The 267,288-nt window shown below is 50.5% G+C and overlaps 2 protein-coding genes across 3 annotated transcripts; one reads left to right on the forward strand and one right to left on the reverse strand.

Moving 5' to 3' along the window:
* The first annotated feature begins 34,124 nt into the window (after positions 1–34,124).
* On the forward strand, positions 34,125–107,608 carry slc49a3 (solute carrier family 49 member 3). Of its 2 annotated transcripts, none has more exons than XM_078413071.1 (10): positions 34,125–34,279; positions 53,805–53,963; positions 58,456–58,675; positions 61,009–61,085; positions 61,179–61,316; positions 75,760–75,876; positions 82,558–82,710; positions 86,533–86,690; positions 90,144–90,253; positions 106,420–107,608. In XM_078413071.1, the coding sequence occupies exons 1-10, from the start codon at positions 34,184–34,186 to the stop codon at positions 106,557–106,559; spliced, it is 1,368 nt and encodes a 455-aa protein (XP_078269197.1). In that variant the 5' UTR covers positions 34,125–34,183; the 3' UTR covers positions 106,560–107,608. The 2 variants fall into 2 exon arrangements, with proteins under 2 accessions (XP_078269197.1, XP_078269204.1); XM_078413078.1 differs by lacking the exon at positions 106,420–107,608 and adding an exon at positions 92,876–92,924.
* Positions 107,609–120,259: 12,651 nt separating this feature from the next.
* dgkq (diacylglycerol kinase theta) lies at positions 120,260–243,198 on the reverse strand. Its single transcript, XM_078407905.1, has 24 exons — positions 242,935–243,198; positions 226,912–226,991; positions 222,097–222,199; positions 216,379–216,464; positions 215,497–215,622; positions 210,963–211,116; positions 208,774–208,860; positions 190,918–191,018; positions 189,491–189,711; positions 186,060–186,150; positions 177,958–178,012; positions 172,708–172,769; positions 167,953–168,103; positions 159,701–159,739; positions 157,238–157,353; positions 151,520–151,671; positions 150,081–150,229; positions 148,395–148,576; positions 144,282–144,382; positions 140,755–140,901; positions 139,701–139,812; positions 136,705–136,857; positions 125,151–125,240; positions 120,260–121,093 (listed from the first exon to the last, which is right to left on the reverse strand). The coding sequence occupies exons 1-24, from the start codon at positions 243,116–243,118 to the stop codon at positions 121,016–121,018; spliced, it is 2,820 nt and encodes a 939-aa protein (XP_078264031.1). The 5' UTR covers positions 243,119–243,198; the 3' UTR covers positions 120,260–121,015.
* Positions 243,199–267,288: the final 24,090 nt, after the last annotated feature.

The following is a 267,288-nucleotide window of genomic DNA, read 5'->3' on the forward strand; positions in this document are numbered from 1 at the left end:
TCTGCCAGCGTGGCCCAGAGGGCAGAGGTGAACTGGGATCCCCTGTCTGTGGCAATGAAGGACGGAACACCGAAACGGGCCACCCAATGGAGGGCCAGGGCCCTAGCACAAGAGGCAGCGGAGGTATCGGACAATGGGAAAGCCTCTGGCCACCGGGTGAACCGATCCACCACCGTGAGCAGATGGGTGTAGCCCCGGGAGGAAGGTAAAGGTCCAACTAAATCCACATGAATATGGAAAAAACGGACCGCTGGGACCTTGTACCGGCGTTGAACTTTAGCGGTCTGGCAGGGAACGCAGGAACGGGCCCAAGGGGCTACCTGCTTTCGCAGACCATGCCACACAAACCGAGCGGCCACTAAGGCAGAGGTGGAGCGGATGGACGGGTGCGCCAGCCCGTGAATGGCATCAAACACCCGGCGCTGGAGGGAGGCCGGCACCACCGGCCTGGGATGGGGAAGGGAAACATCACACCAGACTTTTGTACCCGCAGGCCACCTGAGCCAAATTCAACCCCGAAGTGGCGGACTGGTATGCCGAGGCGGTGTCTGCCAGGAGCTGTGCCTCCGCAAGCTCTTGGGGATCCACCTCGCAGTCTACCGCTGAAATGGGGGAAACGGCTGGCCGCGACAGGGCGTCAGCAACGGCATTAAGCTTACCCGCGACATGACGGACATCATATCATATCATATCATATCATATCATATCATATATATACAGCCGGAAACAGGCCTTTTCGGCCCACCAAGTCCGTGCTGCCCAGCGATCCCCGTACATTAACTCTATCTTACACCCCACTAGGGACAATTTTTACATTTACCCAGCCAATTAACCTACATACCAATTTACATCGGTAGTAAACTCAGAGATGGCAGTCAGGTGCCGCTGCTGGCAGGCCGACCATGGGTCGGACAATTTGGAAAAAGCAAAAGTCAACGGTTTATGGTCCGTAAAGGCCACAAACGGGCGGCCTTCTAGGAAATACCTAAAGTGACGAGGGAATTGAATGCAACATCTCTAAGTTTGCGGATGACACGAAGCTGGGTGTCAGTGTTAGCTGCGAGGAGGATGCTACAGAGTGACTTGGATAGATTAGGCGAGTGGGCAAATGCATGGCAGATGCAATATAATGTGGATAAATGTGAGGTTATCCACTTTGGCGGCAAGAACAGGAAAGCAGAGTATTACCTGAATGGTGACCGATTGGGAGAAGGGGAGATGCAACGTGACCTGGGTGTCATGGTGCACCAGTCATTGAAAGCAAGCATGCAGGTGCAGCAGGCAGTGAAGAAAGCGAATGGTATGTTGGCATTCATAGCAAGAGGATTTGAGTTTAGGAGCAGGGAGGTTCTGCTGCAGTTGTACAGGGCCTTGGTGAGACCGCACCTGGAGTATTGTGTGCAGTTTTGGTCTCCTAACCTGACGAAAGACGTTCTTGCCTTAGAGGGAGTACAGAGAAGGTTCACCAGATTGATCCCTGGGATGGCGGGACTTACATATGAGGAAAGACTGGATAGACTGGGCTGGAATTTAGAAGACTGAGGGGGGATCTTATAGAAACATATAAAATTCTTAAGGGGTTGGAGAGGCTAGATGTGGGAAGATTGTTCCCGATGTTGGGGGAGTCCAGAACCAGTGGTCACAGCTTAAGGATAAGGGGGAAGTCTTTTGGGACCGAGATGAGAAAACATTTCTTCACACAGAGAGTGGTGAGTCTGTGGAATTCTCTGCCACAGAAGGTAGTTGAGGCCAGTTCATTGGCTATATTTAAGAGGGAGTTAGATGTGGCCCTTTTTGCTAAAGGGATCAGGGGGTATGGAGAGAAGGCAGGTACAGGCTACTGAGCTGAATGATCAGCCATGATCATATTGAATGGCGGTGCAGGCTCGAAGGGCCGAATGGCCTACTCCTGCACCTATTTTCTATGTTTCTATGTTTCTATGTGACGGACAGCTAAGTAGAGAACCAGAAGCTCTCGGTCAAAGGCGCTATATTTCAGCTCAGCCGAACTCAGTTGCCGGCTGAAAAACGCCAAGGGCTGCCAAAGGCCACCTACCTGCTGCTCCAAAACCCCTCCCACTGCCACGTCCGACGCATCGACCGTCAGGGCCGTGGGGGCGGAGGCGCTCGGGTGGACAAGCATGGTGGCGTCTGCCAAAGCCGCCTTAGCTGCTGCAAAGGCCGACTCAGCGGCCGGGGACCATACTAACTCTACAGGTTTGCCCGCGAGGCACATGACCCGTGCTGCTGCCGGGACGAACCTATGGTAGAAGTTCACCATGCCCACGAACTCTTGCAGACCCTTCACTGTGGTAGGCCGCGGGAATGCACGGATAGCCTCCACCTTCTCGGGCAAAGGGGTGGCGCCGGCAGGGGTGATTCGGTGCCCTAAGAAATCAAGAGAATGGAGGCCAAATTGACACTTGGAGGGTTGGATGATGAGCCCGTGGTCTTGGAGCCGCCGGAATACGGTCCGCAAGTGGGCCAGGTGTTCCTGCTCCGAGGGGCTGGCGACCAGGATATCATCTAAATAAATGAAAACAAAAGGCAAATCTCGACCAACACGGTCCATGAGTCGCTGAAAAGCCTGTGCCGCGTTCTTTAAACCGAAAGGCATACGCAACCATTCGAACAACCCGAACGGAGTGATCGTGGCAGTCTTTGGTATGTCCTCCGGACGCACAGGGATCTGGTGGTAGCCCCGCACCAAATCGATCTTGGAGAACACCACGGCACCTTCCAGCCCAGACGAGAAGACCTGGAGGTGCGGTATGGGGTAGCGGTCGGCCGTGGTGACGGCATTGAGGCGCCGGTAATCGCCGCATGGTCTCCACCCCCAGATGCTTTGGAGACCATATGCAACGGCGAGGCCCACGGGCTGTCGGACTGACGGACAATGCCCATTTCCTCCATCTTCCTGAATTCTGCCCGCGCCACCACCAGCTTGTCGGGCGGTAACCTTCGGGCCCGAGTGAAAACGGGGGGACCCTCGGTGCGGATGTGGTGGACTACGCCGTGCCGGGCAGAAGGGGCATCGAACCGTTGGACAAGCAGCTCCGGAAACTCCGCCAGGACTGCAGCATACGGGTCGGGGGCCGCGACGACGGCCTGGACAGTCGGGCTGGGCGGGGTGGCGGCCGGCGGAGCGGCGGGCTCATCGCTGCTGGCGGAGGGTCGAAGGCCGTTACCGCGGACATCGGGGACTAGTGAAAAGGCCCAGAGAAAATCTGCGCCTAGGATCGCCTGGCTGACGTCTGCGATAATGAATGGCCATTCGTACGTGCGGATGCCGAAAACCAGGGACATTGTCCGCATACCATACGTGCGGATGGGGCTGCCGTTAACCACGATGAGGGTAGGACCTGTCTTACCCAATCGGGTTTCGAGGTCGGTCGGCGGCACGATGCTGACTATGGCTCCTGTGTCCACCAAAAATTCTGTGTCCATGAATCGATCTCGGACGTAGAGGCGTCGGTTCTGGCCAATCGCAACCGCCTCTATGTACGATCGGCCGAGGCATTTCCCGAGAAGGTGCAAGGTGAGCGGCAGTTGCGGGATTCTCCACCCCATCGTAGATGGTAATAACACCAGGCGCGCTTGTGCGGATCCTTTTGGCGGGCTTTTGGAGAAATGGCGGGAGACGCGGCGCCATTTTGCTGCCACTGTGGCGCGGCCGCTGATGCCGAGACCTTGTTGATCGAACTGCTTCTTTTTGATTTGGATGCCATGAGCGCATCAGCTTTCTCTGCATATGCCACGGGGTCCTTAAAAGAACAATCCATGAGCTTGACATCCTCGGGAAGCTGCTCTCTGAAAGCCTGCTCGAACATGAGGCAATCCGTGTGTTCACCTGCTAACGCCAACATTTCGCCAAGAGAACGGACGGCAGCCGATCTCCAAGATCCGGTAGGTGCATAAGCCTCTTAGCTCGGTCATGCCTACTGAATCCGAAGGTTCGTAACAAGAGTACCTGCAGTGCCTCGTACTTGTCATCTGCAGGAGGGTCGATGATGAACCGCATCACCCGCGCGGACGTCTCCGGCGGTAGAGCGCTGACGAGGTAGTAGTACTTTGTCGCGTCCGTTGAGATGTTTCTTAAGTGAAACTGGGCTTCGGCATGGACAAACCAAGATTGTGGTTGATGTGCCCAAAACGACGGAAGGTGAACGCTGACCGCGCTTAGCTGCGGTGTGCCGGGCGTAGGAGGTAAAGGGTCTTGTTCACTCATGATAGATGATCGGCTGGATCACGTCGGGGTCACCAATATGGCGAGTCTGTGGGCTCGTTCTTTGTTGAAGAAGTTTATTGCGACAGCAATATTCGATCACAAAGTTTAATGAATGAGATTACAGACAACCATTAATTCTAACTACTCACTTCGAAGAAGTCTCCTAACTGACTGGTTTTTGGGCGCCAAAACCATACGTGACGACACTGTCCAATCAGCGGTCTCACTCCCTGAACCAATCCCTATGGTCGCGCCCACACGTGTCCTTGCTGGCCAATCTGAGGGTTCGACTCCCAGGACCAATCTCTATGTGCGCTACAATATCATCCACCAACATTTCCATCACCTACAACGGGACCCCACCACTGGCCATATCTTCCCATCCCCTCCCCTCTCTGCGTTCCGCAGAGACCGTTCCCTCCGTAACTCCCTGGTCCACTCGTCCCTTCCTACCTAAACCACCCCAACCCCGGGCACTTTCCCCTGCAACCGCACGAGATGCAACACCTGTCCCTTTACCTCCCCCCTTAACTCCATCCAAGGACCCAAACAGTCTTTCCAGGTGAGACAAAGGTTCACCTGCACCTCCTCCAACCTCATCTATTGCATCCGCTGCTCTAAATGTCAACTTATTTACATCGGCAAAACCAAGAGCAGGCTCGGCTGAACACCTGCGCTCGGTCCGCATTAACCAAACTGATCTCCCGGTGGCCGAGCACTTCAACTCCCCCTCCCATTCCCAGTCTGACCTTTCTGTCATGGGCCTCCTCCAGTGCCATAGTGAGGCCCACCAGAAATTGGAGGAACATCACCTCATATTTCGCCTGGGCAGTTTGCAGCCCAGTGGTATGAACATCGACTTCTCCAACTTTAGATAGGTCCTCTGTCCCTCCCTTCCCCTCCTCCTTCCCAGATCTCCCTCTATCTTCCTGTCTCTACCTATATCCTTCCTTTGTCCCGCCCCCCTGACATCAGTCTGAAGAAGGGTCTCGACCCGAAACGTCACCCATTCCTTCTCTCCCAAGATGCTGCCTGACCTGCTGAGTTACTCCAGCATTTTGTGAATAAATCGATTTGTACCAGCATCTGCAGTTATTTTCTTATAGTTCTTGAAGTTGATGTGTTGGATGCAGGAGAAATGGGCAGGAGTAAAGATATGAGCGACTTTGACAAGGGCCAAATTGTTATGACCAGACAACTGAGTCAGAGCATCTCTGAAACGGCAAGGCTTGTGGGGTGCTCCCGGTCAGCAGTGGTGAGTACCTACCGACAATGGTCTGAGGAGGGACAAACCACAAACCGGCAACAGACAGGGTGTTGGGCGCCCAAGGCTCATTGATGCGCGAGGGCAACGAAGGCTATCCCGTCTGGTCTGAACCGGCAGAAGGTCTACTGTGGCACAAGTCACAGAAAATGTTAATGGTGGTCACGGGAGGAATGTGTCACAATACACAGTGCATCGCACCCTGCTGTGTATGGGGTTGCAAACGGAGGATCATATTAGGCAGGTGGTCATAATGCTTTGACTCATCTGGTCATAATATTTTGGCTGATCGGTGTATAATCAGTTCAAACTCAAGTACAATCGGTAGAGGGGAAAATATAGTTCTGAGCATTGTAGTGCATCAGTTTGGAAGGCAAAGTCCAATGTCCGCACGGGTAGAGGTGAATCGGACAGTACCTCAGCTTGTGGAAGGACCGTTCAAAAGCTTGATAACAGAGGGTAAGAAGCTGTTCCAGAGTCTGTTTGGAAGACGGTGCCCCAGTGCAGCCATAGTATACTCGTGGTTTGAGGTGGGAACATAGAACAGTACAACAGTGGAATGGGCTCTTCGGCCCACAATGCGCCGAGCATGATGCCTAGCTGAATTGCAAGTGATCCATTCGCCTCCAGTCCTTGCAAATCCACGTGCCTAAGGGGGAATGAATGGTTGGTGGTGAGTGTATTGAATCACTGGAGCTGCTCTCCTCAAAGTAAGAGTATCAAGAAGCGAGCCCTTGCATACAGCCTCTGACTTGCTTTTGTAACGAGAAGTACCTAGTGGAGATCCCCAGGACTAGTTCTTGGCCATCAAATATGTATCTTTTTTTTTCAGGAATTGAAAAACAGGTTATTATCTAAAGGGAGGGGGACTGCAAATGAGTGCGGAACGGTCCTTCCAGAAGCTAGGGTAGATCTGTTGGAAGGAACTGCAGATGCTGGTTTATACCAAAGATAGACACAAAGTGCTGGAGTACCTCAGCGGGTCAGGCAGCATCTCTGGAGGACATGGACACAGAGTGCTGGAGTAACTCAGTGGCTCATGTAGCATCTCTGGAGAACATGGACACAGAGTGCTGGAGTAACTCAGTGGCTCATGTAGCATCTCTGGAGAACATGGACACAGAGTGCTGGAGTAACTCAGCGGCTCAGGCAGCATCTCTGGAGAAAAGGAATAGGTGACATTTTGGGTTTTCAGACCCAGATGGCACTAAATGTCCAGTGCAAGAACAACAAAGGGTTGACAAATGCGTGGAGATGCTTAGGTTGACAATACGGCACGGGAGGAGGCCCTTTGGCCCACCCTTTGGCCCACCCTTTGGCCCACCCTTTGGCCCACCCTTTGGCCCACCCTTTGGCCCACCCTTTGGCCCACCCTTTGGCCCACCCTTTGGCCCACCCTTTGGCCCACCCTTTGGCCCACTTTGTCCATGCCGACCGGGATGCCCCATCTAAGTTACTCTCATTTACCCAAGTTTTTGTCCATGACCTTATAACCTTTGCTATCTATGTTCCTGTCCGAATGTCTTTTAAATGTGTTATAGTACCTGCCTCAACTACCTCCTATGGCATTTATTCACAAAATGCTGGAGTAACTCATCAGGTCAGGCAGCATCTCAGGAGAGAAGGAATGGGTGACATTTCGGGTCGAGACCCTTCTTCAGATTGATGTCAGGGGGGCGGGACAGGAAGATAGAGGGAGATATATCATATCATATCATATATATACAGCCGGAAACAGGCCTTTTCGGCCCACCAAGTCCGTGCCGCCCAGCGATCCCCGTACATTAACACTATCCTACACCCACTAGGGACAATTTTTACATTTACCCAGCCAATTAACCTACATACCTGTACGTCTTTGGAGTGTGGGAGGAAACCGAAGATCTCGGAGAAAACCCACGCAGGTCACGGGGAGAACGTACAAACTCCTTACAGTGCAGCACCCGGGAGGGGAAGAGAGGGACAGAGGAACTATCTAAAGTTGGAGAAGTCAATGTTCCTACCACTGGGCTGCAAGCTGCCCAGGCGAAATATGAGGTGCTGTTCCTCCAATTTCCGGTGTGACTCACTATGGCACTAGAGGAGGCCCCATGACAGAAAGGTCATACTGGGAATGGGAGGGGGAGTTGAAGTGCTCAGCCACCGGGAGATCAGATTGGTTAATGCGGACTGAGCGCAGGTGTTGAGCGAAGCAATTGCCGAGCCTGCGTTTGGTTTCGCCGATGTAAATAAGTTGACACCTGGAAAGACTGTTTGGGTCCTTGGATGGAGTAGGTAAAGGGACAGGTGTTGCATCTCGTGCGGTTGCAGGGGAAAGTGCCTGGGGATGGGGTGGTTTGGGTAGGAAAGGACGAGTGGACCAGGGAGTTACGGAGGGAACAGTCTCTGCGGAACGCAGAAAGGGAAGGAGATGGGAAGATGTGGCCAGTAGTGGGGTCCCGTTGTAGGTGACGGAAATGTTGGCGGATGATTTGTTGGATACGCTGGCTGGTGGGGTGGGGAGAACGAGGGGGATTCTGTCCTTGTTACGAATGGGGGGAGCGAGACCGGAGCTGCGGGATATAGAAGAGACCCTAGTGAGAGCCTCATCTATAATGGAAGAGGGGAAGGCATGTTTCCTGAAGAACGAGGACATCTCTGATGCCCTAGTGTGAAACACCTCATCCCGGGCGCAGATGCGGCGTAGACGAAGGAATTGGGAGTAGGGGATAGACTTTTTACAGGGGACCGGGTGGGAAGAAGTGTAGTCCAGATAGCTGTGCGAGTCAGTGGGTTTATAGTAGATGTCAGTCACTAGTCTGTCTCCTGTGATGGAGATGGTGAGGTCCAGAAATGGGAGGGAGATGTCGTAGATAGTCCAGGTATATTTAAGGGCAGGATGGAAATTGGAAGTGAAGTGTGTGAAGTCAGTGAGTTCTGCATGGGTACAAGAGGTAGCACCGATGCAGTCGTCGATGTAGCGGAGATGGGGCCGGTGACATCCTGCCCCCCTGTGATCAGTCTGAAGAAGGGTCTCGACCCAAAACATCACCCATTCCTTCTCTCTTGAGATGCTGCTTGATCTGCTGAGTTACTCCAGCATTTTGTGAATAAATACCTTCAATTTGTACCAGCATCTGCAGTTATTTTCTTACACCTCCATATACCCTCCACCCTCTCTGTGGAAAAAAATGACCCTCAGGTTCCTACTAACCCCTCACATTAAACCTTTGCCTTTTTAGTTCTTTTTTTGCCTTTTCTGTGCATTCAGTCCATCTATTCCTCTCATGGTTTTTTACACCTCAATGGTCCAACAATGAAGTCCTAGCCTGCCCAATCTCTATCTATTGCGCAGCCTCTCAAGTCCTGGCAATATCCTTGTAAATCTTCTCAGCTCCCTTTCCAGCTTAATAACATCATTCCCCTAGCAAAATGATCGAAACTGAACCCAAGTTTAGTTGATTGCAATGTGCACCAAGGTACAATGAAAAGCTTTTGTTGTATGCTATTCAGTCAGCAGAAAGACTGTACAGGATTACAATCCAGGCATCCACAGTGTAAAGATACATGATGAAGGGAATAATATTTAGTACAAGGTAATGTCTGATTAAAGATAGTCCGAGGGTCTCCAATGAGGTAGATGGGAGGTCAGGACCGCTCTCTAGTTGGTGAGAGGACTGTTCAGTTGCCTGATAACATCTGGGAAGAAACTGTCCCTGAATCTGGAGGTGTGCGTTTCCACACTTCTGTACCTCTTGCCTGATGGTCATATCATCATATCATATCATATCATATATATACAGCCGGAAACAGGCCCTTCGGCCCTCCAAGTCCGTGCCGCCCAGCGATCCCCGTATATTAACACTATCCTATACCCACTAAGGACAATTTTTACATTTACCCAGCCAATTAACCTACATACCTGTACGTCTTTGCCTGACCTGCTGAGTTACTCCAGCATTTTGTGAATAAATACCTTCGATTTGTACCGGCATCTGCAGTTATTTTCTTATACACTGTGAATGGCTCGATTGTAATCATGTCTTTCCTCTGACTGGTTAGCATGCAACAAAAGCACCATCTCTGTAAACATGACAATAAACTAAACTCAAAGGCCTTGCCAAGGCAGCATGAAGGGTCAATGAAGCAAATGGAAGGGAGATAGACACAACGGGTTAGGGAAAAGAAATGGGTGAAGTTTAAGTCAAGACCTTTCTTCAGATGGGAAGGTTTGTTTGTGTGATGGTCTGGGCTGCATCCACAATTTTGTGCAATTCCTTGCGGTCTTGGATTGAGCTGTTCCCAAACCATGTAGCCAATGTAACTCCACTTTTTAAGAAAGGAGGGAGAGAGAAAACTGGGAATTATAGACCAGTTAGCCTTTCATCGGGAGTAGAACATAGAAGAATAGGTGCAGGAGTAGGCCATTCGGCCCTTCGAGCCATTCAATATGATCATGGCTGATCATCCACAATCTACCCCATTCCTGCTTTCCCCCCAAATCCCTTGATTCCGTTAGCCCTAAGAGCTAAATCTAACTCTCTCGAAAATATCCAATGAATTGGCCTCCACTGCCTTCTGTGGCAGAGAATTCCACAGATTGAAAACTCTCTGGGTGAAGACGTTTTTCCTCATCCCAGTCCTAAATGGCCTACCCCTTATTCTCAAACTGTGGCCCCTGGTTCTGGACTTCCCCAACATTGGGAAAAAATTTCCTGCATCTTGCCTATCCAATCCTTTAAGAATTTTATATGTTTCAAAAGATTCCCTCTCATCCTTCTAAATTCCAGTGAATACAAGCCCAGTTGACCCAATCTTTCATCATATGTCAGTCCCACCATCCAGGAATTAACCTGGTGAACCTACGCTGCACTGCCTCAATAGCAATAATGTCCTTCCCCAAATTAGGAGACCTCCTGACCGCCCCCGCCGACACGACCTCTCACCTCCTGACCGCCCCCGCCGACACGACCTCTCACCTCCTGACCGCCCCCGCCGACACGACCTCTCACCTCCTGACCGCCCCCTCCGAGCACGACCTCTCACCTCCTGACCAACCCCGCCGAGCACGACCTCTCATCTCCAGACCGCGCCCACCGAGCACGACCTCTCACCTCCTAACCAACCTCGCCGAGCACGACCTCTCACCTCCTGACCAACCCCGCCGAGCACGACCTCTCCCCTCCTGACCAAACCCGCCGAGCACGACCTCTCACCTCCTGACCAACCCCGTTGAGCACGACCTCTCACCTCCAGACCGCGCCCACCGAGCACGACCTCTCACCTCCTGACCAACCCCGCCGAGCACGACCTCTCACTTCCTGACCAACCTCACCGGCGCGACCTTTCACTTCCTGACCAACCCCGCCGGCGCGACCTCTCACCTCAAAGGTGGTCGAGCGCTGACCTCTCACCTCCACACACCCGCCCAGCACGACCTCTCACCTCCACACACCCGCCCAGCACGACCTCTCACCTCCTGACCGCCCCCACCTACACGACCTCTAACCTCGTGACCTCCCCGCTGACACGACCTCTCACCTCCTGACCGCCCCCGCCGACACGACCTCTCACCTCCTGACCAACCAAGAGGGAAGCGTACCACGCTGCAAGTGATGTTAAAACAACGGTGTATTTAAGACTCCCCTCCCAAACACACTGCTGGCTAATATACATTCTACTGAAAACAAGATGCATAAACAAAGCCAGACTGACTTGCCTCAGAGTGAGGGAATGCCGTGCGCTCTGTTTCACAAAGACATGGCTCACCCCTGACATACCTGACTGTGACATTTAGCCTGAAGGCTTCTCCCTTCACTGGATCCTACACCCTACAGTAGGGGTGCCAACTATCTCACTCCCAAATACGGGACAAGGTGACGTCACCACCCTGCGCCCCACGTGACCTCACCCAGCCAGTGGTCACATGCTCCCGCTTCACCATTGGCAGCCGCCCGGGCCGGGGGGCGGGTTGCTACGCAACCTCCGTAGCCGGCGCCCGGGCCCCCGAGCCTACACTGTCCGGAGCTAAAATGTCAGAAACCTAGAGTGTCAGGATCTAAACTGTCAGGACCTACAGCGCCGGGGCCTACAGTGTCCACGCCTACTGTGTACGGGCCTACAGCGCCCCCTGGGCCTATACGCTTCTCTCTTTACCTCACCAGGTGGCAGCAGTCTGGCTCCGTGACATTCCCTGGGCCGGAGTCAGCGCTCGACCACCTTGGAGGTGAGAGGTCGCACCGGCGGGGCGGTCAGGAGGTGAGAGGTCGTGCTCGGCGGGGTTGGTCAGGAGGTGAGAGGTCGTGCTCGGCGGGGTTGGTCACGAGGTGAGAGGTCGTGTTGGGGGGGGCGGTCAGGAGGTGAGAAGTCGTGCCAGCGGGGAGGTCACGAGGTTAGAGGTCGTGTAGGCGGGGACGGTCAGGAGGTGAGAGGTCGTGCTGGGCGGGTGTGTGGAGGTGAGAGGTCGTGCTGGGCGGGTGTGTGGGGGTGAGAGGTCGTGCTGGGCGGGGCAGTCTGGAGGTGAGAGGTCGTGCTGGGCGGGGGCAGTCTGGAGGTGAGAGGTCGTGCTGGGCGGGGGTGTGGAGGTGAGAGGTCGTGCTGGGCCGGGGTGTGGGAGGTGAGAGGTCGTGTCGGCGGGGGGTGGGAGGTGAGAGGTCGTGTCGACGGGGCCAGTCAGGAGGTGTGAGGTCGTGTCGGCGGGATTGTGGGAGGTGAGAGGTCGTGTCGGTGGGGGTGTGGGAGGTGAGAGGTCGTGTCGACGGGGCCAGTCGGGAGGAGAGAGGTCGTGTCGGCGGGATTGTGTGAGGTGAGAGGTCGTGTCGGCGGGGGTGTGGGAGGTGAGAGGTCGTGCTCGGCTGGGGCGGTCTGGAGCTGAGAGGTCGTGCTAGGTGGGGGTGTGGGAGGTAAGAGGTCGTGCTAGGCGGGAGCGGTCAGGAGGTGAGAGGTTGTGCTCGGTGGGGTCGGTCAGGAGGTGAGAGGTCGTGCTTGGCGGGGGCGGTCAGGAGGTGAGAGGTGGCGTTGGTCCATAGCTCTGGGAAGAGGTGAGTCTCCCTTCAGTGGGAGAGTCGGGCTACGGTGGGTTGGGGTCCCTGCAGGCCTGCTCCTGATGGCTGAGCTCATCGTCGGCATCATTGCTGGTCGGGTCTCAGGCCTGGCATCATTGCTGGTGATCCAGGAGGTGGTCAGGCCTCAGGCCTGGCATCATAACTGGTCGGGTCTCAGGCCTGGCATCATTGCTGGCGATCCAGGAGGTAGTCGGGCCTCTGGCCTGGCATCATAACTGGTCGGGTCTCAGGCCTGGCATCATTGTAGGTTGGTCCAGGAGGGGGTCGGGCCTCAGGCCTGGCATCATAACTGGTCGGGTCTCAGGCCTGGCATCATTGCTGGTCGGTGCTGGCCGGTATGGGATGTCTGATCTTCGGCCTGGTCAGTGCCCGCTGCCGAGATCTGCCATTGGGAGGTCGTCGGTGTCCGTGGGTCGTGGAGATCGGGTGCTGGAGCTCTCCGCTGCCTGTTCCCCGTCAGACCTGAGGGTCTACTCGTGGGGTGGTCAGCTCCAATGGGCATGTTGTCTGGATGCTGCAGGGCACGATAGGTCGGGTCAGTTGCGGTTAGGGTTTCCAACTGTCCCGTATTAGCCGGGACATCCCGTTTTTTGGGCTAAATTGGTTTGTCCCATACGGGACCGTCCTTGTCCCGTATTAGGCCAAGGGGGCGCTGTAGGGAGGGATGCCAACTATGTCACTCCCAAATAAGGGACAAGGTGACGTCAAGTGACCTCACCCAGCCGGCGGCCACGTGCTCCCACTCCACCTATGGCGGCCGCTCGGGCCGGGAGGTGGGTTGCTACACAACCTCTGTTAGGCGGCGCCCGGGCCTACACTGTCCGTTGTAGGAAAAAAAAACTGCAGATGCTGGTTAAAAATCGAAGGTAGATACAATGCTGGAGTAACTCAGCGGATCGTGCAGCATCTTGGGAGAGAAGGAATGGGTGACGTTTCGGGTCGAGCCCTTGTTCAGACTGATCCATGCAGCATTTTGGGAAAGAAGGAATGGGTGACATTTCGGGTCGAGACCCTTCTTCAGACTGATCCATGCAGCTTCTTGGGAGTGAAGGAATGGGTGACGTTTCGGGTCGAGACCCTTCTTCAGACTTGACACTTCAGGGTCCTGACCTGAAACGTCACCCATTCCTTCTCTCTCAAGATGCTGTATGACCCACTGAGTTACTCCAGCATTGTGTGTCTACCTGTACTATCCGGGACTGCTGCGGCCCCCAGGCTACAGTGTCCGGGCCTACAGTGTCCGGGCCTACAGCGTCGGGGCCTACAGCGTCGGGGCCTACAGTGTCCCCTGGGCCTAATATGGGACAAGGGTGGTCCCGTACGGGACAAACCAATATACGGGATGTGGCAGGGCAGATGTTGAGATGTCTTCTCTAGTGGGAGGGCCTTAGATGAGGGGACAGAATTACAAGGTGAAGTCCACAGCAGACACCACCTAGACAACAAGGAGCATTGTATAAGAAAATAACTGCAGATGCTGGTACAAATCGATTTATTCACAAAATGCTGGAGTAACTCAGCAGGTCAGGCAGCATCTCAGGAGAGAAGGAATGGGTGACGTTTCGGGTCGAGGCCCTTCTTCAGACTGATGTCGGGGGTGGGACAAAGGAAGGATATAGGTGGAGACAGGAAGATAGAGGGAGATCTGGGAAGGAGGAGGGGAAGGGAGGGACAGAGGAGCTATCTGAAGTTGGAGAAGTCGACGTTCATACCACCGGGCTGCAAACTGCCCAGGCGAAATATGAGGTGCTGCTCCTCCAATTTCCGGCGGGCCTCACTATGGCACTGGAGGAGGCCCATGACAGAGAGGTCAGACTGGGAATGGGAGGGGGAGTTAAAGTGCTGGGCCACCGGGAGATCAGTTGCGTTAATGCGGACCGAGCGCAGGTGTTCAGCGAAGCGATCGCCGAGCCTGCGCTTGGTTTCGCCGATATAAATAAGTTGACATCTAGAGCAGCGGATGCAATTAGGGCGGCACGGTAGCGCAGCGGTAGAGTTGCTGCTTTACAGCGAATGCAGCGTCGGAGACTCAGGTTCGATCCTGACTATGGGTGCTGCACTGTAAGGAGTTTGTACGTTCTCCCCGTGACCTGCGTGGGTTTTCTCCGAGATCTTCGGTTTCCTCCCACACTCCAAAGACGTACAGGTATGTAGGTTAATTGGCTGGGTAAATGTAAAAATTGTCCCTAGTGGGTGTAGGATAGTGTTAATGTACGGGGATCACTGGGCGGCACGGACTTGGTGGGCCGAAAAGGCCTGTTTCCGGCTGTATATATATGATATGATATGATATGATATGAGGTTGGAGGAGGTGCAGGTGAACCTCTGTCTCACCTGGTCTAGAGCAGCGGATGCAATAGATGAGGTTGGAGGAGGTGCAGGTGAACCTCTGTCTCACCTGGAACTAGAGCAGCGGATGCAATAGATGAGGTTGGAGGAGGTGCAGGTGAACCTCTGTCTCACCTGGTACTAGAGCAGCGGATGCAATAGATGAGGTTGGAGGAGGTGCATGTGAACTAACTAGAGCAGCGGATGCAATAGATGAGGTTGGAGGAGGTGCAGGTGAATGCAAGGAGCATTGTGTTCAGTCAGGTCTCCCTGCAATAGGAAAGATATTATTAAGTGGGAAAGGAAGAAGGCTCCTACGTTAAACTCCTATTTATTGACCACAGCTCTGCCTTCAACTCTATAATCCTATCCAAACTCTGGGATGTAGGAATCAGCCTTTTCCCCGCCTGCCACTGGAGCCTTGACTTTCTGACCCACAGACCACAATCATAGAAACAGAGAAATTAGGTGCAGGAGGAGGCCTTTCGAGCCAGCACCGCCATTCATTGTGATCATGGCTGATCATCCACAATCAGTAACCTGTGCCTGCCTTCTCCCCATATCCCTTGATTCCGCTAGCCCCTAGAGTTCTATCTAACTCTCTTTTAAATTCATCCAGTGAATTGGCCTCCACTGCCTTCTGTGGCAGAGAATTCCACAAATTCACGACTCTCTGGGTGAAAAAGTCTTTCCTCACCTCAGTTTTGAATGGTCTCCCCTTTGTTCTTAGACTGTGGTCCCTGGTTCTGGACTCCCCCAACATTGGGAACATTTTTTCTGCATCTAGCTTGTCCAGTCCTTTTATAATTTTATATGTCTCCATAAGATCCCCTCTCATCCTTCTAAATTCCAGCGAATGCAAGCCCAGTCTTTCCAACCTTTCCTCATATTCCAGGGATTAACCTCATAAGGATAGGTGACAATCTCAGTAATAGGTGACAATAGCAGTGATAGGTGACAATATCAGTGAGGATAGGTGACAATAGCAGTGATAAGTGACAATATCAGTGATAGTTGACAATATCGGTGAGGATAGGTGACAATAGCAGTCATAGGTGACAGTATCAGTGATAGGTGACAATAGCAGTGAGGATAGGTGACAATATCAGTGGGGACAGGTGACAATATCAGTGGGGACAGGTGACAATATCAGTGAGAATAGGTGACAATATCAGTGATAGGTGATAATATCAGTGGGGACAGGTGACAATATCAGTGAGAATAGGTGACAATATCAGTGAGGATAGGTGACAATATCAGTGATAGGTGACAATATCAGGGGGAACAGGTGACAATAGCAGTGAGGATAGGTGACAATATCAGTGAGGAAAGGTGACAATATCAGTGATGGGTGACAATAGCAGTGAGGATAGGTGACAATAGGTGGTGATGGGTGATAATAACAGTGAGGACAGGTGACAATATCAGTGGGGACAGGTGACAATATCAGTGGGGATAGGTGACAATATCAGTGAGGAAAGGTGACAATATCAGTGATGCGTGACAATAGCAGTGAGGATAGGTGACAATATCAGTGAGAATAGGTGACAATATCTCCTCCACAATCATTTTCCACACCAATGCCCCACAAAAGCAAGCATTTTCATCCCCCACACTCCTCCCTATGCTCTCGACTGTACGGCCAAACTTGATGCTATATACTAAAACTCGTTTGTTTGTTTGTTCCTGAACAACAGCCAAAACGGTGCACGACAGCGCAACACTTTTAGGCCCACCTTACTCACCGTCGTCCCTTTAGTGCTAATGGAAGAAGTTTCATTGAAATCGGTGTTATATTTTTTAAGTTATTCACATTTTAAAGTTTGTCTCCTAAGGATGGAAGGGGGAGGGAGGGGGGTGGAATTGGGGGAGGAAGGGGGAGGTGGGAGGGGAGGGGAGGGGGTGAGAAAGAGGGGAGGGGGCAGTGGGGGGGGGGGGGGGGGGAGAAGGGAGGGGGAATGGGGGAGGAGAGGGTGCTGCACCAATGCAGGAGAGGTTTGGGCCCAATGGGTCCACTTGGTCTAGTAAGTTTATAAAATCTTACCAACCACTGAGGTCAGGCTAACCGGCCGATAGTATCCCCTCTTTCGCTTGGCTCCACTTTCCGTGGTAAACAACTACACAGGTTCACCACTCAATGTGTGACACAATTTCTCATCTCATTTGTAGATGTGCCCTGTTGTGTCTTAAGATTAAAGGTATAGAATCAGAGAAACATAGAAAATAGGTGCAGGAGTAGGCCATTCGGCCCTTCGAGCCTGCACCGCCATTCAATATGATCATGGCTGATCATCCAACTCAGTATCCCGTACCTGCCTTCTCTCCATACCCCCTGATCCCTTTAACCACAAGGGCCACATCTAACTCACTCTTAAATATAGCCAATGAACTGGCCTCAACTATCTTCTGTGGCAGAGAATTCCACAGATTCACCACTCTCTGTGTGAAAAAAAACTTTCTCATCTCGGTCCTAAAAGACTTCCCCCTTATCCTTAAACAGTGACCCCTTGTTCTGGACATCCCCAACATCGGGAACAATCTTCCTGCATCTAGCCTGTCCTGCCCCTTAAGAATTTTGTAAATTTCTATAAGATCCCCCTCAATCTTCTAAATTCCAGCGAGTACAAGCTGAGTCTTTCTTTATATGAAAGTACTGCCATCCCAGGAATCAATCTGGTGAACCTTCTCTGTACTCCCTCTATGGAAAGAATGTCTTTCCTCAGTTTAGGAGACCAAAACTGTGCAGCAGAACCTCCCTGCTCCTATACTCAAATCCCCTCGCTATGAATGCCAACATATCATTCGCTTTCTTCACTGCCTGCTGCACCTGCATGCCTACTTTCAATGACTGGTGTACCACGACACCCAGGTCTCGTTGCATCTCCCCTTCTCCTAATCGGCCACCATTCAGATAATAGTCTGCTTTCCTGTTCTTGCCACCAAAGTGGATAACCTCACATTTATCCACTGCATCTGCCATGCCTTTGCCTACTCACCTAACCTATCCAAGTCACGTTGCAGCCTCCTAGCATCCTCCTCACAGCAAACACTGCCCCCCAGCTTCGTGTCATCCGCAAACTTGGCGATGTTGCATTCAATTCCCTCGTCTAAATCATTAATATATATTGTAAATAGCTGGGGTCCCAGCACTGAGCCTTGCGGTACCCCACTAGTCACTGCCTGCCATTCTGAAAAGGACCCGTTTATTCCTACTCTTTGCTTCCTGTCTGCCAGCCAGTTCTCTACCACATCAACCCACAATACCGTGTGCTTTAAGTTTGCATACTAATCTCTTATGTGGGACCTTGTCGAAAGCCTTCTGGAAGTCCAGATATAACACATCCACTGGTTCTCCCTTATCCACTCTACTAGTTACATCCTCGAAAAATTCTATAAGATTCGTCAGACATGATTTACCTTTCATAAATCCATGCTGACTTTGTCCAATGATTTCACCATTTTCCAAATGTGCTGCTATCCCATCTTTAATAACTGACTCTAGCATTTTCCCCACTACCGATGTTAAACTAACCGGTCTGTAATTCCCTGTTTTCTCTCTCCCTCCCTTTTTGAAAAGTGGGGTTACATTAGCTACCCTCCAATCCTCAGGAACTACTCCAGAACCTAAAGAGTTTTGAAAAATTATCACTAATGCATCCACTATTTCTGGGGCTACCTCCTTAAGCACTCTGGGATGCAGCCTATCTGGCCCTGGGGATTTATCGGCCTTTAATCCATTCAATTTACCCAACACCACTTCCCGACTAACCTGGATTTCACTCAGTTCCTTCATCTCATTTGACCCCCAGTCCCCTGCTATTTCCGGCAGATTATTTATGTCTTCCTTAGTGAAGACAGAACCAAAGTAGTTATTCAATTGGTCTGCCATGTCCTTGTTCCCCATGATCAATTCACCTGTTTCTGACTGCAAGGGACCTTCATTTGTTTTAACTAATCTTTTTCTCTTCACATATCTATAAAAGCTTTTGCAGTCAGTTTTTATGTTCCCTGCCAGTTTTCTTTCATAATCTATTTTCCCTTTCCTAATTAAGCCCTTTGTCCTCCTCTGCTGGACTCTGAATTTCTCCCAGTCCTCTGGTAGGCTGCTTTTTCTTGCTAATTTGTACGCTTCATCTTTTGTTTTGATACTATCCCTAATCTCCCTTGTTAGCCACGGATGCACTACCTTCCCTGACTTATTCTTTTGCCAAACTGGGATGAACAATTGTTGTAGTTCATCCATGCCGTCTTTAAATGCCTTCCATTGCAAGTCAAGTCAAGTCAAGTCAAATTTATTTGTCACATACACATACTCGATGTGCAGTGAAATGAAAGTGGCAATGCCTGCGGGTTGTGCACAAAAAGAATTACAGTTACAGCATATAAATAAAGTTAATAAGTTACTAAACATAGCACAAAAAGTGTCGACAAAAATTTAGTCTCTGGGGTTATAAAAGTTGACAGGCCTGATGGCCTGTGGGAAGAAGCTCCGTCTCATCCTCTCCGTTTTCACAGCGTGACAGCGGAGGCGTTTACCTGATCGTAGCATCTGGAACAGTCCGTTACTGGGGTGGCAGGGGTCCCTCATGATCTTGCTTGCTCTGGATCTGCACCTCCTGATGTATAGGTCCTGCAGGGGGACGAGTGTAGTTCCCATGGTGCGTTCTGCCGAACGCACTACTCTCTGCAGGGCCATCCTGTCCTGGGCAGAGCTGTTTCCAAACCAGACTGTAATGTTGCCGGACAGGATGCTCTCTACAGCCCCAGAGTAGAAGCAATGAAGGATCCTCAGCGACACTCTGAATTTCCTCAGTTGTCTAAGGTGGTAAAGGCGCTGCTTAGCCTTACCCACCAGTGCGGCAATGTGCGTTGCCCACGTCAGATCCTCTGCGATGCGGACTCCCAAGTATTTGAAACTGCTCACCCTATCCACAATAGACCCATTTATCTCCAGTGGCGTGTACGTCCTTGGATGTTTAGCCCTTCTGAAGTCCACAATCAGCTCCTTTGTTTTAGTGACATTCAAGAGGAGGCTATTGTCCTGACACCAGAGTGCCAGATCAGCCACCTCCTCCCGGTAGGCCTTCTCATCGTTGTTGGAGATCCAGCCCATCACCACAGTGTCATCAGCAAACTTGATGATGGAGTTTGAGCTGAACCTGGCCCCACAGTCATGTGTGTACAGGGAGTACAGTAGGGGGCTAAGGACGCAGCCCTGGGGGGATCCTATGTTCAGGGTGAGGGAGCTAGATGTGTGTTCCCCCATCCTGACCACTTGGGGCCTGGCAGTGAGAAAGTCCAGGACCCAGGCACACAGAGGGGTGCTAAGCCCCAGTTCCAGCAGCTTCTCAACCAGTCTGCTGGGGACTATTGTGTTGAATGCTGAACTAAAGTCAATGAACAGCATCCTCACATAGCCCCCCTGGCTGTCCAGATGAGAGAGAGCGGTGTGTAGAACCTGGGAGACCGCATCATCCGTGGACCTGTTTGGACGGTATGCGAACTGTAGTGAGTCCATGTTGCGAGGAAGGAGGGCGCAGATGTGCTTCTTGACTAGCCTCTCAAAGCATTTCATGACAACCGAGGTGAGGGCCACCGGTCGGTAGTCATTTAAACACGCTGGAGAGGCATTCTTTGGCACCGGTACAATGATGGATCTTTTGAAGCATGCAGGGACCACGGACTTTGCCAAGGAGAGGTTGAATATTGTGGTGAGCACTGGAGCAAGCTGAGTAGCACAAGACTTTAGTACTCGCCCAGATATACCATCTGGGCCTCCAGCTTTCCTCGTGTTCACACGCGTCAGAGCCCACCTCACCTCACCTCATGCTCGGACACCGAGAATGTGTGCACATCCCCGGCGGTGGATCCCCCTCCAGCCTCGCTAGCCAGCGCCCCTTCGGTGCATATCCACCGTCAACCCTTTAAGAATCAATTGCCAGTCTATCTTGGCCAATTCACGTCTCATGCCCTCAAAGTTACCTTTCTTTAAGTTCAGAACCGTTGTTTCTGAATTAACTAGGTCACTCTCCATCCTAATGAAGAACTCAACCATATTATGGTCACTCTTGCCCAAGGGGCCACGCACATCAAGACTGCTAACTAACCCTCATTACTCAATACCCAGTCTAGAATAGTCTGCTCTCTCCTTGGTTCCTCTACATGTTGGCTTAGAAAACTATCCCGTTATGGCGAGTCCGAAAACTTGTTGGTTGTAGAAGAAGTTTATTGCAGCCGCAATATTCGAATACAAAGTTAAACAACAAGGTAAAGGACAACCATCAAAAACTTACTGTCTTCTTCGAAGACTTCGCCGAACTGAACATTTCGGGCGCCAAAAGCGCACATGACCACGCTGGCCAATCAGCGATGTCGCTCTCTGGACCAATCCCCACAGTCGCGTTCACACGTGACCTCGCTGGCCAATCTGAGGGTTCGACGACCCGGACCATTCTCTATGGTCGCTACATGACCCCCCCCAGAACCCGAGGTACGGAACCTAGCAGGGAGCCGGATTTCGCGACCATAACGAGTACGGAGAGGAGCAGCCTGAACCACAGGAGCCGGGGGTTCCGGACTTGGAGGAACTGCCGGAACGGGGGGTCCTGGAGGAACTGCCGGAACGGGGGGTCCTGGACTGAGCGGAACTAACGGAGGTCGGCCTCTCCTAGGGGTTTGGCCGACCAGGACTGGTTGATCCGGATCCAAGTGTGCAGGTTTGAGCCGGGACACCGAGACGAGCTCACTCTTGCCGCACATGTCTAAGGTGAAGGTAGCCGTTCCCTTACGCAAAACCCGGAACGGCCCTTGATAGACCCTCTGCAACGGGGCACGATGGGAATCTTTTCGCAGAAACACAAACTCAACAGTCCTTCAGGGAAGGCGGTTCATGTACCATGGGACACCCATGACGTGAAGTCGGAACTGGAGCCAGGGAACCCACCCGTGCCCGGAGAGATGCTAATACTGGTGGGACTGTAGGCAGCTGGTCTAAGGGGTCCGGAAACAAATCTCCGGGTACTCGAAGTGTCGAGCCATATACTAGCTCCGCGGACGACGCACCGAGATCTAGCTTAGGAGCAGTCCGGATGCCTAGAAGAACCCAGGGGAGTTGGTCTACACAGTCCGGGCCTTCAAGCCTTGCACTGAGGGACGCCTTAAGTTGACGGTGGAACCTTTCTACAAGTCCATTTGCCTGGGGGTGATATGCAGTAGTGGGTTGTAACTTGGAACCGTACAGTTCTGCGAGCGCGGCCCAGAGGGACGAAGTGAACTGCGGCCCCCTGTCAGTGGTAATAACTGCCGGGACCCCGAAACGAGCTACCCAATGGAGGGCGAAATTCCTGGCACAAGACGCTGACGAAATATCAGACAATGGGAAAGCCTCTGGCCACCGGGTGAACCGATCCACCACCGTGAGGAGGTGGGTGTAGCCCCGGGAGGAAGGCAAAGGCCCGACTAAATCCACGTGGATGTGGAAAAAACGAACTGCTGGGACCTCGAACTCCTGTACGGGGGGCTGGACATGGCGCTGGACTTTAGCGGTCTGACAGGGAACGCAGGAACGCGCCCAACCCGCTACCTGTTTCCGTAGGCCATGCCAGACAAACCGAGCTGCTACCAAAGCAGAGGTGGAGCGGATGGACGGGTGCGCCAGCCCATGAATGGCATCAAAAACCCGGCGCTGAAGGGAGGGCGGTACTACCGGCCTGGGACGGGGAAGGGAAACATCACACCAGACTTTCGTGCCTTCCGACCCGCAGGCTACCTGAGCCAACTTCAATCCCGAAGTGGTGGACTGGTATGCCGAGGCGGTATCCGCTAGAAGCTGTACCTCCGCAAGCTCCTGGGGATCCACCTCGCAGTCCACCGCCGAAATAGGGGAAAAAGCAGGTCTAGACAGGGCGTCAGCAACGGCATTAAGCTTACCCGCGACATGACGGACATCGGTGGTAAATTCGGAGATAGCAGTCAGGTGCCGCTGCTGGCGGGCCGACCATGGGTCAGACAATTTGAAAAATGCAAATGTTAATGGTTTGTGGTCCATAAAGGCCACAAATGGGCGGCCCTCAAGGAAATACCTGAAATGACGAACAGCTAAATAGAGGGCCAGAAGCTCTCGGTCAAATGCGCTATACTTCAGCTCAGCCGAATTTAGTTGCCGGCTGAAAAACGCCAAGGGCTGCCAACGGCCACCGACCTGCTGCTCCAAGACCACGCCCACCGCCACGTCAGAGGCGTCAACCGTTAGGGCCGTGGGGGCGGAGGGGCTCGGGTGGACCAACATGGTGGCGTCTGCTAATGCTGCCTTAGCTGCTGTAAAAGCCGACTCTGCGGCCGGGGACCATATCAACTCTACCGGTTTTCCCGCAAGGCACTGGAAGAGCGGGCGCATGACCCGCGCAGCTGCCGGAACGAACCTATGGTAGAAGTTAACCATGCCTACGAACTCCTGTAGCCCTTTTACTGTGGTGGGCCTGGGAAATGCCCGGATAGCCTCCACCTTCTCGGGCAAAGGGGAGGCGCCGGCAGGGGTAATTCTGTGCCCTAGAAAATCAAGAGAAGGGAGGCCGAATTGACACTTGGAGGGTTGGATAATGAGCCCGTGGTCTTGGAGCCGCTGGAACACAGTCCGCAAGTGGACCTGGTGTTCCTGCACTGAGGGGCTGGCGACCAGGATGTCGTCTAAATAAATAAACAAAAAGGGTAAACCCCGACCCACACGGTCCATCAGTCGTTGGAAAGCCTGTGCCGCGTTCTTTAAACCGAAAGGCATACGCAACCATTCAAACAACCCGAACGGAGTAATCGTGGCGGTTTTCTGTATGTCCTCCGGACGCACCGGAATCTGGTGGTATCCTCGCACCAAATCGATTTTGGAGAACACCACCGCTCCTTCCAGCCCAGACGAAAAGTCCTGTAGGTGCGGTATGGGGTAGCGATCAGCCGTGGTGACAGCATTGAGACGCCGATAATCGCCACACGGTCTCCACCCCCCAGATGCCTTGGAGACCATATGCAACGGCGAGGCCCACGGGCTGTCGGACTGACGGACAATGCCCATTTCCTCCATCTTCCTAAATTCCGCCCGTGCCACCACCAGTTTGTCTGGCGGTAGTCTCCTGGCCCGAGCGAAAACGGGAGGGCCCTCGGTGCGGATGTGATGGACCACGCCGTGCTTGGCCGAAGGCGTGTCAAAACGTTGGATGAGCAGCTCTGGAAACTCCGCCAGGATCTCAGCATACGAGTCAGGGGCCGCGACGACGGCCTGGACAGTAGGGCTGGGCGGGGAGGCGATTGTCGGAGCGACGGGCTCCTCGCCGGCGGAGGGTCGGAGGTCGTTACCGCGGACATCAGGGACCAGTGAAAAAGCCCAGAGAAAATCTGCGCCCAGGATCGCTTGTCTGACGTCTGCTATGATGAATGGCCATTCGTACGTGCGGAGGCCTAACACAAGGGACATCTTCCGTATACCGAAAGTGCGAATGGGGCTGCCATTAACCGCGATGAGGGTGGGACCTGTCTTACCCGTTCTGGTTTCGAGGTCGGTCGGCGGCACTATACTGACGATGGCTCCCGTGTCCACCAAAAATTCTGTGTCCGTGAATCGATCGTGGACGTAGAGGCGTCGGTTCTGGCCAACCGTAACTGCCCCTATGTGCGATCGGCCGAGGCATTTCCCGCGAAGGTACAAGGTGAGCGGCAGTTGCGGGATCTCTACCCCATCGTAGGTGATAATAGCACCAGCCGCGCTTGTGCGGATCTTTTTGGCGGGCTTTCGGAGAACTGGCGGGAGACGCGGCGCCATCTTGATGTCGCTGTGGCGTGGTCACTGATGTCGAGACCTTGTTGATCGAACCGCTTGCCTTGTTTTTAGCCGCTATGAGCGTGTCCGCTTTCGCTGCATATGCTTCGGGGTCCTTAAAAGAACAATCCGTGAGCAGCAGTCGGACATCCTCAGGAAGCTTCTCTCGGAATGCCTGTTCGAACATAAGGCAATCCGTATGCTCACCGGCTAGCATCATCATTTCGCCCATGAGAACGGACGGCCGTCGATCTCCGAGGTCCGGTAGGTGCAGAAGTCTTGCAGCGCAATCATGCCTATTAAACCCGAAGGTTTGCAGTAACACTTTCTTCATTGCCTCGTACTTGCTTTCCGCAGGCGGATTAACGATGAACCGCATCACGCGTGTGGTCGTCTCCGGTGATAGAGCGCTGACGAGGTAGTAATACTTCGTCGAGTCGTTCGATATATTCTTTATATGAAATTGAGCTTCGGTGTGGACAAACCAAGATTGCGGTGAATGTGTCCAAAACAACGGAAGGTGAACGCTTACCGCGCTTAACTCCGGTGTGCCAGGCGCGGCAATCAACAACGAGGCGTCGTGTTCCTGCATAGTCGGTGATCGTCCAGATCACGTCGGGGTCACCAATATGGCGAGTCCGAAAACTTGTTGGTTGTAGAAGAAGTTTATTGCAGCCGCAATATTCGAATACAAAGTTAAACAACAAGGTAAAGGACAACCATCAAAAACTTACTGTCTTCTTCGAAGACTTCGCCGAACTGAACATTTCGGGCGCCAAAAGCGCACATGACCACGCTGGCCAATCAGCGATGTCGCTCTCTGGACCAATCCCCACGGTCGCGTTCACACGTGACCTCGCTGGCCAATCTGAGGGTTCGACGACCCGGACCATTCTCTATGGTCGCTACACCGTATACATTCCAAGAAATCCTCTTCCTCAACACCTCTGCCAATTTGATTCACCCAATCTATATGTAGATGGAAGTCACCCATTATAACTGTTTTACCTTTGTTGCACGCATTTCAAATTTCCTGTTTGATGCCATCCCCAACTCTACTACTACTGTTAGGTGGCCTGTACACAACTCCCACTAGCGTTTTCTGCCCCTTAGTGTTTCGCAACTCTACCCATATCGATTCACCATCCTCCAAGCTAATGTCCTTCCTTTCTATTGCCTTAATCTCCTCTCTAACCAGCAACGCTACCCCACCTCCTTTTCCTTTCTGTCTATCCTTCCTGAATATTGAATATCCCTGGATGTTCAGCTCCCAGCCCTGGTCACCCTGGAGCCATGTCTCCGTAATCCCAACTATATCATATTCATTAATATCTGCACATTCAACTCATCCACCTTATTACAAATGCTCCTTACATTGAGACACAAAGCCTTCAGGCTTGTTTTTACAACACTCTTACCCCTTATACAATTATGTTGAAAAGTGGCCCTTTTTGATTTTTGCCCTGGATTTGTCTGCCAGCCGCTTTTACTTTTCACCTTGCTACCTGTTGCTTCTACCCTCATTTTACACCCCTCTGTCTCTCTGCTCATGCTCCCATCCCCCAGCCACATTCGTTTAAATCCTCCCCGACAGCACTAGCAAACACTCCCCCAAGGATATTGGTTCCATTCCAGCTCAGGTGCAGACCGTCCTGTTTGTACTGGTCCCACCTCCCCCAGAACTGGTTCCAATGTCCTAGAAATTCAAATCCCTCCCCCTTGCACCATTTTTCAAGCCACGTATTCATCTGAAATATCCTCCTATTCCTACTCTGACTAGCACGTGGCACTGGTAGTAATCCAGAGATTATTACCTTTGAGGTCCTACTTTTAAGTTTATCTCCAAGCTCCCTAAATTCACCGTAGCACCTTCCAGACTAGATGAGAAGTCCTGGATGTGCGGTATGGGGTAGCGGTCTGCAGTGGTGACGGCGTTAAGACGCCAGTAATCTCCACATGGTCTCCACCCCCCAGATGCTTTGGAGACCATATGCAACGGAAAGGCCCACGGGCTGTCGGAACGACGGACAATGCCCATTTGTTCCATCTTCTGGAATTCTTCACGCGCAACCATTAGTTTGTCCGGTGGCAATCTCCGGGCCCGAGCGAAAACGGGGGGCCCCTCGGTGGAAATATAATGGACAACGCCGTGCTTTGCAGATGGAGCGTCAAAACGCTGAATGCGCAGCTCCGGAAACTCAGCCAGGACCTCAGCCGGAGGCCACGACTACGGCCTGGACAGTCGGGCTGGGCGGGGTGGCCGGCGGTGGAGCAGCGGGCTCATTGCTGCAAGCAGAGGATCGAAGGCCTTTACCTCGGACATCGGCCACTAGCGAAAAGGCCCATAGAAAATCTGCGCCCAGGATCGCCTGACCGACTTCCGCGATGATAAACGACCATTCGTAAGTGCAGGTACCGAAAGACAGAGACATTGCACGCGTACCATACGTGCGGATGGTGCTACCGTTGACCGCGATGAGGGTAGGCCCTCTCTTACCCGATCGAGCTTCGAGATCGGTCGGCGGTGCGATGCTTACTATGGCTCCCATATCGACTAAGAACTCTGTGTCTGTGAATCAATCCACGACGTAGAGGCGTCGGTTCTGGCCAATCGCAACTGCCTCTATGTACGATCGGCCGAGGCATTTCCCGAGAAAGTGCAAGGTGAGCGGCAATTGCGGGCTTCTCCACCCCATCGCAGATGATAATAACACCAGCCGCGCTTGTGCGGATCCTTTTGGCGGGGTTTTGGAGAAATGGTGGGAGTCACGGCGCCATCTTGGTGTCGCGGCAGGCTGCCCGATGGTGCCGAGACTCTGTTGATGGAACTGTACTTTCGCGGTTTCGACGCCATGAGCGCATCGGCTTTCTCCGCGTATGCCACGGGATCCTCGAAAGAACAATCCGTGAGCATAAGCCTAACGTTTTCTGGAAGTTGCTCCCGGAATGCCTGCTCAAACATGAGGCAATCCTTGTGCCCGCCTGCCAGCGCCAACATTTCGGCCATGAGGACGGACGGCAGCCGATCTCCGAGATCTGGTAGATGCATAAGCCTCTCGGCTCGCTCATGCCTACTAAATCCGAAGGTTCGAAGCATGATTACCTTCAGCGCTTCGTACTTGCCGTCTGCGGGAGGGGAGGTGATGAACTGCATCACCCGCGCGGACGTCTCAGGCGTTAGAGCACTGACCAGGTAATAATATTTCATCTCGTCCACCGAGATGCCTCTCAGATGGAACTGCGCTTCAGCATGCGCAAACCAAAGGTGTGGTTGGTGCGCCCGAAACGGAGGAAGATGAACGCTGACAGCGTTTAGCTGCGGTACGCCGGGCGTTAGAACCGGAGCAGGGGCGTCCTGTCCCTTCATGGTAGGTGATCGGCTAGATCACGTCGGGGTCACCAATATGGCGAGTCTGAAGGCTTGTACTTTGTTAAAGAAGTTTATTGCGGTAGCAATATTCAGTTACAAAGATAACAACCGAGATCGCAGACGACCATTCAACTCAAACTATTCACATCGAAGTCCTCTTCCCCCTGACTGGTTTTGGGTGCCAAAACCACCACGTGACCTTGCTGGCCAATCCGAGGGTTCAACTCTCAGGACCAATTCCTATGGTCGCTACAGTGTCCATGTTCTTCAGGGATGCTGCGTGACCCGCTGAGTTACTCCAGCACTCTGTGTCCATGTTCTCCAGAGATACTGCCTGAGCCGCTGAGTTACTCCAGCACTCTGTGTCCATGTTCTCCAGAGATGCTGCCTGTGCGCTGGATAACGATGAGATGGAATACAGGAATGAGATCGAGAACTTTGTGTCCTGGTGTAGAGACAACAACCTTTTTCTCAACGTCAGCAAGGCAAAGGAGATAGTGGTCGACTTCAGGACGTGAAGAGGTACATACCCCAGTTTGCTCGGCGCTGAAGTAGAGATGGTTGAAAACTTCAAATTCTTAGCAGTCAATGTCACCAGCAACTTCTGGTCCACCCACACGGAACAACGACCAAGAAAGCACACTGACTTCCTTAGAAGGCTTAGGAAGATTGGCATGTCCCCTACAACTCTCACCAACTTCTACAGATGCACCATGGAAAGTGTTTTATCAGGATGCATTACAGCTTGGTTTGGGAACAGCCGGAACAACCGGAACAGCCGAGCCCCAGGCTGCTGCAGGGCCTCCAGGGGCCCACTCCCCAGTCGAGGAAGTGCACTCCCACCCTCCCGCAGCCGGTTTGCTTACCAGCCCTTCAGGTGGGATCCCGTGGCCCTCAATCCATGGTGGAAGAGCTGGGCCTTCCAGACGGGTTCCTGTCCACGGCGCAGGTCCACCATCCACGGCAGGCGACGACCACCACGGCAGATGCTGGTCAATGCACAAGGTGCTGGAGTAAGGCAGCGGCTCAGGCAACTTCTCTGGAGAACATTGACACAGAGTGCTGGAGTAACTCAGCAGCTCAGGCAGCATCTCAGGAGAACATGGATAGGTAACATTTTGGGTTGAGACCCTTCTTAAGTCCCAAAATGTCCATATTCTCCAGAGATGCTGCCTAAGTTACTCCACCACCTTGTGAATTAACCAGCATCTGGTGTTCTTTGTTTCTACAGGTATTTTATGCTGCTGCAGTGGACACAAGATATTTTCCAGAAATAACTGTAAAATAGGAAAATTGTGATCCGTGGAGCAATTGTACTGAACAAGTTCAAGATTCAAGATTCAAGATTCAAGATATCTTTATTTGTCATCCAAAAAACAAGTTTTTTGGACGAAATTTCGTCACCCACAGTCCAACAATAAGAGCAATAAAATAAGCAAATTACACAACCCCAACCAACACAAAACCCCCCAAAAAGAAACATCCATCACAGTGAGTCTCCTCCAGTCCCCTCCTCACTGTGATGGAAGGCCAGAATGTCTTTTCTCTTCCCCTGCCGTCTTCTCCTGCGGTCAGGCTGTTGTCGTTGCCATGTTCCAGGCTGCGCCGGACGGTGAAATGTCCGCAACGGGCCGACCCAAGCCCCGCTGCAAGTCGGGGCGGTCGGGGCTCCCGACATTGAAGCCCCCGCCGAGCAGAGAAAATTCCGTGGCCTATTTCAGGCCGCGCCGGACGGTGAAATGTCCGCGGCGGGCCGACCCAAGACCCGCGATCCGGGGCGGGCGAACACGCTGCTGCTGCCGGAGCTCCCGATGTCGGCATCCACGCGGCCCGAGCCTAAGGCGAGTCGCAGCCGCTCCCGCAGCCTCCGAGAACGGCCGGCTCCGCTGATGGTGAGTCCGGTCCGCGGGCTCTGCGAACCAGAGCCCTGGAGGCCGCCAGCTCCAGGAGTTTGGCCGATGGTAGGCCGCAGCAGGAACGGAGACCCGACCTAGAAAACAAAGGTCGGGTCTCCGTTCGGAAGGGACAAATATACAATTTTACAGTTCCCCCCCTCCCCCCACACACACACATAGTACACAACCACAAAAACACGACATCACATTTACAATTAAGACAAAATCCCCCAACAAAAACACAAAGACAAACGGACTGCAGGTAAGCCGCAGCTGCTAGGGCAGCGCCGCCATCTTTGGACTTTATGCTGATCGATGTAATTCTAGGATCGTAAAAGAAATGTTCAGAGAGATACTTGATGTGTCTGTTTTAATACTCCCGTAATCCGTAAATTTCAGGGATTTAAAAGTGACAAATATAACTGACTTATTCCACAAGGCAAAGTGGTAAAACAAGCAACTACAAACACAACCACTAATTGTTGAGAATGTGTCAGAAATTACTCATGTTATCAGGACAGTTAGAAAAGTTCAGATAATTAAGTGACATTGAGTTGGTTTTGTGAAAGGTAAAACATCTCCTGTCTAATTCATTGTTCAAGAAGAAACGTGCTGTGGATAAAGAGAAACAGGTAAATATCAGTTTCAGAAATGCAGAGGCATTTGATTAGGTGTTACAGAGATTTCATACTAATATATATGTATACTAAAACACTCATTTGTTTGTTTGTTTATTCCTGAACTACAGCCAAAACAGAACACGATAGCGTGACAATTTTAGGCCCACCTTACTCACCGTCTTTGGTGCTAATGGAAGAAGTTTCATTGAAATCAGTGTTATATATTTAAAGTTATTCACATTTTAAAGTTTAAATCTAATTCCTAGGGAGGGAGGGGGAGGGAGGGGGAGGAGGGAGGATAAGGGGGATGGAGTGGGCGGGGAGGGGAAGGGGTGGAAGGGGAAGGGGAGAGGGGAAGGGGAGGGGGAAGGAAGGGGAGGGGAGGGAAGGGGGATGCGAGGAGGGGGGAGGAGGAGGGGGGGAGAGGGGGGGAGAGGGAGGGAGGAGGAGGGGGGGGGGGGGAGGAGAGGGGAGGAGGAGGAGAGGGTGCTGCATCAATGCAGGAGAGGTTTGGGCCCACTTGGTCTAGTTTCCTTATGATATCAAGAGTCAAGAGTGTTTTATTGTCATGTGTCCCAGATAGAACAATGAAATTCTTACTTGCTGCAGCGCAACAGAATATGTAACAAAGTATGGTAGGCCATTTGCTTCATGGCCTGTTCTGGATCTCAGGAGCAAACACATGTTCCAACATTTCTCCACTAGACCACAAGATGTAGAAGCAGAATCAGGTGATTCAGCCCATCGAGTCTGCTCCACCATTTGATCATGGTTGATTTATTTTTCTTCTCAATCCCATTTTCTTGCCTGCTCCCTGTAACATTTGACATCCTACAGATCAAGCACCGAGCAATCTCCACTTGAAAAGTGCCCACTATCTGTGGAAATGAATTCCTCATAATATTCCAGTGTGGCCTGACCATAGAGTTGCCAACTATCTCACTCCCAATTATGGGACAAGGTGACGTCAAGGCACCCAGCCAGTGGCCACGAGCTCCCGCTCCAACAATGGCAACCACCCCGGCCGGGAGGCGGGTTGCCACGCAACCTCCGTCAGGCGGCGCCCCGGCCTCCAGTGTCCGGGCCTACAATGTCCGGGCCTACACTGTCCGTGCCTACATTGTCCGAGCCCACACTGCCAGGGCCTACACTAAGACCGCAAGGAATTGCAGCGAATTGTGGACACAGCCCAGACCATCACACAAACCAACCTCCCTTCTCGACACCATTTATACCTCACGCTGCCTCGGCAAGGCCAGCAGCACAATCAAGGACTAGTCTCACCCTGGTCACTCCCTCTTCTCCCCTCTCCCATCAGGCAAGAGGTACAGAAGTGTGAAAACGTACACCTGCAGATTCAGGGACAGTTTCTTCCCAGCTGTTATCAGGCAACTGAATCATCCTACGACAACCAGAGAGCAGTGCTGAACTATTATATACCTCATCGGTGACCCTCAGACTATCCTTGATCAGACTTTACTGGCTTTACCTTGCACTAAACATTATTCCCTTTTCATGTATCTATACACTGTAAATGATTTGATTGTAATCAGGCATTGTCTTTCTGTTGACTGGACAGCACGCAACAAAAGCTTTTCACTGTACCTCGGTACACGTGCTACTAAACTGAAACTGAGTCTCAGGAGCAGCTTCCTCCCCTCTGTTATCGGGCTTTTGAATGTGATAAGCTAGGGTACTGCCTGATTCACCTCTACCCCACTGAGGACATTGGACTTTGTCTCTGGAACTGATGTGCCACGATGCTGAGAATGGCACATTGGCACAGCAGTAGAGTTGCTGCCTTAAAGCACCAGGGACCAAGATTCGATCCTGACTCTGGGTGCTATCTGTATATGGTTTGTACGTTCTCCCTGTGACCGTGCGGGTTTTATCCAGGTGCTCTGGTTTCCTCCCACACTCCAAAGATGTACAGGTTTGTAGGTTAATTGTCTTTGGTAAAAGTTGCAAATTGTGCAGGATATGTACAGGGTACAGTATGTACAGCATGTACTTATGTATATGTACATATGCACAGTAAGTACAGGGTGATCGCTGCGGGGACTTGGTAGGCGAAGGGCCTATTTACGTGCTATATCTCTAAAGTCTAAATTATATTCTGCACCCTGTATCTTCCCTGTTGCTCTACCTATTGTACTTGAGTTTGACTTGAATGTATTTATGGGTGGTATTTTCTTATCAGTTTGGATAGAATGCAAAGCAAACCTGTTCACATAGGACAATAATAAACCTAAACCTAAACTGCGTCCGGGTCCGAGTACACTGGACCGGGCACCCGACACTGCAGATGCTGCCCTGCTGCAGGTCCGCACTGCTGGAGGGTGCCAGCACCGTCGGCAGCGTCAGTGGAGGCAAACAGAAAGCTGGAGTAGCTCAGCAGGACAGGCAGCATCTGTGGATGGGTGGCGTTTTGGGTCGAGATCCTTCTTCAGACTGACCCTTGCTCTGTCCAGATTCTCTATCACCCACTCAACCGCTGCCCGACCCGCTGATCCCCTGCGGCTGGGGGGGGGGGGGGGGGGGGGCTGCGGCCGAGGAGGGGCCTGCGGCCGGGGGGGGGGGGGGCACCTGCGGCCGGAGGGGGGGGCACCTGCGGCCGGGGGGGGGGGGGGCACCTGCGGCCGGGGCGGGGGCACCTGCGGCCGGGGGGGGGGGGGCACCTGCGGCCGGGGGGGGGGGGGCACCTGCGGCCGGGGGGGGGGCACCTGCGGGCGGGGGGGGGGGGGGGGGGGCACCTGCGGCCGGGGGGGGGGGGGCACCTGCGGCCGGAGGGGGGGGCACCTGCGGCCGGGGGGGGGCACCTGCGGCCGGGGGGGGGGGGGGGGGGCACCTGCGGCCGGGGGGGGGGGGGCACCTGCGGCCGGGGGGGGGGGGCACCTGCGGCCGGGGGGGGGGCACCTGCGGCCGGGGGGGGGGGCTTCGGCCGGGGGGGGGGGCCTTCGGCCGGGGGGGGGGCACCTGCGGCCGGGGGGGGGGCCTTCGGCCGGGGGGGGGGGCCTTCGGCCGGGGGGGGGGGCCTTCGGCCGGGGGGGGTGGCGCCTGCGGCCGAGGGGGGGGGCCTGCGGCCGAGGCGGGCCTGCGGCCAGGGAGGGGCCCTACGTCTGGGGGGGGGGCCTGCGGCTGGGGGGGGGCTGCGGCTGGGGGGGGGGGGGGGCCTGGGCGCATTGGTGGGCGGCGACGCCAAGGGAGGGGCGTGGCGTCATGGGGCGGGGCTTGTGCGCGTTGGCGGGCGATGACGCCATGGGGGGCGGGACGGGACCTGGGCGGACGGTGACGCCTATGACGGGGCGGGGCCCGGGCGGGCGGCGACGCCGTGGGGGGCGGGGCAAGGCCTGGACGATCGGTGATGCCATGGGGGCGGGGCAAGGCCTGGGCGGGCGGTGACGCCATGGGGGCAGGGCAAGGCCTGGGCGGGCGGTGACGCCAGGGACGGGACGGGACGGGGCCCGGGCGAGCGGTGACGCCTTGGGGGGCGGGGCGAGGCCTGGACGGCCGGTGACGCCATGGGTGCGTGGCAAGGCCTGGGCGGGCGGTGACGCCATGGGGGGTGGCCTGGTCGGGCGGTGATGTCACGGGGTAACGGGTCGGTTACCACCTGACGGATCGGCGGTGATGGAGGCGGCGGCGGCCGGGCCCGTGTACCGCACCTACCGGCGCCGATGGCTGGTGCTCATCGCCACCTGCGCCCTCAGCTGCTCCAATGCCATGGTAAGTGGGGTGGGGTGCGGCGGCCGCTGCTCTCCCCGGGGATGGGCGCGCTGTCCGCCTGAGCGGCACCGCCCGGGACCAGACCGGCCCCAGTGAGCGGCACCGCCCGGGACCAGACCGGCCCCAGTGAGCGGCACAGACCGGCCCCAGTGAGCGGCACCGCCCGGGACCAGACCGGCCCCAGTGAGCGGCACAGACCGGCCCCAGTGAGCGGCCCCAGTGAGCGGCACTGCCCGGGACCAGACCGGCCCCAGTGAGCGGCACCGCCCGGGACCAGACCGGCCCCAGTGAGCGGCACAGACCGGCCCCAGTGAGCGGCCCCAGTGAGCGGCACTGCCCGGGACCAGACCGGCCCCAGTGAGCGGCACCGCCCGGGACCAGACCGGCCCCAGTGAGCGGCACAGACCGGCCCCAGTGAGCGGCCCCAGTGAGCGGCACCGCCCGGGACCAGACCGGCCCCAGTGACCTGCACCGCCCGGGCCCAGTGAGCGGCACCGCCCGGGTCCAGTGACCGGCACCGCCCGGGCCCAGTGAGCGGCACAGACCGGCCCCAGTGACCGGCACCGCCCGGCCCCAGTGAGCGGCACCGCCCGGCCCCAGTGACCTGCACCGCCCGGGTCCAGTGAGCGGCACCGCCCGGGTCCAGTGAGCGGCACAGACCGGCCCCAGTGACCGGCACCGCCCGGCCCCAGTGACCGGAACCGCCCGGCCCCAGTGACCGGAACCGCCCGGCCCCAGTGAGCGGCACCGCCCGGGTCCAGTGAGCGGCACCGCCCGGCCGCGCTGGCTGCCAGGGATGGGGCGGGCGGGGGCCGGGGGCCGGGGGCGAGCGGTGCTCCCGGCTGTAAGAGGCTGACAGGTGACCAACCACAGGATGGGCGCTCCGTGACTGGCAGCCACCCTTCATCAGGCGATCCTTCACGGGTAGCCACCCTTCATCAGGCGCTCCTTCACGGGTAGCCACCCTTCATCGGGCGATTCTTCACGGGTAGCTGCCCTTCATCATAGAAACATAGAAAATAGGTGCAGGAGTAGGCCATTCGGCCCTTCGAGCCTGCACCGCCATTCAATATGATCATGGCTGATCATCCAGCTCAGTAACCTGTACCTGCCTTCTCTCCATACCCCCTGATCCCTTTAGCCACAAGGGCCACATCTAACTCCCTCTTAAATATAGCCAATGAACTGGCCTCAACTACCTTCTGTGGCAGAGAATTCCACAGATTCGCCACTCTTTGTGTGAAAAAAACCTTTCTCATCTCGGTCCTAACTTTCTCATCTCGGTCCTTTATCATTAAACTGTGACCCCTTGTTCTGGACTTCCCCAACGTCGGGAACAATCTTCCTGCATCTAGCCTGTCCAACCCCTTAAGAACCCCTCATATGAAAGTCCTGCCATCCCAGGAATCAATCTGGTGAACCTTCTCTGTACTCCCTCTATGGCAAGAATGTCTTTCCTCAGATTAGGAGACCAAAACTGTGCAGCAGAACCTCCCTGCTCCTATACTCAAATCCCCTTGCTATGAATGCCAACATACCATTCGCTTTCTTCACTGCCTGCTGCACCTGCATGCCTACTTTCAATGACTGGTTGCATCTCCCCTTCTCCTAATCGGCCACCATTCAGATAATAGTCTGCTTTCCTGTTCTTGCCACCAAAGTGGATAACCTCACAATTATCTACATTATACTGCATCTGCTATGCCTTTGCCCACTCACCTAACCTATCCAAGTCACGTTGCAGCCGCCTAGCATCCTCCTCACAGCCAACACTGCCCCCCAGCTTCGTGTCATCCGCAAACTTGGAGATGTTGCATTCAATTCCCTCGTCCAAATCATTAATATATATTGTAAATAGCTGGGGTCCCAGCACTGAGCCTTGCGGTACCACACTAGTCACTGCCTGCCATTCTGAAAAGGACCCGTTTATTCCTACTCTTTGCTTCCTGTCTGCCAGCCAGTTCTCTACCACATCAACCCCCAATACCGTGTGCTTTAAGTTTGCATACTAATCTCTTATGTGGGACCTTGTCGACAGCCTTCTGGAAGTCCAGATATAACACATCCACTGGTTCTCCCTTATCCACTCTACTAGTTACATCCTCAAAAAATTCTATAAGATTCGTCAGACATGATTTACCTTTCATAAATCCATGCTGACTTTGTCCAATGATTTCACCATTTTCCAAATGTGCTGCTATCCCATCTTTAATAACTGACTCTAGCATTTTCCCAACTACTGATGTTGGGCTAACTGGTCTGTAATTCCCCGTTTTCTCTCTTCCCGACTAACCTGGATTTCACTCAGTTCCTTCATCTCATTTGACCCCCCAGTCCCCTGCTATTTCCGGCAGATTATTTATGTCTTCCTTATTGAAGACAGAACCAAAGTAGTTATTCAATTGGTCTGCCATGTCCTTGTTCCCCATGATCAATTCACCTGTTTCTGACTGCAAGGGACCTTCATTTGTTTTAACTAATCTTTTTCTCTTCACATATCTATAAAAGCTTTTGCAGTCAGTTTTTATGTTCCCTGCCAGTTTTCTTTCATAATCTATTTTCCCTTTCCTAATTAAGCCCTTTGTCCTCCTCTGCTGGACTCTGAATTTCTCCCAGTCCTCTGGTAGGCTGCTTTTTCTTGCTAATTTGTACGCTTCATCTTTTGTTTTGATACTATCCCTAATCTCCCTTGTTAGCCACGGATGCACTACCTTCCCTGATTTATTCTTTTGCCAAACTGGGATGAACAATTGTTGTAGTTCATCCATGCCGTCTTTAAATGCCTTCCATTGCATATCCACCGTCAACCCTTTAAGAATCAATTGCCAGTCTATCTTGGCCAATTCACGTCTCATGCCCTCAATGTAACCTTCTTTAAGTTCAGAACCGTTGTTTCTGAATTAACTAAGTCACTCTCCATCCTAATGAAGAACTCAACCATATTATGGTCACTCTTGCCCAAGGGGCCACGCACATCAAGACTGCTAACTAACCCTTCCTCATTACTTAATACCCAGTCTAGAATAGCCTGCTCTCTCGTTGGTTCCTCTACAAGTTGGTTTAGAAAACTATCCCATATACATTCCAAGAAATCCTCTTCCTCAGCACCTCTGCCAATTTGACACACCCAATCTATATGTAGATTGAAGTCACCCATTATAACTGTTTTACCTTTGTTGCGCGCATTTCTAATTTCCTGTTTGATGCCATCCCCAACTCTACTACTACTGTTAGGTGGCCTGGACACAACTCCCACTAGCGTTTCTGCCCCTTAGTGTTTCACAGCTCTACCCATATCGATTCCACATCCTTCAAGCTAATGTCCTTCCTTTCTATTGCGTTAATCTCCTCTCTAACCAGCAACGCTACCCCACCTCCTTTTCCTTTCTGTCTATCCCTCCTGAATATTGAACAGGTAGCCACCCTTCATCAGGCGATCCTTCACGGGTAGCCACCCTTCATCATCCTTCACGGGTAGCCACCCTTCATCAGGTGATCCTTCACGGGTAGCCACCCTTCATCATCCTTCACGTGTAGCCACCCTTCATCAGGTGATCTTTCACGTGTAGCCACCCTTCATCAGGCGCTCCTTCACGGGTAGTCACCCTTCATCAGGCGATCCTTCACGTGTAGCCACCCTTCATCATTCTTCACTGGTATCCGCCCTGGCCCTGCATCCTGGTCAGGTTCCAGCAGACGTTAAAACAGAATGTAATGCCATCGTCCAAGGACCAGGAGAGAACTAGAAACTGTGGCATTGGCTGTTCAGGTTAACATAGAACCGGGCCAATGGTTCTTGGAAGACATTGACACGGGATTGTAGACGCTTTGAACTTGAACAAAGCACAAAGTATGGAGCAAATCAGCGGGCCAGGCAACAGCTGTAGAGGGAATGGACAGACGACCGTTCAGTCTGAAGAATGGTCCCAACCTGAAAGTTCATCTGTCCATTGCCTCCACAGATATTATCTGACTTGCAGAATTCCTACAGCACTTTGATTCTGGGAAGATGGTGGGTGATCTACCTCTGTGCCCTTTCCTGCATTGTTCCCATATCATTTAATATCCATTGATCTCTGTTTTGAGAGGCACAGATGCAACGAGTAGATCTGCTGCCTCACACCTCTAGAGAACTGGACCTATGAGGTACTTGCAATTCTATAGATGAACCGAGTGCAAATGCAAGCTGTGATCTGACCCAGCAACTCCGCAAGAGAATGGATGCAAAAGACTGCTGACACAAGAATCTTGAGCAAAAGGCAGAGAACTCAGTAAGCCAGGCAGCATTTGTGGAGGGAAATGGACAGATTACTTTTTGAGTCGGGACCATTCTTCAGCCCAATAAAAGGTCTTGTCTTGAAACATCACATGTCCAATCCATGTCCAAACATGACATCACATGTCCAAGCATCCACAGATGCTTCCTGGCACGCTGGGTTCCTTCAGTAGCTATATCTCTCGGTACAGAATGGTCCTAGGCAAGGCTGCATCATTGCCCCAACTTGCTTCCTGTGGAATGAACTGGCCTTTGGGACAAATATTCAACCCGAGTCATTTTACAAACCAAATTTACTACACCCTTAGTCATCAGCCTGCAGTGCCCAGACAGTGCCTGCATATAAATAAAGCTCCCTGACTCCTGCTGCACAATTACACCCCGAGTCCCTGGCAAATGGAGAGCCAGCCCCCTGTTATCTTGGCAGCCACCTCTTCACAGGGGCAGATATTGATAACATTTACTATTCCATTCGGATAAATAATGTGTTCTAGATGAAATCTCCCAACTTGCTTTGAAGCTCACAGTTTATTAGGAAGCTGTTTTCCAACAGACAATCACAAAAGATTTTATAAATACATAAGGAATAAAAGGGTAACTAGAGAGAGAGTGGGACCTCTCAGGAATCAGAAACCTCTGCGGAGCCACAGGAGATGGGCAAGGTCCTCAATGAGTATTTCTCCTCTGTATTTAACGAGAAGAAAGACAGTAGTGCCTCTTTTCAAGAAGGGCTGCAAGGAAAATGCTGGGAACTATAGGCCGGTAAGCTGAACATCTGTCGTTGGTAAGTTACTGGAGAGTATTCTGAGGGATAAGTTATACAGACATTTGTATAGACAAGGGCTGATTAGTGATAATATGGGTTTGTACGTGGGAGGTTGTGTCTCACAAATCTGATTAACCTATTTGTCATGTCTTCAAAAAAATCAATGAGGGCAGAGCTGTAGATGTTGTGTACTTGGATTTCAGTAAGGCATTCGACAAGGTTCCGCATGGTAGGCTGCTCTGGAAGGTTAGATCGCATGGGATCCAAGGAGAGATAGCTGAATGGAGAGCAAATTGGCCCCATGGAGGGAAGCAGAGGGTGATGGTGGAAGGTTGCTACTCGGACTGGAGCCCTCTGACTAGTGATGTGCCTCAGCGTTCGGTGCTGGGCCCGTTGCTGTTTGTCATCTACATCAATGATTTGGATGAGAACATACAGGACAAGATTAGCAAGTTTGCTGATGATACAAAAGTGAGTGGTTTAGCAGATAGTGAAGATGGTTGCGAACGATTGCAGCAGGATCTGGATCGATTGGCCAGGTGGGCGGAGGAATGGTTGATGGAATTTAATGCAGAGACGTGCGAGGTGTTGCATTTTGGGATGTCGAACAAGGGCAGGACCTTTACGGTAAATGGTAGGCCTCTGGGTAGTGTTGTAGAGCAGAGGGATCTAGGAGTACAGGTGCACGGTTCCTTGAAGGTCGAGTTGCAGGTAGATAAGGTGGTCAAAAAGGCTTTTGCCACTTTGGCCTTCATCAGTCAGAGTATTGATTATACAAGTTGGGAGGTCATGTTGCAGTTGTATAAGATGTTGGTGAGACCGCATTTAGAATATTGTGTTCAGTTCTGGGCACCATGTTATAGGAAAGCTTGAAAGGGTTCAGAAAAGATTTACAAGGATGTTGCCAGGACTAGAGGGTGTGAGCTGTAGGGAGAGGTTGAGTGGGTGAGTCTCTATTCCATGGAGCGCAGGAGGATGAGGGGGAGATCTTATAGAGGTGAACAAAATCATGAGAGGAATAGATCGGGTAGATGCACAGAGTCTCTTGCGCAGCGTAGGGGAATCGAGGACCAGAGGACACAGGTTCAAGGTGAAGGGGAAAAGATTTAACAGGAATCCAAGGAGATTCCTTTTCACACAGAGGGTGGTGGGTGTATGGAACAAGCTGCCAGAGGAGGCAGCAACTATCCCGACGTTTAAGAAACAGTTACATGGATAGGACAGGTTTGGAAGGTTATGGACCAAGCGCAGGCAAGTGGGACGAGTGGACATTGTTGGCCAGTGTGGGCAAGTTGGGCCGAAGGGCCTTTCACATTGTATCACTATAACAGCAAGCACCTCTAAACCTTACACATCCTTATCTCTGTGTCTCCCTCTCCCCTGACTCTCATCACCCATTTCTTCTATCCAGAGATGCTGCCTGTTACTCCAGCTTTTTGTATCGATCTTCGAGCCAATAACTTTCCCCGTCTCAGGCCAAGGCTCCCGAAAGAGGTATTCTGAATTCTATTGTGGCAAGAGATTGCCAAAAGGGCAGCAAAAATTATTCAAAGACTCTCTTGAAGTCATAGTGAATAAAGATTGCCAACAAGTTGTGGGAATCCTGGCTCAAAATGGAGAAATAACGTTAGTGATGTTGGAGAAATAGAGTTCCTGGGAAGACAGAGCCCAGAGTGAAAGTTTTGAATGTGCACCTTTTGCCTGCCTGTCCTCTACTAAGCCCTGCCCTGCCTCTGGCAGAGTCCACATTGACAATGAGAACTAGGTCGTCTTGGTCCTGAGTAACACGCGATATGTGTACCTGTGGCAGTGTGCCCTATTTTTCAAGAGTCAGATTCTGGGCAGCTTTGTTGGAAACACTAACTGCTTTGTGCATTGTCACGTAATCCTTTGGTGTCATTCTCGATTTGTGAAGGACACTTGCTGATTCTAGTTTTTGACAAACTCGATCATTTTTGGTTACACTTTTTAATCTTAAGCATGTTTCCCTTTGTTTTATTTCAAAACAAAGAAAAAGAATGAAGGTGTTTTCTAAATTTGCGGCAAGCGAGTGGAGAATTAAACACATTTGACTGCCTTGAGGCAAGAGTCACATGAATACATTTATCAGTCTAAAAATCCGTCAATGTTGGTCGTGTTCCAAGCTATGGAAATCAGATGGTAAGGACAAGTCAAGTCAAGTCAAGTCAAATTTATTTGTCACATACACATACTCGATGTGCAGTGAAATGAAAGTGGCAATGCCTGCGGGTTGTGCACAAAAATAATTACAAAGATGCAGGGATGTGAAATGCAAGCAGCAATGGTGCTTTATGGAAATGTAATGTAATATTTTGAGCCTATGCTCCTGCAAGATTAGACGTGCTGACCTTATTGTTCAGCTTGAGCTGTTTATGGCTGATTTAAGGGACCGTGTTGAATGGCCCAATTCCAGAGCTTCTACTTGCAATAGGAAGTTCTAAGCTGACAGTGCACTTCAACCACAGGGCGCACATGATCTATCCAAGTTAAATGTTGTCTTGTGATGTTGATGTGATGTTTGCATATCACTTGACTAGAAAATTATTCCAAGTATCATTCCCTATTGACTGTGATGTTGTCAGCAGGATCATTGTAACCTTTTGCAAACTGCTGATTGATGATGAGCAGAAGTTCCCATACCCACGTATCTGTCCCTCATCTTTCATAAAGCAGCAGAGCACATGTAGGCCATTCAGCCCTTCTTTCCCACACTGCCATTTTACCCCAGCTCGTTTTTCACAGTTGGAGGAATCCTCATTTCTGCATTTACCCTGGAAAGCTCTGAGTTATTTTTATTTGATTGAAGTCTTTCCGTGTTATTATCTCGGCAGCACAGGACTAGCTTGCTTAATCTCTCCTTGGGAGGACAACCCCTCTCTTCTTCCCTCCCGCCCCGGAATCACTGGTGAACTTCCTTACAGCTCAATGGAGTTTAGAAGGATGAGAGGGGTCTTATAGAGACGTATAAAATTATAAAAGGACTGGACAAGCTAGATGCAGGAAAAATATTCCTAATGTTGGGGGATTCCAGAACCAGGGGCCACAGTCTAAGAATAAAGGGGAGGCCATTTAAAACTGAGGTGAGAAGAAACTTTTTCACCCAGAGAGTTGTGAATTTGTGGAATTCTCGGCCACAGAAGGCAGTGGAGACCAATTCACTGGATGAATTTAAAAGAGAGTTAGATAGAGCTCTAGGGGCTAGTGGAATCAAGGAATATGGGGAGAAGGCAGGCACGGGTTACTGATTGTGGATGATCAGAATGAGTGGCGGTGCTGGCTCGAAGGGTCAAATGGCCTTCTCCTGCACCTATTTTCGATGAATATGTCTCTCTAGGTGGGCAGGTAAGTAGCAAGTGGTTTAGACTAGAGCGACATGGTTAGGTTAGATGAGTAGGCGAAAGTTGGCAAATGGAGTATAATGTGTGAAATATAGAAAGCTAGTACTCAAGTGCAGCATTTAATAGGTCAAGCTAATGGAAGGTTGAATTTACTTCACGATTCATGAAACAGCACAGGAACAGGCCCTTCGGCCCACAATGTCTGTGTCGAACATAATGTCAAGACACAAGATGGGGTACTGATTATGGATCTGCCATGATCACAGTGAATGGTGGTGCTGTCTCGAAGGGCCGAATGGCCTCCTCCTGCACCAATTGTCTATTGTAACTCTTATTTGCCTCGCATAATCCATATCCCTGCATTCCCTGCATATCAATGTGTCCATCCAAAAACCTCCTCAATTGCACTATCACGTCTGTCTCCACTAGTGTCCAGCGTTCCAGGCACTCACTGCTGTGTGTCTGTCGTGCCTGTCTTGTCTGTTGTGTCTGTGTGAAAAAATCTCCTCTCACTTTATATCAAGAGTCTGACTTGTGCTGCTGCAAGTAAGAATGTCATCATCCCATTTATGACATTAAAACACTCTTGACTCTCTTGACTATTATTTGATATTTGCATCTTTGGAAAAAAGGCTCTGACTGTCTACCCTATCTACGCCTTTCATAATTTATATACAGCTCTCCCCTCAACCTCTAGCATTTCAGAGAAAATAATGCAAGCCTGTCTAAACTCTTCCTGTACTCATGCCCCTAACCCAGGCCCAGACACCATTCTGCTAAACAACGACACACAAATTGCTGGAATAACCTAGTGGGTCAGGAGAACGTGGATAGGTGATGTTTTGGGTAGGGACCCTTCTTCAGACTGATTGTGTATGTGTGTGGGGGCAAGGCAAAGACTGGTGAGTTGTAGTTAGACAATAGACAATAGGTGCAGGAGTAGGCCATTCAGCCCTTCGAGCCAGCACCGCCATTCAATGCGATCATGGCTGATCACTCTCAATCAGTACCCCGTTCCTGCCTTCTCCCCATACCCCCTCACTCCGCTATCCTTAAGAGCTCTATCCAGCTCTCTCTTGAAAGCATCCAACGAACTGGCCTCCACTGCCTTCTGAGGCAGAGAATTCCACACCTTCACCACTCTCTGACTGAAAAAGTTCTTTCTCATCTCCGTTCTAAATGGCCTACCCCTTATTCTTAAACTGTGGCCCCTTGTTCTGGACTCCCCCAACATTGGGAACATGTTTCCTGCCTCTAATGTGTCCAATCCCCTAATTATCTTATATGTTTCAATAAGATCCCCCCTCATCCTTGTAAATTCCAGTGTATACAAGCCCAATCGCTCCAGCCTTTCAACATACGACAGTCCCGCCATTCCGGGAATTAACCTAGTGAACCTACGCTGCACGCCCTCCATAGCAAGAATATCCTTCCTCAAATTTGGAGACCAAAACTGCACACAGTACTCCAGGTGCGGTCTCACCAGGGCCCGGTACAACTGTAGAAGGACCTCTTTGCTCCTATACTCAACTCCTTGTTACGAAGGCCAACATTCCATTGGCTTTCTTCACTGCCTGCTGTACCTGCATGCTTCCTTTCATTGACTGATGCACTAGGACACCCAGATCTCGTTGAACTCCCCCTCCTCTTAACTTGACACCATTCAGATAATAATCTGCCTTTCTATTCTTACTTCCAAAGTGAATAACCTCACACTTATCTACATTAAACTGCATCTGCCATGTATCCGCCCACTCACACAACCTGTCCAAGTCACCCTGCAGCCTTATTGCATCTTCCTCACAATTCACACTACCCCCAGCTTAGTATCATCTCCAAATTTGCTAATGGTACTTTTAATCCCTTCGTCTAAGTCATTAATGTATATCGTAAATAGCTGGGGTCCCAGCACCGAACCTTGCGGTACCCCACTGGTCACTGCCTGCCATTCCGAAAGGGCCCCATTTATCCCCACTCTTTGCTTTCTGTCTGTCAACCAATTTTCTATCCATGTCAGTACCCTACCCCCAATACCATGTGCCCTAATTTTGCCCACTAATCTCCTATGTGGGACCTTGTCGAAGGCTTTCTGAAAGTCGAGGTACACCACATCCCTGTCAATTTTCCTAGTTACATCCTCAAAAAATTCCAGTAGATTTGTCAAGCATGATTTCCCCTTCGTAAATCCATGCTGACTCGGAATGATCCCGTTACTGCTATCCAAATGCTCAGCAATTTCGTCTTTTATAATTGACTCCAGCATCTTCCCCACCACTGATGTCAGACTAACTGGTCTATAATTACCCGTTTTCTCTCTCCCTCCTTTCTTAAAAAGTGGGATAACATTTGCTATCCTCCAATCCACAGGAACTGATCCTGAATCTATAGAACATTGAAAAATGATCTCCAATGCATCCACTATTTCTAGAGCCACCTCCTTAAGTACCCTGGGATGCAGACCATCAGGCCCTGGGGATTTATCAGCCTTCAGTCCCATCAGTCTACCCAAAACCATTTCCTGCCTAATGTGGATTTCCTTCAGTTCCTCCATCACCCTAGGTTCTCCTAGGGGATGTTGATTTCCTCGCAGGAGATGCCAGAACCAGAAGGCATGGCCTCAGAACAAGGAGTTGCTCCTTTAAAACTTCGATAAGGGAAACATTCTTACAAGAGCTAAAAGTCTTTGGAACTTGCCACGGAGAGCTGTGGGGGAAGAATCGCTAGCTATGGGGTGTTGCACTTTGGGAGGTTTAATGTAAGGGGAAAATATACAATTAATGGCAAGACCCTCAACGGCTGTGGTGTACAGAAGGATCTTGGCGTCCAAGTCCATAACTCCCTGAAAGTGGCAACACAAGTAGATAGAGTGGTAAAGAAAGTGTGTGGTATGCTTGCCTTCATTGGTCGGGTGATTGAGTATAGGAGTCAGGAAGTCATGATGCAGCTTTGTAGGATTTTGGTTAGACTGCATTAGGAGTATTATCTCAGTGACTACCCGATCTATTCCTTTCATGATTTTGTGCACCTCTATAAGATCCCCCCTCATCCTCCTGCGCTCCAAGGAATAGAGATCCAGTCTACTCAACCTCTCCCTACAGCTGACACCCTCTAGTCCTGGCAACATTCTCGTAAATCTTTTCTGAACCCTTTCAAGCTTGACAATATCTTTCTCATAACATGGTGCCCAGAGTTGAACACAATATTTTAAATGTGATCTCACCAGCGTCTTGTACAACTTCAACATGACCTCTCAACCTCTGTATTCGTGCTGTACTTCTGTTTCCTCATTGACGTGGCATCTTATCAAAGACCTCCTGAACTGCACCACGCCCATCGCGTCTGCTTTATCTATTCCGCCATTGATGACAACTAAAAGCTCCATTCGACCTGTCAAACATTTTTTCCCGTTTATAATTCCCGTCGACTGTCCAATCCCGTCATTAATTTTCAACTGCCCTGTCACCATTTTGATAATTACACCCATCTAATGCCAGGTTAGCTCACTGGTTTTCTCTTTCCCTTCTTCCTTTAAGTAATGGTCTTATGTTTTCAGCCTTGCAGTCTGTGAGAGCACCAAAGATGATTAGCAATGTGAGAATGTTTCTCGGATGAATTGGAGCTTTGTTGCAGTAGGCACAGGAGTGGGTTGAAAGCCGAGCCTTGGAAGAGTCACTGGGGAGAAACCTGTCTGGTGGCACTTGAACTCGGATCGCAGAAAACAAGTAATGCAGCAGATGCAGGAATCCAAATCAGAAGCTGAAACTGGAAGAACTTAACCAGTCAAGCAGCCTGTGAGGAAACCCCAGGTCCTATCAGGGAGCTCCACTCTGCATTGAACAAGCTCATTGTTGATCTTTGTGAACGTGTGTTACACGGTATGTTCCAATGTTTGTCAAAGAAACAGAATCAGACAAAAAATGGGTTAGGGTTAAGGTGAGGAAAATTGCAGTTGCATTGCATTAGGAAGGGTGGATTTTAACAAGGATTATAAAGAAGGGAAAGGCAACCGTTCACGATGGATAAACATCAGCCAAATCTTATGCTCAGGAGAACTGCTAATGTAGAAACTAAATAAATGGAATTGAATTGAATACGTTTATTGGCCAAGTATGTACACGTACAAGGAATGTGCCTTGGTGCTCCGCTCGCAAGTAACAACACCAACATACAGTAAACAATTAAGAATAAAGCATAAAACATTAAAACGTTAAGAATATAACATTACGGTTTAAACATGTGAGTGAAATAAACCAGAGCACAAGGAGGCTACTACTCGTGGGAAAAAGCTGTTTTTATGTCAGGCTGTGGCTGCTTTGACAGTCCGGAGTTGCCATCCAGAGGGAAGTGCTTCAAAGAGTTTACGGCCAGGGTGAGAGGGGTCAGAGATGATCTTGCCCGCTCGCTTGTAAAAGACATTCATTGCCAGTTGTCTTTTTTTTTGATTGGCTGAAGTTGACTTTTTCTCTAACCATTGCTAGTGATTTTGAGCTGTTTATGTGGACCATGGGGTGGGCAGGTGAGGTGCATGGCCATTCAGAGTTGCTGCTCATTCTGGGGCCCTTTGAGCATTGGAGTATTCTGGATACAAGCAAGTTGAGATTACTAGTGGACACGGAGTGCTGGAGTAACTCAGCGGGACAGGCAGCATCTCTGGAGAACATGGACACAGTGCTGGAGTAACTCAGCGGGTTAGGCAGCATCTCTGGAGAAGATGGACACAAAGTGCTGGAGTAACGGTAGCGCAGCGGTAGAGTTGCTGCTTTACAGCGAATGCAGCGCCGGAGACTCAGGTTCGATCCTGACTACGGGTGCTGCACTGTAAGGAGTTTGTACGTTCTCCCCGTGACCTGCGTGGGTTTTCTCCGAGATCTTCGGTTTCCTCCCACACTCCAAAGACGTACAGGTATGTAGGTTAATTGGCTGGGTAAATGTGAAAAATTGTCCCTGTGGGTGTAGGATAGTGTTAATGTACGGGGATCGCTGGGCGGCATGGACTTGGAGGGCCGAAAAGGCCTGTTTCCGGCTGTATATATATGATGATATGATGATAACTCAGCGGGTCAGGCAGCATCTCTGGAGAGAAGGAACGATGTTTTGGGTCGAGACCTTTCAGACTTCTGCAGTTCAGTTTACAGGTTTGGTCTCCTGAAAATAAGGATGTTAATGCAGGACGAAAGCAGTTTGGGAGGTCAATTCTGTAGAATGATATAATTTGGTATTTAGTGGGAATGTAATATGGGTCAAAGTGAAAAGAGGTCTTTTAACATGGAAACCAAAAATATATCAGGTGAAGACAAACTGCTGGAGAACTTGGATATGTGACGTCTCGGGTCGGGACACTCTTCATTCATATTCTCCAAAGATGCTGCTTGACCCGCTGAGTTACTCCAGCACTCTGTGTCCATGTTCTCCAGAGATGCTGCCTGAGCCGCTGAGTTACTCCAGCACTCTGTGTCCATGTTCTCCAGAGATGCTGCCTGAGCCGCTGAGTTACTCCAGCACTCTGTGTCCATGTTCTCCAGAGATGCTGCCTAACCCGCTGAGTTACTACTGTGCTTTTTTTTTTTTCCACAAAATTTGTGGCCACAAGATCTGAGAAGAGTTGGCTGTAGTTGATTGGAAGAATGCATTGGTGAACATAAAGGTGGATAGATCGCCATGACCAGAGCATGTGTTCCCTGGGAAATGGGAAGTGAATGCTGAGGCATTTGGAAAGGCAAAGAATAATTAGGGATGCTCTGTGTGGCTTTATGCATGGAAAATTGTGAAGAGACAGCAAGAGAACTACAGCACAGAAACAGGTCCTTTGGCCCACCTTCATAGGTGATACAGTGTGGAAATATGCCTTCAACCCAACTCGCCCACAACGGCCAACATGTCCCAGCTACACTAGTCATAGAGTGATACAGTGTGGAAACAGGCCCTTCAACCCAACTTGCCCACACCGGCCAACAATGTCCCAGCTACACTAGTCCCACTTGCCTGTGCTTGGTCCATATCCCTCCAAACCTGTCTTATCCATGTAACTGTCTAACTGTTACTTAAACGATGGGATTTTCCCAGCCTCAACTACCTCCTCTGGCAGCTTGTTCCATACATCCACCACCCTTTGTGTGAAAAAGTGACTCCTTGGATTCCTATTAAATCTTTTCACCTTGAACCTATGTCCTCTGGTCCTCGATTCCCCTACTCTGGGCAAAAGACTGTGCATCTACCCGATCTATTCCCCTCATGATTTTATATACTGCTATATATACTGTTATATATTCCCCTCATCCTCCTGTGCTCCATGGAATAGAGACCTAACCTACTCAACCTCTCCCTATAGCTCACACCCTCTAGTCCTGGCAATATCCTTGTAAATCATTTCTGAACCCTTTTGAGCTTGACAATATCTTTCCTATAACTGAACACAATATTCTAAATGCAGTCTCACCAACATCTTATACAACTGCAACATGACCTCCCAATTTCCTTCTCTCCTGAGATGCTGCCTGACCTGCTGAGTTATTCCAGCATTTTGTGAATAAATCCCAACTTCTATACTCAATACTCTGACTGATGAAGGGCAAAGTGCCAAAAGCCTTTTTGACCACCTTATCTACCTGCAACTCGACCTTCAAGGAACCATGCACCTGTACTCCTAGATCCCTCTGCTCTACAACACTACCCAGAGGCCGACCATTTACTGTGTAGGTCCTACCCTTGTTCGACATCCCAAAATGCAACACCTCACACTATTCTGTATTAAATGCCATCAACCATTCCTCCGCCCTCCTGGCCAATTGATCCAGATCCTGCTGCAATCGTTCACAACCATCTTCACTATCTGCAAAACTACTAACTTATGTATCATCAGCAAACTTGCTAATCTTGCCATGTATGTTCTCATCCAAATCATTGATGTAGATGAGAAACAGTAACGGGCCCAGCACTGAACCCTGAGGCACACCACTGGTCACAGGCCTCCAGTCCAAGAAGCAACCTTCCACCATTACCCTCTGCTTCCTTCCATGGAGCCAATTTGCTATCCATTCAGCTATCTCTCCTTGGATCCCATGCTATCTAACCTTCCAGAGCAGCCTACCATGCAGAACCTTGTTGAATGCCTTACTGAAGTCTATGTACACAACATCTACAGCTCCGCCTTCATCAACCTCTTTGGTCACGTCTTCAAAAAATTCAATCAGATTTGTGAGACACGATCTCCCACGTACAAACCCATGCTGACTATCCCTAGTCAGCCCTTGCCCATGCCGACCAAGTTCATAATTTACAGGAGTCAACTCCACCACTCATGGCTGATCTATCTGTCCCTTTCAATCCCAATCTCTTGCCTTCTCCCCATAACCACTGACACCCTTAATTAGGACTCCCCTTATCCTTCGAAACTACAGTGAGTACAGGCCCAGTGCCATCAAACGTTCATCATATGCGAATCCAATCATTCCTGGGATCATTCTCATTCTCATAAACTCTCTCAGGACCCTCCCCCAACTTTCCGAATTTGGCGGAAAGTTTCCGCTTTCTTATTTTATTTGCACCATTCCGATTTCGCCTCACATTCTTCCGCAAAACAGTCGGTAATTGCAATTTGTCAATTCGGCCGCTAGAGGTCGCTAGGGCTTCCACGAGAAATCCCCCCCGCCCTGGAAGTCTCCCCGAAAATGTGGCACCTAGGCTGGGCAAGGCAGCCAATCTCGTCCTCATCGGGACTTCCATGGCCGATCGGTGGGTTGAGTTTGCAACCTGCGGCCGGGGCTCTGGAACTCCAGCCCAGCTGGAGCCAGCACATCTATCCCCACAGCCGACTTCCTTGGCCTGCTGGATAAACCAGCAAAGCTCTGGAACCAAGAGTGCCAGAAAATCAGTGGTAGAACTGTAATGAGTAAATATTAAATTTAAGTGCAAGATTATATAACTATATTAATTAATTAAAACTGGGTTAAGATATAAAACACAGCAGGAAAACCAATTACCACCTTTTTGGGCTGATTATCAATTAATGTGCGAATTTACTTCAACAAGTACTTTCGTATGCTTAGTCGAGTCGCATATATCAACTCTTTCTTCATAACTTAGTCATACATTTTATGACCATTGGTCTTTTATTCAATACCAAGAGAATTGGTATGTGTAAGGAAAAAGCAAAATACAAAAAACAAAGCAAAATAATTTTTTCTTTGTGTTGCAAAAAATTAACTCTGTTCAATAACCTTTCTATAAATAGCAGAATATACTCATAATAGGCCTGACATTGTACATGTAGTCCAAGAACTACAGACTGTTGGAAATAATAGTCATTTTTCACACATGAATGTAGCGCAACACGTATGCACATTTGGCGTGCATACCTCGTTTTGCTGAAAAGTGGCATTAAGTGCCAAATTATGAATTTTGATGTAAAATTCTGAATTTTGGACATCAGTATTATGAATTTGTAAAATTAAATGTTGGGAGGTTTGCTCTCCAACATCAACATAGGTGGCGCAGCGGTAGAGTTGCTGCCTTACAGCGAATGCAGTGCTGGAGACCCAGGTTCAATCCCGACTATGGGTGCTGTCTGTACGGAGTATGTACGTTCTCCCCATGACCGTGTGGGGTTTTCTCCGAGATCTTCGGTTTCCTCCCACACTCCAAAGACTTACAGGTATGTAGGTTAATTGGCTTGGTGTATGTGTAAATTGTCCTTCGTGTGTGTAGGGTAGTGTTAATGTGCGAGGATTGTGAGGTTATCCACTTTGGTGGCAAAAACAAGGAGGCTGATTATTTTCTCAATGGAGTTAGGTTAGGTAAGGGGGAGGTGCAGCGAGACCTGGGTGTCCTTGTACACCAGTCACTGAAAGTTGGCATGCAGGTACAGCAGGCAGTGAAGAAAGCTAATGGAATGTTGGCCTTCATAACAAGAGGATTTCAGTATAGGAGTAAAGAGGTTCTGCAGTTGTTTGAGCCCCGGTTAGACCACATCTGGAGTATTGTGTGCAGTTTCTTTGCCTTCTGCCATCCAGCCAACCTGATACCCATGCTAGTATCTTCCTTAGTATCTTCCCTCTGATACCATGGCTCTCATCTTGTTTAGCAAACTGCTCCTGGCATACTGGGCTGTCCCATTTGCCAGTATCTGGCCCATAACCATCAACATCCTCCTATCCACATTTCTGTCCAAATATATATTTCTAAAGTCATAATAATTGCACCTGCCTCTGTAGCTTTCTTGGCATTCTGGATAATAACTACTCTCTGTGAAAATATTGCCCCTGAGGTCTGCCTTAAATCTTTCCCCTCTTACCTCCGCCTGTGCCCTCTCGGCTTACTGAGGGCAGGGCAATAGACATTGTCGATGTGGCCTTTGATTAGGTCCTGCATGGGAAGGTTAGAATAGATGGGGTCCAGGAAGAGCTACCCTGTGGTCACGGTGCTGCAGCGGTAGAGTTGCTGCCTTACAGCGCTAGCAGTGCCAGAGACCCGGGTTCCATCCCGACCACGGAGATGTACGGAGTTGCACGTTCTCCCCGTGACCTGCGTGTGTTTTCTCAGGATCTTCGGTTTCCTCCCACACTCCAAAGATGTACAGGTATATAGGTTAATTGGCTTGGTAAATGTAAAAATTGTTCCGAGTGTGTGTGGGATAGTGTTAATAAACGGGGATCGCTGGTCGGCGCGGACCCGGTGGGCCAAAGGGCCTGTTTCCGCGCTGTATCTCTACACTAAACTAAACATCTCCTTTAAACATTGTCCCTCTCTTCTTAATGCTACATTCTCTAGTATTAGCTTTTTTCATTGTCTATCCCTAAGCTTATCATAATTCTATATACTTCAGGTCTCCCTGCAACCTCCAACGCTCCAATCCCAAAGCAGTCCAAGTCTGTCCACCCTCTCCCTGCAGCTGAAACCCTCTAATCCAGGCATCATGCTGGCAAACCTCCTCTGCACCCTCTCCAAAGCTTTCATAATCTTCCTGTAATGGGACGACCAGAACTGCACGCGATACTTCAAATCCTCCAGTGCCATAGTGAGGCCCACCGGAAATTGGAGGAACAGCACCTCATATTTCACCTGGGCAGTTTGCAGCCCAGTGGTATGAACATCGACTTCTCCAACTTTAGATAGTTCCTCTGTCCCTCCCTTCCCCTCCACCTTCCCAGATCTTCCTGTCTCCACCTATATCCTTCCTTTGTCCCGCCCCCCTGACATCAGCCTGAAGAAGGGACTCGACCCGAAACGTCACCCATTCCTTCTCTCCCGAGATGCTGCCTGACCTGCTGAGTTACTCCAGCATTTTGTGAATAAACTTTTCTGAGGGCTATGAATCCTTATAACTCTCTTTCTCAAAGGGCAGTGGAAGCAGAGTAATTACATACTTTTTAAGATGGAATTATTGAGATACTTGATAAGCAAGTGGGGTTGAAGGTTTCTGCCAATCGATGACGGTATGGAGTTGATGTTGTCATCGAATCAGCTGAGACCTTATTAAATTGCAGAGATAGCTAGTGACAAGTTCATGATACTTATGTTTGTACGTATTACAGCAGGAACCTGTGTGTATACATTTTACAGAGTAGAATATCCCAAGGTATTGATAGACACAAAATGCTACAGTAACACAGCGGGTCAGGCAGCATCTCTGGAGAGAAAGAATGGCTGACGTTTTGGGTCCCGACCTGAAACATCACCCATCCTTTCTCTCCAGAGATGCTGCCTGACATGCACCAGCACTTTGTGTCTATATTTGGTATAAACTAGCATCAACCAGTTTAATATCTGAGAACTAGAGACAGGGTTTTTTTATGTGAGTGTAATTAGGATCTCAGTGGGCTGCTGGTGGAGGTGGATGTGAATCTATAGAGTCCTGGAGAGAGGGTGGAGACTGCCACTAGTTGGATTGCTCTGGCTTTGAACTATTATAAACTGCAGGCTGAATGTTCTAACTGTTCTGTAATAACTCATTCTGTGCCTCGTGATGTTTTCAGATGCTAATATTAATGAAAATTGCCAACCTTGTTCAAATTGTACGTCAATCATGTCTCTCCTTTTATGTTATTATGTTACAATGGTTGTAAGTTCTGAAATCACTGCCCGCTCTTTGTTGGGGAAGGAGTGTGTCACCATTTTCATTCCTTCCAGTGCTGGCTGACATTTGCACCAGTAGCCGATCAGACCGCCCGCTATTTCCACATTTCCATGGATCAAGTCAATTGGTTGTCGATGGTCTACCTTGTTGTATCTATTCCATTTGGCTTTGGGACGACATGGATACTGGACACGCTGGGACTTAAAACTTCAGTAAGTTTCGTTGCAAATCATTTAACGGTTGCCTTAGGCAATTTGAACATGCGTGCAACAACCTGGGCAGTCAATATTCACCCTCTACCCTCCACCGTTATTACACCATTAACTTCGATAAAACAGACTCGCACAAAGGTGGCATTCAATCAGAAATTCAAAATGGTATCTCGGGGGACACAAGAAACTGCAAGCACCAGAATCTTGAGCAAAAAAAACAAAGTGCTGGAGGAACTCAGCAGGTCAGGCAGTCTATGTGGAGGGAATTTAAAATGATATATTTGTCCTTGTCAATATTGCTAAAGGATTTAGTGAGACCAGTAATTAATTTTTGTGGATAATGAGAGGGTCGGATTGATATTCACCATGTGATTGTTTTGGGTTAGTTGATGTTGGCTCGGGGAGATGCAACGTTATGTGGGCACTTGTCATGAGGTCATCCTCTTCAGAGCTGCACTGAAACGCCAGCCTGGATTACATATTTGGCCCTTTAGATGGGAACCAGAACACAACTATATTGGTGCTTGCTAATTGACAAGGTCAGGTATGGTGTGCTGCTCCAGAAGGCATGTGGGATCTCAGGTGCGATGGCTCATTGGATCCAAAACTGGCTGGATGACCCGAGGCACAGAGCAGAGGTTGAGGATGTTTCTTATTGGAAATCTGTGAATACTTTAGCACCACAGGATCAGTGCTTGCACCTCTGCTTTTTGTGATATTTGTCAACAACCTGAACGTGAATAAAGTCATAGAAAGCCATAGTGATATAGTGTGGAAACAGGCCCTTCAGCCCAACTTGCCCACACCGGCCAACATGTCCCATCTACACCAGAGTCATAGAGTGATACAGTGTGGAAACAGGCCCTTCAGCCCAACTTGCCCACACCGGCCAACATATCCCATCTACACTAGTCCCACCTGCCTGCGTTTGGCCCATATCTCTCTAAACCTGTCCTATCCATGTACCTGTCTAAATGCTTCTTAAACGTTGCGATAGTCCCAGCCTCAACTACCTCCTCTGGCAGCTAGTTCCATACTTCCACCATCCTCTATGTGAAAAAGTTACCCCTCAGATTCCTATGAAATCTTTCCCCCTTCACCTTAAATCTATGTCCTCTGGTACTAGATTCCCCAACTCTGGGCAAGAGACTCTGTGCGTTTACCTGATCTATTCCTCCCATGATTTTATACACCTCTATGAGATCACCCCTCATCCTCCTGCGCTCCAGGAATATTGTCCCAGCCTGCTCAACCTCTCCCTGTAGCTCACACCCTCTAGTCCTGGCAACATAAATCTCTGCACCCTTTCCAACTTATCACTATCCTTCCTATAACTTAGTGCCCAGTACTGAACACGATCCTCTAAATGCGGCCTCACCAACATCTTGTATAATTGCAACATGGCCTCTCTACTTCTATACTCAATACTCTTGACTGATGAAGGCCAATGTGCCAAAAGTCTTTTTGACCACCCCATCTACCTGTGACACCACCTTCAAGGAACTATGTACCCACACTCTTTGATCCATCTGCTCTACAACTCTTCCCAGAGCCCCACCATTCAGTGTTGGTCCGGCCCGTGTTAGACTTTCCAAAATGCAACACCACACATTTCTCTGTATTAAATTCCATCAACCATTCCTCAGCCCACCTGGCCAACTGATCTAGATCCTGCTGCAAATTTTGACAACCATCTTCGCTATCTACAATACCATCCACTTTAGTATCATCTGCAAACTTCCTTACTCTGCCATATACATTCTGATCCAAATCATTGATATGGATGACAAACAACAATGGGCCCAACACTAAACCCTGAGGCACACCACTAGTCACATGCCTCCAGTCCAAGAAGCAACCTTCTGAAGAAGGATCTCGACCCTAAACGTCACCCATTACTTCTCTCCAGAGATGCTGCCTGTCCCGCTGAGTTACTCCAGCTTTTTGTGTCTATCTTCGGTTTAAACCAGCATCTGCAGTTCCTTCCTACAAATTCCACCTTCTTACTTCCATGAAGCCAATTTTCTTTCCATTCAGCTATCTCTCCTTGGATCCCTTGTGATCTAACCTTCCAGTGCAGCATACTATGTGGAACCTTGTCAAATGCTTTGCTGAAATCCATATCCACAACACAGACAGCTCTGCCCTCATCAACTTTTGTGGTCACATCTTCAAAAAACTCAATCAGACTCATGAGACACAACCTCCACAAACAAAATCATGCTGAATATCCCTAATCAGCCCTTGTCCATCTATGTGCATGTCTATCCTATCCGTCAGAATACTCTCCAGTAACTTTCCACTACAGATGTTAAGCTCACTGGCTTATAGTTCCCAGCCTTTTCCCTGCAGCCCTTCTTTATTCAGAGGCACAATTTTACGAGTCCAGTCTTCCGACGACTCGTAAATCTCAGCAAGGGCTCCGCAATTTCCCCTCTAGTTTCCCACAATGTCCTCGGATATATCTGATCAGACCTGGATTCAGCACCTCTTCGACTGTAACACTGTGCTCTCAAGACACTTCCATTGACTGCTTAGTCCTCCTATCTTTCTCCACAGTAAAAACCGAGGAGAAAGACTCTTTGAGGACCTTGCCTATCTCCTGTGACTCCACACACAATTGAACACTTTGATTCCTGATAGGTCCCACTCGATCTCTGGTCATCTTTTTTCACTTTATGTGCACAAAATCTCGGGATTATCCTTAATGGTATAGGAGCATAGAAACACAAAAAGATAGAAAATAGGTGCAGGAGGAGGCCATTTGGCCCTTTGAGCCAGCACCGCCATTCATTGTGATCATGGCTGATCATCCACAATCAGTAACCTGTGCCTGCCTTCTCCCCATATACCTTGATTCCACTAGCCCCTAGAGCTCTATCTAACTCTCTTTTAAATTCATCCAGTGAATTGGCCTCCACTGCCCTCTGTGGCAGAGAATTCTACAAATTCACAACTCTCTGGGTGAAAAAGTGACTTCTCACCTCAGTTTTAAATGGCCTCCCCATTATTCTTAGACTGTGGCCCCTGGTTCTGGACTCCCCCAACATTGGCAACATTTTTCCTGCATCTAGCTCATATCTGCCAGAGCTATCTCCTTAGTTCCTGAAACTGTTCCAAGGATAAACTTGATCCTAACCGCCTATACCTGTCCTATGCCTTCTTCTTACTAAAGCCTAAATTTTGCTAGTCAGCCAAGCTTCCTTGCGTTTGCTTGCCTTGCCCTTCACTCTAACAGGAACGTGCATATCCTGAGCTCTTGCCAGCACAATTTTAACAATGTCCCACTACTCTAATCAACTTGAGCGAGTCCCTCTCTCATACCGTCAAAATTGGCCTTACCCCAGTTTAGCATTTTAACTCGTGGGCCCGCCCCGTCTCTATCCATAACTATCTTAAACCTAATCGAACAGCGGTCACTGGTCCCAGAAGGCTCCTCCACGAACACTTCATCCACTTGCCCCATCCAATTTCCCAAGACTAGATCAAACATGTAGTGCAGGCTGAAGATGGACACAAAAAGCTGGAGTAACTCAGCAGGGCAGGCAGCATCTCTGGAGAGATGGGTGACGTTTTGGGGCAAGACCCTTCAACCCGAAACGTCACCCATTCCTTCTCTCCAGAGATGCTGCCTGTCCCGCTGTGTTACTCCAGCATTTTGTGTCTACTCACCATTAGTGGTGTTGCGCACAGTGAGAGAGGATGTCACCATTGTGGTGTTTTGGCCGGTGAGGGAGGCTGTCACCATGAGAGACGTTGTGCTCAGTGAGGGGAGGCTGTCATTATTACAGGTGTTATGAGGGTGGCAGTCTAAGGTTACAGCAGGTTATAGATCAATTGGAAGGTTAAGTGGAACATTGGCCGATAGAATTCAAATAAAGACACAAAAAGCTGGAGTAGCTCAGCAGGACAAGACAGCATCTCTGGAGAGAAGGAATGGGTGGCGTTTCGGGTCAACACCCTTTTTCAGACTTCAGAATTCTTCAGAATTCCATCCTGACAAATGTGAGGTTTGAGAGGAAGGAGTTTTAAAGAGGATTTGAGAGGTAGATTTTGTTTGGTTTGAGAGGAAGGAGTTTTAAAGAGGATTTGAGAGGTAGATTTTGTTTACACACTGAGTGGCTGATACCTGAAAAGCTCTATCAGTTATAATTAAAATAGTTAAGAGGCAAAGCACAGATATGGTGCGGATGTAGGAGAGCGGAATAGTATAGCTGGGCTAAAGTTCCGGCATGGACATGATAGGCCGAAAGGCCAGCCTCTCTGGTGACGGACTCTCTACAATTCACAGCCCTGCCCACAGAACGACCAACGTGAGTGAGCTGATTTAAAAATACTAATGCCAATACATATATTAAATTTAGCAGTGAAAGATTTGTAATCATCAGTTCAAATGGTAAACAAATCTTCCAATATATATGGACATAGAAACAGTAAATGACCCCGTATTAATAGTTTAATAATCCCTTCTATCTAATCTTCTGCACTGTAGTTGATCCTGAGCTCATGGCTGAACTTGGCTGGCTGTATAGTGCAATTGTTGAGTGTTGCATTCTTCGTACCCAAAGACAGCTGGAAATTTCCACTCCTGATGGTGGGTCAGACTTTCGGTGCATTCGCACAGCCTCTGGTTCTTTTTTCTCCAACAAAGGTGGCAGCTCTTTGGTTTCCAGAACATCAAAGAGCTACAGCAAACATGATTTCATCAATGGGTGAGTGGTTTGGTTTAGAATAAATGCCAATACATCTTTTTTTTAAAATGGCGGTGCTTCCACTGTGGACTATATTTAATGATTAGCCCAGCGGCTGGGGAAACGCAAGCTTTCTATTTCCTCGGGCAATAAGAGACATGTCTGGTCCTTGGTCTTAAGATGACGAAAAGCAAGGAGGTTGTTAGAGCTTCCAAAACTGCGATATTCTATTCGAGTGTTGTGGCACCATGGGGAGATCCTTAGATGGACAGGAAAATGTACAAAGTTGCCATGCCAGCCAACTTCTCCAATTTCTTGTGTAGCAAGGAACTGCAGATGCTGGTTTCAACCAAAGATAAATACAAAGAGCTGGAGTAAGATCAGGCAGCATTGCTGGAGAAAGGAAATAGGTGATGTTTCTTCAGACCCTTCTTCAGACTAAGTCAGGGGAGAGGGAGACAGAAATAGGGAAGTGTCAGGTGTGAAGGGATGGAGGTCAAGGAAAATGTAGAATAGATCACTGTTAGCTTGGAGAATGTGACAACGAAGCATACAAAGATAAAATTTAATCAGGGGGACAGTCAGACGGGTTGGAGAACTAAGAAGGGGATGGAGGGAGAGGGCAAGCAAGGGTTACTTGAAGTTAATGTTCATACCGCTGGGGTGTAAGCTGCCCAAGCGAAATATAAGGAGCTGTTCCTCCAATTTGTGCTGGGCCTCACTCTGACAATGGAGGAGGCCCAGGACAGAAAGGTCAGTGTGGGAATGGGAGGGGGAGTTAAAGTGTTTAGCAACCGGGAGATGAGATAGGTTTAGGCGGACTGAGCGCAGGTGTTCAGCGAAACGAACGCCAAGCCTGCCCTTTGATATATAGGAGTCCACACCTGGAACAGTAGTTGAGGTTGGAGGAAGTGCAAGTGAACCACTACCCCACCTGAAAGGTCTGTCGCGGTCCTTGGATGGAATCGCGGGAGGAGGTGTAGGGACAGGTGTTGCATCTCCAGATGGTGATATGGAAAGATATAGAACAAATTAATGAAAGATATGCAAAAAAGTAATGATCAAGGAAATGATCCATTGTGGGCTGGGTGATAATGAGTTATACAGCCAATGGAACTCACCAAGATGACAGTGAAACTAGTACAACTACTAGGGTGGGGGAGGGATGGAGAGAGGGATGCAAGGATTACTTGAAGTTGGAGAAATAATTTCATACCACTGGTTTGTAAGCCGCCCAAGTGAAATATGAGGGTTTTTTTTTTCAATTTGCGTGTGGCCTCACTCTGACAATGGAGGAGGCCCGGGACAGAAAAGTCAGTATAGGAATGGGAAGGAGAGTTAAAGTGTTTGGCAACCAGGAGATCATGTAGGCCAAGGCGGCCTGAGTGAAACCCTTGTCCAGTCTGCGCTTGGTCTCGCCGATGTACGAGTCTACACCTGGAAAGACAGATACAGTAGATAAGGTTGGGGGAGATGCAAGTGAACCTCTGTCTCACCTGAAACACACCTGTACACAGTTGAGGGAGGAGGTATAGGGACAGGTGGTACATCTCCTAAGGGTGCAGGGGAAGGTTCCCACCCAAACCAACTGCTCCCCCGAACCACCCCACCTCAGGCCCTTCCCACCCAAACCACCCCCTCCTCAGGTACCTTTGTTGTATTAGTTTCTTTGTCTTCTTGGTGAGTTCTATTGTCTGTATAACTCATTATCACCCAGTCCACAGCCAACAATGGACTGTTTCCTTGATCTTAGTTACTTTTTGCATATCTTTCATTTATTTGTTCTATATCTCTCGATATCACCGTCTATATCTCTTGTTTCCCTTTCCCCAGACTCTGTCTGGAGAAAGGTCTCGACCCGAAACGTCACCTATTCTTTTTCTGCAGAGATGCTGTCTGATCTGCTGAGTTACTCCAGCTTTTTGTGTCTATCTTCTCCAATTTCTTCTTTGCTTTCAGCCACCATGTAGAATTTGATTCATACTGTTGCTTTCTGCTCTCTCTGGGCTCAAGTTGTACAAAGTCTCTTGTTTACCTAGTGTAATATGTGAGAAAGAGAACTTATGATTCCAGTGTGAATATTAAACGTTTCTCTGAAATGGAAATTTGCATGTTTATGTATGTTCTTGCAGAAGAAACACTGTATTTAAATTAGAGTAACTTGTAAGTGGCTTTCTTTCTCTTTCACAGGAATAGTCATTTATGTGGTTAGATTAATGCTCAACTAAAATGCGGAATAGAATACTTCAAACATAAACTGCCACGAATGAAAAATAAGCTCACTTGAGGTAGTAACTGTCTGCCTATGTTCAAATGTGACAATTAGACTTTGTTTTTTTCCCCTGGCAATCTAGCCAATCCATTGGGTATTCTGTTTGCCAACATCCTTTCTCCACTACTGATGAAGGATCCATCTTCAATGCCGGTACTGGTAAGCAGAAATTGAACATGTTTTATACTGAGTGCACATTGCTGTGTTCCAGAGGATCATTGAGGGAAATTACCCAATGTGTTCCACTTGCAGCTGGGTGTCTACATCGTTCCTGCAGTGATTGCCTGCCTTCTTACAACACTCGGGATCCGTCAGACAGTGCCCCCAACACCACCTTCTGCAGGTGCTGCCAACTCTACCTCTGAGCCTTTTTTTACAGGAATCTGGATGGTAAGGGCTCATTTGCTTTTGTTTTACATGATTGTTTCTCACAGTGCTGTTATGAACTAACAATGATTGTACTGCAGATATATTTTAAATGAGTTTGGCACTTTGCAGGTACATGTAGTATTGTACAGGAAGGAACTGCAGATGCATGTTTAAACTGAAGATCGACACAAAAAGCTAGAGTAACTCAGTAACTGGTCAGGCAGCATCTCGGGAGAGAAGGAATGGGTGATGTTTCAGATCGAGACCCTTCTTCAGACTGGTTAGGGATAAGGGAAACGAGAGAAATAGACGGTGATGTGGAGAGATAAAGAACAACGAATAAAAGATATGCAAAAAGGAAACAGGCCATTGTTAGCTGTTTGTAGGGTGAAAATGAGAAGCTAGTGTGACTTGGGTGGGGGAGGGATGTAGAGAGAGGGAATGCCGGGGCTACCTGAAGTGAGAGAAATCAATATTCATATCACTGGGCTGTAAGCTGCCCAAGCAAAATATGAGATGCTGTTCCTCCAATTTGCATTCAGACTCACTCTGACAATGGAGGAGACCGAGGACAGAAAGGTCAGTGTGGGAATGGGAAGGGGAGTTAAAGTGTTTAGCAACCTGGAGATCAGGTTGGTTCAGGCGGGCTGAGCGAAGGTGCGCCGTGAAACAATCGCCCAGTCTACGTTTGGTCTCGCCGAGGTATAAAAGTCCCTATTCCTCTTCCCTCGACTCTGTCCAGGGACCCTGACAGTCCTTTCAGGTCAGGCAGAGGTTCACTTGCACCTCCTCCAACCTCATCTACTGTATCCATTGTTCTAGATGTGGACTCTTGTACACCGGCGAGATGCTGCCTGTTCTGCTGAGTTACTCCAGCTTTGTGTCTATCATGCAGTATTGTAAACTGATATAAGTGGACTTGCAGGTTACAGATCTTCAGGAGATTATCCAAGTGAGGCTTTTTTCAAGTGTGGTTTCCGCATTTTTGCTTTGAAGCTGTGAATTCCAGATCACTGCAACTCTCGAGTGAAGACGTTTTTTTCCTAACTCCTCAAGAAACCTTTTATGTATCCTTGTCATGTAATTATTGACCTTTGTGATAGGGGAGAACCTCCCATAACCAGTCTTGGCCCTTATTATGTTCTACATCTCAATTAAATTTCCCCAAGGAAAACACGCCAGCCTTGTCAGTTTTCTGTGTCATCATATCTCTCCAGATCTGTAGCTTCCTGGTAGACCATCTCTGCAGCCCCTATTGTGCTGTTGCGTAACCAGAACAATGCAGGCCAGGCCAGTCTTTGTGCTGTTTGGCTTGGCCTACCTGCACTTGTATTCTACACCTATAAATACAAGTTTCCTGCCTTTTCAATTGTGATCTGAGAAAAGTTAGTGACCTGAAATGTTAACTGGCAGTTGCTGCCTGGCCTGCTAGGTATCTAGAATTTTGTTGTAGTGCCATAGTGAACAGCACGGAAATGGGCCTTTCGGCCCACCATATTCACGATGACCTTTTTGCCACCCATTTGATTGCAGTAAGACAGCATTCTTCCACTCCTTGCCTCTTAAACATAGTGATCGTATCTGTTTCCACCACCTCCTCTGACAGCATTCCAGATATCAACAACAATTCTCTTTTCAAAGAGAAAAAAATCCCTCTCAAGTTCTCACACACTGAACCTGTACCATCTTGATTTTGAAACCCCTACCTGGGGAAAAATATTCTATCACATGTCTAATAATATCCCTTTGGTTCCTGTCATTTCCACCGTCAGAAAAATGTTCTGACTGTCTACCCTTTCTATGCCTCTCATAATCTTTTATTCTTTTATCATGTCTCTCTGCAACCTCCGACGGTCCAGAGAAAACAAGCACAGCTAATCCAATCTCACCAGAACTAAAACCCTGCAATCCTGGTAACATCCTGGTGAATTGCTCTCCAGTGCAATCACATCCTCCTTACAGTGTGACAACCAGAACTGCACACCCAACTCCATGTGAAGCCAGCCCAGTAGGGTTGCCAACTAGCTCACTCCAAATAAGGGACAAGGTGACGTCACCGACCCAGGCCACCTCACCCAGCCAGCGACCATGTGCTCCCGCTCCACCAATGGTGCCCGCCTGGGACGTGAGGTTACGCAACTTCCGCCTGTGTACCTACGGTGCCGTCCAGGCTGACCGTCCGTCCGGGCCGACGGTGTCGTCCGTGCTGACCGTCCCGTAAGGGCTGACCGTGCCGTAAGGGCTGACCGTGCCGTAAGGGCTGACCCGTGCCGTACGGTCTGACCGTGCTGACCCTGGCGTCCGTGCTGATCCTGGCGTCCGTGCTGACCGTCCGTCCGGGCCGACGGTGCCGTCCGTGCTGACCGTGCCGTACGGGCTGACGGTGCTGACCGTGCCATACGGGCTGACCGTGCCGTACGGGCTGACCGTGCCGTACGGGCTGACGGTGCCGTCCGTGCTGACCGTGCCGTCCGTGCTGACCGTGCCGTACGGGATGACGGTGCCGTCCGTGCTGACCGTGCCGTACGGGCTGACCGTGCTGACCGTGCCGTACGGGCTGATCGGGCTGACCGTGCCGTACGGGCTGTACGGGCCGTCCGTGCTGACCGTGCCGTACGGGCAGACCGTGCCGTACGAGCAGACCGGGCCATCCGGGCTGACCGTGCCGTCCGGGCTGACCGTGCCGTCCGGGCTGACCGTGCAGTCCGTGCCGACCGTGCCGTCCAGGCCGACCGTGCCGTCCGGGCCGACCGTGCCGTCCGGGCCGACCGTGCCGTCCGGGCTGACCGTGCTGACCGTGCCGTATGGGCTGACCGTGCCGTCCAGGCTGACCGTGCCGTCCGTGCTGACCGTGCCGTCCAGGCTGACCGTGCTGACCATGCCGTCCAGGCTGACCGTGCTGACCGTGCCGTCCAGGCTGGCCGTGCCGTCCAGGCTGGCCGTGCCGTCCAGGCTGACCGTGCCGTCCATGTTGACCGTGCTGGCCGTCCATCCAGGCTGACCGTGCTGACCGTCCGTCCGGGCCGACCGTGCCATCCGTGCTGACCGTGCCGTCCATACTGACCGTGCTGTCTGGGCTGGCCGTGCTGACGGTGCCGTCCGTGCTGACCGTGCCGTACGGGATGACGGTGCCGTCCATGCTGACCGTGCCGTACGGGCTGACCGTGCTGACCGCGCCGTACGGGCTAACCGTGCTGACCGTGCCGTACGGGCTGACCGTGCTGACCGTGCCGTACGGGCTGACCGTGCCGTACGGGCTGACCGTGCCGTACGGGCTGACCGTGCCGTATGGGCTGACCGTGCCGTACGGGCTGACCGTGCCGTACGGGCTGACCGTGCCGTACGGGCTGACCGTGCCGTACGGGCCGACCGTGCCGTACGGGCCGTCCGTGCCGTACGGGCCGTCCTTGCCGACCGTGCCGTACGAGCAGACCGTGCCGACCGGGCCGTCCGGGCCGACCGTGCCGTCCGGGCCGACCGTGCCGTCCGTGCCGACCGTGCCGTCCAGGCTGACCGTGCTGACCATGCCGTCCAGGCTGACCGTGCTGACCGTGCCGTCCAGGCAGGCCGTGCCGTCCAGGCTGACTGTGCCGTCCATGTTGACCGTGCTGACAGTCCATCCAGGCTGACCGTGCTGACCGTCCGTCCGGGCCGACCGTGCCATCCGTGCTGACCGTGCCGTCCATACTGACCGTGCTGTCTGGGCTGGCCGTGCTGACGGTGCTGACCGTGCCTTACGGGATGACGGTGCCGTACGGGCTGACCGTGCCGTACGGGCTAACCGTGCTGACCGTGCCGTACGGGCTGACCGTGCTGACCGTGCCGTACGGGCTGACCGTGCTGACCGTGCCGTACGGGCTGACCGTGCCGTACGGGCTGACCGTGCCGTACGGGCCGACCGTGCCGTACGGGCCGACCGTGCCGTACGGGCCGACCGTGCTGTCCGTGCTGACCGTGCCGTCCGTGCTGACCGTGCCGTACGGGCCGTCCGTGCTGACCGGGCCGTCCGTGCCGACCGTGCCGTACGGGCCGTCCGTGCCGTCCGGGCTGACCGGGCCGACCGTGCCGTCCGAGCTGACCGTGCCGTCCGGGCTGACCGTGCCGTCCGTGCTGACCGTGCCGTTCGTGCTGACCGTGCCGTATGGGCTGACCGTGCCTTCCAGGCTGACCGTGCCGTCCGTGCTGACCGTGCCGTCCAGGCTGACCGTGCCGTCCAGGCTGACCGTGCCGTCCAGGCTGACCGTGCTGACCGTCCATCCAGGCTGACCGTGCTGACCATCCGTCCGGGCCGACCGTGCCATCCGTGCTGACCGTGCCGTCCGTACTGACCGTGCTGTCTGGGCTGGCCGTGCTGACCGTGCCGTCCGTGCTGACCGCACTGTCCGTGCTGACCGCGCCGTCCGTGCTGACCGCGCCGTCCGTGCTGACCGTGCCGTCCGTGCTGACCGTGCCGTCCGTGCTGACCGCGCCGTCCGTGCTGACCGTGACGTCCGTGCTGACCGTGATGTCCGTGCCGTATGGGCTGACCGTGCCTTCCAGGCTGACCGTGCCGTCCGTGCTGACCGTGCCGTCCAGGCTGACCGTGCCGTCCAGGCTGACCGTGCCGTCCAGGCTGACCGTGCTGACCGTCCATCCAGGCTGACCGTGCTGACCATCCGTCCGGGCCGACCGTGCCATCCGTGCTGACCGTGCCGTCCGTACTGACCGTGCTGTCTGGGCTGGCCGTGCTGACCGTGCCGTCCGTGCTGACCGCACTGTCCGTGCTGACCGCGCCGTCCGTGCTGACCGTGCCGTCCGTGCTGACCGTGCCGTCCGTGCTGACCGCGCCGTCCGTGCTGACCGCGCCGTCCGTGCTGACCGTGACGTCCGTGCTGACCGTGACGTCCGTGCTGACCGTGCCGACCGTGTCGTCCGTGCTGTCTGTGCCGACCGTGCTGTCTGGGCCGACTGGGCTGACCGTGCCGTCCGGGCTGACCGTGCCGTCCGTGCTGACCGTGCCGTCCGAGCTGACCGTGCCGTCCGTGCTGACCGTGCCGTCCGTGCTGACCGTGCCGTCCGTGCTGACCGTGCCGTCCGTGCTGACCGTGCCGTCCTTGCTGACCGTGCCGTCCAGGCTGACCGTGCCGTCCAGGCTGACCGTGCCGTCCATGTTGACCGTGTTGACCGTCCGTCCAGGCTGACCGTCCGTCCGGGCCAACAGTGCCGTCCGTGCTGACTGTGCCGTCCGTGCTGACCGTGCTGACCGTGCCGTCCGTACTGACCGTGCCGTCCGTGCCACCGTGCCGTCCGTGCTGACCGTGCCGTCCGTGCTGACCGTGACGTCCGTGCTGACCGTGACGTCCGTGCTGACCGTGACGTCCGTGCTGACCGTGACGTCCGTGCTGACCGTGCTGACCGTGCCGTCCGTGCTGACCGTGCCGTCCATGTTGACCGTGTTGACCGTCCGTCCAGGCTGACCGTCCGTCCGGGCCGACAGTGCCGTCCGTGCTGACCGTGCCGTCCGTGCTGACCGTGACGTCCGTGCTGACCGTGCCGTCCGTGCTGACTGCCGTCCGTGCCGACCGTGCCGTACGGGCTGACTGTGCCGTACGGGCTGACCGTGCCGTACGGGCTGACCGTGCCGTACGGGCCGTCCGTGCCGACCGTGCCGTACGAGCAGACCGTGCCGACCGTGCCGTCCGTGCCGACCGTGCAGTCCGTGCCGTATGGGCTGACCGTGCCGTCCAGGCTGACCGTGCTGACCGTGCCGTCCAGGCTGGCCGTGCCGTCCAGGCTGACTGTGCCGTCCATGTTGACCGTGCTGGCAGTCCATCCAGGCTGACCGTGCTGACCGTCCGTCCGGGCCGACCGTGCCATCCGTGCTGACCGTGCCGTCCATACTGACCGTGCTGTCTGGGCTGGCCGTGCTGACCGTGCCTTACGGGATGACGGTGCCGTCCGTGCTGACCGTGCCGTACGGGCTGACCGTGCTGACCGTGCCGTACGGGCTAACCGTGCTGACCGTGCCGTAAGGGCTGACCGTGCTGACCGTGCCGTCCAGGCTGGCCGTGCCGTCCAGGCTGACTGTGCCATCCATGTTGACCGTGCTGGCAGTCCATCCAGGCTGACCGTGCTGACCGTCCGTCCGGGCCGACCGTGCCATCCGTGCTGACCGTGCCGTCCATACTGACCATGCTGTCTGGGCTGGCCGTGCTGACGGTGCTGACCGTGCCTTACGGGATGACGGTGCCGTCCGTGCTGACCGTGCCGTACGGGCTGACCGTGCTGACCGTGCCGTACGGGCTAACCGTGCTGACCGTGCCGTAAGGGCTGACCGTGCTGACCGTGCCGTACGGGCTGACCGTGCTGACCGTGCCGTACGGGCTGACCGTGCCGTACGGGCTGACCGTGCCGTACGGGCTGACCGTGCCGTACGGGCTGACCGTGCCGTACGGGCTGACCGTGCCGTACGGGCCGTCCGTGCCGACCGTGCCGTACGGGCCGTCCTTGCCGACCGTGCCGTACGAGCAGACCGTGCCGTCCTGGCCGACCGTGCCGTCCGGGCCGACCGTGCAGTCCGGGCCGTCCGGGCCGACCGTGCCGACCGTGCAGTCCGTGCCGTATGGGCTGACCGTGCCGTCCAGTCCATCCAGGCTGACCGTGCTGACCGTCCGTCCGGGCCGACCGTGCCATCCGTGCTGACCGTGCCGTCCATACTGACCGTGCTGTCTGGGCTGGCCGTGCTGACGGTGCTGACTGTGCCTTACGGGATGACGGTGCCGTCCGTGCTGACCGTGCCGTACGGGCTGACCGTGCTGACCGTGCCGTACGGGCTAACCGTGCTGACCGTGCCGTACGGGCTGACCGTGCTGACCGTGCCGTACGGGCTGACCGTGCTGACCGTGCCGTACGGGCTGACCGTGCCGTACGGGCTGACCGTGCCGTCCGTGCCGACCGTGCAGTCCGTGCCGTATGGGCTGACCGTGCCGTCCAGTCCATCCAGGCTGACCGTGCTGACCGTCCGTCCGGGCCGACCGTGCCATCCGTGCTGACCGTGCCGTCCATACTGACCGTGCTGTCTGGGCTGGCCGTGCTGACGGTGCTGACTGTGCCTTACGGGATGACGGTGCCGTCCGTGCTGACCGTGCCGTACGGGCTGACCGTGCTGACCGTGCCGTACGGGCTATCCGTGCTGACCGTGCCGTTCGTGCTGACCGTGCCGACCGTGCCGTATGGGCTGACCGTGCCTTCCAGGCTGACCGTGCCGTCCGTGCTGACCGTGCCGTCCAGGCTGACCGTGCCGTCCAGGCTGACCGTGCCGTCCAGGCTGACCGTGCCGTCCATGTTGACCGTGCTGACCGTCCATCCAGGCTGACCGTGCTGACCGTCCGTCCGGGCCGACCGTGCCATCCGTGCTGACCGTGCCGTCCGTACTGACCGTGCTGTCTGGGCTGGCCGTGCTGTCTGGGCCGACTGGGCTGACCGTGCCGTCCGGGCTGACCGTGCCGTCCGGGCTGACCGTGCCGTCCGTGCTGACCGTGCCGTCCGTGCTGACCGTGCCGTCCGTGCTGACCGTGCCGTCCGTGCTGACCGTGCCGTCCGTGCTGACCGTGCCGTCCAGGCTGACCGTGCCGTCCATGTTGACCGTGTTGACCGTCCGTCCAGGCTGACCGTCCGTCCGGGCCGACAGTGCCGTCCGTGCTGACCGTGCCGTCCGTGCTGACCGTGCCGTCCGTGCTGACCGTGCCGTCCGTGCTGACCGTGCCGTCCGTACTGACCGTGCCGTCAGGGCTGGCCGTGCCGTCCGTGCTGACCGTGCCGTCCGTGCTGACCGTGCCGTCCGTGCTGACCGTGACGTCCGTGCTGACCGTGACGTCCGTGCTGACCGTGACGTCCGTGCTGACCGTGACGTCCGTGCTGACCGTGACGTCCGTGCTGACCGTGACGTCCGTGCTGACTGCCGTCCGTGCCGACCCTGTCGTCCGTACCGACCGTGCCGTCAGGGCTGTCCGTGCTGACCGTGCCGTCCGTGCTGACCGTGCCGTCCGTGCTGACCGTGCCGTCAGGGCTGGCCGTGCCGTCCGTGCTGACCGTGCCGTCCGTGCTGACCGTGCCGTCCGTGCTGACCGTGCCGTCCGTGCTGACCGTGACGTCCGTGCTGACCGTGACGTCCGTGCTGACCGTGACGTCCGTGCTGACCGTGACGTCCGTGCTGACCGTGCCGTCCGTGCTGACTGCCGTCCGTGCCGACCCTGTCGTCCGTACCGACCGTGCCGTCAGGGCTGTCCGTGCTGACCGTGCCGTCCGTGCTGACCGTGCCGTCCGTGCTGACCCTGCCGTCCCTGCCGACCCTGCCGTCCGTGCTGTCTGGGCTGACCGGGCTGACCGTGACGTCCGTGCTGACCGTGACGTCCGTGCTGACCGTGACGTCCGTGCTGACCGTGACGTCCGTGCTGACCGTGACGTCCGTGCTGACCGTGACGTCCGTGCTGACTGCCGTCCGTGCCGACCCTGTCGTCCGTACCGACCGTGCCGTCAGGGCTGTCCGTGCCGTCCGTGCTGACCGTGCCGTCCGTGCTGACCGTGCCGTCCGTGCTGACCGTGCCGTCAGGGCTGGCTGTGCCGTCCGTGCTGACCGTGCCGTCCGTGCTGACCGTGCCGTCCGTGCTGACCGTGCCGTCCGTGCTGACCGTGCCGTCCGTGCTGACCGTGACGTCCGTGCTGACCGTGACGTCCGTGCTGACCGTGACGTCCGTGCTGACCGTGACGTCCGTGCTGACCGTGCCGTCCGTGCTGACTGCCGTCCGTGCCGACCCTGTCGTCCGTACCGACCGTGCCGTCAGGGCTGTCCGTGCTGACCGTGCCGTCCGTGCTGACCGTGCCGTCCGTGCTGACCCTGCCGTCCCTGCCGACCCTGCCGACCCTGCCGACCCTGCCGTCCGTGCTGTCTGGGCTGACCGGGCTGACTGTGCCTTCCATGCTGACCGTGCTGGAGAATACTGGGATTTTCCCAGATATATTCTGATGGTCATCATTTTGTTTGCAGGAGAAGATGAGCTCAGTCTGTTCAGTTTTGCTCATTAGTAAATTCCTTGTTCCTAGACTCATTCTGATGAATCTTTTCTGGATTGCCTTGAAGGCCAGTGAATCCTTCTTGAAGGAGACGAGAACAGTTACGATGTCATCTTGGCAACACTTGTACTGTTGTAATAAGAGTTCCTTACTTTTATCCTTCATCTGCCTCGTTTCTTTAAGTACTCACTGTTTGTGCATATTATCTTTGGTTTTCTCTTACAAGGAGTCCTGAATATCAAAGTGTTATGGTCTTGCTCCATTTAAATGTCTACTTTCCCGTTATTGGTACCAGAATAGGTAACCTTGCATTTGCCTTCATTGCGCTCCATGTGTCATGTTCTCTCTGTACACTTTGTCCTTCTCACCATCATTTCCATGTTTTCTCAGCTCATTATTTCTGTTAGCTTCGGGTGTTCAAATGCACTTTGGAGGTGAGCTAAATGGCAGCTGCATTCTGTGATTATCTGCTGCTTTTCACAGTATTAGTTTTCAATAGTTAAGGTCATAAGTGATAGGAGCAGAATTAGGCCATTCGGTCCATTAAGTCTACTCCGCCATTCAATCATGGCTAATCTATCTCTCCCGCTTAACCCCATTCTCCTGCCTTCTCCACATAACCCCTGACGCCCGTACTAATGAATTAATCAGTTAAATGGGAAACACTGAATTCTGAGCTGATCAAGGCACAAACAACATAGTTCTGAGGGATTACTAATATTACTACTGGGTAATTCTTGGAAACTGGGCCTGATCCAGATGATTCAGATGTTATCCTTACAATGTGGACCATTTCTAACATGGAAAATAGGTGCAGGAGGAACCCATTTGGCCCTTCGAGCCAGCACCACCATTCATTGTGTTCATGACTGATCATCCACAATCAGTAACCCGTGTCCCTTAATTCCACTAGCCCCAAGAGCTCTTTTAAATTCATCCAGTGCTTTTTGCAGCAGAGAATCCCACAAATTCGTAACTCTGGGTGAAAAAGTTTTAACTATTGTGTATTGTCTAAATGGCCTCCCCTTTATTCTTAGACTGTGGCCCCTGATTCTGGACTCCCCCAGCATTGGGAACATTTTTCCTGCATCTAGCTTGTCCAGTCCTTTTATGATTTTATACGTCTCTATAAGATCCCCTCTCAACCTCCCAAACTCCAGTGAATACAAGCCCAGTCTTTCCAATCTTTCCTCATATGACAGTCCCGCCATCCTGGGGATTAACCTGGTGAACCTACGTTGCACTGCCTCTATAGCAAGGACGCCCTTCCTCAATTTGGGACATTAAACTTCTCTGACGTTCAATGGCAGCATCATTCTATGCCTCATCTTGCTGGTCTACTGGCCCTGAAATTCCATTGCTATCTGAAAACATTACAGACAGGATCTTAGACAATAGGTGCAGGAGTAGGCCATTCGGCCCTTCGTGCCAGCACTGCCATTCAATGTGATCATGACTGATCATTCACAATCAGTACCCCGCTCCTGCCCTCTCCCCATACCCCCTGACTCCGCTATCATTAAGAGCTCTATCTAACTCTCTTGAAAGCATCCAGTGAATTGGCCTCCACTGCCTTCTGAGGAGGAGAATTCCACAGATTTACAACTGAGTGAAAATGTTTTTCCTCATCTCCGTTCTAAATGGCCTACCTCTTATTCTTAAATTGTGGCTCCTGGTTCTGGACTCCCCCAACATTGGGAACATGTTTCCTGCCTCTAGCAAGTCCAATCCCTTGATAATCTTATTTGTTTCAATAAGATCTCCTCTCATCCTTCTAAATTCCAGTGTATACAAGCCTGGTCGCTCCAGTCTTTCAACATATGACAGTTCCGCCATTCCAGGAATTAACCTACGCTGCACGCCCTCAATAGCAAGAATATCCTTCCTCAAATTTGGAGACCAAAACTGCACACAGTACTCCAGGTGCGGTCTCACTAGGGCCCTGTAGAACTGCAGAAGGACCTCTTTGCTCCTATACTCAACTCCTCTTGTCATAAAGGCCAACATGCCATTAGCTTTCTTCACTATTAACTATTTTTTTCCTCTTCACGTACCTAAAGAAGCTTTTACTATCCTCCTTTATATTCTTGGCTAGCTTACCTTCGTACCTCATCTTTTCTCCCCGTATTGCCTTTTTAGTTCTCTTCTGTTGCTCTTTAAAAGAGTTCCAATCCTCTGGCTTCCCGCTCACCTTTGCTATGTTATACTACTTCTCTTTTATTTTTATACTGTCCTTGACTTCCCTTGTCAGCCACGGTTGCCTCTTACTCCCCTTAGAATCTCTCTTCCTCTTTGGAATGAACTGATCCTGCACCTTCTGTATTATTCCCAGAAATATCTGCCATTGTTGTTCCACCGTCTTCCCTGCTAGGGTCTCTTTCCAGTCAACTCTGGCCAGCTCTTCCCTCATGCCTCTATAGTCCCCCTTGCTCAACTGCAATACTGACACTTTCGATTTTCCCTTCTCCCTCTCAAATTATAGATTAAAACTTATCATATTATGATCATTGCCTCTTAATGGCTCTTTTACCTTGAGTTCCCTTATCAAATCCGGTTCATTACACAACACTAAATCCAGAATTGCCTGGTGGGCTCCAGTACAAGCTGTTCTAAGAAGCCATCTCGGAGGCACTCCACAAACTCCCTTTCCTAGGGTCCATTACCAATCTGATTTTCCCAGTCTACCTGCATGTTGAAATCTCTCATAACCACCGTAGCATTACATTTGCGACATGCCAATTTTAGCTCTTGATTCAACATGCACCCTATGTCGAGGCTACTGTTTGGGGGCCTGTAGATAACTCCCATGAGGGTCTTTTTACCCTTACAATTCCTCATTTCTATCCATACTGATTCTACATCTCCTGCTTCTATGTCACCCCTTGCAAGGCACTGAATATTATTCCTTACCAACAGAGCGACCCCACCCCCTCTGCCCACCTGTCTGTCTTTTCGATAGGTCGTATACCGCTGAATATTCAGTTCCCAGCCCTGGTCCTCTTGCAGCCATGTCTCTGTGATTTCCACAACATCATACTTGCCAATGAGCCTCATGCTCATCCACTTTATTTTTTATTCTTCGCGCATTCAAATACAACACTTTAACTTCAGTATTCACCTCCCTTCTCACACCAGTCACTATTGGCCCTGACCTTACTCGCTTATCCCATCTTGAACTTTCCTTCCCATTTATTCGAGAGTCTTTTGCAATTTCTCCTGTATTTGCTTCCCCTTTAACTCCATCTCCATATTCCCAATTTGTCAACCCCTCCCCCCCAGTACTTAGTTTAAACCCACACGTGTAGCACTAGCAAACCTGCCTGCCAGAACGTTGGTCCTCCTGCTGTTAAGGTGTAACCTAACCCCTTTTGTACAGGTCACTCCTACCCCAGAAGAGATCCCAATGGTCTATAAATCTCAATCCCTGCTCCAGCCCCACAGCCATACATTCATATCCCCGATCTCTCTGTTCCTGCCCTCACCAGCATGAGGTACAGGAAACAATCCAGAGATAACCACCCTAGAAGTCCTGCTTTTCAATCTTCTTCCTAACTCGCTAAACTCACATTGCAGTACCTCCTTCCTCTTCCTCCCGACGTCGTTCGGGCCCACGTGCACAACTACTTCTGGCTGTTCACCTTCCCTCTTGAGGATGTTCTGAAGTCGGTCCGTGACATCTTTAACCCTGGCACCAGGGAGGCAACAGACTATCCTCAAGTCTCGCCAGCCGCCACAGAATCTCCTGTCCACACCTTGGACAATGGAGTCACCCACTACTATGGCTCTGCCTGACGTCGATCTCCCCGGTCGAGTCTCATTGCCAGGATTGGAATCACCGACCTGTCCGCTGCTCGGACTGGAAAAGCCTTCTGCCCCGACAGCTCTCAAGAGAGCGGACCTGTTTTCATTAGGCACAGCCATCGGGGTCTCCTGCTCTCCATGTTTACTCCCTTTTCTCCTAGTCACCCACCTTCTCTCTTCCTGTATCTTTGGAGTGACAACCTCACTGTCGGTCCTGTCCAGGAAGCTCTCGTTGTCCCGGATGGCCCCAAGGTCATCCAGCTGCTTCTCCAGTTCCCCAACACGGTCACTCAGGAGCTGCACCTGGACACAATTCCTGCAGATTTAGTTTCCAGATGTTCCATCGGTGTCCCTAACTGCCCACATCCTGCAGGAAGCACACTGCACCAACTTGCCTGCCATTTCTTCAGTGAACAAAATAATCACAAGTTTCAAATCAGGTGTAGCCTCCTTGCCGAAGAATCTCGAGCCAAAGACTCGCACTTTACTCACAAGGCACTTACCTCGACAAGGCTGCTGCCCGACAGGCCGCTCCCCTTGAGCAAGCCTTGCTTATTTTAGCTATTAAATGGACTTATTGGCCAATTTACCAATCTTCTAATTTAATTGCACTAGTCACATCCCTGTAGATTAGGCAGCACCAATCTCAGGCCCACCACTAGTCACATCCCTGTAGATCAGGCAGCACCAATCTCAGGTCCACCACTAGTCACATCCCTGTAGATCAGGCAGCACCAATCTCAGGTCCACCACTAGTCACATCCCTGTAGATCAGGCAGCACCAATCTCAGGTCCACCACTAGTCACATCCCTGTAGATCAGGCAGCACCAATCTCTGAGACCTCTAGTCACAGCCCTGTAGATCAGGCAGCACCAATCTCTGAGGCGTTGCATTGTACATGCCTTGATGGTCAAATACTTTGCAGTTAACTAACAACTGACATGAAAAATCCAAGCCTGTCTTATCAAATAGTCTTGTACTCCACGAACCTGCTGAGACACTAAAACTACTTTCTTGTGCTCTGATACTGCTTTGAAGATGACTACAAAACGGCATGTTTGTGAAACTTGGCTGTACATGTTGTCATGGCAATTCGGGGTTTGAATCGATTTGTTCAAAAGGAGTTGCAGTCCTAAAGTGGCAAAGTGCCTCTTCTGACGTCCAGCAGAAACCACCATCAACTATCTGTCCACCTTCCATTAGGTGAAGTATTATGTAAGACTAGTGCTGAAATTAGTAACAGAACTAAAACAGTGACTTTTAGTTCCGTTTAGTTGAGATACAGCACAGAAACAGGCCCTTCGGCCCGCCGAATCCGCGCCAACCAGCGATCCCCGTACATTAACACTAGCCTACACAACGAGGGACAATTTTACTTTCATACCAAGGCAATTAACCTACAAACCTGCACATCTTTGGTGTGTGGGAGGAAACCGGAGATCTCGGAGAAAACCCACGCAGGTCACGGGGAGAACGTGCAAACTCCGTACAGACAGCATCCGTAGTTGGGATGGAACCCGGGTCTCTGGCATGTTGAAACTTGTGATGTACCACTTGATGTTGCAGATTTGTGGACATGCTGTAACATGTGCTTTCATTTTTAAATTGCAGTTGATGAAGAACAAGGCGTACGTGATCATGATGATCTGCTTTGGGGGAGGAATCGGTGTTTTTACTGCCTTCTCTGCGCTCTTACAGCAGATTGTCTGTGTCCGGGGATACTCAAACGTAAGGCCATATTTTAAAATCCCTTTTACTGTTATTCCTTATTATTCCACAAAGTGTCAGACTTTTCAGAATTCAGAATTATCTGTTTTCATTTGGACAATGAATCGAGTCGTTCTTCTTGTTGGGGGATGTCATTTGGCACAGCCTGCATAATATATTGACCATGTTCCTGGACACTGGGGGATTCAGTGCAAAGCTGGCTTTCAAATAAGAGCAGACACAAGATGCTGGAGCAACTAAGCGGCTTAGGCAGCATCTGTGGAGAACATGGACACAGAGTGCTGGAGTAACTCAGCGGCTCAGGCAGCATCTGTGGAGAACATGAACACAGAGTGCTGGAGTAACTCAGCGGCTCAGGCAGCATCTCTGGAGAGTAGTAATGGGTGATGTTTCAGGTTGAGACGCTTCTTCAGACTGATGTAAGGGGATGGGGCCGACACTTTCAAAGAAGGATTCTCCACACAGCGTCAGTACTGAGAAAACAGGGAGCTGTCTCTTGGTACCATCCTGTGGCTATTGATGTGTGTTAAAGACTGTAAAGTGGTCCCAATGTAGATGGGTGGCAGGAGATTTGGGTACTGTTGTGGACAGATGAGAGGGTACAGGCTGCTGGGAATTAAGTGGGAGAATGGGACTGATGTCGTTTGAAAGCTGCAAAGACTTGAAGGGCCCAACGTTGTGGGAAATATATAACTAACTGCATGGTATTGAATTGAATACATTTTATTAGCCAAGTATGTATGCATACAGGCCATTCTTAGTCACGTGTGTGACCATGTGTGTCACACACGTGCCAGAAATATTTGACCTCTGACCCTAAACAAACATTGTCAGCATAACAAAAATTTCACTTGATAAACTACAACATATATAAATCATATATACGGTACAAAACAATATAGCTGTAATGCTTTCAGAATTAGAAGAGATGTATTCCGCAATTTTTCACTTTTTTGGTCACTCACGTTAGTAAGTGAATGTGCCTTGGTGCTTTGCTCGCAAGTAACAACACGACATACAGTAAACAATTAAGAGCAAAATAACTTTTACTGACAGCACTGCTGTGCTAGGGACAAAGTGTGGGTTTATGCTGGTCTTGGCTCATTGAGTTACAGTCATACAGCATGGAAACAGGCCCTTCGGCTCAACTTGTCCATGCCTAACAAGATGCCCCATCTACACTAGTTCGACTTGCCCTCGTTTGGCCAATATCCCTTTAATCATTTAAATGTTATTGTTGTACCTGCCTCAATCCCCGGGATGGCGGGACTGTCATACGAGGAAAGATTTGAAAGACTGGGCATGTATTCACTGGAGTTTAGAAGGACAAGAGTGCTGGTGCTGGCTCGAAGGGCCGAATGGCCTCCTCCTGCACCTATTTTCTATGAGAGGGAATCTTATAGTGGCGCATAAAATTATAAAAGGACTGGACAAGCTAGATGCAGGAAAAATGGTCCCAATGTTGGGGGAGTCCAGAACCAGGGGCCACAGTCTAAGAATAAAGGGGAGGACATTTAAAACTGAGGCGAGAAGAAACTTTTTCACATTCATTTGTGAATTTGTGGAATTCTCTGCTACAGAAGGCAGTGGAGGCCAATTCACTGGATGAATTTAAAAGAGAGTTAGATAGAACTCTAGGGGCTAGCGAAATCAAGCGATATGGGGAGAAGGCAGGCACAGGTTACTGATTGTGGATGATCAGCCATGATCACAATGAATGGCGGTGCTGGCTCGAAGGGCCAAATGGCCTCCTCCTGCACCTATTTTCTATGTTTCTATGTTAACTACTTTCTCTGGCAGCTCATTCCACTAACCCACCACCCTTTGTGTGAAAAAGGTTGCCCCTCAGATTCCTATTAAATCTTTCCCCTCTCACCTTAAACCTATGATCTCCGGTTGTTGAATCCCCTACTCTGGGTAAAAGACCCTATCTCTCTACCCCCCTAACGATTTTGCAAAGGAGCCTGCTGTGGAGAGTGCCGGTGAGGAATGGTTGGATCAGTTCCGCAGTGCTGCACCCTGCTGCCACAGTGCTGGCCATTGTTGTGGACAGAGGGACCCACTCTGTGTGTTGACAGAGCACCCTGTACGCTGTGGTCTCCCCGCACCTTCCAGTGGGGCATGGTGAAACCTACCTGCCCACCCCCCCCATATTTGGCTCCATAATTCTCCCTATTCTGAGAACTCAAAGCCCAGTGAGCGTTCTTTATAAAGAATACTAGACGACCCGTGTTCCTGTTGTGACAGCGGTTGATGGGAAAAAAAGACACACAATTTTAATATTATTGAGTGGCCAAACTTTAACTTGAAGATAATTTGAGCATTTACATCAGGAGTCATCGTTCAATGAAGCACGCGTTTATTGACAACATTGAACACGGAAGCATTAGATCAAAATGGCAATGCTTATTTTATGGGGTATGTGTCCGAAATACAGCCACAATAGTACACGATAGCGCAACATTTTGAACGAAACTTGATACTGCACACCGCAGGCGAATGGTGAGTAAGGTGGGCCTAAAATTGTTGCGCTATCGTGTACCGTTTTGGCTGTATTTCAGGAACACACACACACACACACATATATATATATCTATCTAATTTTTGCACCGCCTTAATCACCACGCTGAACGCTGGTCGAAAATGATATTTTCATTTAATTTGGTCGTATATATTTTAAATTACAGAGGTTTTAAAGTTAAAACATTTTATTTCTAACTGATTTATTGAAGGTCTTCAGCATGTGACGCCACAATGCCCCTGTGAGATGAGCTCGCGCTGCCCCTCCCCTCCCCCACAACTCATGCAGATATATGTATAACATGTGGACCTGCAGCCACAACGGTAAACCACAGTGGGGGAGGGAAGGGTGACAGTGGGGGAGGGAAGAGTGAGGGTGGGAGGGGAGGGGGACAGTGAGAATGGGGGTGGGGCGAGTGGAGGGGGTGAGGGCCCCCTCCTCTCCGCCCCCCCCCCCTCCTCCTCTCCCCCACCTCCCCCCACTGAGATTGTTTTTTGTTTTTTTTAACAGACAATTTATTTTAAAGAAAAAACGTAATTTCCCTAGGTCGCAATGGAAACCCTACGAGGACGGGCCCAACGGGCCCACTTGGTCTAGTATATATATACATTTATATATATATATACACACACAAGATCTGAGGAACTGGTGCAGGGAGCAGGGATTCAAGTTTCTGGATCATTGGGACCTCTTCTGGGGGAAGTATGACCTGTACAAAAAGGACGGGTTGCATCTGAACCTGAGAGGAACCAATATCCTGGCGGGGAGATTTGCTAAGGTAATTGCGGAGACTTTAAACTAGTACGGTTGGGGGGAGGGACTCAAACACAGATAGCTAATAGGCAGTGTGTGAGGCAGGAGGCAGAAAAGGGAAACACTCAGACCCAATATGTAGGAGAGAAAGAAGTGAAAAGAAATAAACTGAGAATAAGAAATGATGGGTCCCTTAAATGTGTATATTTTAATGCTAGGAGCATTGTAAGAAAGGTGGATGAGCTTAGAGCCTGGATTGACATCTGAAAGTATGATGTTGTGGCGATCAGTGAAACATGGTTGCAGGAAGGTTGCGATTGGCAATTAAATATTCCAGGATTTCATTGTTTCAGATGTGATAGAATCGGAGGGGCAAGAGGTGGGGGTGTTGCATTGCTTGTCAGGGAGGATATCACAGCAGTGCTTTGGCAGGACAGACTAGAAGGCTCGATTAGGGAGGCTGTTTGGGAGGAACTCAGAAATGAGAAAGGTTTAGCAACACTTATAGGGGTGTATTATAGACCGCCAAATAGGGAACGAGAATTGGAAGAGCAAATATGTAAGGAGATAGCAGATATTAGTAGTAAGCACAAAGTAGTGATTGTGGGTGATTTCAATTTTCCGTACATAGACTGGGAATCACATTCTGTTAAAGGACTGGATGGTTTGGAGTTTGTAAAATGTGTGCAGGATAGTTTTTTGCAGCAATACGTAGAGGTACCTACCAGAGAAGGGGCAGTGTTGGACCTCCTGTTGGGAAATGAGACGGGTCAGGTGACGGAGGTATGTGTTGAGGAGCACTTTGGGTCTAGTGATCACAATGCCATTAGTTTCAATATAATTATGGAGAAGGTCAAATCTGGACCAAGGGTTGAGATTTTGGATTGGAGAAAGGCTAATTTTGAGGAGATGAGAAAGGATTTAAAAGGAGTGAAATGGAACTTTTTGTTTTATGAAAAGGATATAATAGAGAAATGGAGGATATTTAAAGGTGAAATTTTGAGAGTACAGTCTTTATGTCCCTGTTCGGTGGAAAGGAAAGAATAATAATTTGAAAGAGCTGTGGTTTTCCAGAGAAATTGGACACGGTTCGGAAAAAGAGGGAGATATACAATAAATATAAGCGGCAGGGAGTAAATGAGGTTCTTGAGGAATATAAAGAATGTAAAAGGAATCTTAAGAAGGAAATTAGAAAAGCGAAAAAAAGATATGAGGTTGCTTTGGCAAGTAATGTAAAAGTAAACCCCAAGGGGTTCTACAGATATGTCAATAGCAAAAGGATAGCGAGGGATAAAATTGGCCCATTAGAGAGTCAGAGTGGACAGCTATGTGCTGAGCCGGAAGAAATGGGGGAGATATTAAACAATTTCTTTTCTTCGGTATTCACCGAGGAGAAGGATATTGAATTATGCTCACATAATGGAATTATGCTCACTTTTGTAAGCGAAACAAGTAGAGTAGTAATGGAAATTATGAGGATTAAAGAAGAGGAGGTACGGACACTTTTGAAAAATATAAAAGTGGATAAGTCTCCAGGTCCTGATAGGATATTCCCTAGGACATTGAGGGAAGTTAGTGCAGAAATAGCAGGGGCTATGACGGAAATATTTCAAACGTCATTAGAAACGGGGATGGTGCCGGAAGATTGGCGCATTGCGCATGTTGTGCCTTTGTTTAAAAAAGGTTCTAAAAGTAAACTTAGCAATTATAGACCTGTTAGTTTGACGTCTGTGGTGGGAAAATTAATGGAAAAGATACTTAGGGACAATATATATAATTATTTGGATAAACAAGGCCTGATTAGAAACAGTCAACATGGATTTGTGCCTGGAAGGTCATGTTTGACTAATCTTCTTGAATTTTTTGAAGAGGTTACCAGGGAAATTGATAAGGGCATGGCTGTGGATGTTGTCTGTATGGACTTCAGTAAGGCATTTGACAAGGTTCCACATGGAAGGTTGATTAAGAAGGTTAAATCGTTGGGTATTAATAGTGAGGTTGCAAGATGGATTCAACAATGGCTGAATGGGAGATACCAGAGGGTAATGGTTGACAATTGTATGTCAGGTTGGAGGCCAGTGTCTAGTGGAGTACCCCAAGGATCTGTGTTGGGTCCACTGTTGTTTGTCATTTACATTAATGACCTGGATGATGGTGTGGCAAATTGGATTAGTAAATATGCAGATGATACTAAGATAGGTGGTGTAGTTAATAATGAAGTAGAGTTTCAAAGTCCTCAGAGGGACTTGGGCCTTTTGGAAGGGTGGGCTGAAAGATGGCAGATGGAGTTTAATGCTGATAAGTGTGAGGTGCTGCATTTTGGTAGGACAAATCAAAATAGGACGTACAGGGTAAATGGTAGGGAATTGAGGAATGCAGTGGAACAGAGGGATCTGGGAATAACTGTGCACTGTTCCCTGAAGGTGGAATCTCATGTGGATAGGGTGGTGAAGAAGGCGTTTGGTATGCTTGCCTTTATAAATCAGAGCATCGAATATAGAAGTTGGGATGTAATGTTAAAATTGTACAGGGCATTGGTGAGGCCGAATCTGGAGTATGGTGTGCAGGTCTGGTCGCCAAATTATAGGAAGGATGTCGACAAAATGGAGAGGGTACAGAGGAGATTTACTAGAATGTTGCCTGTGTTTCAGCACTGAAGCTACAGAGAGAGGTTGAACAGGTTGGGTCTTTATTCTTTGGAGCGTAGAAGGTTGAGGGGGGACTTGATAGAGGTTTTTAAAATGTTAAGAGGGACGGACAGAGTTGACGTGGGTAGGCTTTTCCCTTTGAGAGTGGGGAAGATTCCAACAAGGGGACATAGCTTCAGAATTGAGGGACAAAGGTTTAGGGGTAACATGAGGGGTAACTTCTTTACTCAGAGGGTGGTGGCTGTATGGAATGGGCTTCCGGTGGAAGTGGTGGAGGCAGGCTCGATTTTATTATTTAAGAGTAAATTGGATAGGTATATGGATAAGAGGGGATTAGAGGGTTATGGTCTGAGAGCAGGTAGATGAGACTAGGTCAGAGAGAGTGGTCGGCGTGGACTGGTAGGGCCGAATGGGCCTGTTTCCGTGCTGTAGTTGTTATAAGATGAGATTTAAAAAAATATATAGATAGATGTACAAAGGGGAGGGAGTGATGAAGCAACGGTTCCCTCACATATCCCAACCACCTCTCAGCCCCTGAATACAGTCTGTGTGGCAGCTACCGTAAGTGTGGTCTGAGGCAGTCATTGTATTTGTGATGTGGGGTTTGAGTGGGCAGTAGCGATGGCCAAAAGCTGAGCTGAGATAGATCACGGGTGCATTACAGGTGCTCTGACGACTAACAGAGTTACAAACACACGTGGTTGTCATGTAGTGTGGTTGTGGTGTGGTGTGTATAATGCCTTCCCTTCTTTATTACAGAGTTTTGCGGGGGTCTGTGGAGCCTTGTTTATTGTGTTTGGGATCTTGGGTGCATTCGTGGTCGGTATATACGTGGATAGGACGAGGAATTTTATGGAAACCACCAAGATTAATTTCTGTATCGCTGCTCTAGCTTGCATTGGGTTTGCACTGGTAAGTAAACCATCACTGTCTCTAGTGCATTGCTAACAACAACAGAGAGAGAGAGAGAGAGAGAGAGAGAGAGAGAGAGAGAGACAGAGAGAGAGAGAGAGAGAGAGAGAGAGAGAGAGAGAGAGAGAGAGAGAGAGAGAGAGAGAGAGAGAGAGAGAGAGAGAGAGAGAGAGAGAGAGAGAGAGAGAGAGAGAGAGAGAGAGAGAGAAAAAGAGAAAAAGAGAAAAAGAGAAAAAGAGAAAAAGAGAAAAAGAGAAAAAGAGAAAAAGAGAAAAAGAGAAAAAGAGAAAAAGAAAGAGAGAGAGAGAGAGAGAGAGAAAAAGAGAGAAAGAAAAAGAGAGAAAAAGAGAGAAAGAAAAAGAGAGATCATGCAAAGTTAATAGCCATTAACTCTTTCAGGTCAGACCAACAAATGAAGCAACATCAGGAAACTCCAGGCATGCAAAGAATCAGTACTACAGAGACCTTAAAATGATGCCATCTTTTGTTTAATGTATTGGATTAGTGAGCTGTTAAAGTTCAATTCTAATAGACAGACAACAATACCATAAAGTGGTAAAACATTAGAGTCTTTATTACGCCAGCGGGAGTGGGAGAGCTGCAACTAGTATTTTTTTTTATTTTTTTTTTTTTATATCAAAAGAAATACTTTATTCAAATAATAAATATCATTCACAAAACATATTTTTAAACAAGCCCATCTGACATTTCGGGAGGTTACATTCGATATAGGCATTCATTTAGACATTTACATACACTTACCCAGTATCCCTTATTTGGAGGGGCGTCTCTCTCCACCACACCCTGCCCCCCCATGTCCAGCAGCGAAAGGACCCTAGACTGTGGTCCTCCCCCACAGGGCCTTGGCCTTGGCGTTGGCTGCACCAAGCTTCAGTGCGTCCCTCAGCACGTACTCCTGCAGTCTACAGCAAGCCAGTCGGCAACATTCCTTGACGGACAGCTCGCTCCGCTGGGAGGCCAACAAAGCTCGGGCAGACCAAAGAGCGTCTTTCACCGAGTTGATGACCTTCCAGCAGCACCCGATGTCAGTCTCGGAATGCGTCCCTGGGAACAGTCCGTAGATCACAGAGTCCTCTGTGACGGAGCTGCTCGGAATGAATCGTGACAGGGACCCCTGCAGAACTCTCCAGACTCTCTTGGCAAATCCACACTCTGTGAAGAGGTGGGCCACCGTCTCCTCTCCATAGCAGCCGTCCCGGAGGCAGCGTGCGCTGGTAGTGAGGTTCTGGCGGTGCAGGAATGATCTGACTGAGAGGGCTCCCCTCACCGCCAGCCAAGCCAGGTCTTGGTGCTTGTTGGTGAGTTCTGGCGATGAGGCATTTTGCCAGACAAGCTGGGCAGTCTGCTCTGAGAACCACGCCACAGGATCCATGGAGTCATCCCCTGCAGTGCCTGCAGGACGTTCCGTGCTGACCACTGCCCGATGGACTTGTGGTCAAAGGTGTTGGTCCAGAAGAACCTTTCCACAAACGACAGGTGGTTCGGCAATGTCCAGCTGACTGACACATTGCGTGGCATCTGCGCCAGGCCCATCCTTCGCAACACCGGGGACAGGTAGAACCTCAGCAGGTAGTGGCATTTGGTGCCCACGTGCCTTGGCTCTATGCTCCGCCTGATGCAGCCACACACGAAGGTGGCCATCAGGATGAGGGCGACGTTGGGCACGCTTTTACCCCCGTTGTCTGCCGACTTGTGCATTGTGGCTCGTCGCACCCGGTCCATCGCCGACCCCCAGATGAAGCGGAAGACGGCCCGGGTGATCCCCTTGGCGTGGGAGGGAGGGACGGGCCACACTTGCGCCAAGTACAGCAGCCCCGAGAGCACCTCACACCTGATGACCAGGTTTTTCCCCGTGATGGAGAGGGAGCGCTGCTTCCACAGCTCCAGCTTCTTCCCCACCTTGGCTATCCGCTCCAGCCAATTTTTGTTACATGCCTCAGCCTTCCTGAACCAGATCCCCAGCACCTTCAGGAAGTCAGGCTTGATGGTGAAGGGGATGGAAGATCGGTCGGGCCAGTTGCCAAAGAGCATGGCCTCGCTCTTCCTGCGGTTTACCTTGGCCCCCGTGGCCAATTCAAACTGGTCGCAGACGTTGATCAGTCTGCGGACCGACCCTGGATCCGAGCAGAAGACGGCGACATCGTCCATGTACAGGGAGGCCTTGACCTGAGTGCCCCCACTGCCTGGCAATGTCACTCCTCTTATGCTTGCATCCTTCCTGATGGATTCGGCAAAGGGTTCAATGCAACAGACGAACAAGACAGGGGAGAGAGGGCAACCCTGCCTGACTCCAGACCTGACGGGGAAGCTGTCTGATTCCCACCCATTAATTTGGACTGCACTACAGATATCGGTGTAGAGCAGTTGTATCCACTTCCTGATTCCCTCCCCAAAGCCCATTTTGGAGAGCACGTCCCTCATGTACGTGTGCGATATCCTGTCGAAGGCCTTCTCCTGGTCCAAGCTGACCAGGCAGGCATCCACCCGTCTGTCCTGCACGTAGGCAATGGTGTCTCTCAGCAGCACCAGGCTGTCTGAGATTTTCCTGCCAGGTACAGCACAGGTTTGGTCCGGGTGGATCACCTGTCCCAGAGCAGACTTGACCCGGTTGGCGATGGCCTTAGACAGGATCTTGTAGTCTACATTTAACAATGTGATGAGTCTCCAATTCCTTATGTCATTCATCTCCCCCTTCTGCTTGTAGATCAGGGTGATGCTGCCCTTCCTAGTATGCTCGCATACTAGCAGCCACTCGAAGACCCCACTCACTTACAGAGTGTTTCAGCAACCTTTTTATACACTAAATACAATGGGTTTTTAGAAGTGATAACAGAACCAGACACCCCACACAGGTGGTCTTGCAAGAGGATAGGAGTTCAATGAATCATCACCCACTATCACTGGCCATTGTTCGAGGTCATTAATTCAGTATATTAACATAAACACATCTTCCTGGTGCTCAACTTTAGAGTGATTGTAACGAGGCTCAGTCTATTAACATAAACACATCTTCCTGGGGCTCAACCTTGTGGTGATTGTTAAGAGGCTCAAGTCTACTCGGTGCTCTTTCTTTGTATCCGTTTCCTGTCCTTTGTAAGATTACAACACCCCTTCTGCAATCTCAAGCCAGCATCTACACAGAGGTAGACTTGCCGGCATCTGAGGTATGCATTTTAATTTAGTGACAGTTCATCTTCATGTAGCATTTGGTCACATACACCTTAACTCTTAAATCCCCTGTTCTCCTTTACAGAGAATGTACGGGATGTCCCGGTTAGGGTTGCCAACTATCTCACTCCCAAATAAGGGACAAGGTGACGTCACCGCCCCACGTGACCTCACCCAGCCAGTGGCCACGTGCTCCTGCTCCACCAATGGAGGCCGCCCGAGCCGGAAGGTGGGTTGCTAAGCAACCTCTGTGAGGCGGCGCCTGGGCCTCCGGGATCAAAACTGTCCGGGCCTCCGGACTTACACTGTCCAAATCTACAGTGTCCGGGCCTACAGCGCCCCCAGGCATAATATGGGACAAGGGCAGTCCCATACAGGAAAAACTAATTTAGCCCAAAATATGGGATGTCCTGGCTAATATGGGACAGTTGGCAACCCTAGTTGTATGGTTCACATGCAGATATGTGTGCCTGGGACGGAACAGGAAGTAGATAGTGAGCTCCCAGATATGGGCTTATCTGTGGCTGAAGAGATGAGTTAGATTGCTCTTTGTCAGTATAGAGACGTAGTAATTCTGGTGAAATGGTATCAGCGTGCGGGGAATGTCACCGTGTTAATGTTCTGTGCTTTCAGGTATCGCGGTTGAGCGGTCAGCCTTTCCTCCTGGCCCTGGTGTGCTCACTGTTTGGGCTGTTTGGCTTTTCCATCTATCCGGTGGGCATGGAGCTCGGCGTGGAATGCTCGTATCCTGTAGGGGAAGGGACATCCACTGGACTCATCTTTGTCTCTGGGTAATTAATCATTCTATCTACATTTGGATTAGGCATCCTCTCTCTGACTTCCTCTCTCAACAAGGTGATTGGAAATGGCACTGGACTTATAATTCAATTCCTTCCACTTCCTTTAGTCTAGTTTTAGTTTAGTTTATTGTGATGTGTTCTGAGGTGCAGTGAAGAGCTTTTGTTGCGTGCTATCCAGTCAGTGGAAAGCCTACAGGTGATTGCAATCAAGCTGTCCACAGGATAAGGGGAATTATGTCTAGTGCAAAATAAAGTCCAGTAAAGTCTGATTAAAGATAGTCCGAAGGTCTCCAATGAGGTAGCTGGGAGGTCAGGACCTCAGCTCAGGAGGTCGGGACCTCAGCTCAGGAGGTCAGTTTAGTTTTTAGTTCAGAGATACAGCGCGGAAAAGGTCCTTCGGCCCACTGGGTCCGCGCCGACCAGCGATCCCCGCACATTAACACTATCCCACACCCACTAAGGGACAATTTTTTTACATTTACCAAGCCAATTAACCTACAAACCTGCACGTCTTTGGAGTGTGGGAGGAAATTCGAGTACGGTTTCTACTGAATGTGTATCGCGTTTGCACCATCGTAAAGTGGAAATACCGTAAGTGGAAGCTTCGTAAGTCGAGGAGCATCTGTACATATGACAATGAAATACTCTTGTCTCTAATGGACATCTGTCCCAGCGCGCCATTTGTTTTGAAATGCTGGAAACAGCTGATGGCTGAAACAGCAGCTACCCAGTGTTTCGGGTCCGAGACCCAATTCTCCTGTGTACTGCCTGACCTTAACAAAATCAACGTAACCAGGCAAAGTCAACATATTTGTGAAAGGGATATCATGTTTGGCCAATTAACTGGTGTCAGAGCCACGGTTGTCCACTGCAAAGAGAGGCCCTTCGGCCCACCACATCCATGCCAACCTTCCACCAATTTCTCTTTTATTGCAGATGAGCAGCATGTGCAGTATTTGAGTTTTCATTTTGATTTTTACTTTGCCCTGCAACCTTTTAAATGATTCCCTTTTGGCCAGAGCCTTAATGAATTTCACGTGAAATGACCAATCTTCATTTCTAGTGCCGCATCTTAGGTTCATAGAGTTATAGAGCATGGATACAAGCCCTTCAGCCAATCTCATCCCTGCTGACCAAGATACCTAACTCAGCTAATCCCACTTGTCTGTGTTTGGATATCCTACGTTTTAATTAAACCTCATGTGGAGGGTAGTTTGCAGGGAAAAGGAAGATCTTCCAACTACATTGTTCCAGTTATCAAGCCCCCAAGTAGCTTCTTACGGGAAAGGTAATTGTTATTCAGCATTTTATTGCAGATGAGATGAGCCGTTGGGTTCCCGTTGTGACGCTGGTCAAGTATTGTGTAATTTCGTCATCCCTGTTAACTCCAAAAACTGCTTGATCACTCCCCTTCAAGGTGTACTTGAACACGTATTTGTGGTCAAGCCACAGCAGACAGTGCAAATAAGTATACGAGATGAGATTTTTAGTAATATACGAGACCATGTGGACCCGTCGGGCCCATTCCTTGTAAGGGGGGACAGGGAAGGGGAGAGGGTGTCACTGACCTCGGCCCTGTGGCGCCAGCGCTGCAGCCAGAGCGAGCCGTGGAACCAAAGCCTCTCCTGTATTGGTCTAGCACCCTAACCCCCCCCCACTCAATCCGCCTTATCCCCACTCCCCCCATCCCTGCCCCCACTCCCACTCGCCCCTCAACTCCCCCCACCCCCACTCGCCCCTCCCGGCACTCCCCTCCCCTCCCCCCCCCACTCTCCCTTCCCCCCACTCCCCCTTCCCCCCACTCCCTCCTCCCCTCCCCACTCCCTTCTCCCCTCCCCCCACTCCCCCCTCCCCTCACTCCCTCCCCCCACTCCCCCATCCCCTCCACTCCCCCCTCCCCCCACTTCCTCCCCCCCTCTCCCCACTCCTTCCCCCCACTCCCCCTCCCCTCCCCCCACTCCCCCCTCCCCTCCCCCCACTCCACTTCCCCTCCCCCCACTCCCCCTTCCCCCACTCCACTTCCCCTCCCCCCACTCCCCCTCCCCACTCCCCCCTCCCCTCCCCCCACTCCCCCCTCCCTCCCCCCAACTCCCCCTCTCCCCTCCCCTCGCTCTCCCCTCCCCTCGCTCTCCCCTCCCCTCGCTCTCCCCTCCCCTCGCTCTCCCCTCCCCTCGCTCTCCCCTCCCCTCGCTCTCCCCTCCACTCTCCTCCCCACTCTCCCCCCCCACTCTCCCCCCCCACTCTCCCCCCCACTCTCCCCCCCCACTCTCCCCCCCCACTCTCCCCCCCCCACTCTCCCCCCCCCACTCCCCCCCCCACTCTCTCTCCACCCACTCTCTCTCCCCCCACTCTCTCTCCCCCCACTCTCTCTCCCCCCACTCTCTCTCCCCCCACTCTCTCTCCCCCCACTCTCTCTCCCCCCACTCTCTCTCCCCCCACTCTCTCTCCCCCCACTCTCTCTCCCCCCACTCTCTCTCCCCCCACTCTCTCTCCCCCCACTCTCTCTCCCCCCCACTCTCCCCCCCCCTCTCCCCTCCCCTCCATTCGGCCCCCATGCCCTCTCCCCTCGATGGGCTCGTTGACAGCGAAAGCCACTTACCAGTGCCCAAATGGACCCGTTGGGCCCAAACCTCTCCAGCATTGGTACAGCACCCCCATCCCTCCCCCACTCCCCCCCTCACCACCCCTCCCCTCCTCTCTCCCTCCCCATCCCTCGTCCCCTCCCCTTCCCCCTCCCTTCCCCTCCCCCCACTCCATCCCCCTTATCCTCCCTCCTTCCCTCCCTCCCCCCCTCCCTCGGAAATAAATTTAAACTTTAAAATGTGAATAACTTAAAAAAATATATCACCGATTTCAATGAAACGTCTTCCACTAGCACCAAAGGAAGGCGGGCCTAAAATTATCACGCTATCGTGTACCGTTTGGCTGTAGTTCAGGAACAAACAAACAAACAAACAAAAGTTTTAGTATATAGATAGATGAACATGAAAGTATTAGATCAAAATGGCGATCTCATCTTGTGTATATATATGTATGTATGTTCCCGAAATACAGCCAAAACGGTGCAAGAGAGTGCAACAATTTGAACGAAACTTGATACTGCACACCGCAGGCGAATGGTGAGTAAGGTGGCCCTAAAATTGTTGCGCTATCCTGTACTGTTTTAGCTATATTTCGGGAACATACACACATATATATATAATGAGATTTTTAGTTATAGTTACTGTCCAAATTCCAAAAATAACAGAGATTTGATGCTGAGTCCACGTTTCAGTTAAGTGTCTGCTTGGTCCAGTCCCTGCCAATTAATGGCAGTGTGCTGGGCTGGGTTATGCGATGGAGACTATAATTTTCAAATGCTTCTCTGCCCTTTTCCATGAGTAAACAAGTGTGTAACTGCAGTGGCGAGCATGGTCTAACCTCTGTCTGCTTTCCCTTGTATAGGCAGCTTCAGGGAGCTCTATTTATTTTCTTTTTGCCGTCGTTGGCGCAGCCACTGACGAGCGACGGTTCAGCGTGTCAGGTTGGAGTGGGAGCAACGCTCGACTGGACAGGTTCGTGCACCTTCTGCCTTTTGCTCAAGAATACAAAGATAATTTGCTGTGAGTCGTGCAGATTGCAGTTTGTTTGGTGGCTAAATAAGAGAGCTTGCGGTAAAGTCAGGATGGACTGGGGTTTCCATTCAGCGCAAAAGGAACTGCGATCGCCGGCAAGGTCCTTTTCAATAAAACTTCACTGAGTCTTTTTAGCCGCAGGAGAATTTCCAGAAACATGGAAACATTGAAAATAGGTGCAGGAATAGGCCATTTGGCCCTTCCAGCCAGCACCGCCATTCAATATGATCATGGCTGATCATCCAAAATCAGTTCCCCGTTCCTGCTTTCTCCCCATATCCCTTGATTCCATTAGCCCTAAGAATAAGCCCTAACTCTCTCTTGAAAACATCCAGTGAATTGGCCTCCACTGCCTTCTGTGGCAGAGAATTCCACAGATTCACAACTCTCAGTCCTAAATGGCCTACCCCTTATTCTTAAACTGTGACCCCTGGCTCTGGACTCCCCCAACATCGGGAACATTTTTCCTGCATCTAGCCTGTCTAATCCCTTAAGAATTTTATATGTTTCTCTAAGATCCCCTCTCATCCTTCTAAATTCCAGTGAATACAAGCCCAGTCATTCCATTCTTTCATCATATGTCAGTCCCACCATCCTGGGAATTAACCTGGTGAACCTCCGCTGCAAGAATGTCCTTCCTCAAATTAGGAGACCAAAACTGCACACAATACTCCAGGTGTGGTCTCATCGGGGCCCTGTACAACTGCAGTAGGACCTCCTTGCTCCTGTACTCAAATCCTCTCGCTATGAAGGCCAACATGCCATTAGCTTTCTTCACTGCCTGCTGTACCTGCATGCTTTTTTCTGTGACTGATGTACAAGGACACCCTGGTCTCGTTGCACCTCCCCTTTTCCAAATCTGACCCCATTCAGATAATAATCTGTCTTGTTCTTGCCACCAAAGTGGATAACCTCACATTTATCCACATTATACTGCATCTGCCATGCACCTGCCCACTCACCCAACCAGTCCAAGTCACCCTGCAGCCTCATAGCATCCTCCTCTCAGCTCACACTGCCGCACAGTTTTGTGTCATCCGCAAACTTGGTGATGTTATATTTAATTCATTTGTCTAAATTGTTAATATATATTGTAAATATATATTACGGCCTTACGGCACCCCCCTAGTCACTGCCTGCCATTCTGAAAAGGATCCGTTAATCCGACTGCCAACCAGTTCTAGATTTAGATTTAGATTTAGAGATACAGCGCGGAAACAGGCCCTTCGGCCCACTGGGTCCGCGCAGCCCAGCGATCCCCGCAGATTAACACTATCCTACACACACTAGGGACAATTTTTACATTTGCCCGGCCAATTAACCTACAAACCTGTACGTCTTTGGAGTGTGGGAGGAAACCGAAGATCTCGGAGAAAACCCACGCAGGTCACGGGGAGAATATACAAACTCCGTACAGACGGCACCCGTAGTCAGGATGGAACCTGAGTCTCTGACGCTGCATTCGCTGTAAGGCAGCAACTCTACCGCTGCGCCACCGTGACCGCCCGTTCTCTATCCATGTTAATACCGTACCCCAATACCGTGTGCTCTGATTTTACACACTAATGTCTTGTGTGGGACCTTGTCAAAGGCTTTTTGAAAGTCCAGATACACCACATGCACTGGCTCTCCCTTATCCATTCTACTTGTTACATCCTCAGAAAATTCCAGAAGATTAGTCAAGCATGATTTCCCCGTCATAAATCCATGCTGACTTTGACCGATCCTGTCACCGCTTTCCAAATGCGCTGCATTAACATCTTTAACAATCAACTCCAGCATCTTCCCCACTACCGATGTAAGGCTAACTGGTCTATAATTTTCTCTCTCCCTCCTTTCTTAAAAAGTGGGGTTACATTGGCTACCCTCCAGTCCACAGGAACTGATCCAGAGTCAAGAGAACATTGGAAAATTATCACCAATGCATCCACGATTTCTGGGGCCACCTGGGATGCAGACTGGAGGTGGCTAATATTGCCCCTCAACCACTGCTCTGGCAGCTTGTTCTATATTCAAAATTGGTGGAAGGAATCAGAGGGTGGGAGTGGACGGATGTTTTTCAGGTTGGAGGCCTGTGATGGGTCAACTGTTTTTTGTCGTCCATCTTAACCATTAACGATTTGGATGACAATGCAGTTGCTTGGCTTCTGAAGTGACAAATGACACAAAAATTGGTGTAAACATACACAGAACAATACAATACAGGAACAGGCCCTTCGGCCCACAATGTCTGTACCCAATCTGATTCCTAGAAAAGCTAGTCTCACCTTCCTCCACCATATCTCTCCATTCCCTGCATATCCATGCACTGATCTGAAAGTTTTTTAACCACCTCTATCATATCTGCCTCCAAAACCACCCATGGCAGTGCCGTCCGGCCACTTATTTGTTTATGTGTAAAAAAAATAATTGCCCCACATATCTCATTTAAACTTTGCCACTCTTACCTTAAAGCTATGCCCTTGTTGACATTTCACCCTGGGGAAAATGTTCTGACTGTCTACACAATTTATGCCTCTCATAATTGTATATACTTCCATCAGTTCTCCCCTCAACCTCCAGTGTTCTAGGGAAAACATAAACTGGAGAACATAGAAAATTACAGCACGGAACAGGCCATTCGGCCCACGATGTCTGTGCTGAACATGAAGCCAGGAAAGTGCTGCCAGAGATAGCGATGGAGGCAGGTATGATAGAGGCTTTAGATAGGCACATAGATATGTTGGGAATGGAGGGATATGGATCACGTCTAGTTTAGAGATAGTGCGTGGAAACAGGCCCTTCGGCCCACCGGGTCCGTGCCGACCAGCGATCCCCGCACGCTAACACTATCCTATACCCATTAGGGACAATTTTTACATTTACCAAGCCAATTAGCCTACAAACCTGTATGTCTTTGGAGTGGGAGGAAACAAGATCTCGGAGAAAACCCACGCAAGTCATGGGGAGAACGTACAAACTCCGACAGACAGCACCCGTAGTGGGGAAGGAACCCGGGTCTCCGGCGCTGCATTCGCTGTAAGGCACGAACTCTACTGCTGTGTCCATTTTTTTAAATAAAAAACAATTGGGCTGCTGCCTGGCCTCTCCCCGCCCGCCCCCCCGTACCGACGTGCAGGAAGAGATTAGTTGAACTTGGCATCATGTTCAGCACAGACTCTGTGGGCTGTACTGTTCTATGTTCTATTGGGCTGGGTCTTTCACAGAAAGCAGATTGTAAATTAAAGAGTGCAAATGTAACAGTCAAGATATAGAACCTTGACTGGTTAACTCATTCCTTCCGACCCAAACCACCCCCACTCCAGGTACCTTCCCCTGCAACCACAGGAGATGCAACACCGGCCCCTATACCCCGCTCACCTCCACCCAGGGACCCTGACAGTCCTTTCAGGTGGGGCAGAGGTTCACTTGCACCTCCTCCAACCTCAACTACTGTATCCATTGTTCAAGATGTGCACTCTTATACATCGGCGAGACCAAACGCAGACTAGGCCATCGTTTCACTGAACACCTTCGCTCAGCCCGCGTGAACCTACCTGATCTCCCGGTTGCCAAACACTTTAATTCTCCTTCCCATTCCCACACTGAGCTTTCGGTCTCCTACATTGTCAGAGTGAGGCCAACAGCATCTCATTTCACTTGGACAGCTTACAACCCGATTGTATGAATATTGATTTCTCTAATTTCAAGTAACCCCTCTCTCTCCATCCCTCCCCCACCCAAGTCGTACCAGCTTCTTGATCTCACCTAGCAAACAGCTAACAATGAATGGCCTGTTTCCTTTATCATCGTTACTTTTTTGCATATCTTTCATTCATTTGTTTTATGTCTCTCTACATCACCGTCTATATCTCTCATTTCCCTCTCCCCTGACTCTCAGTCTGAAGAAGGGTCTCCACCTGAAACATTACCTGTTCCTTCTCTCCAGAGATGCTGCCTGACCTGCTGAGTTACTCCAGCTTTTTGTGTCCATCTATGGAACCTGGCCCTTTGACCCATCCTGACTGTGCCAACCAAGTACCGATCCTGCTTCCTAGGACAATGTAGGAAGCGAGGAATGAAATTGTGGAGGAGCTGGCAGAGGTATTTGCTTCATCTTTAGCCATGAAGCAGGCACAGTAAGGTGGCTAATACTGTATCTTCATTTAAGAAGGGCAGCAAGGACAGTATTGGGAATGTCAGCCCAGTGAGCCCAACATCAATGGGGGTGGGGGATTCTGAGGGAGGAGCTTTACATGCACTTGGAAAGTGATCATAGATAGTCAGCGTCACAATCATACTTTATTAGCCAAGTATGTTTTGCAACATACGAGGAACCTTGTTTGCCATACAGTCATAGCAATAAAAAGTAACAGGACACACAAAATACATTTTAACATGAACATCCACCGCAGTGACTCCTCCACATTCCTCAGAGTGATGGAAGGTGAAAAAAAGTTCAATCTCTTCCCTTTTCCTTCCTTCAATCTCTTCCTTTCTTCCCCCGATCCTTCCGTTGATGGGACGATCTTGACTCCTGCAGCCGGCGGCCAGGCCCTCCGCGTCAGGGCGATCAAGCTGAAACAGACCGTGTAAACCTTCCCTGACAATTGATAAGGGCAGTGTGGTAGCCAGACTTTAGCAAGGCTTTTGACAAGGTCCTGCATGGAGGCTAGTTTAGTTTAGAGATACAGCGCAGAAACAGGCCCTTCGGCCCACCGGATCTGCACTGACCGGCGATCCCCGCACATTAACACTATCCTACACCCACTAGGGACTATTTTTACATTTACTAAGCCAATTAACGTACAAAGTCTTTGGAGTGTGGGAGGAAACCGAAGATCTCGGAGAAAACCCACGCAGGTCACGGGGAGAACGTACAAACTCCGTACAGACAGATCACATGGGATCCTGGATGGGCTAGGGTTAGGGAATGGGCTTGGTGGGATAGGACCTGGCGAGGGTGGCAGTGGAGGTTGTTACCAGGTGCAGATCTGTGACCACTGGTGTGCATGAGGATCCTTGTTGGGGCCACTGCTGTTTGTCACGTTTATTGACAATGTCAATGTGGTTGGTATGTTTGTGGATGTACTGGCATGCGTCCGTCTGCGGGAGGTGATGGTGAGGATTGGCGTTGTCCTGCTTGGAGAGGGGGATTTTTCATCCGTGGTTACATCTCACTGTGCCCAGCAAGGATGAAGTGTCCTCTCCATTTGATTTGGCCGCTGAGCCTGGGCAAGTAAATGGGAACACAAACTTGCCCAGCATCTGCATTGCCCTCTCCACCTGGTAGGCTGTTTCCAGAGGAACTGCTACGTCTGGGCCTACTCGGTTGCAGGAGTTGCCGGAAGGCGGACACACGAGGGGTCAGCCGGCCGTCTCTAGGGTCTCCAGCTCCAGTGCCTTTGGCTCTCCTGAACCTTACCCACAAGGCAGCGGGCGGGGTGCTATTTAACCCATCGTTGGGACCTGGTTGATGGACGTCAGGACGGGCCCGCACGTCGCATCTCTGGGGGCCAGAGTTCCTCCGAGATCCCCACGCAGTTTAGCCGGGGACTGAACGTGGCCCCAGTGACCATGTGTTGCCACGAGGAGGCACTGCGAGAGTCTTGATGATGCAGAGGTGATGTACTGGCAGGGGGAGGCTCACGCACTCACCTCCCTTTTTCACAAAAATTGCCAGCCAGCGGCATCTGGATTTATACCAGGGCACTAGTCACAGGCAACACCCTGTGGCTCACGCCACCAACACACACGTTTGTGGATGACATCAACATTAGTGGTGTCGTCCCCGATCAACTGGACTCTGACGACTTGCCTTCATGTTCCAGCCACGCCTTCTTTACTTGTGCACAAGGACAGTAGCATGGTCCCAGTTACTGCACTACTCTGAAACTCCATTCACAGCAGGCAACTTTGACACATTTTCACCCTTGAAATTGTGAGCACTTTCTAATTTTTTTATCAATAACAATACGTTCTCAAAACATTAATTTTCCAATGCAACAACATTAATACAAGTAAACCTACGTGCTATTTAATCCTTTAATTATTTAATTTTCAATATCAAGAGCATCAAGGAATGCCGATCAGGAACATCAATGTGCGGCAATGAATGCCTAATGGTTGGCACAAAGTGCTGGAGTAACTCAGCGGGACAGGCAGCATCTCTGGAGAGAAGGAATGGGTGACGTTTCGGGTCCAGACCCTTCAGACTCTCCTCTCCCGAGATGCTGCGTGACCCGCTGAGTTACTCCAGCATTTTGTGTCTACCATATGAAGGGCCTTCTTCATACAGACATTGTCTGTCTCTACCTTTATTTCTCTGCTTCTTTCTTTCCCTCGCACCACTAACCTCTTGACACACATATAAGCATGCGGGTCCTTTTCAGAATCGCAGGCAGTCACTAGTGGGGTGCCACAAAGCTCGGTGCTGGGACCGCAGTTATTTACAATATACATTCCAGCCCCAATGCTGAAAGGTTGTTGTGCTGTACAGCTGTTTAACTTTGTCATGCTGCAGTTTCCACTGTTTTTTTCCCAAACATTTATTAAATTATTAAAAAATATTACAAAACAATAAAACCAAACAAACACCGCCATAATACAAGACACACAAATATACTAAATGAACTACGATACAACTATGTTACTCTCCTAGTCCAGGACACACCACCCCCCCGCGGTGCCCAGCGGTCCCGGAAATCCCCCAGGGTGCCTGTGGACAGCGCGTGGTCCCTCTCCAACACCACCCGGGCACGGACGTGACCCCGGAAAAAGGGCAGGCAGCCGGCCGGCTCGGGCAGAGCCCTCTTCTGCCTGGTCGTGACTCACGGATGGCCAGCTTGGCCAGCTTGGCCAGACCGCAGCTTCCACAGTGGTGTGCTGGGCAATGGAGAGGTTTAAGATTACAACAGGATCCAGACAAACTGGGCAAGTTGACCTTGGAATGGCAGATGGAATTTAACAGTGAATTAGGTTTAGATTTATTATTGTCACGTGTATCAGGAAGCAGTGAAAAGCTTTTGATTGTGTGAAAGGCAATCACATCACATAATATGCATAAATGCATGTACAATGATAGAGCCTGGGAGAGTGTTATACAGCGAGACGGAGGTCGCACGTATGTCGCTGCCTGAGTGTAGTGACATGTAGACAGGGTGGGGATGAAGGTGTATGGCAGGCTTGCTTTCATCAGTCAGGGCACTGAGTGCAGGAGCCGGGGCAGAGCTTGTTGGTCCATATAGAAAACATCTATGGTGTGGAGGAAGGAACTGCAGATGCTGGTTTAAACCAAAGATAGACACAAAAAGCTGGAGTAACTCAGCAGGTCAAACAGCATTTCTGGAGAGAAGGACTTCCTTTTCCTTTACCAGCTTTTTATGTCTGATGTCTGTGGCTTTGCCCTTGTCAACCTCTTTGGTTACCTCTTCAAAAAACTCAATCGGATTGGGGACACACAATCTCCCATCCTATCTCTAATCAGCCCCTGTCTATCCAAATGCATATACATCCTATTCCTCAGAATCCTCACCAGTAACTTGCCCACTACAAATGTCAGGCTCACTGGTCTCTAGTGCCTAGGCTTTTCCCTGCAGCTCTGGAGGCACAACATTAGCCTGATATCATGTCTGCCACCTTCACCACCCGATCTGTGTGTGTTCCCACCTTCAGCAAACTTTGGCCTTGTACAGGAAAGTCCCTCTGTTTCGAAACACTCCCAGCACCACAAAAAACCATTGCAGTAACTCAGCGTGTCAGGCAGCGTCTGTGAGGAACACAGGTGTGTGACGTTTCAGCTTGGGACACCTCTCCAAGCACCAGCATTCTTTGTGTATGTCTGGCCCTTATTTGACCCGTAAATTGCATCACTTGCACATGGGAAGAATAAACTCTGTCTGCCATCGTTCAGCGTGACTTGCAGCAGTGAAGCATCAGCTACAAGCTGGCAGTTCTCAGTTATAGAGCCATACAGTGTGGAAACAGGCCCTTCAGCCCAAGTCACCCACACTGGCCAACATGTCCCAGCGACACTAGAGTCATTGTGATGCAGTGTGGAAACAGGCCCTTCAACCCAACTTGCCCACACCGGCCAACATGTTCCAGCTACACTCGAGTCATAGACAATAGACAATAGGAGGCCATTCGGCCCTTCGAGCCAGCACCGCCATTCAATGTGATCATGGCTGATCATTCTCAATCAGTACCCCGTTCCTGCCTTCTCCCCATAACCCCTGATTCCGCTATCCTTAAGAGCTCTATCTAGCTCTCTCTTGAATGCATTCAGAGAATTGGCCTCCACTGCCTTCTGAGGCAGAGATTCCACAGATTCACAACTCTGACTGAAAAAGTTTTTCCTCATCTCAGTTCTAAATGGTCTACCCCTTATTCTTAAACTGTGGCCCCTAGTTCTGGACTCCCCAAACATTGGGAACATGTTTCCTGCCTCTAACATGCAGCAATCAGCAGTAGCAGCAGCAGCAATCAGCAGCAGCAGCAGCAATCAGCAGCAGCAGCAGCAATCAGCAGCAGCAGCAGGAATCAGCAAGCAGTAGCAGCAGCAGCAAGCAGCACCAAGCTGTGTTGCTTGGGAAGTAGTGTGTGGGGATTGTGTGGGGATAGTAAGGAGTAAGACCTGTGTGATCTCCCGGACTAGTTTCGATCGCCTAGCTTGGGGTCGGAGAGGAATTTTCCGGATTTTTTCCCATATTGGCCTGGGTTTTTTATCCGGTTTTTCGCCTCTCCCAGGAGATCACTCAGTTCTTTTGGGTGGGCGGTTGGAGCGGTTGGAGTAGCGGCCGGGCGGTAGGTTTAGTAACCGAGCGCGGGGCTTTGTTTGGAGAGTATGACTGCCAGGGCAGTTTTTTGTTCTGGGTGTCAGATGTGGGGAATCTGGGAGTCTGATAGTCTTCCAGACATCCACATCTGCGCCAGGTGTGACGAGATGGGGCTCCTAAGGGACCGTATTAGGAACCTGGAGCGGCAGATTGATGACCTCCGTCTGATCAGGGAGAGTGAGGAGGTTATAGATAGGAGTTACAGGGAGGTGGTCACTCCTAGACCACGGGAGGTAGACAAGTGGGTCACTGTTAGGGGGGGCAAGGAACAGAGGCAGGGACTAGGGAGTACCCCGGTGGCTGTACCCCTTGGAAATAAGTACTCCTGTTTAAGTACTGTTGGGGGGGACAGCCTACCTGGGGGCAACGACGGTGCCCGGGCCTCTGGCAAGGAGTCCGGCCCTGTTGCTCAGAAGGGTAGGGAAAGGAAGAGGAGAGCAGTAGTAATAGGGGACTCTATAGTGAGGGGGTCAGATAGGCGTTTCTGTGGACGCAGTCGGGAGACCCGGATGGTGGTTTGCCTCCCTGGTGCCGGTGTCCGGGATGTGTCTGAGCGTGTCCAGGATATCCTGAAAGGGGAGGGAGAGGAGCCAGAGGTCGTGGTACATATAGGTACCAACAATATAGGTAGGATAAGGGAAGAGGTCCTGAAAGGAGAATTCAGGGGGCTAGGAAGAGAGTTTAAAAAAAAGGACTTCCAAAGTAATAATCTCAGGCTTACTGCCTGTGCCACGCGATAGTGAGAATAGGAATGGAGTGAGGTGGAGGATAAATACGTGGCTGAGGAACTGGTGCAGGGAGCAGGGTTTCAAGTTTCTGGATCATTGGGACGTCTTCTGGGGGAAGTATGACCTGTACAAAAAGGACGGGTTGCATCTGAACCCGAGGGGAATCAATATCCTGGCGGGGAGATTTGCTAAAATAACTGCGGAGACTTTAAACTAGTACGGTTGGGGGGAGGGACTCAAACACAGATAGCTAATAGGCAGTGTGTGAGGCAGGAGGCAGAAAAGGGAAACACTCAGACCCAATATGTAGGAGAGAAAGAAGGGAAAAGAAATAAACTGAGAATAAGAAATGATGGGTCCCTTAAATGTGTATATTTTAATGCTAGGAGCATTGTAAGAAAGGTGGATGAGCTTAGAGCCTGGATTGACATCTGGAAGTATGATGTTGTGGCGATCAGTGAAACATGGTTGCAGGAGGGTTGCGATTGGCAATTAAATATTCCAGGATTTCATTGTTTCAGATGTGATAGAATCGGAGGGGCAAGAGGTGGGGGTGTTGCATTGCTTGTCAGGGAGGATATCACAGCAGTGCTTTGGCAGGACAGACTAGAAGGCTCGATTAAGGAGGCTGTTTGGGTGGAACTCAGAAATGAGAAAGGTTTAGCAACACTTATAGGGGTGTATTATAGACCGCCAAATAGGGAACGAGAATTGGAAGAGCAAATATGTAAGGAGATAGCAGATATTAGTAGTAAGCACAGAGTGGTGATTGTGGGTGATTTCAATTTTCCGTATATAGACTGGGAATCACATTCTGTTAAAGGGCTGGATGGTTTGGAGTTTGTAAAATGTGTGCAGGATAGTTTTTTGCAGCAATACGTAGAGGTGCCTACCAGAGAAGGGGCAGTGTTGGACCTCCTGATAGGAAATGAGATGGGTCAGGTGACGGAGGTATGTGTTGAGGAGCACTTTGGGTCTAGTGATCATAATGCCATTAGTTTCAATATCATTATGGAGAAGGTCAAATCTGGACCAAGGGTTGAGATTTTGGATTGGAGAAAGGCTAATTTTGAGGAGATGAGAAAGGATTTAAAAGGAGTGAAATGGAAATTGTTGTTTTATGAAAAGGATATAATAGAGAAATGGAGGATATTTAAAGGTGAAATTTTGAGAGTACAGAGTCTTTATGTCCCTGTTCGGTGGAAAGGAAAGAATAATAATTTGAAAGAGCCGTGGTTTTCCAGGGAAATTGGACACTTGGTTCGGAAAAAGAGGGGGATATACAATAAATATAAGCGGCAGGGAGTAAATGAGGTTCTTGAGGAATATAAAGAATGTAAAAGGAATCTTAAAAAGGAAATTAGAAAAGCGAAAAAAAGATATGAGGCTGCTTTGGCAAGTAATGTAAAAGTAAACCCCAAGGGGTTCTACAGATATGTCAATAGCAAAAGGATAGTGAGGGATAAAATTGGTCCATTAGAGAGTCAGAGTGGACAGCTATGTGCTGAGCCGGAAGAAATGGGGGAGATATTAAACAATTTCTTTTCTTCGGTATTTACCGAGGAGAAGGATATTGAATTATGTGAGGTAAGCGAAACAAGTAGAGTAGTGATGGAAATTAGGAGGATTAAAGAAGAGGAGGTACGGACACTTTTGAAGAATATAAAAGTGGATAAGTCTCCAGGTCCTGATAGGATATTCCCTAGGACATTGAGGGAAGTTAGTGCAGAAATAGCAGGGGCTATGACGGAAATATTTCAAACGTCATTAGAAACAGGGATGGTGCCGGAAGATTGGCGCATTGCGCATGTTGTGCCTTTGTTTAAAAAAGGTTCTAAAAGTAAACCTAGCAATTATAGACCTATTAGTTTGACGTCTGTGGTGGGAAAATTAATGGAAAAGATACTTAGGGACAATATATATAATTATTTGGATAATCAAGGCCTGATTAGAAACAGTCAACATGGATTTGTGCCTGGAAGGTCATGTTTGACTAATCTTCTTGAATTTTTTGAAGAGGTTACCAGGGAAATTGATAAGGGCAAGGCTGTGGATGTTGTCTATATGGACTTCAGTAAGGCATTTGACAAGGTTCCACATGGAAGGTTGATTAAGAAGGTTAAATCGTTGGGTATTAATAGTGAGGTTGCAAGATGGATTCAACAATGGCTGAATGGGAGATACCAGAGGGTAACAGTTGACAATTGTATGTCAGGTTGGAGGCCAGTGTCTAGTGGAGTGCCCCAAGGATCTGTGTTGGGTCCACTGTTGTTTGTCATTTACATTAATGATCTGGATAATGGTGTGGCAAATTGGATTAGTAAATATGCAGATGATACTAAGATAGGTGGAGTAGTTGATAGTGAGGTAGATTTTCAAAGTCTACAGAGAGACTTGGGCCTTTTGGAAGGGTGGGCTGAAAGATGGCAGATGGAATTTAATGCTGATAAGTGTGAGGTGCTGCATTTTGGTAGGACAAATCAAAATAGGACGTACAGGGTAAATGGTAGGGAATTGAGGAATGCAGTGGAACAGAGGGATCTGGGAATAACTGTGCATTGTTCCCTGAAGGTGGAATCTCATGTGGATAGGGTGGTGAAGAAGGCGTTTGGTATGCTTGCCTTTATAAATCAGAGCATCGAGTATAGAAGTTGGGATGTAATGTTGAAATTGTACAGGGCATTGGTGAGGCCGAATCTGGAGTATGGTGTGCAGTTCTGGTCGCCAAATTATAGGAAGGATGTCGACAAAATGGAGAGGGTACAGAGGAGATTTACTAGAATGTTGCCTGGGTTTCAGCACTTCGGCTACAGAGAGAGGTTGAACAGGTTGGGTCTTTATTCTTTGGAGCGTAGAAGGTTGAGGGGGGACTTGATAGAGGTTTTTTAAATTTTGAGAGGGACGGACAGAGTTGACGTGGGTAGGCTTTTCCCTTTGAGAGTGGGGAAGATTCCAACAAGGGGACATAGCTTCAGAATTGAGGGACAAAGGTTTAGGGGTAACATGAGGGGGAACTTCTTTACTCAGAGGGCTGTGGCTGTATGGAATGGGCTTCCGGTGGAAGTGGTGGAGGCTGGCTCGATTTTATTATTTAAAAGTAAATTGGATAGGTATATGGATAGGAGGGGATTGGAGGGTTATGGTCTGAGTGCAGGTAGATGAGACTAGGTCAGGGAGAATGGTCGGCATGGACTGGTAGGGCCGGACAGGCCTGTTTCCATGCTGTAGTTGTTATATGTTAACATGTCCAACCCCTTAATAATCTTATACGTTTCGATAAGATCTCCTCTCATCCTTCTAAATTCCAGTGTATACAAGCCTAGTCGCTCCAGTCTTTCAACATATGACAGTCCCGCCATTCTGGGAATTAACCTAGTAAACCTATGCTGCACGCCCTCAATAGCAAGAATATCCTTCCTCAAATTTGGAGACCAAAACGGCACACAGTACTCCAGGTGCGGTCTCACTAGGGTCCTGTACAACTGCAGAAGGACCTCTTTGCTCCTATACTCAACTCCTCTTGTTATGAAGGCCAACATTCCATTGGCTTTCTTCACTGCCTGCTGTACCTGCATGCTTCCTTTCAGTGACTGATGCACTACGACACCCAGATCTCGTTGTACGTCCCCTTTTCCTAACATGACACCATTCAGATAATACTCTGCCTTCCTATTCTTACCACCAAAGTGGATAACCTCACACTTATCCACATTAAACTGCATCTGCCATGCATCCGCCCACTCACACAACCTGTCCAAGTCACCCTGCAACCTCATAGCATCTTCCTCACAGTTCACACTGCCACCCAGCTTTGTATCATCTGCAAATTTGCTAATGGTACTTTTAATCCCTTCATCCAAATCATTAATGTATATTGTAAATAGCTGCGGTCCCAACACCGAGCCTTGCGGTACCTCATTAGTTACTGCCTGCCATTCTGAAAGGGACCCATTTATCCCCACTCTTTGCTTTCTGTCTGTCAACCAATTTTCTATCCATGTCAGTACCCTACCTCCAATACCATGTGCTCTAATTTTGCCCACTAATCTCCTATGTGGAACCTTGTCGAAGGCTTTCTGAAAGTCAAGGTTCACCACATCCACCGGCTCTCCCCTGTCAATTTTCCTAGTTACATCCTCAAAATATTCCAGATGATTAGTCAAGCATGATTTCCCCTTCGTAAATCCATGCTGACTCGGAACGATCCTGTTACTGCTATCCAAATGCTCCGCAATTTCGTCTTTTATAATTGACTCCAGCATCTTCCCCACCACTGATGTCAGACTAACTGGTCTATAATTTCCTGTTTTCTCCCTCCCTCCTTTCTTAAAAAGTGGGATAACATTAGCTACCCTCCAATCCACAGGAACTGATCCTGAATGTATAGAACATTGGATTTCTAGAGCCACCTCCTTAAGTACCCTGGGATGCAGACCATCAGGCCCTGGGGATTTATCAGCCTTCAGTCCCATCAGTCTACCCAACACCATTTCCTGCCTAATGTGAATCTCCTTCAGTTCCTCTGTCACCCTATGATCTCTGGCCACTAGAACATCTGGGAGATTGCTTGTATCTTCCTTAGTGAAGACAGATGCAAAGTACCGATTCAACTCGTCTGCCATTTCCTTGTTCCCCATAATAAATTCCCCCGCTTCTGTCTTCAAGGGACCCACATTTGCCTTAACTATTTTTTTCCTCTTTACATACCTAAAAAAGCTTTTACTATCCTCCTTTATAATATTGGCAAGTTTACCCTCGTACCTCATCTTTTCTCCCTGTATTGCCTTCTTAGTCATTGGAATCTTTCCTCCTCTTTGGGCTAAATTGATCCTGCAACTTCTGCATTATTCCCAGGAATATCCATCCTCTGGCTTCCCGCTCTTCTTTGCTATGTTATACTACTTCTCTTTTATTTTTATGTTGTCCTTGACTTCCCTTGTCAGCCATGGGTGCCTCTTACTCCCCTTATAATCTTTCCTCCTCTTTGGGATGAATTGATCCTGCAACTTCTGCATTATTCCCAGGAATACCTGCCATTGCTGTTCCACCGTCTTCCCTGCTAGGGCCTCCTTCCAGTCAATTCTGGCCAGCTCCTGCCTCATGCCTCTGTAATCCCCTTTGATATACTGTAATACTGACACTTCCGATTTTCCCTTCTCCCTCTCAATTTGTAGAGTAAAACTTTTCATATTGTGATCACTACATCCTAATGGCTCTTTTACCTCGAGTCCCCTTATCAGATCAGGTTCATTACACAACACTCAAACCAGAATTGCCTTCTCTCTAGTAGCCTCCAGTACAAGCTGTTCTAAGAATCCATCTTGGAGGCACTCCACAAACTCTCTTTCATGGGGTCCATTACCAACCTGATTTTACCCTTACAATTCCTCATTTCTATCCATACTGATTCTACATCTCCTGATTCTATGTCACCCCTTGCAAGGGAGTGAATATCATTCCTCACCAACAGAGTGACCCCACCCCCTCTGCCCACCTGTGTGCCTTTTCTATATGTTGTGTACCCCTGAATATTCGGTTCCCAGCCCTGGTCCTCTTGTAGCCATGTCTCAGTGATTCCCACAACATCATACTTGCCAATGTCTAACTGAGCCTCAAGCTCATCCACTTTATTTCTTATACTTTGCACATTTAAATACAACACTTTAACTTTTGGTATTCACCTCCCCTCTCACACTGGTCACAATTGGCCCTGACCTTACTCTCTTACCTGTCCCTTTTGTACAGGTCACCCCTACCCCAGAAGAGATCCCAGTGGTCTAGAAATCTAAATCCCTGCTCCCTGCACCAATCCCACAGCCATACATTCATATCCCCGATCTCTCTGTTCCTGCCCTCACCAGCACGAGGTACAGGTAACAGTCCAGAGATAACTACCCTCGACATCCTACTTCTCAGTCTTCCTAACTCTCTAAACTCACGTTGCAATATCTCCTTCCTCTTCCTCCCGACGTTGTTCGTGCCCACGTGCACAACTACTTCCGGTTGATCGCCTTCCCTCGCTAGGATGTTCTGAAGCCGCTCCGTGATGTCTTGGACGCTGGCACCAGAGAGGCAACAGACCATCCTCAAGTCCCGCCTTCCGCCACAGAATCTACTGTCCGTACCTCGAACAATGGAGTCACCCACTACTATGGCTCTTCCTGACTTCAGTCTCCCTGGTCGAGTCTCCTTGCCTGGGTGATACAGTGTGGAAACAGGCCCTTCTGCCCAACTTGCCCACACCGGCCAACATGTCCCAGCTACACTAGAGTCATAGAGAGATACAGTGTGGAAACAGGCCCTTCAGCCCAACTCACCCACATCGGCCAACATGTCCCAGCTACACTAGTCCCACTTGCCTGCGCTTGTTCCATATCCCTCCAAAGCTATCCCATCCATGTACCTGTCCAACTGTTTCTTAAACGATGGGATAGTCCCAGCCTGAACTACCTCCTGAGGTGTACTGCTGCTGCTCCTTGCTGCACAGCTGGAGAAGCTTTGGACTTGTGTATGCGTGGTAGATGGCGGGTGACATGTTGGTGATGCGTGTTTGCCTCCACAGTTCCCATCCTGGTGCTGGCAGCGGTGTGCAGTCTGGAAGCCTGCTGCTTCACCCTCTTCTTCCACACGGAGTACAGGCGGGTGAGTGCCGAGGGCTGTGGTGAGGACAAGTCTCTGCTCGACGGAGTGCCAACTGAATGAGTTTATCAGGAACTTCTTTTCCAGGAGGCCAGTACAGTCATTCATTTGAGGTGTTTTTACAGGCACGTATTTGTAAATAATATTGAACTGATTTTATGAATTAAGTGGACACTGAGGAACATTATAATTCCCAATCAATCTACGTTTGGCAAGGGTATTTTTATCTTTCATTTTTCTAATTTGCTTTTTTTACTGTATATGTTTATTTTTAAAAGTGTACAGAGTATATTGCAACTAAGCCAGATTTTATTCTTAATATGTGAAAGTTCTTCTTGGGATTGTGAATGAGAAGTCCGGTGTGGATATGACTTGTAGTGAAGTTTGCAATCTGGCAGAGGGTAATGGAAAAGTGCCTGGGATGAGCCGGGTGAGTCTGGGATGAGCCGGATGAGTCTGGGATGAGCCGGGTGAGTCTGGGATGAGCCGGGTGAGTCTGGGATGAGCCGGGTGAGTCTGGGATGAGCCGGGTGAGTCTGGGATGAGCCGGGTGAGTCTGGGATGAGCCGGGTCAGTCTGGGATGAGCCGGGTCAGTCTGGGATGAGCCGGGTCAGACTGGGATGAGCCGGGTGAGTCTGGGATGAGCCGGGTGAGTCTGGGATGAGCCGGGTGAGTCTGGGATGAGCCGGGTCAGCCTTCTCTATTCACATCTATTCCTGTACATTCAATAACAAAGCAGCAATGCTGGAAGACCCAAATGGCACAATGTTCGAAAAGTAATATCTCTTTATCTCTCTTTATCTCTTTCTCTCTTTTTCTCTCCTTTTTCTCCTTTTCTCTGCCTCTCTCCCTTTCTATTTTCTCCCTTTCCATTTTCTCTCTTTTCTCCTTTTCTCTCCTTTTCTCTCTTTCTCTCTCTTTCTCTTTCTCTCTCTTTCTCTCTCTCTTTCTCTCTCTTTCTCTTTCTCTCTTTCTCTCTCTTTCTCTCTCTTTCTCTCTCTCCCTCTCCTCCCTCTTCCTCTCTCTTTTCCTCTTCCTCTCTCTTTTCCTCTCTCTTTTCCTCTCTCTTTTCCTCTCTCTCTCTTCCTCTCTCTCTTCCTCTCTCTTTTCCTCTCTCTCTCTCTCTCTCTCTCTCTCTCTCTCTCTCTCTCTCTCTCTCTCTCTCTCTCTCTCTCTCTCTCTCTCTCTCTCTCTCTCTCTCTCTCTCTTGAACATCTCTCTTTTCCTCTGTCTTTTTCTCTCTTTTTCTCTCTCTTTTTCTCTCTCTCTTTTTCTCTCATTTCTCTCTCCTTTTCTCTCTCATTTTCTCTCTCTTTCTCTCTCTTTTACTCTCTTTTTCTCTATTTTATTCTCTCTCTCTTTTTCTCTCTCTTTTTTCTCTCTTTTTCTCTCTCTTTTTTCTCTCTCTCTTTTCCTCTCTCTCTTTCAAGGCTGGGTGCCTTGAACAGAATATTGCACATCAAATCTTATTGTAAGATGACAGGGCACAGGGTGGGAGAGGGGAGCCAGGAAAAACCATCACTGTCTCTTACTTGAGAACACCTATAAAATATTTTACAAAATATTTTCTGAGGAATCAGATAATAAAGACAACACTGGGAACAATTGGAAGTCGGGCAAGAAATGGAGAGAGAGGGAGATAATCAAGTTTTCCTTATTGATAACTGAACTTTGCTGAGTTAATTGCTGCAGGGTCTGTCATAGAATGGTGGGTGAAGAACAAAGTGTACGATTGGGTCTTGGGGCTGGGGTGTTGAAGCCCTGCGTTACTTGTGAGACAAGGAACTGCAGGTGCTGGTTTATTAAAAATGACACAAAGTTTTGGAGTAACTCAGCAGGTCAGGCAGCACCTCTGACAACATGATCGGTGCATTTTCGAAGAGGGGTCCTGAGCCATGTTCTCCGACATTATTTGTGATGTTTCCAGGGTTACTCAATGGTTCCTGTCAAAAACTGATGGATATTTCACTAATGTCAGTGTTGTGTGTGACAATTGCAACATACTGAGATATCTGCAATTTCGTGTTCATGTATCACTTGCGCACTTTATCATGGTTCTGTAGAAAGGTACGTTTTTAAAAGGTTTTGGACTAACTTGAGATTTTACTTGATTGCTGGAGAGGAAGTAATGGATGTAAGTTTTGTGGAGTGACGTGGACCAAGGAGCAAGTGTCACCAGGGATCTTTGCATCAGAAAGTTAGGTGTCGCTGTGGAAGGGCAACAAGCAGCCTCATTAATTAGAAGTACGTCACATTGTGGATTTAAAACTGATCAAACCATGGTCAATTGGAATTAAAAATTGGCAATTGCACCGCAAGTCAACAACCGTGGTCCTCGTCAGAGAAGGTATTTACTCCAAATATTCCGACCAAGGGCAAAGGCAAGAATAGTGAGCCATTGTTCCATGGGCGGTGACAGCCAACGGTAACTGAAGCAGAGAAAAAGATGCACGGAAGATGACAACTTGCTGGCACAAGAAAGACTTAGTCAAGGGATAAGTCAAGGGACTTAGTTAAGGGATTGGACCCGCTAGAGGCAGGAAACATGGGGAGTCCAGAACCAGGGGCCACAGTTTAAGAATAAGGGGGAGGCCATTTAGAACGGAGATGAGGAAGAACTTTTTCACCCAGATAGTTGTGAATCTGTGGAATTCTCTGCCTCAGAAGGCAGTGGAGGCCAGTTCACTGGATGCTTTCAAGAGGGAGTTAGATAGAGCTCTTAAAGATAGTGGAGTCACGGGATATAGGGAGAAGCAAGGGATATGGGGAGAAGGCAGGAACGGGTACTGATAGTGGTTGACCAGCCATGATCACAGTGAATGGCGGTGCTGGCTCGAAGGGCCGAATGGCCTACTCCTGCACCTATTGTCCGTTGTCTAAATGTGGGACATTGGGAGGAAGGTATACAAAAGAATTGTCCAAAATTTGTCCCGTAAGGGACCGCCCTTGTCCCATATTAAGGCCGGGGTGTGCTGTAGGTCCGGACGACGTAGGCCCGGACTCCGCAGGCCCGGACACTGTAGCCCGGGGGCCGCTGTAGTCCCGGACAGTGTAGGCCCGGACATTGTAGGCCCGGATACTGTAGCCCGGGGGCCGCTGTAGTCCCGGACACTGTAGGCCCGGGGGCCGCTGTAGGCCCGGACACTGTAGCCCGGGGGCCGCTGTAGGCCCGGACACTGTAGGCCGAGACACTGTAGCCCGGGAGCTGCTGCAGGCCCGGACACTGTAGGCCCGGACACTGTAGCCCGGGGACCGCCGTAGTCCCGGACACTGTAGGCCGAGACACTGTAGCCCGGGAGCTGCTGTAGTCCCGGACACTGTAGGCCGAGACATTGTAGCCCGGGGGCCGCTGTACTCCCGGACACTGTAGTCCCGGACACTGCAGTCCGGGACACTGTAGGCCCGGGAGCCACTGCAGTCCCGGACACTGTAGCGCGGGAGCTGCTGTAGGCCCGGTTGCCGCCTAACGGAGCTTGCTTAGCAACCCGCCTCCCGGCCCGGGCGGCCGCCATTGGTGGAGCGGGAGCACATGGCCGCTGGCTGGGTGAGGTTACGTGGGGCAGTGATATTACCTTGTCCGTTACTTGGGAGTGAGTTAGTTGGCACCCCTAAGTTGGATAGTGTAAGGTGGTATCTGAAACCTTTCCGTGGAGAACGTTATTTGTGTTTGGGATCATGTTTAGGGTATGTTTCCATTCTGCTTTCATTTACTTGTTCAATGGGATTTTTGAAAACGGATTGATTATTTTTTACCTGTTGCACTTTTTCTGTTGAGTGGCAAATATGTCTCAAGTGATCCAAAAAATGAGACCAACTTGGAGTTTACAATTCTATAAGCATAATCTGAGATCATAAAGAACCCCCTGAGAGATCATAGTTATTGATCCGATATATTTAATTCCATCTAGACTTTGAACAGCTCCATATTTCCATTACACTGCTCGCACTCCTGACGAATTCAGTGGGGAATCCGTAAGATGGCAATGTTTGTGTTTATTAACTATTTGAGCTATTTAACTATAATTATTTTAAAGGATGTGTAGGAAGGAACTGCAGATGCTGGTTAATTAAAACAGAAGATAGATCCAAAATGCTGGAGTAACCCAGCGATCAGGCAGCATCTCTGGAGAACATGGACACAGAGTGCTGGAGTAACTCAGCGGGTCAGGCAGCATCTCTGGAGGGAATGGACACAGAGTGCTGGAGTAACTCAGCGGGTCAGGCAGCATCTCTGGAGGGAATGGACAGGCCATGTTTCAGGTCGGGACCCTTGTTGATTTAAGCTGTTAATTAGAGTTCCATGTTTAAATTCCCCAGCCGTCGTGTGTGGATGTGATGCAGTGTGGAAAATGCAAATTAATATTCAAGATCAATTTTCACTCACACATTTCTATCAGAAATTATTCTGGATAGTGATGTTTTTTTAAATTGCACTAGATTACACAACACACGCTGTGTCCTTGTGTGATATTGAAGTTTTGTAAGTGACTCATGCACCCAAATAGAGAGCTCCTTCTCTGCAAAGCACTGTTGTCACACGCTGCAACTCGGTTCCTTGTGTCCAGGACAGGATAGAGGTGGGATTCTGCTCCTAGGGCTGAGGACCTTCCGTTGTGTCGGGAGCCTGGAGAACTGGGATGGGAGCAGGGGGAACTAAAAGGGGGTATGGCAAAGGAGTTGGCAACTCCTCACACTTCCAGACAATATTAAATAAAGTCTTTCCATTGGCAGCCATGAGGGGAGAGTGATCGGCAGGGGAACAGATGCAGAAAATATTCACCAGGATGTTGCCAGGACGTGAGTGATAAGAAGCTCATGTTTCAGGGAGAGACTGCAAAGGCTGGGACTGTTTTCACTGGAGTGAAGGAAGCTGAGGGATGACCTTAAAGAGGTTAATAAAATCATGAGGGGAATAGAGAGGGTAAATGATCACTGTCTATTTGCCAGGGTAGAGGAGTCCAGAACTAGAGGGCACTGGTTTAAGGTGAGAGGGGGAAAAAAGAGACCTGAGGGTAGTGGGTGTATGGATGGGTGTATTGGACTGTGGGTAATCTTTCATTTCACTGCACATTTATGTGTATGTGACAAATACATTTACTATTGACTATTGGAGGTGGACCACTGGGGGAAGAGCATTGACTGGGTGGATTACTCTTGCAGAGAGCTAGCACAGATTTGGTAGACTGAATGGCCTCATGCCCTTACCGATTCTATGAAGAAGGCTTTAGGTCAAACGAGTTTCTCATCTGCAAACTGGTGTGCCATGGATGGGGCTCTTGTTTCAACAAAGAAGCGCTCTGAGGCCGCGCGGGGGTTTGGTTTCCCCAGCTCCCTGGGTTGCTGCGCCTGTCCTGTAGTCAAGCCGCAACTAAAGCCTCACATCCTGGCCAACTAGGGTGCAGGTCCACAGTCCCTGAAAGCTGCGACACAAATAGACAGAGTGGTGGATGAGCAGAATGGTGCTTCACAGGTCGGGGCAAGCAGCACATTTCAAGCTTGATTTACGAGGATGTTGCTAGGACTAGAGGGTGTGAGCTAAAGGGTGATGTTGAGTAGGCTGGGACTCTATTCCATGGAGTGCAGGAGGATGAGGGGAGATCTTATAGAGGTGGACAAAATCATGAGAGGAATAGATCGGGTAGATGCACAGAGTCTCTTGCCCAGAGTAGGGGAATCGAGGACCAGAGCACATAGGTTCAAGGTGAAGGGGAAAAGATTTAATAGGAATCCGAGGGGTAACTTTTTCACACAGAGGGTGTAAGGAACAAGGTGCCAGAGGAGGTAGTTGAGGCTGGGACTATCGCATTGTTCAAGAAACAGTTGGACAGATGCATGGATAGGACAGGTTTGGAGGGTAATGAACCACGCGCAGGCAAGTGGGACTAGCGTAGCTGGGACATTGTTGGCCGAAAGGCCTGTTTCCACACTGTATCACTCTATGACTCTAGTGTAGCTGGGACATTTTGGCCGGTGTGAGCACGTTGGGCTGAAGGGCCTGTTTCCACACTGTATCACTCTATGACTAAAAGAGTCAGGAAGTCATGATACAGGTTTGCAGGACTTTGGTTGGGCCACATTTGGAGTATTGCGTGCAATAGACAATAGGAGGTCAATAATTTCCCGTTTTCTCTCTCCCTCCTTTCTTAAAAAGTGGGACAACATTAGCTACCCTCCAATCCACAGGAACTGATCCTGAATCTATAGAACATTGGAAAATGTTCACCAATGCGTCCACAATTTCTAGCGCCACCTCCTTAAGTACTCTGGGATGCAGACCATCAGGCACTGGGGATTTATCAGCCTTCAGTCCCATCAGTCTACCCAACAGCATTTCCTGCCTAATGTGAATCTCCTTCAGTTCCTCCGTCACCTTGGATCTCTGGCCACTAAAACATCTGGGAGATTGTTTGTATCTTCCTTCGTGAAGACACATCCAAAGTATCGGTTCAACTCGTCTGATGCAGTTCTGGTCATCCCATTACATGAAGGATGTGGAGGCTTTGAGAGGGTGGTTTTCTGGAATGCCGCCTGGATTAGAGGGCATTATGTACCCATTAGGTAGAGGGCATGAGGTTGGACAGACTTGGATTGGTTTCTCTGGACTGCCAGAGGTTGCAGAGAGATCTGATAGAAGTGTATACAATTATGAGAGGCAGAGACAGGCTAGACAGAACTTCTTTTCCTAGATAGAACTGTCAAATGCTAGAGGGACAAGATGTAAGATGAGAGGGGCAAAGTTTAAGGGAGATGGAAAGATTGATTTACAGCTTTTACATTGATTTTTCTAAATGAGATTGAAAGGAAACTCGATGGAACCAGAGTAGTTGGACAGAATTGGAAGGAATGATGGGATGTGGAAGGGTGGAGCAGTGAGACCCAAAGCATAGGCAGGGAGTAGTGAAGGAATATGGTGACTCTAGTGGCTGAAGCTTAGTTTAGAGATACAGCGCGGAAAAAGGCCCTTCAGCTCACCGTGTCCATGCTAACCAGCGATCCCTGCACATTAACACTACCCTACACACACTAGGGACAATTTACAATGACACCAAGCCAATTAACCTACAAGCCTGCAGCGTTCATTTCAATGCAAGGAGTATTATGGAGAAAGCAGGTGGATTTGGGGCCTGATTAGGTGCTTGGGATTATGATGTTGTGGTGTTGTGGAGACGTGGTTGCGAGAGGGACACTACTGATGGCTCAATGATCGCGATTGAGAGGGATGGAAGGGTTGTGCTACTAGGGTGGACCGTCAAGGCAGCAGAGAGTGGACATCCTGGAGGGTTCAGCCGTCGAGACAGTGTGGGTAGAGGTTAGAAATAAGAAAGGTGCAAGCACTCTAATGGATCTGTACAACATAGAGGAACAGATATGTACAATCAAAGTTTAAAGTGTTCGCCGCAGAAGGTAACGAGTGCCAGGAACATGCTACCATGGTTGGTGGCGGCAGATACGATAGTGGCGTTTAAGAGACCTTTGGATAGACAGATGGATATGCAGGGAATGGAGGGATATGGATCATGGGCAGGCAGAGTAGATTAACATCATGTGAGGACATTAGACATTGTGGGGCGAATGGCCTGTTCCTGTGCTGCACTGTTCTATGTTCTACAAATGTAGTTATGGAAACAATAATGTGAGGAATGACTTCGGCCGGGATCCTATTGAATGGGCCAGCAGACTCTGGGGGGGGGGGGGGGGGGGGGGGCGGGACAGAATGGCCTCATTCCAGAAATTTTGTGAATTAGGAGGGGTCAGTTGGAACAAGCTTGAGCAACTTTGCAAATGATGTCCAGTTGAAAAACTCATTCTCCTGCTTCCATCGATCCAAGACTTCTGGTCTGACAAGTGACCATCTCTGCCCAGACACCAGTGCAAACTCTCCCATGGAAACAGAAACGAGTGTTGTAACCGCACTTGCAAGGTGCTTGTATTAACCGTGTTAACTGCTGATTGTGATAAAACTGTTGTGTGTTGAGCCATGATGAATAGTGAGGTATTTGATGAGTCCCATCAGAAGTCAAAGGCTGGTTGACCTTGCCTTGCCTCAATCTGTTGTGAGACGCTTGATCTCCAATATCCCAACAAAATAATCTTTCCAAGTGTTTAATGTTCTGGAAGTGTGGACAGGAAGTGGAAGTGTGGACAGGATGGAGGATGAGGCAGAAGTTCAGTTTAGCTCCTGTTGGATGGTGCAGAGGGTTTGATGTGACCGTGTTGTATCTTGTTCTCATGCTGGGTTCCCTGGCCTGGCCTGAGCCTTTGGAGCATTGTATTGGCAGGAACGGCTTCCAGCTCCCATAGCTGGGCCAAGGTCAGCAGAACTGATCAGTGACAGGAGCGTCCACACTCCTACTGTCAGTGGCAGATTCTCTTGGCTTTGGTTGGTATTAACTATCCTTGCCCCTAGACACTGTCTGTTTTCAGGTTGGCGGCCCCCATCTATTCCAACCCTATGTTATTTCTATTTCACATTTCCAGCATCTGCAGTTATTTTGTGATTTCCTGACCACTGTTCTCAGGAGTTGAGTGCTTTCCCACTGCATAGCACAGACCTACCGTTGCTTTGAGAATATTTGCTGCTCATTAATGTATGTACGTTGTAAATGTATGGAATGTATACTATGCTGGAAAAGTCATTGTTACGCTGCGTTCAGGTCAATTGTTCAGATCTGAAACCTCAGGCTGCTGTGATTGTACAGATTTTCCAGTTATTGATGCAAGTCATTTCAAAGCTCCCTTTTCTTCACCTCATTCCTGATGCTGTTGGCGAACAGGCTTTCCGGGCTCATTTTGTTTTTATTTTTCATCCATCTTTGCTGGCTCCTGCTGGAATAAACTTCACAGATTTGTTTTGCAGCATCTCGCCAGAGTAACCTCAGGGTTATTCATCTGTGGAATCTGGCACCAAGCGGGTGGTGATCTTACAGAAGGTGCACGCCCCAGGCGGAAGCCTCTGACAGACAGGTCCACACTGCCTAGACAAGCCTTGCACACTGAATCACTACAGCAACTGGGACCACTCACTCTCCACTGTGAAGAGTTTTTTATGTGTAGATTTGCGCTGTACTTGTTCTGCCTCTTGGTGACGGGCTGCAGGTTGTGGTGTGAGCTGGCTCAGTCAGACTGAGCTGGGATCTGGGGGAAGACGGGGAGAATGTAAACTGTTGAGACAGCAACATATGTGGAGAACTGGTCCTGGTGTACCAAACATTAATTTGTACTTTATTACATCAATGAATAAAATATTCACAAATTTCCTGCTAATTTTCTGCCTGACCACTTTGCATGAAATGATAAAGTTGCATTATCACTTTAACAATATAGATCAAAGATGTCTTTTGTTTTTTTTAGCACAAGTGCTCTACACCAACCTGTATCTGCATTGCTCTCTTATGCAGAAGAATCAAAGTGAAACATAGAAACATATTATATAGGTGCAGGAGGAGGCCATTTGGCCTTTCGAGCCAGCACCGCCATTCATTGTGATCATGGCTGATCATCCACAATCAGTAACCCGTGCCTGCCTTCTCCCCATATCCCTTGATTCCACTAGCCCCTAGAGCTCTATCTAACTCTCTCTTAAATTCATCCAGTGAATTGGCCTCCATTGCCCTCTGTGGCAAAGAATTCCATAAATTCACAACTCTCTAGGTGAATTTTTATTTTCTCACCTCAATTTTAAATGGCCTCCCCTTTATTCTTAGACTGTGGCCCCTGGTTCTGGACTCCCCCAACATTGGGAACATTTTTCCTGCATCTCGCCTGTCCAGTCCTTTTATAATTTTATACGTCTCTATAAGATCCCCTCTCATCCTTCTAAACTCCAGTGAATACAAGCCCAGTCTTTCCAATCTTTCCTCATATGACAGTCCCGCCATCCCGGGGATTAACCTCGTGAACCTACGCTGCACTGTCTCAATAGCAAGGATGTCCTTCCTCAAATTAGGAGACCAAAACTGCACACAATACTCCAGATGTGGCTTCACCAGGGCCCTATACAACTGCAGAAGGACCTCTTTGCAAAATCTACTCAAATCCACTCGTTATGAAGGCCAACATGCCATTAGCTTTCTTCACTGCCTGCTGTACCTGCATGCTTACTTTCAGTGACTGGTGTACAAGGACACCCAGGTCTGGTTGCACTTCCCCTTTACCTTATGCCCGCAGCGCAGCGGTAGAGTTGCTGCCTTACAGCGAATGCAGCACCAGAGACCCGGGTTCCATCCCCACTACGGGTGCTGTCTGTACGGAGTTTGTACGTTCTCCCCCGACCTGCGTGGGTTTTCTCCGAGATCTTCGGTTTCCTCCCACACTCCAAAGACGTACAGGTTTGTAGGTTAATTGGCTTGGTAAATGTGAAAAAAATGGTCCCTAGTGGGTGTAGGATAGTGTTAATATGCGAAGATTGCTGTTCGGTGCGGACCCGGTGGGCCGAAGTGCCTGTTTCCGCACTGTATTTCTCAAATAAAACCTAATCTGACGGTCCTTGTTTTTGCCGCCAAAGTGGATAACCTCACATTTATCTATATTATACTGCATCTGCACACTCACTCAACCTGTCCAAGTCACCCTGCAACCTCCTAACATCCTCCGCAGTTCACACTGCCACCCAGCTTTGTGTCATCTACAAACTTGCTAGTGTTACTTCTAATTCTATTATCCAAATCATTAATATATATTGTAAATAGTTGCGGCCCCAACACCGAACCTGTACTGCACCTGCCATTCTGAAAACGACCCGTTTATTCCTCTTTGCTTCCTGTTTGCTCTAATTTTGCTCACCAATCTCCCGTGTGGTGCCTTATCAAAGGCTTTCCGAAAGTCTAGATACACTACATCCACTGGATCTCTTTCATCCATTTTACTTGTCACATCCTCAAAAAATTCCACAAGATTAGTCAAGCATGATTTCCCTTTCATAGATCCATGCTGACTTGGACCAATCCTTTTACTGCAATCCAACTGCACCGTTATTACCTCTTTAATAATTGACTCCAGCATCTTCCCCATAACTGATGTCAGGCTAACTGGTCTGTAATTCCCCGTTTTCTCTCTCGCTCCTTTCTTGAAAAGTTGGATAACATTAGCTACCCTCCAATCCACAGGAACTGATCCTGAATCTATAGAACATTGGAAAATGCGTCCGCGATTTCTTGAGCCTCCTCCTTGAGGACCCTGGGATGCAGACCATTAGGCCCTGCGGATTTATCAGCCTTCAGTCCCATGAGTCTACCCAATACTATTTCTTGCCTAATGCAAATTTCTTTGAGTTCCTGTCTCCCTAGATCCTCTGTCCTCTAGTACATCTGGGAGATTGTGTCTTCCTTTGTGAAGACACAACCAAAGTACCTGTTCAACTCTTCTGCCATTTCCTTGTTACCTAAAATAATTTCACCCGTTTCTGCCTTCAAGGGACCCACATTTGTCTTCACTAATCTTTTTCTCTTCACATACCTAAAGAAGCTTTTACTGTCCTTCTTTATATTCTTAGCCAACTTACCCTTGTACTTCATCTTTTCAGCCCGTATTGCCTGTTTTGTTACCTTCTGTTGTCCTTTGAAAGTTTTCCCCAATTCTCTGGCTTCCTGCTAAATGTGGTGTTATACATCTTTTCTTTTAGTTTTAGTCCATTCCTAACTTCCTTTGTCAACCACGGTTGCCTCCTACTCCCTTTAGAATCTTTCTTCCTCTTTGGAATGAAATGATCCTGCGTCTTCTGGATTATGCCCAGAAATTCCTGCCATTGCAGTTCCACCGTCAATCCTGCTAGGATCCTTTTCCAGTCGACCTTGGCCAGCTCCTCTCTCATGCCTTCATAGTCCCCTTTGTTCAACTGCAACACTGACACTTCTGATTTAATCTTCTCCTTCTCAAATTGCAGATTAAAACCAATCATATTGTGGTCACTATCTCCAAGTAGTTCCCTTGAGTTCCCTTATTAAATCTGGTTCATTGGACAACACTAAATCCAGAATTGCCTTTTCTCTGGCAGGCTCCAGTACAAGCTGCTCTAAGCATCCATCTCGGAGGCACACTACAAACTCCCTTTCCTGGGGTCCAGAACCAACCTGATTTTCCAGTCTACCTGCATATTGAAATCCCCTAAAACCACAGTGGCATTGCCTTTGTTACATGCTAGTTTTAACTCCTGCTGCAACTTACACCAGGCTACTGTTTTAACTCCTGCTGCAATTTACATCCAGGCTACTGTTTGGTGGCCTGTAGATAACTCCCATTAGTGTCATCTTACCTTTACAATTCCTCAACTCTATCCACAGTGACTCTACCTCATCAGTCCCTATATGTCACCCCTCGCAAGGGACTGAATTTCATCCATCACCAGCAGAGCTACCCCACCTCCTCTGCCCACCTGCCTGTCCTTTCTGTAGGACGTATAACCCTGAATATCCAGTTCCCAATCCTCCTGCAGCCATGTCTCTGTAATCCCCACAATGTCATATCTACCAATCTCTAACTGAGCCTCAAGCTTATCCACTTTACTTCTTATACTTTGCGCATTCATATATAATACTTTTAATCCAGAAGTAGTTAGTCTGAATCAAGTCAGTCTCTCGAATGATCTGTTCCTTCCTGGTGCTGGGGTGGGGAAGTCTCAGGAGCTGCAGGAAATTCCAGGGTGGGGGACTTGGGGAAAGTTTTGATCCACATCAAGATGAACTATGAGAATTCGGCAATAGAAATCCTGCTCTTTTAACATAAGGTAATTGACGTAGAACAGCACATAAACAGGCCCTTCAACCCTCAATGTGCTGCACATGACGCCAAGACCAACTCCTATCTCATGTCATATAATCCACATACCTAATCCACAGTCACTTAAACGTCACTATCACATCTTTCTCCACCACCACCCCTGGCAGTGCATTCTAGGCCCCTATCACCTTCCATTTGAAAAATAAACATGACCACACATCTGCTTTGAACTTTGCCCCTCTCACCTTAAAGCTACGCCCTCCAGTATTTGATTTTTCCATGCTGGGAAGTGTTTGCATTTCTATGCCTCGGAGATTGCTCATGGTGCCATTACGAGACGATTGCAAAAGTTCCGATGAATGTGTGGCAAGGAGGTGGCATGTGGTTTGGTTGATTCTTGCCATATGATAGAGAAAAACTTTTGTTTGTATGCTATCCAGTCAAATCAAATTTTTAGTTTAGAGATACAGCGCGGAAGCAGGCCCTTCGGCCCACCGGGTCCGTGTCGACCAGTGATCCCCGCACCTTAACACTATCCTACCTACACACACTAGGGACAATTTTTACATTTACCAAGCTAATTAACCTACATACCTGTACATCTTTGGTGTGTGGGAGGAAACCCACGCAGATCACTGGGAGAACGTACAAACTCCGCACAGACGTAGTCGGGATGGAACCCGGGTCTCCGGCGCTGCATTCGCTGTAAGGCAGCAACTCTACCGCTGCGCCATCGTGGCCACCCCAAATCAGACTGTGTACGAGTACAATTGAGCCCCACACAAGCATAACAGATACAACAGAGAGCAAAATACCACAGTACACAATGTTGTGTCATGGCACTGTAGCGTTACAGTTGCGTAGTGCGTGTATCTGGGCGCACAATGAGGGAGGGTGGGAGAGTGGCAGAACACCCTCACAGTTCCTGCGGAGGCAACGGACATTTCCTCAGCCTGGTGCAGTGGAGGAGGGCGATCAAGCCTGGCAAATGATTGGTGGATACAGGTGAGAATATTGAACTTTATTCATATTTATTGAATGCTGTGTTTACAAACCTGTTGTGCTGCTGCTGCTGCAAGAGATTCATTGTTCCATTTTGATACATATGACAAATAAAACACTTGACTATACAACTATACACAAGTAATGCAAGAGTGGTAGAGTACACACTTGAAGACTCAACATGCAAACATAGAACAATATAGCACAGGAACAGGCTATGCGGAACAGATGCATTATGTCAAATGGCCCCATTCTTATGTCTTATGAACTTTGGCCCATAATGCCTGTGCTGAACATGCTGCCAAATGAACCTCCTCTGCCTGCACATAATTCATATCCCTCTATTCCCTGCATATCCATGTATATATCCTAATGTCTAAAAATACCATTATCGTATCTGCCTCCACCACCACCTCTGGCAGCACGTTCCAGGCACCCACCACCCTCTGTGTAAAAACTTGCCCCATACCACCGATGGATTAATGAAGTTCATCTGTGCAACTGGATCACCTTTCGTAAAATTGTTTCGTAAAATGTGCAACCTTTCGTAAAATTGGAGATAATTTTACAGATGTTTCTGAGTTTAGTATCCTTTCCACACACAGAATTACATTCAGAAGAAGGCTAATGTAGACCACAGTGCAATGTTTTTAACAACCAACCAAGCAACTCATTTACTCAACAGTTTATAAGTCGGCACAGCCTGATACAATGAGCATGGAGTCACGCAGACTGTCCGAGCAGGATGTCCTGTTCTGATCTTGTCTAGAAAGCAACCATGACAAGTGGCATGGTGGTCAGATCAGCATTCAGCACAAGTCCCACACTCAGTACAACACGTTGTGGACAAGAAACATTCCCTCTGGCTTCCGTCTGAAAACTAACATCACACAAAAACAACTGGAATAAGACGTTAGAAGTAAACAATTTGCTGTTCATCTGCTCAGTAACTATTCATTTGTACACCTCAAGCTTGCTTTTAACAAAGGCATTGACCGTTAAAATGGATTGCAGCAGCCTAAGAAAACAATGAGTGTAACCACACAGATAGATATCCACAGTGCATGAAAGGGGCAGTTTATTTAATGGTTACACAAAGCGTTGGTATTTCATGAAAGAACTGTTCCGTTTCAACATTTTCAACGTTTTAACTTTTGGAATGTCAAGAGTGTGATTGGTTGCAAGGTAACTAAACAGGTAGGTGAACATATTACTGCATCTTCTTACCAAAATGCAATATAATAAATTCCACAGATACCTCCCAGCAGCAACATAAGTGTCCTTCACAGGACAATGGTAATACAAAGACAGCAGAGTTACAGTGTAGAAACCAGGCTGTTACTATGAGTATTCACTTTGGTTAATGCTCGACATTAGGCAAAAACACGTTTCTCCTGATGCAAGTATCTTTTGGTAATAAGGTATTAGAGACAGTTTTGGGTCTGTAGATTTCACCCACGGTTTAAGCTTGACACTCTGTTTAATACTCTAAATGTCCTGTTCTGATCTTGTCTAGAAAGCGATCAAATCATACCAAGGCACCAACAGTGATAGTAACTCCAGGCCAACATTTATATTGAACTATTCTGATCTCGGTAAGGCAGCCCACATGGTTCATCTGTGCAGGGAAACGGCCAAATTCACAGCAAATCAGACATTATGAAATATTGTTGTGGATTAAAATACTGCTTTGATACACTAAAATGCCTCGAAGGGCCTAATGGCCTAAGCTGGCTCGAAGGGCCAAATGGCCTCCTCCTGCACCTATTTTCTAAGACAACCTTTCAGCTTTGGTCAGTGAAACAATCAATTGTTTATTATCCCTCTGTAGGAAAATAGGGTGTAAATATGGCAACTCCAGATGAGTGAAAATGGATCTGTCCCTTGTTGAATAAAGTGGTCACAAGAAGTGTGTGGAATGTATCATCACCAATAGCAAAACACACAGTGCTGGAGGAACTCAGCGGGTCAGGCAGCGTCTGTGGAGGGAATATACAGGTGGCGTTTCCCGTCAGGACACTTCTTCAGATTTCCTGACCTGAAACGTTATCTGTCCAGTTGCTGCCTGACCCACTGAGTTCCTCCACACTTTGGGTTTTGCCTAGCTTTTCAGCATCTCCAGTCCACTCTATATTCTTGTAGTTGCAATTATTGTTTAAAAAAAACGTACCACATAAATATAATTCCCAAGATACTGAAAATATTAAGTTATCCACAAAACTTTAAACACCATAACAAAATAGAATTGCTTCTGTCAAATCAATAAACGTACAAATATGCGAAACCCATCATCATTAGCAAAATAGAACTCTGGAAACTCAAAATGTAAACATTTTGGGACGGAGAAAGTTTCCCATTTTTCAATGGGTGCAGATTCCGTTCAGTCAGAGCATGTGAACACAAGGAGAAAAGTGCTGGATTTGCATGCGAACCTTAGCTGCCTGGAATATTGTGCTCATGGCATCTGTGAAGGATTGAAAAGCACATTAAATGAGGTGTTGCCCAACCCTAAATCAGATCAGCACCGAGCAACAGTCACCAAAGCAATTCCAATACAAACAACCATAACGTTGGAATCTGGGATTAAAAACAGGCAATGCTGAAAACAATCAGCAGTTTAAACAGCATCCGTGGGCCAGAAAGAGCAGTAACACCTTAGAACACTGTTTTCATTTCAGCACAGGACTTCATTTTGATGTAATTAATTACGTTGGAGTGTTGGCAAATTAAGAGAAAGTTGAACTTCGAACATGAAATTTAAAATAATAATGCGGCTTCAATCCTGTTAGATGATATTGGGTGTGAGATTCAACTCCATTCATGAGAATTTGACAAATGTATTCTTATCCACATTTCTCGGACTGATGCTGAGCTGAGTGAGGGAGGAATGTTGTGATCGATCACTGAAGGCAGAGCAGCCAGAACAGTGACAATGACTGTTAATTGTGGCCACACTGTGCAGGGGCAGCAGGGATTGACGTTGACATCTCCTCACTGCTGGACACGTACTGGAGCAGCTAAACTAAGGAGCATGTGCCTCCAGCACTGGCGTTTTACATGAAAACAAGATACAAGATATAGCGTTTGAAAATGCCATTTTTGGCCGCTTTTATACTTTGTTATCTGTAGGATAAACATTGGCATTTATTGCCAAAACCAGGCAATGTACTAATAGCAGGAACACAAGGAACTGCAGATGCTGGTTTAGAACAAAAAGACCAAGTGCTGGAGTAACTCAGCAGGTCAGGCATCACACCTGCAGAACATGGTCAGGTGGGGATCCTACTGACCCGAAACATCACCTATTTGTGCTCTCCAAAGAGCACAACAGTGCTAACAATTGTACTAACAGTGATGGGTAAAGTTCAAAGAGAGATTGTCATAGAATAAAGGATTGGCAAGTGAAGTTTGCAACACCACAAACTGCTGGAGCAGGTGAATCAGGCAGCGTCTGAGGAGACAATTGGACGGTTGAAGTTCCTCCAGCACTCTGTTTTGCTCACGATTCCAGCACCTGCAGTCTCTGGTGTTCCTACAGTTTGCAACTATCATCAGGACGTTATTTGCAGAATGAGATGGTGAGAGACACGTGGCCACCAAAGCCGGCAGAGGGAACAAAGAGGGGAATATTGCCTGTAAGGAATTAGTCAAACAGACAGAGTGATGATCTTCAGTCACAGCTGCTGCAGCTTTGCAAGGTTCAGCAGGGATTAATCACAGTGCGTGATCTAAGGTAACCCCAGAATGAAAATTTGCAAGATTATGGTTTGCAAAATTGGCACATGAAGAAAACTCAGGTGAGACAAAGCGTTTGCAAAGCGTTTGCACTGATTTGGCACTATATATTTCAAAAGGGCACATTAATTTCCATCAAAGGTGGACACAAAATGCTGCAGTAACTCAGTGGGTCAGGCAGCATCTCTGGAGAGAAGGAATGGGTGACGTTGCGTTTTTTTTAACCCGAAACGTTACCCATTCTTACCAGAGATGCTGCATGACCTGCTGAGTTACTCCAGCATTTTGTGCCTATCATCAATTTTAACCAGCATCTGCAGTTTTTGTCCTATTAATTTCCATCAAATGTAAAAGTCTGTACAGGTAGTGTTGCTACACATGTTAGCGATCATTTGCTATTTTACCAGTTGCTGCATTAAAAGGTTATGAATAGTGTGTTTGCAATCAAGGGTTGCATGAATTCCAATGGCATTAATGTATCGGCAGAAAGACTAATCAATAACGAGTGTGCATCCAAACATTAACGATATATCCCTGAAGATCACCCACAAACATAAATATTTCTGTGTAAAACTATTTTCTCTCTGCAAACATGTCTTTTTGAAAGTACACTAAAGATCAGCATCAAGGTGGACAGTACATGTTTAATTAATTGGCTTTACCATCTCAACGCTAATTAAGTAATCTGAGGTAAACCAATACTTGAAATTTCGAATGTCCTTTTTCTAAATTAAGAATATAAGAACTTGCAGTCTCTTAAAAGGAATGTGTGTGGGTTTGGAATAAAACAATTCAGAAATACTTTGAGATTTGTTTTCAAAATAAGGGCCAAGTAGCCACATGGACTGAGCACGTCTTCCCAGCCCACACACTGCGGAGGTTATCGGAGTGAAGGGCTGCTCGTTTTATGATCCACAGAGCAGGTCCCGGAGGGGCAAAGATTGAGGCCTTTCCTCGTGTAGGTTTACTGGTGATTAATTGGTAACTCTTCCACCTTGTTGAACAAGAAACAGGAACCATGTTGTTGCTAATTCAGTGTCTGTTACGGGAATGCCAGGCAAAGCTCCCATTACATTTTGAGCGGAAACAAATACATCTCAGAATTATTACAAACTGGATATTATTCAGCACGTAACCTTGACATTTACGTCACCAGATCTTCACATGAACTGGAAAAGGTTGTTGAATTTTCAGCTGCTCACTTCTGAGGCAGGAGAGATCTCACTTCTTGAATCCTTGAAACTCCCAGGTTGTTTTTTCTGCTTCTGTTTGCATTTTTTCAACATTTGAACCTGAAAGAAAACAAGAAATCACAACAGATGCAAAACAGTGTTTTCCTTCAGAATGAAATGTGAATGTTGCTTTGCATGGATCAGCACAGCACAGGAACAGGCCATTCGGCCCACAATGTCTGTGCCTAACATGATGCCTTGATCAACTCTTGTCTGCCTCACATATCCCTCCTATCCATGTGCCTATCCAAAAGTCTTATTGAGGCAGTGCAGCGTGGGTTCACGAGGATAATCCCCGGGATGGCGGGACTGTCATATGAGGAAAGATTGGAAAGACTGGGCTTGTATTCACTGGAGTTTAGAAGGATGTGAGGGAATCTTAAGAAACATATAAAATTATGAAAGGACTGGACAAGCTAGATGCAGGAAAAATGTTCCCAATGTTGGGGGAGTCCAGAACCAGGGGCCACAGTCTAAGAATAAAGGGGAGGCCATTTAAAACTGAGGTGAGAAAAAAACCTTTTCACCCAGAGAGTTGTGAATTTGTGAAATTCTCTGCCACAGAGGGCAGTGGAGGCCAATTCACTGGATGAATTTAAAAGAGAGTTAGATAGAGCTCTAGGGGCTAGTGGAATCAAAGGATATGGGGAGAAGGCAGGCACGGGTTACTGATTGTGGATGATCAGCCATGATCACAATGAATGGCGGTGCTGGCTCGAAGGGCCAAATGGCCTCCTCCTGCATTTTCTATGTTTCTATGTAAACACCACTATCGCATCTGCCTCAATTCCCTGGCTCATGAGTGGGAAAATGGGACTAGCTTGAATGGGGAATCTCAATCGGCAAGGATGAGTTGGGCCGAAGGGCCGGTTTTCTTGCTCTATGATCTGTGATTGGTGTCTGAGGTCCCCACCCTTCTCTGCTCTCAATACATCACCTCACAGAGAGAGAGTGGGACCTCTCAGGAATCAGAAACCTCTGTGTGGAGCCACAGGAGATGGGCAAGGTCCTCAATGAGTATTTCTCCCTGTATTTAACGAGAAGAAAGACAGTAGGACGGAGGAACTTGGGGCAGTCACTGGAAGTGTCTTGAGAGCAGTCAGTGTTACGGTCGAAGAGGTGCTGAAGGCACTGTCGTGTATGAAGGTAGACAAATCTCCAGGGCCTGATCAGATATATCCGAGGACATTGTGGGAAACTAGAGAGGAAATTGCGGGGGCCCTGGTTGAAATTTACGAGTCGTCCTTAAATACAGGAGAGGTGCCGGAAGACTGGAGGGTGGCAAATGTTGTGCCTCTTTTCAAGAAAGGCTACAAGGAAAATGCTGGGAACTATAGGCCGGTGAGCTTAACATCTGTCGTTGGTAAGTTACTGGAGAGTATTCTGAGGGATAGGTTATACAGGCATTTGGATAGACAAGGGCTAATCAGTGATAACATGGTTTTGTACGTGGGAGGTTGTATCTCAAAATTCTGAACGTTTTTGGAAGACGTGACCAAAAAGGTCGATGAGGGCAGAGCTGGTCTAGATATAGACCAGCAAAGCATTCGACAAGGTTCCGCATGGTAGGCTGCTCTGGAAGGTTAGATCGCATGGGATTTACAGTATATATTAATGATTTGGACGAGGGAATTGAATGCAACATCTCTAAGTTTGCGGATGACACGAAGCTGGGTGGCAGTGTTAGCTGCGAGGAGGATGCTAGGATGCAGTTGTACAGGGCCTTGGTGAGACCGCACCTGGAGTATTGTGTGCAGTTTTGGTCTCCTAACCTAAGGAAAGACGTTCTTGCCTTAGAGGGAGTACAGAGAAGGTTCACCAGATTGATCCCTGGGATGGCGGGACTTTCATATGAGGAAAGACTGGATAGACTGGGCTTGTACTCGCTGGAATTTAGAAGACTGAGGCGGGATCTTATAGAAATATATAAAATTCTTAAGGGGTTGGAGAGGCTAGATGCGGGAAGATTGTTCCCGATGTTGGGGGAGTCCAGAACCAGGGGTCACAGCTTAAGGATAAGGGGGAAGTCTTTTAGGACCGATATGAGAAAACATTTCTTCACACAGAGAGTGGTGAGTCTGTGGAATTCTCTGCCACAGAAGGTAGTTGAGGCCGGTTCATTGGCTATATTTAAGAGGGAGTTAGATGTGGCCCTTTTTGCTAAAGGGATCAGGGGGTATGGAGAGAAGGCAGGTACAGGCTACTGAGCTGGATGATCAGCCATGATCATATTGAATCTCGAGGCTCGAAGGGCCGAATGGCCTACTCCTGCACCTATTTTCTATGTTTCTATGTTTTTATCCAAGGAGAGATAGCTGAATGGATAGCAAATTGGCTCCATGGAAGGAAACAGAGGGTGATGGTGGAAGGTTGCTTCTCGGACTGGAGGCCTGTGACTAGTGGTGTGCCTCAGGGTTTAGTGCTGGGCCCATTGCTGTTTGTCAACAATATCAATGATTTGGATGAAAACGTACGGCAAGATTAGCTAGTGTGCTGATGATACAAAAGTGGTTGGTATTGTAGATAGTGAAGATGGTTCTCAAAAAGTGCAGCAGGATCTGGATCGTTTGGCCAGGTGGGTTGATGGAATTTAATACGTGTAGCATTTTAGGAAACACATGGGCAAGATCTTAATCAGACAGAATATTGTGCATAGAAATTATAAGCTCACGTTATAGTTTAACAAAACATTAGTGAGGTCACGTTTTAAAGTATTGTGTTCAGTTTTGGGCACCATGTTGTAGGAAAGATGTCAAGTTGGAAAGGGTACAGAGAAGACTTACGAGGATGTTGCCAGGACTCGAGGGTCTGAGCTACAGGGAGAGGTTGAGCAGATTGCGACTTGGAGCGCAGGAGGATGAGGGGGATCTTATAGAGGTGGACAAAATCACGAGAGGTATAGATCAGGTAAATGCTTTTACAGTCTTTTGCCCAGATTAGGAGAATAGAGAGCCAGGGGACATAGGTTTAAGGTGAGGAAGCAAAGATTTAATAGGAACCTGAGGCAACCTCCCACGTACATCTTTTACACAAAGGGTGGTGGATAGAAACATAGAAAATAGGTGCAGGAGTAGGCCATTCGGCCGTTCGAGCCTGCACCGCCATTCAATATGATCATGGCTGATCATCCAGCTCAGTAACCTGTACCTGCCTTCTCTCCATACCCCCTGACCCCTTTAGCCACAAGGGCCACATCTAACTCCCTCTTAAATATAGCCAATGAACTGGCCTCAACTACCTTCTGTGGCAGAGAATTCCACAGACTCACCACTCTCTGTGTGAAGAAATGTTTTCTCATCTCGGTCCTGAAAGACTTCCCCCTTATCCTTAAGCTGTGACCCCTGGTTCTGGACTCCTCCAACATCGGGAACAATCTTCCCGCATCTAGCCTCTCCAACCCCAAGAATTTTATATGTTTCTATAAGATCCCCCCTCAGTCTTCTAAATTCCAGCGAGGACAAGCCTAGTCTATCCAGTCTTTCTTCATATGAAAGTCCCGCCATCCCAGGATCAATCTAGTGAACCTTCTCTGTACTCCCTCTAAGGCAAGAACGTCTTTCCTCAGATTAGGAGCCCAAAACTGCACATTATATTGCATCTGCCATGCATTTGCCCACTCGCCTAATCTATCCAAGTCACTCTGCAGCCTCCTAGCATCCTCCTCGCAGCTAACACTGCCACCCAGCTTCGTGTCATCCGCAAACTTAGAGATGTTGCATTCAATTCCCTCGTCCAAATCATTAATATACACTGTAAATGACTGGGGTCCCAGCACTGAGCCTTGCGGTACCCCACTAGTCGCTGCCTGCCATTCCGAAAAGGACCCGTTTATTCCTACTCTTTGCTTCCTGTCCGCCAACCAATTTTCTATCCACCTCAACACTGAACCCTCAATACCGTGTGCTTTAAGTTTGTACACCAATCTCCTATGTGGGACCTTGTCGAAGGCCTTCTGAAAGTCCAGATATAACACATCGACTGGTTCTCCCTTATCCACTCTACTAGTTACATCCTCGAAAAATTCTATAAGATTCGTCAGACATGATTTGCCTTTTGTAAATCCATGCTGACTTTGTCCGATGATTTCACCACTTTCCAAATGTGATGCTATCACATCTTTAATAACTGACTCTAGCATTTTCCCCACTACCGATGTTAGGCTAACTGGTCTATAATTCCCCGTTTTCTCTCTCCCTCCCTTTTTAAAAAGTGGGGTTACATTAGCTACCCTCCAGTCCTCAGGAACTACTCCAGAATCTAAGGAGTTTTGAAAAATTATCGCTAATGCATCCACTATTTCTGAGGCTACTTCCTTAAGCACTCTGGGATGCAGCCTATCTGGCCCTGGGGATTTATCTGCCTTTAATCCATTTAATTTACCTAACACCACTTCCCGACTAACCTGGATTTCCCTCAGTTCCTCCATCTCATTAGACCCCCGGTCCCCCGCTATTTCCGGCAGACGGTTTATGTCTTCCTTAGTGAAGACAGAACCAAAGTATTTGTTCAATTGGTCTGCCATCTCCTTGTTCCCTATGGTCAATTCACCTGTTTCCGACTGCAAGGGACCTACATTTGTCTTAACTAATCTTTTTCTCTTCACATATCTATAAAAGCTTTTGCAGTCAGTTTTTATGTTCCTTGCCAGTTTTCCCTCATAATCTATTTTCCCTTTCCTAATTAAACCCTTTGTCCTCCTCTGCTGGACTCTGAATTTCTCCCAGTCCTCTGGTATGCTACTTTTTCTGGCTAATCTGTATGCTTCATCTTTTGTTTTAATACTATCCTTGATTTCCCTTGTTAGCCACGGATGCACTACCTTTCCTGGTTTGTTCTTTTGCCAAACACTTGTTGTAGTTCATCCATGCGACCTTTAAATGCCTTCCATTGCATGTCCACCGTCAACGCTTTCAGCATCAATTGCCAGTCTATCTTAGACAATTCACGCCTCATACCCTCAAAGTTACCTTTCTTTAAGTTCAGAACACTTGTTTCTGTATTGACTTTGTCACTCTCCATCCTAATGAAGAACTCCACCATATTATGATCACTCTTGCCCAAGGGGCCTCGCACAACAAGACTGCTAACTAACCCTTCCTCATTACTCAATACCCAGTCTAGAATGGCCTGCTCTCTCGTTGGTTCCTCGACATGTTGGTTTAGAAAACCATCTCGCAAACATTCCATTAAATCCTCTTCCTCAGCACCCCTGCCAGTTTGGTTCACCCAATCTATATGTAGATTGAAGTCACCCATTATAACTGCTGCGCCTTTGGTGCATGCATTTCTAATTTCCTGCTTGATGCCATCCCCAACCTCACTACTGCTGTTAGGTGGCCTGTACACAACTCCCACTAGCGTTTTCTGCCCCTTAGTGTTTCGCAGCTCTACCCATATCGATTCCACATTCTCCGAGCTAATGTCCTTCCTTTGTATGGAGCGAGCTGCCGGAGGGAGTTGAGGTAGGGACTATTGCAACATTTAAGAAACGTTTAGACAGGTACATGGATAGGATAGGTTCAGAGGGATAAATGCAGACGTGGGATTTGTGTAGTTGGGACATGTTGGCCGGTGTGGGCAAGTTGGGCTGAAGGGCCTGTTTCCACACTGTATCACTCTCATTCCTGTTGCCATTGCTGTTCTCAACTTGCCATTGAATGCATCTCATACTGCAGTTTGAGCCACCTTTCCTCAGTCTCCACACCACCACTAATTTTGGTGGCAACTACAGGTTTATCACACCTCCTAACTTTAGAAACATAGAAAACATGGACTACAGGTGGCTGTGCCTATTGCAAACAGGTACACCCTCTTGGGAGCTGTCGGGGCAGAAGACGCTTCCAGTCCGAGCGGCGGACATGTTGGTGGCTCTAATCCAGGCAAGGAGACTCGACCGGGGAGACTGAAGTCAGGAAGAGCCATAATAGTGGGAGACTCCATTGTCCGAGGTACGGACAGTAGATTCTGTGGCGGAAGGCGGGACTTGAGGATGGTCTGTTGCCTCTCTGGTGCCATGGTTCAAGACATCACGGACCGGCTTCAGAACATCCTAGCGAGGGAAGGAGATCAACCGGAAGTAGTTGTGCACGTGGGCACGAACAACGTCAGGAGGAAGAGGAAGGAGATATTGCAACGTGAGTTTAGAGAGTTAGGAAGAAGACTGAGAAGTAGGACGTCGAGGGTAGTTATCTCTGGACTGCTACCTGTACCTCGTGCTGGTGAGGGCAGGAACAGAGAGATCGGGGATATGAATGTATGGCTGAGGGGCTGGTGCAGGGAGCAGGGATTTAGATTTCTAGACCACTGGGATCTCTTCTGGGGTAGAGGTGACCTGTACAAAAGGGACGGGTTACACCTTAACAGCAGGGGGACCAACATTCAGGCAGTCACGTTTGCTAGTGCTACACTAAATTAAGTAGTGTGGGGGGGGAGGGGTTGACAAATTGGCAATATGAAGTTAAAGGGGAAGCGAATACAGGAGAAATTGCTAAGGACTCTCGAATAAATGGGAAGGAAAGATCTAGATGGGATAAGAGAGTAAGGTCAGGGCCAATGGTGTGAGAGGGGAGGTGAATACCGAAGTTAAAGTGTTGTATTTAAATGCACAAAGTATAAAAAATAAAGTGGATGAGCTTGAGGCTCAGTTAGACATTGGCAAGTATGATGTTGTGGGAATCACAGAGACATGGCTACAAGAGGACCAAGGCTGGGAACTGAATATTCAGGGGTACACAACGTATAGAAAAGACAGACAGGTGGGCAGAGGGGGTGGGGTCGCTCTGTTGGTAAGGAATGATATTCACTCCCTTGCAAGGGGTGACATAGAATCAGGAGATGTAGAATCAGTATGGATAGAAATGAGGAATTGTAAGGGTAAAAAGACCTTAATGGGAGTTATCTACAGGCCCCCAAACAGTAGCCTCGACATAAGGTGCAAGTTGAATCAAGAGCTAAAATTGGCATGTCACAAATGTAATGCTACGGTGGTTATGGGAGATTTCAACATGCAGGTAGACTAGGAAAATCAGGTTGGTAATGGACACCACTAAAGGGAGTTTGTGGAATGCCTCCGAGATGGATTCTTAGAACAGCTTGTACTGGAGCCTACCAGGGAGAAGGCAATTCTGGATTTAGTGTTGCGTAATGAACCTGATCTGATAAGGCAACTCAAGGTAAAAGAGCCATTAGGAGGTAGTGATCATAATATGATAAGTTTTAATCTCCAAATTGAGAGGGAGAAGGGAAAATCAGTATTACAGTATAGCAAAGGGGATTACAGAGGCATGAGGCTGGCCAGAATTGACTGGAAGGAGGCCCTAGCAGGGAAGATGGTGGAACAGCAATGGCAGGTATTCCTGGGAATAATGCAGAAGTTGCAGGATCAATTCATCCCAAAGAGGAGGAAAGATTCTAAGGGGAGTAAGAGGCACCCATGGCTGACAAGGGAAGTCAAGGACAACATAAAAATAAAAGAGAAGTAGTATAACATAGCAAAGAAGAGCGGGAAGCCAGAGGATTGGGACTCTTTTAAAGAGCAACAGAAGATAACTAAAAAGGCAATACAGGGAGAAAACATGAGGTTCGCTAGCCAATAATATAAAGGAGGATAGTAAAAGCTTTTTTAGGTATGTGAAGAGGAAAAAAATAGTTAAGGCAAATGTGGGTCCCTTGAAGACAGAAGCAGGGGAATTTATTATGGGGAACAAGGAAATGGCAGACGAGTTGAAAGGAGGGAGAGAGAAAACAGGAAATTATAGACCAGTTAGTCTGACATCAGTGGTGGGGAAGATGCTGGAGTCAATTATAAAAGACGAAATTGCGGAGCATTTGGATAGCAGTAACAGGATCGTTCCGAGTCAGCATGGATTTACGAAGGGGAAATCATGCTTGACTAATCATCTGGAATATTTTGAGGATGTAACTAGGAAAATTGACAGGCGATGCAGTGTACCTTGACTTACAGAAAGCCTTCAACAAGGTCCCACATGGGAGATTAGTGGGCAAAATTAGAGCACATGGTATTGGGGTGGGGTACTGACATGGATAGAAAATTGGTTGACAGACAGAAAGCAGAGAGTGGGGATAAATGGGTCCCTTTCAGAATGGCAGGCAGTGACTAGTGGGGTACCACAAGGCACGGTGCTGGGACCGCAGCTATTTACAATATACATTAATGATTTGGATGAAGGGATTAAAAGTACCATTAGCAAATTTGCAGATGATACAAAGCTGGGTGGTAGTGTGAACTGTGAGGAAGATGCTATGAGGTTGCAGGGTGACTTGGACAGGTTTTGTGGGTGGGCGGATGCATGGCAGATGCAGTTTAATAAGTGTGAGGTTATCCACTTTGGTGGTAAGAATACGAAGGCAGATTATTATCTGAATGATGTCAAGTTAGGAAAAGGGGACGTACAACGAGATCTGGGTGTCCTAGTGCATCAGTCACTGAAAGGAAGCATGCAGGTACAGCAGGCAATGAAGAAAGCCAATGGAATGTTGGCCTTCATAACAAGAGGAGTTGAGTGTAGGAGCAAAGAGGTCCTTCTGCATTGTACAGGGCCCTGGTGAGACTGCACCTGGAGTACTGTGTGCATAGAAACATAGAAAATAGGTGCAGGAGGAGGCCATTCGGCCCTTCGAGCCAGCACCGCCATTCATTGTGATCATGGCTGATCGTCCCCAATCAATACCCCGTGCATGTCTTCCCCCATATCCCTTGATTCCACTAGCCCCTAGAGTTCTATCTAACTCTCTCTTAAATCCATCCAGTGATTTGGCCTCCTCTGTGGCAGAGAATTCCACAAAATTCACAACTCTCTGGGTGAAAATGTTTTTTCTCACCTCAGTTTTAAATGGCCTCCCCTTTATTCTTAGACTGTGGCCCCTGGTTCTGGACTCGCCCAACATTGGGAACATTTTTCCTGCATCTACCTTATCCAGTCCTTTTATAATTTTATATGATGAAGGAGAATTCCTTCCCAAATTTGAGGAAGGATATTCTTGCTATTGAGGGCGTGCAGTGTAGGTTTACTAGGTTAATTCCCGGAATGGCGGTACTATCATATGTTGAAAGACTGGAGCGACTAGGCACTGGAATTTAAAAGGATGAGAGGGGATCTTATTGAAACATATAAGATTATTAAGGGGTTGGACACGTTAGAGGCAGGAAACATGTTCCCAAGGTTGGGGGAGTCCAGAACCAGGGGCCACAGTTTAATAAGGGGTAGGCCATTTAGAACGGAGATGAGGAAAAACTTTTTCAGTCAGAGAGTTGTAGATTTCTGGAATTCTCTGCCTCAGAAGGCAGTGGTGGCCAATTCTCCGAATGCATTCAAGAGAGAGCTAGATAGAGCTCTTAAGGATAGCGGAGTCAGGGGGTATGAGGAGAAGGCAGGAACGGGCTACTGATTGAGAATGATCAGCCATGATCACATTGAATGGTGGTGCTGGCTCGAAGGGCCGAATGGCCTATTCCTGCACCTATTGTCTATTGTCTAAAATAGGTGCAGGAGGAGGCCATTTGGCCCTTCGAGCCAGCACCGCCATTCATTGTGATCATGGCTGATTATCCACAATCAGTAACCTGTGCCTGTCTTCTCCCTATATCCCTTGATTCCGCTAGCCCCTAGAGCTCGATCTAACTCTCTTTTAAATTCATCCAGTGAATTGGCCTCCACTGCCCTCTGTGGCAGCGAATTCCACAAAATCACAATTCTCTGGGTGAAAAAGTTTTTTCTCACCTCAGTTTTAAATGGCCTCCACTTTATTCTTAGACTGTGGCCCCTGGTTCTGGACTCCCCCAACATTGGGAACATTTTTCCTGCATCTAGCTTGTCCAGTCCTTTTATAATTTTATACGTCTCTATAAGATCCCCTCTCATCCTTCTAAACTCTAGTGAATACAAGCCCAGTCTTTCCAATCTTTCCTCATTGTACTTGTAGTTGTCAATTTATTCATGTGTGGTCTGAGTAATCTGAAGAAAGGTCCCAACCCATAGCGTTGCCTGTAAATTCCTCCCACCGTTGCTGCTTGACCCAGTGAGTTCCTCCAGCACTTTGTGTTTTGCTCATGATTCCAGAGCTCCCTCTGCCTCTATAGAATGATTTAGTTTGAGTGAATAGTGTGTAAACAAAAGATTTGCACTGTGTCTTGACACGACAATAGGAAACAATATCAACATTTAAGTTCACCTTTTAAGTTAAGCTGGATTTTGCCCTGACCTATTTGCAACATTCCCTGTCAGTGATATCCAACTAGAATAAAGTGCTCTTCCGGTAGATCCATGGCCCACGATAAGTGAGGAGGTGTGAACTGCAGATGCTGGTTTACACCGAAGATAGACACAAAAAGCTGGAGTAACTCAGTGGGTTAGAGAAGGAATGGTTGACGTTTCAGGTTGTGACCCTTCTTCAGACTGTTCTTGGACATAGGCAGGGAGGGATGGACCAGGAGGGATAGGATGTAGTCGAGGTGCGTGGAAGTCATTTCTGTGGGACATGGATAAGCTGCCAGAGCACTTGTGTTTGTGGAATTTGGGGAGAAGGTAAAACCGGGCCGTGCGTAGCTGGAAAACGATAAGGTTGGAGGCTGTGGAGGGCAGACAGCCAGAAGTGATGAAATCAGTAATGGTCTGTGATATTATTGTCTGGTGCTCGTCTGTGGGGTCATGGTCCAAGGATAAGTAGGAGGAGGTGTCTGAGAAGCCCGGTCGAGGTCAGCGCGCCAAACTACCACGGTCAGAGGTCAGCGCGCCACACTACCACGGTCAGAGGTCAGCTCGCCACACTACCACGGTCAGAGGTCAGCGCGCCGGCAACCAGGGTCAGAGGTCAGTGCGCCGGCTAACAGGGTCAGAGGTCAGCGCGCCGGCTACCAGGGTCAGAGGTCAGCACGCCACACTACCACGGTCAGAGGTCAGCACGCCAGACTACCAGGGTCAGAGGTCAGCGCGCCACACTACCACGGTCAGAGGTCAGCGCGCCACACTACCACGGTCAGAGGTCAGCGTGCCGGCTACCAGGGTCAGAGGTCAGCGCGCCACACTACCACGGTCAGAGGTCAGTGCGCCGGACTACCAGGGTCGGAGGTCAGCGCGGCAGACTACCACGGTCAGAGGTCAGTGCGCCGGACTACCAGGGTCAGAGGTCAGCGCGCCACACTACCACAGTCAGAGGTCAGCGTGCCGGCTACCAGGGTCAGAGGTCAGCGCGCCACACTGCCACGGTCAGAGGTCAGCGCGCCACACTACCAGGGTCAGAGCGCCACACTACCACGGTCAGAGGTCAGCGCGCCACACTACCACGGTCAGAGGTCAGCGTGCCGGGCTACCACGGTCAGAGGTCAGCGCGCCCGCTACCAAGGCACCTCCCTTGCTGGCGGGTTGGATTATAATGTCGTGGTTGCTGCAGAGTGAGCAGAGGGCTGTACGTTCGGAGGGGGTGAGGTTGGAGTGGGCGAGGGGAGTGGAAAGGTTGAAGTCAGTTGGAAATGAAGAGGGGGTGTCAGCTGGAGGTGTCTCCCTACCTTTGGGCCCGCGGCTGAGATGATGATGATCCCTGGCGACTGGATCCAGGGCTCCCCGTCCACCTGCAGAGGGATGGCCTTGAGCAGAGTCACGCGGAAGTAGGTGCCCTGCGCAATGCGGATGCCTGACCTCAGGCCGCTCTGCACCTGCCCCTGAACACAGCAAAGGCACACCGTTAACACACCCAGCATCCTCACCCACGCCCAACAAAGCACTCACATTACACAGCTTCTGTTGCAGCTTAACATCAAGCTCTCTCTTCATCTGCTTGACTGGAGCTGAACTTTTAAGGTGAGGGGGGAGGAATTTAAGGTGGGGGGGGGGTACCAAAATTGAATAGCAACATGAGGGGTAACATTTGTACAGAGAGAGAGGTGAGTGAATGGAACGAACTGCCAGCGGAGCTCCAGTGCCCTCCATAATGTTTGGGACAAAGACCCAGCATTTATTTATGTGCCTCTGTACTCCACAATTTGAGATTTGCAATAGAAAAAATCACATGTTGTTAAAAGTGCACATTGTCAGATTTTAATAAAGGCCATTTTTATACATTTTGGTTTCACCATGTAGAAATTACAGCAGTGTTTATACATAGTCCCCCCCATTTCAGGGCACCATAATGTTTGGGACACAGCAATGTCATGTAAATGAAAGTAGTCATGTTTAGTATTTTGTTGCATATCCTTTGCATGCAATGATCGCTTGAAGTCTGCGATTCGCGGACATCACCAGTTCTCTGGTGATGCTCTGCTGATGGTATTGCAGCCACCTTTAGCTTATGCTTGATTTGGGGGCTAGTCCCCTTCAGTTTTCTCTTCAGCATATAAAAGGCATGCTCAATTGGGTTCAAGATGTGACATTTTTTAGCTTTGAAAAACTCCTTTATTGCTTTAGCAGTATGTTTGGGATCATTGTCTTGCTGTAGACTGAACCGCCGGCCAATGTGTTTTGAGGCATTTGTTTGAACATGAGCAGATAGGATGTGTCCATACACTTCAGAATTCATTATGCCACTACCATCAGCAGTTGTATCATCAATGAAGATAAGTGAGCCAGTACCTTCAGCAGCCATACATGCCCAGGCCATAACACCCCCACCACCGTGTTTCACAGATGAGGTGGTATGCTTTGGATCTTGGGCAGTTCCTTCTCTCCTCCATACTTTGCTCTTGCCATCACTCTGATATAAGTTAGTCTTCGTCTCATCTGTCCACAAGACCTTTTTCCAGAACTGTGATTGCTCTTTTAAGTAGTTCTTGGCAAACTGTAACCTGGCCATCCTATTTTTGCAGCTAATCAGTGGTTTGCATCTTGCAGTGTAGCCTCTGTATTTCTGTTCATGAAGTCTTCTACGGACAGTGGTCATTGACAAATCCACACCTGACTCCTGAAGAGTGTTTCTGATCTGTCGAACAGGTGTTTGGGGATTTTTCTTTATTATAGAGAGAATTCTTCTGTCATCAGCTGTGGAGGTCTTCCTTGGCCTGCCAGTCCCTTTGCGATTAGTAAGCTCACCAGTGCTCTCTTTCTTCTTAATGATGTTCCAAACAATTGATTTTGGTAAGCCTCTGGTTTGGCTGATGTCTCTAACAGTTTTATTCTTGTTTCCCAGTCTCATAATGGCTTCTTTGATTTTCATTGGCACAACTTTGGTCCTCATGTTGATAAACAGCAATAAACGTTTCCAAAGGTGATGGAAAGACTGGAGGAAAGACTTGGTGCTGAGAGCTCTCCCTGCATTAAAGAGGCAATTAAAAACACCATGTGTCCCAAATATTATGGTGCCCTGAAATGGGGGGACTATGTATAAACACTGCTGTAATTGCTCTGTAATCTGTAAATTTCCGCGGTGTGGGACAAATAAAGGAATATATTATTATTATTATTATTATTAATTTCTACATGGTGAAACCAAAATGTATAAAAATGGCCTTTATTAAAATCTGACAATGTGCACATTAACCAATGTGATTTTTTATATTACAAATCTCAAATTGTGGAGTACAGAGGCAAATAAATAAATGATAGGTCTTTGTCCCATCATTATGGAGGGCACTGTAGTTGAGGCAGGTACTATCACAATGTTTAAGAGACATTTGGTCAGGTACATGGATAGGACAGGTTTAGAGGGATATGGGCCAAACACATAACTCTATGACTTTGGCATAAGAATGTTTTGTTTAGTTTAGTTTAGAGATACAGCATGGAAAAAGGCCCTTCGGCCCACTGACTCTACACCAACCAATAGTTTTTAATGCTATCCCACATTTGCATCCACTCCCTACACACTGCGGGCAATTTACGGAGTCAATTAACCCACAAACCCGCACGTCTTTGGGAGGAAACCGGAGCACATGGAGAAAACTCACGCAGGTCGCAGGGAGAACGTACAAACTCCGTACAGACAGCACCCGTGGTCAGTGTCAAAGCCGGGTCTCTGGTGCTGTGAGGCAGCAGCTCTACCGCTGCGCCACCAGGTCGAATGTGATGATTTTTGACAAAATGTTTTATAGGGAAGGACAGAATGGAGGATAAACAATGTGAGTTGTTCACAGGACTGCTCGATGTGTGCAATATTCTACTGCAGCCCCAAGACTGGATGCAGAGAGTGGCGGGAGACTCAGTCAGGGGAAGGGAGACAGGCCGGCTGCAAACTATCCACTTGAGTGTGACAGTCACCTCACTCAGATATGCACACTCCACTCACAGGCACTGATCACCTCGTGGGTTATAATACAACGCCCATGTGTCCAGAGTGGAGGCTTCTCCACAGATGCTGCCTGACCCGCTGAGTTACTCCAGCACTCTGTGTCCATGTTCTCCACAGATGCTGCCTGACCCGCTGAGTTACTCCACCACTCTGTGTCCATGTTCTCCAGATATGTTGCCTGAGCCGCTGAGTTACTCCAGCACTCTGTGTCCATGTTCTCCACAGATGCTGCCTGACCCGCTGAGTTACTCCAGCACTCTGTGTGCTCCACATTTGTGCCTTTACCATGTGAACCACGCCAGTGACTGCGACGACTTCCAGCATGCCGTCATCGATGCGGGGCCGGTCATAGTGGCCGTCACTGTCTCCGCCCCACAGATCCGCTCCTGATCCCCAGCTGTGAACACAGGCAGACAGCACAGAGGTGACCACCACTATCACACAGTCATAGGCTGCTTCATTGTAAACACCATCCAATGCATTGGGGATGTGGGGGGGAAGGGTGGGGATGGGGGAGTGGGCTGGGGATGTGGTGGGGGGGGGTGGAGACTGGGGAGTGGGTTGGGGATGTGGGGGGGAGGGGGTGGTGAGGGGCTGAACTGGGGATGTGGGGGGATGGGGAGGGGTGGTGAGGGGGCTGGGGATGTGGGGGGGAGGTGTGGTGAGGGGCTGGGCTGGGGATGTGGGGGGGATGGGTGGTGAGGGGGCTGGGGATGTGGGGGGGATGGGTGGTGAGGGGGCTGGGGATGTGGGGGGGAGGGGTGGTGAGGGGGCTGGGGATGTGGGGGGAGGGGTGGTAAGGGGCTGGGCTGGAGATGTGGGGGGGGAGGGGTGGTAAGGGGCTGGGCTGGGGATGTGGGGGGGGAGGGGTGGTAAGGGGCTGGGCTGGGGATGTGGGGGGGGAGGGGTGGTAAGGGGCTGGGCTGGGGATGTGGGGGGGGAGGGGTGGTAAGGGGCTGGGCTGGGCTGGGGATGTGGGGGGGATGGGTGGTGAGGGGGCTGGGGATGTGGGGGGGAGGGGTGGTGAGGGGGCTGGGGATGTGGGGGGGATGGGTGGTGAGGGGGCTGGGGATGTGGGGGGGAGGGGTGGTGAGGGGGCTGGGGATGTGGGGGGGATGGGTGGTGAGGGGGCTGGGGATGTGGGGGGGAGGGGTGGTGAGGGGCTGGGCTGGGGATGTGGGGGGGAGGGGGAGCGGGCTGGGGATGTGGGGGAGGGGTGGTGAGGGGCTGGGCTGGGGATGTGGGGGGGAGGGGGAGCGGGCTGGGGATGTGGGGGAGGGGTGGTGAGGGGCTGGGAGTGGGCTGGGGATGTGGGGGGGAGGGGTGGTGAGGGGCTGACCTGGGGATGTTGAGGAAGATGAGCCCCTCAATGCTGGGCAGCTGGAGTTCCCTGTCATCCACCTGCAGCGTGATGTCCTTGTGTAGACTGCGTGTGTGGCTGATCTTCTGCAGACCCACCTTCACGTACACCCCCTTGTTATGAAACCTGCCGCACAAAACAAACGCCAAATGGGAAAGAAAGAAAATATATTTACAGTCTCGGAAATAATGTTTGAAGTCAAATAGTCAGTGCCTCCCTCCCGGGGAAGTGGCGGTGGGGAAGTGACGGTGGTGAAATGACGGTGGGGAAGTGACAGTGGGGAAGTGACAGTGGGGAAGTGACAGTGACGGTGGGGAAGTGACAGTGACGGTGGGGAAATGGTGGTGGGGAAGTAACAGTGATGGTGGGTAAGTGCCGTGGGGAAGTGACGGTGGGGAAATGGTGGTGGGGAAGTGGTGGTGGGGAAGTGACAGTAACAGTGGGGAAGTGGCGGTGGGGAAGTGACGGTGGGGAAGTGACAGTAACAGTGGGGAAGTGACAGTGGGGAAGTGGCGGTGGGGAAGTGACGGTGGGGAAGTGGCGGTGGGGAAGTGGCGGTGGGGAAGTGACGGTGGGGAAGTGGCGGTGCGGAGGTGGTGGTAGGGAAGTGACGGTAGGGAAGTGATGGTGGGGAACTGGCGGTGGTGGCAGGGAAGTGGCGGTGGGGAAGTAGCGGTGGTGGTGGGGAAGTGGCGGTGCGGGTGGTGGGGAAGTGGCGGTGCGGAGATGGTGGTGCGGAGGTGGCGGTGGGGAAGTGGCGGTGGGGAAGTGGCGGTGGGGAAGTGACAGTGACGGTGGGGAAGTGGCAGTGGGGAAGTGGCAGTGGGAAAGTGGTGTTGGGAAGTGGCGGTGGGGAAGTGGCGGTGGGGAAGTGACGGTGGGGAAGTGACAGTGGGGAAGTGACAGTGGGGAAGTGGCGGTGGGGAAATGGCGGTGGGGAAGTCGCGGTGGTGGTGCGGAAGTGGCGGTGGGGAAGTGGCGGTGACAGTGGGGAAGTGGCGGTGGGGAAGTAGCGCTGGGGAAGTGGCGGTGGGGAAGTGACAGTGACGGTGGGGAAGTGGCGGTGGGGACAGTGACGGTGGTGAAGTGGCGGTGGGAATGTGGTGGTGGGAGTGGGTGGGCAGGGAGTGGGGGGTGGGGTGGGTGTGCAGGGAGTGGGTGTGCAGGGAGTGGGTGTGCAGGGAGTGGGTGTGCAGGGAGTGGGGGGTGGGGTGGGAGTGGGTGGGCAGGGTGTGGAGGGTGGGGTGGGTGTTGGTGGGCAGGGAGTGGGTGTGCAGGGAGTGGGGTGGATGTGGGGTGGGGTGGGCAGGGAGTGGGGGGGTGGGGTGGGAGTGGGTGAGCAGGGAGTGGGGGGTGGGGTGGATGTGGGGTGGGCAGGGAGTGGGGGGTGGGCAGGGAGTGGGGGGTGGGCAGGGAGTGGGGGGTGGGGTGGGAGTGGGTGAGCAGGGAGTGGGGGGTGGGGTGGATGTGGGGTGGGCAGGGAGTGGGGGGTGGGCAGGGAGTGGGGGGTGGGGTGGGAGTGGGTGAGCAGGGAGTGGGGGGTGGGGTGGGAGTGGGTGAGCAGGGAGTGGGGGGTGGGGTGGGTGTGGGGTGTGGGTGGGTGAGCAGGGAGTGGGGGGTGGGTTGGGTGTGGGTGGGCAGGGTGTGGGGGTTGGGGTGGGTGTTGGTGGGCAGGGAGTGGGTGTGCAGGGAGTGGGGGGTGGGGTGGATGTGGGGTGGGCAGGGAGTGGGGGGTGGGGTGGATGTGGGGTGTGCAGGGTGTGGGGGGTGGGGTGGGAGTGGGTGGGCAGGGAGTGGGGGGTGGGGTGGATGTGGGGTGGGCAGGGAGTGGGGTGGGAGTGGGTGGGCAGGGAGTGGGGGGTGGTGTGGGAGTGGGTGGGCAGGGAGTGGGGGGTGAGGTGGGAGTGGGTGGGCAGGGAGTGGGGGGTGGGGTGGGAGTGGGTGGGCAGGGAGTGTGGGGTGGGAGTGGGTGGGCAGGGAGTGTGGGGTGGGAGTGGGTGGGCAGGGAGTGTGGGGTGGGTGTGAGTGTGGGGTGGGAGTGGGTGGGCAGGGAGTGTGGGGTGGGAGTGGGTGGGCAGGGAGTGTGGGGTGGGAGTGGGTGGGCAGGGAGTGGGTGGGCAGGGAGTGTGGGTGGGGTGGGTGTGGGTGTGGGTGGGCAGGGAGTGGGGGGTGGGGTGGGAGTGGGTGGGCAGGGAGTGTGGGGTGGGAGTGGGTGGGCAGGGAGTGTGGGGTGGGAGTGGGTGGGCAGGGAGTGTGGGGTGGGTGTGAGTGTGGGGTGGGAGTGGGTGGGCAGGGAGTGTGGGGTGGGAGTGGGTGGGCAGGGAGTGTGGGGTGGGAGTGGGTGGGCAGGGAGTGGGTGGGCAGGGAGTGTGGGTGGGGTGGGTGTGGGTGTGGGTGGGCAGGGAGTGGGGGGTGGGGTGGGAGTGGGTGGGCAGGGAGTGTGGGGTGGGTGTGAGTGTGGGGTGGGAGTGGGTGGGCACGGAGTGTGGGGTGGGAGTGGGTGGGCAGGGAGTGTGGGGTGGGTGTGAGTGTGGGGTGGGTGTGTGTGGGGTGGGTGTGAGTGTGGGGTGGGAGTGGGTGGGCAGGGAGTGTGGGGTGGGAGTGGGTGGGCAGGGAGTGGGGGGTGGGGTGGGCACGGGAGCTGAGTAGATGTTAGCTGTGGTTTGTCGCGGCGAGGGCCGGGTAGACGGGGTAGGTGTATGTGTGGGTGTGGAGTTGGTGCAGGTTCAGGCACTACCCGGGCAGTGGGCATCTGTACACAGGGGCGCTGCCACCTGGGTGGGAGGGGATCGATATCACAGTGGGATGCCGGCTGGAGCTGGCGGTGGGTGGCCAATACACCAGTGGGACACTGACGGGGGGGGGGGGGGGGGTCAGGAGCAGTAAAGGCGAAAGGGCGGCCAGGCCAGGGGAGGGGAAGGAACCAGGGGCCACAGTCTAAGAATAAAGTGGAGGCCATTTAAAACTGAGGTGAGAAAAAACTTTTTCACCCAGAGAGTTGTGAATTTGTGGAATTCTCTGCCACAGAGGGCAGTGGAGGCAAATTCACTGGATGGATTTAAAAGAGAGTTAGATAGAGCTCTAGCGGCGAGTGGAATCAAGGGATTATGGGGAAAAGGCAGGCACGGGTTACTGATTGTGGATGATCAGCCATGATCACAATGAATGGCGGTGCTGGCTTGAAGGGCCAAATGGACTCCTCCTGCACCTATTGTCTGTGTTAATGTGAAGATGGCAATGCGTGTGTGTGTTGACAGCACTGAGTGCGGAGTGTGGAGAGAGCAGGTGAGTGGCCTGGGTCAGTGTGGGGACTGGACGTGTGGGCATTAAGGAGGGGGTTAGCAGGTGCACAGGGCTGGCAGCTGCATGTTGCAGGGATGGGACATTTCAGACGTGATAGAGCGGGTGAGAGTTGCAGGGTTGGGGAGAGGTCAGTGTCCCTGTGGTGTGTGCATGTCACGTATATGGGTTTGCGATGCGGAGTGGGGAGGATGCAGAGTAATAACCTGCTGTTGAACTTGCCGGGATCGTCCAGCCGAGCCTGGTGGAAGTCGAGGCTGAGCTCAGCATCAATGCCCAGCCCACAGTAGTTGTTCATGTGTATGATCTGCTGAGAGGAAAGCAGCGGTCACGGTGGTGCAGCGGTAGTGTTGCTGCCTTACAGCGAATGCAGCGCTGGAGTCCCGGGTTCCATCCCGACTAGGGGTGCTGTCTGTATGGAGTTTGTACGTTCTCCCCATGACCTGCGTGGGTTTTCTCCAAGGTCTTCGGTTTCCTCCCACACTCCAAAGACGTGCAGGTTTGTAGGTTAATTGGCTTGGTATATGTAAAAATTGTCCCTAGTGGGTGTGGGATCGTGTTAATGTGCGGGGATCGCTGGTTGGCGCGGACCCGGTGGGCCGAAGGGCCTGTGTGCACCCTGTATCTTTAACTAAAGCTCACAGTGGGTAAAGGCTCGGACTCCCCTCACACCCACACACACCCAACATCACTCACACTCACCCAACATCACTCACACCCGCACACACCCAACATCACTCACACCCACACACCCAACATCACTCACACCCGCACACACCCAACATCACTCACACCCGCACACCCAACATCACTCACACCCAACATCACTCACACCCACAGCCAACATCACTCACACCCGCACACACCCATCACTCACACCCACCCAACATCACTCACACCCGCACACACCCAACATCACTCACACCCACACATCCAACATCACTCACACCCGCACACACCCAACATCACTCACACCCACACACATCCAACATCACTCACACCCAACACAACTCACACTCACCGAACATCACTCACACCCGCACACACCCAACATTACTCACTCACACCCACATCTAACATCACTCACACCCACACATCCAACATCACTCACACCCGCACACACCCAACATCACTCACCCGCACACCCAACATCACACACCCACACACACCCAACACAACTCACTCACACACCGAACATCACTCACACCCACACACACCCAACATCACTCACTCACACCCAACATCACTCACCCGCACACACCCAACATCACTCACACCCAACTTCACTCACACCCACACACACCCAACATCACTCACACCCACTCACAGCCAACATCACTCGCACATGACTGAATGCTCACGTGGTGTCAGGGCACTGACGGTGTGCTGCTTCTCACACGCACCACTGTGAGGGGGATCTCTGCAGTTTAACATCAGAAACACTGCAGAAAACAGCAAACAGTAACGCTGTCCACCGACACGTCAGTCAATGTATTGTGGCACCCAGTGTGAGTGTGGGTGTGAGGGTGAGTTTGTGGGTGTGAGTTTGTGGGTGTGAGTTTGTGGGCGTGAGTGTGAGAGTGGGGTTGTGGGTGTGAGTTTGTGGGTGTGAGGTTGTGGGTGTGAGTGTGAGGTTGTGGGTGAGTGTGGGTGTGAGGTTATAGGTGTGAGTGTGGCTGTGAGGTTGTGGGTGTGAATGTGAGGTTGTGGGTGTGGGGTTGTGGGTGTGAGTGTGGGTGTGAGTGTGGGTGTGAGTGTGGGTGGGGGTGTGAGGTTGTGGGTGTGAATATGGGTGTGAGGTTGTGGGTGTGGGTGTGAGGTTGTGAATGTGAGTGTGGGTGTGTGTATATTATGTATATTAAGGGGTAAAGTGTAACTGGGTGGAGTATAGAGTCGTCAAGGACCAAAGTGGATGTCTACACAAGGAGCCACAGGAGATGGGAAGATGGTCAACCAGCATTTGCCCTCTGTCATTGTGGAGAGATATGAAGACTAGGAAATATGGGACAGGTACTGGCGATGTCCTGAGAACAACCTGTCCTGTGGTCAAGGAGGTGCTGGATGTCCTATGGGGATATGGGCATATGTTCTATTGAGATATGGGCATAGGTCCTATGGGAATATGTCCTATGGGGATATGGGCATATGTCCTATTGAGATATGGGAATATGTCCTATTGGGATATGGGAATATGTCCTATGGGGGATATGGGCCAAGCACTGGCAAGTGGAACGAGCTTAGATGGGGCATCTTGGTTGGCATGGGCCACAAGTCATCTTTGCGTGTAGTATGACTATGACTCTGTGCATGAAGGTGGACAAATCTCCTGTGCACTATCAGATACATCTGAGGACACCATGGGAAGCTAGAGTGTAAATGATGGGAGCCCTGGCTGAGATCTGTGAATCATCATTACATACGGGTGAAGGCCACAAGACTGGAGGGTGGCTAATGTTGTGCCTCCATTTAAGAAGGGCTGCAAGGAAAAGATTGGGAACGATTGACCAGTGAGCCTGACATCTGTAAGTCACTGAAGAGGATTCCACGGGATAAGATATACATTTGGTAAAAAAGAGGTGGGTGAGGAATATTGAGCATGGTTTTATACATGGGAGATTGTGTCTCACGGATTTGATTGAGTTCTTTGAAGAAGTAACAAAGAAGGTCGGCGAGGGGAATGTGCTGTTGTCTATTTCAGCAATGCCTTTGATCAGGTTATGTTTTGCAAATAAGGGCCGTGGAAGGTCCTTGGCAAATCTGAGCAAAGGGTCTGGAGCAAAGGCTCAAGGCTGGAGTTTAGAAGGATGAGAGGGGATCTTATAGAAACATAAAATTATAAAAGGACTGGACAAGCTAGATGCAGGAAAAATGTTCGCAATGTCGGGGGTGTCCAGAAACAGGGGCCACAGTCTAAGAATAACGGGGAGGCCATTTAAAACTGAGGTGAGAAAAAACTTTCTCACCCAGAGTTGTGAATTTGTGGAATTCTCTGCCACAGGCGGCAGTGGAGGCCAATTCACTGGACAAATTTAAAAGAGAGTTAGATAGGGGCTAGCGGAATCAAGGGATATGGGGAGAAGGCAAGCACGGGTTACTGATTGTGGATGATCAGCCAGGATTACAATAAATGGCAGTGCTGGCTCGAAGGGCCGAATGGCCTCCTCCTGCACCTATTTTCTATGTTTCTATGTTTTCTAAACCAAAGATAGACACAAAAAACTGGAGTAACTCAGTGGGACAGGCAGCATCTCTGGGGAGAAGGAATGGGTGACGTTTCGGGTCGAGACCCTTCTTCAGACTGAGAGTCAGGGGAGGGGGAAACGAGAGATATAGATGGCAGATGGACACAAAATGCTGGAGTAACTCAGTCTCCGGTAACTCAGTCTGAAGAAGGGTCTCGACTCGAAACGTCACCCATTCCTTCTCTTCAGAGATGCTGCCTGACCCCCTGACTTACTCCAGCTTTTTGTGTCTATGGACAGGTTCATGGATAGGAAAGGTTTCGAGAGAGCCAAGCACAGGCATATGGAATGAGATAGATGGAGCATCTTTGTTGGCTTGCACAGGTTGGGTGGAAGGGCCTGTGTGACCCTGTGACTTCACAAAGCAGATACACAATGGCCTGTCTCCCCCACTCGATCACTCGGTACTCTATAATCACTGACAGACGGCTGTGGAGGCCAGGTCAGTGGATATTTTTAAGGCAGAGATAGGTAGATTTTTGATTAGTACGGGTGTCAGGGGTCATGGAGAGGAGGATGGGAGATTAAGAGTTAATGTGTACAGATTGCATGTTGCGCGTGGTGAGCCTGCTTTACTTAGAATTGCTAGCTAAAGTATAGCAGGTTGTTTTGCTGAACTGCAGAGGGTGTTGTGACTAAAGGAGACAGGCCCGATGCCAAGTAGTACTGCAGAGAACAAGAAGTCTGTTCGAGACAATAGAACCGGTGGTGAACTGTGCTGATTGTGTGATTAGCAGGACCCGTGACTACTCGTGTACAAATATCCTGCCGGTGCACAAAGTAATGGAGTGGGGCAGCCGCGAGGAGCTGCAAGTATGTGACCGTACACGCAGTGACCCCCCCCACTCCCGCTAGTAATAAAGTTGTGCCTTTACTAGCTGAGCATCAGTGCCAGATGGGGTTTTAACAGTTATGGGGAGAGGGCGGGAGAATAGGGTTGAGAGGGAAAGATAGATGAGCCATATTGAATGGCGGAGTAGGCTTGATGGGCCGAATGGCCTAATTCTGCTGCTGTCACAGATGGTGATGCCATGTAGCTCTGGCAGAGTCCTCTCCATGTGACCTATTGCTCCGTACCTTTGGTGGCTCCAGGTCACAGGCTCCTTTCTCGGTGTTCCCAGTCAGCTGCTGCCCATCGAGAAGGATCGTCCACCGGTCCATCAGGACCTCCTCTGCCTCATCTACGGCCACCAGGATGGAGAAGGGATCTTCGCTGGTGTAGCCGGGGCCCCAGCGTAGCACCCTGGCCAGGTCATTGCCTTTTGAAAGGAAAGTGTAACCCTCAGTGTGGAAACAACTCTTTCAATGCTCCATCGCTCATTTCATCATTGGTTTGCAGTGGCACCAATACACTGGAGTTTAGAAGGATGAGAGGGGATCTTGTAGAAACGTATAGAATTATAAAAGGACTGGACAAGCTAGATGCAGGAAAAATGTTCCCAATGTTGGGCGAGTCCAGAACCAGGGGCCACAGTCTAAGAATAAAGGGGAGGCCATTTAAAACTGAGGTGAGAAGAAACGTTTCCACCCAGAGAGTTGTGAATTTGTGGAATTCTCTGCCACAGAGGGCAGTGGAGGCCAATTCACTGAATGAATTTAAAAGAGAGTTAGATAGAGCTCTAGGGGCTAATGGAATCAAGGGATATGGGGAGAAGGCAGGCACGGGTTACTGATTGTGGATGATCAGCCATGATCACAATGAATGGCGGTGCTGGCTCAAAGGGCCAAATGGCCTCCTCCTCAACCTATTTCAGTGAATTCTTCCTGCAACTTTATTACTTTGAGCGCAGGAGGCTGAAGGATGATTTATACGTGTATAAAATCATGAATAGATAGGGTGCATTCGTATAGCTTTTTTCATGGGGTAGAGGAACAACAACCAGAGAGCATAGATTTAAGGTTAGAGGAGACGGATTTACCAGGCAACATTTTCACACAGAAGGTGGTGGGTGTATGGAACGAGCTGCCAGGAGAGGGAGTTGAGGCTGGGCTATCACATCACCAGAAACCCGGGTTCCATCCCGACTACGGGTGCTGTCTGTACGGAGTTTGTACGTTCTCCCCGTGACCTGCGTGGGTTTCCTCCGGGATCTTCGGTTTCCTCCCACACTCCAAAGACGTACAGGTTTGTAGGTTAATTGGCTTGATATAAATCTAAGTTCTCCCTCGTGTGTTTGGTAGTGTTAATGTGTGGGACGCTGGTCGGCGCAGACTCGGTGGGCCGAAGGGCCTGTATCCAGGCTGCATCTCTAAACTAAACTAACCTACAGGAGATGGTGGGACATGGTGGGCCGAAGGGCCTGGCTGTTCTCAGTACAGCTCATGACTCAACCACATTTAAAAACTATCCTACACTCGTGGCCCCCTCAGACACTCACTGCTCACTCATCCCCCCCACCCCTCACCCCTCACACATCCCCACCCCTAACACACCCCCACCCCACAACCCCCCACCCCTCACACCCCCACCCCCACCCTCCCACCCCTCACCACCTCCACCCCTCAACACCTCCACCCCTCACCACCCCTCAACACCCCCACCCCTCACACCCCTCACCACCCCATCCCTCACACCCCCACCCCTCACCACCCCCACCCATCACCACCCCACCCCTCACCACCCCCACCCCCACCCCTCACCACCCCCACCCCTCACCATCCCCACCCCTCACCATCCCCACCCCTCACACACCCCCACCCCTCCACCCCCACCCTTCACCACCCCACCCCACCCCCGTCCCCCCGGCCCCCCTGTGCGCTCACCTGTGCCGAGGGGGAGCACGGCCACGGGGGGCATGGTGCAGGCCAGCTTGTGGCGGACCTCGTCCAGCACCCCCAGCACCCAGCCCACTGTGCCGTCACCCCCACAAACCAGCACCCGGAAACACGGCACCTGCCGGAACGTGTGCACCCTGCCCAGAGAGACAGGCCGTTAGCACCCAGCCACCCACCCGCCTGCCTGGCCACATGGAGGAGATGGGGTGAGGGACGCGGTGGGTGGGGGGGGGGGGGGGGGGGGGGGTTAGGGGTGGGTGAGAGAGGAAAGGGTGGGGGTGAGGAAAGGGTGGGGGTGAGGGTGTGGGGGTGATGGGGTGCGGGTGAGGAAGGGTTTGGGGGTGTGGGGCAGTGGGTGAGGGTGACCATTCGGCCCATCTCGCTGGTAATGTTTGCCAGGGATTGCTGCACAGCTGATGAGCTGTGGACCAGTGGGCAGGGTGGGGCGGTGGGCACGGTGGGGCGGTGGGCACGTTGGGGCGATGGGCACGGTGGGCACGTTGGGGCGGTGGGCACGTTGGGGCGGTGGGCACGGTGGGGACGTTGGGGCGGTGGGCACCGTGGGGCGGTGGGCACGGTGGGGCAGTGGGCACGGTGGGGCAGTGGGCACGGTGGGGCAGTGGGAATGGTGGGGCATTGGGCACGGTGGGGCAGTGGGCATGGTGGGGCAGTGGGCACGGTGGGGCAGTGGGCACGGTGGGGCGGGGGGACAGTGGGCATGGTGGGGCAGTGGGGGCAGTGGGCACGGTGGGGCAGTGGGCACGGTCGGGCAGTGGGCACGGTGGGGCAGTGGGACAGCGGGGCACGGTGGGGCAGTGGGCACGGTGGGGCAGTGGGCACAGTGGGGCACGGTGGGGCAGTGGGAACGGTGGGGCAGTGGGCACGGTGGGGCAGTGGGCACGGTGGGGCAGTGGTGGCAGTGGGCACGGTGGGGCAGTGGGCACGGTGGGGCAGTGGGCACGGTGGGGCAGTGGGCACGGTGGGGCAGTGGGCATGGTGGGGCAGTGGGCACGGTGGGTCGGTGGAACAGTGGGCACGGTGGGACAGTGGGCACGGTGGGGCAGTGGGCACGTTGGGGCAGTGGGCATGGTGGGGCAGTGGGCACAGTGGGGCGGTGGAACAGTGGGCACGGTGGGGCAGTGGGCACGGTGGGGCAGTGGGCACGGTGGGGCAGTGGGACAGTGGGCACTGTGGGCACGGTGGGGCAGTGGGCACGGTGGGGCGGTGGGACAGTGGGCACGGTGGGGCAGTGGGCACGGTGGGGCGGTGGGCACCGTGGGGCGGTGGGACAGTGGGCACGGTGGGACAGTGGGCACGGTGGGGCGGTGGGCACGGTGGGGCGGTGGGCACGTTGGGGCGGTGGGCACGGTATCTCCACAAACCCAGCCCGTACGTGTCTCAGTCGGCACCACAAACCCAGGCCTTACCCTGGCAAAGGACCACCATTTGTGAGGTCAAAGACCTGATGAGGATTCAGAAGTTTCCGGAACGAGTGCAGCAGCTCGCGACCTTTCAACCCCCCGCTCTTTGGATTGACGAAGAGCAGGAGAGGGCAGGACTCCAGGGGCAGCTGCGAGACCTGGAGACAAAGCAAGTGTTACTTGGTCATTCACATCCCAGCATCCAGCGTTTAACCATCATCTCCACCCACGTGACAAGAATACTGGTACTTGCTGTAGCACACCCAGGGTTGCCAACTGTCCCGTATTAGCCGGGACATCCCCTATTTTGGGCTAAATTGGTTTGTCCCGTACGGGACCACCCTTGTCCCGTATAAAGCCCGGGCAGCGCTGTAGGCCCGGACGTTGTAGGCCCGGACGCTGTAGGCCCCGACGCTGTAGGACCCGACGCCGTAGGCCCCGACACCGTAGGCCCGGACGCTGTAGGCCCGGACGCTGTAGGACCCGACGCCGTAGACCCCGACACCGTAGGCCCCGACACCGTAGGCCCGGACACTGTAGGCCCAGGGGCCACTGTAGTCCTGGACAGTGTAGGTCCGGACGCTGTAGCCCAGGGGTCGCTGTAGTTCCCGAGTGTAGGCCTGGGTACTGCCTAACGGAGGTTACATAGCAACCCGCCTCCCGGCCCGGGCAGCCGTCATTGGGGGGGCGGGAGCACGTGGCCACTGGCTGGGTGAGGTCACGTGGGGCGCGGGGTGGTGATATCACCTTGTCCCTTATTTGGAGTGATGAAGTTGGCAACCCTAAACACAGCAGACCCGTACACAGTACACAATAGATAATATACAATAATCTATAAATTAATAATCACAATACTAGTGCAAATACACCCCAAAGTGCTTAGTGCCACATAGTACATAGCTGAGGTCAGTGTTGTGCGGTGTTCAAGAGCCTGATGGTTACTGGGAAGAAGCTGTTCTTGAACTTGAAGGTCACGGTTTTCAGGCTCCTGTACCTTCTCCCCGATGATAACAGGGAGATTAGAGCGTGGCCAGGGTGGTGTGGGTCTCTGATGATGCTGGCTGCCTTTTGGAGGCAGTGACTCCTGTAGATTACCTTCAATGGTGGGGAGGTCAGTCCATGATGGACCTTCGATGGTGGGGAGGGCAGTCCATGGTGGGGAGGGCAGTGTTCATCACTTTTTGTAATCTTCAGAGGTTTATGGCCTTTTCAGAATTGACAAAGCAGTCTCCCTGAAGCGTCCACAACAGACCTTCCCCCACCCTCCCTCAGCAAGCCAGAAAGTAAAGCTGTTCAGTCTATTTCTGAGGACAGTACATGGGGACAGATACATTGGACACAGGGGACACACACACTTGCTGTTTGTACACACGCAGCCTGCTAGTCTACACTCTACCACTGGCACTTACCACGTCTGTCTTGGGAAAGCAGCTGATAACAAAATGACAAACAGAAAAATAAACATCACAAGGCTGCAACCTTTAACTGTGTAGCTTGGAAATTATCAATCAAAGTTCCTTCGTCTCTTCGCCATAGGATAAAGTTGGATTACAGAATTTCATAACATTTACTGAGGCATCTTGTTACATTTCTCATCATTATTTCAATTTCAATTTAAAAACAAACTGTAGATTCTCTCACTGATATTTTAACTACATTTCTTCTTATTTCTTATTGAACGAGGAGCAAGCATGTGGAGAATTTGGAGGGTTTTGAGGTTCGCCAGGATGCTCTCTAGAGTAACTAGAACTCCTTTTCATCTGCAGCCAGTGTCCACCCATCAGCTAATCCCCTCTCACCTGTAATGTAAAACAAGGTGAGAGGATAGAGGTTTAAGAGGGAGCTCTGGGCCTGCTTTCTCACTCAGGTAATCCATATGTGGAAGGCTTTGCCCCATTCTCCCCTCTCTTCCAGCTTTCTCCCCCACCCCCCCATTACAATCAGTCTGAAGAAGGGTCCTGACCCGAAACGTCACCTATCCATGTTCCACATAGATGCTGCCTGAGCTGCTGAGTTACTCCAGCACTTTGCATTTTTACTCAAGATCTGCAGTTCCGTATCTATGTCTCTCAACCCTTTTTTATCCATCTATCGTCCAAATGTCTTTTAAAAGTCACAAAAGAGTTCAGAAAAGATTTACGAGGATGTTGCCAGGACTAGAGGGTGTGAGCTATAGGGAGAGGTGGAGTAGGCTGGGACTCTATTCCATGGAGCGCAGGATGAGGGGAGATCTTACAGAGGTGGACAAAATCATGAGAGGAATAGATCGGGTAGACGCACAGTCTTTTACCCAGAGTAGGGGAATCGAGGATTAGAGGACATAGGTTCAAGGTGAAGGGGAAAAGATTTAATAGGAATCCGAGGGGTAACTTTTTCACACAGGACGGTGGGTGTATGGAACAAGCTGCCAGAGGAGGTAATTGAGGCTGAGACAATCCCATCGTTTAAGAAACAGATAGACAGGTATCACAAAATGCTGGAGTAACTCAGCAGGTCAGGCAGCATCTCAGGAGAGAAGGAATGGGTGACGTTTCGGGTCGAGACCCTTCTTCAGACTGATGTCGGGGGGGCAGGACAAAGAAAGGATATAGGTGGAGACAGGAAGACAGTGGGAGAACTGGGAAGGGGGAGGGGAAGAGAGGGACAGAGGAGCTATCTAAAGTTAGAGAAGTCAATGTTCATACCGTTGGGCTGTAAGCTGCCCAAGCAAAATATGAGGTGCTGTTCCTCCAATTTCCAGTGGGCTTCACTATGACACTGGAGGAGGCCCATGACAGAAAGGTCAGACTGGGAGTGGGAGCGGTAGTTGAAGTGCTCAGCCACAGGGAGATCAGGTTGGTTAAGGCGGACTGAGCAAAGATGTTGAGTGAAACGATCGCCGAGCCTGCGCTTGGTCTCACCGATGTAGAGAAGTTGACACCTGGAATAGATGAGGTTGGAGGAGGTGCAGGTGAACCTCTGCCTCACCTGGAAAGACTGTTTGGGTCCTTGGATGGAGTCGAGGGGGGAGGTAAAGGGACAGGTGTTGCATCTCCTGCGGTTGCATGGGAAAGTCTACCACAGCCTAGTTAGCCAGGTACATGGATAGGACAGGTTTGGAGGGATATGGACCAAGCGCGGGCAAGTGTGAGTAGGGTAGCTGGGATATTGTGTGGGCAAGTTGGGCTGAAGGGCCTGTTTCCACACTGTATCACTCTATGACTCTAGTGTAGCTGCTTCTATAGCTCCCTCTTGCAGCTTGTTCCGGATATGGACTTCCCTCTGAGTAAAAAAGCAGCTTCTGAGGGCTGTACTCGATCGCTATTCTCTCACCTGTTGCCTGTTCCCTCCACTTTTAGAATCCTCTATCCTGGGAAAAAGACTTTATGCAGTTACCTGAACTATTCCTCTCATGATTTAGAAAATCTCTATAGGATTACCCCTCATCCTCCTGCACGCCAAGGAATAGAGACCCAGCCTGCTCAACCTCTCCATAGCTCAAGCCCTCAATTCCTGGCAACATCCTCGTAAATCTTGTCTGCACACTTCCCAGCTTGACAACACCCTTCCTATAGTAGGGTGACCAAAACTGAACACAATGTTCCAAGTTAGACACAAAGTGCTGGGTTGAGACCCTTCTTCAGATTGAAACGTCTCGACATGAAATGTCACCCATTCCTTCTCTCCCGAGATGCTGCCTGAGCCGCTGAGTTACTCCAGCATTTTGTGTCTACCTTTGATTTAAACCAGCATCTGCAGTTTTTTTCCTACACAATATTCCAAGTGTGGTTTTGTGTGGCAGTGCCTTTCATTCAACAAGATAACACCAAAATGTGAAAATTGTCTGGGAAAGTGAAAAAGAGATATACACCAAAACATTATGACCACCTGCCTAATATGCTGTTGGTCCTCCGTGTGCAGCCCTATACGCAGCAGGGTGCGATGCACTGTGTATTGTGATACATTCCTCCCGTGACCACCATTAACATTTTCTGTGACTTGTGCCACAGTCGACCTTCTGTCGGTTCGGACCAGACGGGATAGCCTTCCTTGCCCTCGCGCATTGATGAGCCTTGGGCGCCCAACACCCTGTCTGATGCCGGTTTGTGGTTTGTCCCTCCTCGGACCACTGTCGGTAGGTACTCACCACTGCTGACCGGGAGCACCCCACAAGCCTTGCCGTTTCACAGATGCTCTGACCCAGTCGTCTGGCCATAACTATTTGTCCCTTGTCAAAGTCGCTCAGGTCTTTACTCCTGCCCATTTCTCCTACATCCAATACATCAACTTCAAGAACTGACTGCTCACTTGCTGCCTAATATATCCCAACCCTTGACAGGTGCCATTGTAACAAGATAATCAATGTTATTCACTTCGCCTGTCAGTGGTCATAATGCTTTGGCTGATCGGTGTATAATGTTAACACTGACGGGCTGCCGAGGTGTGAGATGCCATGGAGCTCTGTTTAACATCCACCATCATTGCACCCAGGGCACTCTGCTACAAGCAACCTGCAAATCATCCCACACATTGTTTAAACATTTTGCCAGTTAGTAATAATGATAATGTTTTCATGGTATTAATTAATGCCTGGATAGTGTTATCCGGCACAGAAACAGACCCTTTGGCCCAACTCGTTCATGCTGATCACTGCCCACTGCCCCACCATGCCCACTGCCCCAACGTGCACCCACTCCCCACTCCCCACACTGTCTGCACCCACTCCCCACACTCCCTACTCCTCTCACTGCCTGCACCCACTCCCCACACTGTCTGCACCCACTCCCCACACTGTCTGCACCCACTCCCCACTCCCTTCACTGCCTGCACCCACTCCCCACTCCCCTCACTGTCTGCACCCACTCCCCACACTCCCTACTCCTCTCACTGCCTGCACCCACTCCCCACACTGTCTGCACCCACTCCCCACTCCCTTCACTGCCTGCACCCACTCCCCACTCCCCTCACTGTCTGCACCCACTCCCCACACTCCCTACTCCTCTCACTGCCTGCACCCACTCCCCACTCTGTCTGCACCCACTCCCCACTCTGTCTGCACCCACTCCCCACCTCACACTCCCCTCTCCCCTCACTCCCCTCTCCTCACTCCCCACTGCCCTCACTGTCTGCAACCACTCCCCACACCACACACTCCCCCTCTCTCCCCACTCCTCACTCCCCACTCCTCTCACTCCCCACTTCCCTCACTCCCCACTCCTCTCACTCCCCACTCCTCCCACTGACTGCACCCACTCCTCACTCCTCTCACTCCCCACTCCTCACCCCCCACTCCTCTCACTGCCTGCACCAACTCCTCACTCCCTACTCCTCTCACCTACAATTTTCCCTAGTCCTCCTGTTCTACAGCTTCCCCCAAATAGTAATTGATTTTGCATTTCATCTCTTGCCAAGGATATCCCGTCTCAATAATTCCCGTTGTGAGGGGCGGTACTAATGATACGGATACTGCAAAATGCAGATTCCTTCTCTTCCTTCTGTTTGCGTTTGCAGTAATCTAAGCAGTAACTCTTTGGCCATATTGTTTGAATCACGTATTTGATGTTTGTCGTGGAGTCAACAGTTCCACCTCCGTCCTTACAGTAAGTTCATGCTTTACATGGATAGGATAGGTTTAGAGGGTCTGGGCCAAACGCAGGCAAACGTTTGGATGACCTTATAGTGGTTGGCATGGACAGGTTTGGCCACAGGGCCTGTTTCCTGGCTGCAAGTTACTGAGACGTTTACCTGAATGTCAGGAATGATAACTGTGGAGAGCTGTTTGCCATTGATGGTGGTGTCTCTAACAAGCATGTAAATCCTCTCTGCCTCAGCAAAGCAGGAAATCTCCAGCACAACAGCACCTGAAACACAGTACAAGCTGAAGTCAGACCGAGTACAACGTTACATACATCACTCGCCATACAGCCAGCTCCCAACCCCAACAACACTGTCTGTAAAGGGCGGTCATGGTGGTGCAGCGGTAGAGTTGCTGCCTTACAGCGAATGCAGCGCCGGAGACCCGGGTTCCATCCTGACCACGGGCACTGTCTGTACAGAGTTTGTACGTTCTCCTGCGTGCGTTTTCTCCGTGAGCTTTGGTTTCCCTCCACACTCCAAAGACGTACAGGTTTGTAGGTTAATTGGCTTGGTAAATGTAAATAAAAATTGTCCCTAGTGGGTGCGGGATAGTGTTAATGTGCGGAGATCGCTGGTCGGAGCGGACCCGGTGGGGCGAAGGGCCTGTTTCTCTATACTAAACTATAGATCAGGGGCCTCCAAACTTTTCAGCATGAGGGCCACATTATATATTTGGCACATTTTGGCGGGCTGTAGGAACAAAAAGTGTCAGTTTTATAAATTTAATGAACTCAAAAAAGTTTAGAATAGGTTACGTTAGATTAGATTAGGAAAAGTTAAACTAGGTTATGTTAGATTAGGTTAGGAAAAGTTAAACTAGGTTATGTTAGATTAGGTTAGTTTACATTAGGTTTATATGGCAACAAATAAATAAGATTCAATTTTTAAAAAGAGCTTGAAATATTGGAATATATATATCGTAGGTATATAACTATTTATAAAACAGAAAAAATATAGTGACCACCACTGGGGGAGAGAGTGGGAGGGGGAGAGAGAGTCGGGGTAGAGGGAGCAGTGGGTGAGAGCAGGAGCGTGGGGAGGGGGAGGGTGTCAGAGGGTGCTGCTCCCTCCCTCTCTCCCGCTCTCTCTCCCAGAACCAGTGAGATCTGCACCGCTCCTCCTCTCTCTTCCCTGGCCCCGTCTCCCTCTGACTCGCATCCCCGGGGTGAGCGACAGCGGCGGCGGCGAGGAGGGAAGTTTCACTTGTGTTTGTTCTTATTTCGCTGCGTTAGAGGGAGACGGGGCCAGGGAAGAGAGTGGAGCAGCGGCGCAGATCTCACTGGCGCTGGGAGAGAGGGTCGGGAGAGAGGGAGAGGGGAAAGAGAAAGAGAGAAGGAGGGAGAAGCCCCCGCAAGTAACGGCGCTCCTTCACTGGACCCTCTGACACTCTCCCCCTCCCCGCGCTCCCCCTCCCCGCTCTCCTCCTTCCCGTGCTCCCCCTCCCCGCGCCTGTTTCCGGCTGTATATATATGATATGATATGATATATATGATATATATATACCCCGACTCTCTCTACCCCGACTCTCTCTACCCCGACTCCCTCTACCCCGACTCCCTCTACCCCGACTCCCACTACCCCGACTCCCTCTACCCCGACTCCCTCTACCCCGACTCCCTCTACCCCGACTCTCTCTACCCCGACTCTCTCTACCCCGACTCCCTCTACCCTGACCCTCTCTACCCCGACTCTCTCTACCCCGACTCCCTCTACCCCGACTCCCTCTACCCCGACTCTCTCTACCCCGACTCTCTCTACCCTGACTCTGTCTACCCCGACTCTCTCTACCCCGACTCTCTCCCCTCGGGTGATTAGCGGTGGCAAGGAGGGAAGTTTCCTTGGGTTTGTTGTTTGCAAGGGGGCCCTGCGATCTCTCGCCTTGTCGGTCGGTCTGGGTCGGTGGCGATTCGCTCTCCGGTGAACCTTCGCTGGCAGCTTCTGCCTCCACTACCCACGGCCGAAGAGCTTGCTGCAGGCCAGATAAAATCTCATGGCGGGCCAGATGTGGTCCGTGTGCCATAGTTTGGAGACCCCTGCTATAGATTATCAAACATTAAACAGCGCAGTTTTGGTCACCCTGGAAAGGTGCAGAGAAGATTTACGAGGATGTTGCCAGGACTTAAGAAACCGAGACAAAGGGAGAGGTTGAGTCGGCTGGGACTTTAATCCTTGGAGCGCAGGAGGATGAGGGGTGATCTTATAGAGGTGTATAAAATCATGAGAGGAACAGATCGGGTCGATGCACAGATCGGGTCTTGCCCAGAGGAGGGGAATCGGGTACCAGAAGACATAGTTTAAGGTGAGGGGAGAAAGATTTAATAGGAATCTGAGGGGCAGCTTTTTCACAGTGTATGGAGGATGTAATTGGGGCAGGTAATATAACATTTAAAAGATATTTGGACAGGTACATGGATTGTACAAGTTTGACAAGGATCTGGACTGGAGGCAGGTGGGACTGGTGTAGATGGGGCAATCCTGATCAGTTTGGGCAAGTTAGGCCAAATTGCAATGAATTATTTAAACAATACTATTAATCATGAATTAGTGCAGCATTAAAATAAGCCATCCTACCTTGATCTGCGTACAGGTAACTCAGAGACACCACATTCCCTGGTGAAATAAATAGATTTACTTTAATTCATTGTACAAACAAGGAACTGCAGACGTTGGTTTATGAAAAAAGACACAAAGTGTTGGAGTAACTCAGCAGGTCAGGCAGCATCTCTGGGGAACATGGATAGGTGACGTTTTTGGTTGGGACCCTTCTTCAGACTGAATGTCACCTATCCATGTTCTCCAGAGATGCTGCCTGAGCCGCTGAGTTACTCCAGCACTCTGTGTCTTTACTTTATTTGGATTCATTTTTATATTTTGATTCAGACTGAATATCTTTCAAGGGGGAAGGAATGGGTGACTTATCGGGTCGAGACCCTTCTTCAGACTGAAGAAGGGTCTCGACCCCAAACGTCACCCATTCCTTCTCTCCCGAGATGCTGCCTGACCTGCTGAGTTACTCCAGCATTTTGTGAATAAATCGATTTGTACCAGCATCTGTAGTTATTTTCTTATACTGAATATCTTTCAAGCAGAATATACAATACGGGAATAAAACAAACCTATTTGTGTCAGTGTTTAATTACCCAGGTTCCTGAAACTGAGACAAAATCGTCATTACATTAAAATTTAATTAACAGAGTTGTAGAATCATAATGGTATACAGATTGAACAAAAGCCCTTTCCATCAGCGATGACTAACATCAATGTGTGATGGAATACTCTCCATGTACCCAATTAAACGCAGTTGGCAAGTGGGCTGAGGAAGGGTTAATAGTGTTTAATTCTGATGAGTGCGAGGTGTTGCATTTCGGGAAGTCAAATCAGGACAGGACCTGCACAATGAATGGCAGTGCCCTGGGGAGTTTTGTAGAGCAGAGGGATCTCAAATCCTCTCGCAATGAAGGCCAACATGCCATCAGCTTTCTTCACTGCCATGCTTACTTTCAGTGACTGATGTACAAGCACACCCAGGTCTCATTGCACCTCCCCTTTTGCCAGACTGACACCATTCAGATATTAATCTGCCTTCCTGTTCTTGCCACATACTCATTTCAACCCTGCCATCAGTAAGAAGGTACAGGAGCCTGAAAAAATATATATATATATGTGTGTGTGTGTACTTGTGAGTGTGTGTTTATACACACACTGACTTTTTTAATCTCTCGTTTATCATATTGTTTACAGTGTACTATGTTTACATATTCTGTTGTGCTGCAGCAAGTAAGAATTTCATTGTTCTACCTGTGACACATGACAATAAAACACTCTTGACTTATCCACATTATACTGCATCTGCCATGCATCTGCCCACTCACACAACCTGTCCAAGTCACCCTGCAGCCTCATAGCATCCTCATCGCAGCTCACACTGCCACCCAGCTTCGTGTCATCCGCAAACTTGGAGATGTCACATTTAATTCCCTCTTCCAAATTGTTAATATATATTATAAATAACTGGGGTCCCAGCACCGAGTCTTGCGGCACACCACTAGTCACTGCCTGCCATTCTGAAAAAGACCCATTAATTCCTACTGTATGCTTGCTGTCTGCCAACCAGTTCTCTATCCATGTCAATACCCTATCCCCAATACTTTGTGCTCTAATTTTACAAACTAATCTCTTGTGTGGGACCTTGTCAAACGCTTTTTGAAATTCCAGATACACCACATCCACTGGCTACCTTATCCATTCTACTTGTTACATCCTCAAAAAATCCCAGAAGATTAGTCAAGCATGATTTCCCCTTCATAAATCCATGCTGACTTTGACCGATCCTGTCACTGCTTTCCAAATGCACTACTATAACATCTTTAATAATCAACTCCAGCATCTTCCCCACTACCGATGTAAGGCAAACTGGTCTATAATTCCCCTGTTTTCTCTCTTGCTCCTTTCTTAAAAAGTGGGGTTACATTGGCTACCCTCCAGTCCACAGGAATTGACCTAGAGTCGAGAGAACATTGGAAATCCACGATTTCTAGAGCCACCTCCTTGAGTACTCTGGGATACAGACCATCAGGCCCTGGGGATTTATCTGCCTTCAGTCCCAACAGGTTACCTAACACCATTTGCTCCCTTCAGTTCCTCCCTCCCACTAGATCCTCGGTCCCCTAGTATTTCTGGGAGATTGTTTCTGCCTTAGTGAAGACAGAACCAATGTACACGTTTAACTCTTCTGCCATTTCTTTGTTTCCCATTATAAATTCACCTGTCCCTGATTGTAAGGGACATACATTTGTCTTCACTAATCTTTTCCTTTTTACATAGCTAAAGAAGCTTTTAGAGTCAGTTTTTATATTCCCCGCAAGCTTTCTTTCATGCTCCATTTTCCCCCTTTTAATTAACCCCTTTGTCCTCCTCTGTTGAGTTCTAGATTTCTCCCAGACCTCCGGTTTGCTGCTTCCTCTGGCCAATTTATATGCCTCTTCCTTGGATTTAACACTGTCCTTGATTTCCCTTGTGAGCCACGGTTGAGCCCCCTTCCCCGTTTTATTTTTTCGCCAGACAGGGATGAACAATTTTTGGAATTCATCCATGCGGTCTTTGAATCTTTGCCATTGCATCTCCACTGTCAACCCTTTAAGTATAATTTGCCAGTCTATCCTAGCCAATTCCCGTCTCATATCATCAAAGTCTCCTTTCTTTAAGTTCAGGACCTTAGTCTCTGAATTAACCGTGTCACTCTCCATCCTAATGCAGAATTCCACATGTTATGGTCACTGTTGCCCAAGGGGCTTTGCACAACAAGATCGCTAACTAATCCTTCCTCATTTCACAGTCTAGGATGGTCTGCCCTCAAGTCGGTTCTTCTACATTTTGGTTTAAAAACCCATCCTGTATACATTCCAGGAAATCCTCCTCCTCAGCACTGCTACCAATTTGGTTGGCCCAATCTATATGTAGATTAAAGTCACCCATGATAACTGCTGTACCTTTGCTGCACGCATCCCTAATTTCCTGCTTGATGCTATCCCCAACCTCCCTACTGCAGTTTGGTGGTCAGTATACAACTCCAACAAGCGTTTTCTGCCCTTGGCTATTTCGGAGTTCTACCCAAACCGATTCTAAGCTAATGTCTCTCCTTGCTATTGCATTAATCTCCTCTTTAACCAGCAATGCCACCCCACCTCCTCTTCCTTTCTGTCTGTCCTTCCTGAATATTGCCATGTCTCCGTAATTTCAACTATATCATATTCCTTAACTATTAACTGCACATTCAATTCATCCACCTTATTACGAATGCTCCTCGCATTAAGGCACTAAGCTTTCAGGTTAGTTTTTCTTATCTCCCTTCTACCTTTTGCTTCTGTCCTCCTTTTACGGCCCTCTGTCTCCTTGCATTGGTTCCCATCCCCCTACCCTGCTACTCCATATGTGGCCTGACCAAGGTGCTATAAAGCTGCATCATGACTTCCTAACTCTTATACTCAATGCCCCGACGGATGAAGGCAAGTGTACCGCACGCCTTCCTCACCACTCTATCTACTTGATGCTTTTGTACATCATTGCTGATAAGGATCATGCCATTAATTGCATATTGTCTCCTGACATTTGAACTCTCAAAGTGCAGCCATTGCAGCACAGGAGGCTGAAGGGTGATCATACAAAGGTGTGTAAAATCATGAGGGGAACAGATAGGGTGAATGCACAGAGTCATTTGCCCAGAGTAGGGGAATCAAGATCAGGAAAAGAGGCTGTACGTTTAAGGTCGTCAGAGGGGAATAATTGAACAGGAACTTGAGGGGCAACTTTTTCCACGCAGCGGATGGTAGGTGTATAGAATGAGCTAACAGAGGAGGTAGTTGAGGCAGGAACAACATTCTAAAGACACTTGGACAGGTACATGAATAGGAAAGGTTTAGAGGGATGTGGGCCAAACGGGAGCAAATAGGACTAGCTTAGATGGGGCATTTTAGTCATTATGCATGAGTTGGACCGAAGAGCCTGTGTCCATGCTGTGTGACTCTGAGACTATAAAACCCAGGGTGACCTGATCTGTAGTTCTTGCACCTAAAATCTTAGTGCAAGCCAAAATTCTCCCATTCCTTTCACAAGAGATTAAATTTATACAAGAATGCTGGTAATTGGGGTAACATCCAGATACATCATTCTCTGCACCTGTACAATTGCAATTGCGTCTTCAAAACTAAATTAATGCTAAAAAAAAATAATCTCACAATACTTCACATCTAAGGACCCCAGCAGTTCTTCCAGGTGGGACAGAGGCTCACATGCACCTCCTATAACCTCCTAGAAAATAGGTGCAGGAGGCCATTCGGCCCTTCGAGCAAGCACCGCCATTCATTGTGATCATGGCTGATCATCCACAAATGGTAACCTGTGCCTGCCTCCTCCCCATATCCCTTGATTCCGCTAACCCCTAGAGCTCTATCTTTTAAATTCATCCAGTGATTTGGCCTCCACTGCCCTCTGTGGCAGAGAATTCCACAAATTCACAGCTCTCTGGGTGAAAAAGTTTTTTCTCATCTCAGTTTTAAATAGCCTCCCCTTTATTCTTAGACTGTGGCCCCTGGCTCTGGACTCCCCCATCAGTGGGAACATTTTTCCTGCATCTAGCTTGTCCAGTCCTTTCATAATTTTATACGTCTCTATAAGATCCCCTCATAGGCCAATCATCTCTGTCCCGCCTGCAATTGCTCCAAAACGCCGCAGCGAGACTCCTGACGGGTACCCGTAAAAGGGACCACATCACCCCGATTCTGGCCTCTCTCCACTGGCTCCCAGTACGGTACAGAATCAACTTCAAGCTCCTCCTATTTGCATACAAAGCCCTAAACGGGCTTGCCCCCATATCAAAAATCTTCTAACCCACCACTCTAACTCCAGGTCCCTCAGGTCGGCCGACTTGGGGCTATTAACTATCCCGCGGTCTAGGCTTAAGCTCAGGGGTGACCGCGCTTTTATGGTTGCAGCTCCTAGACTGTGGAACCGCATCCCTCTCCCCATCAGAACTGCCCCCTCCATCGACTCCTTTGTCCACGCTCAAAACCTACTTCTACCCCTCTGAGGGGCCGCTGTAAACTGTTTATGTATGTGTGCTATTGTATGTTCTTTTTTAGTACCTGCACTGATGTACAGCACTTTGGTCAACGTGGGTTGTTTAAATGTGCTATACAAATAAAATTGACTTGACTTGATTTGACATCCTTCTAAACTCCAGTGAATACAAGCCCAGTCTTTCCAATCTTTCCTCATATGACAGTCCCGCCATCCCAGTGAATACATCCTCATGAACCTACGCTGCACTGCCTCAATAGCAAGGACGCCCTTCCTCAAATTAGGAGACCAAAACTGTACACAATACTCCAGATGTGGTCTCACCAGGGCCCTGTACAACTGCAGAAGGACCTCTTTACTCCTGTACGCAAATCCTCTCGTTATGAATACTTCACATCCAAGGATCTCAGCAGTCCTTCCAGGTGAGACAGAGGCTCACGTGCACCCCTTCTAACCTCATCTACTGTATACAGTGTTCGCGATGTGGGCTCCTGTACATCGGTGAGACCAAGCGTAGACTGAGCGACCTTTTCACTGAACGCTTGCCAAGGGCTGCTGGATCTTCCGATTGCCAACCATTCAGGATTCAGGATATCTTTATTTGTCATCCAAAAAACAAGTTTTTTGGACGAGATTTCGTCACCCACAGTCCAACAATAAGAGCAATAAAATAAGCAAATTACACAACCCCAACCAACACAAAACACACAAAAAAGAAACATCCATCCCAGTGAGTCTCCTCCAGTCCCCTCCTCACTGTGATGGAAGGCCAGAATGTCTTTTCTCTTCCCCTGCCGTCTTTTCCTGAACTTTGGGTCCTGAATAGCTGATGTTTGCAAAATTGCACCAGGCACGATATGACAATGTGATTCCTAAAGCCTATAGAGCGGTATATCCTGTTTTGCCTGGGAAGAATTCTGGGAAAGACGATGGACAATGCTCTCCCTAAGATTAGGATGTGGTTAACTCTTGACTATTTGTGGGAGTGTGTAAAACAGGACCTTCTGTGGTATGATAAAGGTCCTGACCTTCGACTAATGACTTATTGTGTGGAATATTTTATGACTGTTGGGTGTCAAATATATTGTGTTTGTGATTGATTTGAAGGAAATGTTGTGTTGCAAATTCTGTATAAAAATGCTGCAAAAATGCTATATCTTTGAGTGGAAGCAAGGGGAGTGCTGAATCTGGTCATACACCCTTAACACTGATCCCCCCCAATCCCGTCTGACAATAATGAAAGCTTTGCTTGATTTACCTTTAACTGTTTGTGTTGTTGTCTGTTTTAAGAACCGAACTTTAACATGTCCACAAGCCCCTCATTTCCCTTTTAATTCCTCTGCCCCCATTCCCTTCCTCCCTCCAGCTTTACATATCAATCCTCCTCTTCTCTCCATTAACTGACAACTACTTGTCTTATTTTCACCTCCAGCCTTTATCACTTCCTCCACCCAACTGCCAAATGTCCCTCACCTGTATCTACCTATCACTCCCCCCTCCCCCCACAACCCATCGGTCTGGAGAAGGGTCCCGACCCAAAATATCACCTGGTCACTCCCTCCACAGGTGCTGCCTGATCCGCTGAGTTCCAATAGCACTTTGCCTTTTGCTCAATCAATACTTATTAACATAGAAACATAGAAAATAGGTGCTGGAGGAGGCCATTTGACTCTTCGAGCCAGCACCGCCATTCATTGTGATCATGGCTGATCATCCACAATCAGTAACCCGTGCCTGCCTTCCCTTGATTCTGCTAGCCCCTAGAGCTCTATCTAACTCTCTTTCAAAACAAATCAACTCCACTTACATGTGACATCAATCAAACCGTCAGCCTTTGTGTTGGAAAGAACTGCAGATTCTGGTTCACACCGAAGAAAAACACAAAATGCTGGAGTAACTGAGAGGGTCAGGTAGCACCTCTGGAGAGAAGACCTTTCTCCAGACTGAGAGTTAAGGGAGAGGGTGACACAGTGATAAGGACAAGACATCAAAGGGGACGAAGGTCAAGGAAAATGTAGAATGGATCACTGTTAGCTAGGAGAAGCTGACAATGAAGCATGCAGAGAAAATGTAATCAGGGAGACAGTCAGACTGGTCAGACTGAGAACTAGGATGGGGCAGGGATGGGGAGAGAGGGAAAGCAAGGGTTATTTGAAGTTAGAGAAGTCAATGTTCATACCGATGGGGTGTAAGCTGCCCAAGCGAAATATGAGGTGCTGTTCCTCCAATTTGCGCTGGGCCTCACTCTGACAATGGAGGAGGCCAGAAAGGTCAGTGAGGGAATGGGAGGGGGGGTTAATGTGTTTGGCAACCGGAGATCAGCTAGGTTGAGGCGGTGAAACGATCGCCGAGCCTGCGCTTGCTCTCGCCGATGTACAGGAGTCGACACCTGGAACAGCGGGTACAGTAGATGAGGTTGGAGGAGGTGCAAGTGAACCTCTGCCTCACTTGAAAAGACTGCCGGGGTCCTTGGATGGAATCGAGGGGGGGGGGAGGTATAGGGACAAGTGTTGCATCTCCTGCGGTTGCAGGGGAAAGTACCTGGGGAGGGGGTGGTTTGGGTGGGAAGGGACGAGTTAACCAGGGAGTTGCGGGGAGAACGGTCTCTGCTGAAAGGGGTGGAGATGGGAAGATATGGCTAGTAGTGGGATCCCGTTGGAGATGGCGAAAATGTCGGAGGATTATCTGCTGTATGCGATGGCTGATGGGATGGAAGCTGAGGACAAGGGGGTCTCTGTCCTTGTTACGAATGGGGGGAGGGGGAGCAAGAGCGGAGCTGCGGGATATCGAGCAGACCCTAGTGAGAGCCTCATCTATAATGGAAGAGGGGAACCCCTGTTCCCTAAAGAATGAGGACATGTCCTAGTATGGAGCACCTCATCCTGGAGGTATTGGGAGTAGGGGATAGAGTCTTTACAGGAAGCAGGGTGGGAAGAAGTATAGTCTAGATAGCTGTGGGAGTCAGTGGGCTTATAATAGATGTCAGTTGATAGACTGTCTCCTGTGATGGAGACGGTGAGATCAAGAAACGGTAGGGAGGTGTCAGAGATGGTCCAAGTGAATTTGAGTGCAGGATATAAATTAGTAGTGCAGTTAATGAAGTCCGTGAGTTCTGCATGGGTGCAGGAGGTAGCACCGATGCAGTCGGCATGTTCGGGGATAGGGCCAGTGCACGGCTGGAACAGGGATTGAGGCAGGCACAGCTCCCGCTCTTCACCCTTTGGTGCACGTGGCTCCGTTTCACTTACGTTTGATGTCCAGGTAAGTGGTGAGCAATGAGAAGTAGTGGTCCTGAGACAGGTGAGGTGGCAGCCCCATCAGCAACAGCATCACCTGCACCACACTCTTCTGCCTCTTCGTGATGTAGAATCTCGTCTGGTTCATTTGACGGACAGAGAGCTAGAGATCAGTGACACCAAGAGACAACGTCAGCATTGGTTGCACGCACACAGAGAAACCACTTCAAAACTGAGGGCACCAGAACGTTAGTCTTGGAGTCACACAACACGGAAACTGGCCCTTCCACCCAACACGTCCCTGCCGACCAAGTGGTCCCACCTATGCTAAGCCCACCTCATAACTTCACAGGTCATAGGTGCAGATAGGCCATTTGGCCCCTCGATTCTATTCCGACATTCAATCACGGCTGATCTATTTTTCAACTCCATTCTCCTGCCTTTGACACCCTTACTAATCAAGAATCTCCACTTTAAAAATACCCGTCAACTTGGCCTCCACAGCCATCTGTGGCAATGAATTCCACACATTCGCCACCCTCTCGTCTCCTTTCTAAAGGTACGTCCTTTTATTCTGAGGCTGTGCCCTCTGGTCCTAGACTCTCCCACTAATGGAAACATCCTCTCCACATCCACTCTATCCAGGCCTTTCACTATTCGGTAAGTTTCAATGTTTTCCCCCATCCTTCTAAACTCCAACGAGTACAGGCCTCATGCCATCTCACCTGCCCGTGTTTGTCCCATATCCTCTAAAACAATTCTGTCCATTTAAGCTTATGGGTGGCACTAAAATTGGTGGTAAAATGGATAGCTAAGATAACCCATTGTTTATAGAAACATAGAAAATAGGTGCAGCAGGAGGCCATTTGGCCCTTTGAGCCATCACCGCCATTCATTGTGATCATGCCTGATCATCTACAATCAGTAACCCCTACCTGCCTTCTCCCCATATCCCTTGATTTCGCTAGCCCCTAGAGCTCTATCTAACTCTCTATAATGTCATTATAAACAAAAAACTATATCACAATTATAAAGGAAAAATTGTTTTTGGATAAAATGCATCAATACAGCCACAGAACAAAATCTGAAAAATTCATAAGCACAACCATCATCTTAATGAAGGTATATCCTCTGCCTCTTGGCAAGGCAAGGTCAAGTTAGTGGTTGGACAGCAGCTGCCATCAACAGCACCTGCATCAACAGCACCTGCATCGACAGCACCTACCATCGACAGCACCTGCCATCGACAGCACCTGCCATCAACAGCACCTGCCATCAACAGCACCTGCATCAACAGCACCTGCCATCAACAGCACCTGCCATCAACAGCACCTGCATTGACAGTACCTAGATCGACAGTACCTGCATCGACAGTACCTGCATGAACAGTACCTGCCATCAACAGCACCTGCCATCAACAGCACCTGCCATCAACAGCACCTGCATTGACAGTACCTAGATCGACAGTACCTGCATCGACAGTACCTGCATCGACAGTACCTGCCATCAACAGCACCTGCCATCAACAGCACCTGCATCGACAGTACCTGCCATCGACAGCACCTGCCATCAACAGCACCTGACATCAACAGCACCTGCCATCAACAGCACCTGACATCAACAGCACCCGCCATCAACAGCACCTGCTAAGACCAGACAAGCACCGACAAGAACGGCAAGATGCAATCTGCAGGAAAGTCAGAGGCATTTTGAACAAGCTTACTCCAGATGTCTGACAAGCTATACCTTGAGCTCCTCAATGTGGGCATAGACTGAAAACTGGTCCTAAAAGGGGTGATTTTACTGATAGTAGACCGTCCGTCCCGACAAGGGAGTTTCGATCATTCCGACGTGAGGTCTCCGACATCGGACGGTCGGCAGCGGCGACTGCGGACGGTTCAACAGCCCCGACCGCGGGTGAACAAAGAGGAAGGTGATTGAACTTTATTACCTTCCATCACAGTGAGGAATGTGGAATCTGCTGGGGTGGATGTTTATGTTAAATTTTATTTTATGTGGCTGTGTGTCTTTTTTACTTAGTATGGCTGTATGGTAACTCAAATTTCACTGTACCTTAATTGGCACACGTGACAATAAACTGAACCTTGAATCTTGAATCTTAAAATCATTAACTGGGCCAGTGGGCCGAGGAATGGCAGATGGAAATTAATTCTGATAGTCAGCATGATTTTGTGGGTGAGAGACCATCACTTATCTACCCGCAAGGCATTATTTTTCCATACGCCCATCCAAAGGACTTTTAAACACCTTTTTTTTGCCGTGGGATGGCCGACTGGAGGAGGCCGAGAGGAAGAAGACCATGCACGAGGAGCTGGTCATAGACTGCCCTGAGCAGGGCTGCAAGGCAAGGTGGATGCCCAGTGAGGCTGGCTGCAGAGGTTTTGCAGGACAATTGCTCTACAAAGCCTCAAGTGCACTGGGCGTCACCGGAATGGACAGGAGAAGAGCCATCAAGAACACCACAGAGGCAGCAGAGAAAGCCTGGAGATGGCTGTGGATCAGGAGAGGAAGTTCATGGGGAGGAGTGAACACAAGCCGTGGTCTGATAAACCACAGGTGAGGGGGTCTGATGTTGAAAGACCCCAAACACCCACTGACCCCAGGTTACATCACTAATGATGTGCTCAGGAGCATTCAGAGATGTATTTATCAATAACCTATCCCTTCAGCCAGCGTCTGGCAGCATGTTCCAGGCACGCATCACCCTCTGTGTGAAAAACCTTGCCCTGCACATCTCCTTTAAACGTGGCCCCTCGTGTTACAGCTATGATTTTCCCACCCTGGGAGACCCAGGTTCCATCCCGACTACGGGTGCTGTCTGTACGGAGTTTGTACGTTCTCCCCGTGACCTGTGTGGGTTTTCTCCGAGATCTTCGGTTTCCTCCCACATTCCAAAGACGTACAGGTTTGTAGGTTGTCCCTAGTGGGTGTAGGATAGTGTTAGTGTGCGGGGATCGCTGGTCGGCGCGGGCCTAGTGGGCTGAAAGGGCCTGTTTCCGTTCTGTATCTCTGTGTCTCTAAACCCCCAACCTTCCAGAGAAAACAATCCAAGTCTGTCCACCCTCTCCCTGTGGCTAATACCCACTAATCCAGGCGTCATTCTGGTAAACCTCTGCACCATTTCTTAAGCTCCATATCCTTCCTGTAATGGGGCGACCGGAACTGCACATAACACTCCAAATACAGCCTCAAAGTCCTATGAAGCTACAGCATGATTTCCAGGAGTGCTGGAGTAACTCAGCGGGTCAGGCAGTTAAAGTGCTGAGCCAACTCCCCCACCCACTCCCACACTGACCTTTCTGTCCTGGGCCTCCTCCATTGTCAGAGTGAGGCCCAGTGCAAATTGGAGGAACAGCACCTCATATTTCGCTTGGGCAGTTTTACACCCCAGCAGTATGAACATTGACTTCTCTAACTGCAGATAGTCCCTGCTTTCCCTCTCTATCCCCTCCCCCATCCCAGTTCTCCCACTATCTTCCTGTCTCCCACTACATCCTATCTTTGTCCTACCCCCTCCCCTGACATCAGTCTGAAGAAGGGTCTCGACCCGAAACGTCACCCATTCCTTCTCTCCAGAGCTATTGCCTGAGCCGCTGAGTTACTCCAGCATTTTGTGTCTACCTTCAATTTAAACCAGCATCTGCAGTTTTTTTCCTGTCAAACGAGTGGTTGAGGCAGCTACAATAATAATCTAAAAGACATTTGGACAGCATGGAAACAGGCCCTTTGGCCCAATGCTCACGCCGAATAACACACATCTACACTACTCCCACCTGCCTGCCTTTGGCCTGTATCCTTTCAAACCAATCCTATCCATGTACCTGTCCAAATGTTTTTTGAACGTTGTGGTGACACCTGCCTCAACTATCTCCTCTGGCAGCTTATTCCATACACCCACCACCCTTTGTGTGAAAAAGTCACCCCTCAGGTTATTAAATCTTCCCCCCTTCACCTTAAACCTACATCCTCTGGTTCTTGATTCCCCTACTCTAGGTTGTTGTTGTTGTTCGTCCTTCGGGTTTGAAGATAATAATAATAATAATAATGTATTTTATTTATATAGCGCTTTTCATATACTCAAAGACGCTTTACAGAGATTTAGAGAACATAGGGAAATTAATAAATAGATAAATAAGTAAATAAATAAACGAACAGAGAAAGGAGACAGAAGGTGAGGTGACCTTCAGTGGTTGAAGGCAGTACTGAACAGGTGAGACTTCAGCGATGTTTTGAATGTGGTGAGTGTGGAGGAGTCTCTAACGTTTTGGGGTAGTGAGTTCCATAGGGTGGGTGCAGCGATGGAGAAAGCCCTGTCCCCCCAGGATCTGAGTTTGGTCCGGATGTGGGGGGATAGGAGATTGGCAGCACCAGAGCGGAGGGTGCAGTTGGGAGTGTGCCTGTGGAGGAGGTCGGTTAGGTAGGATGGGGCTGCTGCTGCTGTTGCTGCTCAGGCCCCGGGTACGGGCCCCAGGCCTCCGGCTGCTGCTGCTCAGGCCCCGGGTACGGGCTCCAGGCCTCCGGCTGCTGCTGCTGTTGCTGCTCAGGCCCCGGGTACGGGCCCCAGGCCTCCGGCTGCTGCCTGTTGGGATGTTATGTTACAGTGATACAAGACATTGGGTCTTTCTCTGTGCTGTATGACTCCATGACTCTAAATATTGTTTTAGAGAAAACTGAATGAATTATCGAGCTGTGGAAAAACATATCAGCCACATGCATGAGTGTGTCATTAATTAATTAATATCTTACCTTCCTGATATCTTGAAGTCTGCAAAGCAAATATTCAAACTGAGACAACGCCACTCTCTGCACTAAAATAGAGAAGGACAAACAGGCACAGTCAGGCTCTGCTTCACCACAGGCCCCATTAGTAACACAACAAGAACACCCGCTTTAGTATGATTATTAGTTTAGACCAGGGTTCTCCAAACTATGGCCCGCGGGTCACCTCCGGCCCGCCACGAGACTTTATCCACAAGCTCTTAGGCGGCGGGGACTGGAGGCAAAAGCTGCCGGCGAAGGTTCACCAGAGAGGGGATCGCCACCGACCCAGAGCCGGGACAAAGCGAGAGATCGCAGCCCCCCTCGCAAACAACAAACCCAAGGAAACTTCCCTCCTCGCCACTGCCACCGAGAATTGGCCTCCATTGCCCTCTGTGGCAGGGAATTCCACAAATTCACAACTCTCTGGGTGAAAAAGATTTTCCTCCTCTCCGTTCTAAATAGCCTCCCCTTTATTCTTAAAATGTGGCCCCTGGTTCTGGACTCCCCCAACATCGGGAAAATGTTTCCTGCCTCTAACGTGTCCAATCGCTTAATAATCTTATATGTTTCAATAAGATCCCCTCTCATCCTTCTAAATTCTGGCCACTTAAAAGGAAGTTGTTTCATGAATGTGTGTCTTTGCCAACTGTCCACTGGCGTGACGGCAGGAATCCCTGGACAACCACTTGCAGCAAAGTACTCAGTACAACCTTGGATCATGCGCAGCACAGACAATGTGGGCCGAAGGGCCTCTTCCTGTCCCGTACTGTTCTGTGTTCTATGAAACTATTGCAGCCATTTGTTCCTGGCAAAGTCGACCCACCAGACGCTAGTGGGTGAAGCAACAAACGAGTCACTGAAGGGTAGACACTGTGCAGAACCAGCCGAGGCGGGGAAAATGAAAACTGCTCACCCGCATTCACCGCGGAGAAGGATGTGGAATGGACTGAGATCAGGGACAGATGTGGATAATCTGGAGCAGGTCAGTGTTATGGAGGAGCAGGCATTAGCGGTTGTGGGACACATTGAGGTGAATAAGTTTAGAGATACATATATAACCATATAACAATTACAGCACGGAAACAGGCCCGTTCAGCCCTACCAGTCCACGCCGACCACTTTCTCTGACCTAGTCTCATCTACCTGCTCTCAGACCATAACCCTCCAATCCCCTCCCATCCATATACCTATCCAATTTACTCTTAAATAATAAAATCGAGCCTGCCTCCACCACTTCCACCGGAAGCTCATTCCACACAGCCACCACCCTCTGAGTAAAGAAGTTACCCCTCATGTTACCCCTAAACTTTTGTCCCTTAATTCTGAAGTTATGTCCCCTTGTTGGAATCTTCCCCACTCTCAAAGGGAAAAGCCTACCCACGTTAACTCTGTCTGTCCCTCTTAAAAATTTAAAAACCTCTATCAAGACCCCCCTCAACCTTCTACGCTCCAAAGAATAAAGACCCAACCTGTTCAACCTCTCTCTGTAGGCTTAAGTGCTGAAACCCAGGCAACATTCTAGTAAATCTCCTCTGTACCCTCTCCATTTTGTCGACATCCTTGCTATAATTTGGCGACCAGAACTGCACACCATACTCCAGATTCGGCCTCACCAATGCCCCGTACAATTTCAACATTACATCCCAACTTCTATATTCGATGCTCTGATTTATAAAGGCAAGCATACCAAACGCCTTCTTCACCACCCTATCCACATGAGATTCCACCTTCAGGGAACAATGCACAGTTATTCTCAGATCCCTCTGTTCCACTGCATTCCTCAATTCCCTACCATTTACCCTGTACATCCTATTTTGATCTGTCCTACCAAAATGCAGCACCTCACACTTATCAGCATTAAACTCCATCTGCCATCTTTCAGCCCACCCTTCCAAAAGGCCCAAGTCTCTCTGTAGACTTTGAAAATCTACTTCATTATTAACTACACCACCTATCTTAGTATCATCTGCATACTTACTAATCCAATTTGCCACACCATCATCCAGATCATTAATGTAAATGATAAACAACAGTGGACCCAACACAGATCCTTGGGGTACTCCACTAGACACTGGCCTCCAACCTGACATACAGTTGTCAACCATTACCCTCTGGTATCTCCCATTCAGCCATTGTTGAATCCATCTTGCAACCTCACTATTAATACCCAACGATTTAACCTTCTTAATCAACCTTCCATGTGGAACCTTGTCAAATGCCTTACTGAAGTCCATATAGACAACATCCACAGCCTTGCCCTTATCAATTTCCCTGGTAACCTCTTCAAAAAATTCAAGAAGATTAGTCAAACATGACCTTCCAAGCACAAATCCATGTTGACTGTTTCTAATCAGGCCTTGTTTATCCATGTGATTATATATATTGTCCCTAAGTATCTTTTCCATTAATTTTCCCACCACAGACGTCAAACTAACAGGTCTATAATTGCTAGGTTTATTTTTAGAACCTTTTTTAAACAAAGGCACAACATGCGCAATGCGCCAATCTTCCGGCACCATCCCCGTTTCTAATGACGTTTGAAATATTTCCGTCATAGCCCCTGCTATTTCTGCACTAACTTCCCTCAATGTCCTAGGGAATATCCTATCAGGACCTGGAGACTTATCCACTTTTATATTTTTCAAAAGTGTCCGTACCTCCTCTTCTTTGATCCTCATAATTTCCATCACTACTCTACTTGTTTCGCTTACCTCACATAATTCAATATCCTTCTCCTCGGTGAATACCGAAGAAAAGAAATTGTTTAATATCTCCCCCATTTCTTCCGGCTCAGCACATAGCTGTCCACTCTGACTCTCTAATGGACCAATTTTATCCCTCGCTATCCTTTTGCTATTGACATATCTGTAGAACCCCTTGGGGTTTACTTTTACATTACTTGCCAAAGCAACCTCATATCTTTTTTTCGCTTTTCTAATTTCCTTCTTAAGATTCCTTTTACATTCTTTATATTCCTCAAGAACCTCATTTACTCCCTGCTGCTTATATTTATTGTATATCTCCCTCTTTTTCCGAACCAAGTGTCCAATTTCCCTGGAAAACCACGGCTCTTTCAAATTATTATTCTTTCCTTTCCACCGAACAGGGACATAAAGACTCTGTACTCTCAAAATTTCACCTTTAAATATCCTCCATTTCTCTATTATATCCTTTTCATAAAACAAAATGTCCCATTTCACTCCTTTTAAATCCTTTCTCATCTCCTCAAAATTAGCCTTTCTCCAATCCAAAATCTCAACCCTTGGTCCAGATTTGACCTTCTCCATAATTATATTGAAACTAATGGCATTGTGATCACTAGACCCAAAGTGCTCCTCAACACATACCTCCGTCACCTGACCCGTCTCATTTCCTAACAGGAGGTCCAACACTGCCCCTTCTCTGGTAGGTACCTCTACGTATTGCTGCAAAAAACTATCCTGCACACATTTTACAAACTCCAAACCATCCAGCCCTTTAACAGAATGTGATTCCCAGTCTATGTACGGAAAATTGAAATCACCCACAACCACTACTCTGTGCTTACTACTAATATCTGCTATCTCCTTACATATTTGCTCTTCCAATTCTCGTTCCCTATTTGGCGGTCTATAATACACCCCTATAAGTGTTGCTAAGCCTTTCTCATTTCTGAGTTCCACCCAAACAGCCTCCCTAATCGAGCCTTCTAGTCTGTCCTGCCAAAGCACTGCTGTGATATCCTCCCTGACAAGCAATGCAACACCCCCACCTCTTGCCCCTCCGATTCTATCACATCTGAAACAATGAAATCCTGGAATATTTAATTGCCAATCGCAACCCTCCTGCAACCATGTTTCACTAATCGCCACAACATCATACTTCCAGATGTCAATCCAGGCTCTAAGCTCATCCACCTTTCTTACAATGCTCCTAGCATTAAAATATACACATTTAAGGGACCCATCATTTCTTATTCTCAGTTTATTTCTTTTCACTTCTTTCTCTCCTACAAATTGGGTCTGAGTGTTTCCCTTTTCTGCCTCCTGCCTCACACACTGCCTATTAGCTATCTGTGTTTGAGTTCCTCCCCCCAACCGTACTAGTTTAAAGCCTCCGCAATTACCTTAGCAAATCTCCCCGCCAGGATATTGGTTCCCCTCAGGTTCAGATGCAACCCGTCCTTTTTGTACAGGTCATACTTCCCCCAGAAAAGGTCCCAATGATCCAGAAACTTGAATCCCTACTCTCTGCACCAGTCCCTCAGCCACGTATTTATCCTCCACCTCACTCCATTCCTATTCTCACTATCGCGTGGCACAGGCTGTAATCCTGAGATTATCACTTTGGAAGTCCTTTTTTTTAACTCTCTTCCTAGCCCCCTAAATTCTCCTTTCAGGACCTCTTCCCTTATCTTACCTATATTGTTGGTACCTATATGTACCACGACCTCTGGCTCCTCTCCCTCCCTTTTCAGGATATCTTAGACACGTTCAGATACATCCCGGACACTGGCACCAGGGAGGCAAACTACCATCCGGGTTCCCGACTGCGTCCACAGAATCGCCTATCTGACCCCCTCACTATAGAGTCCCCTATCACTATCGCTCTCTTCTTCCTTTCCCTACCCTTCTGAGCAACACGGGGAGAACGTACAAACTCCGTACAGACAGCACCCGTAGTCGGGATGGGACCCGTGTCTCCAGCGCTGCATTCGCTGTAAGGCAGCAACTCTACCGCTGAGCCACCTCTTCCTCACATCCCCTCGACATCTCATCTCCTGATGTATCAGATACCATCACTATGCTTGAGAGGCATTTGGACACTTAGATCGGCAAGGCAATGAAGGCAAATAGAGTGACAGTGGATGGGCAAGAAGACTGAACAGCATTTTAGTTACAAGGGGGAAACTGGACTAGATAAATGCTTGGGCATTGACTGCTTGGGCAAGTGGCCTGTTTCTACACAGGCAGTCACGGTGGCGTAGCGGTAGAGTTGCTGCCTTACAGCGAATGCAGCGCCGGAGACCCGGGTTCGATGTGTGAGGTGTGTTAATGTTCGAGGATCGTTGGTCGGTGCGGACACGGTGGGCCAAAGGGCCTGTTTCTGCGCTGTATCTCTACACTACACAGCATACTCCATGTAAATATACATACAGGCAAAACTAATCACACACACAGGCAGAAATATAAAGAACACACAGGTAGCAGGAATGCCACCCCTTCCCGGCCTTTCTGTTGCTGTTAAAACTCTTACCCTGTTTACAGCCCATGTACACCTCCACCACTTGGAAATCTTCAATAGTTTCATCCTGAAAAAAAAGTTTGTGCAAAAGTCACTTTATGGCGCAGAATGTTTCACACAGCTAACGTTACCACAGGCAAATGACATGAACAAAGATGCTGGAGCAACACAACAGGCCAGACTAATCGTGGGACATTGAAACACAGTTCATAAGGTCATAAGTGTTAGGAGCAGAATTAGGCCATGCAGCCCATCAGGTCTACTCCGTCATTCAATCATGGCAACCTGGCCTCCACAGCCTTCTGTGGCAATGAATTCCACAGATACATCACCCTGACTAAGAAATTCCTCCTCATCTCCATCCTAAAGGAACGTCCTTTAATTCTGAGGCTGTGCCCTCTAGTCCTAGACTCTCCCACTAGTGGAAACATCCTCTCCACATCCACTCTATCCAAGCCTTTCACCCTCGGTAAGTTTTAATGAGGTCCCCCCTCATCCTTCTAAACTCCAGTGAATACTGGCCCAGTGCCGACAAACGGGCATGGCAACCACTTGCACGTTGTGCTTGTAATACGCTGCTCTAGATGTTGTAACGTGATCTATGAATGTATGGCTGAGGGGCTGGTGCAGGGAGCAGGGATTTAGATTTCTAGACCACTGGGATCTCTTCTGGGGTAGGGGTGACCTGTACAAAAGGGACGGGTTACACCTTAACAGCAGGGGGACCAACATTCTGGCAGGCAGGTTTGCTAGTGCTACAAGTGTGGCTTTAAACTAAGTAGTGGGGGGGGAGGGGTTGACAAACTGGGAATATGGAGATGGAGTTAAAGGGGAAGCAAATACAGGAGAAATTGCAAAGGACTCTCGAATAAATGGGGAGGGAAGTTCTAGAAGGGATATGAGAGTAAGGTCAGGGCCAATTGTGACCGGTGTGAGAGGGGAGGTGAATACGGAAATTAAAGTGTTGTATTTAAATGCGCGAAGTATAAGAAATAAAGTGGATGAGCTTGAGGCTCAGTTAGACATTGGCAAGTATGATGTTGTGGGAATCACTGAGACATGGCTACAAGAGGACCAGGGCTGGGAACTGAATATTCAGGGGTACACAACATATAGAAAAGACAGACAGATGGGCAGAGGGGGTGGGTCGCTCTGTTGGTGAGGAATGATATTCACTCCCTTGCAAGGGGTGACATAGAATCAGGAGATGTAGAATCAGTATGGATAGAAATGAGGAATTGTAAGGGTAAAAAGACCCTAATGGGAATTATCTACAGGCCCCCAAACAGTAGCCTCGACATAGGGTGCAGGTTGAATGAGGAGCTAAAATTGGGATGTCGCAAATGTAATGCTACGGTGGTTATGGGAGATTTCAACATGCAGGTAGACTGGGAAAATCAGGTTGGTAATGGACCCCAGGAAAGAGAGTTTGTGGAGTGTCTCCGAGATGGATTCTTAGAACAGCTACTAGGGAGAAGGCAATTCTGGATTTAGTGTTGTGTAATGAACCTGATCTGATAAGGGGACTCGAGTTAAAAGAGCCATTAGGATGCAGTGATCACAATATGATAAGTTTTACTCCACAAATTGAGAGGGAGAAGGGAAAATCGGAAGTGTCAGTATTACAGTATAGCAAAGGGGATTACAGAGGCATGAGGCAGGAGCTGGCCAGAATTGACTGGAAGGAGGCCCTTGCATGGAAGATGGTGGGAATAATGCAGAAGTTGCAGGATCAATTTATCCCAAAGAGGAAGAAAGATTCCAAGGGGAGTAAGAGACACCCGTGGCTGACAAGGGAAGTCAAGGACAGCAGAAAAATAAAAGAGCAGAAGTACAACAAAGCAAAGAAGAGTGGGAAGCCAGAGGATTGGGACTCTTTTAAAGAGCAGCAGAAGATGACCAAGAAGGCAATACGGGGAGAAAACATGAGGTACGAGGGTAAACTAGCCAATAATATAAAGGAGGATAGTAAAAGCTTTTTTAGGTATGTATAGAGGAAAAAAATAGTCAAGGCAAATGTGGGTCCCTTGAAGACAGAAGCGGGGGAATTTATTATGGGGAACAAGGAAATGGCAGACGAGTTGAACCGGTACTTTGGATCTGTCTTCACCAAGGAAGATACAAGCAATCTCCCAGATGTTCTAGTGGCCAGAGATCCTAGGGTGACGGAGAAACTGAAGGAAATCCACATTAGGCAGGAAATGGTGTTGGGTAGACTGATGGGACTGAAGGCTGATAAATCCCCAGGGCCTGATGGTCTGCATCCCAGGGTACTTAAGGAGGTGGCGCTAGAAATTGTAGACGCATTGGTGATCATTTTCCAATGTTCTATAGATTCATGATCAGTTCCTGTGGATTGGAGGGTAGCTAATGTTATCCCACTTTTTAAGAAAGGAGGGAGAGAGAAAACAGGAAATTATAGACCGGTTAGCCTGACATCAGTGGTGGGGAAGATGCTGGAGGCAATTATAAAAGACGAAATTGCGGAGCATTTGGATAGTTGTAACAGGATTGTTCTGAGTCAGCATGGATTTACGAAGGGGAAATCATGCTTGACTAATCTTCTGGAATTCTTTGAGGATGTAACTAGGAAAATTGACAGGGGAGAGCCGGTGGATGTGGTGTACCTTGACTTTCAGAAAGCCTTTGACAAGGTTCTACATAGGAGATTAGTGGGCAAAATTAGAGCACATGGTATTGGAGGTAGGGTACTGACATGGATAGAAAATTGGTTGACGGACAGAAAGCAAAGAGTGGGGATAAATGGGTCCCTTTCAGAATGGCAGGCAGTAACTAGTGGGGTACCGCAAGGGTCCATGCTGGGACCGCAGCTATTTACAATATACATTAATGACTTGGATGAAGGGATTAAAAGTACCATTAGCAAATTTGCAGATGATACAAAGCTGGGTGGTAGTGTGAACTGTGAGGAAGATGCTATGAGGTTGCAGGGTGACTTGGACAGGTTGTGTGAGTGGGCGGATGCATGGTAGATGCAGTTTAATGTGGATAAGTGTGAGGTTATCCACTTTGGTGGTAAGTATAGGAAGGCAGAGTATTATCTGAATGGTGTCAAGTTAGGAACAGGGGACGTACAACGGGATCTGGGTGTCCTAGTGCATCAGTCACTGAAAGGAAGCATGCAGGTACAGCAGGCAGTGAAGAAAGCCAATGGAATGTTGGCCTTCATAACAAGAGGAGTTGAGTATAGGAGCAAAGAGGTCCTTCTGCAGTTGAACAGGGCCCTAGTGAGACCGCACCTAGAGTACTGTGTGCAATTTTGGTCTCCAAATTTGAGGAAGGATATTCTTGCTATTGAGGGCGTGCAGCGTAGGTTTACTAGGTTAATTCATGGAATGGCGGGACTATCATATGTTGAAAGACTGGAGCAACTAGGCTTGTATACACTGGAATTTAGAAGGATGAGAGGAGATCTTATCGAAACGTATAAGATTATTAAGGGGTTGGACACTTTAGAGGCAGGAAACATGTTCCCAATGTTGAGGAAGTCCAGAACAAGGGGCCACAGTTTAAGAATAAGGGGTAGGCCATTTAGAACAGAGATGCGGAAAAACTTTTTCAGTCAGAGAGTTGTGAATCTGTGGAATTCTCTGCCTCAGAAGGCAGTGGAGGCCAATTCTCTGAATGCATTCAAGAGAGAGATAGATAGAGCTCTTAAGGATAGTGGAGTCAGGGGGTATGGGGAGAAGGCAGGAATGGCTCGAAGGGCCGAACGGCCTCCTCCTGCACCTATTGTCTATACAACCATATAACAACTACAGCACGGAAACAGGCCTGTCCGGCCCTACCAGTCCACGCCGACCACTCTCTCTGACCTAGTCTCATCTACCTGCTCTCAGACCATAACCCTCCAATCCCCTCTCATCCATATACCTATCCAATTTACTCTTAAATAATAAAATCGAGCCAGCCTCCACCACTTCCACCGGAAGCCCATTCCATACAGCCACCACCCTCTGAGTAAAGAAGTTACCCCTCATGTTACCCCTAAACTTTTGTCCCTCAATTCTAAAGTTATGTCCCCTTGTTGGAATCTTCCCCACTCTCAAGGGGAAAAGCCTACCCACGTCAACTCTGTCCGTCCCTCTTAAAATTTTAAAAACCTCTATCAAGTCCCCCCTCAACCTTCTACGCTCCAAAGAATAAAGACCCAACCTGTTCAACCTCTCTCTGTAGCCTAAGTGCTGAAACCCAGGCAACATTCTAGTAAATCTCCTCTGTACCCTCTCCATTTTGTCGACATCCTTCCTATAATTGTCTATCTTCTCTGCAGGTGGAGATGGGGTGAGCGATGTGTAGGGGGCAACTCTGGGCTTCCCTTTCCCTTAGGTTTGCCAACTGTCCCGTATTAGCCGGGACATCCCTGATCTATATACTAAAATTCTCGTTTGTTTGTTTGTTCCTGAACTACAGCCAAAACGGTACACGATAGCGCGACAATTTTAGCCCCACCTTACTCACCGTCGTCCCTTTGGTGCTAATGGAAGAATTTTCATTGAAATCGGTGTTATATTTTTTAAGTTATTCACATTTTAAAGTTTAAATCTATCTCCTAGGGAGGGAGGATAAGGGGGTTGAGGGGGATGGAGGGGAAGGGAATTGTGGGAGGGGGAGGGGGAGAGGGGAGGGGAAGGAGGGAGGGAGGAGGAGGTGGGATAGGGAGGAGGGGAGGGGGAGGAGGGAGGGGGAGAAGAGAGGAGGGGGAGGAGAGGGGGGGAGGAGAGGGTGATGCATCAATGCAGGAGAGGTTTGGGCCCAACGGATCCACTTGGTCTAGTATTAGGCTAAATTTGTTTGTCCCGTACGGCCCGGATGCTGTAGGCTAATGGAGTGTGTTCAGGGAGCGGGGCTGAGTGTGTTCGCCTAACGGAGGTTGCGTAGCAACCCACCTCCCGGCCCGGGCGGCCGCCATTGGTGTAGCGGGAGCATGTAGCCGCTGGCTGGGTGAGGGCATGTATGGCTCTACGTAGGTCACGTATGGCGCTATGTAGATAGTCACCGCCCTACGTCAGCGCCATATGTGACCTCACCTTTTGTCCCTTATTTGGGAGTTAGAAAGTTGGCAACCCTACTTTCCCTGCACCCTGCGACCTATCTGAGGCCCCTGCACTGACACAGTGAGCCCCAACACAAGCTTGTGCAACACGCTTCACCCTCTGGCAGGGCACTTTACAGCTTCCTGGACTCAGGATTAACTTCTACAACTTCAAAGACCTGACTGTCATAAAGGCAGAGTCTTACAGCACGGAGACAGGCCATTCAGCCCAACTTGCCCATGTTGACCTAGATTTTCCACCTATGGTCGTTCCACCTACCTGCGTTCGGCCCATATCCCTCTAAACCTGCCTGAATTACCTCCTTTGGCAGCTCGCTCAAGAGGGAGGAGAAGGCTAGAGAAGCCAGTCGGGGACGGGGCAGGCCATACAAGGAGTAGAGCCTTCTCTTTTATGACTGTGTGGCAAATGAGTTCCTCGTATGTTGCAAAATATACGTGGCTAATAAAGTATTATTGTGATTTTGATTGTGATTGATCAGTCAGAGCGTTGAGTAATAGAAGTTGGAAGGAATTGCAGATGCTGGTTTACACCAATGTTTTCAGTTCTGGACACCATAGAAACATAGAAAATAGGTGCAGGAGGAGGCCACTTGGACCATTCGAGCCAGCACCACCATTCATTGTGATCATGGCTGATCATCCACAATCAGTAACCTGTGCCTGTCTTCACCCCATTTCCCTTGATTCCGCTAGCCCCTAGAGCTCTATCTAACTCTCTTTTAAATTCATCCAGTGATTTGGCCTCCACTGCCTTCTGTGGCAGAGAATTCTACAAATTCACAACTCTCTGGTGAAAACGTTTTTTCTCATCTCAGTTTTAAATGGCCTCCCCTTTATTCTTAGACTGTGGCCCCTTGTTCTAGACTCCCCCAACATTGGGAACATTTCTCCTGCATCATTGTATATGACCATGTTATAGGAAAGATGTTGTTGTTGAAAAGGATTCAGAGAAGATTTACGAGGATGTTTCCAGGACTGAGCTAGAGGGAGAGGTTGGGCAGGCTGGGTCTCTATTCCTTGGAGCAGGAGGATGAGGAATGATCTCATGAGAGGAATGGATCGGGTAGACACACAGAATCCCTTGCCTAGAGTAGGGGAATCAAGAACCATAAGACATAGGTTTAAGGTGAAAGGGGAAAGATTTTATGGGAATCTGAGGGGGAACCTTTTCACCAAAGGGTAGTTGGTGTATAGACCGAATTGTTGGAGGTGGTAGTTAAAGCAGGAACTATCGCAACGTTTAAGAGGCATTTAGACAGGTACATGGATAGGGCAGGTTTAGCTGGCCAAACACAAGCAGGTAGGACTAGTGTAGCTGGGACATGTTGGCTGGTGTGGGCGAGTTGGGCTGAAGGACCTGTTTCCACACTGTATCAATTCAATTCTTCAATTTAAAATACTTTATTGGCATAAGATACATCATTATATTGCCAAAGTATAGAACATAACATACATATTTAAAATGCATGAATATAAAAACAAGTATGCCCCTGTACATATATATATATATATATATATTCACGCAATACATTTATAGCCTTTTACTGATTGCTACTCGTTCTTGTGGTTGTAAACAGTACAGCAAGGTAGCACGTTTAATAGGTCGATATTAATTTCCTTAGTGTCAATTTATGTATGAGTGTATGTGTACATGTTGGTCATTCACTGTCTCTCAGGTTGTGGCATGCTGTTACATATTGTGCGCCAAGATGTGCCGTATTTCCTTCGCCAAGGATTATTCTTAGTTTTGATATATCGTCTAGTTCTTTAAAATCTGGGGTCGCCAGACTAATTTTTTCAAAATATATTTTTCTTATTTTATCGAATTTTTTACATTTTAAGAGGAAGTGCATCTCTGTTTCAACCTCATCTATCAAGCAGTGACCGCATATTCTATTTTCTCTTGGTTGCCAAGATCTCTTCTATATCACTCTATGACTCTGGTGTAGCTGGGACATGCTGGTCGGTGTGGGCAAGTTGGGCCTGTTTCCAAGCTGTGTCACTCTATAATTGGCACTCGGTGGAGTAGGTGACAAAGGCTAGAGGTGAAGAGAAAAATTGGTATTACTGAAGAAAGGAAGGGGAGTGAAATGCAAAGCTGGAGAGAGGGAGATGGGGAGATGAACATAACCTCATATTCCGCCTGGTAGCTTACAACGCCCAGTACGAACATAGAGTGTAGGAAAAAAACTGCAGATGCTGGTTAAAATCGAAGGTAGACACAAAATGCTGGAGTAACTCAGCGAGTCAGGCAGCATCTCGGGAGAGAAGAAATGGTTGACGTTTCGGGTCGAGACCCTTCTTCAGACCTATGTCAGGGGAGGGGCAGGAAATCCAGCCCATCCCCTCTCTCTGCCCTGCCTTGCCCAACCTCAGTACGCACACATTGCACCCAACCCCACACAGATCGTGCTCCTGTGCCCTCCACCATATGCTCATCTCCCATCCCCAAGTCTCATATTTCTTTTCATCCCCGCTTTCACCTCTCCCCCCTCTCCACCCATATGCCCTCCTCCCCTTCCCTCCCACATTTCACTCCTCCCCTTCCCTCCCTCTCTGACCCCCCCCATTGTCTCCTTTGCACCGCCAGCCTTTGTCACTAACTCCACCCATCTGCAAATCATACCCGCAGCTGTATGCACCTATCACTCGCCAGGCTCTGCCCCGCCCCCCACCCCACCGCTCTTTTCCAGCTTTCTCCCCTCAATTTAATGTCTGAAGAAGGGGTTTGAACCAAAATGTTGCCTGTCTATTGCCAGTTGCTGCCTGAGCCGCTGAGTTACTCCAGCACTCTGTGTCCATGTTCTCCAGAGATGCTGACTGACCCGCTGAGTTACTCCAGCACTCGGTGAAGGGACTGATGGGGTACTCTGAGGGCTGACCTCGACTGCATGAACAACCTCCCCCCCATATCATGAGATAGACAATGAATATGTTATTAAGCAGCAAAAGCAAAGCGGAATCAGCGGAGCGGAGGCAATGCGTGCCAGTCAGGTACATGGGGCAACGTGAACTCGAGATATGGACTGGAACTGACCTGCAGCCCCAGTTGTACAAGCACCTCCTGCACGACTGCTCTCACTGTTGTCTCCATGGTTACAGGAATGGAGATGTAGGCCACTCCAAACCTGAAACACAATTAAACACAAACACAAAAGTTCATCGGTGAGAGGAGCAGAATCATTTCAGTCAGCCCTTCAGGTCAACTCCACCACTGGCTGATCTATCTCTTCCTCTCAACCCCATTCTCCTGCCTTCTACCCATAACCCCTGACACCTGTACTAATTAAAAATCTATCCATCTCTGCCTTAAAAATATCTATTGACGGCCTCCACAGCCATATGTGGCAATGAATTTCACAGATTCACCACTCTCTCTCGAAAGAAATTCCTCCTCAGCTCCTTCCTAAATGTACGTCCTTTTATTCTGAGGCTGTGCCCCCGGTCCTAGACTCTCCCACATCCACTCTATCAACTTTCATAAAATAGCACAGACCTTCACAGAGACTGTTTTATAACAATGGGCGCAGAGGTAGAGCTACTGCCCTACAGCGCTAGAGACCCCGATTCGATCCCGACTACGGGGACTGTCTGAACGGAGCTTGTACGTTCTCCCCATGACCTGCGTGGGTTTTCTCCGAGATCTTCGGTTTCCCCCCACACTCCAAAGACGTGCAACTGGAACAAAATGTAATTATTTTGTTGTTTATCTCCCAATTGCAGATACTTCTGAAGCAGATATTTTGAAATATGAAATTATATTTAGACTGATTTAGAGCAGTATGGGCCAACGGGGTTATCTTAGAAGGACAGCACCAAGTTGGAAAGGGTGCAGAAGAGATTCCCCGGGATGTTACCTGGGCTTGCAGGCTTGAGTTATTGGGAGAGGTTGGGTAGGCTGGGAGTTTTATCTTTTGAGCATGGGAGGCTGAGGGGTGATCTTATTGAGGTGTACAAGATCACGAGGATGCTTTATCCCAGGGCCTGTTTCCCTGCTGTGTGACTCTATGACTCCTTGCCTCATCTCTACTACAGACAAAAAACATAGACAATAGGTGCAGGAGGAGACCATTCGGCCCTTCCAGCCAGCACCGCCATTCATTGTGATCATGGCTGATCATCCACAATCAGTTCCCCGTTCCTGTTTTCTCCCCATATCCCTTGATTCCATTAGCCCTAAGAACTAAATCTAACTCTGTCTTGAAAACATCCAGTGAATTGGCCTCCATTGCCTTTAGTGGCAGAGAATTCCACAGATTCACATCTCTTTGGGTGCAAAGGTTCTCCTCATCTCAGTCCTAAATGGCCTACCCCTTATTCTTAAACTGTGACCCCTGGTTCTGGACTCCCCCAACATCGGAAACATTTTTCCTGCATCCAGCCTGTCCAATCCCTTAATAATTTAATATGTTTCTCTAAGATCCCCTCTCATCCGTCTAAATTCCAGTGAATATAAGCCCAGTCAATCCATTCTTTCATCATATGACAGTCCTGCCATCCCGGGAATTAACCTGGTGAACCTACGCTGCACTCCCTTAATAGCAAGAATGTCCTTCCTCAAATTAGGAGACCAAAACTGATCACAATACTCCAGGTGTGGTCCCACCAGGGCCCTGTACAACTGCAGAAGGACCTCCTTGCTCCTGTACTCAAATCCTCTCGCTATGAAGGCCAACATGCCATTAGCTTTCTTCACTGCCTGTTGTACCTGCATGCTTACTTTCAGTGACTAATGTACAAGGACACCCAGGTCTCGTTGCACCTCCCCTTTTCCTAATCTGACACCATTCGGATAATAATCTGCCTTCTTCTTCTTGCCACCAAGTGAATAACCTCACATTTATCCACATTAAACTGCATCTGCATCTGCCCACTCACCCAACCTGTCCAAGTCACCCTGCAGCCTCATAGGCTTATACTCGCTGGAATTTAGAGGCTAGATGCTAGATGCGGGAAGATTGTTCCCGATGTTGGGGAAGTCCAGAAATAGGGGTCACAGCTTAAGGAGAAGGGGGAAGTCTTTTAGGACCGATATGAGAAAACATTTCTTCACACAGAGAGTGGTGAGTCTGTGGAATTCTCTGCCACAGAAAGTAGTTGAGGCCAGTTCATGGGCTATATTTAAGAGGGAGTTAGATGTGGCCCTTGTGGCTAAAGGGATCAGGGGGTATGGAGAGAAGGCAGGTATAGGTTACTGAGCTGGATGATCAGCCATGATCATATTAAAGGGCGGTGCAGGCTCGAAGGGCCGAATGGCCTACTCCTGCACCTATTTTCTATGTTTCTATAGCATCTTCATCGCAGCTCATACTGCCGCACAGCTTTGCATCATCCGCAAACTTGGAGTTGTCACATTTAATTCCCTCGTCTAAATCGTTAATATATATTATAAATAACTGGGGTCCCAGCACCGAGCCAAGCAGCACCCCACTAGTCGCTGCCTGCCATTCTGAAAAGGTCCCGTTAATTCTTACTCTTTGCTTCGTGACTGCCAACCAGTTCTCTATCCATGTCAATACCCTACCCCCAATACCATGTGCTCTAATTTTACACACTAATCTCTTGTGGGACCTTGTCAAAGGCTTTTTGAAATTCCAGATACACCAGATACTGGCTCTCCCTTATCCATTCTACTTGTTACATCCTCAAAAAATCCCAGAAGATTAGTCAAGCATGATTTCCCCGTCATAACTCCATGCTGACTTTGACCGATCCTGTCACTGCTTTCCAAATGCGCTGCTATAACATCTTTAATAATCGACTCCAGCATCTTCCCCACTACCGATGTAAGGCGAACTGGTCTATAATTCCCCATTTTCTCTCTCCCCTTTCTTAAAAAGTGGAGTTACATTGGCTACCCTCCAGTCCACAGGAACTGATCCAGAGTCGAGAGAACATTGGAAAATGATCACCAGTGCATCCACGATTTCTGGGGCCACCTCCTTGAGTACTCTGGAATGCAGACCATCAGCCCTGGGGATTTATCTGCCTTCAGTCCCAACAGGTTACCTAACACCATTTCTTGACTAATGTGGATTCCCTTCAGTTCCTCCCTCCCACCAGATCCTCGGTCCCCTAGTATTTCTGGGAGATTTTTTCTGTCTTCCTTAGTGAAGACAGAACCAAAGTACATGTTTAACTGTTCTGCCATTTCCTTGTTTCCCATTATAAATTCACCTGTCTCTGATTGTAAGGGACCTACATTTGTCTTTATTAATCTTTTCCTGTTCCCATATCTAAAGACGCTTTTACAGTCAGTTTTTATATTCTCTGCAAGCATTCTTTCATGCTCTATTTTCTCCTTCTTAATTAACCCCTTTGTCCTCCCGTGTTGAATAGTAACTTGGTGTGAGCTGGTTGTGGTTGTGATGGCGGGTGTGAAAGATTACTGCTTAACCCGCTGCATGACAGGAATAGTCATGTCATAAACACCGTTATAAGTTCACCGTGACTGACACCAGTCCTTACTTTAACCATTCGGGATATATTCTGACGACTTCAGATTGCGTTGGCTTTGCTCGCAGGACCCAGGCCTCGGGAATAGTGTCCCGGAACACCGGCAGCTTCCTGCTCTCCACGCTCTCCCCATTCCTGTTGATATCTTCACACAGCAGCGCAACCTGGCTTAAAACCTGCAGTTCGTAGTCCTGGGGGTCGCCTGGAATGTAGTAGATTCTCAGTGCAGCTTCCTAGTGAGGAGATTGCAATACAAAGCATCAGTAAAGACACCCACACTACCTCCCGGCCGCCTAGGGTTGCCAACTGTCCTGTATTAGCCAGGACACCCCGTAATTTGGGCTAAATTGGTTTGTCCCATATGGGACCGCCCTTGCCCCGTATTGGGCCCGGGCAGCATTGTAGGCCGGTGTAGGCACTGTGGGCCCGGGGACCGCTGTGGGCCCAGACACTGTAGGCCCGGGGACAGTGTAGAATAACGGAGTGTGTTCGGGGACCGGGGCCGAGTGTGTTCGCCTGGCGGAGGTTGCGTAGCAACCCTCCTCCCAGCCCAGGCGGCCGTCATTGGTGGAGCGGGAGCACGTGGCCGCTGGCTGTGTAAGGTCACGTGGGGTGCGGGGAGGTGACGTCTCCTTTTGTCCCTTATTTGGAAGTGAGAAAGTTGGCAACCCTACGGCCGCCTCACTGCCACAGAGGCCCCTAGAACAAGAAAACTGATCCACAACAGGCAGAAGTCATCTTTGAATACCATGGGCCCTTTCTACCAAAGCATTGTGAAATTTAATTATTTGTGCTTCACTTTTTAAAAAGAATGTTTGGAGAAGCAGAATGTAATGAGCATGGCGCAAGGAAAGGGGTGGTGTAGATTTGTTGCCCTTTCCAAAGAACACCTAAGATCACTATCTGGATCTTGCAGAGGTGACAACCAATGTGATAGCGGAGGTTTTATGGAAAACTTTCCTTGCAGTTCAACGGAGAGCAGTCGGTCTCCACACATCGTTTAGTTTAGCTCAAAGATACAGTGCTGAAACTGGCCCTTCGGCCCACTGAGTCCGCATCGACCAGCGATCCCCACACATTAACACTATCCTATACACACTAGGGACAATTTTTACATTTACCAAGCCAATTAACCTATAAACTTGTACGCCTTTGGAGTGTGGGAGGAAACCGAAGATCTCAGAGAAAACCCAGGTGGTCATGAGGAGAACGTACAAACTCCGTACAGACAGCACCCATAGTCGGGATGGAACCCGGGTCTCCGGCGCTGTAAGCTATGTAAGGCAGCAACTCTACCGCTGCACCACTGTGCCGCCCTTTTATTTTGGCAAAATGCCAATGAACGTCACAGAAGGCAGGATGTTGCACCATCTTATTATAAAGATATTTGAATTGGGATTTCCCCGTCATGTTGAGGGTTGATCTTTGAGTTCACTCACCACGGCTTCTTCTATTTTTGAAATGCGTGGAACGGTAATTAACCTAAATTGATTCCGTTTCATTGTGTCATTACCATCGAATATCTTTAACGTCTGTTTACCTGAGAATAATGAACAAAAAGGCAAAATAAAGAAAACAAAACAGGAAACAGAATTAAAAACATAGAAGGCCATTCGGTCCTTCGAGCCAGCACCACCATTCACTGTGATCATGACTGATCATCCACAATCAGTAACCCGTGCCTGACTTCTCCCCATATCCCTTGATTCTGAATTGGCAGGAATACTATAAAGAAATTAATTTACTACTGTCATGAAGAAGTTAGAGGCTGAACCCTGTGATCACCATGCTCACGTACACTACATCCGCACAGATGCGGCATAGATAGAGGAATTGGGAGTAGGGGATAGAGTCTTTGCAGGAAGCTAGGTGGGAAGAAGTTTAGTCGAGATATTTGTGCAAGTCAGTGGGTTTGTAATAGAATAGGTATAGAATAGAATAGATATAACAGGGAGCTGAGGGGCAACTTTTTCTACACAGAGTGGTGGGTATATCAAAAGAGGAGGTAGTTTAGGCAGGTATTCTAACAACATTTAAAAGACTTGTGGATAGGTACATGGATGGGAAACGTTTAGCAAGATATGGGGCAAATGTAAGCATTTGGGACTAGCATAGATGGGGCCTCATGGGCAGCATGGATGAGATGAGCCGAAGAGCCTGTTTAGTTTAGTTTACAGATACAGTGTGGAAACAGGCCCTTTGGCCTACCGAGTTCGCGCCAACCAGCAATCCCCACATATTAACACTATCCTACACAGACAAGTGCTGGCACGGTGGCGCAGCCTCACAGGTTGCTGCCTCACAGCACCAGAGACCCAGGTTCGATCCTGACCACGGGTGCTGCCTGCACAGAGTTTATACGTTCTCCCCGTGACAGCGTGGGTTTTCTCCGGGTACTCCAGTTTCCTCCAAAGACGTACAGGTTTGTAGGTTAATTATCTTCTGTAAAATTGTAAATTGTCCCTAGTGTGTGCAGCATAGTGTTAGTGTACAGATCGCAGGTCGGCGCAGACCCGGTGGGCCTGTTTTTGTGCTGTATCTCTAAACTATCAATAAACTAAAGGTAGACACAAAATGCTGGAGTAACTCAGTGGGTGAGGCAGCATCTCGGGAGAGAAGGAATGGGTGATGCTTCGGGTCGAAGCCTTAGTCTGAAGAAGGGTCATGCCCGAAACATCACCCATTCCTTCTCTCCCGAGATGCTGCCTGACCCGCTGAGTTATAACAGACATAGGCAATAGACAATAGGTGCAGGATGAGGCCATTTGGCCCTGCGTGCCAGCACCATAATTCACTGCGATCATGGCTGATCATCCACAATCAGTACCCCGTTCCTGCCTTCTCCCCATATACCTTGACTCTGCTATCTTTGTTACTCCAGCATTTTGTGTCTACCTTCAATTTAAACCAGGATCTGCAGTTCTTTCCGAAAAATAAACGAAACTAAACACTAGGGACAATTTACATTTATACCAAGCCAATTAACCTACAAACCTGTACGTCTTTGGAGTGTGGGAGGAAACCGAAGATCTCGGAGAAAACCCACAGTCACGGGGAGAACGTACAGACAGCACCCGGGGTCGGGATTGAGCCCATGTATCTGGTGCTGAAAGCACTGTAAGGCAGCAACTCTACCACTGCACCACCTGTCCGTGCTGTGTGACTCTCTGTGACTCTGCACAATCGTCTATATGCCAATGACAGCCATCTGCCGATTTACACAAGTTGCTTCCTGATACTGCCAAAGGCTGCACTTTATTTATGTTCTGTTCCTGCCAAACAATAGCTTCAAGATTATTTTGGAAACAGGAAGGAAAGTCAACACACGTTGGTCATTTCCGAGGTTTGGCTCACCAAATAGTGAAAGGATGTGGAGAGGATGTTTCCACTAATGGGAGAGTCCAGGACCAGGGGGCATAGCCTCAGAATTAAAGGAGGCTCCTTTAGGAAGGAGATGAGGAGGAATTTCTTTCGTCAGAGGGTGGTGAATCGGTGGAATTCATTGCCACAGAAGATTGTGGAGGCTGTCAATGGATATTTTTGAGGCAGAGGTAGATAGGTTCTTGATTAGTGCAGGTGTCAGGGGTTATGGGGAGAAGGCAGGAGAATGGGGTTGAGATAGATCAGCCATGATTAAGCGACGGAGTAGTCAATGGCCAAATTCTGCATCCTATCACTTATGGCCTTATGAACTATGATAGTCATTGAGTGGAAGCTGTGGATACGTTCAGCAGTGGAAAACAAAGAGTAGCCAGTACCCAGAGAATAGTATGAAAATGGAAGGAGATGCAGACTGACCTAATTCAAGGAGCGAATGTTACCAAAACTCAAGATCTTAGAGGCACATTTAATTGGGAAATAGGAACACACTTGTATATTTTCTCTGCACTCTTTCCAGCTTAACAATATCTTTCCTACAGCAGGCTGACCACTCTGAATACAATGGTCGCAATGCGGCTTCACCAACGTCTTGTACAACTCACACATAACATCCCAACTTCAATACTCAATACCCTGGCTCATGAAGGCCAATGTACCAAAATCCACTACCCAATCTACTTGTGACACCACTTTCAGAGAACTATACAGGAGCCGTTGGAGAGGTGGGAGCGACTGGTACAGCGTCCGTGCGGTGAGTTTATAACCGAGCGCGAGGCTTTTGTTTCATAGAGGCCCAGGAGCCATTGGAGAGGTGGGAGCGACCACTCTCTGGAACGTTCCATTAGCGCGACACACTTGAAAAAGTAACGCGGAGGGAGCAACTGATTGGTGAGTAACCGGGAGGGAGCAGCTGATTGGTGAGTAACCCCAGGTTTGTATTTCTGCTTTCTGATAGCACTTTGAGTTAAGGGTTCTGAGTTTTTTAGTTAAAGGTACAGCTTAAAAGGATTACGATTTTTAAATAGGGAGTGTGCTGATTTGATTTGATTTAATTTAAGGGATTTGATTTAATATAAAGGGTAAGCCATGTCAGCTGAGATCGGCCCCGTGGTTTGCTCATCCTGTAGCATGTGGGAAATCAGGGATACTGACGGTGTCCCTGATAACTACGTGTGCAGGAAATGTGTCCAGCTGCAGCTCCTGGCAGACCGCATTGAACGGTTGGAGTTGCGGTTGGATTCATACTGGAGCATCCGCGATGCTGAGAAAGTCGTGAATAGCACGTTTAGTGAGTTGGCCACACCACAGGTAAAGGTTAAGCAGACAAAAAGGGAACGGGTGGCCACTAGCCAGCGTAGCATTAAGAAGGTAGTGCAAGAGTCCCCTGCGGTCATCTCCCTCCTAAACAGATATACCAGTTTGGATACTGTTGGGGGAGATGGCTCATCAGGGAAAGGCAGCAGCAGCCAAGTTCATGGCACCGTGGGTGGGTCTGCGGCAAAGGAGGGGAGGAAAAAGAGTGGAAGGGCTATAGTGATAGGGGATTCGATTGTAAGGGGAATAGATAGGCGTTTCTGCGGTCGCAAACGAGACTCCAGGATGGTATGTTGCCTTTCTGGTGCAAGGATGTCTCTGAGCGGCTGCAAAACATTCTGGAGGGGGAGGGTGAACAGCCAGTTGTCGTGGTGCACATTGGCACCAATGATATAGGTAAAAACCGGGATGAGGTCCTACAAAGTGAATTTAGGGAGCTAGGAGATAAACTAAAAAGTAGGACCTCAAAGGTAATAATCTCTGGATTACTACCAGTGCCACGTCCTAGTCAGAGTAGAAATAGGAGGATATTTCAGATGAATACGTGGCTTGAAAAATGGTGCAAGGGGAAGGGATTCGAATTTCTGGGATATTGGAACTAGTTCTGGGGGAGGTGGGACCGTTACAAGCAGGACTGCACCTGGGCTGGAATGGAACCAACGTCCTTGGGGGAGTGTTTGCTAGTGCTGTCGGGGAGGATTTAAACTAATATGGCAGGGGGATGGGAACAAGAGCAGAGAGACAGAGAGGTATAAAATGAGGATAGAAACAATAGGTAACAAGGTGAAAAGTAAAAGTGGCAGGCAGAAAAATCCAGGGCAAAAATCAAAAAGGACCACTTTGCAACATAATTATATAAGCGGCAAGAGTGTTAATAAAAACAAGCCTGAAGGCTTTGTGTCTCAATGCAAGGAGTATTCGTAATAAGGTGGATGAATTAAATGTGGAGATAGTTATTAATGATTATGATATAGTTGGGATTACGGAGGCATGGCTCCAGGGTGACCAAGGCTGGGAGCTCAACATCCAGGAATATTCTATATTCAGGCGGGATAGACAGAAAGGAAAAGGAGGTGGGGTAGCGTTACTGGTTAGAGAGGAGATTAACGCAATGGAAAGGAAGGACATTAGCTCAGAGGAGGTGGAATCGATATGGGTAGAGCTGCGAAACACTAAGGGGCAGAAAACGCTAGTGGGAGTTGTGTACAGGCCACCTAACAGCAGTAGTGAGGTTGGGGATGGCATCAAACAGGAAATTAGAAATGAGTGCACTAAAGGTGCAGCAGTTATAATGGGTGACTTCAATCTACATATAGATTGGGTGAACCAAATTGGCAGGGGTGCTGAGGAAGAGGATTTCTTGGAATGTTTGCGAGATGGTTTTCTAAACCAACATGTCGAGGAACCAACGAGAGAGCAGGCCATTCTAGACTGGGTATTGAGTAATGAGGAAGGGTTAGTTAGCAGTCTTGTTGAGCGAGGCTCCTTGGGCAAGAGTGACCGTAATATGGTGGAGTTCTTCATTAGGATGGAGAGTGACAAAGTCAATTCAGAAACAAGTGTTCTGAACTTAAAGAAAGGTAACTTTGAGGGTATGAGACGTGAATTGTCCAAGATAGACTGGCAATTGATACTCAAAGGGTTGACGGTGGATATGCAATGGAAGGCATTTAAAGATCGCATGGATGAACTACAACAATTGTTCATCCCAGTTTGGCAAAAGAACAAACCAGGAAAGGTAGTGCATCCGTGGCTAACAAGGGAAATCAAGGATAGTATTAAAACAAAAGATGAAACATATAAATTAGCCAGAAAACGTAGCATACCAGAGGACTGGGAGAAATTCAGAGTCCAGCAGAGGAGGACGAAGGGCTTAATTAGGAAATGGAAAATAGATTATGAGAGAAAACTGGCAGGGAACATAAAAACTGACTGCAAAAGCTTTTATAGATATGTGAAGAGAAAAAGACTAGTTAAGACAAATGTAGGTCCCTTGCAGTCGGAAACAGTGAATTGATCATAGGTAACAAGGAGATGGCAGACCAATTGAACAACTACTTTGGTTCTGTCTTCACTAAGGAAGACATAAACAATCTGCCGGAAATAGCAGGGGACCGGGGGTCTAATGAGATGGAGGAACTGAGGGAAATCCAGGTTAGTCGGGAAGTGGTGTTAGGTAAATTAAATGGATTAAAGGCAGATAAATCCCCAGGGCCAGATAGGCTGAATCCCAGAGTGCTTAAGGAAGTAGCCCCAGAAATAGTGGATGCATTAGTGATAATTTTTCAAAACTCTTTAGATTCTGGAGTAGTTCCTGAGGATTGGAGGGTAGCTAATGTAACCCCACTTTTTAAAAAGGGAGGGAGAGAGAAAACGGGGAATTATAGACCAGTTAGCCTAACATCGGTAGTGGGGAAAATGCTAGAGTCAGTTATTAAAGATGTGATAGCATCACATTTGGAAAGTGGTGAAATCATCGGACAAAGTCAGCACGGATTTATGAAAGGCAAATCATGTCTGACGAATCTTATAGAATTTTTCGAGGCTGTAACTAGTAGAGTGGATAAGGGAGAACCAGTCAATGTGTTATATCTGGACTTTCAGAAGGCCTTCGACAAGGTCCCACATAGGAGATTGGTGTAGAAACATAGAAAATAGGTGCAGGAGTAGGCCATTCAGTGTACAAACTTAAAGCACACGGTATTGGGGGTTCAGTGTTGAGGTGGATAGAGAATTGGTTGGCGGACAGGAAGCAAAGAGAAGGAATAAACGGGTCCTTTTCGGAATGGCAGGCAGTGACTAGTGGGGTACCGCAAGGCTCAGTGCTGGGACCCCAGTTATTTACAATATATATTAATGATTTGGACGAGGGAATTGAATGCAACATCTCTAAGTTTGCGGATGACACGAAGCTGGGTGGCAGTGTTAGCTGCGAGGAGGATGCTAGGATGCAGTTGTACAGGGCCTTGGTGAGACCGCACCTGGAGTATTGTGTTCACTAGATTGATCCCTGGGATGGCGGGACTTTCATATGAAGAAAGACTGGATAGACTAGGCTTATACTTGCTGGAATTTAGAAGACTGAGGGGGGATCTTATAGAAACATATAAAATTCTTAAGGGGTTGGAGAGGCTAAATGCGGGAAGATTGTTCCCGATGTTGGGGAAGTCCAGAACCAGGGGTCACAGCTTAAGGATAAGGGGGAAGTCTTTTAGGACCAAGATGAGAAAACATTTCTTCACACAGAGAGTGGTGAGTCTGTGGAATTCTCTGCCACAGAAGGTAGTTGAGGCCAGTTCATGGGCTATATTTAAGAGGGAGTTAGATGTGGCCCTTGTGGCTAAAGGGATCAGGGGGTATGGAGAGAAGTCAGCCATGATCTTGTTGAATGGCGGTGCAGGCTCGAAGGGCCGAAGGGCCGAATGGCCTACTCCTGCACCTATTTTTTATGTTTATATATGTACTGTAGATCTCTCTAATCACAATCACAATCATACTTTATTAGCCAAGTATGTTTGACCACATATGAGCAATTTCATTTGCCATACAGTCATACCAATAAAAAGAAAAAGCCCTGCATACAGCCTTTGGAGCTTCCCGACGTCGGTCTCAACCCGAGACTGTGAGCTCCTTGATGTCAAAGTCCGCAGGCTGCAGTTGGAGCGTCGACCCCAGGCAAGGGATCGCAGGCTCTAATGGTAAGTCCACGCCTCGCGGTGGGGCTCAAAGTCAGTCCCGAGAAAGGCTGATGTTAGGCCGCAGAGCGACCGGAGATACGATCCGGAAAACAATCACATCTCCGGCAAAGAGATTAAAAAAAAGTTTTCCCCGACCCCCGACCCCCCCCCACATAAAACAAACCAGAGAACATTAACACAAACTTTTAAAACACACTAAAAATAATAAAGACGAAAGGGACGGACAGACTGTAGGCGAGGCTGCCATCGCTGACAGCGCCACCCAGTGGAACTCTACTCTACAACTCTCCCCAGTGTCCTGCCATTCACTGTAAAGGATCTGCCCTGGTTTGACTTCCCAAAATGCAACACCTCACACTTGACTTCCCAAAATGCAACACCTCACAACATCTGCATTAAAACGCCATTAACCATTCCTCAGCCCACTTGCCAACTGATCATGATTTTGTTGTAATTCCTGAAAACCATTTTAACTATCTATGATATTACTGGGCAGATGAGGCTCGTCAGCCTGGGAAGCAGTCCATCTAGGAGAGGGAACCTCCACTGCCTTGTGGCCATATCCAGTCATGGAAAAGGCTCCAGGAGTAAACCTCAAGAAAAATCCGGAGTCGGAGTCCCGAAGGCAGTTCGTCGTTGTCTACAACCTCGTTCTGGCTGCTCCTGCGATGGCGCTGGTGCCAAACTGTAACGGCTCTGCTGTTCCTTTGGATCGATCAGCGACGTGGAGAGGGGGGGACGTGCTGCATGGGCAACAGCCTGTCTTTCATACGACATCGCGCAGGCTTGCATCTGACCACACATCATTGCAAACCTACACCTACAACTGGGGAAGTAATCACAGACAAATACCAGCAGATGGAGAGATGGGTGGAACACTACTCCGACCTCTATTCGAGAGAGAACACTGTGTCCTCCTCAGCCCTTGACGCCATCGAGTGCCTGCCGACCATGGATGAGTTAGATGGAGAGCCGACGGTAGAAGAGCTCAGCAAGGCCATTCAATAGTCAATAGTCAATAGTCAATAGTCGTTTATTTGTTACATACACATAAATGTGTAGTAAAATGAAACATTACCCGCAGTTGAACAATAAGACCAATAAGATTAATCAATAAAAATGCAATAACACATACAATCACAACTAACACCAAACAAAAAGAAACATCCATCACAGTGAGTCTCCTCCAGTCCCTCCTCACTGTGATGGAAGGCCAGAATGTCTTTTTCTCTTCCCTGCCGTCTTGTCCCGCGGTCAGGCTGTTGGAGTTGCCACGTCGGGGCGGTCGGGGCTCCCGATATTGAAGCCCCCGCTGGGCGGTGAAAAAAAAATCCCGCGGCCTATTTCAGGCCGCGCCGGATGGTGAAAGGTCCGTGGCGGGCCGACCCAAGCCCCGCGATTCGGGGCGGGCGGACACGTTGCCTCTGCCGCTGCCGGAGCTCCCGATGTCGGCCCCCATCCAGGGGCCTGCGGGCTTCCGACGTCCACGCGGCCCGCGCCGGAGCCTCCAGAGACGAGTCGCAGCCGTTCCCGCAGCATTCGCAGGCAGCCAGCGCCGCAGGTGGTGAGTCCGGACCGCGGGCTCTGCGAACCAGAGACCCAGGTGGTCCCAGGTGCATGGCCGGTGGTAGGCCGCAACGGGAACGGAGACACGATACAGAACAAAGGTCGCGTCTCCGTTCTGGAGAGAGAATGTTACAGTTACAGTTCCCGTTCCCTCCCACCCCCCCCCCCCCCAAAACATAACATACAACACTACATCATATTAACACTACAATTGAGACAAAAACAACAAAAAACACAAAAGACAGACGGACTGCAGGCAAGCCGCAGCTGCGACAGCCTGGCTTCAGGCAAGGCCCCAGGCAGCGACGGGATTCCCCCTGACCTGATCAAGCACAGCAAGACTACCTTACTGCTTCCTCTGCATGAAGTCCTCTGCCAGTGCTGGCAAGAAGGAGCTGTATACGCAGGACATGAGGGATGTCATGATCATTACCCTCTACAAGAATAAGGGCGAGAGAAGCGATTGCAACAACTACCGAGGCATCTCCCTCCTCAACATCGTCGGCATGGTCTTTGCTCGGGTCATCTTGATCCGCCTGCAGAAGCTGGCAGAACGTGTCTACCCAGAGTCACAGTGCGGTTTCCCAGCTGGAAGGTCAACAGTAGACATGGTCTTCTCCCTTCGCCAGCTCCAAGAGAAGTACAGAGAACAGCGGATGCCCCTGTATATTGCTTTCATTGGCCTCACCAAGGCGTTCGACTTCGTTAGCAGACATGGCCTATTCAAGGCTCTCCCAAAGATCGGCTGCCCACCAAAACAGCAGAGCATGACAGAATCCTTCCACATCAACACGAAGGGGACAGTGCAGTTCAATGGCAGTTTCTCGGAGCCCTTCGACATCCGCAGTGGCGTCAAACAAGGCTGCGTCCTCGCTCCCACACTCTTTGGGATTTTCTTCGCTCTGCTCCTGATACATGCCTTCGGCACCGTAACAGAGGGAATCTACCTGCGTACTAGATCAGACGGCAAGCTCTTCAACCTCACCCGCCTCCGAGCCAAGACAAAAGTACGCGAAGCTCTCATCAGAGACATGTTGTTCGCCGATCACGCAGCAGTTGTGTCCCACACTCAGCAGGAACTACAGTCATTGATGGACCGCTTCTATCGGGCTTGCAAGGACTTTGGGCTGACCATCAGCCTGAAGAAGACGAACGTCCTGGGACAGGATAACGAGGCACCGCCTGTCATCACCATCGATGACTACGAACTCGATGCCGTCCATCAGTTCACGTAGCTCGGCTCCACCATCACCGACAACCTCTCCTTGGACACAGAGATTGACAAGAGGATCGGGAAGGCAGCTACAACTCTCGCTCGCCTCACAACTCGAGTGTGGACCAATCGAAAGCTGAGTGAAGACAAAGATAGCAGTCTACAACGCCTGTGTCAACAGCACGCTGCTGTACGGCAGTGAGACATGGACTACATATGCCAGACTGGAGAGAAGACTCAACACCTTCCACCTTAGAAGCATCCGCCGTATCCTGGGTATATCCCAGACAGTGTCCAACACCGAGATTCTGTCTCGCGCTGGCCTTCCGAGTATGTCCACTCTACTCAGGCAGTGCAGGCTGCGGTGGCTGGGCCATGTCCACCGCATGGAGGATGGCCGTATTCCAAAAGACATCCTCTATGGAGAGCTGACATCTGGGAGGAGAACCATCAGCCGCCCCCAGCTACGTTACAAGGATGTCTGCAAGAGAGATTTGAAGGCGCTCGACATTGATGTGGAGTCCTGGGAGAGCCTTGCAGCTGACCATACGAGGTGGAGAGGTACCCTGAACCAACATCTCAAAACGGGGGAAGAGTAACTGATGAACACAGCGGCAGACAAGCGGGCACGCAGAAAGGAGCGCAGCAACTTCAACAGACCAGAGACCACACACAAATGTGACCTTTGTGACAGAGACTGTCACTCCCGTATTGGTCTCTTCAGCCACAAGCGATGCTGCTCTAGCCGAGGTGTGGAGCAAGCAGCCAACTAGGATGCATCACCCATGGTCAGCCATGACTGAGGGGGCCTAAGAAGAAGAAGATACCACCTATTTTGGTGTCATGTGCAAACATACTAATCATGCTTTGTTTCCATGCTTTATGACTCTAAGGGTCTCAAGATGAAACATAGAAGAGTACAGCACAGGAACAGGCCCTTTGGCCCACAACGTCTGTGCCCAACATGATCCATATGTTTCTTTGCCTGCATGTCCATGTGCCTGTCCAAAAGCCTCTCAAATGTCACAATTGGCGCAGCGGCAGAGTTGCTGCCTTACAACGAATGCAGCGCTGGAGACCCGGGTTCCATCCCCACTACGGGTGCTGTCTGTACGGAGTTTGTACGTTCTCCCCGTGACCTGCGTGGGTTTTCTCCGAGATCTTCGGTTTCCAAAGGTGTACAGGTTTGTAGGTTAATTGGCTTGGTAAATGTAAAAAAATGTCCCTAGTGTGTGTAGGATAGTGTTAATGTGCGGGGATCGCTCGTCGGCGCGGACCCGGTGGGCTGTTTCTGCGCTGTATCTCTAAACGTCCAAGGCACTCACTACACTTGGTGTAAAAAACTTGCCCTGCACATCACCTTTAAAATTTGCCCTGTCTCACCTTAAAACCATTGCTTTAGTATTTGATATTTCCTCACTGGGGGAAGAGGGACTGGCTACCCTATCTGAGCCTCTCATCAGGTCACCCCTCAGCCTCTGATGCTCTCGAGTAAACAATCCAAGTTTGTCCAACCTCTACTTATAGTTAATACCTTCTAAACCAAACAGTATTCTGGTAAACCTCTTCGGCATCCTCACCACAGCCCCAACATTCTTCCTATTATGTGACGAGCTGAACCTTTGCCTCATCAATTGCCTGTCCATTCCCTCCACACAAACTGCCTCAGTTGCTGAGTTCCTCCAGCACCTTGCTCGTGTTTAGTTCAGTTTACGATACGATAAACCTTATTCATCCCCGGAGGGAAATTGGTCTTCCAACAGTCACAACACACAAGGTACACAAAACCTTGAAATTAAAAGTGAAAAAACTACAGTGCTCTCCCCCTTTCCCACACCGGGTCCCGCTTTGTTCTCCCACCGTCGCTCGCGGCGATCACCCCATGCCGGGTACTTCATTATTCACGGGCGTCCCCCCAAGCCGGGTCCTTCATTGTTCACGGCGGTCCCTCCACACAGGGTCCTTCATTGTTCACAGCGGTCCACACACACCGGGTCCTTCATAGTTCACGGCGGTCCACCCACACCGGGTCCTTCATTGTTCACGGCGGTCCACCCACACCGGGTCCTTCATTGTTCACGGCGGTCCACCCACACCGGGTCCTTCATTGTTCACGGCGGTCCACCCACACCGGGTCCTTCATTGTTCACGGCGGTCCACCCACTCCGGGTCCTTCATTGCTCACGGCGATCCACCCATGCCGGGTCCTTCATTGTTCACGGCGGTCCCCCCATGCCTGGTCCTTCATTGTTCAAGGCCGTCCCCCCATGCCAGGTCCTTCATTGTTCACGGCGGTCCACCCACACCGGGTCCTTCATTGTTCACGGCGATCCACCCACACCGGGTCCTTCATTGTTCACGGCGGTCCACCCACGCCGGGTCCTTCATTGTTCATGGTGGTCACCCCATGCCTGGTCCTTCAGGTTCATGGCCGTCGCCCCATGCCAGGTCCTTCATTGTTCACGGCGGTCCACCCATGCCGGGTCCTCCATTGTTCACGGCGCTCCCCTATGCCTACCCTTCCCCCCCTCATGCTCCACCCGCGCGGCTCCCCGGGACACTCCCGCGTGCGGCTCCCTGAGACACTCACGCCCCGCTCGAGGCTCCCTGGGACACTCATGCCCCGCGCACGACTCCCTGGGACACTCACGCCCCGCGTGCGGCTCCATGGGACGCGTGCGGCTCCCCGGGACACTCATGCCCCACTCGAGGCTCCCTGGGACGCGTGCGGCTCTCCGGGACACTCACGCCCTGCGCGCGGCTCCCTGGGACACTAACGCTCTGCTCGAGACTCTCTGGGACACTCATGCCCTGCTCGAGGCTCCCTGGGAAGCTCTCTGGGACGCGTATGGCTCTCCGGGACACTAACGCCCCGCGCGCGGCTCCCTGGGGCACTCCTGCCGCACGCGCTTGGCTCCCTGGGACACTCACGCCCTGCGCACGGCTCCCTGGGACACTCATGCCCCGCGCACGGCTCCCTGGGACATTCACGCCCCGCGCATGGCTCCCTGGGACGCGTGCGGCTCTCCGGGACACTCACGCCCTGTGCGCGGCTCCCTGGGACACTGACGCCCTGCTCGAGGCTCCCTGGGACACTCATGCCCCGCTCGAGGCTCCCTGGGACGAGTACGGCTCTCCGGGACACACACGCCCCGCGCGCGGCTCCGTGGGACACTCATGCCCCGCTCGAGGCTCTCCAGGACACTCACGCCCTGCACACGGCTCCCTGGGACACTCACGCCCTGCTCGAGGCTCCCTGGGACACTCACGCCCCACGCACGGCTCCCTGGGGCGCGTGCGGCTCCCCGGGACACTCATGCCCTGCTCTTAGGCTCCCTGGGACGCGTGCGGCTCTCCGGGACACTCACGCCCCACGCACGGCTCTCTGGGACGCGTGCGGCTCCCCGGCACACTCATGCCTCGCTCGAGGCTCCCTGGGACACTCACGCCCCACGCGCGGCTCCCTGGGACACTCCCGCACCGCTCGAGGCTCTCCAGGACACTCACGCCCCGCTCGAGGCTCCCTGGGACACTCACGCCCCACGCGCGGCTCCCTGGGACACTCACGCCCCGCACACGGCTCCCTGGGACACTCCCGCACCGCTCAAAGCTCTCCAGGACACTCACGCCCCGCTCGAGACTCCCTGGGACACTCACGCCCCGCGCACGGCTCCCTGGGACACTCATGCCCCGCGCACGGCTCCCTGGGACGCATGCGGCACTCCGGGACACTCACGCTCTGCTCGAGGCTCTCTGGGACACTCATGCCCCGCTCGAGGCTCCCTGTGACGCTCCCTGGGACGCGTAAGGCTCTCCGGGACACTCACGCCCCACGCACGGCTCCCTGGGACACTCACGCCACCCCTCGAGGCTCTCCGGGACACTCACGCCCCGCATGCGGCTCCCCGGATCCATTACCTCTGTTAGTTACACAGCATGGAAACAGGCCTTTCAGCCCACTGTCCATGCCGGCCAATAGAACCATTGGATTGGTTAGTTCTATCCTACACACTGTGGACAATTCACTGAAGCCAATTAACCTACCATCTTTGGAGTGTGAGAGGAAATCGGATCACCCGGAAAAAACCCATGCGATCACGGGGAGAACGTACAAACTCCATACAGACAGCACCCGGTAGACAGTAGTGAGGATCAGTCTCTTATGCTGTAAAGCAGTTGCACCACGGTGAGCACTAATGCACACGTTTCCCTTTGATTCCACATGGTCTAATTTTACAGGAGTTTTGATGTGACACAGGACAAATGTGTTTAAGTTCGAGGCACTCTCTCCACTTTACCTTTGGAAATTAACTCTGCGTGTGGACCAAGTGTGTTGTAAGACTGATGCTAATGGGCCTGATAATGGCCAAAATGGAAATCAGTGATCACGTTCCGCTGTGTCCATCAATAGACAATAGACAATAGGTGCAGGAGTAGGCCATTCAGCCCTTCGAGCCAGCACCGCCATTCAATGCGATCATGGCTGATCACTCTCAATCAGTACCCCGTTCCTGCCTTCTCCCCATACCCCCTCACTCCGCTATCCTTAAGAGCTCTATCCAGCTCTCTCTTGAAAGCATCCAACGAACTGGCCTCCACTGCCTTCTGAGGCAGAGAATTCCACACCTTCACCACTCTCTGACTGAAAAAGTTCTTCCTCATCTCCGTTCTAAATGGCCTACCCCTTATTCTTAAACTGTGGCCCCTTGTTCTGGACTCCCCCAACATTGGGAACATGTTTCCTGCCTCTAATGTGTCCAATCCCCTAATTATCTTATATGTTTCAATAAGATCCCCCCTCATCCTTCTAAATTCCAGTGTATACAAGCCCAATCGCTCCAGTCTTTCAACATACGACAGTCCCGCCATTCCGGGAATTAACCTAGTGAACCTACGCTGCACGCCCTCCATAGCCCTCAGTGAGCACACATCTGCCCCACTCCTTGCTCAGTGTTTAAAAGGGGTGGCTCTCTTTGTAATGGCCTCCTCTGCAAACCACACCAACCCCTGCCTGCACCTGGGCACTTTCCCCCAACCGCAGGAGATGCCAGGCCTTCCTTCCACATCATTTCAAGGAAGGGCTGATGGAGTTTAATACCGCACTTGGAGTATCGTGTGGTGTTTTGTTCACCCTGCTATGGGAAAGATGCTACTCAGCTAATTTGAGGAAGGACGTCCTTGCTATTGAGGCAGTGCAGCGTAGGTTCACCAGGTTAATCCCCGGGATGGCGGGACTGTCACGTGAGGAAAGATTGGAAAGACTGGGCTTGTGTTCACTGGAGTTTAGAAGGATGTGAGGGGATCTTATAGAGATGTATAAAATTATTAAAGGACTGGACAAGCTAGATGCAGGAAAAATGTTCCCAATGTTGGGGGTCCAGAACCAGAGGCCACAGTATAAGAATATACTGTCTAAGAATAAAGGGGAGGCCATTTAAAACTGAGATGAGGAAGAACTTTTTCACCCAGAGTTGTGAATTTGCGGAATTCTCTGCCACAGAAGGCAGTGGAGGTCAATTCATTGGATGAATTTAAAAGAGAGTTAGATAGAGCTCTAGGGGCTAGTGGGATCAAGAGATTATGGGGAGAAGGGCAGCACGGTGGCACAGCGGTAGAGTTGCTGCCTTACAGCGAATGCAGCGCCGGAGACTCAGGTTCAATCCCGACTACGGGTGCCGTCTGTACGGAGTTTGTACGTTCTCCCCGTGACCTGCGTGGGTTTTCTCCGAGATCTTCGGGTTTCCTCCCACAATCCAAAGACGTGCAGGTTGTAGGTTAATTGACTGGGTAATATGTAAAAATTGTCCCTAGTGGGTGCAGGATAGTGTTAATGTGCGGGGATCGCTGGGCGGCACGGACTCGGTGGGCCGAAGGGCCTGTTTCCGCGCTGTATCTCTAAACTCTAAATCTAAAAAAGGCAAGTACGGGTTACTGATTGTGGATGATCAGCCATGATCACAATGAATGGCGGTGCTGGCTCGAAGGACCTAATGGCCTCCTCCTGCACCTATTTTCTATGTTTCTGTCACGCTGCAGTACCCACAGCCGGTGCTGCGTCCATCCTCATCCATGAACTGTTGATGGAGTGAGGCCTCACGTGGTGGCAACTGGTCAGCTTGTAGTTGGTCAGTTTGTCGACAGACTTGACACACCTGGACTATCTCCACACTGACATGGCAAAATCTGAAGAGCACCTCTTCCCCAATCTGATATGTTGGTTCTGAACCTTCACGGACTCATGTCTGTTCAGTTTCATAGAAACATAGAAAATAGGTGCAGGAGGAGGCCATTTGGTCCTTCGAACCAGCACCGCCATTCATTGTGATCATGGCTGATCGTCCACAATCAGTAACCCGTGCCTGCCTTCTCCCCATATCCCTTGATTCCACTAGCCCCTAGAGCTCTATCTAACTCTCTTTTAAATTCATCCAGTGAATTGGCCTCCACTGCCTTCTGTGGCAGAGAATTCCACAAATTCACAACTCTCTGGGTGAAAACGTTTTTTCTCACCTCAGGTTTAAATGGCCTCCCCTTTATTCTTGGACTGTGGCCCCTGGTTCTGGACTCCCCCAACATTGGAACATTTTTCCTGCATCTAGCTTGTCCAGTCCTTCTATAATTTAATACTGCGAGGAATTGTATTCCTCTCAGTATCATACGTTGCAAATAAATGAACAATTGCAGACGTCAGGAGACTGAGCCATCATCCAACTGGCAGCAACTAATCCTGACCCATCCCATATCCACACCTGTCAATTGTCCAGCAACCCCAGATTGGCACTTTGTCTTTCTAGTCAGAATAGTGAGTTCTGGGTGCTCTGACCATCTGTGGCAAGGGACTGGATTAACAGGGCAGGTTGGGCCTTTCCTTTGGAGTGTAGGAGGCTGATGTGTCGGGGTGCCAACTTCCTCACTCCCAAATAAGGGACAAGGTGACATCACCGCCACGCGCGCCACGTGACCTCACCCAGCCAGTGGCCACATGCTCCTGCTCCACCAACGGCGACCTCCCAGGCCGGGAGGCGGGTTACTACACAATCTCGCGGCGCCCGGGCCTCCAGACCTGGCGGTGATGTCACCTTGTCCCTTATTTGGGAGTGAGGAAGTTGGCACCCCTACACTGTCCGGACCTACAGCGTCCGGGCCTACAGCACCCCCTGGGCCTAATACGGGACAGGGCGGGGCAAAACAATTTAGCCCAAAATACGGGATGTCCTGGCTAATACAGGACAGTTGGCAACCCTATTGAGGTGTGACCTTATTGAGGCATACAAGATCATGAGGGGCATGGATAAAGCAAACTCTCACAGTCTTTACCACAGGGTAGAACAGGCTTAAGGTGAGAAGGGGGAAATTTAACAGGGGCGTCGGGGGCAACTTCTCATTCAGAGGCTGGTGCGTATCTGGAATGAGCTGCCAGAGGAAGTTTTAGAAGCAGATACAATTGTAATTTTCAAAAGACATTTTGAGAGTGATAAGGATAGGAAGGGTTTACAGGGCCTATCCCATTTGCAAATGTAAGTAAATGGGACAGGCACGGACTTGGAGGGCCGAAAAGGCCTGTTTCCGGCTGTAGATATATGATATGATGATGATATGTCAACTTGGTTGGCACGGGCAAGGTGGGCTGAAGGGCCTGTTTCCATGCCGTAAAGCTCCATGACTTTACGGTGGTGACTTTATGGCAGTCACGGTGGTGCAGCGGGAGACCCGGGTTCCATCCTGACTATGGGTGCTGTCTGTATGGAGTTTGTACGTTCTCCCCGTGACCTGCGTGAGTTTTCTCCAAGATCTTCGGCTTCCTCCCCCACTCCAAAGATCTAAAGGTTTGTAGGTTAATTGGCTTGGTAAATGTAAAAATTGTCCCAAGTGGATATAGGATAGTGTTAATGTGCGGGGATCGCTGGTCGGTGCGGACCCGGTGGGCTGAAATGGCCTGTTTCCGCACTGTATCTAAAAAAACGAAGATTTTCTAAAAACAACCAACAGTATCTAAATCACAAGACATATGGCAGGGAAATACAAAACAATCACCCCCTCATCACTGAAAGTGGGCAGAAAGACTTTGCTTCAGATTATAAAAGTTGTAATCACCTCTTCAAAAACAGTGGGAATGCATTTACCTGAATCGGTGGTGGAAGGAAGCTGAGGGTCTTTATATGAGCCGGGGTTTCCAGTCAGGTCATCATCTTCACAACTCTCCTCGTCTCCTGTGGAAGACATCCCGTGAGCACCAGTGCACGTACATGCTCACACTGACCACACCATCATGCAAGACGCACACGCATGTGGCCGACATCCTTCTTCACAATGTTCTCCTCATGACTTTAATAGGTATGTCATTAAATCCTTCTCAATGTATGAGATTAACTCCCTCGCAAATGATGTACTAAAAAAAAATTCCTTTATTCCCTTAGAAAGGCAAGTATTGATTGGGGATGATCAGCCTGACTTTATTTGTGGGAAGTTATAGACACAGAGTGCTGGAGTAACTCAGCGGCTCAGGCAGCATCTCTGGAGAACATGGACATAGAGTGCTGGAGTAACTCAGCGGCTCAGGCAGCATTTCTGGAGAAAAGGTGAGGTTTCGGGTCGAGACCCTTCTTCAGACTGAGAGTCAGGGGAAAACGAAACGAGATATAGATGGTGATGTAGAGAGATATAGAAAAATTGAATGAATGAAAAAGTAATGTAGGAAAATAACTGCAGATGCTGGTACAAATCGAAAGGCTCGCAAAATGCTGGAGTAACTCTGCAGGTCAGGCAGCATCTAGGAGAGAGGGAATGGGTGAAGTTTCGGGTCGAGACACTTCTTCAGACTGAAGAAGGGTCTCGTCCCAAACCGTCACCCATTCCCTCTCTCCAAGATGCTGCCTGACCTGCTGAGTTACTCCAGCATTTTATGATACCTGCAAAAAAGTAACATATTGTGCGACATACATCAATCACTGGTGATTCACGCATCACTCATTGGTGAGGCCCCACTTAGTATTGTGTTTAGTTTTGGTCACCCTGCTCTTGGAAGAATGTCGTTACATTGGAAAGAATGCATAGAAAATTTACGAGGATGTTGCCAGGACTCGCGAGCCTGAGATTGGGCAGACGAGCTCTTTATTCCTTGAGTTCAGGAGGCCGAGGAGTGATTTTATAGAATTGTGCACGAGGAGAATAGGGTTAGGGTTAGGGTTAATGCACAGAATCTTTTACCCAGAATAGGGGAATCAAATACTAGAGGGCATAGGTTTAAGGTGAGAGGGCAAAGCTTTACCTGAGAGGCATCTGATGGGGATATGGAATGAGCTGCCAGGGGAGATAGTTGTGACAGGCATAATAATACATTTCAAAGACATTTGGACAGGTACACGCATAAGAAAAGTTAAAAAAGATAGGAGACAAATGCGAGCAAATGGGACTAAGTTAGATGCACAAAGAACAATTCAGCTGAAGGACCTGTTTCCTTGCTGTGTGACTTGGTGGCTCTCTGTGTTACAGTTGGGTAATCCTAACCTTGTGATCATTTATACCATGCGGCTACATCAGCAGGTAAGACCCTTTGTTTTCTGGGTCGGGTCTCCGTTCCTGCTGCGGCCTACCATCGGCCAAACTCCTGGCGGCCTCCAGGGCTCTGGTTCACAGAGCCCGCGGACCGGACTCACCATCAGCGGAGCCGGCCGTCTTCGGAGGCTGCGGGAGCGGCTGCGACTCGCCTTCGGCTCGGGTCGCGTGGATGCCAACATCGGGAGATCCGACAGCGGCAGCGTGTTCGCCCGCTCCGGTTCGCGGGGCTTGGGTCAGCCCGCCGCGGACATTCCACCATCCGGCGCGGCCTGAAATAGGCCGCGGGATTCAATGTCGGGAGCCACGACCGCCCCGACGTGCAGCAGCAGCGGCAGCGTCTTCGCCCGCACCGGATTGCGGGGCTTGGGTCGGCCCGCTGCGAACCTTTCAACGTCCCGCGCAACCTGGAACGTGGCAAGTACAACAGCCTGACCGCGGGAGAAGACGGCAGGGGAAGAGAAGACATTCTGGCCTTCCATCTCAGTGAGGAGGGGACTGGAGGAGACTCACTGTGATGGATGTTTCTTTTTTTTGTTGGTTGGGGTTGTGTAATTTGCTTATTTTATTGCTCTTATTGTTGGACTGTGGGTGACAAATAAAGATATCCTGACTCCTGACACTGTGGTAAGTGGTAGCGCTTATCAGCAGGGAAGCAGGCACTTTTATTCTGACAGTCTTAATTCAAAATTAAGAATGAAGATGAATTGAAGTATCGGTTTATCAACATGAGTGGTTTTCACTCCCCCCTGCTCACCCTGCTTTGTTTGTGAGTGCTCTGATATCCGGAAGCAGTGGAACTTGCTGAAGCTGCGTGCACATATACGCACACAATCTGGAGGCAATATCATCTTCTGTAATCTTCCAAAATTACACTCTGGTGTGAGGTCACTGTAACAATCAGCGTGAACCTGGAAAAAAAACACGCCACTTTCACCATATAGAAGATGCATTTTCAATCCAAGATTAAAAACAAAAAACAAAGCAAACAGTAGCGGAAGCACTTCAGAAGTGAGGCAGCATCTGCGGTGAGAGCGACTTCATGTTACTGACCCTTTTAGTTTAGTTTGCGCGAGGCATACAACGGGGGTCAAAACATTGGATTTTTTTTGCAAATTGACACACAAAATGACCAGTTTCAGGCAACTTTTAGTGCATTTCAAAGTAAAAACAGGCATTGCAAAATAATGTGAATATGTCACTGTACACTAATAACATTTTGAAGTAAATTCGCACAGTAATTGATAATCAACCCAAAAAGGTGGTAATTGGCTTTTCTGCTGTTTAATATTTTAACCCTGTCTTAATTAATTTAGTTATATAATCTTGCACTTAAATGTAATATTTGCTCATTACAGTTCCACCACTGATTTTCAGGCACTCTTGGTTCCAGAGCTTTGCTGGTTTATCCAGCCGGTCAAGGAAGTCGGCTGTGGGGATAGATGTGCTGGCTCCAACTCGGCTGGAGTTCCACAGCCCCGGCCGCAGGTTGCAAATTCAACCCACCGATTGGCCATGGAAGTCCCGATGAGGTCGAGATTGGCTGCCTTGCCACATTTTCGGGGAGACTTCCAGAGCGCGCAGGGGGGATTTCTCGCGGAACCCCTAGCGACCGCTAGCGGAACCCTAGTGTTCATTACAAGTCTATACATCGTTTATTTTGTTCTTTCTTTTTTTGATCCGATTTCTCTGTTTATTTCGCAAAGCCAAAAACGTGGAAACCATGCAAAAAGCACGGAAAATTGATTTTAAAAACGCGGAAATCCGCGGAAAATTCACATGTCTGAATTTAGAGATACAGCACGGAAACCTCGGCCCACCGGGTTCAGTGATCCCTGCACATTAACACTATCCAACACCCACTAGGGTCCGCGCCCATCAGCGATCCCCGCACACTAACATTATCCCACACCCACCGGGTCCAACGATTCCTGCACATTAACACTATCCTATACCCACTAGGGACAATTTTTACATTTACCAAGCCAATTAACCTACAAACCTGTATGTCTTTGGAGTGTGGGAGGAAACCGCAGATCTCGGAGAAAATCCATGCAGGTCACGGGGAGAACGTGCAAACTCCGTACAGACAACACCCGTAGTCGGGATGGAACCCGGGTCTCCGGCGCTGCATTCACTGTAAGGCAGCAACTCTACCGCTGCGCCACCGTGCCGCACTTTATCTGAACTACAACTGTGAATACAAGAGTCTTTGAATCCCCCTCCACAGATGCTGCCTGCCCTGCTAAGTGTTTGTGTTCACAGATCGTGGCCCATCAGCAGAAAGATTTAAAGGAGATGTGCAGGGTGCGTTTATTTACCCAAAGGATGGTCAGGACCTGGAATACGCTGCCAGGTTGATGGTGGAGGCAGATACAACAGTGGTGCTCATGAGGCTTTTGGATAGGCATGTGGATATTCAGGGACTGGTGGGATATGGATCACGTGCAGGCAGAGGAGATTAGTTTAACTTGGCATCATGTTCAGCACAGACATTGTGGGCTGAAGGGCCTGTTCCTGTGCTGTGCCACGTTCAAAAGAAAATGGGCATTGCTGACTCAATAAATAAAATCAACCACTCCTGGGAGATGGAATGAAAAGGAACTGCAGTCTAGAGAAGTAGCCCGACCTGAAAAGTCCCCTCTCCATTTGTCAGAGATATTGCCTGACCTGTGGAGTTACTCCACTCTATCCTGGGAAATGAGTAGTTACAAACTAATTCATTAGTGAGCTCATGATGAAAAAGAAAAATTATAATTAAAATGAAATTTAAACTTAGTTTATTTTTGCAAGGTCAAAATTAAAAGATAAGGTTACTGATTGTGGATGATCAGCCATGATCACTATGAATGGCGGTGCTGGCTCGAAGGGCCAAATGGCCTCCTCCTGCACCTGTTTTCTATGTTTCCATAAATTCATGTGCAACCTGAGGACAATTTACAGATGAGGTTCAGATTAAATTATCCCAAACAGCAAAGAATTAATTTGTGGAATTTATTGTAGTTTCTGCATGGCAGGGTGATGAAAATGTACTGATGGTCAAGTAGGTTGCGTGAATGTTCCCAAATATGGATGGGAGAATTTGTTAATTATTCATAGATTGATGAATTAATTATTTACTGAGAGAATTCTTCAGTTATGTACAGATTGGAGTCAGGAGATCAATCAACTGTTTGAAAGTTATAAGCTCACGAGACCAAGTGCACCCATTGGGTCCGAACCTCTCCTGCATTGGTGCAGCACCCTATCCCCTCTACCCCCACCCTCCCCTCCCCCTCCCTCCCTCCCTCCCTCCCCCTTCCCTTCCCCCCACCCCCCCCTCCCTAGGAGGTAGATTTAAACTTTAAAATGCGAATAACTTAAAAAATATAACACCGATGTCAATGAAATTTCTTCCATTAGCACAAAAGGGACGACGGTAAGGTGGGCCTGAAATTGCCGTGCTGTCGTGTATCATTTTGGCTGTAGTTCAGGAACAAACAAACAAGAGTTTTAGTATATAGATTCAAGGTCTGGAGAATTCATGTAATGTTTACCAACCACTGCAAATGATTGCTACTACAATCTATTTCCAGTTTGAGTTGGTGAGATCACCCCGGGAGCACTGTTTAGTTTAGTTTAGTTTAGTTTAGAGATACAGAGCGGAAACAGGCCCTTCGGCCCACCAGGTTCGCGCCGACCAACGATCCCCGCACATTACTACTCACCCACACCCCGATCCGTGACCATATCACCCCCGTCCTTTACAAACTCCACTGGCTCCCCATCCCCCAGAGAATCCAGTACAAAATCCTCCTCATGACCTACAAAGCCCTCCACAACCTGGCCCCATCCTACCTGACCGACCTCCTCCCCAGGCACACTCCCACCTGCGCCCTCCGCTCTGCTGCTGCCAATCTCCCATCCCCCCACATCCGGACCAAACTCAGATCCTGGGGGGACAGGGCTTTCTCCATCGCTGCTCCCACCCTATGGAACTCACTACCCCAAACCGTCAGAGACTCCTCCACACTCACCACATTCAAAACATCACTGAAGTTCTCACCTGTTCAGTACTGCCTTCAACCACTGAAGGTCACCTCACCTTCTGTCTCCTTTCTCTGTTCGTTTACTTATTTATCTATTTATTCACTTCCCTATGTTCTCTAAATCCCTGTAAAGCGTCTTTGAGTATATGAAAAGCGCTATATAAATGTAATGCATTATTATTATTATTATTATTATTAACACTATCCTACACCCACTAGGGACAATTTTTACATTTACCAAGCCAATTAACATACAAACCTGTACGTCTTTGGAGTGCGGGAGGAAACCGAAGATCTCGGGGAAAACCCACGTTGTCATGGGGACAACATACAAACTCCGCACAGACAGCACCCGTAGTCGGGATGGAATCCGGGTCTCCGGCGCTGCATTCGCTGTAAGGCAGCAACTCTACCACTGCAAATTCTACAGTTCTGGTCACCCATCTATGGGAAGGATATCGTTGATTTGGAAAGGGAGATTACTGAGCAGATGTTATCTGGGCTTAGACACAAAATGCTGGAGTAACTCATCGGGACAGGCGAGAGAAGGAATGGGTGACGTTTTGGGTCGTGACCCTCTGAAGAAGGGTCTTGACCCGAGATGTCACCCATTAGTTCTCTCCGGAGATGCTGCCTCTCCTGCTGAGTCACTCCAGCATCTTGCGTCTATATTCATTTAAACCAGCATCTGCATTTCCTTCCTACACATGTTTTCTGGGCTTGTGGGTTTGAGATATAGGGAGAGATTAGATTGGCAGGGACTTTTTTTGGGGTCGTCTGTATCTGGAACGAGCTGCTAGAGGAAGTTATAGAAGTGATACAATTATGACATTTAAAAGACATTTGGACAGATATATGGTAGACCCAAAATGCTGGAGCAACTCAGTGGGTCAGGCAGCATCTCTGGAGAGAAGGAATTGGTGACGTTTCAGGTCAAGGCCCCTTTTTCAGACTGATGTCAGGGGGAGTGGGCAGCACACAGATAGAATGTAGTCGGAGATATATACGCATATATGCAGATATGGACAAATATATACATAGAAAGGGTTTGGAGAGCTTTGGGCCAAATGGGACTAACCCAGAAGCACAAATTGATCAGCATGGACTGGTTGGGCTGAAGGGCCTGTTTCTGTGCGGTACAACTCTGACTATGAGTTATGAAGGATGGGAATACTGTTTGAGTGAGCATGCAGAGTTGGCGTACCGGGGCGGTACCTGATGATTAATATGCAGCGACAATTCCTTGTCATGCTGTTGACTTACCGTTACCCCACACCATTCACATCGAAAGCCGGACAACACTTCTGAAGACCCACAGGCCTTCTTGCAGACATCACAGCGAGCGCTGGGCGGGAGATTCCCTTCTCGCCAGTGGTGGTGATACGACTCCTGGGAAAAACGGCAAGATACATTTCAAGGACCAGAGGACATAGGACGAAGGTGGTGGGGAAAAGATTTAATAGGAACCTGAGGGGTAACTTTTTCACACAAGGGGTGGCGGGTGTATGGAACAAGCTGCCAGAGGAGGTAGTTGAGGCTGGGACTATCCCAACGTTTAAGAAATAGTTAGACAGGTACATGGATAGGACAGGTTTGGGGGGATATGGACCATGCGCAAGCAGGAGGGACTAGTATAGCTGGGACATGTTGGCCGGTGTGAGCAAGTTGGGCTGAAGGGCCTGTTTCCACACTGTATCACTCGATGACTCTAGTGTAGCTGGGACATGTTGGCTGGTGTGGCTGAGTTGGGCTGAAGGGCCTGTTTCCGCACTGTATCACTGTATGGCTCTAGTGTAGCTGGGACATGTTGGCTGATGTGGGTGAGTTGGGCTGAAGGGCCTGTTTCCACACTATCACTCTATAACAGATGGAGACATAGGGACTGCAGACACTGGAAACTTTAGCAAAGCATAAAGTGCTGGAGGAACTCAGCGGGTGGGTCAGGCAGCACCTGTGGAGGGAATGGACAGATATTTCAGGCCGGGACCCTTCTTCAGACTGATGGAGTTGATGAGGTAGGGGAGGTACAAAGCCTGGCAAGTGGTAGGAGGAGACAGGTGAGGTGAGGAAAGGGGGGAGGTGAAAGGGCGATGAGCATTTTCTGACATTGGCAGTAGGATGTCCATTGCCCCCTCCCTCACTCACCCGATCATGTTGCCCATCTTGATGGCATCGTCGGCAGTCACTGCAGGCAAACGGGCTGCAATCCACATGGACGTGTAGTTCACACACTGCGAGTGCAGAGAGAGAGCGTGAGGACAGGCTGAGACTGCAACCTGTCAACCACAGCGTGCCATCATTCACCCTTCCTCTCACTCTCAATGATGGCACCAGATTCTCATACAAATTCATTCAGTTTTAAATGCTGTCTGCTCTGAGATGAGTTTATTTTGTGGAGAGAATCAAAGTTTTGGGAATTTCCAAATTTACACCCTCAAAAAATCTGGCTAAAATTATTACTTTAGTTTAGTTTAGTTCAGAGATTCAGTGCGGAAACAGGCCCTTTTGGCCCACCGGGTCCGCGCGGACCAGCAATCCCCGCACATTAACACTATCCTATACACAATTTTTACATTTACCAAGCCAATTAACCTACAAACCTGCACGCTTTTGGAGTGTGGGAGGAAACCGAAGATCTCGGTGTAAACCCATGCAGGTCACGGGGAGAACGTACAAACTCCGTACAGACAGCACCCGTAGTCGGGATGGAACCCGGGTCTCCGGCGCTGCATTCGCTGTAAGGCAGCAACTCTACCGCTGCGCCCTGTTTAATGTTACAGGTTCACGACCTGTGACATTGCGAGCAGGTTGTCAAGACTGGAGGGCCTGAGCTATCTGGACAGGCCTGCACTTTCTTCCTTGCAGCACAGCAGGCTGAGGGATGATCTTGTGGAGGTGCATAACGTCATGAGGGGAAGAGGCAGCATAGATACACCATCTTTTTCTCCAGATTAGAGTGATCAAGAACCAGAGGACATAGGTTTGTGAGAGGGGAAAGAATTGATCGGAACCTGTGGAGCAACTTTGCAAACAGAGGATAGTGAGTATATGGAACGAGCTGCCAGAGGAGTTAGTTGAGGCAGGTACTATAACAACATTTAAAAGACTTTTGGACGGATATATGGATAAGAAAGGTTTAGAGGGTAATGGGCCAAATGGGTCTTGCTTCAGATGGGGGGATCTTGGTTGCCATGGACGTTGGGCTGAAGGGCGTTTTCTTGCTCCGACTCTATGTCTCCAGAGGTCGGTTTCTTTTCTTTGACATAAACACCCCGTGTTTTTTTAAATGGCGCCCCACTGTGGCGATATTTTGCCAGCTGCACGACAGCGACGGATCATATCAGCCAAAACATTATGACCCGATGAGCCAAAACATTATGACCACCTGCCTAATATGCTGTTGGTCCTCCGTGTGCAGCCCCATACGCAGCAGGGTGTGATGCACGGTGTATTGTGACACATTCCTCCTGTGACCACCATTAACATTTTCTGTGACTTGTGCCACAGTAGACCTTCTGTTGGTCCGGACCAGACGGGATAGCCTTCCTTGCCCTCGCGCATCGATGAGCCTTGGGCGCCCAACACCCGGTCTGTCGCCGGTTTGTGGTTTGTCCCTCCTCGGACCACCGTCGGTAGGTACTCACCACTGCTGACCGGGAGCACCCCACAAGCCTTGCCGTTTCAGAGATGCTCTGACCCAGTCGTCTGGTCATAACAATTTGGCCCTTGTCAAAGTTGCTCAGGTCTTTACTCCTGCCCATATCTACTGCACTTCACTTCAAGAACTGACTTCCTGCCTAATATATCCCACCCCTTGACAGGTGCCATTGTAATAAGATAATCAATGTCATTCACTTTGCCTGTCAGTGGTCATAACGTTTTGGCTGATCGGTAAGGGAGAGCAGTCCTCAACTACTTGGATGAAAGGAACAGCACAGATTAGTGCTGTCACTGACAAGCTGCCAGTCCGTTGAAAGGATTGGTGCCACTGTGATCTCCCGATGGCAACAGCTGCTGACTGCAGCAGAATCCCTGATGGCTAAACAAGCCGAGCATCGCAGGCACGCGGGGACAGTGCCACTAAACTGTCGGGTGGCCTTAATTGTGTGTGAAACGTGGGAGATGGGGTGGCCCCTAAGCTGGATCGCCAACTATCACACTCCCAAATACGGGACAAGGTGATGTCACCGCCCCGCGCCCTACGTGACCTCACCCTGCCAGCGGCCACGTTCTCCCGCTCCACCAATGGCTACGCAACCTCCGTTAGGTGGAGCCTCGAATGTCCAGAACTACAGTGCCCGGACCTACGGTGCCCGGACCTACAGCGTCCGGGCCTACACTGACGTATCTGCACTGTCTGGGCCTACACTGTATGGGCCTACAGCATCTGGGCCTACAGTGCCTACCAGGCCTAATATGGGACAAGGGTGGTCTCATACGGGACAAACCAATTTAACCAAAAATACAGGATGCCCCAGCTAATTCGGGACAGTTGGCAACCCTAGTTGTAAATAACGCTGAAGCACAGGGGATTACAACCGTCACCCCCACCACCCCCCCAGAGGGGACTACAGCCCCCCCCTAACTACCCCCCCAGAGGGGACTACAGCCCTCCCCCCCCACTACCCCCCCAGAGGGGACTACAGCCCCCCCTAACTACCCCCCCAGAGGGGACTACAGCCCTCCCCCCCCACTACCCCCCCAGAGGGGACTACAACCCTCCCCCCCTAACTACCCACCCAGAGGGGACTACAGCCCTCCCCCCTAACTACCCCCCCAGAGGGGACTACAGTCCTCCCCCCCCCCTAACTACCCCCCCAGAGGGGACTACAGCCCTACCTCTCCTCCTCCTCTCACCATTCTACTGGCCAATGTAGTCCCTGAAGAATAAGGTTGGGAACATTAAAGGCAGTCACGGTGGTGCAGCGGTAGAGTTGCTGCCTTACAGCGATTGCAGCACTGGAGACCCGGGTTCCATCCCGACTACGGGTGCTGTCGGTATGGAGTTTGTACGTTATCCCTGTGACCTGCGTGGGTTTTGTCCGAGATCTTCAGTTTCCTCCCACACTCCAAAGATGTACAAGTTTGTAGGTTAATTGGCTTGGTAAATGTAAAAATTGTCCCTCGTGTGTGTAGTATAGTGTTAGTGTGCAGGGGATTGCTGGACGGCGTGGATTCGGTGGGCCGAGGGGCCTGTATCTCTAAACTTTAGGGCAAGGCTGCTTCATCAAAGGGATCTGTTTCAGAGACATCCAGCATCATCAGTGACCCACACTTTGGCCACACTCTCATTTCACTCCTGCTATTGGGAAGACAGTACAGGAGTGTGAAAACCGTGACTTCCAGGTTCAGGAGCTGCTTCTTCCCAAACTCTGAACTGCCTTGATTGCACTCGGGACTTCGAGCCTGGTTTTTTTTGGCACTGTATATTTATTTATTTATTTGTTCAACTTTTTATGTGCGTTTAGAGTCAGAGTGATCCAGCATGGAAACAGGCCCTTTGTCCCAACTCGCCACACCGGCCAACATGTCCCACCTACACTAGTCCCACCTGCCTGCGTTTGGTCCATATCCCTCCAAACCTGTTCTATCCATGTACCTGTCTGTTTCTTAATCGATGGGATAGTCCCAGCCTCAATTACCTCCTCTGGCAGCTTACTCCATACACCCACCACCCTTTGTGTGAAAAAGTTACCCCTCGGATACCTATTAAATCGTTTCCCTTCATCTTAACTCTATCCTCTGATTGTCGATTTGCCCACTCTGGGAGAGACTGTGCGTCTACCCGACAGAAACAAAGCAAGGGCAGCATGCATGGAAACACCACCGGCCACACACCACAACAACTTGGAAACCACTCATCGCTCCTGCAGTCACTGGTCGAAATCCCAGCCAACAGTTTAGTGGGACTGCCTACACCAGAGGAACTGTGGAGGTTGGAGGTTGGAGGTGGTGCATCACCACTATCTGTTCAGACAGATGGGCCATAAACACTGGTCAGCCCAGCAACACCCAGACACAGTGAGCAAATAACATGCCCTCAAACTGAGGTGGCAACATTCCCTTCAATGGAGTGGGATTATTGTTGTTACAGTGAAAACCTTTACTTGTGTGCTATCCAGTCAACCCTACTGTACAGGGTGGTGCAGCGGTAGAGCTGCTGCCTTGCAGTGCCGGAGACCCAGGTTCAATCCTGACTACGGGGCGCTGTCTGTACGGAGTTTGTACGTTCTCCCCATGACCTGTTTGGGTTTCCTCCCACACTCCAAAGACGTACAGGTTTGTAGGTCTATTAGCTTGGTATAATTGTAAATCGGCCCTAGTGTGTAGGATAATGTTAATGTGCGGGGATCGCTGGTAGGCATGGACTCGGTGGGCCGAACAGAGAAAGTGCAGGTACAAAAAGTGCAAGGCCCACAATGTGGTAGGTTGGGAGATCCTGGAATAACCGCATTGAAGCTATGGTCCAGAAAGCACTCCATTGCAATGCTGTTTATGGGAGGAACCGGATAACAGCAGGGAGGTTGCTGTTCCTGAGTCTGGTGGTGCGCACTTTCCAGGTTTGTACCTTCTGCCGGACGGGAGCAGGGAGGAGGAATGACCGGGGTGGGACAAGTCATTGTTAGCAGCGTGAGGTGAAGATGGAGTCAATGGTGGGGAGTCTGGTCCGTGTGATGGACTGGGCTACATCTGCAACTCTGCAATTTCTTGCAGTCCAGGGCAGAGCAGTTCACATCCAGGTTGTGATGCAAAGCCAATAGGATGCTGTCTACGGTGCATCTGTGGAAATTGGTGAGTCGTTGGAGACATGCAAACTTCCTCAGTCGTTAGGAAGTGGATGCAATGGAGTGCTATCTGGACCACAGCTTCAATACGGTTATTCCAGGGCATATATCCGGTGATATTTACCCCTTGAAGCTCCTCAGCTGTTGTCACCTCCCTGGTACAGAATGTGTTCTCATCAGTCTGGTCCTGATCCTGACCAATGATGAAAGGACAATCACCAAGTCACGGCAATACATCTGGAAACTTAATTATATTCTGGGCGCAGCGGTAGAGTTGCTGTCTTACAGCAAATGCAGCACCGGACACCCGGGTTCCATCCCCGCTACGGGTGCTGTCTGTACAGAGTTTGTACGTTCTCCCTGTGGAGACCTGCACGGGTTTTCTCCGAGATCTTCGGTTTCCTCCCACACTCCAAAGACGTGCAGGTATGTGGGCTAATTTGCTTGGTAAATGTAAACATTGTCCCTAGTGGGTGTAGGATAGTGTTAAAGTGCAGGGATCGCTGGTCGGCGCGGACCCGGTGGCCCGAAAGGGCCTGTTTCCGCGCTGTATCTCTAAACTAAACTAAACTAAATACGTGGAAACTGCTGGAGATTCTGAGGAGGACAGACCGATAAAGTTTAAAACGGTGCAATTAAAGATGCATGAAGGGAGGGCAGTGGAGAGAATTGTCCCACTAAGGACAATTTTTACATTTCCCAAGCCGATTAACCTACAAACCTGTACGTCTTTGGAGTGTGGGAGGAAACTGAAGATCTCGGAGAAAACCCACGCAGGTCACAGGGAGAACGTACAAACTCCGTACAGACAGCACCCGTAGTCGGGATGGAACCCGGGTCTCCGGCGCTGCATTCGCTGTAAGGCAGCAACTCTACCGCTGCACTAGAGGTTGTCACTGCTGTCCAAAAGGGGTGATGCTTACTGCCTGATCTGTGTTTGGAGTACCAACAGAGTGAGATGAGTTGGGCTATTTGGAAGTAAAACACAATGCTGGATCTTCAGGCGCTGCCTGGTCAAACCCCATTCACACATAGTGGCAGGTGTTTCACACACGACAATCACGGTGGAGTTCCCTACCTTCACATCTCACCGCATGACTCTCCTCCAGCTGCTGGCGACACACCGCGCAGAACTTCCTCTTGTATAGTGCAGGAGCCCCAAGACTGTGCGCCACAGGAACCTGGACAACAACACAGTCCTCATTGGCACGGCACAACCTCTGCCCATTCACACTTCAAACCAGCCGCTTTCAGATAGGTTCATAGTGTGAATAGGTGCACAGATTAGAAAGCAACATTCAGTCAGGAGCTGATAAAATGAAGAAGATAGACACAAGATAGACACAGAAGAAACTCAGCGGCTCAGGCAGCATCTCTGGAGAACATGGACAGAGTGCTGGAGTAACTCAGCTAGTCAGGCAGCATCTCTGGAGAGAAGCGTGATGTTTCAGGTCGAGACCTTTCTACAGACAGTCTGAAGAAGAGTCCAGACCCAAAATGTCACCCATTCCTTCTCTCCTGAGATGTCGCCTGTCCCGCTGAGTTACTCCAGTTTTTTGTGTCTTTCTTTGGTGTAAACCATCTTCTGCAGTTCCTCCCTACACACTTACATGGATGATATGAAAATAGGTGGAGAGGCAGGTAGTGCAGAGAAAGCAGGGACTCTGCAGAAAGGATTTGGACAGGTTGGGAGAGTGGAAAGAGAAGTGGCAGATGGAATATAGTGTAGCAAAGTGTAGTCATGCATTTTGGTAGTAGGAATAAAGGCATAGATTATTTTTTTAAATGGGGAATCCAGAAATCGGAGAGTACTGGTGTAGGATTCCCAAAAAGTTAATCTGCAAGTTGAATCAATAGACAATAGGTGCAGGAGGAGGCCATTCGGCCCTTTGAGCCAGCACCGCCATTCAATGTGATCATGGCTGATCATTCTCAATCAGTACCCTGTTCCTGCCTTCTCCCCATACCCCATGACTCCGCTATCCTTAAGAGCTCTATCCAGCTCTCTCTTGAATGCATTCAGAGAATTGGCCTCCACTGCCTTCTGAGGCAGAGAATTCCACAGATTCACAACTCTCTGACTGAAAAAGGTTTTTCCTCATCTCAGTTCTAAATGGCCTACCTCTTATTCTTAAACTGTGGCCCCTTGTTCTGGACTCCCCCAACATTGGGAACATGTTTCCTACCTCTAAAGTGACCAACCCCTTAATAATCTTATACGTTTCGATAGGATCTCCTCTCATCCTTCTAAATTCCAGTGTATACAAGCCTAGTCGCTCCAGTCTTTCAACATATGATAGTCCCGCCATTCCGGGAATTAACCTAGTAAACCTACGCTGCACGCCCTCAATAGCAAGAATATCCTTCCTCAAATTTGGAGACCAAAACTGCACACAGTACTCCAGGTGCGGTCTGACTAGGGCCCTGTATCATATATATACAGCCGGAAACAGGCCTTTTCGGCCCTCCAAGTCCGTGCCGCCCAGCGATCCCCGTACATTAACACTATCCTACACCCACTAGGGACAATTTTTACATTTACCTAGCCAATTAACCTACATACCTGTACGTCTTTGGAGTGTGGGAGGAAACCGAAGATCTCGGAGAAAACCCACGCAGGTCACGGGGAGAACGTACAAACTCCTTACAGTGCAGCACCCGTAGTCAGGATCGAACCTGAGTCTCCGGCGCTGCATTCGCTGTAAAGCAGCAACACTACCGCTGCGCTACCTGTACAACTGCAGAAGGACCTCTTTGCTCCTATACTCAACTCCTCTTGTTATGAAGGCCAACATTACATTGGCTTTCTTCACTGCCTGCCGTACATGCATGCTTCCTTTCAGTGACTGATGCACTAGGACACCCAGATCTCGTTATACGTCCCCTGTTCCTAACTTGACACCATTCAGATAATGCTTTGCCTTCCTATTCTTACCACCAAAGTGGATAACCTCACACTTATCCACATCAAAACTGCATCTGCCATGCATCCGCCCACTCACACAACCTGTCCAAGTCACCCTGCAACCTCATAGCATCTTCCTCACAGTTCACACTACCACCCAGCTTTGTATCATCTGCAAATTTGCTAATGCTAATCCCTTCATCCAAGTCATTAATGTATATTGTAGATAGCTGCGGTCCCAGCACCGAGCCTTGCGGTACCCCACTAGTTACTTCCTGCCATTCTGAAAGGGACCCATTTATCCCCACTCTTTGCTTTCTGTCTGTCAAACAATTTTCTATCCATGTCAGTACCCTACCTCCAATACCACGTGCTTTAATTTTGCCCATTAATCTCCTATGTGGAACCTTGTCAAAGGCTTTCTGAAAGTCAAGGTACACCACATCCACCGGCTCTCCCCTGTCAATTTTCCTGGTTACATCCTCAAAGAATTCCAGAAGGTTAGTCAAGCATGATTTCCCCTTCGTAAATCCATGCTGACTCAGAACAACCTGTTACTACTATCCAAATGCTCCGCAATTTCGTCTTTTATAATTGACTCCAGCATCTTCCCCACCACTGATGTCAGACTAACTGGTTTATAATTTCCCGTTTTCTATCTCCCTTCTTTCTTAAAAATCCACAGGAACTGATCCTGAATCTATAGAACATTGGAAAATGATCACCAATGCGTCCACAATTTCTAGCGCCACCTCCTTAACTACTCTGGGATGCAGACCATCAGGTCCTGGGGATTTATCAGCCTTCAGTCCCATCAGTCTACGCAACAACATTTCCTGCCTAATGTGGATTTCCTTCAGTTCCTCCGTCACCCAAGGATCTCTGGCCATTAGAACATCTGGGAGATTGCTTGTATCTTCTTTAGTGAAGACAGATCCAAAGTACCGGTTCAACTCATCTGCCATTTCCTTGTTTCCCATAATAAATTCCCCCGCTTCTGTCTTCAAGGAACCCACATTTACCTTGACTATTTTCTTCCTCTTTACATACCTAAAAAAGCTTTTACTATCCTCCTTTATATTATTGGCTAGTTTACCCTCGTACCTCATCTTTTCTCCCCGTATTGCCTTCTTAGTCATCTTCTGTTGCTCTTTAAAAGAGTCCCAATCCTCTGGCTTCCCACTCTTCTTTGCTTTGTTGTACTTCTGCTCTTTTATTTTTATTCTGTCCTTGACTTCCCTTGTCAGCCACGGGTGTCTCTTACTCCCCTTGGAATCTTTCCTCCTCTTTGGGATAAATTGAGCCTGCAACTTCTGCATTATTCCCAGGAATACCTGCCATTGCTGTTCCACCGTCTTCCCTGCGAGGGCCTCCTTCCAGTCAATTCTGGCCATCACCTGCCTCATGCCTCTGTAATCCCCTTTGCTGTACTGTAATACTGACACTTCCGATTTTCCCTTCTCCCTCTCAATTTGTAGAGTAAAACTTATCATATTGTGATCACTGCCTCCTAATGGCTCGTTTACCTTGAGTTCCCTTATCAGATCAGGTTGATTACACAACACTAAATCCAGAATTGCCTTCTCCCTGGTAGGCTCCAGTACAAGCTGTTCTAAGAATCCATCTCGGAGACACTCCACAAACTCTCTTTCCTGGGGTCCATTACCAACCTGATTTTCCCAGTCTACCTGCATGTTGAAACCTATGATGAGCGTTTGTCGGCATTGGGCCTGTACTCACTGGAGTTTAGAAGAATGAGGGGGGACCTCATTGAAACATACCAAATAATGAAAGACCTGGATAGAGTGGGTGTGAAGAGGATGTTTCCACTAGTTGGACAGTCGAGGACCAGGGACCAATGCCTCAGAATAAAAAGATGTACCTTTAGAAAGGGAATGAGAAGGAATTTCTTTAGTTAGAGTGGTGAATCTGTGGAATTCATTGCCAGACGGCTGTGGAGGCCGAGTCAATGGATATTTTTAAAGCGGAGATTGACAGATTCTTCATTAGTACGGGTGTCAGGGCTTAGGCAGGAGAATGGGCTTAGGAGGGAGAGATGGATCAGCCGTGATTGAATGGCGGAGTAGATGATGGGCTGAATGGCCTAATTCTGCTCCTATCACTTATGAACTTTGTCCTTCATCAACTCGAGAGCGGTCCTGACCACTCATCTACCTCATTGGAGACTTTTGAACTAACTTTAATCGGACTTTATTGTGCACTAAATGTTGTTCTCTTTATCCGTGCACTGTGGGCGACTTGATTGTAATCATGTAGTCGTTTGTTCGACTGGATAGCACGCAAACAGAAGCTTTTCACGGTACCTGTGATTATAAGCTAAACTAAGCCATCAGTCTATCACCTCCCCTCCCACTCACCTGTATTCATCTATTACCTGCCACTTTGTCCTGCCTCTCCCAACTCTCTTTCATCCCCCCTACATCAGTCTGAAGAAGGGTCTCAACCCGAAATGTCACCTATCCATGTTATCATATCATATCATATATATACAGCCGGAAACAGGCCTTTTCGGCCCACCAAGTCCGTGCCGCCCAGCGATCCCCGTACATTAACACTATCCTACACCCACTAGGGACAATTTTTACATTTACCCAGCCAATTAACCTACATACCTGTAAGTCTTTGGAGTGTGGGAGGAAACCGAAGATCTCGGAGAAAACCCACGTAGGTCACGGGGAGAACGTACAAACTCCTTACAGTGCAGCACCCGTAGTCAGGATCGAACCTGAGTCTCCGGCGCTGCATTCGCTGTAAAGCAGCAACTCTACCGCTGCGCTACCGTGCCGCCGTTCTGCAGATATGTTGCCTGAGTCGCTGAGTTACTCCAGCACTCTGTGTCCATGTTCTCCAGAGATGCTGCCTGAGCCGCTGAGTTACTCCAGCACTTGGTGTCTGGTTTTTAAAGCAGCATCTGCATGTTGCTTGTTTCCTCTTGCTGAGGGCTCACAGCTGCCACAGCTTCCTTACCTTCACCAGGTTTGCTGCCAAACATGAACAGAGAGTTTTCACGTTCTTCACGCACTTCTCATGGCACATAAAATTACAAACTGGAAAAGGAGAAACAAAGAGAAAATGTAGACAGTATCCTGACAGGTTGCATCGCGGCCTGGTACAGCAATCCCAACCCACAGGAACACGAGGATGTAGAGAGTGGTGGACCCAGCCCAGTCCATCACAGGCACAGCCCTCCCCACCATCGACAACATCTACACCAGGCACTGCCCCAAGAAGGCGGCATCTATCATCAAGAATCCCCACCTTCCGGGCCGTGCCCTCTTACACACTACTCAGGATGGTTTAAATCAGTTTGGCAAGGGACGGGTAGACAAGGGATTTCCCGCCCCCTCCCCTGACATGTCTGAAGAAGGGTCTCGACCCAAAACGTCACCCACTCCTTGTCTCCAGAGATGCTGCCTGACCCGCTGAGTTACTCCAGCATTTTGTGTCTACTCTCTCCTTATTGTTAATCCCTTCTAATCCAAGCATCATTCTGGCAAACCTCCTCCACACCCTCTCCAAAGCCTCCACATCCTTCCTGTAAAGGGGCGACGAGAACTGTAACCAATACTCCAAATGCAGCCTCAGCAACCTCCTGTAAACCTGCAACATGACGTGCTGAATGCCCCGACCGATGAAGCATGCCCTGTGCCCTCTCACCCCACCCATGTCCCGACCTATGACGGCAAGAACGCCCTATGCCCTCTGACCCCACCCATGTCTAGGTTTGCAAACTTTCTGACTCCCAAATAACGGACAAAAGGTAACGTCTCCGCCCCGTGCCCCACGCAACCTCACCCAGCCAATGGCCATGTGCTCCCGCTCCCTCAATGGTGGTCGCCCGGGCCGGAAGGTGGGTTGCTACACAACCTCCGTTAGGCAGTGCCTGGGCCTCTGGGTCTACACTGTCCGGGCCTACACTGTCCGGGCCCACAGCGGCCCCCGGGCCAACAGTATCCGGGCCTAGAGCGCCCCCCGGGCTTAATACGGGACAAGGTCCAGTACGGGACAAACCAATTTAGCCCAAAATACGGGATGTCCCGGCTAATACGTTCCTGACCTATGACAGCAAGCATGCCCTATGCCCTCTGACTCAGGAGATATCCAACTCTGAAGTTCCACCACCGTGTTTAGTAACTTTCCTAACTTTCAGGTGACTGAAGCGACCAAGCCGAATCCTTCCTCGGTAACAGAACACTACGGACCCCCTCTTACACTACCATCCATTTGGTTCTGTTCTTTAACTAACATTTTTGCACAAACGTTTTATTTCTTACATTATACCTCTACCTCACTGTACTCGTGCATACAATAAACTTGAACTTGATATTTCTGCACAATGACCAGTTTTTGTAAAATAAATCTGTGCAAAACGCTGAAAAAGGTGCAAAGTGCTACAGATGCCAGAGATCTGAATCGAGAAAAACAGAAAATGTTGGGAGTACTCGGATCGAGCAACTTTTGTGGAGAGATTGGGCCAGAGAGGGCCTGTCCCCACGCTGAGGGATCTTCTCCGTGGATTGTCACCTTGTGGTGGTGGAGAAGCTTGTGTGGTCCTGAGATCCTGAGAGCGATGCCGTCTGGAGCTACGCTCCTGGTAGGGTCACCCATGGCGGTAAGGTCGAGGGGGAGGTCCCTGACAAAGAGCAATCCAACCAAGGCCTCAACGGTGGAACAGGCGGCGGATGATGGCTGACTTTAGTGGAGCGGCACAATAGCTGGGAAGGCTGCAGCAGAAAAGGGTCCCCGGTCGTCTTGGTCTCCATGCCACTGGATCCTGACCCAGATTTGTCGAGGACCATGTTGTGGCTGTCTGTGCACCAGCCTCCCCACGTTAAACAAAGTCACGCACGGGCGTTCGACCCTATTGAGAGGACAGTCATACTGGCTTCGAGTGACCACCGATGATGAGTTAAGGGATGCGAGTTTTGCAGGCTGAGCCAGAATTTCATTGCTTTTGAGAAGGTGGTGAGGAGCTGCCTTGTGGAAGGGCTGCAGTCCCTGCCCTTGTCCTTCCAGCAGGTCGAGGTGGTGCGTTACAACAGTGCATCCTGCAGATGCTGCAGACCACTACTGTGCATCAGTGGTGGGGTGCCTGCGTGGTTGTGGCTCATTATGCCGGTTACTATGTCCTGTATGGACAGGTAAGGTCAAGTTCATTGTCATAGGCACGTTCGGTGAGGTACAGGTATAATCAAATCTTGACAGGAGAACGAGGTAAACATAGAAACATAGAAAATAGGTGCAGGAGGAGGCCATTTGGCCCTTCGAGCCAGCACCGCCATTCATTGTGATCGTGGCTGATCATCCACAATCAGTAACCCGTGCCTGCCTTCTCCCCATATCCCTTAATTACAATAGACAATAATAGGCAATAGACAATAGGTGCAGGAGGAGGCCATACGGCACCTTCGAGCCAGCACCACTATTCAATGTGATCATGGCTGATCATTCTCAATCAGTACCCAGTCCCTGCCTTCTCCCCATACCCCTTGACTCCGCTATCCAACTTTAGATAGTTCCTCTGTCCCTCTCTTCCCCTCCTCCTTCCCAGATCTCCCTATATCTTCCTGTCTCCACCTATACCCTTCCTTAGTCCCGCCCCCCTGACATCAGTCTGAAGAAGGGTCTCGACCCGAAACGTCACCTATTCCTTTTCTCCCGAGATGCTGCCTGACCTGCTGAGTTACTCCAGCATTTTGTGAATAAATACCTCCGCTATCCTTAAGAGCTCTATCTAGCTCTCTCTTGAATGCATTCAGAGAATTGGCCTCCACTGCCTTCTGAGGCAGAGAATTCCACAGATTTACAACTCTCTGACTGAAAAGATTTTTCCTCATCTCCGTTCTAAATGGCCTAACCCTTATTCTTAAACTATGGCCCCCGGTTCTGGACTCCCCCAACATTGGGAACATGTTTCCTGCCTCTAACGTGTCCAACCCCTTAATAATCTTATATGTTTCAATAAGATCCCCTCTCATCCTTCTAAATTCGGGGAGTCAGGGGGTATGGGGAGAAGGCAGGAACGGGGTACTGATTGAGAATGATCAGCCATGATCACATTGAATGGCGGTGCTGGCTCGAAGGGCCGAAGGGCTGAATGGCCTCCTCCTGCACCTATTGTCTATTGTCTAAATTCCAGCGTATACAAGCCTAGTCGCTCCAGTCTTTCAACATACGACAGTCCCGCCATTCCGGGAATTAACCTAGTAAACCTACGCTGCACGCCCTCAATAGCAAGAATATCCTTCCTCAAATTTGGAGACCAAAACTGCACACAGTACTCCAGGTGCAGTCTCACTAGGGCCCTGTACAACTGCAGAACTCCAGACGTACAGGTATGTAGGTTAATTGGCTGGGCAAATGTAAAAATTGTCCCTAGTGTGTGTAGGATAGTGTTGATGTGCGGGGATCGCTGGGCGGCGCGAACCTGGTGGGACGAAGGGCCTGTTTCCGCGCTGTATCTCTAAATCTAAAAAATCTAGAAGGACCTCTTTGCTCCGATACTCAACTCCTCTTGTTATGGCCAACATTCCATGGCTTTCTTCACTGCCTGTACCTGCATGCTTCCTTTCAGTGACTGATGCACTAGGACACCCAGATCTCGTTGTACGTCCCCTTTTCCTAACTTGACACCATTCAGATAATAATCTGCCTTCCTATTCTTACCACCAAAGTAGATAACCTCACACTTATCCACATTAAACTGCATCTGCCATGCATCCACCCACTCACACAACCTGTAAAAATTGTCTTTAGTGTGTGTAGGATAGTGTTAATGTGCGGGGATCGCTGGGCGGCGCGGACCTGGTGGGCCGAAGGGCCTGTTTCCGCGCTGTATCTCTAAATCTAAAAAATCTAGAAGGACCTCTTTGCTCCTATACTCAACTCCTCTTGTTATGAAGGCCAACATTCCATGGCTTTCTTCACTGCCTGTACCTGCATGCTTCCTTTCAGTGACTGATGCACTAGGACACCCAGATCTCGTTGTACGTCCCCTTTTCCTAACGACACCATTCAGTTAATAATCTGCCTTCCTATTCTTATCACCTGTGAGGGACCTTATCAAAGGCTTTTTGAAAGTCCAGGTGCTACATCCACTGACACCCCCTTGTCCATTTTCCTAGTTACATCTTCAAAAAATTCCAGATTAGTCAAGCATGATTTCCCCTTCGTAAATCCATGCTGACTCGGAACGATCCCGTTACTGCTATCCAAATGCTCCGCAATTTCTTCTTTTATAATTGACTCCAGCATCTTCCCCACCACTGATGTCAGACTAACTGGCCTATAATTTTCCGTTTTCTCTCTCCCTCCTTTCTTAAAAAATGGGATAACATTAGCTACCCTCCAATCCACAGGAACTGATGCTGAATCAATAGAACATTGGAAAATGATCACCAATGCGTTCACAATTTCTAGAGCCACCTCCTTAAGTACCCTGGGATGCAGACCATCAGGGCCTGGGGATTTATCAGCCTTCAGTCCCATCAGTCTACCCAACAGCATTTCCTGCCTAATGTGGATTTCCTTCAGTTCCTCCATGGCCACTAGAACATCTGGGAGATTGTTTGTATCTTCCTTAGTAAAGACAGATCCAAAGTTCAACTTGTCTGCCATTTCCTTGTTCCCCATAATAAATTCCCCTGCTTCTGTCTTCAAGGGACCCACATTTGCCTTGACTATTTTTTTTCCTCTTCACATACCTAAAAAAGCTTTTACTATCCTCCTTTATTTTATATTATTGGCTAGCTTACCCTCGTAACTCATCTTGCCTTTTTAGTTATCTTCTGTTGCTCTTTAAAAGAGTCCCAATCCTCTGGCTTCTTTGCTATGTTGTAATTCTTGTCTTTTATTTTTATGCTGTCCTTGACTCCCCTTGTCAGCCACGGGTGCCTCTTATTCCCCTTAGAATCTTTCCACCTCTTTGGAATAAATTGATCCTGCAACTTCTGCATTATTCCCAGGAATACCTGCCATTGTTCCATCGTCTTCCCTGCTAGGGCCTCCTTCCAGTCAATTCTGGCCAGCTCCTGCCTCATGCCTCTGTAATTCCCTTTGTTATACTGTAATACTGACACTTCCGATTTTCCCTTCTCCCTCTCAATTTGTAGAATAAAACTTATCATATTGTGATCACTGCCTCCTAATGGCTCTTTTACCTCGAGTCCCCTTATCAGATCAGGTTCATTACACAGCACTAAGTCCAGAATTGCCTTCTCCCTGTTAGGCTCCAGTACAAGCTGTTCTAAGAATCCATGTCGGAGGCACTCCACAAACTCTCTTTCCTGGGGTCCATTACCAACTTGATTTTCCCAGTCTACCTGCATGTTGAAATCTCCCATAACCACCATAGTATTACATTTGCGACACGCCAATTTTAGCTCTTGATTCAACTTGCACCCTATGTCGAGGCTACTGTTTGAGGGCCTGTAGATAACTCCCATTCGGGTCGTTTTACCCTTACAATTGCTCATTTCTATCCATACTGTTTCTACATCTCCTGATTCTATGTCACCCCTTGCAAGGGAGTGAATATCATTCCTCACCAACAGAGCGACCCCACCCCCTCTGCCCACCTGTCTGCCTTTTCTATACGTTGTGTACCCCTGAATATTCAGTTCCCAGCCCTGGTCCTCTTGTAGCCATGTCTCTGTAATTCCCACAACGTCATACTTGCCAATGTCTAACTGAGCCTCAAGCTCATCCACTTTATTTTTTATACTTCGCGTATTTAAATACAACACTTTAACTTCGGTATTCACCTCCCCTCTGACACAATTGGCCCTGACCTTACTCTCTTATCCCATCTAGAACTTCCCTTCCCATTCATTGCGAGAGTCCTTTGCAAGTTCTCCTGTACATTTACAATACCATACAATACAATATCTTTATTGTCATTGTACAAGTACAACGAGATTAAGATGCCACTTCCATATCGATGCTATAAAATAAATAAATCATGGCAAAAACAAAAACAACAAAGGGAGGGGGAAAAAAAAGGTTAATGCAGGGTCAGTTGTGCCAGATGACCCTGGGGGCCGAGACAGATCATGGGGGGCTCACAGCAGGTCCGATTCAGAGCAGCTATAGCTCTAGGAATAAAGCTGTTCCTAGCTTTAATTCCGCTAGCCCTGAGAGCTTTATCTAACTGTCTTTTAAATTCATCCAGTGAATTGGCCTCCACTGCCCTCTGTGGCAGAGAATTCCACAAATTCACAACTCTCTGGGTGAAATAGTTTTTCCCCATCTCAGTTTTAAATGGCCTCCCCTTTATTCTTAGACTGTGACCCCTGGTTCTGGACTCCCCCAACATCGGGAACATTTTTCCTTCATCTAGCTTGTCCAGTCCTTTTATACTTTTATACATTTCTATAAGATCTCCTCTCATCCTTCTAAATTCCAGTGAATACAAGCCCAGTTTTCCCAGTCTTTCATCATATGACAGTCCCACCATTCCGGGGAGTAACCTCGTGAACCTAAGCTGCACTCCTCAATAGCAAGAATGTCCTTCCTCAAATTAGGAGACCAAAACTGCACACAATACTCCAGGTGCGGTCTCACCAGGGCCCTGTACAACTGCAGAAAGACCTCTTTACTCCTATACTCAATTCCTCTTGTCATGAAGGCCGACATGCCATTAGCATGTTGACATAGGATTGTTGCAAACACAAAAACAAGATTTGTGCAAAACACATTTAGGAAAAAAAGCAAGTCCATGGTGTTGAGTGCATTGAGTGTGGTGGAAACTGCACCCAACCAGGCCTTTAGACTGGCACGTGGATATGCAGGGAATGGAGGGTATGGTCAGGTGTGGGCAGAGGACATTAGTTTAACTTGGCATCCTGTTCGGCACAGATATTGTGGCTGACGGGCCTGTTCCTGTGCTGTATTGTAATAGAGTCATAGAGTGATACAGTGTGGAAACAGGCCCTTCAGCCCAACTTGCCCACACCGGCCAACATGTCCCAGCTACACTAGAGTCATAGAGTGATACAGTGTGGAAACAGGCCCTTCAGCCCAACTTGCCCACACCGGCCAACATGTCCCAGCTACACTCGAGTCATGAGTGATACAGTGTGGAAACAGGCCCTTCGGCCCAACTCACCCACACCAACCAACATGTCTCAGCTACACTAGAGTCATAGAGTGATACAGTGTGTAAACAGGCCCTTCGGCCCAACTTGCCCACATCGGCCAACATGTTCCAGCTACACTAGTCCCACCTGCCCGCATTTTGTCCATATCCCTCCAAACCTGTCCTATCCATGCACCTGTCTAACTGTTTCTTAAACGTTGGGCTAGTCCCAGCCTCAACTACCTCCTCTGACAGCTTTTTCCGTACATCCACCACCCTTTGTGTGAAAAAGCTACCCTTCAGATTCCTATTAAATCTTTTCCCCTTCACCTTAAACCTATGTCCTCGATTCCCCTACTCTGGGCAAGAGACTCTGTGCATCTACCCAATCTATTCCTCTCATGATTTTATACACCTCTATAAGATCACCCCTTATCCTCCTGCGCTCCATGGAATAGAGACCCAGCCTACTCAACCTCTCCCTATAGCTCACACCCTCTAGTCCTGGCAACATCCTCGTGAATCTTCTCTGCACCTTTTCCAGCATGATAACATCTTTCCTATAACATGTTGCCCAGAACTGAACACAATAGTCAATGGCCTCACCAATGTCTTATACAACTGCAACATGACCTCCCAACTTCAATACAATACTCTGACTGATGAAGGCCAAAGTGCCAAAAGCCTTATTGACCACCTTATCTACCTCCGACTCGACCTTCATGGAACCATACACCTGTACATCTAGATCCCTCTGCTCTACAACACTACCCAGAGGCCGACCATTTACTGTGTAGGTCCTGCCCTTGTTAGACTTCCCAAAATGCAACACCTTACCTGTATTAAATTCCATCAACCATTCCTCCGCCCACCTGGCCAATCGATCCAGATCCTGCTGCAATCTTTCACAACCATCTTCACTATCTGCTAACCACTCACATTTGTATCATCTGCAAACTTGCTAATCTTGCCCTGTATGTTCTCATCCAAATCATTGATGTGGATGACAAACAGTAATGGTCCCAGCACCGAACCCTGAGGCACACCACTGGTCATAGGCATCCGGTCCGAGAAGCAATCTTCCACCATCACATTCTGCTTCCTTCCATGGAGCCAATTTGCTATCCATTCAGCTATCTCTCCTTGGATCCCATGCGATCTAACCTTCCAGAGCAGCCTACCACGCAGAGCCTTGTTAAATGATTTACTGAAGTCCATGTACACAACATCTACAGCTCTGCCCTCATTAACCTTCATGGTCACGTCTTCAAAAAAATCAATCAGATTTGTGTGACACGTCCTCCCACGTATAAACCCAAGCTGACCATCGCTAATCAGCCCTTGTCCATCCAAATGCCTGTATAACCTATCCCTCAGAATACTATCCAGTAACTTACCAACGACAGATGTTAAGCTCACTGGCCTATAGTTCCCAGCATTTTCCCTGCAGCCCTTCTTGAAAAGAGGCACAATATTTGCCACCCTCAAGTCTTCCGGCACCTCTCCTGTATTTAAGGACGACTCATAAATTTCAACCAGGGCTCCCACAATTTCCACTCTAGTTTCCCACAATATCCTCGGATGTATCTGATAAGGCCCTGGAGATTTGAGGTGGTCAAAAACGCTTTTGGCACATTGGCCTTCACTAGAGATTTGTCTGAGGACCTTGCCCATCCCGTGGCTCCACAGAGTTGACCGCTTTGCTTCCCAAGGGGTCCCATGCTCTCTCAGCTGAACTGATTTCATCTGTCTGTACATAATCCATATCCCTCTATTCCGTACACTTCCATGTGCCTATCTAAAAACATCTTAAATGCCACTATTCTATAACAGCACGTTGCAGGCCCACCACTGCCTGTGTAAAAAACTCACTCCGCACCGTGGGTGGTCACGGTGGCGCAGCGGTAGAGTTGCTGCCTTATAGCAAATGCAGTGCCGGAGACCCGGGTTCCATCCCGACTATGGGTGCTGTCTGCACGGAGTTTGTACGTTCTCCCCGTGACCTGCGTGGGTTTTCTCTGAGATCTTCAGTTTCCTTCCACACTCCAAAGACGTACAGGTATGTAGGTTAATTGACTTGGTAAATGTAAAAATTGTCCCTAGTGGGTATGGGATAGTGTTAATATGCGGGGATCGCTGGTCGGCGCGGACCCAGTGGGACAAAGGACCTGTTTCCACGCTGTATCTCTAAACATCTCCATTAAACTTTCCCCCTCTCACCTTATAGATATGCCCTCTAGTGTTGAACATTTCCACCCTGGGGAAAAGGTTCTGATTGTCTACCCTGTCTATGCCTCTCATAATTTTATATACTTCTATCAAGTCTCCCCTTAACCTCCAACGTGCTAAAGAAAACGATACGTCTGTCCAACCTCTCCCAGTAGCTGACACCCTCTAATCCAGGCAGCATTCTGGTAAACCTCCTCTGCGCCCTCTCCAAAGCCTTCACATCTTTCATGTAATGGGGCGGCCACAACTGCACACAACACTCCAGATGCAGCCTAAGCAAACTCCTGGAGACCTACATCATGACTTTTTTTTACAGAAGCCGATTAACCTACAAACCTGCACTTCTTTGGGGTGCAGAAGGAAACTGGAGCACCCGTAGAAAACCCACGTGGTCACAGAGAGAATGTGCAAATGTCCAAGTCCATAACTCCCCAAAAGTGGCAACATAAGTAGATCAAGTGGTAGGGAAGGCACATGGTATGCTTGGTAGACACAAAATGCTGGAGTAATTCAGGCAGCATCTCTGGAGAGGTCAGGCAGCATCTCTGGAAAGGTCAGGCAGCATCTCTGGAGAGAAGGAATGGGTAACGTTTCGGGTCTCGACCCAAAACGCCACCCATTCCTTCTCTCCCGAGATGCTGCCTGACTCGCTGAGTTACTCCAGCATTTTGTGTCTACCTTCGATTTTAACCAGCATCTGCAGGTTTTTTTCCTACACATGGTATGCTTGCCTGTCTGACCAGATAGCACACAGCTAAAAAGTTTTCACTGCACCTCGGTACACGTGACAATAATAAATTAAAAGAAGAGTATAAGAATCCGAAAGTCATTATGCAGCTTGGCGGGACATTGTGGAGGCAGACACACCATGGGACTGATTGTTGGTGAGGTTGATGTCAGGGAACGGGACCATTTCCACGCTGGCACCATGGATCATGTGTCCCCCACCACGATTCCTGCCTACTCCTTCCTGTACCCAGTCTCATCCTTGCTTGAGACCCGCCCCACTATGGTGCCATCTGCTAACTTGTATATCACTGTGCTGTTGCCGGTCCAAATGACAATGAAACACTCTTGATTGGACCAACATGAAACCCCGATGGAGAGGTGTAACGACTACTTTCCGCGGAGAGACCAAGGTGCGAGAAGCAGATGATTTCCAGTTTCCCTTTCCACAGATGCTGCCTGACCTACTGCATGCTTCTAGCATTTTCTGCGTTTTTCAGTTTCCCAGCATCTGCAGATTTGATTTAGTTCAGTTTAGTTTAGAGATACAGCGCGGAAACAGGCCCTTCAGCCTACCGGGTCCGCGCCGACCAGCGATCCCCGCACATTAACACTATCCTATACCCACTAGGAACAATTTTTACATTTACCAAGCCAATTAACCTACAAACCTGTACGTCTTTGGAGTGTGGGAGGAAACTGAAGATCTCGGAGAAAACCCACGCAGGTCACGGGGAGAACGTACAAACTCCGTGCAGACAGCACCCTTAGTCGGGATGGAACCCAGGTGCTGCGGCGCTGCATTCGCTGTAAGGCAGCAACTCTACCGCTCCACCACCATGACCGTCATCGGCCTGAAATGTTAACTATTTCTCTCTACACAGATGTTGCTTGATTTCAGAATATTTCAGGCATCTTCTAGTTCAGATTTCACTCTTCTTAAATGTTAAAAACAAAAGTGTGCAGAAGAATGAGAATAGAGGTAGCTCTGCACTGGCAGGCAGAGTCACATCCTCACCTGTGCTACGTGTCACAACCTGTGTGCTGGGTCACACACTGACTGCCTCATTGTTGCAAGGATGGGCGTGTAAGGGTGAGGCCACTACAAGATGAGGCACATTAAATCCTGGATGATATTCCATGATGGGCGGCACGGTAGCGCAGCGGTAGAGTTGCTGCTTTACAGCGAATGCAGCGCCGGAGACTCAGGTTCGATCCTGACTACGGGTGCTGCACTGTAAGGAGTTTGTACGTTCTCCCCGTGACCTGCGTGGGTTTTCTCCGAGACCTTCGGTTTCCTCCCACACTCCAAAGACATACGGGTATGTAGGTTAATTGGCTGGGTAAATGTAAAAATTGTCCCTAGTGGGTGTAGGATAGTGTTAATGTACGGGGATCGCTGGGCGGCACGGACTTGGAGGGCCGAAAAGGCCTGTTTCCGGCTGTATATATATGATGATATGATGATGATGTGTGTTTCCAACTCTCCTATTCCCAGTTCCCAGATTGCGCCATTTCAAGTGTCGCCATCAGCAGGTTATGACATTTGTTCTGTCTCAGCAACCTGCATTTCCATAGAACATAAGCACAGGAACAGGCCCTTCCGCCACAATGTTTCTGCTGAACATAATGCTAAGGTAAACTAATCTCCTCTACCTGCATTTATAAAACACAGAACGTGTTAATAGTTAGATAGAGCTCTAGGGGCTAGCGGAATCAAGGGGTATGGGGAGAAGGCAGGCACGGGTTACTGATTGTGGATGATCAGCCACGATCACAATGAATGGCGGTGCTGGCTCGAAGGGCCAAATGGTATCCTCCTGCACCTATTTTCTATGTTTCTATGTTTAACATACAAAGAATTGGAAACCGAGTTCAACATCAAGATAAGGTGATAACGCATCAAAACTTTGGTTAAAGGTTATAAACCTCGTTAAATTCTCAGGTAGTTACGGATGCCTTCTTGATTAGGACAGGTTATGGGGAGAAGGTAGGAGAATGGGGTTAGGAGTGAGATAGATGGGCTGAATGGCCTAATTCTGCTCCTATCACTTATGATATGATACCTCTGGACTTCGATCAAAAGTACTGAATTGGGGGAAGGAAAAGTACAACATTACTCGGCAGGAAACTCAAGAAACTGCAGATGTCAGATAGTGAGCAAAACTGAAGTGCTGGTTGAAAACTTCAAATTCCTAGGAGTCAATATGACCAACAACTTGTCCTGGACCACCCATATTGAAGCCATGACCAAGAAAGCACACCAACACCTCTACTTCCTTAGAAGGCTTAAGAAGCTTGGCGTGTCCCCAACAACTCTCTCCAACTTCTACAGATGCACTGTAGAAAGCATTTTATCGGGATGCATCACAGCTTGGTTTGGGAACAGCTCTATCCAAGACCGCAAGGAATTGCAGCGAATTGTGGACACAGCCCAGACCATCACACAAACCAACTTCCCTTCCATTGACCCCATTTATACTTCACGCTGACTCGGCAAGGCCAGCAGCATAATCAAGGACGAGTCGCACCCTGCCCACTCCCTCTTCTCCCCTCTCCCGTTGGGCAAAAGGTACAGATGTGTGAAAACGCACACCTCCAGATTCAGGGACAGTTTCTTCCCAGCTGTTATCAGGCAACTAAACCATCCTACCACAACCAGAGAGCAGCGCTGAACTACTATCTACCTCATTGGTGACCTTCGGACTATCCTTGATCAGACTTTACTGGCTTTACTTTGCACTAAACGTTATTCCCTTATCATGTATCTATACACTGTAAATGGCTCGATTGCAATCATGTATTGTCTTTCTGCTGACTGGTGAGCACGCAACAAAAGCTTTTCACTGTTCCTGTGACAATAAACTGATCTGAAACTCACCATGTCGGCAGCATCAGTGGAGGGAATGGACAGATGTCGTTTCAGGTTGGGAGTTTTCTATCAGTCGTCTTTTTGTCACCTGTTCTTCCCGCCACACAGTTTAATGCTGATAAGTGATAAGTGTGAGGTGTTGCATTTCGGGGAGTCAGGCAGACAGGACCTACATAGTGGAGAGTGTTGTACAGCAGAGGGATCTAGGATTGCAGGTGCAGTTGCCTGAAAGTGGTGTCACAAGTAGATAGGGTAGTTATGGTATTGAGTGTAGAAGTTGGGACGTTCTGTTCCAGTGATAAAAGACGTCTGTGAGGCTGCATTTGGCGTATTGTGGTCAGTTTTGGCTACTCTGCTACAGGAAGGATGTTATGAAGCTGGAAAGAGTGTACAGATTATTTACGAACACGTTGCCAGGACTTGAGGGCCTGAGCTACAGGGAGAGGTTGCAGAGGGCAGGAGAGGTGATCTTAACAAAAGGTCATAAAGTCAGAGTCAAACAAAAAAGAAACAGGCTCGTCGGCCCAACTTGCCCATGCCAATCAAGATGCCCCATCTACTGTACAATCTGCCCGTGTTTGGCCCATATCCCTCAATCCTCTCCATGTACCTGTCCATATGTCTTTTAAATGCTGTTATAGCACTTGCTTCAACTACCTCCTCTGGCAACTCGTTCCATACACCCACCACCCTTTGTGTGAAAAAGTTGTCCCTCAGGTTCCTATTAAATCTAGTCCTCTGGTTCATGTTTTCCCCACCCTATCTATTCCCTTTGTGATATTATTAACCTCTGCAAGACAATCCGCCTGGGCTCCAAGGAACAGTCCCAGCCTGCCCAATCTCTCCCTGTAGCTCAGGGAGACAAGTCCTGGCAACATCCTTGTAAATCTTCTCTGCACCCTTTCCAGCTTGACAACACGCTTCCTCTAGCAAGGTGACCCAAACTGAACACAATACTCCGACCGTAGCCTCACCAATTCCTTGTGCAACAATAACATAACATCCTAACTTCAATACCCAATGCACTGACTGATGAAGGCCAATCATCAGTCAGTGATGATTGGCCTTCATCAGAAAGGGTGGTACCACCCTTTTGACCTGCGACACCGTTTTCAGGGATCTGACAACATTCATCCACCACGTATGTCACTGCGGTACCATGTTGTGGCGTGTGCCATCTCCGAAATACCCTACACTTCGCCTGTGACCTTCTGTGCATTTTAACGATATTTGATAATACAATAGTTAATAATCAAGAATACTTGGTGAACAGGTCATGATCATGCAATACGGTCGTATAACTACAACAAATTACATACAAGATCATAGTTGCTGCAATAATAAGCTTACAACTGTGCTCTGTGTCTTTGGCAGAACTATCATATCATATCATATATATACAGCCGGAAACAGGCCTTTTTTTCGGCCCTCCAAGTCCGTGCCGCCCAGTGATCCCCGTACATTAACACTATCCTACACCCACTAGGGACAATTTTTTACATCTACCCAGCCAATTAACCTACATACCTGTACGTCTTTGGAGTGTGGGAGGAAACCGAAGATCTCGGAGAAAACCCACGCAGGTCACGGGGAGAACGTACAAACTCCTTACAGTGCAGCACCCGTAGTCAGGATCGAACCTGAGTCTCCGGCGCTGCATTCGCTGTAAAGCAGCAACTCTACCGCTGCGCTACCGTGCCGCCCAGGTCTAGACAGGTCTTTGCACGATTATAGTCCAGTTACCGAGAATTACTGGTTATTAATTTATTCTATTATTGATTTCTGCATAAGTTTTCATTATTAGTTATTGATTGTGTGCTGTGGCATTTATGAGGTTGTTAAGATGCAGCAAATATAAATTTCACATTACATATGACAAACACTCTTGACTGGTCAGAACACACGGCGGCCACTCGGCCCCTTTAGCGGCTGCAGCACCCTCGCTGAGCCTCAACAAAGGCAATCACTCCGAGGGTGAAGGACACGGACCTGCTGACGGAGTGACCACCCTGCAGCCCTCCTACCCCATCCCCTCGGCCCCTCCCTCCATCCTACCCCGTCCCCGTCCCTTCCGGCTACCCCTCCCTCCTACCCCGTCCCCTCGGCCCGTCCCTCCCTGCTACCCCATCCGTCGATCACCGCGGCCGCTCCCTCCAACCCCGTCCCTCCCTGCTACCCCATCCCTGTCGATCACCGCAGCAGTTCCCTCCTACCCCGTCCCCTCGGCCTGTCCCTCCCTGCTACCCCATCCCTGTCGATCACCGCGGCCGCTCCCTCCTACCCCGTCCCCTCGGCCCCTCCCTCCATCCTACCCCGTCTCCGTCCCTTCCTGCTACCCCGTCCCTCCCTACTACCCCATCCCTGTCGATCACCGTGGCCGCTCCCTCCTACCCCGTCCCCTCGGCCCCTCCCTCCATCCTACCCCGACCTCCTGTCCCTCCCTGCTACCCATCCCTCCTACCCCGTCCCCTTGGCCCGTCGCTCCCTGCTACCCCTCCCTCCTACCCCGTCCCCTCGGCCCGTCCCTCCCTGCTACCCGTCCCTCCTACCCCGTCCCCTCGGCCCGTCCCTCCCTGCTACCCCATCCCTGTCGATCACCGCGGCCGCTCCCTCCTACCCCGTCCCCTCGGCCCGTCCCTCCCTGCTACCCCATCCCCTCGGCCCGTCCCTCCCTGCTACCCCGTCCCCTTGGCCCGTCCCTCCCTGCTACCCCTCACCCCTACCCCGTCCCCTTGGCCCGTCCCTCCCTCCTACCCCGTCCCCTCGGCCCGTCCCTCCTTGCTACCCCGTCCCCTCGGCCCGTCCCTCCCTCCCTGCTACCCCTCACCCCTACCCCGTCCCCTTGGCCCGTCCCTCTCTGCTACTCCGTCCCCTCGGCCCGTCCCTCCCTCCCTCCTACCCCGTCCCCTCGGCCCGTCCCTCCTTGCTACCCCGTCCCCCCTTGCTACCCCGTCCCCTCGGCCCGTCCCTCCCTCCCTGCTACCCCTCACCCCTACCCCGTCCCCTCGGCCCGTCCCTCCCTGCTACCCCGTCCCTGTCGATCACCGCGGCCGCTCGGCCCGTCCCCGCCGTGCCGCCCCGCACTCACAGTCGCACTGGAAGCCGCTCAGCCCCCAGATGAAGTCGGTGCAGCGCTGGCAGAAGCTGGGCTTGGTCAGCGTCACCTTCCGCAGCCGGTGGCCGTGGGCCGGGCGCCGCCGCGGGCTGCAGTCGTGGAGCGGCCCCACACCAGGCCCCGGCAGCCGGGGCAGCCGAGCACGACTCTCCGCCATCCGCCTACCTCGCCGCCCCGCCCGGGCCTCGCCGCTGCTGCAGGGCGGAGCTGCCCGCGGACCGGCCCCCGCCGCCGGGCCCACACCCGGGCCCACACCGCCCCCCACACCCGGGCCCACACCGCCCCCCACACCCGGGCCCACACCGCCCCCCACACCCGGGCCCACACCGCCCCCCACACCCGGGCCCACACCGCCCCCCACACCCGGGCCCACACCGCCCCCCACACCCGGGCCCACACCCGGGCCCACACCGCCCCGTCGCCCGTCCGCCGCCCACCCGGACATCCAGACCCGGCACAGACCCGCAGCACAAACCCGGCCCGGCCCCGGGCGGATACAGGGGGCAGAGACCAGGGGAGGGAACAACCCAGGGAGAGGGAGGAGAGAAGGTTCGGTGGAGAGACAGGAGGGGCGGAGGGAGAGGGAGAGGGGGAGGGAGAGGGGGAGGGAGAGGGGGAGGGAGAGGGGGAGGGGGAGGGAGAGGGGGTGGGGGAGGGGGAGGGGGAGAGGGAAAGGGGGAGGGGGAGGGCAGAGGGAGGGAGAGGGGGAGGGCAGAGGGAGGGGGAGGGGGAGGGCAGAGGGAGGGAGGGGAGGGGGAGGGGGCAGAGGGAGGGAGAGGGGGGAGGGCAGAGGAGGGGGAGAGCAGAGGGAGGGGGAGGGAGAGGGGGAGGGCCGAGGGAGGGAGAGGGGGAGGGGAGGGCAGAGGGAGGGAGAGAGGGGGAGGGCAGAGGGAGGGAGAGAGGGGGAGGGCAGAGGGAGGGAGGGGGGAGGGAGAGGGGGAGGGCAGAGGGAGGGAGAGGGGGAGGGGGAGGGCAGAGGGAGGGAGAGGGGGAGGGCAGAGGGAGGGGGAGAGCAGAGGGAGGGGGAGGGAGAGGGGGAGGGCCGAGGGAGGGAGAGGGGGAGGGGGAGGGCAGAGGGAGGGGGAGGGGGAGGGGGGAGGGGGAGAGAGGGGAAGGGTTAGGGTGGGCAGAGGTTGGGGGTGGTGGGCAGAGGGAGGGGGAGGTGGGCAGAGGGAGGGGGAGGGACAGGAGGGGGAGGGTTATGGTGGTGGGCAGAGGGAGGGGGAGGTGGCAGAGGGAGGGGGAGGTGGGCAGAGGGAGGGGAGGTGGGCAGAGGGAGGGGGAGGTGGGCAGAGGGAGGGGAGATGGGCAGAGGGAGGTGGGCAGAGGGAGGGGAGGTGGGCAGAGGGAGGGGAGGTGGGCAGAGGGAGGGGAGGTGGGCAGAGGGAGGGGGAGGTGGGCAGAGGGAGATGGTCAGAAGGGGAGGAGGGTTCTGTACTGTATGGTGCAGTCTTGTACTGTCCACACTACCTGTTGGACTTGTGTCTGCGTTAATTGTACACGTATATGGTCTGATTTTGCTGCATAAATCGCAACCAGTTTTCACTGTATCAGTGCACCACAGAGAGGGTGGAGAGATGATTCAGTTGTTTGTTTTAGTTATAGAATCAGACACCACAAACCAGACTGTCAAAGCCGCCACAGCCAGACATAAAAACAGCTTTTTTTCCCCGCGATTAGTAGCTCTACTCAATAACCAAAATGTCTGTAGCACCTTTTTGCTCTAGTTTATTTCACTCACATGTTTAAACTAATGTTTTTTTTATTTTTTATTAAATTTATTTAAATTTTAACAAAACAAATATACATTTTAAATTCGATTATACTTGTATTGTTCTGTATTATCTCCCCACCCACAACCCCCCTCCCCCCCCCCCCCCCACCCCCCCCAGTTAGAAAAAAGAGGAAAAAGGAGAAGCAGAAAGATTAAAAAATAAATTTTAAAAAAGGAAAGAAAGAAAGAAGAAAGAAGGAAACCTGGAGACAAGAAGGAAACACTTCTGGCTAATTTCTTATTAAATTCTTTTTAGGGGTATCAAAACAATCCTGAAATTAAATATTTCCAATTCTTAATCCTAGTTTTAAAGTGAATGGGTTCCAAAGTTTCAAAAAGAAATCATATTTATTTCTCAGATTATAAGTAGCTTTTTCTAATGGGATACAACTACGCATTTCTGCATACCATCTTGCAATTCTTATTTCATTGTGATCTTTCCAAGTGACCGCCACACATTTTTTTGCTATTGCTATTTTGAGAAATCTTTCCTGATATTTATCTAAAATTAATCTTGGTAATATTCCTTTAGTATCTCCCAATAAAAACAACCTTGAATCCAATGGTATGGTCTTATTCATCAATTGTTCCAAAAAGTTTTTTAGGTCTTTCCAAAAAGGAGTTACCTTCGGACATGCCCATGTGGAGTGTAAAAAAGTACCCACATCCTAGTTGCATCTAAAACAAATTTCAGGTAAATTTGGATTTAAATTGTTTAATTTTTTCAGAGTTAAATATAGTTGATGTAAAAAATTGTATTGTACTAAACTATATCTCACATTAATAGTATTTTTCATACTTTCTAAACATAATCTTTCCCAACTTGGTTCATCAATGCTAATATTCAGATCTGTTTCCCATCTTTGTCTTGATTTTTGAATTCCTGCCTTTGGACTAGATTTTTGTAACAATTTATACATTGAAGATATAATTTTTTTAGTTCCCTTGCCCTGAATCAGGGATTCAATTCCTTTAATTTGAAATAAAAACATTGAATTACCTAACTTTTCCCTTAAAAAAGATTGTAATTGATAATAGAAAAAAATACTATTCCCTGGAATTTGATATTTGTTTCTCAATTGAGAAAATGTCAAAAAATTATTTCCTTCGTAGCAATCTCCTATATGTTTAATACCCTTCTGTTCCCAGACTTGTAATATTTGATTATTCCAAGCAAACGGCAGTAATCTATCTTTTACTAATGGAGTTTTAGCTGTTAGAAAAAATCTTTTATTATTAGCTTTAACTGTTTTCAACAATATATTAATTAAATGTTTTAGCAAAGGTGACTCTTGATCCTTAACTAATAGCTTCGCTTCCCATTTATAGATAAATTCTTCTGGGCATAGTTCTTTTATTTTATCCATTTCAATTTTAACCCATGCTGTTTTTCCACCCTCTTGATAAAAGGATGAAATAAAACTCATTTGTGCTGCCAGATAGTAATTTTTAAAATTTGGTAATTGCAGTCCACCTAATTCAAATTTCCATGTTAATTTTTCCATAGACACTCTTGGCATTTTACCTTTCCAAAGAAAATTTCTCGCAATTTTATTCAATTCTTGAAAAAAATTATTTGGTAAAGGTATAGGCAGTGTTTGGAATAAATACTGTAACCTCGGAAAAATATTCATCTTAATACAGTTCACTCTCCCTAGTAATGTAATTGGAAGATTCATCCATTTCTTCAAGTCCTCCTCAATTTTTTTAATTAGTGGTTTATAATTTAGTTTATACAGATTATTTAACTTATTATCTACTTTAACCCCTAGGTACTTCATGCCTTCTTTTTGTCATTTAAACTGACTTTCTCTTTTACATTGATCATAATTACCTTCAGAAAGAGGCATTATTTCAGTTTTATCTTTATTAATTTTGTATCCTGATACTTTCCCATATTCTTCCAGTCTGAAATATAATTTTCTTAAGGATTCCAATGGTCTAGTAAGACAAATTAAAACATCATCTGCAAATAAAGTAATTTTGTGATTTTCCTGATTAACTTTAAATCCTTCAATGTCTAAATCTGATCTTATTAGCTCTGCCAGAGGTTCAATGGCCAATACAAATAAAGCCGGTGACAAGGGACATCCCTGTCTACTAGATATTTCCAAATTAAATGATTGAGAAGATTGGCCATTTGTCACCACTTTGGCTTTAGGTTGTTTATAAAGAGCTTTTACCCAGTTAATGAAACCATTTCCCAATCCGTACTTCTCTAATACTTTAAATAAAAAATCCCATTCTAACCTGTCAAACGCCTTTTCAGCATCTAAAGCAACTGCTACGCTCAATTCCTTTCTTTTCTGTGCTAAATGTAAAATACTTATAAATCTTGCTACATTATCAGATATTTTCCTTTTTTTGACAAATCCAGTTTGGTCCTCTTTAACCAGCTTCGGTAAATATTCTGCCAATCTCCTTGCCAAAAGTTTAGCAACTATTTTATAATCTGCATTCAACAATGATATTGGTCTATAAGAAGATGCATTTAAAGGGTCTTTCCCTTTTTTTTGAATTACGGTTATAATTGCCAGTGAGAAGGATTCTGGTAATGTAGACGTTTTTTCCGCTTGATGTATCACTTCCATAAATACTGGTAACAACAAATCTTTAAAATTTTTATAGAACTCAGGCGGGAAACCATCTTCCCCTGGAGATTTATTACTTGGTAAAGAATATAATACTTCCTCCACTTCTCTCAAAGTAAAGGAGGCATTTAGTCCCATCTGCTCCTCATTAGAGATTGTTGGTAATTGTATCTTGGATAAAAAATTTATCTTAATTTCATCCTTTTCAGATTCCGAATAGTACAGATTAGTGTAGAATTGCTTAAATACCTCATTGATTTCTCTAGGTTTATAAGTAACTAGCACGAGTGTGCCCGTTGGGCCCGTCCTCGTAGGGTTTCCATTGTAACCGGGAGGGGAGTGGGGGGGAGGGAAGGGGGAGGGAGGAGGGAGGTGTGGAGGGGAGGGGGAGGGGAGGGGGGAAGGGGGGGCGGGGGGAGGGGGGAGGGAGAGGGAGGGGGGTAGGGGGAGGGAGGGGTAGGGGAGGGGGGATGGAGAGGGGAGGGGGGTAGGGGGAGGGGGAGGGAGGGGAAGGGGGGAGGGAGGGGGACCTCCCCTTTTCCCAGTACCCCTCTTTCCCCGTTGGGCCCGTCCTCGTAGGGTTTCCATTGTAACCGGGAGGAGGGGAGGGAGGGAAGGGGGAGGGAGGGAGGAGGGAGGTGTGGAGGGAGGAGGGGAGGGGGAGGGAGGGGGGAGGGAGGGAGGGGGGTAGGGGGGGAGGGAGGGGGAAGGGGAGGGGGGAAGGGTGAGGGAGGGGGACCTCCCCTTTTCCCAGTACCCCTCTTTCCCCGTTGGGCCCGTCCTCGTAGGGTTTCCATTTTAACCAGGAGGAGGGGAGGGAGGGAAGGGGGAGGGAAGTCTGGAGGGAGGAGGGGAGGGGGAGGGAGGGGGGAGGGGAGGGGGGAGTGGAGGGGGGAAGGGGGGGAGGGAGGGGGGGAGGGGGAGGGAGGGAGGGTGGAAGTGGGAGGGAGGGGGACCTCCCCTTTTCCCAGTACCCCTCTTTCCCCGTTGGGCCCGTCCCCGTAGGGTTTCCATTGTAACCGGGAGGGGGGAGGGAGGGTGGAAGGAGGGGGGAGGGGAGAGGGATGGAAGGGTGGAGGGAGGGATTGGGGGAGGGAGGGGGGGAGGGAGTTGGGGAGGGAGGGGGAGGAGGGGGGGAGGGAGTGGGGATGGAGGTGGGAAGGAGGGGGTGATGAAGGGGTTGAGGGGGGAAGGGGGACCTCCCCTTTTCCCAGTACCCCTCTTTCCCCGTTGGGCCCGTCCTCGTAGGGTTTCCATTGTAACCGGGAGGGGGGGAGGGATGGAGGAGGGAGGTGTGGAGGGAGGTGTGGAGGGAGGAGGGGAGGGGGAGGGAGGGGGGGAGGGGAGGGGGGAAGGGGGTAGGGGGAGGGAAGGGGGGAGGGAGGGGGATCTCCCCTTTTCCCAGTACCCCTCTTTCCCCGTTGGGCCCGTCCCCGTAGGGTTTCCATTGTAACCGGGAGGGGGGGAGGGAGGGTGGAAGGAGGGGGGAGGGGGAGAGGGATGGAAGGGTGGAGGGAGGGAGTGGGGGAGGGTGGGATGGAGGGAAGGAGGGAGGGGGGAGTTAGGGGCTGAGTGGTGATGGAGGTTGGGATTGAGGGGGGAGGGAGGGGGGGAGGGAGTGGGGATGGAGGTGGGAAGGAGGGGGGAGGAAGGGGTTGAGGGGGGAAGTGGGACCTCCCCTTTTCCCAGTACCCCTCTTTCCCCCACCACCAAGCCCCCTCCGCAACGACCCCTGTTGTCCCCCTCCCCAGTCCCCATTCTCAGACCCCCCCCATTCTCTCTCTCCCCCAGACACACTCTCAGTGCTTTTTTCGAAACACTTGCCCCGGTGGCCCACGAGCATAGGGGCCCAATGCTGATCTGTGTATGTTAAGTGACTTGCAATAAAAAAAAATACTTTAAAAAAAGATAAGTGCTTTTTAAGTGCTTGTTTTGAAACATTCGCGGTCACATAATGCTTCTCACTGCGATCTGTTAGTGGTGCTTTTCGAAACAATGTAGCACACATCTCAAACAAGCATTGGGAGGATGGGAGGGAGGGAAGGGGAGGGAGGGAGGAGGGAGGTGTGGAGGGAGGAGGGGAGGGAGGGGGGAAGGGGAGGGGGAGGGAGGGGGGAAGGGGAGGGGGGGAAGGGGGAGGGAGGGGGATGGGATGGGGGAAGGGAGGAGGGAGGGGGACCTCCCCTTTTCCCATTACCCCTCTTTCCCCGTTGGGCCCGTCCTCGTAGGGTTTCCATTGTAACCGGGAGGAGGGGAGGGAGGGAAGGGGGAGGGAGGGAGGAGGGAGGTGTGGAGGGAGGAGGGGAGGGGGAGGGAGGGGGGGAGGGGGCAAGGGGGAGGGAGAGGGGTAGGGGGGAGGGGGAGGGGTGGGAGGGGGACCTCCCCTTTTCCCAGTACCCCTCTTTCCCCGTTGGGCCCGTCCTCGTAGGGTTTCCATTGTAACCGTGAGGAGGGGAGGGAGGGAAGGGGGAGGGAGGGAGGAGGGAGGTGTGGAGGGAGGAGGGGAGGGGGAGGGAGGGGGGGAGTTAGGTGGGGAGGGTTGAGGGAGGTGGGGAGGGAGGGGGGAGGGAGTTGGGGAGGGAGGGGGAGGAGGGGGGAGGGAGGGTGGGATGGAGGTGGGAAGGAGGGGGGAGGAAGGGGTTGAGGGGTGAAGGGGGACCTCCCCTTTTCCCATTACCCCTCTTTCCCCCACCACCAAGCTCCCTCCGCAACGACCCCTGTTGTCCCCCTCCCCAGTTCCCATTCTCAGACCCCCCCATTCTCTCTCTCCCCCAGACACACTCCAAGTGCTGTTTCGCAACACTTGCTCCGGTGGCCCACGAGCATAGAGGCCCCATGCTGATCTGTGTATGTTAAGTGACTTGCAATAAAAAAGACTACTTGAAAACAGTGCTGTTTAAAGTGCTGTTTAAGTGCTGTTTTTGCTACATTCGCGGTCACATAGTGCTTCTCACGACTTTGAAAAAAAAGGTCAGAAAAAAAATGTGAATTTAAAACGTCTGTAAAGATTAAACACCCAATAGCAGCTGCTTGTCCATTCTGACGCTACCACGCTGAATACCGCGGGGGGGGGAGGGGGGTCAGCTCGAGCTCATCTCACAGGGGCATTGTGACGTCACAAACTGAAGACCTTGAAAAAAAAGGTCAGAAAAAAAATGTAAATTTAAAACCTCTGTAAAGAGTAAACACCCAATAGCAGCTGCTTGTCCATCGCGAGCTGATCTCTCATTGGTGCACGGGTGCCATTGTGACATCACGCGCTGAAGCCCCTTCAAGAAAAGGGTTAGAAATGAAAAATTTAAACTTTAATATCTCTCTAGCTTTAAAAAGGCAGCTTCAATTTGAATGAAAGTACTTACAATAGTTGGCCAGGTTAATGGTGAATATGGCGGTACAAAAATCGTAGCGCTTTGGTGTACCGTCTTGGAGGAGTAGGGTTTGTAAGTTAAGCGTCAAGCAAAGACACTTCGGAATCTTTCGTACATACGGAATATTTCGTTCATACACACGAACGCAGAGTTTTAGTAGTATACTAGACCGAGTGGGCCCGTTGGGCCCGTCCTCGTAGGGTTTCCATTGTAACCGGGAGGGGAGGAAAGGGGGAGGGTTAGGGGAGGGAAGGGGGAGGGAGGAGGGGAGGGAGGGGAGGGGGGAGGGGGGAAGGGGGGAGGGAGAGGGGAGGGAGGGGGGTAGGGGGGAGGGAGGGGGGAGAGGGGGGGATGGGAGGGGGGAGGGGGGAAGGGAGGAGGGAAGGGGGGAGGGAGAGGGGAGGGAGGTGGGTAGGGGGGAGGGAGGGAGGGGGACCTCCCCTTTTCCCAGTACCCCTCTTTCCCCGTTGGGCCCGTCCTCGTAGGGTTTCCATTGTAACCGGGAGGACGGGAGGGCGGGAAGGGGGAGGGAGGGAGGAGGGAGGTGTGGAGGGAGGAGGGGAGGGGAGGGAGGGGGGAGGGGAGGGAGGGGGGTAGGGGGGAGGGGGAGGGAGAGGGGAGGGGGGAGGGGAGCGGGAAGGGGGGAGGGAGGGGGACCTCCCCTTTTCCCAGTACTCCTCTTTCCCCGTTGGGCCCGTCCTCGTAGGGTTTCCATTGTAACCGGGAGGGGGGAGGGAGGGAGGAGGGAGGTGTGGAGGGAGGAGGGGAGGGTGAGGGAGGGGAGGGGGAGGGGGGAAGAGGGGTAGGGGGGAGGGGAGGGAGGAGGGGAGGGAGGGGGAACTCCCCTTTTCCCAGTACCCCTCTTTCACCGTTGGGCCCGTCCCCGTAGGGTTTCCATTGTAACCGGGAGGGGGGGAGGGAGGGTGGAAGGAGGGGGAGAGGGGTGGAAGGGTGGAGGGAGGGGGGGAGGGAGTGGGGGAGGGTCGGATGGAGGGAAGGAGGGAGGGGTGAGTTAGGGGCTGAGTGGTGATGGAGGTTGGGATTGAGGGGGGAGAGAGTCGGGATGGAGGTGGGAAGGAGGGGGGAGGAAGAGGTTGAGGGGGAAGTGGGACCTCCCCTTTTCCCAGTACCCCTCTTTCCCCCACCACCAAGCCCCCACCGCAACGACCCCTGTTGTCCCCCTACCCAGTCCCCATTCTCAGACCCCCCCCCCATTCTCTTGGAATAAAAAAAAATACTTTTTAAAAAAAGTGCTTTTTAATTGCTTGTTTTGAAACATTCGCGGTTAAGTGCTTTTTAAAAAAACATTCGCGGTTAAGTGCTGGTTTTGAAACATTCGCGGCTACTTAGTGCTTCTGTCAGTTGCTTTTCGAGGGAGGGAGTAGGGAGGTGTGGAGGGGGGAGGGGAGGGGGAGGGGAGGGGGAGGGGAGGGGGGAAGGGAGGAGGGAGAGGGGAGGGAAGGGGGTAGGGGGGAGGGGTAGGGAGGGGGGAGGGGGGAAGGGGAGGGAGGGGGGAAGGGGAGGGGGAGGGAGGGGGGGAGGGAGAAGGGAGGGAGGGGGGAGGGAGGGGAACCTCCCATTTTCCCAGTACCCCTCTTTCACCATTGGGCCCGTCCTCGTAGGGTTTCCATTGTAACCGGGAGGAGGGGAGGGAGGGAAGGGGGAGGGAGGGAGGGAGGAGGGAGGTGTGGAGGGAGGAGGGGAGGGGGAGGGGAGGGGGGGAGGGGGGAAGGGGGGAGGAGGGAGGGAGAGGGGAGGGAGGGGGGGAGGTAAGGGGGAGAGGGGGGAAGGGGGAGGGAGGGGGATCTCCCCTTTTCCCAGTACCCCTCTTTCCCCGTTGGGCCCGTCCTCGTAGGGTTTCCATTGTAACCGTGAGGAGGGGAGGGAGGGAAGGGGGAGGGAGGGAGGAGGGAGGGGTGGAGGGAGGAGGGGAGGGGAGGGAGGGGGAGGGGAGGGAGGGGGGAGGGGGAGGGAGGGGAAGGGGGGAGGGGAGGGGGAAGGGGGTAGTGAGGGGGACCTCCCCTTTTCCCAGTACCCCTCTTTCCCCGTTGGGCCCGTCCTCGTAGGGTTTCAATTGTAACCGGGAGGGGGGAGAGAGGGTGGAAGGAGGGGGGAGGGGGAGAGGGATGGAAGGGTGGAGGGAGGGGGAGGGATTGGGGGAGGGAGGGATGGAGGGAAGGAGGGAGGGGGGAGTTAGGGGGGAGGGAGTTGGGGAGGAGGGGGGGGAGGGAGTGGGGATGGAGGTGGGAAGGAGGGGGGATGAAGGGGTTGAGGGGGGAAGGGGGACCTCCCCTTTTCCCAGTACCCCTCTTTCCCCGTTGGGCCCGTCCCCGTAGGGTTTCCATTGTAACCGGGAGGGGGGAGGGAGGGTGGAAGGAGGGGGGAGGGGGAGAGGGATGGAATGGTGGAGGGAGGGGGGAGGGAGTGGGGGAGGGTGGGATGGAGGGAAGGAGGGAGCGGGGGAGTTAGGGGCTGAGTGGTGATGGAGGTTGGGATTGAGGGGGGAGGGAGGGGGGAGGGAGTGGGGATTGAGGTGGGAAGGAGGGGGGAGGAAGGGGTTGAGGGGGGAAGTGGGACCTCCCCTTTTCCCAGTACCCCTCTTTCCCCGTTGGGCCCGTCCCCGTATAGTTTCCATTGTAACCGGGAGGGGGGGAGGGAGGGTGGAAGGAGGGGGGAGGGGGAGAGGGATGGAATGGTGGAGGGAGGGGGGAGGGAGTGGGGGAGGGTGGGATGGAGGGAAGGAGGGAGGGGGGGAGTTAGGGGCTGAGTGGTGATGGAGGTTGGGATTGAGGGGGGAGGGAGGGGGGGAGGGAGTGGGGATGGAGGTGGGAAGGAGTGGGGAGGAAGGGGTTGAGGGGAGAAGGGGGGGGAGGGAGGGAATAGGGGCCCCATGCTGATCTGTGTATGTTAAGTGACTTGCACAACTTTAAAAAACTGGCAGTTGCCTTTCGCAACAATGTTGCAACAATCTCACACAAGCATTGTGACGTCACAAGCTGAAGATGTAAATTTAAAACCGAGCTGATCTCTGATTGGTGCACGGGTGCCATTGTGACATCACGCGCTGAAGCCCCTTCAAGAAAAGGGTTAGAAATGAAAATTTAAACTTTAATATCTCTCTAGCTTTAAAAAGGTAACTTCAATTTGAACGAAAGTACTTACAATAGTTGCCCACGTTAATGGTGAATATGGCGGTACAAAAATCGTAGCGCTTTGGTGTACCTTCAGGGAGGAGTAGGGTTTGTAAGTTATGGACAGAAATTCTTCGGAATCTTCCGTACATACACATATACATACATACATACGGAATGTTGGACCGCAGAGTTTTAGTAGTATACTAGACCGAGTGGGCCCGTTGGGCCCGTCCTCGTAGGGTTTCCATTGTAACCGGGAGGGGAGGAAAGGGGGAGGGTTAGGGGAGGGAAGGGGGAGGGAGGAGGGGAGGGAGGGGAGGGGGGAGGGGGGAAGGGGGGAGGGAGAGGGGAGGGAGGGGGGTAGGGGGGAGGGAGGGGGGAGAGGGGGGGATGGGAGGGGGGAGGGGGGAAGGGAGGAGGGAAGGGGGGAGGGAGAGGGGAGGGAGGTGGGTAGGGGGGAGGGAGGGAGGGGGACCTCCCCTTTTCCCAGTACCCCTCTTTCCCCGTTGGGCCCGTCCTCGTAGGGTTTCCATTGTAACCGGGAGGACGGGAGGGCGGGAAGGGGGAGGGAGGGAGGAGGGAGGTGTGGAGGGAGGAGGGGAGGGGAGGGAGGGGGGAGGGGAGGGAGGGGGGTAGGGGGGAGGGGGAGGGAGAGGGGAGGGGGGAGGGGAGCGGGAAGGGGGGAGGGAGGGGGACCTCCCCTTTTCCCAGTACTCCTCTTTCCCCGTTGGGCCCGTCCTCGTAGGGTTTCCATTGTAACCGGGAGGGGGGAGGGAGGGAGGAGGGAGGTGTGGAGGGAGGAGGGGAGGGTGAGGGAGGGGAGGGGGAGGGGGGAAGAGGGGTAGGGGGGAGGGGAGGGAGGAGGGGAGGGAGGGGGAACTCCCCTTTTCCCAGTACCCCTCTTTCACCGTTGGGCCCGTCCCCGTAGGGTTTCCATTGTAACCGGGAGGGGGGGAGGGAGGGTGGAAGGAGGGGGAGAGGGGTGGAAGGGTGGAGGGAGGGGGGGAGGGAGTGGGGGAGGGTCGGATGGAGGGAAGGAGGGAGGGGTGAGTTAGGGGCTGAGTGGTGATGGAGGTTGGGATTGAGGGGGGAGAGAGTCGGGATGGAGGTGGGAAGGAGGGGGGAGGAAGAGGTTGAGGGGGAAGTGGGACCTCCCCTTTTCCCAGTACCCCTCTTTCCCCCACCACCAAGCCCCCACCGCAACGACCCCTGTTGTCCCCCTACCCAGTCCCCATTCTCAGACCCCCCCCCCATTCTCTTGGAATAAAAAAAAATACTTTTTTAAAAAAAGTGCTTTTTAATTGCTTGTTTTGAAACATTCGCGGTTAAGTGCTTTTTAAAAAAACATTCGCGGTTAAGTGCTGGTTTTGAAACATTCGCGGCTACTTAGTGCTTCTGTCAGTTGCTTTTCGAGGGAGGGAGTAGGGAGGTGTGGAGGGGGGAGGGGAGGGGGAGGGGAGGGGGAGGGGAGGGGGGAAGGGAGGAGGGAGAGGGGAGGGAAGGGGGTAGGGGGGAGGGGTAGGGAGGGGGGAGGGGGGAAGGGGAGGGAGGGGGGAAGGGGAGGGGGAGGGAGGGGGGGAGGGAGAAGGGAGGGAGGGGGGAGGGAGGGGAACCTCCCATTTTCCCAGTACCCCTCTTTCACCATTGGGCCCGTCCTCGTAGGGTTTCCATTGTAACCGGGAGGAGGGGAGGGAGGGAAGGGGGAGGGAGGGAGGGAGGAGGGAGGTGTGGAGGGAGGAGGGGAGGGGGAGGGGAGGGGGGGAGGGGGGAAGGGGGGAGGAGGGAGGGAGAGGGGAGGGAGGGGGGGAGGTAAGGGGGAGAGGGGGGAAGGGGGAGGGAGGGGGATCTCCCCTTTTCCCAGTACCCCTCTTTCCCCGTTGGGCCCGTCCTCGTAGGGTTTCCATTGTAACCGTGAGGAGGGGAGGGAGGGAAGGGGGAGGGAGGGAGGAGGGATGGGTGGAGGGAGGAGGGGAGGGGAGGGAGGGGGAGGGGAGGGAGGGGGGAGGGGGAGGGAGGGGAAGGGGGGAGGGGAGGGGGAAGGGGGTAGTGAGGGGGACCTCCCCTTTTCCCAGTACCCCTCTTTCCCCGTTGGGCCCGTCCTCGTAGGGTTTCAATTGTAACCGGGAGGGGGGAGAGAGGGTGGAAGGAGGGGGGAGGGGGAGAGGGATGGAAGGGTGGAGGGAGGGGGAGGGATTGGGGGAGGGAGGGATGGAGGGAAGGAGGGAGGGGGGAGTTAGGGGGGAGGGAGTTGGGGAGGAGGGGGGGAGGGAGTGGGGATGGAGGTGGGAAGGAGGGGGGATGAAGGGGTTGAGGGGGGAAGGGGGACCTCCCCTTTTCCCAGTACCCCTCTTTCCCCGTTGGGCCCGTCCCCGTAGGGTTTCCATTGTAACCGGGAGGGGGGAGGGAGGGTGGAAGGAGGGGGGAGGGGGAGAGGGATGGAATGGTGGAGGGAGGGGGGAGGGAGTGGGGGAGGGTGGGATGGAGGGAAGGAGGGAGCGGGGGAGTTAGGGGCTGAGTGGTGATGGAGGTTGGGATTGAGGGGGGAGGGAGGGGGGAGGGAGTGGGGATTGAGGTGGGAAGGAGGGGGGAGGAAGGGGTTGAGGGGGGAAGTGGGACCTCCCCTTTTCCCAGTACCCCTCTTTCCCCGTTGGGCCCGTCCCCGTATAGTTTCCATTGTAACCGGGAGGGGGGGAGGGAGGGTGGAAGGAGGGGGGAGGGGGAGAGGGATGGAATGGTGGAGGGAGGGGGGAGGGAGTGGGGGAGGGTGGGATGGAGGGAAGGAGGGAGGGGGGGAGTTAGGGGCTGAGTGGTGATGGAGGTTGGGATTGAGGGGGGAGGGAGGGGGGGAGGGAGTGGGGATGGAGGTGGGAAGGAGTGGGGAGGAAGGGGTTGAGGGGAGAAGGGGGGGGGGAGGGAGGGAATAGGGGCCCCATGCTGATCTGTGTATGTTAAGTGACTTGCACAACTTTAAAAAACTGGCAGTTGCCTTTCGCAACAATGTTGCAACAATCTCACACAAGCATTGTGACGTCACAAGCTGAAGATGTAAATTTAAAACCGAGCTGATCTCTGATTGGTGCACGGGTGCCATTGTGACATCACGCGCTGAAGCCCCTTCAAGAAAAGGGTTAGAAATGAAAATTTAAACTTTAATATCTCTCTAGCTTTAAAAAGGTAACTTCAATTTGAACGAAAGTACTTACAATAGTTGCCCACGTTAATGGTGAATATGGCGGTACAAAAATCGTAGCGCTTTGGTGTACCTTCAGGGAGGAGTAGGGTTTGTAAGTTATGGACAGAAATTCTTCGGAATCTTCCGTACATACACATATACATACATACATACGGAATGTTGGACCGCAGAGTTTTAGTAGTATATAGATAGACTAGACCGAGTGGGCCCGTTGGGCCCGTCCTCGTAGGGTTTCCATTGTAACCGGGAGGGGAGGAAAGGGGGAGGGATGGGGGAGGGAAGGGGGAGGGAGGAGGGGAGGGAGGGGGGGAGGGGAGGGGGGGAGGGGGGAGGGAGAGGGGAGGGAGGGGGGTAGGGGGGAGGGAGGGGGAGAGGGGGGGATGGGAGGGGGGAGGGGGGAAGGGAGGAGGGAAGGGGGGGAGGGAGAGGGGAGGGAGGTGGGTAGGGGGGAGGGAGGGAGGGGGACCTCCCCTTTTCCCAGTACCCCTCTTTCCCCGTTGGGCCCGTCCTCGTAGGGTTTCCATTGTAACCGGGAGGAGGGGAGGGTTGGGGGAGGGAAGGGGGAGGGAGGAGGGGAGGGAGGGGGGGAGGGGAGGGGGGAGGGGGGAGGGAGAGGGGAGGGAGGGGGGTAGGGGGGAGGGAGGGGGAAGAGGGGTGGATGGGAGGGGGAGGGGAGGGGGAGGGGAGGGGGGAAGGGAGGAGGGAAGGGGGGAGGGAGAGGGGAGGGAGGTGGGTAGGGGGGAGGGAGGGAGGTGGGTAGGGGGGAGGGAGGGAGGGGGACCTCCCCTTTTCCCAGTACCCCTCTTTCCCCGTTGGGCCCGTCCTCGTAGTGTTTCCATTGTAACCGGGAGGAGGGGAGGGCGGGAAGGGGGAGGGAGGGAGGAGGGAGGTGTGGAGGGAGGAGGGGAGGGGAGGGATGGGGGAGGGGAGGGAGGGGGGTAGGGGGGAGGGGGAGGGAGGGGGAGGGAGGGGGAGGGAGGGGGAGGGGGAGGGGAGGGGGGAGGGGAGGGGGAAGGGGGGAGGGAGGGGGGAGGGAGGGGGACCTCCCCTTTTCCCAGTACCCCTCTTTCCCCGTTGGGCCCGTCCCCGTAGGGTTTCCATTGTAACCGGGAGGGGGGGGGAGGGAGGGTGGAAGGAGGGGGGAGGGGGAGAGGGGTGGAAGGGTGGAGGGAGGGGGGGAGGGAGTGGGGGAGGGTCGGATGGAGGGAAGGAGGGACGGGTGAGTTAGGGGCTGAGTGGTGATGGAAGTTGGGATTGAGGGGGGAGAGAGTGGGGATGGAGGTGGGAAGGAGGGGGAGGAAGAGGTTGAGGGGGGAAGTGGGACCTCCCCTTTTCCCAGTACCCCTCTTTCCCCCACCACCAAGCCCCCACCGCAACGACCCCTGTTGTCCCCCTCCCCAGTCCCCATTCTCAGACCCCCCCCATTCTCTTGGAATAAAAAAAAATACTTTAAAAAAAATAAGTGCTTTTTAATTGCTTGTTTTGAAACATTCGCGGTTAAGTGCTTTTTAAAAAAACATTCGCGGTTAAGTGCTGGTTTTGAAACATTCGCGGCTACTTAGTGCTTCTGTCAGCTGCTTTTCGAAACAATGTTGCAACCATCTCACACAAGCATTGGGAGGATGGGAGGGAGGGAAGGGGAGGGAGGGAGGAGGGAGGTGTGGAGGGAGGAGGGGAGGGAGGGGGGAAGGGGAGGGGGGGAAGGGGGCGGGAGAGGGGAGGGAGGGGGGATGGGATGGGGAAGGGGGGAGTGAGGGGGACCTCCCCTTTTCCCAGTACCCCTCTTTCCCCGTTTGGCCCGTCCTCGTAGGGTTTCCATTGTAACCGGGAGGAGGGGAGGGAGGGAAGGGGGAGGGAGGGAGGAGGGAGGTGTGGAGGGAGGGGAGGGGGAGGGAGGGGGGAGGGGAGGGGGGAAGGGGGGGAGGGGGGAGGGAGAGGGGGAGGGAGGGGGGGAGGGGGGAGGGAGAGGGGTAGGGGGGGAGGGGAGGGGGAAGGGGAGGGAGGGGGACCTCCCCTTTTCCCAGTACCCCTCTTTCCCCGTTGGGCCCGTCCTCGTAGGGTTTCCATTGTAACCGGGAGGAGGGGAGGGAGGGAAGGGGGAGGGAGGGAGGTGTGGAGGGGGAGGGAGTGGGGAGGAAGGGGTTGAGGGTGGAAGGAGGGGGGAGAGGGATGGAAGGGTGGAGGGAGGGGGGGAGGGTTTGGGGAGGGAGGGGGGGAGGGTTGGGGGAGGGAGGGATGGAGGGAAGGAGGGAGGGGGGAGTTAGGGGGGAGGGGGGAGGGAGGGGGGAGGGAGTTGGGGAGGGAGGGGGGGATGGAGGTGGGAAGGAGGGGGGATAAAGGGGTTGAGGGGGGAAGGGGGACCTCCCCTTTTCCCAGTACCCCTCTTTCCCCGTTGGGCCCGTCCTCATAGGGTTTCCATTGTAACCGGGAGGGGGGGGAGGGAGGGAGGAGGGAGGTGTGGAGGGAGGAGGGGAGAGGGAGGGAGGGGGAGGGGAGGGGGGAAGGGGAGGTGGGAAGGGGGGAGGGGGTAGGGGAGGGGGTAGGGGGGAGGGGAGGGGGGAGGGAGGGGGATCTCCCCTTTTCCCAGTACCCCTCTTTCCCCGTTGGGCCCATCCCCGTAGGGTTTCCATTGTAACCGGGAGGGGGGGAGGGAGGGTGGAAGGAGGGGGGAGGGGGAGAGGGATGGAAGAGTGGAGGGAGGGGGGAGGGAGTGGGGAAGGGTGGGATGGAGGGAAGGAGGGAGTTAGGGGCTGAGTGGTGATGGAGGTTGGGATTGAGGGGGGAGGGAGGGGGGGAGCGAGTGGGGATGGAGGTGGGAAGGAGGGGGGAGGAAGGGGTTGAGGGGGGAAGTGGAACCTCCCCTTTTCCCAGTACTCCTCTTTCCCCCACCACCAAGCCCCCTCCGCAACGACCCCTGTTGTCCCCCTCCCCAGTCCCGATTCTCAGACCCCCCCCCCATTCTCTCTCTCCCCCAGACACACTCTCAGTGCTTTTTTCGAAACACTTGCCCCGGTGGCCCACGAGCATAGGGGCCCAATGCTGATCTGTGTATGTTAAGTGACTTGCAATAAAAAAAAATACTTTAAAAAAAGATAAGTGCTTTTTAAGTGCTTGTTTTGAAACATTCGCGGTCACATAGTGCTTCTCACTGCGATCTGTTAGTGGTGCTTTTCGAAACAATGTAGCACCCATCTCAAACAAGCATTGGGAGGATGGGAGGGAGGGAAGGGGAGGGAGGGAGGAGAGAGGTGTGGAGGGAGGGGGGAAGGGGAGGGGGGAAAGGGGGAAGGGGAGGGAGAGGGGAGGGAGGGGGGATGGGATGGGGGAAGGGGGGAGGGAGGGGGACCTCCCCTTTTCCCAGTACCCCTCTTTCCCCGTTGGGCCCGTCCTCGTAGGGTTTCCATTGTAACCGGGAGGAGGGGAGGGAGGGAGGAGGGAGGTGTGGAGGGAGGAGGGGAGGGGGGAGGGGAGGGGGGAAGGGGGAGGGAGAGGGTTAGGGGGGAGGGGGAGGGGGGAGGGGAGGGGGGAAGGGGAGGGAGGGGGACCTCCCCTTTTCCCAGTACCCCTCTTTCCCCGTTGGGCCCGTCCCCATAGGGTTTCCTTTGTAACCAGAAGGGGGGGAGGGAGGGTGGAAGGAGGGGGGAGGGGGAGAGTGATGGAAGGGTGGAGGGAGGGGGGGGAGGATGGAGGGAAGGAGGGAGGGGGGGGAGTTAGGGGAGGAGGGGTGAGGGAGGTGGGGAGGGAGTTGGGGAGGGGGGGAGGGAGTGGGGATGGAGGTGGGAAGGAGTGGGGAGGAAGGGGTTGAGGGGGGAAGGGGGGGAGGGAGGGAATAGGGGCCCCATGCTGACCTGTGTATGTTAAGTGACTTGCACAACTTTAAAAAACTGGCAGTTGCTTTTCGCAACAATGTTGCAACAATCTCACACAAGCATTGTGACGTCACAAGCTGAAGATGTAAATTTAAAACCGAGCTGATCTCTCATTGGTGCACGGGTGCCATTGTGACATCACGCGCTGAAGCCCCTTCTAGAAAAGGGTTAGAAATGAAAATTTAAACTTTAATATCTCTCTAGCTTTAAAAAGGTAGCTTCAATTTGAACGAAAGTACTTACAATAGTTGCCCAGGTTAATGGTGAATATGGCGGTACAAAAATCGTAGCTCTTTGGTGTACCTTCAGGGAGGAGTAGGGTTTGTAAGTTATGGACAGAAACTCTTCGGAATCTTCCGTACATACACATATACATACATACATACGGAATGTTGGACCGCAGAGTTTTAGTAGTATACTAGACCGAGTGGGCCCGTTGGGCCCGTCCTCGTAGGGTTTCCATTGTAACCGGGAGGGGAGGAAAGGGGGAGGGTTGGGGGAGGGGAGGGAGGAGGGGAGGGAGGGGGGGAGGGGAGGGGGAGGGAGAGGGGAGGGAGGGGGGTAGGGGGGAGGGAGAGGGGGGGATGGGAGGGGGGAGGGGAGGGGGGAGGGAGGAGGGAAGGGGGGGAGGGAGAGGGAGGTGGGTAGGGGGGAGGGAGGGAGGGGGACCTCCCCTTTTCCCAGTACCCCTCTTTCCCCGTTGGGCCCGTCCTCGTAGGGTTTCCATTGTAACCGGGAGGAGGGGAGGGCGGGAAGGGGGAGGGAGGGAGGAGGGAGGTGTGGAGGGAGGAGGGGAGGGGAGGGAGGGGGGAGGGGGGGAAGGGGAGGGGGGAAGGGAGAGGGAGAGGGGAGGGAGGGGGGATGGGATGGGGGAAGGGGGGAGGGAGGGGGACCTCCCCTTTTCCCAGTACTCCTCTTTCCCCATTGGGCCCGTCCTCGTAGGGTTTCAATTGTAACCGGGAGGGGGGGAGGGAGGGTGGAGAGGGATGGAAGGGTGGAGGGAAGGGGGGAGGGATTGGGGAGGGAGGGATGGAAGGAGGGGGGAGTTAGGGGGGAGGGGGGAGGGAGTTGGGGAGGGAGGGGGAGGAGGGGGGGAGGGAGTGGGGATGGAGGTGGGAAGGAGGGGGGATGAAGGGGTTGAGGGGGGAAGGGGGACCTCCCCTTTTCCCAGTACCCCTCTTTCCCCGTTGGGCCCGTCCCCGTAGGGTTTCTATTGTAACCGGGAGGGGGGAGGGAGGATGGAAGGAGGGGGGAGGGGGAGAGGGATGGAAGGGTGGATTGATTGGGGGAGGGAGGGATGGAGGGAAGGAGGGAGGGGGGGGAGATAGGGGGGAGATTTGAGGGAGGTGGGGAGGGAGGGGGAGGGAGTTGGGGAGGGAGGGGGAGGAGGGGGGGAGGGAGTGGGGATGGAGGTGGGAAGGAAGGGGTTGAGGGGTGAAGGGGGACCTCCCATTTTCCCAGTACCCCTCTTTCCCCCACCACCAAGCCCCCTCCGCAACGACCCCTGTTGTCCCCCTCCCCAGTCCCCATTCTCAGACCCCCCCCCATTCTCTCTCTCCCCCAGACACACTCCAAGTGCTGTTTCGCAACACTTGCCCCGGTGGCCCATGAGCATAGAGGCCCCATGTTGATCTGTGTATGTTAAGTGACTTGCAATAAAAAAGACTACTTGAAAACAGTGGTTTAAAGTGGTTTAAAGTGCTGTTTTTGCTACATTCGCGGTCATTTAGTGCTTCTCACGACCACGGTCATTTAGTGCTTCTCACTGCGATCTGTTAGTGGTGCTTTTCGAAACAATGTAGCACCCATCTCAAACAAGCATTGGGAGGATGGGAGGGAGGGAAGGGGAGGGAGGGAGGAGAGAGGTGTGGAGGGAGGAGGGGAGGGAGGGGGAAGGGGAGGGGGGAACGGGGGGAAGGGGGAGGGAGAGGGGAGGGAGGGGGGATGGGATGGGGGAAGGGGGGAGGGAGGGGGACCTCCCCTTTTCCCAGTACCCCTCTTTCCCCGTTGGGCCCGTCCTCGTAGGGTTTCCATTGTAACCGGGAGGAGGGGAGGGAGGGAGGAGGGAGGTGTGGAGGGAGGAGGGGAGGGGGGGAGGGGAGGGGGGAAGGGGGAGGGAGAGGGTTAGGGGGGAGGGGGATGGGGGAGGGGGTAAGGGGAGGGAGGGGGACCTCCCCTTTTCCCAGTACCCCTCTTTCCCCGTTGGGCCCGTCCCCGTAGGGTTTCCTTTGTAACCAGAAGGGGGGGAGGGAGGGTGGAAGGAGGGGGGAGGGGGAGAGGGATGGAAGGGTGGAGGGAGGGGGGGAGGGATGGAGGGAAGGAGGGAGGGGGGGGAGTTAGGGGAGGAGGGGTGAGGGAGGTGGGGAGGGAGTTGGGGAGGAGGGGGGGAGGGAGTGGGGATGGAGGTGGGAAGGAGTGGGGAGGAAGGGGTTGAGGGGGGAAGGGGGGGAGGGAGGGAATAGGGGCCCCATGCTGATCTGTGTATGTTAAGTGACTCGCACAACTTTTAAAAACTGGCAGTTGCTTTTCGCAACAATGTTGCAAACCATCTCACACAAGCATTGTGACATCACAAGCTGAAGACCTTGAAAAAAAAGTCAGAAAAAAAATTATGTAAATTTAAAACCGAGCTGATCTCTCATTGGTGCACGGGTGCCATTGTGACATCACGCGCTGAAGCCCCTTCAAGAAAAGGGTTAGAAATGAGAAATTTTAACTTTAATATCTCTCTAGCTTTAAAAAGGTAGCTTCAATTTGAACGAAAGTACTTACAATAGTTGCCCATTTTAATGGTGAATATGGCGGTACAAAAATCGTAGCGCTTTGGTGTACCGTCTGGGAGGAGTAGGGTTTGTAAGTTATGGACAGAAATCTTCGGAATCTTCCGTACAAACATACGGAATCTTCCGTATATACATACGGAATGTTGGACCGCAGAGTTTTAGTAGTATACTAGACCGAGTGGGCCCGTTGGGCCCGTCCTCGTAGGGTTTCCATTGTAACCGGGAGGGGAGGAAAGGGGGAGGGTTAGGGGAGGGAAGGGGGAGGGAGGAGGGGAGGGAGGGGAGGGGGGAGGGGGGAAGGGGGGAGGGAGAGGGGAGGGAGGGGGGTAGGGGGGAGGGAGGGGGGAGAGGGGGGGATGGGAGGGGGGAGGGGGGAAGGGAGGAGGGAAGGGGGGAGGGAGAGGGGAGGGAGGTGGGTAGGGGGGAGGGAGGGAGGGGGACCTCCCCTTTTCCCAGTACCCCTCTTTCCCCGTTGGGCCCGTCCTCGTAGGGTTTCCATTGTAACCGGGAGGACGGGAGGGCGGGAAGGGGGAGGGAGGGAGGAGGGAGGTGTCGAGGGAGGAGGGGAGGGGAGGGAGGGGGGAGGGGAGGGAGGGGGGTAGGGGGGAGGGGGAGGGAGAGGGGAGGGGGGAGGGGAGCGGGAAGGGGGGAGGGAGGGGGACCTCCCCTTTTCCCAGTACTCCTCTTTCCCCGTTGGGCCCGTCCTCGTAGGGTTTCCATTGTAACCGGGAGGGGGGAGGGAGGGAGGAGGGAGGTGTGGAGGGAGGAGGGGAGGGTGAGGGAGGGGAGGGGGAGGGGGGAAGAGGGGTAGGGGGGAGGGGAGGGAGGAGGGGAGGGAGGGGGAACTCCCCTTTTCCCAGTACCCCTCTTTCACCGTTGGGCCCGTCCCCGTAGGGTTTCCATTGTAACCGGGAGGGGGGGAGGGAGGGTGGAAGGAGGGGGAGAGGGGTGGAAGGGTGGAGGGAGGGGGGGAGGGAGTGGGGGAGGGTCGGATGGAGGGAAGGAGGGAGGGGTGAGTTAGGGGCTGAGTGGTGATGGAGGTTGGGATTGAGGGGGGAGAGAGTCGGGATGGAGGTGGGAAGGAGGGGGGAGGAAGAGGTTGAGGGGGAAGTGGGACCTCCCCTTTTCCCAGTACCCCTCTTTCCCCCACCACCAAGCCCCCACCGCAACGACCCCTGTTGTCCCCCTACCCAGTCCCCATTCTCAGACCCCCCCCCCATTCTCTTGGAATAAAAAAAAATACTTTTTTAAAAAAAGTGCTTTTTAATTGCTTGTTTTGAAACATTCGCGGTTAAGTGCTTTTTAAAAAAACATTCGCGGTTAAGTGCTGGTTTTGAAACATTCGCGGCTACTTAGTGCTTCTGTCAGTTGCTTTTCGAGGGAGGGAGTAGGGAGGTGTGGAGGGGGGAGGGGAGGGGGAGGGGAGGGGGAGGGGAGGGGGGAAGGGAGGAGGGAGAGGGGAGGGAAGGGGGTAGGGGGGAGGGGTAGGGAGGGGGGAGGGGGGAAGGGGAGGGAGGGGGGAAGGGGAGGGGGAGGGAGGGGGGGAGGGAGAAGGGAGGGAGGGGGGAGGGAGGGGAACCTCCCATTTTCCCAGTACCCCTCTTTCACCATTGGGCCCGTCCTCGTAGGGTTTCCATTGTAACCGGGAGGAGGGGAGGGAGGGAAGGGGGAGGGAGGGAGGGAGGAGGGAGGTGTGGAGGGAGGAGGGGAGGGGGAGGGGAGGGGGGGAGGGGGGAAGGGGGGAGGAGGGAGGGAGAGGGGAGGGAGGGGGGGAGGTAAGGGGGAGAGGGGGGAAGGGGGAGGGAGGGGGATCTCCCCTTTTCCCAGTACCCCTCTTTCCCCGTTGGGCCCGTCCTCGTAGGGTTTCCATTGTAACCGTGAGGAGGGGAGGGAGGGAAGGGGGAGGGAGGGAGGAGGGAGGGGTGGAGGGAGGAGGGGAGGGGAGGGAGGGGGAGGGGAGGGAGGGGGGAGGGGGAGGGAGGGGAAGGGGGGAGGGGAGGGGGAAGGGGGTAGTGAGGGGGACCTCCCCTTTTCCCAGTACCCCTCTTTCCCCGTTGGGCCCGTCCTCGTAGGGTTTCAATTGTAACCGGGAGGGGGGAGAGAGGGTGGAAGGAGGGGGGAGGGGGAGAGGGATGGAAGGGTGGAGGGAGGGGGAGGGATTGGGGGAGGGAGGGATGGAGGGAAGGAGGGAGGGGGGAGTTAGGGGGGAGGGAGTTGGGGAGGAGGGGGGGAGGGAGTGGGGATGGAGGTGGGAAGGAGGGGGGATGAAGGGGTTGAGGGGGGAAGGGGGACCTCCCCTTTTCCCAGTACCCCTCTTTCCCCGTTGGGCCCGTCCCCGTAGGGTTTCCATTGTAACCGGGAGGGGGGAGGGAGGGTGGAAGGAGGGGGGAGGGGGAGAGGGATGGAATGGTGGAGGGAGGGGGGAGGGAGTGGGGGAGGGTGGGATGGAGGGAAGGAGGGAGCGGGGGAGTTAGGGGCTGAGTGGTGATGGAGGTTGGGATTGAGGGGGGAGGGAGGGGGGAGGGAGTGGGGATTGAGGTGGGAAGGAGGGGGGAGGAAGGGGTTGAGGGGGGAAGTGGGACCTCCCCTTTTCCCAGTACCCCTCTTTCCCCGTTGGGCCCGTCCCCGTATAGTTTCCATTGTAACCGGGAGGGGGGGAGGGAGGGTGGAAGGAGGGGGGAGGGGGAGAGGGATGGAATGGTGGAGGGAGGGGGGAGGGAGTGGGGGAGGGTGGGATGGAGGGAAGGTGGGAGGGGGGGAGTTAGGGGCTGAGTGGTGATGGAGGTTGGGATTGAGGGGGGAGGGAGGGGGGGAGGGAGTGGGGATGGAGGTGGGAAGGAGTGGGGAGGAAGGGGTTGAGGGGAGAAGGGGGGGGGAGGGAGGGAATAGGGGCCCCATGCTGATCTGTGTATGTTAAGTGACTTGCACAACTTTAAAAAACTGGCAGTTGCCTTTCGCAACAATGTTGCAACAATCTCACACAAGCATTGTGACGTCACAAGCTGAAGATGTAAATTTAAAACCGAGCTGATCTCTGATTGGTGCACGGGTGCCATTGTGACATCACGCGCTGAAGCCCCTTCAAGAAAAGGGTTAGAAATGAAAATTTAAACTTTAATATCTCTCTAGCTTTAAAAAGGTAACTTCAATTTGAACGAAAGTACTTACAATAGTTGCCCACGTTAATGGTGAATATGGCGGTACAAAAATCGTAGCGCTTTGGTGTACCTTCAGGGAGGAGTAGGGTTTGTAAGTTATGGACAGAAATTCTTCGGAATCTTCCGTACATACACATATACATACATACATACGGAATGTTGGACCGCAGAGTTTTAGTAGTATATAGATACTAGAAAAGAGGGCCCGTTGGGCCCGTCCCCACACCCCCCATTCTCACTCCCCCAGCCCCACTCTTACTCTCCAAGTGTGCCCGTTGGGCCCGGAAAAGAGGGCCCGTTGGGCCCGTCCCCACACCCCCCATTCTCTCCTCCCCCAGCCCCACTCTTACTCTCCAAGTGTGCCCGTTGGGCCCGTCCTCCTGATCTGTGTATGTCAAGTGACCACTATAGCCTTCATTCTTTTTTTTTTTCCCTAATCAGATGTTTGTTTGTTTTT

Source organism: Rhinoraja longicauda, chromosome 1, assembly GCF_053455715.1.
Source record: "Rhinoraja longicauda isolate Sanriku21f chromosome 1, sRhiLon1.1, whole genome shotgun sequence".
NCBI lineage: Eukaryota > Metazoa > Chordata > Chondrichthyes > Rajiformes > Arhynchobatidae > Rhinoraja > Rhinoraja longicauda.

What these genes read in the sequence shown, in the direction of transcription:
- dgkq (XM_078407905.1), bottom strand. Translation starts at nt 243,118, where the DNA reads ATGGCGGAGAGTCGTGCTCGGCTGCCCCGGCTGCCGGGGCCTGGTGTG. An exon ending in TGGCAGCAAACCTGGTGAAG is followed by an intron (nt 222,200 to 226,911) that starts GTAAGGAAGCTG and finishes GTTGTTGTCCAG; the next exon opens with GTTCCTGTGGCGCACAGTCT. An exon ending in GTGACCTGGAGCCACCAAAG is followed by an intron (nt 144,383 to 148,394) that starts GTACGGAGCAAT and finishes TCCTCTCAGCAG; the next exon opens with ATCATACACATGAACAACTA.
- slc49a3 (XM_078413071.1), top strand. Translation starts at nt 34,184, where the DNA reads ATGGAGGCGGCGGCGGCCGGGCCCGTGTACCGCACCTACCGGCGCCGA. An exon ending in AAACATGATTTCATCAATGG is followed by an intron (nt 58,676 to 61,008) that starts GTGAGTGGTTTG and finishes CTGGCAATCTAG; the next exon opens with CCAATCCATTGGGTATTCTG. An exon ending in GTGTCCGGGGATACTCAAAC is followed by an intron (nt 75,877 to 82,557) that starts GTAAGGCCATAT and finishes TCTTTATTACAG; the next exon opens with AGTTTTGCGGGGGTCTGTGG.